This window comes from Natator depressus, chromosome 1 (assembly GCF_965152275.1).
Source record: "Natator depressus isolate rNatDep1 chromosome 1, rNatDep2.hap1, whole genome shotgun sequence".
In the NCBI taxonomy this organism is placed as follows: domain Eukaryota; kingdom Metazoa; phylum Chordata; order Testudines; family Cheloniidae; genus Natator; species Natator depressus.
In genome coordinates, this window is record NC_134234.1 from 241,078,018 (window position 1) to 241,290,973 (window position 212,956).

The window sequence follows — 212,956 nt, forward strand, 5'->3', positions numbered from 1 at the left end:
TCACACCCAGGACCGGTTAATTTATCTGAAAAAGATCTTTTACCACATCAGTTAACACTTGCTATAATTATAACCTACACAAATCTAATGTCATACTTAAGCACCCATAGCATCCATACAGTCACCTTCACACGGCGTGAATGCTGGCACAGGGCAGCAAAGGTTACTTTTATCAACCTTTGTTTTATTTGACAATACATTCATAAGTCTCTGCATTTCTAAGGGCAACTACATCTTGCTCAGTTCAATGTTTCTGGTATCTGACGTTCCATGATTACCCTGGCTTCAACATGAGACAGCAATGCACATTTGTACTAAATGTAGTACATGCTGGACACGTCTCAAGAAGAAATCCCTACAATCCCTTACCTATTAGGATTGTGTATGAATGCACATTTATCACATTAAAAGAGAACCACATGTAAAAGGGGAGTCTGGAGCCCAATAAATCTTGGACTATTTCTTTAATTGATACCTTGTCAAAAAGGGTATAAATTTATGTTTGTTTTTTGCCAGTAGAAACATTTACTCAATCTCCTGGGAAGGAGAAAGCTAGTTACCCTTTTGTGCACCATATCCTAAAATCTCCCCTCTGACCACAACTGTGAGATTCCAAATAGCAATTCAAGTCCATTGTAAGGAACATCTGGATGAAATCTTCTTGGCAGTTCATTTGAAAAGTATACAAGCAGCAGCGTTAAGGGAACAACCGTGACTCAGAGGGGTGGACACAAAGACAGCGCTATACAGTGGTAGATTTCTGCTTGAACATGTTAACTTCTGAAAACTACCTTTTGATTACGCAATGCAGTTTATTAGTGGAAGAAAAAAAAAATCCCTTTTGTTCTTAGTTCTGGAGGGAGGAGAGGCTTTGAAGGAAATCCCACTGACTGACCATCAACATTTTATACATAAATGAACACAGGGCTTAAAAATTCCATTTGCCAGATGCCCAATGGCGAAAAGGAAGCTTCCATTGCCAAGTATGTGTGGAGAAATCAATGCCACCGACTTCTGAATAATTTTTGTTTAGAATTGAGAACAAGTTTCTAGCTTTTTATGGTTGTAAAGAAACCCCCAACTGAGAACTGAATGTAAAGTGATGTAGTATGTAGTGTTGTCTCCCTCACATGCTAGATGGATATCTCCAGACCTAAATCTTGGAAAGTGACCAATGACTTTTTCAAAAAGTACCAAGCCTCTGCCCTCTTTGAAGGGTCTGATATTGGACATCCAAAATCACCACTCACTTTATTAGCAAAGGCACTGGGGCCTGAATTTTCAAGTGTTCAAAGCGTTCTCAGGTTTTAGTGGAATGAAAGCAGACCTAAGAGACATGATAGTTTTTCACTGCTGCACCCAGGGTTTTGAATAGCAGCAGTGAAAACTATCAAGAACCAAGTTTCAGAGTAGCAGCCGTGTTAGTCTGTATTCGCAAAAAGAAAAGGAGTACTTGTGGCACCTTCGAGACTAACCAATTTATTTGAGCATAAGCTTTCGTGAGCTATAGCTCACGTCATCCGGTGAAGTGAGCTGTAGCTCACGAAAGCTTATGCTCAGATAAATTGGTTAGTCTCGAAGGTGCCACAAGTCCTCCTTTTCTTTTTATCAAGAACCAAGTCAATTTCATTCTGGGGCTGCTTTGAAAAAAACTTTAAGCAGTGGCAGAGAAGGCCACTGGAGAGGACCTAACACGGAGGCTGAGGGAGGGGTAAAGAAGCAGACACATGACCCCCACAGCAGTAGGCAGGAAGGCTGAAGAGGGCTAAAGCAGCAGAGGACCTCTCTCCACCCTGCAGTTCTAGCAGGCAGAAGATTCTGGGGCAGGAGGAGGGAAAAACAGGAGAGGTGTATTTTCACAGCTGGGCAGTAGGAGAGACAGGTTAGTATAAAAGATGAGAGCTCTGAGCAGGGTCCAAGGACAGCACCCTTCCCTGTAGCTGAAGAAGTGATGGGGAGGGAAGGAAGAGTTGAGCTTTTCCAATTGGGTACCACCCCAGGCAAAGAGCTTTTCACCTTTCATGTCAGTCTTGGGGTAACAGTTGCCTAGTAAACACTTTCAAGCCCTGAACAAGTGATCAGACACAAAAAAGACATGAAACATGGATTAAAGATTCTACCTTCAATCTTCATTTTAAAATATGTAACCATTTTAATGTATCCCCATCATTTCCACTATAACTTTAACCTCTTAGTTATAGAAGAGGGTTTCCGTGCACATCAGTATTTAGCTGGGTGTCTGCTTAAGACAAGTTTCACTGTACGAACACACATACAATTAGGTATTTGTGTATATTTGAGTATAAGAGACTGATGTTTTAAACGTGGGAAAAATTAAACATGGCTAAATTACAGCACTGGGAGAGGAGCCAGATGGGATGCAGAGTAGAAATTCAGACATAAAAAAAAGCAAGATTTGGATCTGCTTTCCCCTCCACTAAGATAAATTATTGCTCTAAAATGGTATGGATCCCAGTTGTTCAGTACGATAGCTGGAATGATAATGAATCACAAAAGGAAAGAATTTACAGGGTCCCAAAATAAAACCCAATATTCAGCAATAAAGGAGACAAGTTGTCATGTAGCTCATCTACTCGCAAGGGCCAGAGATTGATCACTCACACACTTATGGAGATGGAAACTATTTGGTACCAGTGTCTGTTTTGATCTGAACCTGCCAGGGCATGAGTGCCATTACAACTCAAGTGGGCGGTCTTAATGGAGAGATCTCAAGGACGTGGGCTGAGGTGACTGTTGCATCAAGGGAAAAACCTGCTTTTTGGTAAGAACCCTTGAAAGCCCCAGAGTATGCTTTACAATTCCAAAAGAATGCCCAACATACAAAGGTCTACACCAAGGAGGGAGTTGAGATGATGTTTCTGAAACCAGCAATGTATATGCAATTAACAAACAACTAAGTCATGTAGTACAAGACAGATAGTAGGAAAACATGGAACCAAGGCTTACAGTGCATCTAGAAGAATCCTTACACTTAAAAAAATTATGATACACTCAAATTCATTTGTTCAGATAATCCATATACAACAGAAGGCACTGTTATCCATATGAATCCATCAGTTCTGCACAGCAAAAACCTGAGAAGTGCAACTCAACTAGATTCAACCTAGCCCCTCCCAGTCATTCAGTTTCCTTGAGGGCAGATGTTTTCTTTTCAGTCCATCAAATTATAAAAACACCACAAGAATTTGAACATTACAGTAGCTGGCTAGAAAGAGTAGTCTGGGGGGAGAAAACACACTGCTGTCTCCAAGGGAAACCATCTGGAGCATCAGATTACCCTCCCCCTCACACTCAAAAGTCATGACTGTTTTATAATAAAATGTAATGATGAAACCATTCCCAGAGTCCTTTGCAGTTTCTCCTTCAGTTGCCTCCAGGAGCATTTCCACCAAAGTTAAATGCTGTGATCAGTCCTTTGTCGTCAAACGTGTAGCCACTTTGTTGTTCTATCGTTTTAGTCTCTAGAATTCACAGAAGAGAAAGAAAAGGGGTATAAAAAAGTAGAGAGCAATTGCGTCTGATCTACATAGTCCTGTGCGGAATAGGAAGCTTGTGGAACAAACTCTATTGACCAAGACTTCATTCTCAGATCTGCCACAGCAGGGATAAATTGCAGATTAGATTTTTTTTTTTTAAATAACATTTCACACCCCTCTCTAGGACAGAAGTTGAAAGATTAATTTATTATGAAATAATTATACATGACATTGCTCTGCATGCTCCTTGGTTTAATGACCTTATTTCCATCAATGCAGTAATCGATCTACTCACCACGGTGTCTTCACTGCAGTGAGTCGATTGCTGCCGCTCCCCCGTCGACTCCGTCTGCATCTCTCACGGTGGTGGAGTACAGGAGTGGACAGGAGAGCACTCGGGGGTCAATTTATCATGTCTAGACTAGATGCAATAAATCAACCCCCGCTGGATCGATCGCTACCCGCCGATCCGGCGGGTAGTATAGACATACCCTTAATCTACTTTTTATGTGAAAAATCCATCTGAAAATCTAGCTCAGTCCCTATTTAAACAACTATATCTGCCAGATAGGAGTCTACAAATTAGAGGCAATGTTAATCTCTACGTGAGATTCATCTCAGTGCAGAGACAGCATAAGCCTCCTCAAACCTCCTCTAAGACAAGTAGTGCACAGGGATTCACGTTGGCCTACTGCACCCTATATAATTGTTACAGAGGCATATTCTGTTCCAGAGTCCCTACAACACATAACAGCCCAAGAGAAATGACTGACCTGCAGCACTTCGCCGGTGTTCTGCTAATGTGTAAATTTCCTGTAATTGTTTCTTCTGATCATCGCTCAGTGGTGCTGTCAGTGAGTGGTACCAGACTGCATCCCGGATCTGAACCGCTGTCAAAACAAGGAGTGGATGCAAAGTGATTATCAACCTGTGTTTTAAGACTATTTCAAAAGGACAAGATGAAAAAGATATAGAGATAAAAAGAGATCTGTGAGTGTGGTTAAAAACACAGATCTCACACCTCAACACTGGCTTGGCACCTCTGTCAGCTTCTCAGACCACAGATGAAGTTGGCCTATTTCCAAAAGGTCTGGGGTTTGAGGAGCTTAAAATTAAGCATGTGCTTAAGAGCTTTCTGGAAACAGGGACTTAATGATGTTTCAAAGCATGCCCAATATTCACAGCCATGTTCAATTTCACGGTCAAAATGCATCTGTTATGCTGAAAATTAGACTCATTTCAAAGTTAAAAATAAAACTATAGTTGTTAAAACTTCTGGACAGGAGAAAAATGCTTTTTCCTTTAGGGTTTTGACAGTTTAGAAAATGACAAATCCTTCTATCTGAGCACTCAAAAGACGCTGAAGTAGTTTAGGCCCTATAATTTAGGTTTTGTCTGAAAAATTGCAATAGAGATAGTATGAACAGAAATTATTTCAGGACCTTTTCAGTTAGAACACCTGTTCAGCTTTAGATGTATCCGCGAGTGTGTGCTAGCCAAAGATTTCATGGTTATGTTAGAACAGGAGAATCAGAAAGTGAAACTCATTAGAAGAAAGGGGGGACTTTTTCAAAAATTCAAGTTCAGGTAAATCAGCATAAATGGTGAAGCAAACATACAAAAAAGATCTTAGGATCTTAGGTTATTTTTTCAGTTTCAATAGTGCAAGAGGTTACTAACACCGCAGATAAGGATTTTAAACAATTATTAACATAAGTAACTCTGAGTGATCATATTACAGAATTATGCATACAGGCATGTACGTACTTAACAGTGCTTGTGTAAAAAACTGATATTCATCTACACCATCTTCAAGGTCAAGAGGAGTGCTAAATCCTTCTAGAGCAGTTTCTTCCAATGCATCTTCATCCCAGTCATCATCGTCGTCGTCATCCTCATCTTCATCTTCTCCACCACCACCTCCTCCATGATTCTCTTGCATTGCCTGACCCACTTCGTTTGTCTCCTCTTCGTCACTTGGGATCTCTTCTGCAAATGTATCAACATTTTTCTTTTTAAAGTCATCATATGCTTTCAGTAATTATAGATATTAAGGGACAACACATGTATATGTACATTTTTGGCCAGAAAAGGGACAATTTTTAAAAAAAACAAAACCTAGAAGATGTGAAAAAGGAAGCCACCAAAATATTTCATACATTTCAGAGCACAGTTATGCTCTGTTTCTAATAACACCTTGGAAGTGTGAAACTGAAATTTGTTCTCACATGTACCCAATTAGTTTGTGAGTAAAAGACTGAGCAAAACAGCAACATTTCTCTTTTAAATTAATATAAATGGCCTGTCATTTTGCTTTTTAATAAAATACAGCAAATAAAGACTTACTTGGACTTTACAAACATATACACTTAATTTTGTCAAATTTATTGCATACCAACCTTTAGAGCGCTCTCTTAACTGCACACACTTAAAACAACTTCCCTTGGCTGTTTTACCCAGCTTTGTATTTACGAAACAGCAATCATACCCTGAACCAAAAACCTGAAATCGAAGTTCCAAACATCGCTATTTCTGACTTAAGCAAGGTCTCGAGTTACTATGCCAAAATATCTAAGAAATATTTTCAAGAACAGAACGGGGGGCTAAAAACAGCGTTTCAAGTTTTTCTTTTGTCAGCTGGAGGAAGTAAGTGGAATTGGTCATATCTGCTACGGGCTTATGGAGAGCAATCTGGAATGGGTGGGACTGGGGGTTTTAGGCAAATCACAGTCCAGAGATCTGAGTAGCACATGGCTACTGGACTGATTGTGCAGCTACTGTACCACATTCTTATGCTCAATAAGCAAAGGCAACTCAATTTAATTACAGTTATGTCTGAAACTTGCACCTCTTAAAAGCATTTCATTTGTACCCATCTTAAGCATTAGAGCCTACAATGGTTTTATCTCATACTGCAAATCAGATATATTCAGACAATAAAATAATCTGTCATTAATGCTGTGTAATATACACTCTCCCGTTCGGCAAATTCTCTGGATTTTTTTTTCCTTTTTGCCTGATAGATTAGGAGGAGGCCTCTCTGCCACAGGAATCTTGATCATCGCAATTCCTGCTTTGTAAACCTGTCCTGAAGGCTCTTTGTGCCAGGGTGGATTGATTTAAACCAAGCAATTTACATCACTGAGTCTGATCACGATTTAAACAGTAAGCAGGAAACTTGGATATCAATAATTGATTTTAATCTCGTTTTGCATTTATTTATTTTCCTAAAGAAAGACTGATTCTCATTGGTTGGTAGCATGTTGATTTGCAACAAAATATAGCCTTTCCATTAAATTTGGTACATTTTGCTAACCAGGAGCATACACTATCTATACACAGTTATTTAAGCAATTTGTGATAAACTCAGGACAGACAGCTGCAAGGGGCAGGGGGAGGGGAGGTGTAGAAAACAGTCCCATAAGGTTAAAAGGCCCTCCTCCCTATCAACTGAGGAGGGGTAACCACAGGTCAATCAGGTTCAGCTGAGAAGGGAGTTACCTGAGATCAATTAGGATCAGCTGATTCAAACTAAGGGCTGCCTGAGACCTTTTTTAAACCCTCCCTTGTTGGGAGAAAGGCGGGGGAGTCAAGCGGCCAGTAGGCTAGGACTAGCAAGACAGCAAGCCTCACCAGGAGGGAAGGCTGCATTCCCTCCCATAAGGGAGAAAAAACAACCTAAAAGACTAGCTGAGAGAAGGAGCGGACTGCCCCTGTGCAGCCAAGACGGACTGTTTTACCCCAAGCCCATCTCACCAGGGCTAGAAACAGCTGAGTTTGGTGAGACCGAGAAGGTGCCTTGCCACAAATTATATAGATTAATTTACATTCATTCACATTCTTAATTTTTATATTTTATGATGTTAGAAAATGGTAAATGATGCATTTACTAGAGGATTTTCTTTTTTACTCAAGATTTCTGTCAATCTCTATTAAGATTGGAACTTGGAATTCAATTAAAAGTGCACAAAAAGAGCACTTTAAAGTTGTTTTATTAAACAAAACTACCTCAAATATGTTGGGTACAATAGAATGAAGTTCATCAAAACACGGTTTTCCATTTAAAATGGATTTATCAAACAAAGGAAGCATTATCTGTAGCTAGTTAATTAAATTGATTGTTTCCGCCCTTCAAGTTTTTAGAACTAGTAGATCTCATCTTCTCACACCTAGTTTTTATTCATAGATTATCAGAGGAAAACAAGCTTTTATGTTTTTTTCAGCTCACAATTGGTTTCTTAACTTTGAATGAACTAATCATTGAACTGAACTAGCTGATTAACTAAAATGAAGAAAATATTTTCTGCTCCTGCAGAAGAAGCTACTGCTATCAAAAGCTGGTTTAGCACGTCAACCAACTCTGGTTCCAGATGCCGAGCCAATGACTTCACTAGTTCAGTGGTTTGACTTTCCTTACAACTTAAAATTAATTGTAAATAAATTTTCATTTAAAAATAAACCTATATTATTTAAATCAAAAACTCCCATTTAAATTAAAATATCAGGTTTTTTCAAAAAGTCATTTTTTAATCCACCTTTCCTTTTGCCACCCTTCATCTGGGAGAAGATGACTTGCCAGGGATCTCTTCCAAGCCCATTATCATTGCTTTTTAAATTAGTGGAAGAGGTAGCTATTGGGGACATTTTTTTTCCCAGGGACCAAGAATGCTGCCTCCACAGCACTGCCAAATTTCTGTTGGCCTATTAGTCAGGAGTCTCCTGCATGCTGGTTTACAGAGCACATTTGTGATCAGGCACCTAGATTTGCAGCTTTTATTATTTTCAAACAAAACTGCCCTTGCAGGAAGAGTGACATAGATACACCCAAAAGGGCTTTAGCATTAATTTTAAGAGGAATGACCAGTTCACAAAAGCATCTTTCCAAGCATCCAATAAACCAGACCAATTCAGCAGACTGGCTGAAGAGTCTTAAAATGAACAGTCATTTCATACACATTTAAAATTAAATCCAGACAAAATCCACAATGTGGAAATGGGAGATTTTACCATTATCTTCTGCATCGTGTTTTTCGTCTTTAGCCTGGTCTTCATGTTCCGTAAATTCTCGAGTAGCACACACTTGTTTTAATCCCAGAAACAGGAGCAGGATTGAAGGAACAATCTGGGCAGCCACAGCATCTACCGCAGGAGGTCGGTTTTGCAATTCCATTAGGATGCTCAGTCCTATTATACACATCTTTCTGTCATGAAGTCTAAAACAATGCAAATATATTACATGAGGAACGTGTCCCTTTGTATAGGCTACAGAGGACTCAGGAGCAGAGTTACAGTACTAAACAACAGCTCTAAATATATTATTCCGCTAGGCTTTTAAATGTAAAATTCCCAGTAGCAAGTATGGCATGTAATAACTGATTGCTCACCTATCACGTACTGGCTAACTTCCTAGAGCTGTTGATTGGGATTCTCAAATACAAAAAAATGTAATGCTAAATAAACATGGTTAATGATGTAATTGATCTGATTTTCAGTAAAGCGTTGGATGCAGTACATCACTAAACTGGACTGGAAAATCTATTTGAATTGGTTTAAATAGGAGTACTGTCATATGGATTGAAAACTGGTAAAAAAAAAAAAAAGGACCATAAGCAAAGAGCAATGACCTAGAGTAATATACTGAATTGGGGGGGGGGGGGGGCGGGTGAGCTGATGGAGTGCCACAGGGGCTGGTTTTATTTAAACCAGAGGTTCTCAAACTGTGGGTCAGGACCCCAAAGTGGGTCACGACCCCCTTTAAATGCAGTTGCCAGGACTGGCTTAGACTTGCTGGGGCTTGGGGCTGAAGCCTGAGCCACACTGCCCAGGGCCAAAGCCAAAGCCCGAGGGCTTCAGCAGGACTCAGGTTGCAGGCCCCCTGTCTGGGGCTCAGGCTTTGGCCCCCCCACCTGGGGCAGTGGGGCTTGGGCAGGCTCAGGCTTTGGTCCCCCCTCCGGGGGTCGCGAAGTAATTTTTGTTGCAGTGCAATGAAGTTTGAGAACCCCTGATTTAAACAGTCCAAATTGTACATTAAATTTGGAGATTACATTTAATTGAGAGACGTTGCAAATATCAATGAGATGAAAGAAATAATTCAAAGGCATCCGGAATAATGGACCAGGAGACTCAATCAGGAAAAATGCAAACTAACACACCTGGGGAAAAGTAATCCAAAGATATTCTATGGGAGGTAGTTGGTTGGAAAGTGGCAGCTGAAAGATCCCTAATATTGACCGTATGCAGGAAATTAGGTAAGAGCTTATAACACAATCACTTTTTTTTTAAGTGCTTTTGGGCTGCATAAGCAAAAGCATCACAACTGCCATCAGAACAGGGGTAAATCCTTATCTACTGTCTAACACTCTTTAGTCTGCACTTAGAATACTGGGTAGTACTAGAAACACTGTTCAACTGTGTTTCTGACTATCAGGCATTTCGCTATTAAAGGAACTCTGTTTTTAAAAATTCTCAGTGACTGACAGCTTCGTGCAGAACTCCAGATAGGACAAGAAATATCCTGCAGGAAAGATAATTTTCCCTGAGCTACCTTTAGAGATGTTCTGCCAACCTGGCTGGCAGGTTCTCATTCCCTTGCTCCTCCATGCAACACAGCAGTCCTGTCCAGTTTCCTGGATCCACTCCAGAATGTTACTGCTAACAAAACTGTAACGGGATGGGAAAGAGGAAAGGATAAAAGGGGCAGAAATCCCTTTTTAGTTGTCTGACCGTAAGATGTTTTCAGCTGGTAACAAACTGGCCATTTTCCATAGTCTCAACATGATTACATTTCTCATATGGTGTGGCCATGCAAGTTATGACATCTAACAAAACAAAGGCTCTTGGGAGACACTTTTGTTGCAGAGTTAGTATTTCTTAGAACTCGAAGCATGGGTCAATGCATGTAGAGACTGGGGAAACTAACAGGATGCACATTTAAAACAATATTGTAATAGCAAGGTCTGCAATAAAACTTACAGGGAGCCAGCCATTTTACCCATTTTAAAAAAGCTCCTACAATTCCATTCCTAGTCAAAGGCCACACATACCATGGTATTAAGTCATAGAATCATAGAATATCAGGGTTGGAAGGGACCTCAGGAGGTCATCTAGTCCAACCCCCTGCTCAAAGCAGGACCAATCCCCAACTATATCATCCCAGCCAGGGCTTTGTCAAACCTGACCTTAAAAACTTCTAAGGAAGGAGATTCCACCACCTCCCTAGGTAACGCATTCCAATGTTTCACCACACTCCTAGTGAAAAAGCTTTTCCTAATATCCAACCTAAACCTCCCCCACTGCAACTTGAGACCATTACTCCTTGTTCTGTCATCTTCTACCACTGAGAACAGTCTAGAGCCATCCTCTTTGGAACCCCCTTTCAGGTAGCTGAAAGCAGCTATCAAATCCCCCCTCATTCTTCTCTTCTGCAGACTAAACAGTCCCAGTTCCCTCAGCCTCTCCTCATAACTCATGTGTTCCAGTCCCCTAATCATTTTTGTTGCCCTCCGCTGGACTCTTTCCAATTTTTCCACATCCTTCTTGTAGTGTGGGGCCCAAAACTGGACACAGTACTCCAGATGAGACCTCACCAGTGTCGAATAGAGGGGAACGATCACATCCCTCGATCTGCTGGCAATGCCCCTACATATACAGCCCAAGATGCCATTGGCCTTCTTGGCAATAAGGGCACACTGTTGACTCATATCCAGCTTCTTGTCCACTGTAACCCATAGGTCCTTTTCTGCAGAACTGCTGCCAAGCCATTCGGTCCCTAGTATGTAGCAGTGCATGGGATTCTTCCGTCCTAAGTGCAGGACTCTGCACTTAACCTTGTTGAACCTCATCAGATTTCTTTTGGCCCAATCCTCTAATTTGTCTAGGGCCTTCTGTATCCTATCCCTACCCTCCAGCGTATCTATCTCTCCTCCCAGTTTAGTCATAAGATTTCATAAGTCAGAAGAAATCTGCACAATTTATACATTCTCTGTATGTATCTTTACCAAGCTGCAAACTCCATTCTGAATATGCAGTACTTTGCTCTCTCTATTGTCCATTACCTCCATTTTGGACCTAAATTCCAACAGGAGTAGTGGCAAAAGCTTAATAAGACTTGACTAAATAAGTCAATAAGTCAATAGGACTTGACTAAATAAGTCTAATAAGACTTGATTTAAAGTGCTCTCCCGTTGAAGTTAAACAGTTCTCAACAACAGACTGGCTTCCAGCCGGAAGAACAGTTTATCACAGGACAGGACATCCAACAACGAAGTCACCTGTAAGTGTCCATGATCATCCTCCTGATGCAGGTGTCATCTGACAGAGGGACTAGAAGGTTTTGAAAGACAGAAGCTGATCTTTTGGCTCTTTTTGGCAATTTTCACCAGCTTAAGACGAGGGAAACTGCTGCAGGAGCTGGATGAGCCAAGGGAGAAGAACCCTGCCTACCTGAATACAGATGGTCCCGCAAAGAAAGGGTGAGCCAGAGGGAGGGGAAATTATTATAGGGTTTATTACTTTTGTGTAGATCTGTGTAATTCTACTTCTATTAAAGAACAATGCCGTGTGCAAAGTCTGCACGTGTTATGTGTACGCCTTCCACGTTGTCCTTTGGAGAACTACCAGAAGATTTACACTTTTGGGTGGAGTTCTGGATAAGGGTGTTACCAAAATTATTTAGCTAATATTATAAATCTTTAATAGAATCCATACTTATGCTAAAGCGAACCACTTTTCACAGCACCCTCTATCCTGAAATACAGTAAAAAGTGTGTGTAAGCTTTTGGTTTTGGAGTGCACAGTGAAAGTAGTATTTTGCCGAAGTTTCTGACAATAATAAGCAACTGATATAATTGTTGCTAGAAACTAGGCACAAATTTCCAACAACCTTGGATAGCAAATGCACGGCAATGGAAATATTAGGGTAAGAATGACACAAACTACTGAAACTGGGAGTTTGCATTGATGGTAACAACCTAAGGTATATATACTACTCAGCAGCAAGAATATTTCTGTGCCAGTCCATGCTGCTGGTTGTATCCCCAGATCAATGGAAGGGTAAATATTTAACCCGTATCTTTCTGTATTTGTGCTGACTGATCCCTAACGCGCATAATAAATTTGGTTAACTGTGATTACTTGACATCTTATTAATTAAAAAACCCCCAAACCTTTAAGTAACAGTGCATTTAAGCTTCCAGAGGAATTTGAGCAGTCAGCACTGAGCCCAGGGACTAGGCAGCTGGACTGTGGATTCCAGATCTCAGGAATGGGCACTAGACAAAGGGTCTAGGCCCCAAGACTGGGGCAGTGACTGAGCTCTGTTCAGACACCAGAGGCTTAAAACACCCAGAGATCCAGAGGCTCCCTTTACAGCAGTCTGGCTAGTGGCAGACAGGAGTGCCCAACCAGATCTGAGACAGGCATCAAGCAAAACAAATGGTTACAAAGATGTAATAAATAAGGGCTTACATAGGAATGGGGATTTTTCGGGATTTCATTAGGCCTCTTAGTATGTTAGTCCCATTTGGGCTTAGCAAAGCAGTTCTGTTTTCTGAGTGATGCACAGTAGCAATAAGCTACTTAAAAAGAGCAAGCACAGCCTTCTGGCTACAATAGTCCATCCAAGGGAAAGCAAAGTCAACCAGCATATCAAGCTGTGTGTTTTGCCTGCATGTTTTGTTTGCCATCTCCCTCATTAATTGCCTTGAGAAATTTATCAACTGCAACTGAGCATGAACGATATCCTCTCTCTCTCACACACACACACACACACACACACACACACACTCACACACACACACAAAAGGGAAGGCAGGCTAGGAGCTGAAATCAGGAGGGTGATAGGATTCCTGAATTCTATTTTCAATTTTGCAATCAGGAGGAAAAAATGTAATTGCTCAGTGCCTCAGTTTACCCATCAATAATATGGGCTTACAACCACCAGTTACGCACACCATGGTGTTGTAACACTTGATATTTGTAAAGTCCCTTGATATTATTAGATTAAAGGTGCTGTATATGTGCAAAGCACAACTGTACAAGATCACCAAGATGAATTTTGTAAGACCAGAGAGGAAAAAACCTGAATTTTGATCCTTGCACACCCATCTCCTGCAGCTCCTTTCTATGATAGCAGCCCCTTATAGTCCCAAAATCCACACACATTCTGTAGCTTGACACTGGAAGCCTTGAAATTTCTTCAAGTCCCTACAGTGCAATGAACTAATTTTACTATACGTGCACCACAGCAGTGAATGTCATGTGATCACTACATCTTATAATATGCTTCAATGCTTTACAGGCACGTAATGCCAACTCCAAAATGGAACACAGCAAAAAGTCAAAAAGACACAGTAATAAGTGCCTCCACTTCCTAGTAAATTTCCCTTCTTGGACAATAAGGGAGACTAGAGGACTCAAGTATTACCATTTAAAATGGATTTATTCTTAGGAGCTAACCCAAATAGTTTCACAAATATAGAATATTTCTCTCCCTATGTTGTCAAGCATCTACATGAGCAGTTGCAAGAATGAATGTGTGCTCTTGAAATATAGTGTGGTGTTAGAGGTCCCAGAAGGATAGGTGAAACTCAGGCACCAGGCCAATTTTAATGAACTTGAGATAAAGGAAGAACGGCTTCTTCTGCCTGTCAACCACAGATGAATAGCAGACCTAGGAATCATCTTACTCAAAGACTCAGCATAACACACTCCTGAACTGTATCAAGTACCAAGAAGATTTAACAAATCAAATAGAATATTTTTGTAGTGGGGACGGATGCTCTAGCATCCATCTATTCTCTCCCCACAAAAGGCCCAGACTGAAGCAACCCTTCCACCTGCATGAGGTGGCCTGGACACAATTCCCTGGGGTGTTCGCTAGTGTTGATCCTGAGTCAGTTGGTCAGCAATGTAAAACACTCTTCCACCACACATGCACTTTCCTTGCTACCTCAACAGCACTGTCAGCCTGGAGTGCTAAGGATCCAGATTGTTCCCCAAATAGAAGCGCAGCATACTACCATAAGGCAAGTCTATTTTTAACATGTTGTGGTGCAGTCTTCATAATCTGCAAGCCCTTCTGTAGCCCACAAATGCTTGTTTCAGTAATTGACAGAAGGAGCTAAAGGATCTTTTCTACTTTAAATTGAATCTTAGGAAATTCAAAGGGAAACCAGCAAGATTTTCTTATACTAATTAGCTGCCCCTTTTTTGTGTCAAGAATCAATTTTCTTTCAGCCACATCAATGCATTTCCTTTCTGAGTTGCAGATAATTAGCCATTTCCTTTAGGTTACAGAGTTTGGACCAGCCTTAATTTCCTATATCAGATCTTGTGCTTAAATAAATACAAATCATCAGTTTTTAAAAAATTATGAGTGAAATCCTGGCTCTTTTGAAGTCAAATGATTCCTATTCTTCAACTAAACCTTCTTATTCAGCTTTTAGAGAATTCAGCTACTGATTTCTCACATGTTCAAACCAAAATTAAGTTTTCCTTTTGACTTTAGTTTCTGTAGAAGAATCTTTACTAGGAAGAGTAAACACTGACCATGCAAAAAATGGCTCATTCAAATTTCAGGCCATCGAGGAAAAGATGACAAATAATACACATGATGGGTTTTACTGGTCTCTTCATCACCCTCACTCTAATTCAATCTTAAATAACTACACAATACACATTTCAGCCTACATTAAACAATCCAAACAAAGCACATTATATACGTACAGATGTGCACCACAAATGTACAGTATCCAGGGGATACACTCTATTTATGCTTCACCTATACAGGGCAGTCTAATCCAGCTCAACCTCCCCTACCCCCACGGATTAGTTCTAGCACTCCAAGTCGCTGAGCAGCTCCATATTTTTAAATAAACCTAAAAGAACAGTTACTTTCTTTACAGTAAATACACCAAGTCCAAAGCCGATCAGTTTCCTGACAGAGTGGAGATGACTTGCTCCACCCTCTGTGATGTTGTCTGTCAGCACTTGGACTGCAGATCCCTGAAGAGAGGAAAGGAACACTCTGCACGCCAGGCAGATGGCTCCGAGTTCCAGAACAGTTACGCACAGACAAGCTTCTTGCTGAGACCACATGCCCAGAGTCTGCAAGTGCTCTAAATGAGCTGCTTATGCCTGAGCGGAGTCTTGGTTGGCAGAAGGGAGGAGAAGGGTACTCCCTTAAACACCCGTAATGCGTCTTTCCTCCAGTTTAATGAGGACACAACTTCTTGTAGGATTGTCTCCTGCATGCCCATGTGATGTTTGCTTGGCAAATACACTGATTTCAACCATCCTTGCATGGAGCATAGTTGAAGTCTAGCAAACTACATCATGTAGACACAGAAAGTCATATGACTCAGAAGCATGAGCCATACTCTTACTAATGTCTTTGAATAAGCCTGCAGGTGGTTGACAAGGTCCACTGTGGTCTGGAATCTTTCTTACAGGAGACAAGCCTTCGATGACTTGGAATCTAACATGGCTAATAGGAGCACTCAGGGATGAAACCTATTTGAGCCTTTTTCCTCCAGTTCTAAGGAGGCTCCCATTGAATGATCTAGGAGGAATAGTTTAAGGCTCTTTTGCCTTCTGAATTCTTTTCAAAAAGAAATGATAAAATTCAACATCCATTGAGCTACACACTTCCTCAAGGCAAAAGAGGCATTTCATATGACCATCCTTCAGTGGAATAAGAGCATCACAAGGAAAGGCAAGTTTTGAACCCCACAGACTTTGCTTCAGCCACAGAAGCTAGATCCAGTACTGGGGAAGTCCCTAATATTAACAAGTTATGATTTAGGGTTTTTTAAGCCAAGAGGCATAAAAATAATCAGAAAAACTAACCATTATGTTATCTAGACTAATATACTAACAATACATACAAAAGAGATTTAAGTTGTATAGAGCACAATAAAAGGAGACAAAGCATGAGCTGTTTGAAGGAACAGAGGGATGGTTGGAGCTGCTCTGCCCCTTATGCCCTTGGTTAAGGAAGGGGAGTGAGAGCATCCAGGGTGCTGGCGTTGCCACAATGGACATTGCTGGCCAGAAGAACCCAATCTCATTCATGAATCCAGGACATGTGCAAACCAGAATTGGGATCCATGTGGACAATTATGTGAAAAAGAGACATATTCATCTTTTCTCTTGAAGTATGGACTTCACTCTCCATCCCTCCCCTTGGTATTCAAGGCTTTAGACCAGTGACAGGCTTCAGCTCCAATGCCTTGTAATCCAGCATAACAAGAAACTGGAGCTTTATACCATTGGACAGAGGAGATTCTCAGCTTTCCGAACAGACATACAGAAGTGTATGGCCATGTACACGTTATAAGAAATATATATGAATTCCTTAATATGAGATTCCCGACACTGTCACAAAATATCCTCCCTACTTTTCAATCATCAATTCAAGTAACCTTTGTGACACACTTCACATTTCTTTAAGCTATATTATCTTCCCCAACCAATCCTTACAAAACCATTACCTAAAAGACAATACTAGGATGAGATTTTCCATTGGGCATCTGTCTATAGCCAAATTATACTGCAGCAACTGGCCTCTCTGCCACACTGCTATGTGCAACTCTCTGGCAGTGTTGGTCCAATTGGCAGAATGTGCACACAGGACCTGGAAGTTCACCAAAACCTCTGAGAAATGTTGGGTTTCCCCGCTTCGCTGCAGCCTACAAACTGTTCCCCTTCCCACTGTGTCATCTAAGTAATACATTTTAAAAAGTAAAGAGAAGGAAGACAGAGATAAACCTACCTACTCTACGCATATGGCGTATGCCTTTCAAGCACCTGGCATGTCATGAGATATTTTACCTTTCAGTTGTTTTCTGGTTATACCCCACCTGCCTCTACCAAAGTAACCCAAGCGCAATATGCATTGGCTTAATTAAAACTGTGTTTGTGTTGTTTGCACCCTGCACTAACTCAGCCACTGCAGCCAATAACGTACACATTCTCTGGCTGAAGCTGATAGCCATGCGAAAGGGTTTCAGCTAGGAGGGAGGGTCAAAGCAATGCAAGGACCTTTGGGGAAAAACTACAAGTAAAAGGAGGAAGAATGGGTGTGGGATCCTAGAGGACACCCCCAAAACTAAGTATTTTTTCCAGACTACATATGGTAGTAAGACATTACAACAGTGTTGTAACGAATTGGCTCAGAAAGCTAGTTACAGCTCCAATTTTTGATCAGAATGACTTTCATGGTTAGATGCTGCCCAACGTTTAGCCAATAACTGCCTAAGAAAAACAAACAGCTTTAGAAAACCACTGCTTCAACAAACCACTGCCCCAACAAACTTTAGAAAAAACATTACTTTCAAAAATATTATGTGCCAAATGTCCTGAATTAAGGGCACAAGCCATTCAGCATGTAAAGGATGTTAGACTTCTTTGCTTTTTGGGGTCACAAATGATTGCAGATGCCTACATCTTGCTGAGATGACCCAGTATGCACTATGCTGGCAATGTGAACCGTGGAGCCCCTTTTGATTCATGCAGCCAGCTTCTTTTTTGGGGGGGGACTGGGGGGGGGAGGCGACTAGGAACAGAGTAGAGGATTTTTTTGATCGGGGATGGTTTAGGTTTTTGTTTTTTTTTTAATAAAAAAAACCTCACACTACATTCAGCGCATTTTAAAAATTTAGAATAGAAAAAAGTTGTATAAACACTCCACATACTCAATCATTTCCCTAAAATCCTGCTGGGTTGGTTCCCTACTTCAGTGATTGAGATCCCCAGCCCAGTGCATACTGGGCCATCTCATGCAGAGGCAGATGTTCTGTAACCTCAGGGCACCTGAGAGGCTAAAACTGAGTACGTGCTCAATGCCATCTTATACTTGCTATGCAGGATAGTCAGCATGTAACAGAAAAGAAAAACTTAATACGTGCAGGTCACCTTTAACAGCACTACAGCACTTAGATTTTTCTGGTGTGGGTTACTGTTATTTAAACTTAGCTTTGGAATTTAATTTCTTCAATCAATGTGACTAGGGATTCAAAACAAGCTCGGAAGTCTGCTGCCAAGAAATGATAAACAAGGATTTAAAGAGAAAAACTTAATACTTGCCCAAGAAAACAATCTGTGTCATTCATCCATTGGTTTATGAACTGCGCTGTGATGGGCTCAGGGTTGTGTGGAAATCTGATGTTCTCTAATGTGTGCAGAAGTAGGTCAGGATTGTAGTAAAGGGCAGCTATGGCAACCTGAAGACACATGGTACGAAGCTCACTTGTTTTAACTCCTCGAGTTAATCGCTCTAGCACAGCTTCTACAAAGAGTGGGATACACTGGGGACACAGGAGGGGAAAAAATTAAATGTTAAAAATACTGCCAGTTTGCATGACAATTTAAAAGCATTTATCAGTCTCAAACCTGCTGAAGACAAAGAGTCAACTGGAATTCTGCTTGTAGCTCATAATAGTACAGTATATTCATTTCCCAATATAAAAGCAAGAGTGTACCTTCACCTTAAGACTCTGTTTGCATGCTGATAAAGCTTTCTTTGGACTAAAAGTTATGGCTAGTCTCAACACAAAGGTAAATATTTTGGGGAAATTTGGTAGGATTTGTTTTAGTGCGTATAAAAGGCATTTTCCAGCTTTGGGAAAAGAGCTCAAATATTTTCTTGTCTTAAGCTAAATCAAAAACATCTTAGTTTTAAAGCTTCACAAGACATGTACATAATCCTCAGCAAGAAATATATATTCTGCCAAATTGTAACAAAGTATGGTGAAAAACTTCTTACAAAAGTCTGCAAAGAGTATAGTTATACAGGTATTTGCATTGCACAAGTTTCTATGTCTAGATTATGAAATAAATAGTTCCCTATAAGAAGGTGCAGGCATATCCCAAGTGCATATTTGGGAATGTGTTTGAATATTTATGAGCATGGGAGAAAATTTTTCTTTCCATGTGCAATCATTTCATTAAACACAGATGTGGCGCTTTTACACATTAATTTCATTGAAAATTTATGTGATTTAATCCCACCCCTTTCAGATTTCTCATTAAAAAAAAAAAAACGAGCAAAATTTTCCCTTCAATTACTCCAGATTTACATGAGTGGAATTCTACTGATTTCAATTAAATTAACTTCAGAATTATCCAGTAAATGTAAGGGTCCAGGAACAAATGGACACAATCTGTTCTTGCTGTGCAAAGCAGGGGTTTTATAAAGGAATAACAAAGAAGAATTTAGCCCTTAATGTGAAAAAGTACACTAATCCAAATAGTGGTTGAAAATGTACATACAAAGATCCAGGAAATTTGTAGTTATGGTACTCACAGCAACTATAATACAGCCATACTGCAAATATTAAGTCATGCATTTTACAGCATACACAGCAATTCAAAATACAGCACTAATCATAAAAAAAGTCTGAGTTCATATTGCTGTGGGAAACAACTCCAATAGTTTGACTTGCATGATTAAATTCTAAATCATAGCAATGTATTAAAATTTCTCCTTCAATTCAGAACACGTAATGCTATCAGGAGAAAATTTAGGAAACAGAAAGAGAATCCTACCCAAGGTACCAGTCTTTTACTGTTCAGTTTTAATCCCATTTTCTTGCTTTTTCAAGATGCCATGTCCTTTAATCTCCTCCACGAGAAACAAATCCAAAAAATCTCTTGAACTCATTTACATCCTTTGCACAGTCAGTGTGCTGGAGGACAATTCCATTTAGAACATCTGATTTCCTACATTTGTTCCTTAAATCTACATTTTTCATCTACTAAACTCCTAGGAATGTGGTTGTATTTATATAGAAGTGTGTACACAGCATCAAATCTATAAAAAGCTGTTGGTAATACATTACCTGGTCAATACACCGCCCTTTGCACTGAAGAACAATTACTTCTAAAAGTTTGGCTGCATGACACTCTGCATCTTCTCCTGCATCTCCAGTTAATACCTAACAACAAGAATGGTAATTCAGCCCAACAACATCGTATGCAATCTGCTGTGGAAGTACACACACACACACACACGAGAGAGAGAGCGCATGTGTATGGAGAGATGTATATATAAGAAACCATGGTGAAGGAGCACAAGACTGGAGAATTCAAACTGTGACCTTAGGGTCTGCAAAATCCATATAATTCTTCACAAATATTAACATTTTTCCATGACGTTATTTCAATGCTTGTCCTTTTCTTGTGGGAAACATTATTTTAAAAGTTATTATGAGTATCCTTGATAATTGGTATTTTCTGCCATGTGATTGCAGTTTTGGTGAATAATGGCAGATTAACAGCCTGACAAAGTGAAGTCCTGTTTTCCACAGAACAGGTACAACATGAGCAACAGAATGGCAAGTTTCTTCCACAATGGTCTATCCACATGCTTCATGGATGAAAGGGGAATTCAATTCCCATGTCCATTTAAACTGTGGCCTCTCTGATGAGGAAATCAGTTACAACTGCGGAAGTGGTTTCTGTCATGCGTCCACTGGGAACCGAGCTAAGGCTTATCATTTCATCTTGACCAATCAACAACCACCAACTGGCAAGCTTTGGTCACTCTTATCTTGAATATTTGATGCTCAAACATCAAGGGTAAGGACTATGAGAAGAAATACAAGTCTTACCTTTTTACACATAGTGTAAATGATTTCTAAATGTTTTGGATTAGACAGTAAAGTATCAGTGTCGATGGTCACATAATTGTGCATGAGAGGCATCATATCTAAAAAAAACAAGAAAAGATTTTACATAAAACCAACACCCCCAAAACTCTAACCATTAAGGCTCTGACCCTGCCATGGGATCTACTAGCTTGGACGCCTGAGCATGACAGGAGTCCTAACGCTTCTGCATACAGCTATCTGCGCTAGCAGATGCCTTTGCAAGGTGGGGTTTTTAAATGTAGACAGAGAAAAAGAATTAGCACAGACATAACTACATTTTAGCTAACGAATTGATAGTTTCATAATTTTTAGGATTTTCCTTTGAGCTCTGGACCTAGTACAATGTATAAGACTGACTTATTCAGCCAAATTTCTCCAAGCAAAGAACAGTGGCATTAGCTCACTGTTGTACTGGGGTGTTCACAACAAGGCCCAAGCACATGTGCTCTTTTCACTAATATGGACTAAAAGAAAGTAACTCCACAAGACAGCTTTTTAAAGCTGCATCCACAAACAGTTACAATACACTACAGCTGGGGAACAGTCATACCTGCAAAGTATTCAAAGCAATCCTGTTGGAAAACTTCATATAGAACACCTAAAAGCTGCCACATTTGGGGGGAAATCATCTGGCACGTCAAACTGTATGCCAAGGAGAGAATTTCTTCATAAAACTCTGAAGAGAAGAAAATTTGAGGTAGGGGTCTGTAAAAGAGAAGTTTTGCTTGCAAATACCATAATCTTTCAAACACATGCCCTCAGGCCATACAGCAAAGAGCAGACAGCTTTGGAAAGGCAAAATGTTATATAGTAAGAGACTGAAGAATATGGACTGAAAAATTCCAAAAAAGAGGAATCACACTATATTTTGTTTCTTATAAGCATTGAAAAAATACATTACCAGTAAACTAAAGAAATTGTTTCTAAAACATTTTTGCACTTTTTCCCATTCTCTAAGGATTTGTTTTAATTTACAGGCTTTGCCATAAAACGCCGAAGCTTTTTAATAAAGGGAACTGCCAAGAGCGTAGATGTAATCAAAGGTCACTTCCCCTTAATTTCAAATCAAGTTAAAATGTTATAGGGAACTGAGTTTGATGCTTTTCAGTGCTTCAATGCACAGAAGCTAATGTAATTTACTGTAATAGTTTTAGTAACATGAAAATAGGAGATCAGGATACCCAAATCAGAACTAAAAATGAACTTCCTTTAGACCTGAGAGAAGTGGCTTATTCGAGCCTGAGCTGAAGTCCTGACAAAGTACTCGGCAGGAAGAGAGTACTATTTGCTGTGTTAGATTTAAAAATATTGTATTAGTAACTTTTTTCTGCCATATAAAACAAACTGGATAGTTCAAAAAGCCAGCTTCTGCATATACCTATTACGTGTTTCTGCAAAACGAGGCCAATGATCTGTAAACAAATGCTCTCCAACTGTTGAGTTATCTGAAATAAAAATAAGACAGTTTATTTAAAAAGCTACAATCAGAGTAACTTGATCCATCCACTTGACTAATTCAGTTTGACTAAGCAGTTCTTTCAAGAAAAAGAGAGTTTCCATTCTGGTTTAAACACTTTCAACTATCATCAGAATGTTACAGGGACGCACTCAGTTATAAGTACTAAGCTATTTTAAAAATTAGTTTTCCCAAATATCCTCCTTAGAACTGTTTACTTAACAGATTTTAATACCTCCTAACTAATGGTTGCTTCCCATGCACTAGCTGAGAGCTCCATCACACTGGAAGAGCACCCCCTTGCTCCAGCTGCTGCATCCAAATGGTCTGACGACAGACCTGAGCACAGAAACCCGATAGGGCTGAGGAGGGAAGAAAAGGAATGGGGTGAGGGGAAAAAGAGCAAGAAAAAATGTTCCTGCCTGTGGCCCATACCGAGCTTCCCAGAAGACAGTATATGATTGTATTGAGGCTGGGGGAAAGGGTGCCATTTGCTGGAATGAGCAGGTTTTACTGTGAGTAGCTATTTTATTGTTGTTGGGCAGGGAGATTGTATTTAAGGGTGAAAACTGTCAGAGTCACAAAAGAGAAGTGTAGGTCTGCATTACAAGCCCACATAAAACCAACAAACAAGGACATTTAATTTTATTATCAATGACATTCATTAAGGGCTCACGCCTGCAAGGTGTGGAGCACTCTGCCCCCAGTCTAGCAAACCTCTTGAGCATATGCTCAGCTTTAAGCACAGGTACTCCCATGGAGCTCCTTGTGCTTTTGAAAGTCAGGCCACTTGTTTAGATGCCTAAATACAGATTTAGGAGTCTAATTTTAGGTTCTTTTTCAAATCTTGACCATAGTCTATTTCCATAAGAAGGCAGTAAACTGAGGTGTTCATGTATGTGTAAAAGATCCTAAGATAAAGTGTTAAGCATTATCTTGTGTTGCATACTACAAAACAGTGAACTGCTAAGTTCTCACAAAAAGACTAACTTAACATAGATGCCCACTAGACTAAAACCTGAACAAACCCCAAAGAACAGTATTTCAAGCTAACAGTGCTAAAGCTCATTTTAGATCCTAGTTTCCATTCTATTTTGAAAAAGATCTTTTATGAAAAATTGAAGATACTTTGAAATCTTAGACAAAATGCAGTGGTCACCAAGAAAATCTTTTCAAACATTTGTTGTCAGATGACTGATATGGCTCAAAAATAGGTTTCTTCTTGTGATGAGAACTTGTATAACCAAGGAAGCAGCATGAAGGAGAAAACATCTTCGTGCTGTAATACCAGCTAAGCTCAGAACTACCCAACGACTGTGTGACATTGGGGCAAGTCAATTGACCTCCTTTGTACCTCAATCAACACAGTTGTAAAATCAGAAAAAAGCAGAAGACAATCCTAAGCTGAGCTTTACCTAGTAATGAAATTAGGAAAAAATCATGAATATATAAAGTCAAGAACTCATCCTGCAGTACAATAATATGTAGATCAAACTCCATCAATTCCATCCAGGTAACTGCTGAGTTAAACATCAAAATCTAAGTTGCCATTACCAATAGTTATCTATTGGTTGTTACTGTGAATTATAACAAACATTCTCAGGGGAGAATTTAGCTTAAAATGTATTCGTAACAATCTGCAACACTTTCTAGTAATATATTTGCTGTAGTAAAGGCTAAAGTGTTATTTCCTCAAAAATGTTAATTATCTCTTAAAGATGAGAACTATACAACTGAATATTAGCATTTTACATTGAGCTTTAAATTCACATTTACTAAGAGGAATCACTTGATCCTAATACACCAAGCTACATAACTATTACATGCTCTTTTCAACTCAAGCAATTTAATATATACATAAAACTGCTTGTAATGAAAAAAAGGAGAGAAGACTAGATATGTAACAGAGACATCTCACCTCTTTGTGATCTTCCACAACTGTTAGAATAGTATCAATGGTGTGTAAGATTCCCATTGCCATCACTGTCTTGTCCTCCACTTCCTCATATTCTTCACTCTGAAGAACTTTACCAAATATCTCAGCCTTAAAAAGAAAGAAAAGAAAAAAAGCAGACAGTTCTTCTAGAGGCAACTCATACTTCCAGCTTGCCTTGTAGAAAACGAGGGATTGCCCACTGACGGATAATGAAGTGGCTGCAGTGTCCTCAAATTATTAAAACATCTGTGATGAAGCCACCAGTGGTGAGAGGCATGCCTGATACTTCTGTAAAGGAACTGGGAAGTTTGGAAAATGGAAAAACCTTCTCCTCCCTCCGCTGATAAACCTAACTGTGGCAAGTTGCTTAAGTTAAATAATCAAAGCTATTAAATATCCTGGCTTGTTTAGAACAGCAATAGCTATAAGAACAGCCAAAACTACTGTAATTTTAAGGACTTTTTGAAGAGAAACTGTCAGGTAGTTTAGCCCCCACATTTACATTTGGGGATGGTTTACAAGAGCTACTATTGATAGATAGGTTTTCAGTAAAGTGTTTTAAAAACATCAGTGAAAACAGCTTATTTTGGAGCTAACACATGCAGTGTATGCAGACCAGAATTTGATGCCATCATGCTACTGCATGAATAGGCAAAGGGTGAAAGACTAGAATTGAAACAGAACAAACTAGATGACTCATCTATTTTCCTCATCCAAGCTGAAATCCAAAAGGAAACAGAACAAACAGTGAAAAGCAAATCAGATTTCAAAAGATTCTTTATTTTAAATAATCAAAGAAGCTGTAAGCAATATAGGTAGGAATTTTTTAAAATTATGATTTTAAACCTGACAGTGTCCCTTTAAAAAAAGGCTCATTTCAAACAAGCTTGCAACAATGTTTAATAAGCTAGGCCTATGACTGTGACTACAATGTTGTTCTACTGTCTCTTACCAGGTGTTGTGTCATGTCAACAGCAATGGTAGCTACTTCTTGATTGTACTCGCAGATCATCTTCTGGATAACATTCGTAAGGTCATCATTTTCTGTCTCTCTAACTATGTGTAACAGCTCCTGCATAACTGGCCTGACATACGGCTTCACATACTCCTTTGCTAATAAGGCAACAAAACAAATTAGGAAAAATCAATTTTCCATAAAAACAAATATACAATCTGTCTCAGTTATTAGGACCCTTACTGTTCTCTTAAGCAAAAACACTTAAAACAATTCATTTCCAGTAAAAGTTGAGTCAGTCTAACAAGAGTGTACTTTTTAGATGCAAGCATATTACATAATATATATACACTCAGACATCCCCCACCACTTAGAATTCTGTCCACATAAATGATCTACTTCCAAGAGACATGCACATCTAGTATCTGGCCCTAAACATACCCATTGTTTCAATTCAATGTTAAGAAATAAGATACCATTCGGTTTGTCAACTGAATTGTGTTGACACAGAAACCTGTCAGAAAAATCTGTAACCAATGTTCCATGATGTATATTGTAGCTAATGAGCAAATTAACTTGTCTAAATGTGATTACGTGTTCCAGGGATCTATATTTCTAAATGCAAGAACTGTTTATATACATCCACAGCAAATTATAGCAACATGTCATCTAGGCAGGGAAAATGATCAGTATATACTTAAATGAACCATTGTAGCGTACCTTGCTCCTGATTGCTTATTAATGCCTGAAGAGCTATGGCAGCTTCTACTTTGACAGGCATTTCTTTGTCATCAATCAAGCTCTTCTTTGCCAGCTCTACTGCATTCCTTAGGTTGAGTTCATTGTGGAATTTCAAAGTGCTGAATGAATGAAGAACCCAACAGGACTGTCGTACAAGAAGAAAGCAAGTCAGGAGCTACTGCAGTAATAGAATTCTTCAAAGAATTTCAGTCACATGCTAACAGTTCTTTATCTGTTTTAAATCGTTGCTCTTTTGTTTGCACATTTACAGAGTAAATACTACATACTGTGCAGGTTTTACACTACAGTGGCTCTTCTGCTCCTTTCCCCAAACATCTATAGATTCAATATATAACTGTAATTGTTATACTAAACTTCTATCAGGAACAAGAGAGCTTGGGATTTATTTTTTTAAAGTTTTATTCCTAGGCAATGAGATGTATACTTAGCAGGAAAATTAATCACTCATTACTGATTGATGTGGGCACGGGGGGAAGAGTTTAGGGATTAAACCCCGCTCACCCTCAAAGTGGCATTAACTGCTCTCTGAAAACTGGATTTGGCTTTAGCTCAAACTACTGAGTTTTGCTACTGAATAATCATATAACCATAGAAAAGTAGGGCTGAAAGGAACCTCAAGAGGTCATCTAGTCCATCACCCTGTGCTGAGACAAGATCAAGTATGCTTAGACCATCCCTGACAGGCGTGCCTAACCTGTTCTTAAATGCCTCCAGTGATGGAGATTCCACAACCTCATTTGGTAACCTATTCCAGTTCTTAACTGTCCCTATAGTTAGAAAGATTTTCCTAATAGCTAACCTAAATCTCCCTTGCTGCAGATTAAGCCCATTACTTCTTGTCAGACCTTCAGTGGATTTAGAGAACAACTGGTCTTTATAACAGCCCTTAACATATATGAAGACTTATCAGTTGCCCCCTCACACTTCTCTTCTCAAGACTAAACATGCCCAGTTTTTAACCTATCCTCATAGGTGAGGTTTGCTAAACCTTTTATTATTTTAGTTGCTCTCCTCTGGACTCTCTCCACTTTATCCACATCCTTCTTGAAAGTGTTGTGCCCGAAACTGGACATAATGATCAGATAAGGACCTCCACAAGTTACCATATATCCAATGCTCAAGTTTCCCAATTTGATCAAAACAGTGAGCTGAAAGTGAGCCATACAGAAATGGATCACCTAGAATTTCAAACATCTATAAATAAATTTTATTTCAGGTCAAAATGCTGAAAAGGTTTCTGTACAATGGAGTTGCTGAGAAGTAAATTATTGTTTGTGAAACATGTGGGAACTGCTACATTTCAGCCTGTTATTCAGAGTGAAATAAACCTGTAAAGAAAATAATCAGACACATATTGCAGTCTATAAACTTTGGTGAACTTACTCTTGCTCTGAGATACCCCAAGTTAGACATGAACAATGGAAATACGTGATTCTGTAGCATCAGCTCCATTTGATCCTTGAATACACTCTTCTGTTGAAATAAACAAAAAATTAAGTTGGAGCCGTCTTTATTTTTGGATATACTGTATTATTCAGTAACCCACATTAACTGTCAAATCTACACTAATAAAACCATTCTCTGCCTTCAAATGAATTATTTCTATCCCATTAATACATGTAGAATAATTTCTAGATGTCATTTTGACGTGGGAGCAAGAGGCACATATTGAAGAATGGGAGGCTGGCAGGCTACACAACATATTGCTGGAACACTTTAAACATTATTTACAGAATCTAGAAGACCAGTAGCTGCTTTTTGCTATGGACAGGTGGCATGGTAATCAGTGTATCCAAGGTTCCAATTGTGGCTGGAACGTATTTTGTAACATGGTCCCATTTCATCAGTAAAGCAGGACAGCACAAGGAACTGTTCTGTAACAAGGCAGGTAGTCTGACAGACAGGGCTGATTGTAAAATGGGAAGAGAAAGAAGTGGTTGAAGTAATTTTCATTTTTTTTTTTTTAAGAAGAACTTTAGATTGGTATTTCACAGCAAAAATCACTTCACAGACTTCATAAGTGTGCTTCAGGGCTAGCCACACTTTAAAAATTAATGTTTTAAATTAGAAAGGACAGTTGATAACAGATTCTGATCATACACATACTATATGCCCTCATCCATTTACCTTCAGTAAAATATCTGCTAGAGATCCCATCACGTGCAATGCTCCGTCTTTCTTCCTAGGGTCAATGTTTGGTTCTGTGAGGATCTGATAGCAAAATGCCATCATCTTCGGTAATACCTAAACATAGTAAGACACAAACAAAATGGAGGATAATCTGCATGTGGCATCAGTGAACTATTTAAATCTGTTTATTAGCATCTTTCCTTTAAAGTTTGGAAACTCAAGAACTTAAAGCTTTCATATAGTACCAATGTGAACTAACCCACATTGCCCATAATGTATTATGGGAACATGGCAGTCTCTTTCCAGTTAATGTGGAAAGCCCTATTATAAGCCTCTTTTTAATCACCATCCTCACATTTATCAAGAATAGATGCATCTGCCTGAAATTTCACATTAGTGATCATAAGTGAGGTACAATTTTTTTTGAAACTTCAAAGCAAATTAGAAGACGTGATCTGGAGATACAGGGGTTCAAACAAGGCAGTAATCTCACTTATTAAATTTATTCCTAACTTCTTTTCTGACTCGTTCTATATAAATTCCAGAACAGTGAGGTCTAGAAACTCCAGATTACAACCAATCTATTGGTCTTTACCAGACTTGGAAAGGTCTCTTGGCAGAATCATTTATTTAATGTGATTTCACATACATTATATGCTTTACAGACTTCATGAAATAAACACCCCAATGCAGACTACTACAATGGGGCTGGCGGCAGGCAAGGAACCACGCTGGGGCAGGTGAGGGGAAAGATCATAGTATATAAGAAAGTAGATTTTAAGTGTTCAGAGCTGCAGACTTGGTTCTACTCTGAAAAGTTACTCTAGAAACAGCAGCCTGAGGCTTCATATTTATTTTGTCTCAAATGACTTCCAATATCAAATGTGTTTTGTTCTAACTATTAACCTTTGCAACCCCTTCACTTTCAATTGTTCAGAACTTAGTAAATAATTCTAACAAACATGCAGACGAAGGAATCAAATTGAGCTCACTCCATCTTAGCTGTTTACTTTACTCGCTAAAATCAGAAGAGATAATTCTGAATACACAAAGCGAGCAGGTCCATGGGAAGGTGCCATTTTCACTGTCACTTTTCAAAGCAAAAGTGTACATTGAAGTATATATCAAAAAACTCAAATTGTTTGATCTTACACAAAAAGGTAGGTCAGAGAAAGGGGCAGAGACAAAGTTGCTTGGCTATCCTTAATACTGCATCTTTACACTTTTTAATTCTTGATTTTTTGCAGTCTAACCTGAACAGACTTTTCAGGATAATGTCTGTGTTCTTTAAGAAAACTACAACATTGTCTCAAAGGCTTTTTCATTACCTAGCTGGCAGATATTTAAAACCTTAACTGAAACTTAGTGAAGTTTTTTGCCTGGTAATGTATTAAGATATATATCTAACAAATTAACTAACAATGAAAAATGCATCTGTGCAACATGAGAAAGTATACCTGTCTCTGAGATGCTTAGCATTTGAATTTCTTGATTTGTGTTTAAAGCTTTTAGTCTTAATGTTGCCTTACAAGGTGTTTTTTTTGTTTGTTTGTTTTTTAAAATAGGTTTTGAGCAAAGGAAAGTTTCATATCCATTTCCAGCCAACTGCTCTAGAAAGATAATAAGAGCTTGAAAAATTTACTCATATACCTATCAGCCTGAACCACCAGGGTACTTAGCCAGGAAAACCATAACCCTTGCCATTTAAGGGAATATAAATAGTAATATACTGTTTATCATGCACCATAGTTAACATCACTGCCAATCAACTTAATACACTTTAAAATGCAACTTTCTCATTGCTTTCCTCGTAACTTCTATCCTTTCCAGATTTTGTGCTATTTTTCCATCTCCCCCTACCCCACACCCCACTCTATAAAAATTCATGGTCTATCCTTTCTTGGCTGTCTTCAGTATTTTTTCCCATACACTGTGTTTCCTACCTTCTCTTCTATAAATTGTTAGATCTCCCATCAACTTTCTAAATATTGCATTTCTTTTTTTAATACATCATCAAGCTCTCTTCTATCCAACCCCTTCATCTCCTGCTACCCCACTCACTCACACAGTGTTAAGAACATTACCACATATCTTGAAGCCAAAAGATTAAACCTATTAGCCAAAGACTGATATGAAAATAGGGGGACACCCTTGCTGTTCAGAAGCAACATTTAGGTGAGAAATCAACCCTCCACCCAGATATTGGGAAGGGGAGGATGTTGGGATTCCTGCCAAGGTGCTATCTGCAAGCTCTAAGAACAATCTGACTTATTTACCTCTGGCTAGTAGGTAAAAAGTACATTTGAATCTCTCAATTTTGGCTGCTGGAAGGGAGAAGTATTCTCTCTTGCTACCCTAGAGCCTTCCTGGCTGCTGCACGATGATGGTCTATAGGGGTCTCTCCTACTGTTTAGGGTCTTCCTCCCCAGTGAGTAGTTCTCATGCCTGTTTCTTCTACGCCTGTCCACAGCTTTCCCAAGAAACAGCAGACTGAAACCAACTTGATTCTCATCAGTTTCACTGCTCCCCACGGGATTCTAAATAGCAACAGTGAAGACTAATGTGAATCGGGTCCACTTTGGAAGCTCTGGGCCCCAGAGACTTTGGAGCTGTCTGCCTGCAGACTTGGGAAGACATTAACTGCATCTGTTCACACTCAGTTCACATCTCGAAGGTGAATCTTTGCAACCATAATGACTAGAAACTTAGTTTAAAAATAGAAATTGAAATTTTGATTATATAGAAGTTGATAGCACTTATCCAGTGCAAGGTAGATTCTTCAAGGCTTGAGGATAATACAGAACCATTTGAGATAGACAGATGCCCTTTTAAAGAAAGAATAATTTTTTTAAAAAGAATAATTCAGTACCTCTTTTCGCTTCTTTGCTGCAGTGTAGAGGAGATTCTGGGCTGCTGTTGTAGGGGATGCATAATCCTCAAACACATCTAACAATATTTAAAGAAAGCGTTTTCAGTCACTGAGTACAATTTAATAATAAAATTCTCACAGATCATTTTCAAATATACATAGAGTAAGAGCTTTGGATGGATGTCACAGAACCAGGGTGACAAAAGAACATTACATTTATTCATGGTCTTCTTCATCCTATGGACTCTGATAACTTGAGTGTCGGTAACCTTTGACCAGTGTTTATTTAATCAACTACCTTCCCAGTATACCAAATACCAATCACTCTCTTTTTGAGAGATTTATTTTTTCTGTGGTATCTAAGATATCACAGCGTAGTAAATGGTGGCAAAATTTTTAATGGCGGCATTTACAGTAGCAGCACCAATAATGCGGCAGTGCCATGTGTTTGTCGGTGAAGTCCATTGTGGTTTCATGTCACTAAAAATAAAAAGTGACAGACCTTATGAAAAACTTCATTAAATCTAAATGTATTTGAATTTAGAGTACTCTTGAATCTATGGCTATACCAAAGAACTAAAAAAGCTGAATTTTTTTACGTCCTTGATTGTAACTAATCCTCCTTGAAACACATTGCAAGTGTATTATATACCTTATAAAATTCTTCTATTTTGCAAAATATTGCTACATGAATTTGAAGTGTTCCCTTCAATTTTTGCAGCATCAGATAACAGATGGGATAATGAACGAGGTCTAGAAATATGAAGGCAATTTCTATTTTTCCTGGTATCTCCCAAGTAAGTCAGAACAGACGCCGCATATTAAATATACTGTCAGAACTGAATTTCACACCCTGAGTATTTCTCCCTAAACTTCATTCTTTTTTCCTTTTACAAATGAAAAAGGCAAAATCTAAGTGCCTCAGCTATATAAGAAAAAAATAAGAACTAAATGCTTGTCCATTGGATTGGATTCAGAATTGGATTCAGATGCTCACGTGTTGGCTACATCTTTGCCCCCCTGAATATTAATATCTTATGATGCCTTATTGTTCTACAGTACCTCTTTCTAGGTTTTATTTTCTACTATTCCAAGAAAATCTAAATGACACTTTTTTTTATAAAATGCTAGCTAAAAGTTAACCAGTTTTGGTATTTTTAAAACTTAATTCCCTCTGTGATGCTTAGTTCTAGGGACTTTTCCAGCAGGATTTCCTATACTATTACAAAAAAACCCAGAAAAACCCTATTCTCCAGTAGGACTACTCCTGAAAGGGGAATAAGGGACTCATAATATGGCCCCATGCAATCTATGCTTTAACTCCTACATTTGTCTTTTGAAAGAATGCCTATTTCTAATTATTTCAAAAATTTTAATAAAAATAAGTGGCACTCAAAATGTACTCCAACCCTGTTGAAGGTGGGTATGTCAAGCCCCCTTTGGTCAACTAGCGTTGCACTGCTTTACAATAGGGTCTCATGTCTAAGCATAACAGTGATTCAATACAGGGCCTTAAAGGTGTGTTTAAGTGAGAAAAATGGGGGAATCTAAGAAAACATGCATCAGGTACCCAAGCAGCAAGGGGAGGAAGGGCAAGAATAAAGTGAACAATCAAGCTTGGTCTGAAGCGGGTAAGCAACCTTTCTAGAGCCGATCTTATAAATATAGCACATTATTTAAATGGACAAAACTAGCTTATTCCCACTTACATTTACAGAGTAGGCTTTAAAGAACAATTCATCTCACTTTTAGAGTCTCCCTTGAACCCTGGTGAAGATACAACTACAGTGGCATAGTGGCAAATACAGTTTTGTAATTTAGGGATCTATAACGCACAATTATAGCAAAAACAGAGAGCAAACACTAAGCACAGACATTTACCAAATTTCATGCGAATGTACTCATATGGATCCTCTTGCCACAGCTCTTCATCCTCATCTTTATAACACATTAGGGAGAAAATCACTTCTTCAGATATACTCTAAGAGCAGAGAAATCAAACATGTTCAAGTGCACAGAACATATTTCAAGTACAGCTTTCCCCCCCTCAAAATGTTTACTCCATTGTACCTTTTCATACACAAGTAAAGTTCGTTTAACTAATCCTCTTAAATTATTTTTACTTACTGGGATAATCTTACAATACACATATTGTGTTTTTCAAAGGACTCAGAAGGCAGCAATAAGTTTTACTCCACCATACTCCAGCACAACACAAAGAATATACCGCAGGGCACAATCTAATAAAAGCAGAACATATCATTCTGTGCAAGGATTTCACAATGTGGCACTAAGATGAGAGTAGATCTTTTACTTTTCCCTCATCCTCCTAATACTCATGGGATTTATCTTCTAATAAAGTTAATTAAACATGGGGACTTTATGATATGGAGATGAAAATCATTTTCTTTATCTGTTCCCACATGTTCTAATGACAAAAGAAGTGGTTAAACAAGAGCTCATTCCCTCACAGTTCGTCTTCCCTTCCTTTATCTTACAGTGCAGACAATTTTAAATATCTATAGTTACAATCATAGAATTGTAAGACTGGGAGGGATCTTGAGAAGTCATCAAGCCTAACCCCATGCGCTGAGGCAGGACCGAGTAAACCAGAGCATCCCTGAAAGGTGTTTATCTGACCTGTTCTTAAAAATCTCCAGTGATGAGGATTCCACGACCTCCCTTCAAAGCCTATTCCAGAGTTTAACTACTCTTATAGTTAGAAAGTTTTTTCTAATATCTAACCTAAATCTCCCTTGCTGTGGATTAAGTCCATTACTTCTTACCCTACTGTCACTGGGCATGAAGAACAATTACCACCATCCTTTTTATAACAGCCCTTAACATATTTGAAAAACAGTTCTCAGGCTCCCTCTCAGTCTTGTTTACTCAAGATTCAGCATGCCCAGGTTTTTTTTTTTTCTTTCTTCCTAGTTCAGGCTTTTAAAATCTTTATCATTTTTGTTGCCCTTCTCTGGACTCCCTCCAATTTATTCCCATGTTTTCCTGAAGGGTGGTGCCTAAACCTGAACACAGTACTCCAGCTGAGGCCTCACCAGTGCCAACTGGGACAATTAGCTCCCATGTCTTTTGTACAACACTCCTGTTAATACGCCTCAGAAGGATACTAGCTTTTTTCACAGCTGCATCACATTGTGGGCTCATATTCAATTTGTGATCCACTATAATCTTCAGATCCTTTTCAGCAGTACTATCACCTACCCAGATATTCCCCACTTTGTAGCTGTGCATTTGATATTTCCTTCCTAAGTGAAATACTTTGCACTAGTCGTCATTTGAATTTCATCCTGTTGATTTCAGATCAATTCTCAAATTTGTCTAGATCCTTTTGAATTCTAATCTTGTCCTCCAATGTGCTTGCAACTCTTCCCAGCTTGGTGTCATATGCGAATCTCATAAGCATGCTTTCCATTCTGTTATCCAAGTCATTAATGAAAACATTGATTAATACTGTACTGACCCCTGCTAGGGTGTGTCTAATGGCACCCCACTAGACACACCCTCCCAATTTGACTGAGAACCATTGATAACTACACTCTGAGTATGGTCTTTCAGCCAGTTGTGCACCCACTTACAGTAATTTCATCTAGACTTCATTTCCCCAGTTTGCTTATGAGAATGTCATGTGGGACTGTGTAGAAAGCCTTCCTAAAATCAAGCTATATCATTTCTACAGCTTCCCCCCATCCACTAGGTCAGTAACCCTGTCAAAAAAGGAAATTAGGTTAGTTTGGCATGATTTGACCTTGATAAATCCGTGCTGGCTATTCTTGATAACCCTATCATTCTCCAGGTGCTTACAAATGGATTGTTTAATAATTTGTTCCAGTATCTTTGCAGGAATCATACCCAAAGGCAAAAGACTGAGTAATCAAAAACATAAGATTATGACTTCATTGCAGGATCAAGCAAAGTAAAAAGCTGTTCTTGGAGGTAAAAAGCTCTTATTCAAATGCAAATATCTGCAATAAAGGCAAAAGGTAAACAGAACAATAAAGTAACAGACAAGCACATCTCAGTGCAAACTATTTTTCCAGATTGACTGCAGTGAGAGAGATTCTCCAAGCCCCTTCATAACAGCAGAAGTCTCAACCTCAGCTCATGGCAATAGCGTTATTTAAATGTTTATGACTGTGTTTTCACACTGACCTGTATGTGTGGCTTCATCTGCTTCCAAGTTACAGAATGACTGACCCCTTGGTTCAAATAGTTTAAGATTTGCTGAAGCACACGAGGAGCAATATATTCTTTTTGCCTGTACTGGTCTAAGATTTTTAAGAGAACCTAAGGGAATAGTAAATTTATTTTTTTAATGAAGCATGAAGATTTTAAACACACAATTTAATCTTTTATAGTGAAGACATTTTGACAGGTCAATTTAATTTTAAGTAGAAGCTCACGTATTAATCATTTCTATAATGCCTTTTATCCAAACATCAGTAATAATTTAAACATTGAAGTTCTGAGACTACAAACCTTTATTACCAGGAATTCTCCCACAACAGAATTACTAACAGTAGTAAGATTCAACACATGCATAAGTGTTTGCAGGATTGGGGCCTATATAAGCCTCAGCACTCAGTGGAGTAAGTTATATCTTCATTTCTACAGATGGGGGAAAAGTAAGGCACAGATGTTAAGGGCTATATGTCCAAACTTTGGTAGATAATGGTAGGACCTAAATCTATAAATAGGATTTAGGTGGCTAAAATTTAGGTGCCAAATTTTGAGGAATCCAAATTTAAAAACTGAGCTCTAAGTGACTTTACTAAGGTTGCAACAAGTTTATGGCAAAGCTGGGAAGAGGGGAAGGAGTCCTAACAACTGCCTGCTATAACTACTAGATCACATTCATTCTCTTTGATTAGACCAGCAATCCACTGCAACAATTGGGACCTTTCATTCTACAGTATTCCTCTATAAATAGAAGGTTTCTGTGTATATAGCAAGTAAGAAAATATTTACAGTAGGTCACTAATAATGACAGGAGACCTATTATGAGTTAACAACGATAGAGAACTGGTAAGTACACGAACCACAAAATATTCTCTGGTCATTTATTTTCAAAAGGGCAGTTCTGTTTCATAAAAATTATTCATAGTAGAGTAGTAAACACACTGTAGCATATTTTGTGAACCTATACCTTCCTCTTGGGCTCCCTGGGAGTTGGGTCTTATATTTGTCTTCTCTACTACATGCTCCTTGGGGCAGGAACTGTCTGTATCTCATACAGTCACTAACACAATGTTAGCACTTAACAAGCAATAAATATATAATGAATACTTAGCAATATGGTTTCACTACAGCACTCAATACATATGAGAAGCGTGGTGAATCATGAACTTAAAAGCTAGAAATGGAAAAGACCTATGTAGATCAACTAGTCCATTTGCCTTAAAAGGCAAATTGTTCCCTGAGGTACACTTCCTAGTCTTTTAGAGAGTCTAAGTTTTAAGTATTTCAAGTGACGGGACAGTTTTTCTTTCAGTTTCATCCATTACTTCTAATTGTATCACTTGTATCTCCAAAATAATTTATCTCCTTTGATGTGTAGCTCTTTCAAATTTACATAGAATTATCATGTCCTCTCTCTCCTGGGCTTTTTAGCCAAGCTTACACGTATTTAATCTTGACCTTTTTTGTGCAGAGAAAGGCAATTACGTTTCACAGAGATTTCAATATTTGGTTTCATTATGATTTAGACCAAAGCTTTTGAAGTTCTCTACAAAAGGGAAGGCAGCCCAGGTTCTGGGGCAGTCTGCCTGGCAGGCAGCACCAGAGATGCGAACCCTGGAAGACCAGGTTGCTGAGGAGCTCTGATCTGGGGCTCCCAGGCTCTGAATTCCCTGCACTCTTGCCTGGTGGGCCAAAGGTGAGCTGGGAGTCTGGAAGCCTTGACTGAGCTGGGAGCCAGGGAGTTTGGGAGTCGTAGCTCTCAGGGCTTCCACCTCCTCTGCAGTCCTCCTAGCAAGCTGTGAAGGAGCCAGGAGCCTGAAAGCCCTAGCTGAGCTGGTTACTCCGCTCCTTGTCAGCTCTTCAGGCAGGCTGGCAAAGAGCTGGGAGCCCAGAACCCTCGGCTGTAGAGCTGACAGTACACCAGGGAGAGTGACAGTTTCAAAATCTTTATGTTTTCCATTGCAACTTTGTCAAAAATCAAACCATCAAACCTTCCTGCATTCTCCAATGGAAAATCATTCCGTCTGAGTATTTCTGATCAGCTCCTAACTCTCTCCAATCTACCTATGTCTTCCTGGTAATGACACATCCAGAACAGATTTCAGTATTCCAGGGTTAGTTGCAGCAGAACCACGTAGGAAGCATGACCTAGAAATAAGACCTTCTTTGCTGTGATGCCTCTATGTAACCAGCCCAAATTGCATCAGTCTTTTTACTAGCATTTCCTGCCTATCACCCTTACGTTTTTTGCTGCATTGCAGATATTCGGATGTCTCCCTCCTTTTGCATCACTGCAATTTGGATTATTTTCCCCAAGATGGAAATATCATTACTAACAAGAGTTCCAAGCCATTTCTCATTGATTACGATGCGTATTGGACCAGTTTTTTGTGGTTTCTTTAAAGGGTCCTATGTCTTATATGAAGATGCTACAGGAAGATAACAGGGTTGTTCTACAGAAAGTTATCCTAATTCAGAAACAAGAAACAACATCTTTACCTGTTGGATTCCCACAGCGTAGGTTTTTAAGAAGAACTCTGAAAATTCAAAATATTCTTTTGTTACATTTCCAGGACTTCCATACCTTTAAACAAAAAAAGAAAACAGGTATTTACACTTTTGAAGCAAAGAAGTTTTCTGTTTACCAAGACAACATAGTCCTTGATTAAGCTTGCAAACATACAAAAGCCATTGAAGCAGAACTCCTCTTTCACTAGAGATATATACATTGAATAATTTCTTTCCACAAACATCATTCTAGGCCATTATATCCCACACAATGATCCATTTCCCCTTCTTTCTTACCTATGCACAAAGCACAATGTTGTAGCCAATAACTAAAGTTGCATTTTTGTCACAGGATATATGAATTCCATAGAATCATAGAATATCAGGGTGGAAGGGACCTCAGGAGGTCATCTAGTCCAACCCCCTGCTCAAAGCAGGGCCAATCCCCAATTTTTGCCCCAGATCCCTAAATGGCCCCCTCAAGGATTGAACTCACAACCCTGGGTTTAGCAGGCCAATGCTCAAACCCCTGTGCTATCCCTCCCCCCTAAACCCATAGTTTTGGGTTTTTTTTAAATATTTCTGTGTTGATATTTCAGAATTTAAACATGGGCAGGCAGACGCAGCAATGAAAAGTTGAATGAATTTTACTGGAAGCACTGAGAACTAGCAAGTGAAACCGGACTGTACTGAAGCCTCGGACAGCAGGAACTCACATTAGAGCTACTGGTTTGTCACATGGTAGCAGATCCTCATTAAGGATCGGACCAATAGGCATTACAACATCAGTTTGATCAGTTATATTGTTTTTAACAGTTTTATTGGAAAAGCATATTTTGCTTAAAATAATGCAACCTGAGTTTTTAAAATTAAAAACAATAAATGTGTGATGTTTGCCTTTCTCCATAATCAGAGCATCATTTTGATTTCCTGTAACAAACTAATAGCTTTATTTATGAAAGATAATGGTGGCAAAGCACTAGCTTGCACCATCTTCAAAGCATTCTCAGCCCCTGCCAGCCCAAGGTTCCTCAAAAAGGTCGCTGCACCCTTAACTAAGGAGGGTAACAATAGTGTTATGCTTACAGACTGTCAGATCAAACACTCAAATGGAAATAGATGTTTAAAATAATAGCATGCAGATAAATATGTTTGTTCATTCCTCACAGAGGAAAAACAAGAGCCATCACATGTATAAAATGTATTCTATTTTAAATGTTTAGTTGATGTGAAAAGTTTCTAAACTGCTCTAATATTCATTATTGCAACTGTAATCCTAATCAGAGAAGGATGGTGGACAGGGATAGGAAGTGTTAGGCTTCCACAAAAAGCTGTAATTCAGAGTTTCTAGATTCTAAATATTTGTTTTTAAATTTAAGATACATACATATATTTCCAACCTTAACCCAATCTGCATTTTGTTTCTTTGGAGATATCTTTCAGGATTCAACAAAACTAATCTTAATTTTGGTAAACATTAGTCACGATGTTACCCAGAATGGATGGTTTAACTATTAAGGAATCAGTTTTGAACATCCTAACTCCCTAGAACTAAAGGTTCAAATCCCAGCAGGGTCAGTTTAGCCCTTCATCTTCCCAAATCAAAACTGAGGGGCAGGTAAATTATTGTCACTCAGTCTTTTGGATGAAACCTTAAATTAGAGGTAATGTCTGATCTACTAGACAAAGATGCCAGGGCATCTTTTGGAAATATATTTCCCCTGGAGTCCTTTGCCAGAGATTTTCCTTTCTTCCCCGCTGTTCCATGGAAAGTTATATGCAATAGACTGTAAAGAGTTTGAGAATCTTCAGGATTAAAGACACTAATATCCACATAAATATATATCTCGGAATCTCTTTTTTCAAATCTAAATCAGCCTAAAAATGTCTCAAAGTAGTAAAAAAATCTGCAAGTTATATGCTGAATATGAAGAAAAACGTCTGAAATAAAACCTTGGTCATCATTCCACCAGGCAAAGGACAAGACAAAAAATTATTCTGAAAAGTTCCCGGGACAAGCAGACAAGAAATCGAAATAAATCATTTATGCTTCTACAGTGTTTTTCATCCAAGCATTTCCTAAACAATTAAGCTTGCAATGCCCCTGTGAGGTAGTTAAGCATTAGCTCAGTTTCACAGATGGGCATACTGAGACACAGAGAAATTCCATTATTTGCCACATATAATGTGAGTGACAGAGTTAAGATCAAAATCCAGAAATCGGATTCCCAGTCCCCGGCTTTTACCACTCGTATATTATCTCTCAGAATACCTGCACATACATACATCATAAATATATCGTGCCTGTGCAGTATGAATATAGGATATACAGTCTGCATAACAATATCTATAAAAGATAGCTAAGTAAAAATTAACATTTTTATGCCACCTTAGTTTTTAATCACTGTATTACCGTTCAAAAAGACGAGCTACGATATGCAATGCCCACTTCTTACATTTCCACCACACGAGCTCTGGCCTATCATCTTCATCAATCTGTAATGTCTCCTACAAATCAATCAATCAATCAGCCAAAGTATACAAAAATTAAATTAAAAAAAAACCCCACTTACTGAGTGAATTAATACAAATTCAGATACAAACATTAACATTTTGATTTTATTAATAGTGATAATATTAGCTACCAGAATAAAATATGATAGGATTTTTTTATTTTGATGTGATCCTCCAAATTTACTATTATGTTGAAAATGACCCATCTAAAAAAGCTGTATTTACTGTATTTATGTTTGCACTCTCATATTATATACAATATAAAATAATCACGTGTATATGAATATACCATACATTCATACGAAAGATGTTAGGAGAATAAGATTGTGAAGGGAAGCACTCAAAAACTAGGACATGCCAAAGTTAAGGTTGCACAATCACCCCTGTGCATCCCTTTGCATATGCACTGAAATACAATCTAATTACAGAACTACTTATCACTGTTGGGCTCAGGTTACTGTTATGTATATATGTATATTGACTACATGGTAGAATTTTGCAGAAATTAACGTTGTGCGCGTAGAATTTCCTTTCCCCTGCAAAAATGGGCTGCAGTGCTGCTAGCTGCCACGAGGGCCACTGGACCCAGCAGAGCAGAGCTCGCACATAGAAGACACTGCTGGGGGGAGGGAAGGAGCTAGAGCAGTGGTTCTCAAACTTTTATTTTTGCGGACCACTTGAAAATTTCTGAGCGTCTCAGTGGACCACTTAATGATCTTTCCAAATGTTGTTTGTACCGTTAGCTAACTATAGTAAAGCGCTTTGGATAAAAGCTCTATTAAAAAAAAACCTCAATAATAATAAATGTTTTTTGTTCTACAAATAAAAGCACATAACTCATATTTAATATCAGTAGTCTTACCTTTCTAATGAGATGGATGTGCCCTCTCTGTCCCACTGCAGCAGCCGCCTAGCTGGGGCTGGGAAGGAGGGGGGTCGCTCCCCCGCCACAGCAGCCACAGAGCTGAGGCTGGGGAGGAGAGTCATCTCTCCCCAGCAGCTGCAGCCCTGGAGCTGGGGAAAGTGACCTCTTTCTCTGGCTGTCGCAGCCCTGCATGTCCCAAATTTCCCCCACCCCCTCTTCTCACCCCACTGCCCCCTCCCACCTACCCCCTACGCCCCTCCCAAGGCCACCACCTCACCTTACATGTGCGTCTTCTCCTGGGTCCAGCCACCTAATTAGTGGAGCCACACTTGCACGGCTCCACTAATTAGGTGGGTGGCCCTTCATTCTCTCATGTGCAGCCGCCCAGGCATGCACCTTAGAGGGAACTATCCGCGGACAACCTGAATGGAGTTCACGGACTACTGGTGCTCCACAGACCAAAGTTTGAGAACCACTGAGCTAGAGGGTTCCTGGCAGCTGCAGTTCTCAGCATGCCCTGAGTGGTATGCCCTGAGGCTTGGGGGACAAGGGGGTTTGGATATTGGCTGGGGGAGGAAGAGGGCAGAGAAACAGGAACTGGGTTATCATAGGGGTTTCTTTAACTCTCTACTCCTGGGGAAAATTTTGTGTGTGTCTGTATTGTATTGCTGACAGGTATTTTGAAATAAATTACCAAAATAATTTAAACTGGAGTGATTATGTAGTGTTATTTTGACAAATAAAATTTGCAGAATTTTAATTTTTTGGTGCAGAATGCCCCCAGGAGTAGACTGTAAACTATTGCTTCTATTCAGTCTCTTGGCAGGTTTCCAGCCTCAATCTCACAGATCTATGATTCTGCTTCCAGGACATGAGAGTCCAAACCCTCTGTGAGAATTTGTTTCCTCCCTAATGTGTGTGTGTCAAATTTAGTAACCCTTCCTAATTCCTTGCTCATATTTGCCTGAAACAGGCATCAGATAAAGTGTTTATTGGTGCTATTTTCCCCAAGGCTACTTAATCTCCATGAATGAGAATTTTGTACAGAAGGGATCTTTTCAGAAGGGAGATTTACCATACCTAGTAATTCTGCTTCTCTGAACATATCTTGGAAAACTGACTCTTACCCACCCATCTTCTTTCAGAGTTTGAGGGTTTAAATTATGTGGGTTCATCCTGTTGATATTGTTCTTAAACCCGTTCCTTTGGAATTATTTATGTCTTTTATGAGGAAAAAGGATGGAGGGCAGGAACAGATACAGATTGTGTGTTTACATTATATGTTCATGGAGTGGACATTACGTATATCTATATGTTCGTGGTGAGCTTTTCCTTCCTGTTTCTGAAACAAACTGGCTAAAACGTTTTGGAGTCTCTGAAGTATCCAAAATTGGAGTATATACTGTTCAGCTACCTCGAACAGTCAAAAATCTTAAGAGCATGAATTATATCAGAGACACTAGTCCTAAGAGTGAGATTCCTGCCTGGATGGTATCTTTAGAGATGAGTTCAATAACCTCTCCACATGGACCATCCCCATTTTCCCACCCTAAAGAAATCAATGTCAGTCTCTCTCCAGTGAAGTAAACCTTACAGCAGGCACATTTCTATCGATAATAGTACGGAAAATCTCCATCCACTGAGTCATGGTCTGGTTATTCACCAACTGGAGTGGCAACGCATACTGAAACAGGGGAAGAAGAAAAATTAAGGATAAATCAAGTTAATTTTCTTCAAAGGAACATAAAGCATTTCTACATTATTTACACCTCTCTTGGAAACTGCAGCTTCTCTTTAAACGAGTTTTATTTATTATAGTGCAAAATTGCAAATTTACACCTCTAAAGCTGACTGTGAAAAATTTTAAGGGAAAACATATCAAGCCAACAAAACAGACTAATTAAAAGATAAGTGGTCAATCAAGCTGAAATACTGTTGATCCTAGAGAAGCAGTGAACAGAGTGAGAAATGTAAGATAAGCTGCCTAGCAATTAACATGCAGTATTTTCAAAACATGGAAGACACCCTTCTTTCTCTCTCTGTTTTGTGTGAGCTAAAAGATGTAGTCAAGTGCCCCAAACAATATCTAAGACTGGCACATAGATGAGAGCAACTTGCAAGCTTCTTATGGCTCCATCCAGACAAAACTGGTGATGGGAAGCTGGAGAAAGCAGCTGGAGGAAATGGCAGGGATCATATTGGCTCTTTTATAGGACATTTGCGAGATAAGTGTGTTGTTAAGTGAGTCACTCGAGCTAGATCCTCCTTAGTAGATAAGCAAGGGGTTGAGGACAAGACATTCTCTGTGAGAGCTTCTTGTCTAGATGAGCTGTTAGTGCGTGGCAAGGGGTGTAATTTTCCTCTTGCTAGCCTGCTGTACAATAACTGGCCACATGGAGCCTGCTGCCACGCAATAAATTCCCTAGTGCACTTTGAACGTTATCCTTTTTGAGCAAATTTGGGATCTACCAGGTTGTTTCAGTTAGCAGGAGAATTTGGTGATAGTCGGGTATTTCTTCTTTGATGCAGTTTTGTTTATTTATAAAGAACATACCAAGTCCTGTGTCTCTGAACACAAAAGAAATCAAACAGCAAGAAACAGCTTCTTTTGCTCACAGCACCAACAGGACGCTTTTTAGCTTACACCCTTGACCCAAAAACCTCTTCCCAAGTTTCTTCTATGGTCAGCCACCATGTTTTCAGCTGCTTCTTCAGTCTTTTCCTGTTTTTTGTCTGTTCTGCCTTCCCACACACGCACATACCCCTACCCAAAACAATACTCAGGAAAAGTCCCTTCACGCACACAATCCAAAAATTTTGGGAAGGCTCCATTAGGCCTTGTTTTCGACATGGCCCCTTAACCGTCTCAGAACTATCTTAAGTGAAGGGCACACTCATACATCAATTTCAATGTGGTTTTAACTCACCCCATAGCCAGGTTTCACCCAGCTTATAAAATACCCCCACGTCAGCATCGCCCATCATCCTGATGAGGCCTAAAATGGTGACACCCAATAATCCATCCCAAACAGAAAAGCACATTAGGGAAAATAATGGTTAGTAACCTGGTCCATAACTGTAGTTCTTCAAAACGAATTGCACACCTCCATTCCACTCTTCGTATCTGTGCACCCAGTAGTTTTTCCCTCAGTGGTGCCCATCTGGGTGGCTTGAGCGCTCTCTGCTGTGCACATCACTGCATGCAGGTATAAAAGGGTAGAGCAGCTCCCTTGCCCCCTCAGTTCCTTCTTGACAGAACTCTGATTCCAAGAGGTAGGAAGGTGGGTCATGGAATAAATATGTGCAACACATCTCAAAGAACAGCAGTTATGAAACAGATTAGTAACCGTTTACTCTTCGCTGAGGGATTGCCACATGCGTTCCACTTTTGGTGACTCACAAGCCATGAAAGAGGAGGGGGGACCACAGTTTATCTTAATAAATACTGGAGGACAGCCCATCCAACTCTAGCATCATCTCTTAAGGCCTGCTTGATGGCATAATGGGAAGCAAACATGTGAAACGAGGACCTGGTTGGTTGCTGCTCTACCAATGTCCAAAATGAGAACATTTGCCAGAAAAGCTGCCAAGGCCACTCGCAATCTTGTCAAATGAGCTGTGATCCTATTTGGCGGGGTGATATTAGCCAGATCTTAGCGCATGTTGTTACATAAGGCTATCCTAGAAGAAATTATTTGAGTAGAGATTGGTTGACCTTTCATTTTGTCCATTATCACCATGATCAGTTGAGAGGATAGATCTATCCAGGTAGAACGTCGGCACTCTTTGTATGTCTAGAGTGTGAAAATGTTCCTCTGCCAGTGTGGTTTTGGGAAGAAAGCTAAGAAAATTGGCTGGTTGACATGGAACATGGACACCACCTTTGGGACAAATCTCTGACAGTAAACCCTGTCCTTAAAGAAGATTGTACAGGGAGGCCCAGATATTAGCGCACACACAGCTCTCCTACCCTTCTTGCAGAGGTGATGGCTACCAAAAGTCCCACCTTCATTCATAGATGTAGTAGACAGCAAGCAGCCAAAGGCTCAAATAGAGGATGCATAAACCTTGATAACATTAAGTTCAGGTCCCATGGGGGAAACAGGACTGTGCACCTAAGGTACAACTTGTCGAGGCCTTTCAGAAACCTCACTGATGTCAGAAAAAAAACCAATCCAGACCATTATCCATCTTAGGTTGGAACACAGAAATAGCTGCTAGGTGTGCCTTGATCAAACTAACAGCCAGCCATTGGTATTTCAGATACAGTAGGTATTCTAGAACATGCTGGATGGAGGAACAGGAAGGCGAAATCCTAAAATGGAAAAACATCTCCACTTAGAAAGTTAAGTAGCCCCAGTAGATAGCTTTTAACTGTTTAGCTGGGCATCCTGCACCTTTTCTGAACAAGACTCTTCTCTATCATCTAACCATGGAGCATCCATGGGGTTAAATGAAGAGCTTGTAGATTCAGGTGGAGCAGTCCACCATGGTCTTGGGAAATTAGTTCCAAGTCCAACGGAAATCAGAGGCTTCACTGACAGATCCAGGAGAGCAGAGAATCGGTGTTGGCAGGCCCACGCTGGGGCTATGAGTATGACTCCGGCCTGGTCCCGCCTTATCTTCAGCAATACCGTGTGAATAACCAGTACTGGCAGGAAAGAACAGAGTAACCTGCTTAACCAAGAAAGCAAGAACATATCTGTCAGGAAACCCTGGCTGTGACTTTGCAGGGAACAGAATTGCTGACATTTTCTCTTAGCTCTCGTGGCAAACTGGTCCATTTGGGGAGATCCCCACCACTTGAAGATATGTCTCAGCAAATCCAGGTGAAGATCCAATCATGGTGACTAGTAAATGATATGCTGAGGTGCTCTGCAAGATCGTTCTGCACCCCAGAAGGTAAGATGCTTTGAGGTCTACCAAGTTGACAATGCAGAACTCCCAAAGTCAAGCTACCTCTTGGCAGAGCGAGAAAGAACAGGATTCTCCCTGCCTATTGAGGTAAAACATTGACACTGTGTTGTCTGGGAGAACTAACAGACCCTTCCCCTTGACCTGCGGAACTAAAACCTAACATGCTAGCCTGATATAAATGTCAGAGAACTGAAAGCTATGTAAAGACAGGTCTCCTGAAGACCATAGTCCCTGAGCACCAAGATGGGTCCCCCAGCAGATGCAGATGCATCTGTCACTAACATGAGGGTCAGTTGAGCGTGGGTAAGAGGACAACACTGTATACATTGTCCAGACTTGTCCACCAATCTAGGGAGGCAAGAACCTGAGAGGGCACCCTTGCTACTGAATTTAAAGGAAAATAGTTTCAGTGAGTAAACTGACTCCAGCCAACACCAAAGAATTCTTAGGCCCAGTCTGCCATATTGGACCACATATGTGCACAAGGCCATATGCCCCAGGAGCCTCAAAAAGTTTTGTACTGTTATGACTGGGTGAGACTTGAGATCCATAACAATGGCCCAAGTTGTCTGAAACATACAGTCTGGAAAGGAAAGCTCTGGCTTAAGATGAGTCCAGCACTGTCCTTTATAAACTACATCCTCTGGACTGGGAAGAAGAGAGATTTCTCTGTGTTGACTAACAGACCCAGTGCACCGAAAATTGACTGGATTAGAGATACACTGAACAACATCTGAATCCTGGATCAGCCTCTCACCAGCCAATCATTCAAGCAGGGATAATCTCACACTCCTGATCTTCTGAGGAATGCAGCCACACCTGCCAACACCTCTGTAAAAACACTGGGAGCTGCTAAGGTGGGTGTGGCAATATCTTTTACTGGACCATATTTTGTTGGTGAGAGAGAAAAGCTTTTTGAGAGTTTACACAGAGTTCTTCAGGTCAGGGAGCTGCTGATAGACCAAACAATTGTACAGTGAACTGGCAATGATTCTGATTTACCAGAAATCTGAGATATTTTCTGTAAGCGTGAGCGATCACCATATGGAAGTAGGCATCTTTCAGCTTGAGGGCGGCATACCAGTCCCCATATCTCCAGGGAGGGGATAACTGAAGCTAGGGTGACCAGGCAAAATTATTTTTTTTAAATACTTGTTAAGATGACAAGTCCAAGATCAGTCTGAGACAAACACACACACCCTCTGCTTTTGGGATTAAGAAATAACAGGAATAAACACCATCCGTCCCTCTGAGACTTTGTGGAACCTCTTCTGTGGCACACATCTGAAGGGGAGCTTGAACTTCCTGCAGGATGAGATCCTTGTGAGAGAGGTCCCTGAAAAGGGAGGGAGGGGTGAAAACAAATTGGAAGGTATATCCCACTTCCACAATGCTCAAGACCAACTGGTCTGAAGTAATTCAGAACCAAGCACTGAGGAAGCAGGAGAAAATTTGCAAAACTAGGTAAAACAGGATCTGGAATCATGGAGACCAGCATGATGATCTCGACTGAGCCACCAGCATGTCTACTTAACACTCCCTGGGTGTCTAGAAGGGCTAGGGGTTGATGCAGAAGCTGAGAGGCAGGACTAAGCCTAAAAACCCTGCTCTTCTTCCTCAACAAGTCCTTACGAGGAGCCAGAGCTGTACACCAGCATGACTGCTGAGGCTGATAGAGCTTTCTTGCTGGGGCAGGTGTATACAAAACACAAGATTTCAAAGTTGCCCTTGAGTCATGGAACTTGCTATCTGTTTGCTCCAAGAACAGCAAAGGACCTTTGAAGGGAAAATCCAGGACAGTTTGCTGGACTTCATGGGGTAAACTGGAAGACCACAGCCAACAGCACCTTCTCACAGAAACTGCAGATTCCATGAACCTAGCAGCCAAGTCTGCAGAATCTAACCTGCCCGGAAGCAAAGTCCTCGCCACTGACCTGCCCTCAGACATGATGAGGAGAACTGCTGCCTAGCATTCTCAGGCAGCGGGTCCTTACATTTAGCCACAGAACCGCACAAGCTACAATTAAAACATACCACCAGAGCCTGTTGGTTGGCAATTCTAAGCTGCAACCCCCTTCCCCTCCCCCAGTCATATATCATTTTCTACCACATAAATCCAGCTTCTTTACATCTTTGAATTCAGGGGTGGCAACTTGAGGACCCTGGCATTCTGGATTAGTGGCTGCAACTACTAGCAACCCTAGAGGAGGATGGGAGTACAGGCAATCAAACCCCTAGGAGGACACATAATATTTGCGCTCCGCATGCTTTCATGTGGGAGGCAACGAAGATGAGGGTCTGCCGCAGTGACTTTTTAGGCTCCAAAATAGCCTAATTGATTGGCAAAACCACTTGAGATAAACTTATTATAGACAAAATGAGGCAATGAGGGGCTCCCTGAACTCCTTGACCCGAATGTCCAGGTCTGAAGCCACCATCTATAGTAACTCCTGATACACCTTCAGGAGGGGATGATGTTGTCCCAGAGGAAGCTCCTCATTTGGAGAGGATGAAGTCAACTCAGGATTCAGCTGAATCTCTTCTGCTGGCTGCTCAGTATCAGGCCCAGTACTGGACACATGAGCAGGTTCAACACAATGCAATGATTCGCCTCACCTGAATCAAGATAGGAAGGGTGTGGGGATGACCTGAAGGCTAGAGGAGACCCCCAAGGGTTCCAAAAAGGCAGCTGATAAGGGACTGGGCCCCATGGGCCTCCTGGCCACATTACCGGAGCAAGCCCTGAGGCAGGATCCCAAAGGTATCTTGGGTGGTGGTAGGGTCTAGGGGTGGAACGGCAAGTCTTGCCCCAAGGCTGAGAGACGTATAATTCTGCTTCAGAGTCTGAAAAAGAGAACTCTCCATCAAACCAATCATGGAAGGGCTGTCAGTCGGTATGGGGGAACGGTGCAGAGATCCTGACTGCTGAAGAAATGCCATCATTGCCAGCTTCCCCGCCGACAGTACCGACAGGTAGGCTGATTTGTAAATTGAAGAGTGGTGCGGTACTGAAAGCTGCACCACAGGAGTCAGTTCTGGGAATCTTATGGCACTGGGAGAGCTGTTTCCTGTATCACTGGAGACACCAGTACAGATAGACTTAGGTGTTTTGCTGCAGCAAACCCCTCTGGCATAGCCAGCACCAAGATCATCTCTGACCGATGCAATGCCACTGAAGTCAAGGGTACCGTTTGTGATTCGACTCGGAGCCTGTACTGGCACCGGAGTCAACAGTGCCATTATTGCCACATACTTGGAGGAGGAGTACTTTTAACTGGAATGCACTCTACTCGACTTCTTTCGTTCCTCCTTAGCTGGATTGGAGGGTAGAGATCTTCCTCGATTTGATGCCCCTTTGGAAGGTTTATATCTCTTCCTGAGCACGAGAGAAGGAGACCAGCGCTGGGATTTGGACGGTCATGAAGGCACACTTCTGACTGAAGCTGCAGCACTCGTTATCAACTCAGACTGGGATAGCTACGACGGTGATCTCAGTGCCTCTTCCACTAGCAGGAACTTCAGCCTAGCTTCCCTGTCCTCCTTTGTCCTAGGCTTAAAGTCCCCAAAAAATTGGCTCTGGTCTTTTTAAGTGAGTCTTGCCCAGGCATCTAAAACATGAGTCGTGCAGATCACTCACGGCAAGGATTTTGTGCAGGAAGCACAGGCCTTGAAGCCTGGTGCCAGGGGCATACTCCAGCACTGGCCACAGCACTCCAAACAGGAAACAGCAACAGAATTTTTTTTAAAACTATTAAAAATTCCAAAACTATTTACAACTAAACATAAGACTATCTACACAAAGGCTGACAAATGTTGCCAGAGCAGTTCCAACGACTGTCATGGGTAGTAAGAAGAACTGAGGGGGGAAGAGGGTGGCTCTGCCCTTTATAACTGCATGATGTTGTGCAACAGCAGAGGACGCTCAAGCCACAGGGACAGGTACTGCTGAGGGAAAAGTTTCCGATGGCCATATTCTGGGCACACAGACACCAACAGTGGAATGGACATGTGCAACACATCTCGAAAAAGAATTTAGAACACGGCAGCAGGGTCCACATAGCCAGTTAGCATGTGGCAGGCTCGTGCAAGGTAGATTTACACCCCAGTTTGCTGTGCACTAACTGTTTGTCTAGACAAGCCCTGTGACTTGCTCCTTCTTCTTAGTCCACAATGGCTTCAATCTATTAACTTTTAGGGCATATTGCAAAGACTGTATGTGCTAAGGCTTTCTGGAACCCTATGAGCATGGTGGAATAGCATTTTGAGGTAAGTGCAACACATTTTGTTGTTCTGAATTGCTAGCTGGTTAATTATATACATTTACAGAATCAGCAGTATCTTATGACGCTGGCTTTGTGTGCGTAAGTGGGCTGTTGTCCCCAGCAATCTACAATTTTACATCGCTCTCGGTGCACAGAAACCTACCTGCACAAGTGCATAGAAGATTTTTAAGATCTGTTTCTGAAGAAGTACAGAGTAATGGGAGTTATCAGGAAGAAGCTGGATCATCTGCTGCTGAATCCGAGGCAGGAATATTTGCATTGCTGCTATGAGCGGATCTCGCTCCTCTGCTTTCTTGTACCTGCAAAAGAGGACAAACATAGATGTCTCAGGTCCGAGTATTCCCAGATCTAATGCCTACTCCTTCCCCACAATCAAATTATTCTACCTTCTCTAAAAAAAAAAAAAACCCACAAAAAAACCCCCTGACATTCATGAGTGCAGTGTTTATTCATTTCTCTCCTCCTCCAGCCTTCATCTGACAGCCTACACAATGCATGCTAACCCTTCTACCAACAGACGGAAAAATGTCAAAACAAAGGTTAAGTAAACATTAGTCCTGCCCATAGTTGCATTAATCTTACTTAGACTGTAAGCGCCTTGGGGCAGGGACCACCTCTGTGTTCTGTGTTTGTACAGCAACTAGCATAATGGAGTCCTGGGTTATGACTAGGGCTTCTAGGTGCTACAGTAATGCAAATAATACATAATATTTTCCTTGCGACTAGACTGTAAGCTTCTTGGAGCAGGGACTATGACTTTTTATACGTTCCTGTAGTACCGAGCTCACTGCTGGTGTTCAGTAAATAAGTGAATAGCCTTCAACAGGTAGTGAAAGCTCTTTTGGTTGGCTATGCTTTTGGGTTCTTTTTAACATTCATATGTTTGTGTTTTTATAAATATAAATAACTGGTCAAAGAATTTTATAACGAATGGGACTAATTTTCAGTGACGCCACATGCTTGTGGCTCCAGCTGATGTCAGAGGAAGTAGAGAGTGTTTGGCACCTCTGAAAATCAGGCCCAGGGTATACATAGTATTGGAGAACAATACAACAAAGCAGATACCATATTCACAATCCAGCATTTTCTTTTGAAGCACAGCTAGAAAATAAGTTGTATCCTGTTATCCAGTAAATTATAGCTGTTTCTCCAAATGTCTACAACGGCATTACAATAACTAAGGGCCATCAGATGGCTCTACTCTTTCACAAAGAAAAAGTACTTTAGCCTTCAATGTGGACTTCCACATTTTGGCAGTGGCCAAGAATTAATCATTCTCTTAGTTCTTGGCAGTGGCCAGAAAGCCCTGTAAAGAGGCAGCAACTCTTGAGAAATTCTAAGTGTCACGGTGCATCTGTGCAAACTGCTATCTGTGTGGTTTACACAGCCAGGGCCCTGAATACAGTTTGAAAAGTTGGATGTCAAGGAAAACAGAGTGTAGCTTCAGTTTTAGACTTAACTTTACATTTCAATACTTTCTAAATCCACGTGGATTCCATACTGAGCAAGGCTATTACTGCTCATTAAGCCTTGTGGAGGACAGATTAGTTGAGCAACCTTACAATCCAAAACTACTTTGCCCCTCCCCCCTCCTCCCACCTCCCCACGTGCTCCCATTTTACACAATCCAGCTCTTTTAGAAACAAGAAAGGTACAGGCCAGCTTGGACAAAGGTGATGACTTCACTGCAAGAGGCTCCTGTACATGAAAGAGCATGGGTCGACCACAGACATCCCTACCTAAGAAGCGGGGATAAAATATTCCAAGATTTTATCTTGGCATAGACCCACACACTGATGGATTGTTAGGCACTAGGTATTGTGTGTATCAATATTACTCCCAGAGTCTCTCTTCATACTTCCTCTTCCTCTCCCCACTCCACACTTCCATAAACTCAGTCAAAAGGAAGGCAAGTCCTACAAATCAATGAGTTAATCCAGTTAAAAAAAAAAAAAAAAAAAAAAAAGGAGGTGTTTCAGGTCCTGCCTCATGAAACAGGTTCAAAGATGTATTTATTATCCTTTGCAATCCAGTGTGTCAGGTAAGTTCTGGCTGACCCATGGCATTTCATGTTAGTATACAGATTGTGGTAGTGACTCAGTTTCCTTCTCCCCCCCACCTCGCTGTCGTGTGTGGATTAGCTATCTGGCTATAATTTCTGACCCAAGTAGGCTGCACTTTCAGTGACACAACAATAAAGAGAGTTGACATTTAGTTACATTGTAAAATGTATGTATTTGAGAGAAATCCTCTCCCCTACTCTCTTATGTTGCTTGTCTGATAAGGTCGGACACACTTTGGGGTAGAGACTATGTTTTCCTGTGTTTGGACAGTGCATAGCACATTTTGGGCACTACCAGAACATAAAGATCATGATTCTTGTGTGTGGTGCATAAAACATTTTGGGAGCCTTAGAACAAAGTTGTTACATACATTTAGGATGGTTATTCACAAATAGTTCTACTCAAGTAAAATACCCAAGGAAGAAACTAAAGGGGAAAAAAACAAAAAAAAGTTAGATTGGAAAAAAACAAAAAACAACCCCACCAAGGGTATGTCTACACTGCAAGGAAAAACCCGCAGTGCCAGGTCTTAGAGCCTGGGACAACTGACTCAGGCTCAGAGGGCTAAAAATAGCAGTGTAGACATTTTCGGTAAGGCTTGAGCCTGAGCTCTGAGACCCCCTCACTTCCCCACTGGGTTTCAGGACCTGGTCTCCAGCCTGAGCAGGAACATCTACACTGCTATTTTTAGCCCTGCAGCCTGAGCCAACTGACCCAGGCTGAGATTCTGCACCATGGGTTTTTCTCTGCAGCACAGACATACCCTAAAACTCTGACTGCTGCTGTATTTTCTGCTCTCAAATTGCTGTCAATATAGACATGATGAATAGCTGTCATTTACATAAAAGAAAGCAAGCATCCTTCATCTGAATTCCCCTCAGAATTGTCAATACTCTTTTGGCTTTCTTTCCAAGTAAAGAAATCAGCTGAGATAACAACCCTGATTTCTATTCTACTGATGGAAATCCACTTACTCATAAGTTTTCACCAGCTGATACAAACACAGCAGGCTACCAAGCCAGCTCCCACTGTTCTGAGACTGCAAGTAATAGCCTATCTTGTCTACAACTGCTGTCCAATGGCCAGGAAAGTCATGCTTAATGATAGCACGGAGGCACATTGTCAACTGGGCCCTAAAAAAGGAAGAAAAAGCAACATGTTATAAGAAGATAAATATATTAACAGCCAACAGTTTATACTAAAGGCCTGATCTTGAATCTCATTATTTAATGGATACAATGTACTGGATTATACATACTTTGAGAACACAGGAAGAGTTTGAGGGGAGAGGGCCAGGAGATGAGAAAGGAAGAACAAAAAAGACTTGAAGTTAATGTTAAGGGAACTCACTTTTCATCCTTCAGGCTTTTTTAGCTGCTTTTTTCTCCCATCCTCTTATCTCTCCACACCTACCAAGTGTTACATACAATTTCTTTCTGAAACCTACTAGCGCTACCCTTTGAAAATTAATCTGTAGGGGCTTTTTTAAGTGCCCATGAAATTAAAAGCAGCAACAACAAAAAAATGTAAGCTTGCAAATTTTTATAACATGAAACTGTCTTGTGTGTGATCCAGTCTGAAGTTTCCTCACCAAATTATGATTTCCCTTGGATCATCTAGGAATCAGTGCTCTTGACTCTGCCAAGGGATGAAAAAAGTCTGCAAAAATATTTTCTCTTTACCTAATTTTCTACTGTAAAAAATTCTCTTTGCAATTTTCCATACAGACACTCAGAGAAGGGATGTCATTATTCAGCAAGAGGCTCTCAATCTTTTAATCATTTTAGCTTTGCCTCAATTTCCCCCTCCCTCTCATCCCTTTGCAGTTTGTGCTTCACACTGCCATCTTTCTGTATCTGCACCCTCCTACCATTGCTCTGGCAAGCAGAAGGTGACAACCTCCACAGCATTGCTCTACTTTTTGTGTTTTTCAGATTAAGGCTTTGTCTACGCTGGCAAGCAAATGACAAAACTTTTGTCACTGAGAGGCATTAAAAAAAAAAAACCACACATACACCCCAAATGACAAAAGTTTTGTCGAGGAAAAGCGCCGGTGTGAACAGCACTTTGTCAGCAGGAGCGCTCTCCTGCCGACAAACAGAGGCTACGCTGCGCGCCTTTTAGCAGCATGGATGTGCCGGCACAGCCATGTCGCTAAAAGCCGCGTAGGGTAGACATAGCCAAACTTAGTGCTGACTGTGGTTCTGGAACAATGCCTGGGGAGACTGTAGGACTCTATTTATCCATTAAACAGTAACAGTACAGGTAATAGCAGTGCAAGCACACCTACACTGTGCTACAACCTCAGCCTGGAGAGACCACTGCTTTTAACAGAAATTCTAGTCACCAGCACCAGAGATCTCAAGTTGGAAAAGTTGTAACGCATGTGATTTTCTGAATACTAATAAGACATTACAGAAACACAGGGGGAGTCACAGTTCCAGAAAAAGTTCTTTTTAAAGATTGAGTTTCTCATGGGTGCAGTCTTTTAGTGAAGCTGCTGCTTCATACCACTCCACTATGCTATGCTCTGCTGCCCCATCAACACAGGATCTGACTCCACCCCATCCCACACAGTTCCAGTTACTGCCTCCCCACTGGTTGATTGTTTGGGAGTGAAGAGCCCATAAGGTTCTGGCCAGGCTCCGCAGGCAGTGGATGGAGGCAGGGCACACTCCACCAACATGGAGGAAATAACCAGAGCTGGATGTTGTAATGGTGGAGACCTTGCCCTGCTCGCATGATGGAGGGATGACCAGGCCATATTTCAGTGGTTTTGTTACTCAATACATGGGCTCCTGCTCCCAGTCACGAGCTCCATTCAGTGAGATTTCAGATATAAACGTGAGTGAAAAAAAGGGTTCAAATGTGAGAGTCTCACAATTCAGGCATGAGAACTAAAGTGTGTGTGATACTATTCAGTCATTGTGGCCATTCAATCCTTACCTTTCTTACTCCTGGGTGAATTCTGTGCCACTGCGCACATGCAGAATTCACATCCCCTGGAGATTTTTTTTCCTCTGCAGAATAATACATTCTGCTGGAGAGGTACTGCAGTTACACCTTTCGCCCACCAGGGGCTGCTGTGGCATCAGAAGAGAGGGCTGCTGGCTCACCAGCTGGAGCAGCCAGCCAAAAAGAGGGAAGGAGCAAAGGCTGCTTTTCCTTACAATGACATGCTTGTGGGGCCAGCTGAGGTGGGGACAGTATATGGGGGGACGGATAGAGCGGGGCACACATGGCTGCTGGGGGGAGTCAGAGTGGGGTTCAAAAGGGCTAGTAGGAGGGGGAAGAGTGGGGCAGGGGCACAGGAGCTAGTGGGGTGATAGTAAAGAGCCAAAGGCTGAATGGGAGTGGGGTGCAGGGACACATGGGGACAGGGGAAGGGGAGTGCAAGGAAAGACGGGGACAGATGTGCCTGAATGAATGGGAGACGCTAGGGGTCAGCCAACTCTGCATTGGGGAGGCTCCCCAACTCCCTAAAAATCCCGCCCCCCCCCCGAAAAAACCCAACTCCCACCCACACTCAACAAAGCCTCCAGGTTCTCTCCCAGGCTTCCAGCAATTACTTCCCTCTCCCTCAGCTCCCCATCACCCCTGACTCTCCCAAGCCTTTGCACTGCTTCTCAGGGGTGCAGGAAGTAATTTTCTGTATTGTAGTATAAATGAATTATTACTCAAACTTCTGTATTAATATGGCTAGTAAGGAATCTATTTGTCAAAAAACATTTCCTGAATCTTTTTTGTTGTCTGTATTGTTAGACATTCTTGCTGACAGGTATTTTGAAATAAAGTACCAAAATAAATGAAACTGGTGTGATTATATTGTGCTATTTTGACAAACAAAATATGCAGAATTTTAAAATATTGTGTGCATAATTTTTAATTTTTGGGCACAGAATTCCCCCACAAGTACCTTTCTGATTAGATTACCAACAAGGAAGCCATTTGTTAGCATTTGTGAAAGAAAAGGGTTTGTTCTTGTTTTTATAAACAGGGATACTGGTCCGCTGGAAACCTGATGTATACTATCAAACTCATTTTACTTAGGCCAATGAAGAGTCATAAACCTATGAATTAGACCACTGTCCTCAAAAGTAGAGAAGTATATCTTAGCTTTCCTAAGGTCTGTAAAACATTGGTACCGGAAACATTAATTGAAATAAGTTCTTCCAACATGTATAAAAGTAATAAAAGCAGCTGAGTAAAGGACTTTGCACACAAAAAAATACATTTTCAGGCTATGATGTGAATGGTATTTATCTGGAATTGAGGGTCAGTGGCAGGCTGAAATAACTACTGTGACAGCCCCATGCACCAATCTCCTCTGAATTAGTAAAATAAACAGAAAGTGATTAGACCAAGTTTCAGGAGTTACTTTAAACTTTCTACGCTTTGTAGTAAATCTCTTATTGTGAGCAGAAGACACTTGCAAGTTAAAAACAGTCCAATTTAATGAGACAAATAAAAGGAGTTGCGGAGGCTGAGCACCTCTGAAAGTCAGGCCCTTAGTCAACATATGCATAGTATAACGTACCTCACTAAGTCAGGAGACCGAATAATTCCTTCCACAATGTTATCACGAATTTGCTGGCGATCATTTTCATGAATGTTGAATGGAAATACTGCTTCTCCTGGTGGCGGTTCCCGATCCGGCCAGTACTGTGTCACCATGTTCTTCAGGTAAATGGCAGCTAAATTACAGAAAAAATCCTAACATAGCAGCATGGAGAGGATTGCTTAAATTCAGCTCTGTAGCAAAGTCCCTACCATTCAATGTGGATTACAGCTGAAGGTGGCACAAAGTGATGCTGAACAACAAAACAGGGCAGAAGGCTAAGAACGACTGAATGTCTATCCTTTAGCAAATATTAGAGAGACAAGATGCATGAAACAATATCTTTTATTGGACCAATATCTGCTGATGAGAGACAGAAGCTTTCAAGCAACACAGAGCTCTTAGTACCTTTCCCAGATCTGAAGAAGAGTGTCACACTAAATACAAGATCAAATAGATAGTTTAGCATCAGTTGTTGTGGGAGATCTTAGTCAACAAACCCAAGCTTTTCATCACTAGAAACATCAGGGTCAAATGTGTGGTCCTAAACAGAATATGGGATTATTTCAGCCAGCCTCTACAGGACAGTATTCTTTATTACAACCAGCTTTGCAAAACTGTCACAACAATTTACCAGCCTAGGCACAAAAGCTACGCATCTGTCATTTGTCATAGTTATAATGAACGGAAATTACAATATTTCACTCAAAATAACCTACTCACCCTCAGTAAGCAGAGTTTTGCGGGGCTGACTTAAAACAAAGCATAACTATATGCATGGCCCGTACATTCTACTTGGGGGGGAAATGCCTGGTATTGAACTGGCATGGAGCATACCTTTTATTCCAGCAAAGAAGTCCACTGTAACTTCCCCAAGCCTTATCTCATTAAAATTCTCCGTAATTCCACGGAGATGTTCCCTATCGCCTCACATGAAACGTCATTAAAAAGTGGTATCTGGTAATCCTTAGCTGAAAATATCACTTACTCCTAAAGAATGCCTGTAACTATTCTTTCAGACATAACATTAGCAGAAAGTTCTTAATAAACCTTTAGAATACTAATCCTTTCACTCTTTTTCTTTTAGTTAATTCCTGATTGGGATTTTAAAGCAAATTAAAGCATGAATCAGGCACATTCAAGTAGAATATTTTTCTCAATTTTGACAGATTGAAGAGTATTAACCAAATTCTGTAGTTTGTGTGCAAAGCGTGTTAAAAGGGTCAAGTGGATGTCAGAAATTAAAAAACTTGTTTTTCAGACAGACCAGAGTATTCAGACAAAAACAGGACCAGAATGACCAATACAATAGTTTAACACACTGAGGTCACACCAGGACATGTGCTTCTACATGGATTGTGATTTTGAATAAATTCTTGCTCTCACAGCAACTGTAGCATTCTGCTGATTTAGCAATTTGGTATAAATGTACTGTCTTTCCATTCCCCACCTCCTTCCTCCACAAAAAATACTGAAATATGCTCCACACATAAATTTGTTTTGTTCTGACAAATTAAAATAAGACTCTGTTTTATTAAAATGACCACATGGATCCTGAATTAAGTGCCTCCCTTTGTGCCAACATGGTCCTAACAATGCCATTCACAGTTGCATTATCTATGATAATATACAGGCCAACAAGATGAACAACATACATCAGCATGCCCCAGTGCACTCAGGGGATTAACTGGTCTTTTTAACTTTTTTTTTTTTTCCAAAAATTCAACCACCCCCCATCTTCTATGGAAAATTCTATTTCATATGATAGAGAAATGTGAGTGAAAAACCCTCATCAAACTCTTCTTGGAAAAGTGGAATATTTGCTATACTAATTAAAGGTTCACATTTAGCCACCTATTGTACAGGATTAATCAACATGTTCTACAAACAAAAAATTTAGGTCCTGATCCTGCAAAGAGTTACACACGTGCTTAATATTAACTATACCACATACCCGGTGTCACATGCATATAAGGAATCCCTTCAAGATGCATTTAGCTAGCTTTATACCCATAACTTATCTAAGGGATCTTTCTTGAGATCTGTTTTTGCGGGAAGGGTCTGTAAGTATCCAGCATTGACTCAGTCCATGTTAACAAGGACTTCTATTTCTCTAAGCTAAGAATTCAAAACAGTGACAGACCCATTCAGATAAGATCCCCCGATCTCCACATACCCTCTTCATGTGGGCTCCACCTCTCCTCATAAGAAAAAATCTGATCTCCTCATGCCCTCCTGTATATCCAAATTTTGCCCATAAAGGCAGGGAAATAAACCTAATCCAAGAGAGATCACTACAAACACAGGAAAGTAAGGGAGAAGGTTTGGTGTGCCATAACCAGATTTCACCACCACACACGAAAGTGAATCACCAAGTCATTAAGGCTCCTTCACTGAACTATTTTAATTTAAAGGCCAAAATAGAGTTAAGTTTAATGACATGACAATAGCTCACCACTTTGTTTTAATATCTTATTGACTTTTTACAACAGGAAGAAAATGAAACAAGAATTTAGCTCACCTGCTTGACGTACTGGAAATTCAACTTGATCCGAAACTATGATTTGTAGTAGACTGGGAGCAAAATTTATGATCTTGTACGACTGAAATTTATACAAAACAACCCATAGTTAAAGTCATGTTTTTTAAAAGTTTTAAAATATTGTATTGCCAAATGAGTAAGAAAATTAGGATGACTATTTTTGAGAGAGTTACTACAGTGTTCTGAGACTTTCCACGTGAAGTTTGAAAGGAAGTTCACTTATGTCGAATTCACCCCCTCCAGCACCATAAATAATTATTTATAAAACTGAGCACATATAGGCAAGGAAGTGGCATTAGTGAGGAGACAAAGGCACTTTTTTTGAGATTCTGAGATACTAAATACTGAGACAAAACTGACTACAGATAATAGAAACCTCTGCAGAAGTGTCTGAATTATTTTATTTTTTTTAAAACTTACCCAGAAAGAGTCAAATGCATATTGATTTGCTTCACAGATACACAGCACTTTTGTGAGAAATACTTCATAGTTTAATGGAAATGCTACCACACTCCCTTTTAAATCAGTAAATCGTTTAAATTACATTGAAGTATATTTGGCAAATGTTTTTGTTATATGCAGTATAACTGCTGAATTAAATTTATAGTAACATAAGAGAAAAGTTAAAAATCTGGAAAACCTACTGGACTAGCCATACATAATTAAAATCAAGTGCAGACAGATTAGATTTCAAAGCCACAAGTTTCTGTGTATTTTCTGGGAACTTTTCAGACACTCCATTTTCAGCACATCTGAAGAACTTCTAAGTGGAAACACTGCTTAGTGAACTTCTGAGCAAAGCATGCTCGATTAAAAGGTGAAAATATGATAGCATTATACTGCCACAATTCAATGGGCATCCTCCTGCATGAGGAATAGGGAACTCTGCATGGTTCAGTGACTTTTCAGCCTCAGCAACACCTGTAGTTATTAGTCAGTTATGATCTCTTTTCTCTCAGCTCCAGACATTTGATGTTTCAAAGAGAGCTTTTTGCCAGTGTCTGCATGCCAGCTGCTCTCTTTATTTCATCTTCTCTGGAAGAGCTTTACCAGTACTCTTCAGATAGCTTACCACTTGGCAGCTCTAGTGGTTTTGATGGTTTTCCTAGCTGAAAGGGAAGAACTTTAACTAAAAATCGAACACAACTACACTACATCATTTCTTGGACTGCACCTCATTCAACCGCTCAGAAATACATGATTAGGTCTCTTTCTCATGGCCCGGATGCCTTGATGTAGCATTTCCATAATGAGATAATGATAATTTCCATAATGAAATGTGTCCACACCGGCACTTATGTTGGTGTAACTTATGTCGTCATTCAGGGGGGTGATTTATTCACCCTCCTGAGCAACATAAGTTACGCTGACATAAGCTGTAGTGTCAACGTAGCCTGACATGATGCCACAGCAGTAACAGCTAGCAACACAACAAATATGTAAGAGCTTCTGGAGAATGATATGGGCTCAAGGAATCTAGATCACTGGTCTTGGATAAAGGCCATCATGCACAAACTGGCAGGCCACTTTTGCCAACTCTGAGCAGAAAGATCAGAGTCTATTTGTTTCCCACCAGGTTTTTCAGCAAACCAGGTAAGGATTTCCATCTTGACACTATACCCTTATACCCGGGGAGGGCTGGTTTACACAAGAAGGCTCATAAAAGCCCTCAAACACACAAAATTTCAGAGAAAGAAATTACTCACCTTGTGCAGTATCAATGGTTCTTCTTTGCATAATTTCCCTATGGGTGCTCCACTGTAGATGTATCTGCATCCCTGTGCTGCTGACCAGAGAATGCTGGTAGCAGCGTCTATTCAGCCCACGCATGCATTGCCTCCCCCGGCTCCCCATCATCTGCTATGAGGCTAACCAATGGTGTGCAGGTAAACCCGCCTCAGTTTCTTCTCTGCCGCTGAGTTCATGATGAGAACTCCGAAGAAGAGGGGAGGTCACGGACCACCCATAGGGATACACATCGTTACTGTACAAGGTGAGTAACTTCTTCTTCTTTGAATAGTGTCCCTATGTGTGCTCCACTGTATGTGACTCCCAAGAAGTATCCCCCCACTGGAGGTTGGGGCTTCTGAGTCGAGTCTGTTATAGATGAGTGTACTGTGGCGCGGAATCTGGTGTCTGCGGCAGAGTCCCCCAGGATGGCATGGTGTTCTGAAAAGGTATGTGCAGATGCCCAGGTAGCTGCTCTGCAGATTTCTGTCTGTTGCATTCTCCAAGGGTATCACTGTGTGAGGAAATCGATCCCGTAGAATGCGTGCAGATTGTAGATGGGGTGTTAAGTTGCAAATCTGAGAAAGTTTGATACAATTTGAGACCCATTTAGAGAGTCTTTGAGCTGAAATCGCTGTACCTCTAGACCTGTCTTCAACAGCGAGGAAGAGTCTCGGAGATTTTCTAAAAACTCTTGTCCTGTCCCAATAAAAGGCAATGGCTCTCCTTATGTCGAGCGTATGGAGGATGGCTTCCCTATTATTCTGATAGAGCTTGGGATAAAAGTTGGAAAGTGAATGAGTTGATTCATGTGAAATGCAGAAATCAATTTGGGGGTGAACTTTGGATGTAGTCTAAGCGGAACTTTGTCACAAAAGAACACTGTGAAGGGGAGTAGCAGTATTCTGTACTGGTAGTGGTCTTGACCAAGTGTGAATCTGAGGTATCATCTGTGATTCAGTATGATTGAAATGTGAAAGTAAGCATCTTGAAGGTCAAGGTCCGAGAACCAGTCTCCCTTTTCTAACGCTGGGATAATTATTGCCAATGTGACCATCCTGAACTTCTGAGCCTTGACAAATTTGTTGAGCACTCTGAGGTCTAGTATGGGTCTCCAACCTCCCTTTTTCTTGGGTAACCCTAACTCTAAGCCTTTGCCTCTTAGGTATGGGCACTGACTCTACAGCTCCTACGCTGAGGAGATGGTCAATCTCTTCTCGTAGCAGGCTCTTGTGATAAGGGTCCCTGAAGACAGACGGGGACGGGTGTTGGCAGGGGGGAGTTGTGAAGTGGATTGAGTACCCATCTCCAATAATCTCCAAAACCCATTTGTCGGAGGTTATCCTTTCCCAGGTGCTGCGGAACAGGGTGAGACGGCATCCATAGGGATGAGGGAGGTTTTCCAGTGTTGGATAGCATTGAGGAGAATGGTCTGCAGGCACCTTGACTAACCCATCAAAACTGTCATTTTGAGGTGGATGGCTGTGAAGAAGGAGCTTGAGTCCGATGGTTTCCGTTTGGGGAACATGGACTTCTTTCTCTGGGGTTCTTACAATCTCTGGGATGAAATGTGAAAAATGGGGTCTGAATAAAGGCTGAGAGCTATCTTTTCTCTTCTGCCCAGGCATGTAGATTCTGAGCGATCGAAGAGTAGCCCTGGAATCTTTTAAAACAGTGGTTCTCAAACTTTTATTTTCGCAGGCCACTTGAAAATTGCTGAGGATCTCGGTGGACCACTTAATGATCTTTCCATATGTTGTTTGTACTGTTAGATAACTATTGTAAAGCGCTTTGGATAAAAGCGCTATATAAAAAAAAAAAAAAACTTTTTTTGTTCTACAATTAAAAGCACGCCGTCTGGTGATGACAATGAGAAATTAGTCTGGGGGATACCTTCCTCCTCAACTTCCGCCTCTTGTTCTTCTCTTAATTGTTCAAGGGGCTAGGATTCCCTCGATGCAGCAGCTGAAGGAGGATGTCTCCTTGGCTCTTGATGGACCACACTAGAGCCAGGGGAGGCACGATGTCTGAGTGCCTGCCAACAATCCTCTTAGGGCCATTGGGGAGAGGCGGTGGTTGGTACAGTGGCTGCCCATACCAAGGAGGCTGGGGATCAGAGGAATGGTACGGCTGAGGTCCATACTGGAATTGGGCACCACAGGGTGGTGACAGGAGCGGTGGGAGAACACATCTTCTTGCTCACTATCAGACTCAGTGGATGAAAAAGGTGGGGTATGGAATGATGTTGCCGGTGAGTCTGGAGCTTTGGGTGGACTCAGTACTGAGGCCCCGGTACTGAATAAAGGCGAATCCAGTGCGTCTCACACAAAAGGTCTGTTGAGTACTGGAAGTCCGGCAGTGCTAAAGGTACCGTTGGTGATTGCTGGTGCCAAGATACCTGCACCGAAGGAGTCAGTGATCTGGATGTGATAGTATGGTCCGCTGGTGCCTGGCATGCCGAAGATGGCACTGATGTCAATGTCCGTACCGTAGGAGCCTTCCCCAGGCCAGCTTTTGTGGATTTTTCATGCCCAGTCAGTACTGATGATTCCTTGCCTGTGCCCATTGGGTCCTTACGCACCTCAACATGCTCTGTTGGGTGCTACCGTGCAAGCCTTGGGTACCAGACTTAGAGAGCTTCAGTGCCATCAGTACTGATGACAGTGAGCAAGACGGAGATCATTTTCGGCTAGGTCGGGGCTTGCTGTGGATTCTCACGGCCCTTTTTTAGAGGCCTTGCGTGAGTGGCTTGTGGGTGTCTTCTTGGGCTCACCTCCCTTAGAAGTAGAGGGTTGCAGTGAGGCTTCCCATCATCCAGGTCTTGATACAGCTCAGAGGGTGGTTGAAGGGCTATCTCTATTAAGAGAGCCTTGCGTCTCAGTTCTCTAACCTTTCTGGATCTAGCCTTCAGCTGTCGGCACAAACCACACTTCTGTGGTATGTGGTTCTCTCCCCAGGTAGTGGACACACTGAGTCCATCAGTCACCAGGATAAATTCCTTGCAACCAAGGCCTGGTCTACACTGGAGGGGGATCAATCTAAGATACGCAACTTCAGCTATGAGAATAGCGTAGCTGAAGTCGACGTAGCTTAGATCGACTTAGAATCACCTACTTCGCGTCCTCGCAGTGCGGGATCAACGGCCGCAGCTCCCCTGTCGACTCTGCTTCTGCCTCTCGCTGTGGTGGAGTTCTGGAATCAATGGCAGAGCGATTGGGGATCGATTTATCGTGTCTACACTAGACACGATAAATCGATCCCCGATAGATCAATCACTACTCGCCGATCCGGCGGGTAGTGTAGACATGGCCTAAGACACTTCTTGAAGCCCAGTGCATCAGGCATACCCTGTCCAGAGGGGTCCCCAGACCTGAGGGAGGGGAAGGAGAGCGTTGAAGAAAAATTATGTCCAAAATAAAGTAGGATTTATTTTAGTAATAAAGATTAAAAAAAGAAAAAAGAAAAAGAAAAGGAAGCTCCAAAAAAGGTAGCTGAAATTAACAATTCTGAAGAAGTTAATGATCCGCGCTATTGGACAGCTAAATCTCTGTCTTTAGCCAGGGATGGTTGAGAAGGAACTGAGGAGGGTTTGCCTGCACAGTGATCAGGGATCGCTGTGATGGTTAGCCTCGTGGCAGAGCGGGGCGGGAGGGTGGGGGGAGCAACGCATGCACAGGCTGAACGGAGACGGCCACGAAAATTCTCCAGTCAGAGATGCAGGGATGCAAACACACCTAGAGTAGAGCACCCATAAGGACACTAGTCAAAGGAGGATTTTTTTTTTTTTTTGAGAATTAGGGGTGGGGGTATCAAAACTGAGGCTTATATAAAAAAGACCTAGTGGCACCATTAAAGGTTGCCAGTTTCATCAAAAGTGACTTAGGCCTGGTCAACAAAAAGGTTTTGTACCAGCAAAACTATTTTAACTATGGATGTGATTTATTTCTTTATTCATTTTTTACTGAAATAGTTATATCAGTACAGCCTCTACTATGAACCCAGCAATACTGGCATAGCTTGTTCCCCTTCCCACACAGGAAAAAGTAGTACTGGTATAAGCATCTTTATACCAATATAATTGTGTCCACACTAAGGGGGTTGTACTGCTTTAACTATACCAGTATAAGGTGGTATAACTTTTGTATTTAGACAAGCCATTAGTCACCAAAAGAGGTGTATTCTTGATATAATCGCTGGTATATGACATAAATCAGCATCTGAATTCTGAGATATGAAAGTGTGTAATTCCAGGTCAATATTGTCATAGGATTTACTAAAGTTTGACAAGGCTTTAAAGCCTTGCTCCAGAGGTTAGCACTGAAATGTTTCAGAATTCCAAGGGCAAAAATGAATATCTAATATCTATCAGTTTTCATTCCTTAGGCAACATTTATGTTCCATTCACTGAGGGATTACAGTTAAAGCCAGTGCTGTATGCATTAGTATGTAATAACAAGATAACCTGACACATATCAGTTAAATCCATAATGCTCACTCACTCTAGGAACAGGAAGCCTCCAAAAATATTACATATTTCTCTTAATTTCAGGAATCACTTTTTAAACCAGAAAAAAAATCCTGTCAGTTTTCCTTAAAAAAATACATGCTTTTTAAAATATTGTTGATAAGTACCCCTGCAACCTTGAAACTGAATCAGAATCCTAAATAACAATTGTATTTACTAGTAATCTGCAGTCATCACATCTTTCATCTGATGACCCTAACAATCTTCAAAACTTTCTTTAAGCTTTATAACACTCGTGCAATAAGTCAATGGCACAGGCAGGAACAGAATCCAGGAATCCAAACCATCATTCTTTTGCTCTAACCCTGCCAAACATACAGCAGTTTGTTATTGTAGTTTTGCTCCCACATGTTGTTTTTAATAAGGATAAAACAAACACTGGTGCATTTGTTTTTGTGGTTTGTAGATAAACATGGACTTTGTAAAAGAAAGAAGGTGGCCACATATTGATATAACCACCCCTCACAGCATTTCAAATGCCCATTTTCAATCAACAGTGAACAGAACTTGCCACCACTAAAAGTGAGAGTGTTAGATATAATTAATTCAGAAGTGGTTTTAAATTGCAGGTGTGGAAAATTAGAATAAGGACAAATTTCTACACTGAACCTGAATCCTGGGAAGCCTTATTAATCATTTCAATTAACATAGTGAAGACCCCAAAAGGTGGGCCTCTTCAAAATAAGTTCAAAACTGAAGTTATTCTTCTATATTCCACCAAAATACCTACATTAGGAGAATTTGAAGATTGTATGACAAACCAAAACTCAGAAAGTGTCAAAATTATGATTGCAGGCATAATCTTAACTGTACACCCTCGTGCCATTACAGTATAGTCTAATTATATGACCACCTGATATACTGTGATATCTGAGAAAGAGTATCACAGTTTTTCCAGAACCTTACATACACAAACACCACATAATCTATATGTCTAATGTACATGTCAGGAATCCATGAGAGTCAATGTACAATATTCATAGTGAATGGTGTGGGGCACATGAGCATTGCAACCTGCACATACAATGTACTGAAGTATTGTATATTATATCTATTACTTGAAAAACGAGTACACAACCATGTATTTCAAGTTTAATGCACATGTACTAGACCACCACATTAAGAATTCAGGTGCAACCTTTACTTTGACATTTCCTGACTCATATCTTTAAGCACACAAACTTAGTTAAGAAAGTTAAGGCACTGATCCTGCAACTGGTGCCACATGGGCAGACCTCTGTAACCACACAGGATCCCAGTGAAGTCAGAGGAACTCCACAGCGGCACAGAAGTCTGTTCATACATAGCCAGTTGCAGTAGCGGTGCCTTAGCTTTCAAACACTGCAGGGGAATATTCTTTTCACAACAAAATGTCTCAGCAGATTTTCCTGTTAATTGTGGAAACACTCCTACTGTACTTCAGGTTTATACCTTTTTAAATTTCCCTTTAAGCACTGTTTCCATTTAGGAGCTGCCTGTAGTTAAGAGTCCACTGGTGCCTAGGGCCGAGCTGGCTCTGCCCTTATCACCACTCCACAGAGGCTACAAAACCAGCTGTGAGATGCTTGAAAGTGACAGATTCCCCTATCTGCACAGACAGGATGAACAAGCTCAATAGATAGCTCAGGTGACGGGGGGGGGGGGGGGAGATATTATGCTGCTCCCCCCCTCCCATCACTACCAGTAGAGATGAGCACCACACGCTCTCTCCTTCCTGACGATCACTGCCGGGGTCCGGCGACGGGTTGAGAGCAGCGCCCGGAGGCCCGGCGTTGACCGCGCTCACAGGCCGCCCGACCGCGCGGCAGCTGCTGGCAGCAGCTCCCGGGCAGGATGCTTCGGTGATGCCCAGGCTCCCTCGGGGGGTTCCTTGACCCCTCTGCCGCCCCCATTTTACCCTACCACGAGCGAACCCGCCCGCCCTTGGCCAAGCCGGGGAAGAGCCGTAGCGCCGCCCCCCAGGGGCCGGGGGAATGGGAGCCCCCCCGGACACACACACACGGACACACACAGGCTGTGGTGGAGGGACGAGCAGCGCCCTAGAGACGAGGCGGCCCCGGGCAGCGCCAGGGGCAGAGCGGCGTGGGACAGGCAGCGCACTGCGGAGACTCCCCCAGCCGCCGGGAGCCCAGCTCCGGGTGGGGGTAGGGGCGGTGGGGGCGATCACCGGGACCCCCCCCGCCCGCCCGCCCCCCACGGGCCGGGCTCCCGTCCCCGCGGGCGAAGGGTCGGGCGGGGGGGCAGGGCCCGGCCCTCGGCCCCGGGCGCCGCGCCCCCCTCACCTGATTGAGCTCGTTCTCGGCCGCGATGCGCAGCTTGGGGTCGATGGTGCCCTTGAGGGCCTGGATGATCCTGTTGGGATCCATGTCGCCCCCGACGCCGGGAGGCAGCGCTTCGCTGCCCCGAGAGCCGCCCCCGCCCAGCCCCGCAATCACCAGCGCGCTCCGCTCCCCGCGACCACTCGCACCGGCGCGCGCGACAGCCAGGCGTGGGGAAGCGGGGGCTGCTTTACGGCCACCGCGCCGCCTTCAGCTTCGTGCAGCCGGGGCCAGGGAAAGGAGGCCACCATACTGTTGTACGGAAAGGGACAGTGGCACTGCGGAGCTGCTTTACGGCGGCTGCCACGGCACGCCCTGTCCCCCCCCATGGGGGCGGCCATGCTGTGGTACGGAAACTTGTCTCCTTGACCGTCCTCCCCGCGCAGCTGGTCCTGTCATTACTGTTTTACGGGGGGGGGAGGGTGACAGGTGCCCCCGGTCGCCACCCAGCTGGAGTTTTTCTTAAGTGGGTGGAGGGGTGCACCTCCCCCAGGGCAGACTTTTTGGCGGGGCGGGGAGCATAGGCACGGCTACTCCCTCCAGTTTTTTTCCGGGGGGGGGGGGGGGGGAGGGGAGAAAGAGATTGTTCCCCTGGCAACTGTTCCGGGGGGTTGTCTATGGGAGGGGGGGCAAAGTTGCTCCACTCAGCAGCTTGAAGGCGTGTGCGGGGTTTAGGTGTTCCTGCCCCCTGCCCCCGAAGCTTGTAGAGGTGATCCTTGCCCGAGCCCCTCCAGCTGACAGATTTGTTTAGGAGGGTGGAAACTGGCTGAACCAGAGGCTTTTCTTCAAGATGCCTCCGGTGCTTGCCCGGCTAGCGGAGCAGGGATTCTCTATTTGAGAAGTACAGGTCCCTTAGAGACCAAGATCGGTGGCTCTACTTTGTTCCTTCTCTAAAACGTGAGAGTAAGAAATAATTGCTTAGAGTTACAGTGAACCCTCCAAGCTACTAGCAAAAAGATGTATCAAATCTACTGTAAAGGTTCTAGTTAGTTGAAAATCAACATGTTTCAATGGTTATATCAACCAATGAGAATGCACCTTTCTTTAGTATATAATTGCAATACAAATAGAAAAATTGATTATAATCTGATTTAAATTGAGGCTTTCCACTTGGATTTAAATCAATCCATTGTGCTTTTAGGCCAGTGTTTTACTCAGGGTGGTGCCCTAAAAAGGGCTTTGGATTTTACAGGTTAACAGGTCTTGGCCCTTCCCAGAGTGTGAGGAACTATTCAGTGTGGAAAACAGCAGCCTTCTCTGTGTCCTGGAATTCAGAGCTTTATCTACTTCTGTCTCCACCTTTCAGGAATCCCAAATTCAGTTTCCCTACAGCTCCTATCAGTAGGGTCCTACCAATTTCACGGTCCTAGGATTTTAAAAATCATAAATTTAATGATTTCAGCTTTTTAAGTCTGAAATTTCACGGTATTGTAATTGTAGGGGTCCTATTAGACATTGCAAAGAATCTGTATCTACCCTGATGGCCAAATAAATACATCAAGCTAGTCTGAACTAGCCCACAGGCACTTGTTTGACATCTATATCATGCAGTTAACTAGTTCCAGGGACCAGTACTAAGCTTTCCAAAGAGAGATAAAAGCCTTGAAAATGCTCCTGGCCAATTGTGCAAATACGATAGCAGGGTAGGGTAAAGGAAATTCCTTCACTTTCTTACAGGGGTGCAATGGGAGGCAGATAGGGGGGTGGTCCTCTTGGCCATAGATGCTACCACAAATTCAGTCTCTCCTCATCACTCTGGTAGGAGAGAAGTGGAGGAAGAGATCCCAGCTAGTCCTGGTCTCTCTAGTGGGTGAGTGGGATAAGAGGTCCTCAGCTGGGACTGGTCCTGGAACAAATGGCGACTGAAGTTGTCAGTGCCCACCACGGCCAAGGGTGCGGAGGTGGGCAGTAGCTCTTTCTGGAGCTGTAGCCCTAGGACTCCCCCAGACCCTGCTCCCCTGAATCCTGGCCAGCTATCTCATGCTGCCTCCTCCATGTCTTCCACTTTGGGCCCCCTCCTTAGGAAAATTCTGGTTGTGCCTCTGAATTCTTGGCAGGTAATCAGTATTCACTTCATTGTTAGCATAGTTATAAATTTTACTTTGTTTATTCATAAGGCCAAATTTTACTCTGCTATATTGATGTTAATCTGGCATAACTCCACTGAAGTCAGGTTAGCCACATTCCCAGGATACATAAATCTACACTCATACATCAGTATTCAGGATAATTCAATTGTGGGCAGGGGGAGAAAGAAAAGAAGGAAAGGGGGCAGCCTTACTTGTGTTTTCCTTAAATTGGACAATTTTAATTGTTAAGGAGCACACAGATTTTCTGTTCCATGCAAAATGTAAGAGGTAAATATTCACTAGTGGCTTCCCCTGGAGTTAGGGTGAAGAAAATATTCTAGGCAACAGCATGGACCAATAGTTGGAGCGCTAAGACTACCAAGTTGCCTACCCAGCTGCTTGAACTCTCTTCTCCTGAAAACATCTACAGTATGAGTTTCTAAACCCACAGGCCACGTGCAGCCCAATTAACACACTGCTGCAGCCCCACTGCGTGCTATAAAAAAAAAATCAAGATTTGCCACTCCCTGTCTGGCAGGGGGTGGGGCCGGCTGAGGGGGAGAGGTGTCAGCAGCCCTGCTGGAGCACTCCTGCCAACAGTAGGGTCAGTGACTGCGACAGGGGGGCAGGGTGCGGGAGAGTGGGGCGCTGGGTGGGCTCTGGGCAGTGAGGGGGTGTGTGAAGGGCAGCAGATGCCCAGGAACTACAGGTGTGCGGGGAGTGCTGCAGCACCCCCAGGTTTTACTTGGGGCTCCACTCCTGGCCCCGCCACCGCAGCAGGTGCTGGGCATACAAGTCTTGTGAGGGGGGTGTCTCTGGGCAGTGGAGTGCTGGGCAGGGGATTAGTGCAGTGTGTGGTGTGGGTCTGGCCCCCAGGGGAAGGGGCAGGTTGGCAGCACAGGGCTGGGTAGGCCAGTGGGTATCTGGCGCAGTGGCTCTCAACCTGCAGCCCACATAACACAATGGTAAGTTGAGAACCATGGCTCTACATTATCCCCCTTAAATTGGAGAGTAACTTTAGCATTTCTCTATTGAGACTACTAGTTAAGGAGCCAATTACAATATGATAGCAATTATGTATGGCCTGTGTACCTACCCCTTGCCAAATGAACAAAGGCAGTTTCTGAAAGCACCCAGTGACTTAGGCACTTTTGAACACAGATTTGGCTCCCAAATGACTTAGGTGCTTTTTAAAATTTTAAGACTACGAAGTCATGTCACATAGATCACACATTGTTCAGACTGTAATACTATTCTGGCCTAGAATGAAACTAGTAACCTAGATGTAAAATGCAGTATAGACCCTTACCAATGTCTTGGCTCTGCAGTCCCTTGCATCAAAAACCTTCACACCACCCCTCTCTGGGATATTGTTTCTGCTTATATGGTTTTCTGCTGCAGCTTTAAACTAGCGCAGCTTTAAACTGGCTACATTTAAGTACCTTGCTGTCCTATATTCACTCCCATTACAGCAAATCTGGCATTTTTAATAAGAAATCGATCTTGTCCTTCATGACACTTTGTTCAGTATTTCCTCATTTCTTGTACAAATAAATGACAGTTTATGTAATGCTCCATCTTTTATAAGAAGGATGGTAACATTGAAAAGACGATTCTATGTTGAGGTTAAAAAAAAGTAGTATAGTGTAGTATTCTTTGTTATGGGGTTTTCGCTTAAATAAGAGACAGTAAATAAGAGACAGTCAGAATGGTCCAGTAACAGCTTCCAAGCATTTCAACAATTTAGCCTGCTATTGGACAGAAAAGTAATTAGGTATTTCAGTGTTTTAAAGTCACATCTACGTGTAAGAGTAACATTGTTCTTTGCCTTAGATGACTGGTTATCTAGGATGGGTGTGTGGGAAAGGAGATTAAAACACATTTTAAAGACAGAAGTCTCAGTGCTTGAGGTTGAGATAGGTAGGAGTAGGGTTGCCTATTCCTTTCATTTGTATCTGCTTTTGGGGAGCATAGATATTCTACTCCCACTACTATTTTCTGTCTTCTTAGCAGTCAGGGAAATGGTAGCATGAGTCTGCCACATTTCTTGTGGGCTATAAGAGGGCCTGAATTGGGAGGCAACTTGTCTTGACATGGAAGCATATAAGACCATCTAATAGTTTGAAGAACTTCAGATAGAATCTGGAGTGCCTCAGCTACTCTTTTCATGAGCTCTTGAAAGCTCTTATCAGTCAGACATCATGACACAGGAGGGATTTCTGCCAGGGCAGATAATGGGTAGTTTTTCGTTCAAGGGTTCTTCCAGTTGTTGGATTTGAACTGGAGGAGCTTGAGGATGGGGGGGGGGCTGTGGCCTGACTCAGTATAAGAGGGTGCACGAGGATAGTATTTCCTGAAAAGCTCCCAGGGGTTCTACTGCTGCCACAGTGGGGCACTATAAAGAAATGGAGAAGGAGATCAGGGAGATAGGTACCAGGACATTGGAGCCTGATTGCTCTAAACATATAGACTATGGGATAGCCTAGACTTCCTTTCAGATCCAAATTCTGGGGAGGGGACCATATGAGAATGGGGGCAAATCACCACTACTCGCCGCTGAAGAATAAACTTTTACACTCATAAGAAACAGTCAGTTGAGACAGGCATAAGAGATAGATGCTGCCTTACAGACAGGGAGAGGAGGGTGGTGGGGGGGGAAATTCTCATATCCCACATCAAAGCTAAATGTACCCCTCCAGATAGACACCTTCAGGTCCTTCCATCACATATATCTGAAGGTAGAGGAATGAGGTCCTAGGTGAGGGTTGTTCCTATAGAGAAGAAGTACTTGACTTAGACTGTACTACTCTTTTGCTCAATACCAAGGGTTTTCCTGGCACCAAAGGTCTATTCAGTGCCAAAGATCTGAGCAGATAGTGTAATAGATAACCCCACTTTTATCCATAACAGGCCTGCATATTGTGGGACTCCATTTGGAGTAGGCCTAAAACCTTTTAATATCAGTATCAAACCGTGGGTTGTGCACTCCTGGTACCAGTACCACTAGAGCTTCACAGGTCATAGAGTCTCCTTAGTGCCAAAGCTAAGAGAGGTCTTTGACCTCTTTTTTCCCCCCTGAAGATTTAGGGGGAAGAGGTGCTCCATTTTACTCTAGAAGGCTGTTTATCACTACTCTCCACTAACTGCCCCAGGACCGCCTCTGAGTCTGGATGTAATACCAAGCTCAAAGTGCTGTTCTTGGAGTCTGCTTAGGGGCAGGGGAGAGGGGCAAATGGGCTTCAATTGGAAGCTACCAGCATGGAGCAGTCCCACAGACTCAGCTTTAGCCTTGCTGCCCTGGATCTTCTCATCCTTCAGCAAATGATTCAGACAATAAATACAAACATATTTGCTACTTTTAATATACTGTTTGCAGTTAGAAGGCAAGCGTCATATTTCGAGTTCAACTTGTAAAGATAAAGACTTATTCATAAATGTCTACGTAAGATGAACTAGTTTTATCTAGTTCCAACAACATGGTTAGTTCTACAAAGGCCATTTTTCCATTTGCCAAATAGTTAAAGACAAATATCAGGATTTGATACTAGTATGATTAGGAAGGCAAATCTGCAGCAGATCAAAAGCTATTTGTGGTAGCCTAGAGTCAAAGCTTTGACTGTCAGACTTCTGAACTAGTCTCATCTATTACCTATTTTATAAGCAGAATAACTGTAGTCTATTGTGTTGAAGGTGGTCTCTGAGGAAGAGGCAAATGGCAAAGCCAAGGTGACATTACTGGGATGAGTAATGAATGTATTGCATCTTAGCACAGCAGGATGTAGGATTTCTTTAGCTACAAAAAATGTCAAATATGACAATTCTGGCAGATTATTCTTATTGCTGTCTCAATACACTTGTGGCCTGAAAAAGCAAAAATCTTGTCAGCTTCAATGCTGCCATTTCAAGTTTATTCCATTAAGTTTTACGGTATACTATAAACAAACAGAATTTGAAACAAAATCTAATGCTAAATTGTCTTACCTGACAGGCATGACACAAGTTGTCTCCAGCAGCCATTATAAGATAGTTATGATACTACCATATTTTAAGACTTAGCCAGGTAAAAAAGATTTACCAAGAACTGAGTAGTGCTTTGTCCTCTTTTCTGTAGATTTATGAAATCCATTTAAATCTAAATCCTGCACAGATGTGTTAACAGTGTAGCTATTCAAAAAGCAACAACTGAATAAAGAGCTAGTGAAAGGGTTAAGTGTGCAGAAAAGGTCTACATTAACCCTATATATAATATATACACACACATATACACACACACAATTTTACTTAAACATTTTCAAAAGGCATTGAGATGTACAAGCTTAAATGTTCTCCCAAAAAGAATATAATAAATCTAGGTATTGTTTTAGTCTGAAGATATTCTTATAGATTAAAACGGAGTTCAAAGAAAATCATTTACACAGAGTATTTCCAAAGATTGCCACAGTATAGGTATTGAGGCATGAGATGAAAAGGAAGGACCAGGGCATCAACCAGTCTAGGGTTAGGCAGCTACACGAAACTGAGATCAGCGGCAGCTCTACCAATTTTACCGCCCCAAGCAGTCGCCGCTGAATTGCCGCAGCAGCAGCGGAAAGAGTGGCGGAGGTGCCGCCAAATTGCCGCTGCTGGACACAGACTGCCGCCCCGAGCACCTGCTTGGAAAGCTGGTGCCAGCCCCGACTGAGATTGTGCAACATATACTTGTATTTGTGCACTTTGCAGCTTTCAGATATACTCTGTGCTTATGATCAAAACTCAGAATGTTCTCCACTTTGTTTTGGGTGCTTTCTTGAACCTTGTGTGCTGCTATGTTTTTGTTTAGAGTACTAGTCTTCAACTGTGTCTATGCTGCTGCCTAGAGCAGGGGTTCTCAAACTGGGGGTTGGGACCCCTCAGGGGGTCATGAGGGTATTACATGGGGGGGCACAAGCTGTCAGCCTCCACCCCAAACCCTGCTTTGCCTCCAGCATTTATAATGGTGTTAAATACAGAAACAGTGTTTTTAATTTATAAAGGGGAAGTTGTACGTAGAGACTTGCTGTGTGAAAGGGGTCACCAGTGCAAAAGTTTGAGAACCACTGGCCTAGATTTTGAGGACACTAGAACTTCATTTAGTCTAGGACTACCACTGTTAAAATCCTTAGTGTTGAGAGGCCTTGCTGGTAGTTAATACAGGAACTAAACAGGAAGACAGGCATTTGAGGTACTGGCCTGTGTGTTTTACACTAATTTCTTGTATAGTTGTAGCTTTAATAAAAAAGGCATGGTGTAGAATTAAGAATGTGTAAAATTGTCTAAATCTTTTAACAGCTGAAATTGCATAAACCACAACCTTTCAAGTTTTGATAAAATTATGAACTATGACATTCTTTACTACAGCCATCCATAATCTGTTCTGTTTACAACCTTAACTAGCAAGGTAATTGTATATTGGTAAGAATTGGTTTCAATTAGTATACTTTAGCATATCTTCATGCTTTTCACTTGCATAGAATGAGCTATACTATTACAGACAGTTAGTCCAGAGTACATATTTTGAGTAGCTGAAAAGGCTTATTTGGAAATCTGTTCATCCTCCACATGGTTTGCAAACTTCTAGGTGGTTGTGTCCATGCTAATGACTAGGGCTGAACCTGTTATAAAAGTGTGGATTGGTGAAGACATCTCACGCAGATGCAGTCATGTTTTTGCTAGAAAATTCACTTGAAGCAGCATGGTCAACTGGGATATGCAATTACTACCAGCTGTGTCTCCTATCTTGAATCATTTCTATATTTGCATTAGATTAGTAAGACAACATATAGAATTGGAAGCTGGAGAAGAATTTGTAAGGGCTTTAACAGTTGCTAAAATCCAGGCAAGCCAAACTGGAATGATCATGCAGGAAGGGGAGTCAGAGTTTTTGGATAAGAGATGTGGATTAAGGAAGCTTAAAGGAAACAGTATGAAGTCAGGCAGCAGTTATAGGCTTTTGACTGTTGATAAATGTATTAGACTGACACGGGTGAGTAAGCTTGACCAGCAACTGAAATAAGAGTACTGGTGGCTCACTTGAAGCAGCAAGCCACCAGGCGTAAAGGGACTCAAGAGGCAGCATAACCAGCATCTCAGTGAAGCTGTAGGATGGTGCCAGACAAATGTATAAAGAGCAAGTGATATCCTAAATTATGTCAAGAAATGCTCAGTCACTGGCTTCCATGTGGTCAAAGGCGTTGGCTGAATCCAAAACAGTTTGAGGCCTGGAGGAGAAGTTTATGCCCTGTCAAACTTCACATGCGTTTGAGAGTTTGCCTATATATGCCTGTAGGGGGGAGAAAAAAAAAAATCACTACAAGCTGAATCTATGGTTTACCTTGATGCAAAGATACCGGATTACTTGAAGCAAGTTTGTCAAAGAAACTAAATGTGAAAGTGAGTACTTCTTGAAAACCAGAAACAGCTTCAAAGTTAGAAAAGAGTTAGGACTTTCATACCCCCAGCAGCCTAATCTCTATTGATAGGGAACTGCCTGATATGAAGGGAAGGAGAAGCCACCCTAATGGACACTTTACTGTGGAGAGTCAAAACTAGCATGTTTACACTATGCTTACACAACTGGAGTGGGATTAAGGTTACTGAGGTATTCACAAATTAAACACAGCTCTGGATGATCTGCATACCAAGGTGTTAGGGATACTAGCAAATTCATGGAACTATGGGCAATTTTTGAAGAGCCATAGAAAAGGGGGGAGAAATCAGAGGATTGAGACAAAGCAAATAGTCTTCAAAAAGTGATCTTTGCAGTTATCACTTGATAAGTAACCTTAGTACAATTGAATGGAGAAAAATCTAGATTCTTAGGGGATAATAGAACCATGGATACCCAACATCTTTATAGAAATCTTGCCAGACAACTTGGTTTAGCTTAAGTGAAGGTTAAAGGGTGGCTCTTCCAGCCTTTGGGTTTTGTCTGCTAGATTTAAGATTAAACTAGACAAGTTCCAATGGGAAATAAGGTGTACCTTTTCAGCAGTGATAGTAATTAACCATTGGAACAATTTACCATCACTGGAAATCTTTAAAATCAAGACTAGATTTCTAAAAAAACCCACTCTAGTTTGAACAGCAATTGTTTCAGGGAAGTTCTATGGCATGTGTTCTACTGGTTAGATTAGATAATCACCATGGTCCTTCCTGGCCATGGAATTGACAGTTTGGACAGAATTACATGGTCATCAGATGAAGGCAGTGTAGTTTGATAGAGTACAGATGAACTCTAAGTAGGGGAATCAAAACCGCCTAAAATGGCAAGTTTTTCCTTCAGATCTGTTGTATTCCATGTTCTAGTTGCTTACTGGACTTCCATTTTATTGTTGCAGAGCCAATAAAAAAAATGGGCAACTGAGCTGCTTTTCTTGCTCTATCAGTTGTAGAACTTATCCCTAGAAATACACATCAAGCTGCATATTCTAAATACCTCAGTTGAGTCAGGGATACTAACTGGAATAGAAATAAACAGACCATGAAGCTTCAGTTAAAACAGATGTCTGCATATGACCCTCCTCCCTTCTTTGGATAAATACCATATTAAGTAATTGAGACATGAAACCACAGAATGATGGCATTTTACATTATACTTGAAGCCCTGCGTTTCAGTGCCTTCAAACTGTACTTAAATACTCCAGTTAACTGGACGTGAGCAGCCAACACTGAGGGAACACTGGTTGAAGAACTTTGATATATGGTAATATTACACTGAAGAGCTATCTAATGAATTGATGCAGGGATAAGTGAGACCCAATTAACTTAAGCTAACTAAAGAGAGTTAACGAGATTGCATATTAAATATCATTAAATTTTAGATGGGAGTGAGAAATATCTTGATACACCTTGGAGTTCAGATAGAAACTGCAAACTGAAAAAACTCAAGTCCATTTAGCAAGATTTCAAAGGAATTTTACCAAATTGAGACTTGGGACAGTCAACAACTTAGGAGTTTGCAGCACTTTTGGGCTTTCTTCAAGTGTGATTTGGGTTATATACACCACAGTGGAGTTTCACCCTCTATACAGCACTTAACACTGGTTTCAAGTCTGCAATTCAATACAAGGAATATCAGAATGAAAGGAATATACAGAACAAATGATTAGGGGTCTAGAGAACTGTTAAGTTTAAGACTGAAGCATATTAACTGGCTAGGTGATGACTAAAGGGAGGCTGAAGTGAACATCCCTTGAAAAATTTAGAGGGATATAACTACATTACCTGGGATATCTAAAAATAAGAAACGTAAGAAAAATGAAACATTAATCTTAATGGAAAGATCTAGAAGTTAATACCAGCAACAGGAGTGTGCAAGCCACTACTTTGATTCATTCAGCAGTGGAAAGGACAGAGGTCTGGAGAACATACAGCATTGGCAGGGGGAACAATGAGCCAATGGTCTCTTCCATCTAAAGAATTCAACAAATTCAAGCACAGTTTCCTAAAATTCAGGGTGAAGACTAATTTCCATGATTAAAAATACAATATACTTCTCACCACAAGCTAGTGGACCAGGTTTCTGGCTAGAGTTGTATAATAAAAAACCACTATAAAAAAAATACTAAAATGCATATTAATTGTTTTATTGAGGCACAACAAGGCATTGTGAATAGCCCATACTTGAGGCAATATATCAGTAGTGTAGTAAGCTGGACACCAATACAGTAAAAGGATAAGTGCAAACAATAGACATTCACAGCTTAACTAGCAAGGCTACATCACAATTGATAAAGTGCCAAATTAGTGCTGATTCAGTAACCCGATCCAGGATTTCACCTTGCAAAACAGGACCACCATCTCCCAGATAATGGAACCTTATTTCTATGAAATTGGTATTAAGTGCAAAGCTAGTTTTCCCCCCCCTCCACCAATTTGTTTGGAGCAGCTTTTTTGTAAACATTACATGGATTTCAGTCTTGATACAGAAGGTATCCTGAAAAGGTAGAATATTTCCAACTACTTCCATAGATAGCGCCCCGATGCAGACGTAACCAGATCTGGTCCCCTTGGAAAAGCTGTAGGACAGCATGGTTGCTAGCTGTTTCATGGTCTGGAGCCCCATCATTGGCATATGCAGACACTAGGACTTCTTCATTCTTCATAAGGTTTACATACAGTGGAACATTCACAGCCAGCTTCAGCATGTGGAAGATGAAGACATACGTGCCATTCACTGGACAATTAAACCTACCAAGCTGAATATCAAAAGTTTCTCCAAGGTTATTCAGCAGAAGGTCAAATGCGATGGGCTGATCTAGAGTTCCAGGGGCCAAGTTAGATGTTCTTGCAGCAGAAAAGGCAACTCTCATCTGGTGCGGGAGAGGATAAACGTGCACTGGTAGTATGGTGGCAGCCTGGCTTGTCACTGGCATGTCAACAGGGGTGATGCTGCGGGAGTCTCCCTGCCCAGAGTCCCCACTATTAAAGGTTTCATTGTCTCTTTCTGGACTGCTCACCTGAGAAGAATCACTCCATCCTGCTGTTAAAGATCATTAGCAACAGTAAATGATTCTTAGATTACCTTTCTGTCCAATTTTCAAAGTGCAGGTTTAAGGTTAAGAACTGAAAGTTTCTGTATATATAAACATACTGCAATTATTACAATAAATAGTCAATGGAGCCTTGGAGAACAACCAACTTTAGTCACTGTCAAAACTATCTTGCTAAACAAATGACTGTTTGCTCACTATTCTTTCTCCACACCCTAAAGGATATATCGCAGCAGCTATAAATACAGCTTTAGCCGAACTATTTGCCACGTAGGTTTAATCCCAAAGTGGCGTACCCCAGTTGTTGAAGATTCTCAGAGTAGGGGATGTTTATTTTTTACTGATTAGTTCAAGGTCTTATGGTGACCAATTGAGGATTAAGGTTTCAGAAGCACCCCTTCTCTTAAGCTTTCAGGAGGAGATATGAAAGCTAAATTAGTTTGATAATCTGAAATCAGTCCTACTGTGTCCTGATGGCTTACTCTGGATAAATATGGAATGCAATATACTACTGTCATGGATATGAGAAGTGTCTTAATCGGAAACAACCATATTCAAGCAACTTCCTGCACCCCACCAAAAAAGGTAAGACTACATTAGCTGTTCATTCAAGTGCCAGAAAGTTTTAAGATGCAGTACACTGATAGAACATGAGATGAATGTAATACTAGTGGGTTTTGCAAACACAAGTCACCTCAAATGTTCAAGTCAAATTCTGTTTTTCCTACAAGATAACTTAAAATGTTAGTTTATTTAGTATAAACCAAAGTTATATCAACTCCATTAGTAACACTAACTGAAATAGTATACTGTCTCAGTCCTCTGCTACAAGATTGTTTGAGTCTCCGCTTCTCTTTTAGTCATCTGGTTTCCTCAATTCCCTTCTTCCGAAGTACTCTCTACCATGAGTGCTACCTGATCAGCAATTTTCTTCCTGTCTATTTTCTCATCTGTAACCTAAAACACAAGAACTTTAAGGATTTCACGATCAGATCTTAGTTCTAAAGTTGCTGACCTGGTAATATAGCTTTTCTATAACTTTCAAAACCAAAATTGTGTTTTTAAAGTAAACAATTAAGATTTTGGTCTGCAGCCCACTCCCTCACTTATTTCATGCCCAGCAATAAAAAGCAGGGATCTCTTCCCTTCACTCACAGCAAGCTTATTTTCCCCCACCCTATAATGTTTTAGTCTATTTTTTTCTGACACAGACTATCCTATTAATACTCAAAGATTTCAGGATCAGTAAGGTTGAGTTTCAAAAGCTATTTGTTTAGTGTTTATATTCCAACCTGGAGAGAAGTTATGCTGCATCTAAAATGACAGCTTCACACTGAAAGATATTTCCCATATAAGTGTAATCCTGCCCAAGTTTTGGGGATCCATATTTGCTAGACAGCTTACCTACAGACAGATGCTGAGATTGTGCATATATAGCCAATAATATACACACACACACACACACAGCTGGCCAACTAAGACTTGAGGGAAATCAGATTAGCTATCAGATCACAGGGTGCCAGTTTTGCATCCTGTGAATATTTCTATTAATCTTAAATAAAGTTTTCTACTTCTATTCACACTGCAGATGTGGAGATATGAAAGACCATTAGATCTGTCAGAATTAAAAACTGTTCTAGTTGCAAAATCTTTAGTACTTGCAATGATTCGCCAGGGAGGACTGCCAGACTGGAGATCCCAGACAAAGTTTAGTGCTCACTTTGAAATGGATTTTTACTTGGGAATAGCAGAAGTTTGATCCAAGTTATATTTGACCTCTGCCTTTTTTACCATTACATATTCAGAATTGCATTTTAACATTTTATGCACATGGTTGGAGATATCATGTTAGCCTTACCTCTTGAGTTTGATCGAGGACCGCCAGTTACTCCGCCTCGTTTATAGCACTGCTGGTAATTAACATCCTAGAAGGAACAAAAGTATTAGTTACTACTCCTAACTATCTTAAGAATGAGACTACCAACTAGAAAGTTAGCATTCTGTAGCACAGGCAATTAACTTTTAGTTTGCTTAGAGAGTTAATCAGTATATACTTGGGGATTGTTTATTTTTGACATACAAAATATACATGATCATAAATTGCTTTTCATATGTCCAGAGGCTAAGTCAATATTGACAGCTCAACTTCCTATTTGTGAAACTCCAGCCATTCAGTCTACCCTCTTAGGTACTGCAGTGTTCTTGAAACTTAATACAAGCTCTGTTGAACCAGTGAAGAACAGATTTCACAGCAGAGCCATCCTCCTGTCTACCACTATGCACCTTCAGCTCCTTAAACTTCAGAGAAGAACCCCTAGCATGTTAGCCTGAGCATCCCAGACATCTAGCGTTGGAATAACGTTCAATATAACCAGGACCCAAACCATGTGGGGATTTAAAGTCAATACAGTATTTCCATTTGCAATTCAGTGTAAGTCAAACTAGTGACATTCGAACATGGTTCCATATGAGTAGTGCTATTTAAGATGGTCAGTCAATGGTAGCCCCTCGTACAGCACATTATAATCATCCCATCTCAGTATAACAAGGCATAAATAATTTGGCAGTCTGTTATCAAGAGGAATCTCAGTAGCTGTGTGTAGATGGAGACAGTATTGGCTACTGGTGCTCATAGGAACCCAGGAGCAGAAGACCATGCTGGGGTAGGCATACCTCCCAACACAGGGAGCAGATGCATGTTTTAAATCCACCAGCCCTATCCACTCTGAACTTCAGCCAACTTGCTTTCCTCTAGATTGGGAAAGCAAGCTGGCATTGGGAAAGATACTATTCCATTCAAACTGGAATTATGATGACATGAAGGGTCCTACAATCCAAACTGTACAGTTTTCCTGCGCCCTCTATAGAGCACAGAATGACAATACAAACCCATGGCAGATTAGCATAGTGGTTGTCTGTCTAATGCAACCTTTTGAAAAATGGAAATAAGCAATTTTGTTTTTCCCCTGAAGAATGTGCAAGCAAGAAAATTGCCTCATATATTTGTCAGTTTTCTGATGCCAACAGCATCTAACCTGCTTGGAGAGAACACAGACCATTCAATGTGTGCTATCCTCAGTCTAAAATCAAACTACAAGGGGTCCTGAAAGAATTCCTCCACTTCAACATCCTGTTTGCGCTGTGTCAGGAAGGCAAGCCTCAGGTCTAAACCTAGTTGTCAGCCAAGATTAGTAGGTAGAGATCAGATTTTACAAAGCATTTAGCAGAAGAGGCATCTGAAACAGTAAAATAGCACTGTGTAGTGTACGAAAAATTTTGCATTATGAAATTTGAACTCACTTTCTAGTTTGTAGCCAAACCTTGTTAACTTCCTGCAAAATGTAGGACACATGAAAGCTACAAGAAAGAAAAGTAAATCCTTACCCTTTGAGAATATGGAATTCCAGGATAATCTCTACCAGCGAACTGCAGCTGGCCGTAGTTGCCATTAGGTATTGACGGGGATCCTCTATAAGCATCAAAACCTGCTCAAAATATAAAATTAAAATGCCAGAGTCCGTTTATGTTACCAACATTCAAATAAGAATTTTCCTTTAGGAACTGTCAGAATCAATTTTTTAAAAACAGTTTACAAAATGTGCGCATGCACAATTTATTCCATATTTCAGAGCAGCTTTGTGTTTAAGTCAAATGCATGGCATAATCATGGATGTCGAAATTAAAACTCATTAACAGCCTTTTATTAGAACTCATTTATTCCAAACATGGTTGGTCTGCAAGAGTCTCCATTACATTAACAGTTTCTGAACTTACAAAACTAGCACCCAGACACAAGAGTGTCCTCGTAAGTATTATCCAGATTGGCTCTGCCATTAAAGTGATTGAGTATGCTGGACTTGCATAAGATGCAGGACTTTAAAGCAATGCCCAGACATGGCAGATTTAAGCCCAGATGCTGTACTTTGCCAAAATGAACTACTGTAATCAAACTGGTGACAAGTTCTTACACTGCTACAAGACGAAGCCAGTTGTAGTTACAAAGTGAACATTAAACTACTCAGATGAGCATAGTAAGCTACTAGTACCAGCAAAACCAAAGCAGTACCAGCAACTAATGAGGTTCCTTCATAGAAAATGATGATTCAGACTCAAATTGATAAAGTAATACTTTATACTTGGTTCAATCTGCCAAAGTCCATGTAATCACAAACCGTAGGACCATACTCTATAGCAGAATTGTCAAACATGTGACTCAGGCCAGAACTGGCCCCCAAGTGCCTCTCCTTTCAGCTCTCCCCATCCCTCTTTTCAAAGTAATCCAGTAATCCTGTTTACTACGAGTTCAGAGGGGTACAGAGGAGAGTTGAGGAGTGTGCGCATGCCTGTTGAGCCCCTCTTACAAGCCCCCTCTGGGCTCTTTAGCATTTTGTAGTAATTGGCAGAGGAGTATTAATGTTTCACATACATTATGTTACACTTTCCTAATTTCAATGCTATTAGCTCTTAGGATTAATGCACAGAAGTATCTGGTTCTAGAGCTATATCCCCTACTATAGCTAGAATTGATCCTTTCACCAGGGGGTGAGAAGCAAGTGAAAGTATACCTTTGTATCCACCAGGGGAACGATATGAATTGGTCAGTGATCTCCCACCTCTGGCAGATCCTCTAACAGATCCACGACTATTGAGATAAGGCTGAGTGGGTCTGGCGAAAATAGTCTGTGCTGGATAAAAGGCAAGGCTGCCATTGCTTACAGGAACAGCTCCGTCAGGTTGATAATTAACTGCTTAAGAAATGAAAAAAATTAAAAGAAATGAGACAATTACCATAACTAAGTTATTTCAGCATTGAAATTAATATTGGATGGAAGCTCTAAATGCTGTAAAACATACTGGATTATTTCCTGCACTAAAAAGAAATAATGTTCCTCCCATTAGTCCCAAAGAAAGTTTTTGAACCATACCTTTCACCATTGAACAGAACTGATGAATAAGGTATAAAATTATTACAAAGTACCACTATTCAAGCACCCTACTTCTCAGAAGAATCAGGTTGAACCCATTCTGGACAGATTCAAGCCAGGTCTGTTCACAGAGTCTTGCTATTTCTCCTGTAACAAGCCATGACAAATTGAGTCCATATATAGACATTTAAGAGTTATTCATTGTTTTAAGCTAGCCCTGTCCTCCTGTTAGGTGATAGGATAACTAAAAATAGTAAACTTAGCATACTAAGTCTGGCAGCCAAAGTACACCATGAATACTTTTGGTGCATAAGTGAGAGCTAGTTAGCTGATGCTCAGTCCAGGTCAGAGTGAGGTGATGCTGCTACGATTAGCGGAAACAACTAGATATGGTGAGCCCAGTCTCCTCTGATCAAGGTTGTTTTCCCAGCATGTGTTACTAATCTTTGCAGCTAGGGAATCCAACCACCCCAACATTGCAGTGCCCAGGAATGCCCATCATTGTGCCTGGCCACAAGATTGACTTAAGATCCAGCCCTTGCTACAGTGGTCCATGTCTGTCACCTCAACATTGCATGATTTGAAGGTATTCTATATAGGGCTACCCCATGGATCAATCCAGAAACTTAAGCTGGTGGAATAAGTGGTGGCTAACCTATTAAATGGTATTTCTCAGTTGCAGCACATGACACCAATGTCCCATGATCTGCACTACTTTCCTACTGGTTTCTGGCTTGACCTGTCAAGCCCTAAATAACTGGGGATATTTGCTATGCGAGACTACTGTGTCTCATACAGGGCCATCCCTAGCTATTTTGGTGCCCTCCGCAGGGGGTTTGGCCACTTCCTGTGGGAAGTGGAGTGACCCAGCCCCAGCCTGTTCTGCTCCCCTGGCTCCCAGCAAGTGCTGGGGGCAGTTCCCCCCTCCCCCCAAGCCTGGGAGCCAGGAGAACTGAGCAGGCTGGGTCTGGGGCCCCACACAGCCCCCCCCATGGAGGCCTGGGGCCCCAGGCTGCTCCGCTCCCCTGGCTCAGGCTTGGGGATGAGGGGGGAACTGCTCCCCAGCACTCGCCAGCAGCACAGCTGGGAGCCAGGGGAGCGGAGCAGGCTGGGGCTGGGTCATTCCACTTACCACACAGTGAGTGCAAGGTCAGGCCTGGCTGCAATCTTCAGGGGAGTGGGGGCGGGGCTGGGGCCTGGGGAAGAGCCAGAGCAGGGGCTGGAGCAGCACGCAGCTGTGCAGGACACCAGGAAATTTGGTGTCCCAGATTTCCTGGTGACCTATGCAGCTGCGTGCTTTGCGTATGGGTAAGGACAGCCCTGGTCTCATGTTATGCTTGCCAATTACAACCACCAAGAACACTTGATTCCCTTAGATTTACATGGGGCTAGTGGTAGAATGTTCTCAACTCTGGAATGAAGTTTTGTTGGATCTGTGCAGGCTACAGTGGAAGTGGGCTTCTAAAGGGAATCAGATTTATGGGGAGGGAGTTTTATGATCTTTAATTTTGCTTTTTGGAATATATAGCAGGAGTGCCTTGAGGCTTGATAGATGCCCTTGGTTTTTGTATAAAAACCAAGAAATTTGTCAAGATTTCTACTTGTCAAAACAGAAAAGACTGACAGTTTGTGCAATCCCTGTTTCAGACAGGTTTAAGAACAAAGCTCTGTCCTTGGTTGCACATAGTATCTCAGAGGTCAAAGGCAACTGTAAATGCTTATCTGAGTGCACAGTTTGAATGACTTATTACTGACAAGTCAGTAATGTCAATTTCATATGCAACAGATTCCTGATTTGCCTTTGAACTTAGTGATGCTTCTGTTTACAATCTGAAGTTTAAAAATCTTCCAGCTCAGATTTGCTTCAGTCTGGACTGGGACTTGCAAGAACATCCTACCATGGCTTAAGAACCTCCCTCTTAATCACTCCTTAAACATAATACAGAGACTCTTGGTATTTCTCTCTCTATGGAGACGTAAAACCTTAGATTTATGGGGGAGATTCAGTTACAAATTATGACAATTTTCACATTGTGTATCAACTATTTTGTTTATCCATCCATGTTCTACATTTTACCTCCATGAAAATAGTGGCAAAGGTAGCAACATTTAAGTTGGGAGTTCTTAGAAGGCTTTCCTGTTTACCTCCTCCAATATCATTAGGCCATACATTTAGTATTTGGTCTTCAGTGCAAAATAGCTCTCCCCTCACTTACTGCCACTACCTCTGTTCCCAGGACCTTTCCAGCTAATACGAGTTATGTAAAAGAGTTCCCCAAAAAGCACGCTACAAGAGTAAAAAAAATTCCCCCCCTCCCCACCAAAACATTGAAAATACAAGTTTAATCCTGAAGACAGAAGCCTCTATCTTAGAGATAAAAATTCTGAGGGTAAATGGAAATAATGTAACACTAAATTTGTTACCTTTAATACTACCAATGTACCATCTGTACCATACTTATTCCTGCACAAAGTAGTTCAAGACATTTCAAAGTTAGAAACAAATACTGCAACAGACATCTTACAAAAGGTTACTGTCTCATACTGGAGATTCCAGACAGACTAGTCCTAACAGTTCACTACTATCGCACAAAATTAAATACCACTCCTTGGTGACTAAATCTGCCTACTGGGAATTTTACACAATCATACAGAGATGAAATTGTATCTGCAACCAGTGCGTGCACGTTCACTGTTTAGAGCAGGGGTCGGCAATCTTTCAGAAGTGGTGTGCCGAGTCTTCATTTCTTCACTCTAATTTAAAGGTTTTGCATGCCAGTAATACATTAACATTGTTAGAAGGTCTCTAAGTCTATAATATACAACTAAACTATTGCTGCATGTAAAGTTTTTTAAATGTTTAAGAAGCTTCATTTAAAATTAAAATGCAGAGCCCGCCGGACCAGTGGCCAGGACCTGGGCAGCGTGAGTGCCACTGAAAATCAGCTCGTGTGGCGCATTTGGCACGTGTGCCATAGGTTACCTACCCCTGGTTTAGAACATACCTTTTCACCAGGTTAGGGATTCAGGTTTCAAAATAGTACGCTTCAGCAAACACTCAAACAGGTCACCTCGAATTACAATTCTACTCCAAGAAGTGACTGTCAAAATGATCATTCGCTCATTTGATTTGGGCAAATTTACTTTGTTTACAAGTAACTCGTTTCAGACTGCTAGCCCTGCAAACTCCAATTGGGACTGAAAGTCAGACTGGGTACTCTTTCACACCATGAGAGCAACCTGGACTGGTTATGAATGACAGCAATATGGTCAATTGCACAGCCTTAACTGAATAAAAGCTGAACTCCATTTTACCTGTATTGCACCTGCAGGGGATTACTGGACTAAAAGCAGTAGAGGTTCAGGAGCAGATTAATGGATCGAAGTGTCAGTTTGATAGTCACTTCAGTCTAGAAGGTCACTTAAAAGATACAGCCATGTACAAAGAATTTTCCTCACCTGTTGGCAAAGTTTCTTGTGAATGAGAGTTTTGCTCTGCAACATGAGTTGACTGTAATTGGCACTGAGGAGGAGTTTGTGTACTTGCTGTAGAAAAACTCTGGTTATATCCTGCAGAGTATGAGGAGTCATCTTTTATTTCCTGCTCTTTACGTGGAGGCAGGGGTGCATTCACCTTAAATACCTGGAAAAAGTAGGTTTTATTTAAGCAAAAGCTTAACTGTTAACACTTCACCATTTATACTCCAGTAGCACCTAAAGACTCAGCATTCAGGGCCTAATTGTGCTATACCCTCTACATGTCCCCTAGTAGGTTAGAGTTCATGCCCTGAAGAATATCTAGTCTATTTAGACTAAATGTGGGAGTTAACCCTATTTTAGATACAGGGACTGGAGGCAGTGACTAGCCCTCTATCACCAGGTCACAGTCTGTCAGAGCCTTGACTTCAGCTCAGATCTCCAAGCCCTAGTCCAGTGCCTTACCCAAGCTCCCTGCCCCGACCCCTCACCTTTTTCCAACCACCACACTAACCTTTTAAAGTTCTTACTATAATGTTTAGTTATTGCTGGCAATAGCCTGCTTTTACTAAACTCACTGAAACCCAAATCCTGATCCAGAGATATACTACAACCTCAGTGAATAGTCTCACTACTGGGATTCCCATCACCACCTGAGTTAGACAATTTTCAGTTGGGAAACAGGCTCTTGGCAGCTAACCACATGCACGTGGCTTTTCTGCTTTCATTTTTACTACACATATATACTAACCAAGCAGAGGCAGTTCTCTTCTGAGGCTGTACTTTTCTGAATAGCTGCCACAACACAAACTGTTTGATGCTTAGTGTCAGTCCTAAAAATGCTTAAAACATTCCCAAAAGAATGATGCATGGACAAGTTCAGAGTCTCAAAAGGAAGATTTGTTTGACCTTTAGCAATACTAGTAGTGAAAACATTACTAGTGTCTTGTAAAGTGGCTGGGCACTACAAGGACCTTTATCATCTTCAGAGAGACAAAAATTCAAAATTGTACCCAACCGGCAAGCACTTCAGCTTCTATTTTAACTGCAAATCACATAGTAAGGTAGCCATCTATCCTATGGTACAGTGACAGATACTATGAAATGTGGGAGACCGCTTGAATGGTTAAAGGCAAGCCAGGCAGTCTGTATGAGAAAGCAAACCACTCTGCCGTCTATATGAAGGTCTGTCACTATACTGAGATTATGCAATTTGAACTTCTTTTGGGCTGGGACAGAGTATAAGAAATAAAAAACAACTATTTGCCAATAAGGTATAATAAATTAATAATAATCCAGGGGAAAGCAGCAAGGCCATTATTTCTCTTTTATAGATTACCTATAATTCCACAAGATGTTAGGATGGCAGAGATTCCCAGCCACCAGAAACCAACTACTAGCTCACGAGGATAAAGCAATGTGAAATCTAAACCCATCTCATGGATGAGTCATTATCTTCAGCACTAAAATTCAGGCTGCACAAAGTGTTTATGGTTCTCATGCTTCTCTCAGTGGCTCTGAAGTCCTGAGGCTGATAATAGTTGTGATGTTGCACCCCATAATGCTTTACAGAAATATGCTTATGAGTGTAAATATGAAATAACTGGAATGTTTTATGCTAGATATGCCATGTAACATCTCTGCAAAGGTTATGATCTACTGGATATTTTCATCCTATTTGCCTATGTACTTGTTTGATTTTAAGGAGCCTCAGTGCAGCATTTAGTCAGCTTCTTGAGAAAAGACTATTCTCAGTAAGTGCCCAATCAAGAAACACTTAAGCTGTCAATGAACTTTGAGAGATGCCAATCCACATCTGAGCTTCCCTAGCAATGTGGCTCAGCCGGTAAAGAACTGAGTCATGCATGGACATGTGACTTGCCCATGTGATTCCAAAACTCCATCTTGTAGCCGGATTCTGCATAGGAGAGACGGGGTCTCCACCCACAAGGGAGTATTAAGCCCCTGGGAACTCTCCCATTTTGTCTTCAGCTGGCTCAAGAGATAGCCTCTCCACCCCAAAGGATACCTGAAAGAAACTGGAACAAAGGACAGTAACTACAGGGGTGTGAGTGATTGCTGGACCCAGACTAGAAGGAGGCTAGTCTGTCAAAGAAGCTTATTGGAACATTTGAGGGTGAGATTTACCTGCATTTACCTTCCTACTGTATTAGGCTTAGACTTGTGTTTTATTTTATTTTGCTTGGTAATTCACTTTGTTCTATTACTTGGAACCACTTAAATCCTACTTTTTGTATTTAATAAAATCACTTTTTACTTACTAACCCAAAGTATTAATACCTGGGGGGGCCAAACAGCTGTGCATCTCTATCAGTGTTATGGAGGGCGAACAATTTATGAGTTTTTTACCCTGTATAAAGCTCATACAGGGTAAAACAGATTTGGGGTTTGGACCCCACTGGGAGCTGGGTATCTGAGTGCTGGAGACAGGAACACTTCTTACGCTGTTTTCAGTTAAGCCTGAAGCTTGTGGGGGACGTGGTTCCGACTTGGATCTGTGTTTGCAACAGGAAAGCGTGTCTGGCTCAAACAAGGCAAGGTGCCCAAGTCCCAAGCTGGCAGGGTAAACTGACTCAGAGGTAGTCTAGGCCCATCAGGTGGCAGTCCCAAAGGGGGTTTCTGTGACCCAAGCAAGCAGTCACAATAGTAATGGGCAAGGGGATGCTGCCTGAAGGAAGACTTATTTCCTTCTTGGGGCTGGAATGCACAGTTCAAAAAAAAAATGCAGTCACCCTGGAGTCCTTTAGGGAATGGAGGACCTCATTCATTTTGAAACTAAAGCTCATTTACCCTCAAAGGGAAGATCCTCAATAGTAGTTTGGACAGCCCTGGAAACAGAGGAAAAAAGAAGCTAGGAGGATCTTCTTTGCCTTTCCAGAATCTGAGCATGTACTAGCTGACCTGACTGGACTGAGCTATACTGCCTCTTTCAGGAGGGGGATCTAACCCTGGAAAGGGCAGAAAATGCAGGTTTGCATGAATACAGCTGTATACTCCAGAGCATCCAGGGCTAATACAAATGTAAGTACTAGGATGGGGCACATAAGGGATAGTAGGAGGGATTTTTTTTTTCTCGTTTCAGAGTAGCAGCCATGTTAGTCTGTATTTGCAAAAAGAAAAGGAGTACTAGTGGCACCTTAGAGACTAACCAATTTATTTGAGCATAAGCTTTCGTGAACTACAGCTCACTTCATCGGATGCATTCAGTGGAAAATACAGTGAGGAGATTTACACACACGAAAAAAATGGGTGTTATCATACACATTGTAAGGAGAGTGATCACTTAAGATGAGCTATTACCAGCAGGAGGGTGGGGGGGGAGAAAACCTTTTGTAGTGATAATCAAGGTGGGCCATTGCCAGCAGTTAACAGGAACGTCTGAGGAGCAGTGGGGGTGGGGGGAGAATAAACAGGGAAAAAGTTTTACTTTGTGCAATGACCCATCCACTCCCAGTCTCTATTCAAGCCTAAGTTAATTGTATCCAGTTTGCAAATTAATTCAATACAGCAGTCTCTCGGAGTCCATTTTTGAAGTCTTTTTGTTGTAATATTGAAACCTCTAGGTCTGTAATCGAGTGACCAGAGAGACTGAAGTGTTCTCTGACTGGTTTATGAATGTTATAATTCTGACATCTGATTTGTGTCCATTTGTTTTTTACATAGAGACTGTCCAGTTTGACCAATGGACATGGCAGAGGGGCATTGCTGGCACACGATGGCACATATCACATTGGTAGATGTGCAGGTGAACTAGCCTCTGATAGATTTCCACTCAAATCAGCCACACAATCAACTTCATGAAAAAACTCGTACAGATACAGACAGACATCTTCCTTTCCAAATGCAAACAGATGGACATCATACCAAAAGGACTGAAGATAAAAAATCCATTACAATCTACATACCACACAGACTATGCTGACAGCTTGTGCCACACGCTCTCAAAGAAACTGCAGAACCACCTGATCAATATCCTCTAGAGCAAACAGGGAAAGATTAAGAATGAGCTCTCAAAACTGAATACTCTCATAAAAACCAACCTTCCACACAAACTTCCTTGTGGCTGGACTTTACAAAAACTAGACAAGCCATTTACAACACACTTTGCTTCTCTACAAAAGAAAGTACACTAAACTATCTAAACTACTACATGCCACAAGAGGCCACAGCAATGGTTTCCTCAACCCACCAGCAATATTGTCAATCCATCCAACTATACTCTTAGCCCAGCAGAAGAAGCTGTCCTATCTCGGGGCCTCTCCTTCTGCCCCTCCACCCCCACAAACATGATACAGTTCTGTGGTGACCTAGAATCCTATTTTCGATGTCTCTGACTCAAAGACTATTTCCAACGCACCTCTGAACATACTAATTCAGAGAGACCTTCCTACCAACACTACAAAAAGAAGGATTCTAGGTGAACTCCTCCTAAAGGTCGAAACAGACTGGACTTCTACATAGAGTGCTTCCACCAACGTGCACGGGCTGAAATTGTGGAAAAGCAGCATCACTTGCACCATAACCTTAACCGTGCAGAACACAATGCCATCCACAGCCTCAGAAACAACTCTGACATCATAATCAAAAAGGCTGATAAAGGAGGTGCTGTCATCATGAATAGGTCGGAATATGAACAAGAGGCTGCTAGGTAGCTCTCCAACACCACTTTCTACAAGCCATTACCCTCTGATCCCACCGAGAGTTACCAAAAGAAACTGCACCATTTGCTCATGAAACTCTGAGAAAGTACAAGAACAAATCCGCACAGAGACCCCTGGAACCCTGACCTGGGGTATTCTGCTACCCAAGATCCTTAAGCCTGGAAATCCTGGACGCCCCATCATCTCAGGCATTGGCACCCTGACAGCAGGATTGTCTGGCTATGTAGACTCCCTCCTCAGGCCCTACGCTACCAGCACTCCCAGCTATCTTCGAGACACCACTGACTTCCTGAGGAAACTACAATCCATCAGTGATCTTCCTGAAAACACCATCCTGGCCACTATGGATGTAGAAGCCCTCTACACCAACATTCCACACAAAGATGGACTACAAGCCATCAGGAACAGTATCTCTGATAATGTCACGGCAAACCTGGTGGCTGAACTTTGTCCTCACCCATAACTATTTCACATTTGGGGACAATGTATACCACCACACCACATGATCCATCGTCTACAGCCAAGCTCTATGATACAACCACATTTGCTCCAACCCCTCAGACAGAGAAACACCTACAAAATCTCTATCAAGCATTCTTAGAACTACAATAGATTGACAGAGCCAGAAGAGTACCCAGAAGTACCCACCTACTACAGTACAGGCCCAACAAAGAAAACAGAACGCCACTAGCCATCACCTTCAGCCCCCAACTAAAACCCTCTCCAACGCATCATCTAGGATCTACAACCTAGCCTGAAGGACCACCCATCACTCACAAATCTTGGGAGACAGGCCAGTCCTTGCCTATAGACAGCCCCCCCAGCCTGAAGCAAATACTCACCAGCAACCACATACCACACAACAGAACCAAACCCAGGAACCTATCCTTGCAACAAAGCCCGTTGCCAATTGTGTCCACATATCTATTCAGGGGACACCATCATAGGGCCGAATCACATCAGCCACACTATCAGAGGCTCGTTCACCTGCACTTCTACCAATGTGATATATCCTAACACATGCCAGCAATGCCCCTCTGCCATGTACATTGGTCAAACTGGACAGTCTACGTAAAAGAGTAAATGGACAGAAATCAGATGTCAAGAATTGTAACATTCATAAACCAGTCAGAGAACACTTCAATCTCTCTGGTCACTCGATTACAGACCTAAAGGTCTCAATATTACAACAAAAAGACTTCAAACACAGACTCCAACGAGAGACTGCTGAATTGGAATTAATTTGCAAACTGGATACAATTAACTTAGGCTTGAATAGAGACTGGGAGTGGATGGGTCATTACACAAAGAAACTATTTCCCCGTGTTTATTTCCCCGCCCCCAACCCCCACTGCTCCTCAGACGTTCCTGTTAACTGCTGGCAATGGCCCACCTTGATCACTACAAAAGGTTCTCCCCCGCCGGCCTGCCCTCCTGCTGGTAATAGCTCATCTTAAGTGATCACTCTCCTTACAATGTGTATGAACACTTTTCTTCATGTTGTGTGTGTATATAAATCTCCTCACTGTATTTTCCACTGAATGCATCCGATGAAGTGAGCTGCAGCTCATGAAAGCTTGTGCTCAAACAAATTGGTTAGTCTCTAAGGTGCCACAAGTCCTCCTTTTCTTTTTTCTGTTAGCCCAAGGTAGTTTCCTGCAGACTGAGTCCTCCCCTGAATCCCTAGTCAACTCCCACTCTGCTACCCAAAGGGAGGATGGAGCAGGAAGCATGTGATTGAGATACAATAGGGAATCCTCTATGGGGATGAAGGGAAGGAATTATATCTAGCTACATCCTTCCTTTTGGAATTTGAAGCGGCTTGCATAGCGTGCTCCAGCAGGAACAATTTTAAGCCAGCCTCTCCAGCACTGAATCTGTTTAGGGAAGGCATGATACATGGAGAAAGTCACCCAGGAATACATTAATCTTCTAGGCAAAATAGGTATCTGATTAAGCAGTATCAACTTCAGACAAGGGGCAAATTTTGTTTCAAGGATTGTGTCTGTGCTATACAGAGCCTCTGTAGGGTAGAGACCATCCAGCCGCAAAGTATCTCAGGGGGATTTTTTGCCAGTGGGCAAGAAACTAACACTGTAACACTACTACAACAGCAGCAGCAGGCTGCAGAGAAGCAGAACGACAAAATGGCAGGGGTTCTGTGTAGCTGCCGTAGCCGGTAAGAAGGAATCGAGGAAGTTGGGCCTGTTCTACCCTTTATGCCCGTGGATAGTGCGCCACAGGGACATCTAGGACACAGCTCCAACTAACTGCTGGCCAAGAGAATGTGATCTCAGGCACATGAAGAAAGGAATCCATGCGAACAATCATTTGAAGCATGCCTTTCAACAGGCATCTCCAGTTTTCCTTCCCTTCATATGGTTTAGTTGCACCTCTTTCCCAGCAACAGTCAGACTAGACTGAGTTATCTGAAAACAGGGCCAAATCCTTAAACTTTAGGCATGGCTGGACATAGCTCAGTGAACTATAAAACCATTATCTGGGTTGGTCAAATATTTAGGTTTTAACCTTAGTAGAGAACATGTCAGCCCCATTATTTGAAAGCAATGCCTTACAGTGGAGTTGAATCTTATGCAGGGGTTAGGTTCTAAAAGTCAGCGCATAAGGCGAAAATCAGTCAAAATTACCCTTGAAAATCCCCTAAATCACCCATAAAGTACAGTACACATGCCATCACATTAAGATTAGGATCAGCATCCATAGAGCTACGTAGCCATGAGAACGTAAGCCTCGTGTACATGGCCTTGAAACAGCGAATCACACCTTGGTCGAGAGATTGGAAGATGGAAGTGGTATGGGGGGGACGAGAGAGAGACAGACGACTTATGCGCAAACCGGAGTGCTGCAGGGCGGCCAGGAGCATTGTCTATGATCAGCAACACTTTGAAGTCAAGTCCTTTCTCTTGGAGGTACCGCTTGACCTCGAGAAACGAAACACTTATGGAACCAATCCAGAAATAATGCTGCCGTCACCCAAGCCTTTATTTGTTTGATTGCCAGAACACAGGCAGCAGATTTTTGTTCTTGCCTTTTAGAGAATGGGGATTTGCAGCCCTGTAGAGCAAGCCCAGCTTTATTAAATGCCCCGCCGCATTGCCACAAAACAGTCACATGGTCTTTAGCTGCTTTGAAGCCAGGGGCTTGTCTTTCTGATTTCGAAGTGTAAGCGCGGTTGGGCATTTTTTTCCCCCAAAAGAGCCCAGTCTCGTCAGCATTAAAAACTTGTTCTGGAAGATAGAAGAAAAGGGCTATGATTTTCTTTAATTGTTCAGCGTAGGCTTTTGCTGCTTCTTCATTGGCAGATGCAGCTTCCCCAGTAGTCTGCATCAGTGGTGAGCTGGAGCCAATTTGCACAAACTGGTTAAATTTTGAAGCCGGTTTAGAACTGGTTGTTAAAGGGGTGGGCAAACAGCCCGTGGGACTGTCCTGCCTGAGCTCTACTGGGGAGGTTCCCCTGTGAATTTTTACGCACCTGGCGGCACTCCGAGCCTTCGGCGGCAGGTTTTTCACTCGCTCCAGGCCTTTGGCAGCACTGAAGAACCCACTGCCAAAGTGCCTCCGAAGGCCTGGAGCGAGTGAAGGATGTGCCGCCGAAGGCTCGGAGTGACTTAAGGAACAGTTCTTCAGCTTTGACAGATCACTAGTCTGCATGTTTTTGAGGTTGAAGCAGTTCCTAAAACTGTTAAGCCAACCTTGGCTGGTTTTGAATTCCTTCTCATCAGAAGGCTGTCCCTCTTCAGCGGGAGATTTGAACAGCGCACAGAGGCTAAGTGCCTATTGATGGCAACACATTGCGAGAAAAAGGCTCACATTTATGGTTCATGTCTTCCAACCATAAGTTTAATGCCTTTTCAGTCTTATCACACACCTGGCTTGTCACCTTAGCAGTTATTGGAGCACTTGATGCCATGGCTTGACGAATTTCTCTCGAATCTTGATGGCATGAATGCTAGCTTTATTGGGGCCATATTTAAGTGCTGTGTTGGAGGCCAACATACAATCTCTCAACAAGTCAACATAGCCAGTTTTTCCTCCCTCATTCGAACAGATCACTGTTTCTTCGGTTGAGTACCAGATGAAGTAGTTGGCTTGTGTTTAGGGACCATGTTGTATGAAAAATATATACAGTATCTTTAAACACTAGAATCACACTCAGTGCAGCGAGATGCTCACATTGAGAGGCATGTGGGAACTGAGACTGACTGAGGGAACAGCAGATTCACGTCTCCCATATCACACTCACTCCGGGTCATACGCTTGAGTGGAATGGTGGGCAGAATCACCCGCACTATTTACAGGTATCGTGTTATTTTTCTTTTTTTTGCTGAATGCATGTAGTTGAATTCACGCAAGTTAAATGCACGTATGATGCGACTCACCAGTATTTTGCTACGTAGCAACCCCCACTGGTATTTTAAACATGACTGAGTCAATTCACTTTTTAGCAGGTCTCAACTGTGAAAAAGTTTACAAACAAGGGGTCCTAACAGGAATTGAGATTTCATTAGCATATTAGATTAGCAAATTAGGAATTCAGTCACTTGCAACTGCTGGCCTATTATAAATAAAATTTGATAGTTAATGAGCTGTAGTGCTTGATTTTGATCTACACAATGGCTGCAGAAGAGCTTCTCAGCTCATGGAAATATCCTACTAATGAAGCACAGAAGGAAAGGTAGGAGCAGCCAAAATTTAGGACTAGACTGTCATTGAGAGGTCCTCAGTTATAGTATGTGCTATCAAGTTTTGGGCTGAAACCTGGACAGTGCATTTAATAGTTTTAGGGCTGAAGCAATAATCTGTAAGCATTCTTATCATGAATGCTTTCCTGTTTACCCTCTACAAGAGATACACTTACAGTCTGCATTGCCTGAAAGGGAGCTGCATTTATGCTAACAGAACTGCTGCTTGCTGGAGGAGATTGAAAGGTTTGCCCCTGTGCCACTGGTGACATGGAGGTGCTTGAAGTAGGCAGCGGTGACTGTGGCTCTCTTGGCAGGGGAATAGTTGCCTGAGAAGGGAACAAAAATACATGAGGTCACTTGATAGTTATCAGGGAATAACACAAGAAGTTAGTTTGTTCTAATGCCTAGATTGCTGAACATCAGCAGTTTCTGCAGGATGACATTTGGACACAGCAAAACAGAATAGCTTTTGCTTACAATTTCAAATCTTGCTGTGCATCCTCAGCAATCAGTACTTCTATCACAGCCTATTGACTAAGTGAAAATGTCCATGGACTAGTAAACATACCAATCATCATCATTTCCTATGGAAACTACAACATGAACATAAAAAGAAAAGGAGGACTTATGGCACCTTAGCGATTAACCAATTTATTTGAGCTAGTCTCTAAGGTGCCCCAAGTACTCCTTTTCTTTGAGAATACAGACTAACACGGCTGTTACTCTGAAACATGGACATAGACAGCTTTTTCCACAAGTGAAAGATATTACATACCTGCTATTGTATAAAGATCTACGTATGCCTCAAAATGTAGAAAGTAGTTCCTTGATCCCAGAGACAGTATAAGTATGGTGACCTCTTTCCCACCAGAAAGGTTCAATGTTTAATTACCAAAGTGGTCAGTACAGTAGTGCTGAAACAGTTTGCTTGGTCAATTCAGGACCAAGTCAATGCCTATGTTCAAGTACATTAATGCTGCTTAAGCCTCCACACTTGTCCCTTCCAACGCTAAAATGAAGTGTGATGCAATCAGTGCAGAAAAATGCTTTGGCAGCATATCAGAGCACTGTAGATAGGAAAGACTAATTTAACACTCACCCTAAGTTTCCTATGGAAACTACAACATGGGCAGAGAGGGAAGAGCATCTTTGCAAGCAGGCTGGCTAACCTAGTGAGGAGGGCTTTAAACTAGGTTCACCGGGGGAAGGAGACCAAAGCCCTGAGGTTAGTGGGGACATGAGATACCATGAGGAAGCACGAGCAGGAAAGCATGAAAGGGGAGTGCTCCTGCCTCATATTAAGAAAGCAGGACAAACTGCGAGTTCTCAAGTGCCTATACACAAATGCAAGAAGGCTGGGAAACAAGCAGGGAGAACTGGAAGTCCTGGCACAGTCAAGGAATTATGATGTGATTGGAACAGTCTTGGTGGGATAACTCACATGACTGGAGTACTGTCATGGATGGATATAAACTATAAATAAATTATATCTAGCTACATCCTTCCTTTTGATATTTGAGGAGGCTTGCACAATGTGCTCCAGGAAGGACAGGCAGGGCAGAAAAGGTGGGGGAGTTGCATTGTATGTAAGAGAGCAGTATGACTGCTCAGAGCTCTGGTATGAAACTGCAGAAAAACCTGAGTGTCTCTGGATTAAGTTTAGAAGCGTGAGCAACAAGGGGGATGTCGTAGTGGGAGTCTGCTATAGACCACCGGACCAGGGGGGATGAGGTGGACGAGACTCTTCCGGCAACTAACGGAAGTTACTAGATTGCAGGCCCTGGTTATTATGGGAGACTTCAATCACCCTGATATCTGCTGGGAGAGTAATGCAGCAGTGCACAGACAATCCAGGAAGCTTTTGGAAAGTGTAGGGGACAATTTCCTGGTACAAGTGCTGGAGGAACCAACTAGGGGCAGAGATCTTCTTGACCTGCTGCTCACAAACTGGGAAGAATTAGTAGGGGAAGCAAAAGTGGATGGGAATGTGGGTGGCAGTGCCATGAGATGGTCGAGTTCAGGATCCAGACACAAGGAAGAAAGGAGAGCAGCAGCATACGGACCCTGGACTTCAGAAAAGCAGACTTTGACTCCCTCAGGGAACTGATGGGCAGGATCCCCTGGGAGAACAACATGAGGGGGAAAGGAGTCCAGGAGAGCTGGCTGTATTTTAAAGAATCCTTATTGAGGTTACAGGGACAAACCATCCCGATGTGTAGAAAGAATAGTAAATATGGCAGGCGACCAGCTTGACTTAACAGTGAAATCCTTGCTGATCTTAAACACAAAAAAGCTTACAAGTGGAAGACTGGACAAATGACCAGGGAAGAGTATAAAAATATTGCTGGGCCACGCAGGAGTGAAATCAGGAAGGCCAAATCACACCTGGAGTTGCAGCTAGCAAGAGATGTTAAGAGTAACAAGAAGGGTTTCTTCAGGTATGTTAGCAACAAGAAGAAAGTCAAGGAAAGTGGGGGCCCCTTACTGAATGAGGGAGGCAACCTAGTGACAGATGTGGAAAAAGCTAATGTACTCACGGCTTTTTTTGCCTCTGTCTTCACGAACAAGGTCAGCTCCCAGACTGCTGCGCTGGGCAGCACAGCACGGGGAGGAGACCAGCCCTCTGTGGAGAAAGAAGTGGTTCAGGACTATTTAGAAAAGCTGGACGAGCACAAGTCCATGGGACTGGATGCGCTGCATCCGAGTGCTAAAGGAGTTGGTGGATGTGATTGCAGAGCCATTGGCCATTATCTTTGAAAACTCACGGCGATCGGTGAAGGTCCTGGACAACTGGAAAAAGGCTAATGTAGTGTCCATCTTTAAAAAAGGGGAAGAAAGAGGATCCTGGGAACTACAGGCCAGTCAGCCTCACCTCAGTCCCTGGAAAAATCATGGAGCAGGTCCTCAAGGAATCCATTCTGAAGCACTTAGAGGAGAGGAAAGTGATCAGGAACAGTCAGCATGGATTCACCAAGGGCAAGTCATGCCTGACTAATCTAATTGCCTTCTATGAGGAGATAACTGGCTCTGTGGATGAGGGGAAAGCAGTGGACGTGTTGTTCCTTGACTTTAGCAAAGCTTTTGACACGGTCTCCCACAGTATTCTTGCCAGTAAGTTAAAGTATGGGCTGGATGAACAGACTATAAGGTGGATAGAAAGCTGGCTCGATTGTCAGGCTCAACGGGTAGTGATCAATAGCTCCATGTCTAGTTGGCAGCTGGTACCAAGTGGAGTGCCCCAAGGGTCTGTCCTTGGGCTGGCTTTGTTCAATATCTTCATTAATGATCTAGAGGATGGTGTGGATTGCACCCTCAGCAAGTTTGCAGATGACACTAAACTGGGAGGAGTGGTAGATACGCTGGAGGGTAGGGATAGGATACAGAGGGACCTAGGCAAATTAGAGGATTGGGCCAAAAGAAATCTGATGAGGTTCAACAAGGACAAGTGCAGAGTCCTGCACTTAGGACGGAAGAATCCAATGCAGATGACAGAACGAGGAGTAATGGTCTCAAGTTGCAGTGGGGGAGGTTTAGGTTGGATATTAGGAAAAGCTTTTACACTAGGCGGGTAGTGGAACACTGGAATGCGTTACCTAGGGAAGTGGTGGAATCTCCTTCCTTAGAAGTTTTTAAGCTCAGGCTTGACAAAGCCCTGGCTGGGATGATTTAGTTGGGGATTGGTCCTGCTTTGAGCAGGGAGTTGGACTAGATGACCTCCTGAGGTCCCTTCCAACCCTGATATTCTAGGATTCTAAGCAGCGGGTTAACAAAAAGGAAGGCTTCCAGCTTTCTGAGATGCACTATTGAGACCAGGTATTTAGCATACTAAGTAAAACAGAAAACCTAATTTAGATCTGAAGCATCTAGTCACTCAGATTTACATTGTTAATTTTGACTGAGCTGTTCAAGTAAAGTTTATGAGCAGAGATGTAACCATATGTGAAAAGCAGTTACTCACCTGGGCAATTTCAATCTTTTTGGATATTACTGGCTCAGAGATGCATGGGCTTGTCTGATAAGGTGGCTGAGATGAAGTATAAGTCTCGGTCCCTTGAGAAAGTGATTCTGATGTCTGAAAGGACAAAAACCTTGACAGATGTAACTTAACTACCAGTAAAATGTTGCAGAAATAGGGAAGTTTATAATTTGAAAAAGTGTTATAATAATAAAAGAGCGTGTTGATGCATTCACTTTGGATCTACTGTGTTTGCTTAGATCTAGATCTCTTACAAAACTACATGTGTAGCATGGAAGATGCACACTCAGCTTGTTTAACATTTGAAGATTTCAAATATTGACTCATGGTAAGTTTAATATAGGAGTCCCAAAGATATTCTTAATGATAGGCAAGGCCAGACCAACCATTTAGGCTGAATAGTTTGGAAAGTTTCAGCCAAAATCCTTCAGCAATTACCAAACAGAACAGGGAAAACATTTTGCAGTGTTAAAATTCTGAACACTAAGAAGTTATAGCATCCCCATTCTTTAGAGCAGGAATTTGAAGTTTGGCAGGAATGCGCCTTTTGCTGTTCTTGTGAAAATCCATCCAAATTGGGCCAAGTTATAAAACTCTGAAAGATCAGTTTACACATATTCAGTAAAAACTTCTCAGTTTAACAGCTAGCTCCAAAGACTCCATTCTCAGTAAGCAATGCTGCATACTCTCATGACCCTTACCTGTTAATCCAGACTGCACATGAGTCAAAGACACTAAGCATGCTCCCTCTTAAGGCTGTAGCTTCCCAGCTGCTCTGGGCCAGGATGCTTGTTTCTCCTGTGCTGTCAGTAACCCCCTGCAGCTACCCAGACAGTGTGGGAGGAAGCAACCTGACATGAATGCTGAGGGGACAAGAGCCAGATCAGAGGGAGGGAAGAGTAGATTGAGACAATGGAGGGGGAAACAGGATTGGTTGGGCAGTGAGAGAAGGAGCCAGGGAGAGGGGGAAATGGGAGTGTGGAAATATTTGCTGGCACTTAACTCCGCATTACAACTTAACAATGGAAGTGTGATAACTAGTCCCAAATTATTTTGTAGTGTAAACTGATGAACCATTTAGTCTGCCTTAAGTATATGAAAATTCAGTATAAGAAGTCATTTTTCATTAAAACTGACATCCAAACTTAGTGCAGTTACATCCAATGGAAGCAGCTCAACTTTGTTTAGGAAAAGCAATTCAAAAGCTGGAAGTGTTTTTTTTAACTATTCAGGACTACTTTACAGTTTAAGGAGATGGTTCTGCAAACCATCATGCTGTAAAGCAGTGCTGCTACATGCCAGTTGTAGATGTTGGACTATACAGACAGGCAAATGTCTTTTCATGTTAATATTTAGGTATTTAATGTGAAAACAAAGGGAGGATTTCTTCAGAATTCTCAGTTTGCTTTAGCCAGTTATTACCCAGAAAATCAATAATTTTCCCTCAAAAAGCAAGACTGTCCTATTTAATCATTTCCTCATAGGTTATTGTTTAATCAAAATATCTGTCTAAGTTACAGGCTTGAAGGCAGTAGAGTGTTTTCAAAGGAGATAATTCCTGTACATGGTAAAAAATTGACACACCCCGCCTCCCAATTTCCTTTTATGCTGTTAGTATTTTACAACCAAAACATATTTGCACAATACTACATATGTACTTGTCAGTGCTTGCTATGCTAAACTCCCTTAAAACAGAGCTTGGTGTAGTGACTTAGAAATTCTGAATTTCTGTGTGAGAGACTTGTTTGGTTCCTGGAAACAAGACAATACACAGGGAGAGAAGGTAGTCGTGTTACTCATCAGCAATACCGCTAAACAGTTGAGTGGAGTCAATGTCTCTAAAGAAGGCCCCAAATAGTTTCTGCAACAGAGTTATCACATGGAACCAGGGTGGATAAAAAAACAAACAAACAAAAACAAACCATTTTTGATTTAAGTTGGATTTTTGATCAAATGCTCTGAGGAAAAACCCTATCTAAAGACAATGTTAATTAAGATACATTATAGCTCAAAGGTATCTCATCATGGAATAGGGATTATACATTTTAATTCTATAGTATGAGAATATATTCAAGTAATGTTTAAGAGAAAAAAGTTTTGTAAATGAATTTCAATAGTTCATGGATTAGGTACCCAATCTTATGGGGTTCAACAGGCTTCTGTATAGATTTAGGTTAATCTTTCTATCTACCCAACAGGACTCAATGCTCAGTCTAGATTGGAAGATACCAGAGAGGCTTAGTTTTGCAGTTCTCAAACTGGATGTGTCTCCAGAGGTAACACACTTGTTAACAGCAAAAACGTTTTTAAATATATAGAATTGAGAAACAAACTGCAACTCTATTGTCCCTCTGCAAATTTGGGTACACAGAGTCAATCCCTTACCTCTCTAAAAGTGCAAAGTTTCAAGAAGTTCAAAAATAGAAGATTGTTGGTGGACTAGATCTGGAAAAGGAGAAGTCTGGAGATAAATGTCAGAAGCGAGGGACATATGCTTGTTTTGTTAAAATACTGTATGTTTGCTATTGAAGAAAAAAATTCAGATAACTAAAACAACAATGTTAAGTAAACTAAAACAATTTAAACGTCTGTCTGTTGATGTTCTCCTCCCAATACAGCCTGACAAGAAAATCCTCCAAATATTAATGATTAACCTGTTGAATTGGAGACAGCTCACCTCCCAATGACTTCATAAGTATCTGCTTCGATTACCTTTGGTAAATGAAATAACCAATCATTCATTTTCTGATATAGTTGTAAAACTCATCTGAAAGGTTTTTAAAATAAATCCCTGTTTAAAAATGTACAGTGTACACCTTCTAAAAATGAAACCTACATCTCTGAATTGTGAAGAATATGTATTCAGGTTATAACCACCAACAAGAATGCACTTTTATGTAGAAAACCATGATTAAATGGATTCTTCCTGACTAGTGATTTAAATCAATTTGATTTAAATCAAATCCACCCTGCATGGAACATAATGAAGGCCAACGAAACTCCAGTGGGAAGTGTCAATGTTGTCTTGATATTTTACCTGCGGTATCTGTGGGGTCATAAGATCATCTGTTTCGGAACCAGAAAGAGTGTGATCAGCAGATGCTAAGGAAGTATTTGAGCCATGCAGAGTCATGGGAGAAGCAGCAGCCTGGCAGGAAGAGACTACGTCAGATAAAGTTGATTGAGGCAACAATCCTAGTAGTTCTGAAAAGCCTTCAGGCACAGTTTTGTTAAAGTGCATGGTTTAGTTTATAAATGAGTGGTTTTGTGCCAATGCTTGGTATTTTGCTAACAGTTATGTCTGCCTATAGGACATTATATACTGTTCCTGACATTTAGCTATTGCTCTAAATATGACACTGGCCATCCAGTATTTTTGAAAATTCGTCTTAATTTTTTTCTTCAAGTTGCTCTTAGATTTGCTTTTAAATATATTAGCTGAGCCACTTGAACAGTTTTATTTAAACCTCAAGTGCTAGTGGTCTGAAATGACAAGTGAAATGGAAATTTTTTCCTTATAAAGTTATTGGAGAATGCTGCTTGATTACTCTTCAGACAATATTGTAGTAGGCACACTGACAAGGCAAAGTCAACTGCATCTCCTGGCTATTATAAATTTAAGGTAGGCAATGCAAACAATTCTCTTGATTTTTGCATATTACCTAGATTGGTGCAGATCCTACATGCCTATTCAGAACGTAGGATGTACCTCATCCAGTCCATCAAATGCCCCCAACTGTGTGGGCGAAACCAAACAAATCTGTACATTCTCAAATGAACTCACTCAGAAAAATGACATCACATGTGAGCCAACACTTCTCAAAGTGATCACTCCATATCTGACCTATCAGTCCTCATCCTCAGAGCAAACCTACACAACACCTTCAGAAGATTAGCCTGGGAACTTAAATTCATAACTCTGCCAGACATGGTCTCAGACACTGGTTTTACGGCTCATTACAACAATTCAAAACCTACTAACATTCCTTGGTCTTTGACTGCAGAGGTGTTAACCACTCACTTCATTTTAAGTGGTTTCTTGCAACTTGTATTAACCCCTTATGCTTAACTATTTGTCCCCACCTTTTATTTAGCTACAAAACTCTGGTTCTCTTTTCCAGACTTGAAGAGGAGCTCTGAAGCTCAAAAGCTTCTCTTTCACCAACAGAAGTTGGTCCTACCCACCTCTCTCTACTAGTTGCGCCGGTAATTGAAAGCTAAATCCAAATACATCTTCCATACTGTGAAATGGAGGTTATAAAATGTTATTTTCACTCATCTGCTATTACATTGAAGTTAAGATGGCATACAATGCTTTTTTGATATATAGCCTGGAGTATGAGCTATATATCTGGTGGGAGCTCACTTTGCAGAGATTATAAAAACAAAACTTTAAAATCAAATTCTATACTCTTAATTTGGTAGGCCAAATCAAATTTGGTCTGTCTTGTGACAGACTTATTTTGGCATAATTTCCTTATACAATTCCTCAGTTATTTCTGAAAGCACAATATCTATCTTATTAAAAAAGATCACAATTGTCTAATTCTATAAACCAGTACTCTTAAGTTTACCTGTGGTGGCTGTTGAAGAAAATCATTTTGACTTGGCAGTTTCTGTTCATTAGAAGCTTTGTAAAAATAAGAGTAAGGGATTAGTCAAGCAACATATTTGCCTTCAATTTAACTACAGCTTCTCAGCATAATTCGAAGATTTATTTTTTTCCAAAAAAATAAAATCTAAAATTTGGACAGCTACACTGCCCTTACTATACATCACGCAGTAAGCATACCAGAAAGCTGAATAAATTAAAACCTAAAGTAAGTCACTCACATTTAGGAAGTGTAGTTTCATCTTGTGAAGTTAAAGGTCAAAGCAATCTCCAGCAACAGAAAGACTTATGTATGGAACAGCTATTTCACTAAGATGACTTGAATTATTCAAGACAAATTTACTCAAAGTTTCAACAGAGGTAGAACGAACATTTAGATTTTCTTTCGTTCCCCAATACCCATTACAACTGACTTATTTTCCTGTTTTGTAATACACAGTTTCTCCATACATTTGAAGGGCAACAGGACTATTTTAAAGCCTTAATAGCACCAGCATAACTAACTAGAGACAGTTCAGTATTAACTGTTGCACCAGAGGCAATAGCTATGTGTAGGAATTCCATAGGTTGTTAGAGTTCTATTATAAAACATTCTGTATTGTAGACAGGTATACAAGTACAATCTGAAGGACTGAATCCTAGGTGGGAGGTGAAAGTACTGAGCCATAAGAACTTGACCATGTATAAGTCTCAGGTTGCGAGACAACAATTGTTCCACAACCCTGCAGCATAATGCATATTTGAGTGTTGCTGTAAGTTATTCTGTTGGCCATTTAATGAAATGTTAGCCATTAGATTTAGACACTGTGGATGAGATGGTCAGATTCTAGACAGAATTTTCTTCCCCCATTATGGCTATTGGTGAGGCACAGTGCAAGTGAAATATTGCTCCATTCAACTTAAGAACTCTGGATTCTATGTAAGAGTCTACCTACCTACAGGACTACCTGCTGGAGTTACTGAAGGTGGCTGTGATGAACAAATAGCACTTGGTGAAGCTTTATCAACATCCAGGATGGACTCCTTAGAAAGATTACCAAGTTCATGAAATGGGAAAAATTAGGATTGTTCAGATCAAAAAACATCACAGAAGTTAAATATTCTCTAGTCTGCTAAAATCTTTCATTAATTTAGTCAATAGTAGCTAGGTCCACTCCACTAACAAAACAAGTTACTACATTACCACCACTGGCACAATGGGGACCCAAGCCCTGCAGGTGTTATTGCAGGATAAACAAGACACATACCTGCATGAAGTTGTAAGTCCCTTGTATCTGAGTCATCAAATCCTGCAGTTTTTCCTTCCTTAGTATAGGATCCTTTGGAAGAGTAGAAGTAGAGCAAAATTCTGCAGCTGACTGATGTCCAGGTTTAGGCACCTGATATGTAATGAAAGAAGGATATAAACTGATGCAGGAAGAAAACCTATGGTAAGTAGTCTGACAAGAGAAGTTTAAGAAATCAAATACCAAAGAATAGGAAGTGCTAAACTGGTTATTGGCATTTCCTGAATAAAACCTGATGCACAAGTTCACAGTTTGTTCACTTCAGAAATCAGTTTACTAGTCACTGGATTAAGCTTGTGGCATTAATTCACTATGTTTTTCCCCATATGCGATACTTTGTTCAAGACAAAATTAGGTATATTTATTCAGCCAACAAGTAACACTCAATATTTAGTATGGTCCAGCTAAACACTCTGCAGTTTTAAAACTAAACTTGGATAGGAATTGCATTTTTAAACTAAGCTGCACAATTCTCAAAAATTTTTTGCAGTATACCTCCTCCCCTCCTGCCAATTAGAGAGTCATGGGTGATAGGATACTGAGTACACGTCTTTTGGGAGGTGGCATTGCCAGGTGTTTTAAAGAAACAGCAGTTAAAAGTAGGTAGAGCTACAAACAAGGTTGCTTGGCACTAACATCTCAAAAACTTGCCCTTTACAGTCTGAAGCTTCAAGTGTGGCATTTCCTACAAAAATGTTGCATTAGCACAAGTTCAGAATTGGGCATGAAATACACATACCCCAGTCCTCAAGAAAAAGGCTTTTGAATGCAGCTTTTTGTGGATCATTTCAGACTTTAGTTGGTCTTTTACCTTTGTTATATACTCAAATCAATCCACAGAATCTATTCTGGCTTATTCCAAGGTCTGTAGAGTGGTTGTTTCCCCCACAATGGGGATCATTCAAAGAAAGGGGTAGAGGAAATTTTCAATAGAAAAAACACAGATTGGTTACATAGCAGAACTGCTGTTACTTTTAGAACTTTTAAAACTAAACAATGCACGGTAAGAAACAATACTGTATTAGCACTGACTAGATTATGTATTAGATCTTCTGAAATACAAGTTTGATGGAAAAGATGCCACAGGAAGAAAGTTGGCCTGATTCCATTTACATTGGATGGGACAGATCAAGGTATCAGGTCAGACAGAAATGGAGTACTACAGGAGAGTCTACAGGCATGCAACAGTCACTAGTAACCACCATCAAAAGTCTGGCTAAACAGCCAAAGCTTTGTAGTCTTATTTGACTGCTACTCAGTACCTTCTGCAAGCATTCCCTGGTTAGTTACATGTTTCATACTCCATGCCATGTCTAGGTTAGAGTGTGTTCTTGCAGAGTTCTGCGTGTTTATTTACTGCCTGGGTAATCTCAAAAGTGGAAGAGTTAGAAAAAGGAAAGTCATTTAAATGGGAAAACGTGAAAGTGAACAATCCTACATGATGAGATTCCAAAGGCACACTGCTCTCTAGTTTGTGTAGCTAGACAGCTGCACCTTCAGAGATGAAGAGTAGCCATATTACTTTAGTTTTATGAATGTACAATGCCAATTAAACATAGGATACCCTTATGTGGAGAAGATCAATTTCTGTCCAAGTTATGCAAGAGCAATGAACTTGAGTTTGCTAATCTTCAATTATGTAAGTGTGAGCACTACATAAGTCACAGTAATGCTATGGCTACACAATTAGTAGGGAGGTATTCTGACTCAACCATATGGGGAGGTCTAACTCAGAAGCTGTATGTACAGGTTGGCTCCTCAGTATCCATGTTAGTGGAGCACAGGATTGGGGCCTGGAGTTATTCCTTATGGAGCTCAAGTCCATTGTTAACCTCCTCAAACCCTAGAGAATTTTAGGGCCTTTCACATTCACTCTTCCCCTCCCCCACCCCAATATTACATCCATCGACTTTTGCTCACCTGCAGCTCTCTGCTCAATTCTTCCCTCCTATCCATCCATGTACAGATTTCTCCATCACTCCTGACAAGCATTTTCAAAAAGTACTCTTCTTAGTCAAGTTGTATGGACTTTTGGCTAAAAAGGGCTTTTCATGCTTTCACATATCAGATGTGAAAATCTTCTCCCACAATTACACAGAAAGCATAATGGCAGTGTACAAGAGAACCCAAAAGTAAATGGAGGACTTCAGAATTAAAGTTACCTTTTCCTCTCAACATATAGCTACTGAAGATAGTTAATTAGTGGTGGGTATAGAATTAGCAAGAGCTAGCCTCTTCATGTGTAATAACCTCAACCTTATCCACATTGTGGAAAAGATCTGAAATTAGGTCACTCTTTATATACAGTTAACTCCCTACCAACAAGTTTTAAAAAAGTTTTGCCTTGGTGTTTAAGTGAATATGTGTCAATCCTACAAAGTAGTGTATGCACTCATACAATGGAATCTCTTTGGTATCTATTTTCAGATATTAGTTGCAATTTTATTTACAGTAACTTCAGTGTTGGTGTAATGCTGGAAGTCAAGTTCCAGTAACTCAAGTTTAAGTGAAAAAGAATAAGCACAAGACTTTGGCCTACGTTTCAGAAGTGCTGGGCAGCCAAAAGTCCTGCTGAAATAATTTGGGGCCGCAAGTGCTCAGTACTTCTGAATGTCAGGACACTAGTCTATAGAACAAGATTTCGCCTACTGAGAGGGCAAGCTATTATGTTCTACTACCAAAAAAAGTATGGCAAGCATTTTCTGCAGTCAAAGCTGTGACCAAATGAAATTTTGTAAAAGCAACCTGGCATTCCATATTGCCTTCCTCCATTCTCAAACATCAACAAGTAGGAACAAGGTCCAATTACAAAGGATGAATATAAACAAACACCACAAGTATGCAGGGGCAAAAGAAGAAAGGCCAAGGCAAAAAATGAAATTAAACTAGAGACAAAGGGCAACAAGAAAACATTCTACAAATACATTTGAAGCAAGAGGAAGACCAAGGACAGTGTAGGTCAGTTACTCAATGGTGGGTGATGGGAGGCAGAGGGAGAGAGAGAGAAACAGAAAATGTGGAAATGGCAGAAGTGCTCAATGAATTTGTTTTCACCAAATAGTTTAGTAGCAATTGGACATCTAAATCAATGAATGCCAGTGAAAATGTGGTAGGATCAGAGCCTAAAATAGGGAAACAAGTTAAAAATTACTTAGACAAGTTTGATGTCTTCAAATTACAAGGGCCTGATGAAATACATCCTAGAATACTCAAGGAGCTGACTAAGGAGATATATGAGCCATTAATGCTTATCTTCAAAAAGTCAGGAGTTATTCCAGAGGACTGGAAAAGGGCAAAGATACCAAACTATAAAAAGGGAAATAAGGACAACCGGAAAAATTACAGACCAGTCATCTTAACTTCACCACTTGGAAAAATAATGGAGCAAGTTATGCAATTAATTTGCAGACACCTAGGTGTACGTAACAGCATGGATTTCTCTAGAGCACATTGTGTCAAACCGAGTCAACAGCTTTCTTTGATAGGGTGAAAAGCCTTGTGGACAAGGAGGGAAGCGGTAGATGTGGTATATCTAGATTTCAGTAAGGCTTTTGATACTGTCTTGCATGACCTTCTCAAACAAACGAGAGAAATACAACCTAGATGGAGCTACAATAAGGTAGGTGCATAACTAGTTGGAAAAACATACCTAGAGAGTAGTCATCAGTAGTTCACATTCAACATGGAAGGGCTTATCAAGTGGGGTCCCACAGAACCAGATCCAGGACTGATCCTTGTTCAATATCTTCATCAATGGTTTACATAATGGCATAGAGCAATGGTTCTCAAATTTTTTTTGCGGACCACTTGAAAAATCGCTGAGGGTCTTGGTGGACCACTTAATCTTTCCAAATGTTTGTACCATTAGCTAACTATTGTAAAGCGCTTCGGAAAAAAGCGCTATATAAAACACCTTAATTCTTTCTGTTCTACAAACAAAAAGAACTCATTTTAATGTCAGTAATATCTTACCTTTCCAATGCGATGGATGTGCCCTCTCCCCCGCCACAGCAGCCCCACATTATGGAACTGACAAAGTTGTGTGCAGCCACCCAGGCGCACACCTTAAAGGGAACTATCTGTGGACCACCTGAACAGAGCTCATGGACCACAGTTTGAGAACCTCTGGCATAGAGAGGACTCTTATAAAGTTTGCAGACGATACCAAGCTTGGAGGGGTTACAAGTGCTTTGGAGGATAGGATTAAAATTCAAAATCTGGACAAATGGGAAAAATGCTTTGAAGTAAATAGGATGAAATTCAGTAAGGACAAACGCAAAGTACTCTAATTAGGAAGGAACAATCAGCTGCATACATACGTAATTGGAAATGACTGCCTAGGAAGGAGTACTGCAGGAAGGGATCGGGGGGGTGCCAGTGGATCACAAGCAAGAGAGTCAGTTTAACACTGTTGCGAACCAAAAAAAGCAGCAAATGTCATTCTGGGCTGCTTTAGCAGGAGTGTTGTAAGGAAAACATGAAGTAATTCTTCTGCTCTACTCTGTGCTGGTTAGGCCTCAACTGGAGTATCGTGTCCAATTCTGGGCACCACATTTCAGGAAAGATGTGGCTAAATTAGAGAAAGTCCAGAGACTAGCAACAAAAATGATGAAAGGTCTAGAAAACTTGACCTATGAGAGAAGACTGAAAAAATTGGGTTTGTTTAGTCTGGAGAAAACTGAGAAGTACATAAAAGGTTGTTACAAGGAGGAGGGAGAAAAAAAATGTTCTCTTTAACCTCTGAGGTTAGGACAGCAAGCAGTGGACTTAAATTGCAGCAAGGGCAGCTTGGGTGGGACATTAGGAAAAACTTCCTGTCAGGGTGGTTAAGCACTGGAATAAATTGCCTTGGGAGGTAGTGGGGTCTCAGGTCACTGGAGATTTTTAAGAGCAGATTAGACAAACACCTATCAGGGATGGTCTAGATAATACTTAGTCCTGCCTTGAGTGCAAAGGACCTCTTGAGTCCCTTCCAGTCATAGGACTAGCATTCTAGGAGGCTGAGACTTCAAAGACGAAGCTACCAGTTTGTCTCCATTTTTTGTAGGGTTATGAGTGAGGTTGCAAGAGGTTTTCTAAAAAGCTTCCCCTCTCCTGGCTCCCCCACCCAAAAAGAGTTTGGAACTTTACTACAGATTGTTGCAGTTTTACCATGCCAACTGAAATGGCCTGAGATTTAAGTTGTTTGTGAAGTTTTTATAAATACTTTGTGAGCTACTTCAAGACTTCAATTTAAGTAGTCTTATAAAATGGTAGCTAAAAAGCTTTCTGGCTATCATAGTGTAGCCAGACAGCCAGCCCCCCCTCAGACCAGCATTGCTGGAAACACACGGGAGCCAAAACACCAGGGCACTCCAGCACAGCCTTTGAAGCTGAGAGAAGCACAGGTGTGCTGCTACAATGTGCCTCTGGGAACATATACAACAATTGGGCTCACAGCAGGCAGAGGTGCTGTGACAGACATGGCTCTTAGCCCCTACTAAAACAGCATGATGCACACACACCAACATCCTAGGTGGGAAAATATTTACCCTGATAAAAGAAGTGTCCAGTAGTCGAAACTTATTGTTTCTCCCTTGCAAGTGTGAACTACTCTTGCGAGAGCTGGCGTCACCCCGACAGACCAGCCCCAATTTAGCATAGAAAGGAGAAAGAGAATAAAGGAGTACAGAGGTATAAGTAGGGGACCTACAGCACCATGATTTTTGAGTGCTTTTCACTATCTATCTGCTGGTCAGATAAGTGACAGCCTCCCAAGGCTTCTGCAGCTAAGAGGGTCCCTAAGCCTTGTCCCTTATTCGTCTTTCCGCAGAATTGAGTGACCGATCCTGGCTTGGCACCGCTGGAATCGAGAGATGCAAGGAGGGTAAGAAGCACCCACACCTGATCTCCTATCTTTAGTGTACACATATTTTGAAATAGAGCTCTATACTTTGTTTTCTTTCTTTGGGATTGTAGCTTCAGTTTTGTAACTTGTTTGTGTGTGTAACATCTCTACACTTAAATAAGTAGGCACTAGCAATTTTGTAACCACATGATTAGAATCTAGTTTAATAAATTTTGGTAACCATTTATGCATAAGCCTGACTTGTTTCTCTGGTTTACTGTGAAGCAGCCAACACAATTAAAGAACCTCAGCCGTTTTGGCTATAAAGCCTGACCATTAGGTGAGAGTACTAAGAGCCTAGCGTTGAGTTGTGCCGCCTCCACGGGGCAAACTCTTGGGGCGCCTGTCAGTCAATCCTGACTGCCCGCTGCGAAGGAGCTCTGAGCTCTAGCAGTTAAAGTCACGGGTGTGGAGAGGCTCTTAGTGCTGCCATTGGGGCACCTGTCAGTCAATCCTGACTGCCCGCTGCGAAGGAGCTCTGAGCTCTAGCAGTTAAAGTCACGGGCGGTTAGGACCTTGGGGCATCCGTCAGCCTAGCCCGGGCTGCCCGCCGCGAAGGGACAGTGCGTCCTAGCGGTTAAAGTCACGGATGGTATAAACGGGCATAGCTGGCACCTCACCAAACATCCCTGGCCATCGGCTAACACATAGTTAGCTTTTAAGTAACCCCATGAAGTAACTTGGAATGTACAACCACCACCATTTTAGCACTCTTGCTTATACCTGTCAGGATATATTCTTATATTTGATTATTAAATTATGCTGCAATAATAGGTTTCCTCTGATACAGAATACCAATGGAGAAGATGAAGTTGATTTAAATCTAGTTTAAGTCATAAAATTTATATATAAAGTCATAGTCCTTGCATCTTCCTTTTACAGACAAAGTTGTCTGTTTTCAGATATAGTCTGCCTGAGGAACAGCTTCCACCAAAATATACCAGGTGGCTTTTGTCTTAGGTGTGAAGGATAGTGTGTTAGCAAAGTTACGCAATATGTGTATCAGTTCAAGTGACAAGACAGGCATTGAAAGATCCTACATGGTCACGTGGTTTGCACCTCATGAAGGCAAGTGTGTATTCACAATTCTGATGCTATGGCCTATTAAGCACTTTTTGTAGTAATAAACTGAGCATAAGCAGCACTCCAGAATAACACTACAGAAGTGGCTAAGGTGATTCACTCCAGAAGGAAATTTGGTCCCCAGGTGATTGCAATTTGTTTAGTCTGCTATTGAAAGCTAAGTTAAGATGTGCCTATCAATTTTTACAGGCTCCTTTAGCTTACAAGGTGGGGCTACTTCCCCAGACCACAAATGTTCACAGCTATCTTACTTGTGTGTTTCTACCAAACTAGTCACTAACACTTCATTAGAAAAAAGTCTCAAAGTTATAACATGTGCATTGGAGTCTCCTAAGCACGAGAGAAAAGTACTTTGGATAGTGCAGCCCAAATATGACTCCAACTCTCCAATATTTTCAAGAGTTTAAACTAGCTATGTACTGCTGTATACCCCTGGAAAGAGGCCTCATGTATGTTCAGGGAAAGGTACACGAGTTACCTGACAGTTTAGACTTTAAGACCTACTACTCTTTGTGCCCAGCCTCACTTTAATGTAGTAAAAGCCCAGTGTTTGAGAAAACAGCTTCCCCTGGGTCTTTAACTCTCACTATTGCTCTACAAATGGACAGCAATACTAACTGGGAACTTTCCTGTTAATGTGTAGCTGAATTAAACACCAGATCCAAATCTAACAAGTGGACTATGAAAGAAAACTCAGGTCTTTGTTACATTGAAGCTTATTTAATTCCCATTTTGAAAGCAATACCCTGCTCAATTTTCAGTCCGAAATCTGATTAGGAAGCTGCAGATGCCTACAGATTGCTTTTAGGTCCTCTGACAATCAAGAGGGCTATTACTCAGACTAGTTGCAAAGCAAAAATAGTGCAAAACAATATTCACTATTGGATGCAACAGCTGATTGGTTAAAAGCATGTTCCTTCCCTGCCACACTCCAGATAGTCCTACTAAAACGCAAATACACAGAACAATCACAACATGTTCATTGTGGTTGGTAGTGGACTACTGATTCTTTCACCTGTAAATCACTTGTTTAAATCCAACCTTGGTTGATGGTGACAAAGTATCATCCACTGACTATTCAGTGGCTTGCCTCTAAATGAATTTGTGGGTTCAGACCACTGGGCAGACATCTATAATAGTTATAACTAAGCCTGAAAAGGCCAAAAATTGAATGTGGAGGGGAGTCTGTTCACCTATCAGGCAATTGTAACTGAGGTGTACTGTTTCCAGAGTGCCAGAAGTTTGCACTGCTAATTATATTGTCACCTCCATAGTATAAAGTTAGCTGCTTTTGAGAACACATGCAACTGAAGTCATGTCAGTTTAAAATATTTTTCCGATTTAGAGAATCTATGCCAGGTCATACATAATTCAAGGCACAAGGAACTGTACCATCCAGTATTGGCTTACAGACATAAAAACTACCTTCACAGTGCAATAGTATACTGATATTACCCATAACTACATACATTTAAGCATATTTGAATGTATGACCATACAGCACAGTTCTGCATACCAACTGGATGATAATTTACATAGCGGGAAAGAGCCCATAATGTTCACTGCTTGTCATTCCTCAGTACTTCAAACTAGGAGATGAAAATATCTACAAACTAGGCTATTTTGAAGGTACCACACTATTTAGCATCTCATGCTGCATGACGCCTTTTCTAAACATGTTTTTAGATTTGTACAGGTGATGAAGTACTTCAACAGCAGAAGTAGATATGCTTATATATCCAAATGATGCTCTTGGTCAAAGAGTATGCTTGAGATGGATTCTAAACTAAGTTGACTTCCTGATTTGGGATTAGACATTGCATCTGGCATTATGGGACTGACTAGTGCAGTGCTTTTCAAGCTATCTGATGTGGGGGGCCGGCAATTATTTTCCTCCCCCAATGTGCGCGCAGACCAGCAGCCAATGGCTCGCGAACCGGCACCGGTCTGCAGACCACCACTTTGAGTAGCACTGGACTAGTGGAATTACTATGGGTTCTGCAGCAAGCAGTAGTAAAAGCCATAACTGAAGCTGAAATAATTTCCACTGTAAGTCTGATTTTACCACTTGCTCCCAAATGTTGAATAAAAACTTGTTTTGACTTGAAATTTCATGTGTGTTTTTAAGTTATAGGAGAGTTTGACATTAAGACAGCCTATTTCAATTAAAACAAGGGTTTTAAGTTTGCTTTCCCTTTTAAAAATTTTTTGCTTACTCAAGTCAGTTGTGCTTTTACTAAAGATGTCCAATTTTACAATTTAAGCACTTGGATCCAGAACACAATCCTAGTTTAGCCTTTGATATATCTAAATTACTTATTTTTCAGTTAAAGCTTTTGCAAACACTAAGTGCATGCCTACACAATTAATATTCATCCTCATTATGTCAGTTCAGCCTATAGAATATTCAGACGAAGGGCATGCCTTCACACCAGCTGGGAGAGCGCTTCCCCATTAGGCAGACAGGCCAGCATGCTAGCAATAGCAGCAGCTGTCATGGCACAGGTGGCTGCTTAACTAGCAGCCCACTACATAGCCAGGGGTTCCAGTGAGATTGCACTCAGGCAGCAGCTAGTCTAAATTTCTATAGCAACATTAGTATTTTTAGCATGCCAGATTGAGCAAAGCTAGCACATCTGCCAACCCACACTGCAAAGTACCCTTTTAGCCACTGTGTAGACATACCCTAAATATAAGCCAGATGACCACCTGTAAGTGTAGGTTAAACCAACACACCAAACCTAAATCAAGTTAGGAGTGTCCACACAAAGTTGCATCAATAATTGAACTGGTTTAACACGAATACCTCTGAACCTACGCAACTCTATGTTAACTAGGCCTAAGACTTAGTGCTTAAATTCCACAGTCCCAACCTGGTAGGTCAAGGGCTTTAGATGGATATTTTTAAAATAAATCCATATAAATAAAATGGAGGGTATATAGTCCTCAGCGCTTACAACTATATTCAATGAACCTACATTACTCCACTGGCAAAGCACCCATATTCTGAAACAGAAAAGTGGGGGAATTAAAGCGAACTTATTCCCAGTGTGTACAAGGGAATGACAAGGTTCTACTTTCTAGCATACAAAACCTGTACAAGCTAATTTTATGTAGTGGCTTCTCTCAACTCCCTGGAAGACCCTAGTTATAAGCAATTTTTCTTCATTCTTGCCCTAGCAACTCAAAGATCAGTTTCTCAAACGCTCTAAAAGCTTGAATAAAAAACTTAGTTTCTAAACATAGGCACACAAGCCACACCTTTCTATTTTATCCTATTCATCCTCAGTGCTGGTTAGAGATCAGCCTGTATACAGTGTTCACACTATAAGCCAGATAAATGCCAGATTAAATTATGTCCGTATCCTTACTTTATGGAATTGAGACCATTGTTTTAAGTGTGTATTAATTTTACAAGTGAAATGCTGTCAACTTATAGTCAGTATTTTATCTGTTAAATCACTGTTCCTTTGTAATGCAGTTTGACAGTAATCTGCAAGGCACAATGCAAGTCTGCTGACGTTTCAGTACATAAGGCTGAAGTGATGTGGCAGTTAACATCTCCCTCTTCCACAGGTCAAGATTTTGATGAATTAGACATATGTATGCTGCATTTAATGCAGTACATCAAATATATTCAGATGCTTTATAAAGATATCCCAGTTTTTGTATACTCAAAATTTGACTCATTTTAGTTTGATATGGCTGACTAGCACACCTGTACATTGCTTTGGAGACTCCTAGGTAGTTTAAAACTCTCTCCGACCGATTGGAGGACCTCCTTTTTTCTTACTGCATCAAAGCCATGTCCACCACTTGATCCATCTGTTTTTCCATCCTATATAAAATAAGAGGCCCATCTCATTAGGAAGCATCTCAAACATAAGCTTTAGAAACTAAACCAACACTAGAAGTTCCAATCCATCTTAAAGTGCTAAGAACATTTGAGTACTTTACAGTGGCTACATTGCTTTGAACTATTTTTAGTACAGTATCAAGTTATGCACATAGCTATGAACACTAGTGCCATTACGTTTAGAAAGATTTATTAGCTGGAAAAAAAGTCAGCCTTTCCCCTCCCATACTACCAATAAGAGTGGAAGCATGCAACTTTACAATATACCACAGTGAAAAGTGTTTATGAAGACCATTTTAACGATACGTGTTCAAGATTTGCTAAATAACCTTACTCCCATTCTTTATCACCCACTGTTTTACGTTACCCACTCGTTTCACTTCAGATTCGTGCTTCTGTCTGCGATCCCGTCTCTAGATACAAGAATATCCACTTTTCAATATTGTGGATCTTATACTGTTCTTGTCCATCTAATCTAGTCATTTACTGAAGTAAGACAGCTTTAAAAAGAAGTAGAGTTGGACAATACCTGTGTATAAGCCACAGTGGCTCTCTATTTTCCATCTATGGTCTTACTAAAATTTAGATCAAGCCTAATTACTACTTTGGAAGCATGCCTCTCCAGATACTGATTTGTTCACTCTATCGATTTCTCCAAGCTACTTGTGTACACAGTTGGGGAAGAGGGAGAAGAAATTTAAAATTAAGCTGGAATGTTGTTGGATCCTGCAAAACCTTGCATTTTCTATGTTACTAAACTGAACCACTGTGTTAGTTTCCAAAACATTCCAGAATAGTAGTTTAGCATATTGATTCATCTGGAAATGCATACTTAAGCATCAATTAAGTTGATTAACTTCTAGATCAAGTAAAAATACCCCTTAAAAGCTATTTTAGTTAAAAGCCTAAAAACTTATTGAAGTGCTATTTGTACATAGTACTTTAAGTATCTGATCTTTGAGTCATACCCGATTTGTAGTATTAATGCAAGTGGACATTTAGAGAGCTATCAGCTGCAGAAGAGCTAAATGAATTCTATTCTGCCTTATGCAAAAATGTAATTTTTCATTTGAGGCCCAACTGCAGTATTACTGGGGTTCATGCAAGAAGCAAGGAGAGCATTTTGCTTTCCAGATGCGCCAAGTTTTAGGATATCAGTTAAAAATCTGACTTAACCCACTCAGAAGTGACATGGAAATCTGAGTACAGAACTCCACAATGCAACTCTTACAAATCCTCTGACTACTGTATTGCTTTAGTCTGAAATACTGACATAAGCTTAATGAGAGTTAATACTACCTATGCCAACTCACATCTTTGGGTTCCACATCACACTTCTTTGGCCCAATCTGCTCCTTTGGCACAAGATTTGCTGCTCCCCAGGACTTTGGAGTATTCTGTAACTGCTGCAATGATGCTGGCTGCTGCCTGTCAGATGTTTCCCAGGACTTCACAGGTTCCTGCTTCTTTTGTTCTGGTTCCTCCCTAACACGTGTTTCCCAGGACTTCACAGGTTCCTGCTTCTTTTGTTCTGGTTCCTCCCTAACACGTGTTTCCCAGGACTTCACAGGTTCCTGCTTCTTTTGCTCTGGTTCCTCCCTAACACGCGTTCCCCAAGGCTTCACAGGTTCCTGCTTCTTTTGTTCTGGTTCCTCCCTAACACGCGTTCCCCAAGGCTTCACAGGTTCCTGCTTCTTTTGCTCTGGTTCCTCCCTAGTTTGGGTTATCCAAGGTCTTTGAGATTCCTGCTTTTGGACTGGCTCTTCCTGAACGTTTGTTGCCCAAGGTCTTGGAGATTCCTGCTTCCTCTGTTCCTGCTCTTCCTGAACTTTTGTGGACCAAAGTCTGGGAGATTCCTGCTTCCTCTGTTCCTGCTCTTCCCTAACTTTTGTTATCCAAGGTTTTGGGGAATCCTGCTCCTCCCTAACATGCATTACCCAAGGCTTTGGAGTCTCCTGCTTTTTCTGTTCTTCCTCCCTAACCCTAGTTTCCCAGGGCTTTGAAGACTCCTGCTTCTGTCCCTCCTCTTCCCTAACACAAGCTTCCCAGAGCTTTGGAGATTCCTGCTTCTTCTGTTCCTGATGCCTACCACAAGATTCCCAAGGCTTCAGAGATTCCTGCTTCTGCTTCTTTTGTTCCTGTTCTTCTATATCAACAAGCATTTCCCAGGATTTTGGAGGTTCTTGCTTTCTAGTGTACTCTGCTTCCCATGGTTTGCATTCTTTAGGCTTCTTGATAGAGCATTCTGCTTCAGGCAAATAGCGCCTGTTGAGAAACTACAGACCAAAGAAATTTAGTGGCTCAAGAAAACATTGCTACCAGAGTTTAGCTCAGTTTTTTAGTGAGAAAAAAACTGTCTGTAGTTGAGTGACCTAACCAAAACAGACAACACAGGCAGCCAGCTGAAGAATTGCTTTGTTTCAGTACAAAGAGACCTGGTTTTATCCTACAATGTTGCGGACACTGAATAGTTACTCTTTCCAGCATGTTGTAGAGGAGCACCACAATGAAACAGAACTGAACACTTAAACATCTAGAAATATGCACAAATTAAGTAGCCATATAATCTTATTGCTCTTACCCTTGTCCTTCCTCATTCCATGGCTTCTCTATTTGTTATCCACAATCATGCCATGTTTAAAATTCAGTTGTAATTTCTGCAGGACATTGACCTCATCCTGTATAGCACCTAACACACCTTGGTGTGAATAGTACGAACACTATTTCATTCATTAAAGAACAAGATATTTCTTTTTTGGCATATTTGATCCCCTGAAAGCTTATAATAAACTAGCTCTATTTACTGGAAGATCAGATCATAGCTAATGACCAGATCCTAGAGACAATTCATTTGAATCACCAGAACGAGTCTCAGTGCATTCCTGCTTAGAGCCAGGAAGTTAGATATAAACTGGAAGTAGCTTGCAGAGGCTAGTAGCTATGGTATTGTAGGCCTACAGCCCAGTAAAAATCTGAACATGACAAAGACTACTACTTACTGGCTGTGTTCTGTCTGCTTAATTAGTTACAGCACAGAATTGGAAGTCTAAACTGGCTGGGCAAAGTCTAGAAGACTAAATTTTAGTTTTAGTATACTATAAAAAAAATCTGCTTTATTTGCTATACTCCCTCTAGTGGGATATTTGGAAGGTTGGGATACAAAGACATTGCTTCATTTCAAACTGCCAAAGAGGTCCCCTTTTCAGGATTAAGTATCAAAAAAAAGTTTGCTTTATGATGCTGCTCATTGAAATGTATGATTAGGCTCGTAGTTCTGAAGCAGATTTAAAGGACATTTGTGGTCTACAGACTGTTGGGCCAAATTCTGTAGCAATTTTACAGTATCAATTAACTACTAATAGTCAAATCAATATCTAGGGACCCCTACTTCGGTTTTACAAAGCCAGAACACCATTCTTAACTCTGCCATAGTGTTAAATCTAGGTAGCATAAAAGTTACGAGCCTAACATTTTAGAAGACTCCTGTATTTGTAATTGTGTATTGTCTGATGCAGCAGTACTAGAGAATCCATCTTCTGGAAACAGGAATAAAGACACAAGTAGCTGAACCTACACAATCTGAAGCTTTGTTTTTTTTCCCCCCACTGAATTTATAAAAATGCTCCAAAGGGTCAGCAAATGTATTAAACCATTCCTGCTCAATGCTAAGCCTTAGCAGAGGGGGTTACATTCTACCCCATATATTTCTGGAATGTTAATGTTCCTTTGGATTAAGACTAAAAGTTAGAGCTTTAAGTTTTTAATTTTTCTACTTTGGAAGCAGCATATCTAGACCATTGTTTGGTTTTCTGTTCTAAGATCTTGGCTAAAATTTTGCTGGACAGCAGTTTCCTAGTGTTTCACAACTTTTGTACAATACATTAAGACTAATATCAGAATTAAGTTACCACCCAGAGGTGTAACTACTTTTAAACACAATTAAATGTATTCTAACAGACAGTTAAACTCAGTATTTTACCTCTTGTGGCTGTATCTCAGACTGCAAAAGCTTCATAAGGGGTTCTAGGAAGAGGGAGGACATTAATTTGCTTCAGATTATTACAGAGATAAACATGAAACCTTTCAGTGTCCCAACAAAGTCCATCTAAAAAAAAAATCACTGATTTGACAATTAGTTAAAAGTCATCAATTGCTGATCTGAAGGATTTTCTAAAACATTCATAATTTATGTTCTACATTAAACATGAAGCTTAGGTCTTCCCAAACTTCGGTTTTGTAAAAATTTTAAACTTAAAAGTACAAATTAAAAAAAGGAAAGATTCAGAAAAACCTTCCCTTGCAGTATCTATAACCCAAGCACTGTAGTAGTGCACTCAAAAGTGACATTTACCTACAACAGGCATTTCCCACAGCTTCAACAATGAGGTTGTCAAAAGCACAGACAGCATATGTTAGATAAGAAAATAGATTAAACTGAATTTTTGATCCAAAGCGATACTAGTATCGGTGAAACCATTCCCTTACTGGTGTTATGTGGTGTTCAAACCAACACCTACTGTTGCAAGTTTTGTACAGTATATTTTAGTTACTGATATGCCAACTGAGTTTAGCTGTACTGTAGTCCAAAAAAATCCACTGGATTAAGTTTCTGCATACTTACAATATGATTAAGTTGATAAAAACTAGGCTATTCAAGATCTCTGAACACTCAGCTCTTTGAGAAGCTTATCTTAACATGGATCAGGAATTACATTTGGAAATATACTCAACCTGGCTCTTTGACAGACTCTCCTTTTGGAAACTGTCTTGGTCTCTCAGATTTTCTCATTACTTCCTCTTCCAATTCCTCTTTTACTTGCATGTTGCGAGGCACAGGAATATTTTCAAAATATCTGGAGTTTAAGAGTTTGGATAATAGTTCCTTCATATGTTTATCTGAAGAGTGAAAAATTTTATATATGTATATAAATATAAAAATGTTGATATGCAAGACAGGTTAAAAAAAGTTCACATCTTACAGTCTGAAGATGTGTCCTTGGAAGCTGCTTTATATTTAAACTACAATGTCTAACCCAGTCGTCTCCAACCTTTTTACACACAAAATCACTTTTTGAATTTAAGACCCAGGATTTACCCTGCCCCTATCTCGAGGTCCCACCCTGCTCAGTTGCTTGTTCTCCCTACCCTCACTCACTTTCATCAGGCTGGGGCAGGGGTGCAGGTTCTGTGCTGGGGCTGAAGGGTTTGGAATGGGGGGCTCCAGGCTGAGAAACTGGGTACAGGAGGGGGTGAGGGGTGCAAGCTCTGGGAGGGAGTTTGGGTCTAAGTTGGGGCTCCAGGCTGGGGGAGGGATACAAAAGGCGGTGCAAGATGCAGGCTCTGGCCGGGAGGTGCTTACCACAGGTGGCTAGCAGTCAGCGGTGCAGCAGGCCTAAGGCAGGCTTCCTACCTGCCTTGACCCCACACTGCTCCCCGAAGCAGCTGGCATGTTTCTGCAGGCCGCAGGGGAGAGGGCAGGAGGCAGGCGACTCCGCATAAGCTGCTGCTGCCCCACAGCACCGACTGCAGCTCCCACTGACTGCAGTTCACAGCCAATGATAGCTGCGGAGTCAGAACGGGGGCAGCAGCAGCTTGCGGACCTGCCTGCCTCCCACCTCCCTCACCTCTGTTGTGTCACTGGACTGTTAGCAGCCAGAGATTGAAATTGACTGGCAGAGGCTCCAGGATTGACCAGTTGATTGCGATCTATTGGTTGGTGACCACTGGTATAGCCCAACCCCAAAAGGCAAAAACTTCTTGTATAGCATTTTAGACAAGTTATCACTAATCACGCAAAACTGTAATACATTACTGAGCCACAAGTTACATCTAGGTAAAGGAGAAGATATTTTCAGATGGTATTAGCATGTTTTAGATAGTGTAGCAGGTGAAGACTTCTCTGCAAGTCTAGTAGTGGTAAGATGAGTGAGAAGCTAGGAGTAGTACTGGACAAGAAAAAAGGAATAGCAATGAGAAGAGAGCAGATATATTAGGCTGAAGTTGGTAGAAGTCAAGACAAATGTTAACATGATCATGAAGGAAAGCTCCAACAGGGGATGAAGATGCATAGCATGTTAGTTTTGGTGTGTAAGAAAGCAGACAGCACAATTTGACAAACTAGAGTACAGAGGGCTGAGACTTCAAGGCAAGAGGGAGACACATCTGAGAAAGGGTTTCAGAAGAGGCAGGTTACCAGAAGGAAAGCTCAGTCAACGATAACAGTAATGGACAGGAGGCAAGTGAGTTCCAAGGAGGAGCTGGAGATCATGTAGTCAAAGGAGCACACATGCTTCTCTGCCTAGACATTTAGATGAAGCTGAGAAAGCTTTAGTCAAGCCTGTGGCATTAGTGTGATGCTTCACAGGGTATGCAAGCTTGTGAGGCACCTTGCTAGCCCCCTACTCAGTGTGAGGAAGTCTAGTCTATGCCAGCTGTGGATCAGCTCTGACTCCATCAGCCTCTGGCAACACAAGTACTACCTTCCCAGGCCTCTGTAGACCTCATTTTCTGTGTACAAGCTAGAAATAGGCACACCAGACATTCCTCTGCTTTGCCCAGCTCCTGTGCCACTGAATTCTCAGATTCATTACTCCCAAAGAAATAGTACACACTAGCCTGATAGTTTGAACTCAGAATTACCCCTCACTTAACATACCACACATTTATATTTAAAACAAGAATAAGTTTAAAAACAGAGATTCAAATGACAATCAATATTGAAATCATAACCTGCCTAGAGCCTTAACTCACAAGACATTCCTATCTCCTACAGAATAGCTTACCATATAGTTTTTTCCCATAATTTTCAGCCAGGTTTGTTGAGATCCCTTTCATGGGATCAAGCGCACTGGCAGCTTGCCCTCACAGACTGAAGGATACCTGCAGGTGAATCTGCACCCTAAATACACTATACCAGATCTTTCGATCTTCACTTGCAAAATAGGTCCCCCCCCCACCCCCCTTTCCTGGTAATTTTATTCTGAAGTCTCCAGAAACTCTTCATTAGCATTTGACTTGATACGTTAATAGGATTTCTATTTTGAGACATAATACAGAATGGCCCACCAAGAAGATGAGTCTCCCCCCACTGCCTGCCTGGAGAAGTTTGTCTAATACATGCTACCTTGTAGTTAAAGACAAGTCACTTGAAGTCCTACAGAATATAATTTTCAGTATAAACACAACTTTAGATATCTTCTGTACACCTATCTTTCAATAATTATGACCACCAGCATAATGTGCTTTCAGCAGAAAGCTTATAACACCCCATTTTGGGCAATCCAGAGGATCTCTGAACCACTATGTACACTTGTGCCCTCTGCTAGTTAGCATTAAGAGGTCCTTGGATCAGTTAGATTTATCTATATAACAATACATTAGGTGAGGTTATGAACCAAGATAGTGACAAAGAACACAGAAGAGCCAAGTGTCAAGAACTGAACGTCATGAGGGGACCCTGGTGCACAGCAGTCAGACAACAAGTGATGAAATAAGTGAAACTGACAGGAGAGCCAGAGAACCCCACATAAAGAAAGTCCAAGAGGATTCTATGCTCTAGTGTCAGCAAGAACGAGGAAGAGGAGCTGCCAGCTTCAACAATGTTAACTATGCAAGTGCTTGTTGACAGAGTAAACGCCAGCTTGCGCTTGGTCTAGGACTGTATGATTAAATGGACAGAGCAGCTTCAGGAAGAGAAGAATAAAAATGGGTTGAAAGTTATTAGGGTTTAAGTAATATACAGAAGATCTCTCCTCTAATACAATAAGACTACAGTGCTTTAGAGCCCTCAATGCCCCCAGCAGAGGGTTCACTAGCATGTAATGGCAACTCTTAACACATTGTTATGGTATTTGACAAAGAATGTCATGTAATATATCAAAAAACTTTATCACGCTGGTCATGATCTTTGCAAGATTGATGGATGGAATGCGTAAGCCAGGCAGGGTTAATAAGGGTTTCCCAGGCAAAGGAATATTGACTTGCCTCGCTCTCCAAGTCTTGAATGCAAATGAAACCGGGTTAGCCAGAGACAATGGGAATTATATTTGCATATCGAGTCAACAGAAAATGCAAGTTTACAGAATGATAACAAGAGCAGCAGACATGGCATCTGCACCCCAAAGAACAAACAGCAGGGGAGAGGAACTTAGTCCAGTAGTACACTTCAAAAGGATACATTTCAAAGGTTTCCTGGACTATAAGAAGAGGGAGAAAAGGCATTGTGATGATCTGTCACTGAGGGAGTGTAAAGCAAAATGCTTTTTGTATCTATGATAGCTGAATACTGGCTCTAAGGACATGTGATGCTGAGGAGGCTCAGTAAGAAGCTGATAAAGATTTCAGCTAGTTATATTTTAGTCACTAGAAAGCATGTTATACTTGTTTTATTTGTAACCATTTTTTGTTCCTATTATCCTCACTTGGTATCACTTCAATCTGTTCTTTATTAATAAACTTATTGGTTTTATTGTAAGTTCATCTCAGCACAAAATATATGAAAGTGTGACTCCTCAGCTGAGCTAACAGGCTGGTGTGCATACTGCAGATTTAGAAATTTGTGTGGGCACAGCGATGGGCTGCATACTGCAGGACAACACTTCAAGGGAGCAGGGGTGGGAATGAAGTGCACCAAGTATTACCTTCGAGACCAAGTAAAGGCTGGCAGAGTCCTGAAAAATTTGTTTGGCTGGCTAAGAAACTGGAGCAGGGATCGGCAACCTTTGGCATGCAGCCCACCAGGGTAAACCCCATGGCGGGCCAGGCAGTTGTTTACCTGCTGCTTGTGCTGGTTTGGCCGATCACAGCTCCCACTGGCCACGGCTTGTCACTCTAGGCCAATGGAGGCTGCAGGAAGCGGCAGCCAGCACATCCCTCGGCCCATGCCGCTTCCCGCAGCCCCCATTGGCCTGGAACAGCAAACCATGGCCAGTGGGAGCTGCGATCGGCTGAACCTGTGCACGCAGCAGGTCAAAAAAACCTGCCTGGCCCACCTGGGGGTTTACCCTGGTGGGCCGCAGGCCAAAGGTTGCTGATCCCTGGACCGGAGCATCAGGTAACCAGTCACAAGCAGTTTAGCATCAAACTGCTCTCTGAGGCAAAGCAGGAACCAAGTGACTTGCAGTTCTGGACATGTCAAAAAAGCTAAGGGTGGGTTGTGGAATGGGCATATGTAACACCCCGAAGAACAGTTACTAGAGGTAACTTTTTCTTTAAGTAATTGCATATATGTCCATTCACTGTAAGTGACTCCTAAGTGGTTTTTTCGATGGAGGTGGGGCTACAAGTCTCACCTAAAGAATTACTGTAGGACTACTTTTCCCTACATTCACTTTGTCCTTTGATGCAGTCGTAATTACATAAATGTCTTGCAAAAGTACGTACGGAGGCCTGGGTTGCTACCCTCAAGCGTCAGTAGGAACATTTCCCACAAATGCAGTAAATATTGAACGTGCTCTAGATCAATGCAATAAATATTTCAGGAGTTGTCAGATCTTTGGCAGTGTAAGACATGGAAATGTGGCTGGTAACCCATTTAAAAAAGTCTAACTCAGGATGATGTCTCATTCTCTACCAAGAACAAAACCTTTTCAGCTGTTTCCCATTCAGATAAAATGCCAGAGCAATACTGACTGAGATGATAGACAAAATACTTTGGATATGAATTTGGAGTGAGACCTAGGCTGCGCCTTGCCCTTGTAGAATACTGCATGAGGGTCAATAACCATAGCATACAATTCCCCCATTTATGTAATAGCTACTAAAGCAGCCATTTTATCCAAAAGATGCAATATCAAACAAGGGGATAAAGGCTCAAATAGAGGCCCTATAAAAGCTAAAAACTAAACATGTCACATGACACAGTTGGATCCAGATATCCCATGGCAACCAGATTCCTGAGGATTGGCTGAGTGGAAACAGTCCTTCCAGCAGTGCAAGGGTGAAATGCAAAAATTGAAGTCCAATGCATTTTGACTGGACTGCTAGACCAGGGGTTCTCAAATTGGGGGTTGTGACCCTCAAGGGGTTGCAAGGCTATTACTTGGTGGGGGTTGCAAGCGGTCAGCCTCCAACCCAAACCCTGCTTTGCCTCCAATATTTATAAATTAAAAAAAAATTGGTAAGGGGGTTGCACTCAGGCTTGCTGTGTGAAAGGGGTCACCAATACAAAAGTGAGAACCACTGTGCTACACTTAGTCCAATATTTTCTGGACTGCAAACTGTAGGATACATTGTGGTGAGCTGCAGATGGAGACATTTCCACTTACTAAAGCAAGTAGCTCTTGTGGAAGGTTTTCTACTATTAAGCAGAATATTCCAGACTGCTGCTGAACACTGCCTCTTCTGGGATTAGCCAGAAAGAAAAAGTCATGAAGCAAAGCATGTAGGTGTTGCACCTGAACCCATGACCATGATTCTGGGATATTAAGTCCCTGACTAGCAGCCGAAGTAAGGGAGCTTTGGTGGCCTGCCTGTACAAACCCAAGTACCAAGGTTATCCCTCCCAGGCTGGGGCTCTGAGGACCCCCCCGCCCCAGTCTTGTTTGAGTTGGTTTTTTTTAAAATACCACCACTCTGGAAATTAGTATTGGTGGGTAAGCATACAGAAGATCATGTTTCCATGGAAACATGTAAGCATCTGAGATGGAAGCCTGACTGATCTGTTCTGGAATAGAAATGAGGCATTTTCTTGTTCTGCTCAAAGGAGACTAACATTCTTGACTTGAGACCACTCGTAATCTAGACTGAATAATTGGGCTAGATGATCTGCCAGGCAACTGATTGCCTGGAACATGTGAAGCCTTGAGAATTATTCAATCCCTTATGCAGAAATTCCACTGTTTAACCTGTGTCAAGAGGCAGTCTTTGACCTGGTACCCCCCTACCTGCTTACATAAAACAGCTGCGATGTCTGAGCACCTGTATGGCCTTGCCATGAATGTGGTAGGAACTGCTGACATTTGGAATACTGCATGCAGTTAGAGAACATGTGTAACCTGGCCTCATGAATGGACCACATGTCCTGAGGTTGCTGTTCTGCCACATATGCTCCCCACTCCACAGCAGAAGCATTTGCTAGTAAAGTCATAAAAGGGAGAGTTGGTGAGAATAGGCCCACCCTCCACTGTCCTGATTCATCCACCAATCCAGGGACCACACTGGCTGGGATGCATACAAACGTGTTCAGGTGACAGACTCACTTTACTCACATCCGCATACATCAGGGATGGAATCTATCACATACATACAAGCAACGATTTTCCCCAAGAGCCTGAGGCAGTTATGTACTGTGGTGTGTAGTCTTCAAGAAGCAGCCACAAAAGGGTCCTAGATAGTCAAAAACTGAGTTTGGGGCAAATATGTCCTGGCTAAAGTAGAGTCTAGGAATGTGTCAATGAAATATATCCCTGCTGGATTATCAGGCCTAAGCAGCTGAACAGATGGAGGATTTGTCCACTTGCTGACTGGAGTGATCTCATTTGAATGAATCATCCAGGTATGGATATAATCATGTCCCAAATCCAGAGGTAAGCTGCCACCTAACACCATGCACTACATGAAAACCTTTAGTGCCAACAATAGCCTGAAGGGGAGTATGGTGAACTGGTAATGACCTTCTCCTACAATGAACTTTAGAAACCTTCTGTGACCCCGGTAGATTGCCACATGGACGTAGGCATCCTGTAAGCTAAGGGCAGCACTCCATTCTCCCAGATCTAGCGCAAGGAAATCAATATGGAACTTCAACTTTTTGCTGCATCTGTTTAGTCTAGAATGGACTTGACACCCCATCTGGATTTGAGAATTAAAAGATATTGTACTGAAAAATAAAAATGTCTAACTGGATGAAAAATGAGTACCACTATGTACAGTTATATACTAATTACATACAAGCTCCGACTGCCAACAGTAAGAAGAAACTGAACGAGAACAGGGCCGCTTCATCCTTTATACTCTACTCCAGGCATGAAGAAAAAAGTGCGGGCCATACATGTCCAATCATATGGGCATCGCTAGAGAAAATACTCTGGCACCAGTCGAACTATGCAATCACTCAAAGAATTAGATTTTGCAGCCTTCAATGCATCTACAGATTGAGGAACTTTCCAGACCTCAGAGATGAAACGGCACTTTTGAAGGTGTTGATATTAGCTAAGCAAGTACTACTAATGTATTCTGACAAGGAAGGGAAAGATTAAAGTTTACTTTGATAAAACGTTAAAAGTTTCTCTCCTTATCTGCTTACATCCCTATGCTGTAAGTCCTCAGCAGTGGACCTTCACCAAGACTGTTGGGGCCAGTGGAAGTGCAAGTCTATTATACCCAATCCAGAAGAGTTTGAAGTTAGGGTTCCAGAATTAACTCATTGGCAAACTGATCAATCTCCTTTGCAATAAAAATGCAAGTGTTATCACACTGAAGGGTTTAGTTTGGTCTCCAAGGTTAGCTCCGAATTGATGCATGGCTACTATTGCGTAATATTCTAGAATAAAGCCAGCATGCATACAACCCACAGCTTCTAAACCATCAGTACTGAGAAAATGGTCCTATTCTCCAATAGGAAGCATGCCACTGTGTTGCATTAATTAGCCCTACTCTTAATATACAGATTAATTGACCATTACACATCTCAGTCAAAACAAAAAACTGACGATTACACATCTCAGTCCTTTAAGATGAAGCATTCCAGGGAAGTATGCACAGTACTCAGTATGAGACCTCCAACTGTGTTCATTTGTACAGCATCTTACACTTGCAAAATGCTCAGTATATTACATTATATGTTTACCCAGGAATAAGTGTAGAAATTAATGTTATTTATCCCCTCCCCAAATAGCCAAAAACTTACACGTCGTTCCAACCACAGCTTTCTCACTGCCTTCTAGAAGATCCCAGAAATAGAGTGATGATTGCTCCATCTGGTCTTCAACACTTGAAAGCAAGAAGGAAAAAAAGTTAACAGACCAGAGAAATGTTTTTAGCTATTCATTTTTCTGCTTATGATAATTTGTAATCCTCAGCAGTTCTGTCTCTTCTTCAGGAACAGGATTAAAGTCAGTGCCATTCTTTTAATGCAATCACCATTATTGCCTTTTCAAATTAAAAGGCCACTAAAAGTAGTACTATGCATTTTTTACCTAGAACAGCAGCCCCACTAACAGTATTCCTTATTTCAATAAGCTCTCTTCGGTTAGTCCAGTGTTACACAGTTGGACATAATTCTAACCTGTTCTGTTTGTGGTTTTGGGACGCTGGATATTGTTTTAGTTTAGCATTTTGCCACTACTGGTCAACAGTAGTTTGAAGCGTCTCTCATCCACTTGACAAGACTCAAGCCCAAACAATCGTTTCATTCAATATTTAGCTGTTTAACCAGATGAGTATGTGTTCTGTGAATTCAAGATGTGGAATGTATACTGAAGTGTTTATGATAGAACAGTTGCTTTATCCGAAATATTGTTGCAGGTACGTCTAAGGTACGTCTTATGGACCAGTGGTCAGCCAAGTTTAGTTTTACATTACCAGAGTCGTTTGAGGCAGGTGTGTAAAAATTGTTTTCTCCTTACCTCGTAACTTCAAGGTCTCTAGCCCATACTTTGATAAAATAAGGCCTTCAAAAGGCTCACGTTACATTCTCAATATTCAGCACTAACCTAGCTGGTCTTCACCAATTGATTGGTTTAGTCTGACACTAAGACAAGAATCAGATTCACTTAGAAATATACAATTAGTTTTAACAGTAAAGGTCTTGAGAACTCTAGTCAATCTATACCCGCCATCCCATTAAAGTAAACAAATTAGTATGGAAAGCCAAGAAATGGGTGTAGTCCCATGCTGAAAGCCTATTTTAAAAATGAATTGTAAAAGTACTCCTGTATAATGGAATGCTTAAAGAATTCAGTAGCCTAAACACAGACTGCACATTTTGATCAGCAAGATTTTTGGTGAAATGGCTGAGTAGCATCGCTTCCAGCTGTACAGAATAAGGACCGTGCCCCTTACAAAACTGCATAGGTAGTATCATGCTACGGTCAGCCAAATATGTAGAGGGACCATATGAAGAGATGAAAATGGCATGATGTCAATATTGGTCAGCACTCTAGACAGTGAATAAAGGAGGCCAGAAATAGCGTTGTGGCTTTCAAATACACCAAGGTCTGACATTTTAGTACCTGGATTAATGATTTTAATGCCAAAGCAGCAACCACATTCTTTGGCCTGCTGTTTGCATTTGCAGCTGATAACCAATGCTGATATCAAAGATAGGGGCCCAAAATTATTGGCTTCAATACCTCTTTGGGCTTCATGGAACAAAGATCTACTGCCTCATTTCATGTATACAGAAGGGATCATTCCCTTCCTCAGGGAACATGTTTATGACACTTGGTGCACTTCTTCCTGAAAGGAAGGGCAGAAGTGCCGCTCAGAACTGCCACCTGGCCTGCTTGGTGAAAGTATATTACAGTGGGAAGCACTCCCAATATTGGCACTTCATTGTACTGTCAAACTGGAAAGACTGAAGGGCATTGTGTAGCAGGACCAGTTACAAGCAACTTGCACCACTGGGGATCAGAATGCATGCACTCCTCAGCAAATTTGCTAACCTAAATTTTCCCCCCACAGGGCTCAAAAAGTTACTAACCTGTGGAGTAACTTGTTCTCCAAGGTAGCTCACACATGTCCATTCCACTCCGGGTGTCTGTACACCCAGCTACCAGAAATTTTCCATCAGCCGTACCTGTTGTATTGCTTGCTCTCCCATACATCACTGAGTGAAGGTATAAAGGGCAGAGCTGGCCCTAGCTTCTCAGGTCTTTACTGGAACTCCAATGTAGAGAGGTAGGCAGGTGGATCATGTAAGGGACATGTGCATCACATCTTGAAGAACTGTTACCGAACAATGCAACAGTTCCAGTGATTGCACTTGGGCATTACACTGATGACTCAAGCTGTGACACTGGCAGATCAGCCAACCTGTGTATGACCCATAACTTAAGAGGCATTACAATTGTAATCAGGACAATTCACTTGTAAGTGAATTTCAAAGAGATTAACTAGACCAGCAATCATTAACCCATTCATTTGTGGTAACAAAAACCAAGGGTAGATGCTAACTGTATTTGTTTACCTATATCCTGTTAGTTTAACAATGTAACCAAAATAGCTTGTAGACACTAATTCCCTTTAACACCTTAATTGCCTAACATTATGTATGCAACTGTGTTCAGTTAACCTTAAGACCAAAGTTGAGACACTGCAGGAAACTATCTACATTGCCTTCAGCTTAACTGTTATAATGGAGAACTGGCTAATCACCTTATGTAAATAAGTGCAACTAGTTAACCTGTGTATGCATAGGAAATAGAAGATTAGCTTCAAAGCAAAGGTCCACAAACTATCTGCACTGCCTATTCTTCCTTGGAGGAAATCCCTTCCTGAAAATTTTGAGAGGCAGCTTGTCAGCCTCCTTGAGAGTTACAAAAGAGAAGATTCAGGCCTGACCCTTTCATCAGTAGTCTACTGAACTTTGACCAGGGGAAGTTTGAGCCAAAGGACTGATCTTGCAAATAGTTATCTGGAATACCCTGGGAAATGTATGGAAAGATATCAGACTTTACCTCTAAGCGCCTTTGGATTCGGACCTTTAGGGATGGTTTCAGAGACTTTTACAAGCTAGCAGATACAAATGCTATGATCCTGAGCTATGAACACTGGGTGGTGGTGGTGGGGGGGGGGGAGAATCACTTGTAGGTATGATTCCTTAAGCATTCAATAACTATTAATAAATCTTTAGTTTATTAAGGGTTGGCTGACAGTGGGATATTTGTGCTAGATCTGAGACATATGTTGACCTGAGCGTAAATGATCCTTTGAGTGGTAGAACTTTAAATATGGTGAATAGGGTTTTCAGTAACCTCTCACTATATGAGACTTGGTCATCTGGATGGGAGCTGGAATGCCTGAAGGGGCTGTTTGGCTTCTTGTTAACCAGTGTGGTATTACAGAAGCTCTTTTGTTACTGGAATGGAGAATCTAATTATAGAATAAACCACCAGTTTGGGGGATTGTCTGCCCTGAGTGTGGTATTCAGTGTGCCCATCCCAGGCACCCAGTCACACAAGCCATAAGAACAGGAGGTGTAATCAGAGGCTATTTTAATAAAGACTGGAGACCAATCCATCCAATTCTGGCTTCATCTCTGGAGTCTGGAGCCACTGCACAATGGGAAATAAACATGGGAACCAAGGACCAGGATGCTGCTCTACAAGTGTCTGCAACTGAAACGAACACCAGAAAGTCCACAGACAGATTGTGACCTCATCTAATGAGCTGTGACTGCTAGGTGGAGTGACATAGCACAGGAAGCTATCTAGGAAGAAATTCTCTGGGTGGAAACAGATTGCCACGGCTACAAATAGCTGTGAGGATTTACAGAAGTGCCTGGTTCATTCTAGGTAGAAAGTTAGATGTTTCCTGATGTCCAAGGTATGCAAACACTCTTCTTTTGGTAGAATATGGGAAAACTGGCTAGTTGATGTGGAAAAGTGACACCACCTTTGGAGGAGTATGGAGGTAAACCTTGTCCTTCAAAATAAGACTATATGGAGGGCACAACATTTAGGGGAACAGTACCGCTACTCATCTGGTTGTGGTAATAGCCACCAAAATTGCCATCTTCATAGCCAACAGTTCAAATGGGGAACCTATAAGACTTGACAGAATGAAGTTCAGCTCCGCTAGGGGAAACAGGGTTGTGTCCTAGAGGGTATAATTTGACTAAGCCTTTTAAAAACCTTATGTACAAGTCACTGGGAAAAAAATAATAGAACTGTTTACTTTAGGATGGAATGCTGAAATAGCTAATAGATGTATTATGATCAAACTGCTAAACCTTGGTGCTTCAGGTAAAATAAGCAGTCCAGGATATGTTGAACTGAAGATGGAAAAACCAACTCCATTTAGTTCTTGTAAAATACTGGGGGGGGTGGGAAGACACCACAGACTTAAGTATGAAAAGTTATAAAGGGTGATAAATTGTTCTCCTTAGCCACTGAGGACAGGATAAGTAGCTTAAACTGCATCAAGAGATATTTAGTCTAGACATCAGGAAAAACTTAACTGTAAGGGTAGTTAAGCACTGGAACAAATTGCCTAAGGAGGTAGTGAAGTTTGTCATTGTCTAACCTATTCTTCAACCACCAAACACCTGTCAAGGATGGTCTAGATGAGTTTCTCAACCTTTGGTACCACGGACGAGGTTGCTGCCTTCCTGAACTGTCAGGGAGATCTCAAGGACCGGGGCACTGGTCCACAGACTGGCTATTGAGAAACAGTGATCTAGATAATACTTAGGCCTGCCTCAGTGAAGAGGACAGGACCAGATGACCTATCAAGGTCCCTTCCACTCTACAGTTTTATGATTCTATTTGGCATATCTTCTTGAACTCTTTCAAAACAAGACAGCTCTCTAATATCTAGTCATGGAGCATAATGAAGGGACTGTAGGGGACCATGATCTTGGGAGATTAGGTCCAAGTCTAGTGGAAGTGAAAATACTTTCACTGACACTGCCAAGAGCATAGAGAACCAGTGTGACAGTCCCATGCTAGGGTTATAAGTCTGACTCTGGCCTGGTCATAAATATAAAGGGAAGGGTAAACACCCTTAAATCCCTCCTGGCCAGAGGAAACACTTTCACCTGTAAAGGGTTAAGAAGCTAATAACCTTGCTGGCACCTGACCAAAATGACCAATGAGGAGACAAGATACTTTCAAAGCTGGGGAGGGGGAGGAAATACAAAGGGTCCTCTGTCTGTGGGATTTTTTTTTTTTTTCGGCCAGGACCAGAGCAGGAATGCAGGTCAGAACTCCTGTAAAGAGTTAGTAAGCAACCTAGTTAGATATGAGATAGATTCTGTTTTGTTTAAATGGCTGATAAAATAAGCTGTGCTGAATGGAATGTATATTCCTGTTTGTGTCTTTTTGTAACTTAAGGTTTTGCCTAGAGGGATTCTCTATGTTTTGAATCGGATTACCCTGTAAGGTATTTACCATCCTGATTTTACAGAGGTGATTCTTTTACTTTTTCTTCATTTAAAATTTAAGAACCTGATTGCTTTTTTCATTGTTCTTAAGATCAAGAGTTTGGGTCTGTGTTCAGCTATGCAAATTGGTGAGGATTTTTATCAAACCTTCCCCAGGAAAGGGGGTGTAGTGCTTGGGGGGATATTTTGGGGCAGGGGGGAGAAGACAAGACATTTCCAAGTGGGCACTTCCCCTGTTTTGTGTAACACTTGGGTGGTGGCAGCTTTTAACCTAAGCTGGTAAGAATAAGCTTAGGGGGTCTTTCATGCAGGTCCCCACATCTGTACTGTAGAGTTCAGAGTGGGGAAGGAACCTTGACAGGCCTGATACGGTCTAATCTTTAGTAATACTTGTGAATGAGTGGGACTGATGGAAAAAGCATGGAGGAGCCTGCCTGACCATGGCAGTAAAAACACATCCGTTATGGAACCCAGGCTATGACTCTGAAGGAAACAACTTCTGATAGTGTCACAAACAGGTCTACCTGGGGAAATTCCCACTACTGGAAGCTGTGTCTGGCCACATCTGGACAAAGTGACCACTTGTGGTGATCCAAATGATCTGCTCAGGCAGTCTGCTAGGTCATTCTATATCCCCAGCAGATAAGATACTTCCAGATCTACTAAGTTAGCAATGCAGAGTTCCCAGAGTAGAGTCACCTCCTGACAAAGTGGAGAAGGCTCCCCTCTGCTTGTTGAGGTAGAATGTTGTTGCTGTGTTTGAAAGGATTAGCAGGCTGCTTCCCCTAATCTGTGATCAAAATGTGGCATGCCAGCCTGACAGCTTTTCATTCTGACATGGATGTGTAAAGCTAAATCTTCGGAGGACCACAGTAGTAGTGTTATCAGATAGGCTCTCCCTCCTAGACTAGATGCATCTATCACTAGCATCAGTTGCAGGCAGGCAAATGAAATGCATGCCCATGCATCTGTGGACAAATCCAGACAATCCAGGAAAATGAGAACATTGTGAAGGTGCCCTTATTACAGAGGGTATGTGACAGCAGCTTGGTAAGTAGATTGATGCCAACCGGCCCTGCAAAGTTCTGAGGCATAGTCTGATTTGCATCTACATAGTTCAGTACGAGGCTATATATCCCAGAAGCCACAAACAGTTTTGTGCTGCTGTGACCGGGTGAGCCTTCAAACTGACAATTGACTGAATTGCCTGGATCCTGAAGTCTGAAAAAGACTCTGGCTTGTAAACAGTCCAGTACAGTCCCTATAAACTTAATCCTCTCAAACAGGGAAAGTAGACTTTTCTACATTAATTAGTAGTCCCAGAGGATTGAACATTGACTGGATCAGGGCTACACTGCTCTAACTGCAATCTGGAACAGCTCTTGACAAGCCAGTCATCCAGGTAGGAGTAAACCTGAATTCACGATCTTCAGAGGAATGCAGCTGCTACTCCCATAAATTTTGTAAAGACCCTGTGTGCTGCTGACAGGCCAAAAGGTAATACAGTGAACCCAGAATGATTTTGATTTACCAGAAGCCAGAGGTACTCCCTGTGTGCTTGACTGCAATATGGAAGTACACATTTTAAGTTGAGGGCAACAGTCTCCAGGTTGAGGATAATAGAAGTTGGATGACCATGCAGAACCTTCTCTTTTCAAGAGCCTGCTGAGTTGATGGTCAGAAAACCCCCTTCCCCACTTCATCATTGGGATTAGGAAATAAAACCCCTTCCCTCTGAGACCATGTGGAATCCACTATCGCTCCCAACTGAAGGAGATGCTGCACTTCTTGAATGAGAAGCACCTCATAAGAGTGGGCCCCAGAGAGGTCTGGAGAAGGGGTAGAAGCAAACTGGAGAGCATAAACCATCTCTTCAGCGCTCAAGACCCACTGGTCCAAATAATTTGGGACCAAGCATTGTGGAAGTGGGACAGTTTAAGAAGGTGAAGGAGTTTGGGTCTGGAGAGATGGAGACTGATATGACAACCTAGACCAGCCCATCAAAATGACTGCTTTGTACTTCCCAGGTATCTTGAAGGGACTGGAGATGGAGCCAAAGCAGCATGAGGGGAAAAGGCCGATGCCCAGGTCCTGTTAAGGAGATGGAGCAGAATACCAGTGCATCTGCTGGAGCTGATAGTACTGTCTAACTGGGTCAGGTGTGCACAAGCCTAAGGACTTAAAGGTGGCTTTAGAGTCCTTAACCCCACAGAGCTGCTGTCTATCTGGTTTGAAACTAGTGAAAGGACCCTCGAACAGTAAGTCCTGGATAGTATTCTGGACTTCATAGGGAAGACCAGAAACTGCAACCAGATGATCTGTGCTTAGCAACTGCAAAAGCCATGGTTCTGGCTATTGACTCTGCTGTATCTTGTCATACCTGTAGTGATGTGCTTGTGACTAGTCTCTTTCTGGTCAATGAGGATAGAACTCCTGCCTCATTTCTCAGAAGCAGCTCTCAACTACTCTATGGAGTCCTAAAAATTAAAAAAACTATGATCCCAGCAGAACCTTAAAAACCCTGCATCGAATAAATCTTTCTGCTAAATAAGTCCAGCCTTTTAGCACCTTTTGCTGTGGGGTGGCAGCCTGGTGCCTTGTTACTCTCTCATTAGCAACTGTCATGACCAATGAGACCAATGGTGGGGGAGTACAGAGGTACTCAAAACCTTGGGAGGGTACAAAGTATTTTCTTTCTGCCCTTTTTGAGGTGGGAGGCAATGAGGATGGAGTCTGCCATAAAGTTTTTATAGCCTCTAGTACTGCCTCATTAATTGGCAGAGCCACCCTGAAATGATAAAATGTCAACCAGGTGATGTGAGGACTCCCTGACCTGCACACTCAGGTCTGAAGACTCTTCAGCAACTCCTGATAAACTTTAAAATAATCAGGAGGAGGAAGAGAAGTTACCCATAATGAAACAGCTTCAGCTGGAGAGGACAAAGAGGAAGCGTGACTGGAATGAATAGAATCTCTTCTACTACCTGTTGCTCTGGCTCTAGGACCTGTTCTTGATGCTCAGTATCATGCCTGGTATGACTCTGGTGATTGAGCTGCTCAGTGCAGAGACTCCACCTGTCTAGACAAAGATACCGAGTACACACTGAGGGGGAAGATCTGGAAGCTGGGGGAACCCCCAAAGGTTCCAAACTAGCCACTGATATGTGGCCAGATCTTATTGGCCTGGCCACATTCCCATGGCAGTTCCCATTGACTGGTTGTGGTGGCAGGCTGGGAGAGAAGACTGCGAGGAGACCAGCAGGTCCTGCTTTGGGCTTTGAGACATACCATCCCACTGCTGAGTCTGATGAGGAAGACTCCCCTTCCTCTGACTATTGAGGGACTGACCCAGTTTGTGCCAGAGACTGGTGCGGAGAACCTGCTAATCATAGGAGCATCACCATCATTACAGGTTTCCCCGTGGACAGTACTGAAGGGCTGCCTATATGGGAAATAGGCTACTGCAGCACCAAAGGTTGAATTGCCAGTGCTGGATGTGGTAATGGTATTGAAGGATCCAACTCATGTGGTAATGGACACTGGTACTGACCAGCAGAGCTGATTCTTTGCCCCCAAATGCCCCTGGGGTAGTCAACACCGAGATAGTGGCCCGCGATGCTGATGATGAAAACTGTGCCACTTCTGTCATGGCGCTTGACAGGGCTCTTTGCAGCACTGGAGCTAACTGTACCAACTTCTCTGAATTGGTGGCTGAGTATTTCAGCTTAGGTTTCTCAGGTGCACTCTACTCAACTCCTTCTCGTCCCTCTTTGCAGGCTTAGAGGGTGAAGACATTTCCCTGGCTGGGGCTTCTTTGTAAGTCTTATTTTTTCCTCAGTAGTGGCAAGCGAGATCAGTGCTGAGATTCAGCTGAAGGTGCAAGCATGCTGCTCTCTCAAGTTGCAGCACTCAAAGTCAAACTAGGACAGCTCTGATGGTAGCCTGAGCCATGCCTTCATCAGAAGAATTTCAGCCTATCCTCCATTATGGGCTGCAAATCTGGCAATGGTCTGGTGTGCCTCACCCAAGCCCTTCAGGCAGCTATTCGGGTCCCTCACTGGCACAGGCCTCAAACAAGAAAGTCTGAATCAGCCATGGGGCATACCTCAATACCGTACACAGAAGAAACCTGGAAATGCAAAACACACTACCCAAAAAGTTTGTTTTTTAAAAAACAGCTAAAAAACTATACTAGCCAGACTAATCAGCAAACTATATTATATACAAAAACAGAGAACTTTTTGGTATTTAACAGGGTTCCAATGACAGTCAGATGGAAAGAATGAATGGAGGGGCCCAGGGACAGCTCTGCTCTTTATATCTGCATGCAGTGGCATTTAGCAGCAGGGGGAGCTCGAGCTGCCCAACAAGTATTGCTGAAGGAAAAAGTCTGACCACTATGCACACAGCACACAGACACCAAGAGTTAATTGTACATGTGCAAACACAAAGTGGTAATCCCATTATGTGCCAGATCCCAAATTGCTGTTCCAATAGATTGTTGTGGTTTTTTAGAACATGCTTACATTTTATTTTGAGACAGTTATTACACAGGTATTCTATTATATGATAGACTGATTAGTGAGGAAAAAAATCAACCTACCTCAGGCTCTCATTTCTTTCTGGGCATGTCAGTTTTGCAAATCTAATGAGGTAGTCTAGTTCTTTAGAAGGCAAATATATTGCACCATTCAAGCCACCTTTGAAGTCTTTCTGAACATGCTCTTGAGTGAAATTCTGTAGCACATACTGGACTTGCAGTATTGTACGCAGCTTTTTCTTCTCTGCTTCAAGCTTCGTTATAGTCTCCCGTCTCTGAGCCTTCTTCTGCGCTTTCAGCAGCTGTTAGAATACAAGAGTGAGTTGGCCCATTAGTCAGGGTATGATAACTGACTGGGTGCTGGACTGGAAATTAGAAACTGGAGGGCCAGATTTATAAAGGTAGTTAGGCACCTAAAGATGCAGATAAGCGCTTACTGGGATTTACAAAAGCACCTAACCCATATTTAGGCACTTTTGTAAATCACACTAAGCATGTTTCTGAATCTTTAGGTGCCTAAATACCTTTGCAAATCTGACTTAGTTTCTAACCTTTCACTTGATGCCAATTTCCTCTTTGGCCTACACTAAAACATGTAACAGTCGTCTATAATAAGCCAATTATGTATTTGAGGTTTGTAAGCTATGAAGTTAAATTATTTTGAGTGCCAATTAAAAACATGATTTCAATTGTATCATGAATTCCATATATTCTGCTATGGGAAATTACATCATGAATCACTGGCATTTTGCCCTTCTCAGCTAGATTTTATATTACATATTTTAACATGTAATTACAGTAGTTATGAATATGCTATACAGTGAACGCAAAGTGGTCAAAAATGCAAGGAAAGGTTTTGTATTGTAAATCATACTACTACTATTTACTACTGAAAGAATACTTCAGTACAGAAGTTCCTAGTTGTCACAGTACACCAGAACCCCAAAAATACTCCCTTGATTTTCCTGTATCGACAAGACAAACATTTAATTGCAAGAGTCCTAGGAGAAGTAATTTTGGTAACATGTAGTTCCCTGGTGTATTCTGTGACAAGGCCCCTCCAACATGTTTTGTGGCACATCTGTATCAAGCTCTGCAGCAAAAATTTAGCTATTTCCAAGTCATTCCAGAACTAAGTAAAAATCCACTAAAGTTGCTCTATTTAACTACTGAGCAGTAACATTTGAGGACTTCGATTTGCAGCAGTGTAATAAAGGAACATCAGTTAACATGGAAGGGCTGCAAGGAGTTTTTTCTAGCTCTCACTTCTGGAACGTTAAGCTTTAGCACATTTTTGCAAAACCATACTTGGTAGAAAGACAAGACAAGGAAAACATGAGAATCCAGTGATTATGCTTCAATAAGGGAGTAACTAGCTACTTATAGCTTTTAGCTTTTCATGTAAACATCTTGTAATCTAATATACCCCAGGGAAGAACATACATTTACATGGAACAGCAACATGGAGAAGTAAATATTCTTGAAATACGAAATGCTCTTAAAAACAAGTTAAATTTGAGTGAAATATACAGATGAGTGAAAGTTACATCCAGAAGTTTAAGAAACTAATAATGGCTATAAGTACCCAACTTATGATGGTGGCACAGCATGTAGCAACTTCCAGACTCAACTACTCTAGAAACGGTCTTTTAACCCTCTGCTTACCATTCACTGTTTTCACTAGCCTAAGGACTAAGTTGTACCTGAAACCAATACAAATGCAAGAGGAAAGACTTCTCAGATCCAGCCAATGATAAGACCTGTTCTATGGAACCTTTCATACCCAGATAAGGCAGGATAAGCCCTGGATTAGAACTTTTGAAGACTATGTCTGTCAGAACACCAGTAGGCTAACTTCTACTCAAGAGAACCTCAAAGTTTCACCTAATGGTGAAAGGCTTTGTAAAGTGAAGTAACATCCCCAGTTCTGGAATGTGAACATTGTGTATGAGCCCCAAATACTGAGTAATTTTCCCATTAGTGTTTTTGGCTCTTCATAGCCAATATTTTCGATCACTTTTCCATTGTTTATTTTGTGCTTGAAGCTAAGTTGACTTTGGAAGGAGTGGAAACTGAGTTCTTTGCCTTTTGCATACAGATGAAGTATAATCTAGCTTCTGTAGTGAACTTCTGCACTTGTCCCACTGAGAACTGAGAGTTCAGTCCTGAAACTCAGGCTGCCAAGAAGGGTGGTTATTGCACAAATTGATCCTTGTCCACTTGAACCAGAACATCCTGGAGTCATCTGAAGTTGACTGCACTTTGGATAGATATTTGAGCAGTAGTTTTATGAAACTAGATGCTCTTAAATCACTGGCCTTCATGTTTTACCTACAGTATGTGCAAATGTCTAAAGTGATCCTGTACCTTGACCACACTTTCACCACTCTCCAGACAAAATTTCAGCTTTACAGTTAGATTGAGGCTATCCTGTTGTTTTATGTGTTAATGTTACCTAGCCATAAAATCAAAATTAAAAAGCTAAAAATACTAGCTTTGCATTCTAGAAAATGAGGACTATCTGTAAGTCATGACTACCAGCTCTATCTTTTTAGATTAGTACGTTACACACAGCTTCTGAACTTTTGTCTAACAGTATATCTGATTGTTTTACAGAGGTTTAAAGCACAAAGAGTAGGTTTTACTTACATCTTGGCTAAGTCCAGAAAAAGTCTTTTGAAGCTCCTTGGCAAACTCCAAATTGTGTACCACTTCATCATATTTCTCCACTGCCTCCTGCAATAGGCAGATAATCAAACTAGCAGTGCATTTATCATATTTTTAATCAGTGACTAATTCCTAACAATTCTTATAGTAAACTTATTTTTCAACTGGGAAGCTAAATTATACAGTTTGTATTACAGGTTCAATTTTGTTTATAACATCAACTTTTAAGTCACCTCACATGTGAAGTATTTCCTATTGTTACAAGTAACACCCAAGATTACCATACCTGAGGTTACGAAGAAACTCATTTTAAGGTTAGCTACTGTAAAGACACTTTCACCATTTCCCCATATTCTTAACTGTAAACTCTCCAGGGCAGAGACTGTCCCTTCATACAGGTTTGTAGGACGCAAAGTGCAATGCTACCTTATCCCGATTGGGAAGTTTGGGCACTATTGGAAATTTGTATTATTCATCTTTCCCTTTAGTTTATGTCAGAGCAACAGTGACAGAAAACGCATCAAGATATAAAAGCAATTTTATAACCACAGAAGCTCACAAAAGTAGCTTCAGGTACTGTTCCCTTAACTTCTTCAAATTAACTGAAGTTATATCCTTTTTAAAAGGTGTACAATATATCTAGCTTCATGTTCACAGAATGCTTTTGGAAATTAGTCTTATAGAAGTCACATCTGGAAAAGGAATTCCTGTCTGCTTCTCTAACCAAAGTTTAGTTCTCATTCAAGACTAGATAATGGAGCTTCTTTGAAATAATCACTTAAGATAGACTTGGGAGTTCAACAACCAAGACAGTGTATGTTTCATGAAACTGGTTTATAGCAACCCCAATAGTTGGAATTATCTAGTTTTATTAAAAAGAAAAGGAGTATTTGTGGCACCTTAGAGACTAACCAATTTGAGCATACGCTTTCGTGAGCTACAGCTCACTTCATCAGATGCATTACGTTTCAGAAGTGCTTTGGAGGTAGTAATTCCTGCAGTATTTCTAAGTTAAACAATAGAGCATTTTGGTATTACATGATACCCAGAGTGAAAGCAATTAGTCCAGACTATTTGTCATTTATAATGCGATGCTTTAAAGTTGGATTAAAAGGATGCTGTCAAGTTAATGCCAGACCACCTCAACTGGGAGCCTGTGTTTTGTATTCTTTATAATCTCAGAGTTCAGTTAACTCCTCCAGAAAAATATGCAGAAGAGTAAAAAGTTAAGTATTGGTTAGACTCAGATCAGATATTTACCAAGATAAGAAGCATTTAGAATCAGGAAGAGCTAGTATATAGCCATCAATTGTACCTGCATAAATGTAAGCAGTCCTTTCCTTTTAGGCACCAGTTTAATTATGTTCAACAATTTAAAACAGAGCACAGAAACTAGCTGGAAAATTTTACTACAGCTTCAATTTGTTTTTCTGCCCATAATGTTTTAAGAGACATTACTGTATGTTACCAACTGTTTTAATGCTAATGATTTCACTTAAGGCAATAATTTTGAGACCAGGTGCTAACAGTGCAAATCTGATCATATAATATTGATGTCATGCTCTTATATTTAATAGCCAATTTCCAATTAGAAATAGGATTAAAGTGGATCCTTAATCACTTAATCTTTTCAAAAAGATGTTACTACTACAACACTGTAATGCTTGCATTGGGACAGAAATGAGTTCTCCAAGATGATACCACTTAACACTGATGCCCCTACATGGTTTCCACTCAGCATGAAGTAGAGCTCTTGAACTCAAGTTTAAGAATTTGTTCTGAAACTAGCCTCCACCATGACTGTCTCTAAAATTAATCTCAGAATAGTAGAATTTGAACATAGTAGAAGTTGCAATGTAAATTTAACCTCCTGCCCTAATCTAATATGAGAGTAGGGGTGGGCAAACTTTGGCCCGAAAGCCACATCAGCATTGTGAAACTCTATGGAAGGCTGGGTAGGGAAGGCTGTGCCTCCCCAAATGGCCTGGCCCCTGCCCCCGACTGCCCCACTCAGAACCCCTGACCCATCCAAACCCCCCTACTCCTTGTCCCCTGACTGCCCCCTCCTGAGACCCCCGATGCTAACCACCCCCCCCGGACCCCACCGCCTATCCACGCCCCCCACCCCATTGCTTGTCCCCAACCCCTATCCACACCCCTGACAAGCCCCCCAGGATGCCCATGCCTATCCAACACCCCTGTTCCATGTCTCCTGACTGCCCCCTGGAATCCCCTGCCCCTTATCCAACCCCCACTGCCCACTCCCCTACCATGCCGCTCAGAGCAGTAGGAGCTTGCAGCCCCACCACCTGGCTGGAGCCAGCCACACCACCCACGCTGCCCAGCAGGATCAGCAGCCCAGAGAGCTGGCAGCATGCTGAGGCTGCAGGGAAGGGGAAACAGCAGGGGAGGGGCTGGGGGCTAGCCTCCCCGGCCGGGAGCAAAGGTGCCAGGCAGGATGGTCCCACAGGCCGGATGTAGCCCACGGGCAGTAGTTTGCCCACCTCTGCATTTGAGGCACATGCAAACACATTAGCTATAAGCAAGAGGGAAACAAGTTTTATTATAGTTGCACAATAAACTTAAATATGACTAACATTTCAGTTTCTTGTATCTATTACATATTACCATAGCACCTCAAAGCCCTAGTCATGTAGAATTGTACAAGACAACTGAATGGCTTTTCGTACTTCAGGATAATTTGTAGTCAATAAGTGGCTCCTCATCTTCTTTATGGAGAAAGAATAAAAGTCATTAGAAAAGTTTAACATTGATAATTTCTTGTGTAATACTGGGAGCCAACACTTGAGGTTTCTTGAAAACTAGATTAGCTCTTAAATATGCAGATTACATTTAAAGAGCTAGAGTGGCAGCTTTGAAAGTCTGTTCAGCCTGCAGAGTGGTTAAGGTACAGGCAACCACAAACTCTTTGATCCATAGAGAGCTCCGGACCACCACCTGGAGTGAATTTTCCCCCACAAATTAGGGCTCAGTCTTCCCAAGCTAGTGAATACTAAACACATGTTTCATTTCAGAAATGACAGACTTGGCCCATGAACAACAAGAGATTAATCTGAAAGCAACAGTCCCTGGTGAAGCAAGCAGACTATCACATGCACACTTGTTCAGAAAGTGGGGAGCATGATAGATCCTTAAGTGAACCTGATTGGTCCCTTAGGGTATACAATATTGAAGTGATGCATGGCTGACTGAAAAAGCTGCTCTCCTCCAGAGATTGAGTAGCCAGGATGAAAGGGGAGCACTCACACAGAATATTATTATTTATGAAAATTCCATCCAAGAAGCTCACAGATATGAACTTCTCTCAATCCTCTTGCTGCAGGGGAGAAAAAATTTTCCCTGAAAGGGAACGTTACCATGGGGTTGCTCTAGGACAGCTTTTTACATTTAATATAAAAAGTTATATTGTGGTTAAAGCTTGTTACACAGAATGCTCTGTCACATTTGATACAGACTTTCCCAGTATTTTAGTCATCTTAGTCTTCTGGTTTTTAGTGTCTCTTAATGACCTATAGTGAGACTGAATTTTTAAATTCTCATTTTTTAATTACTGAAAGCGTTAAGAAAAAGCCACTTCTAACATTAGGTTAACAGTAACTTTTAAAATGTTGACACTTTTTGCATCTCAGAACAAAAAATGAAAATCAGTGGTTTTATATAGTTTCACCTGTCTAGTCATTTTCGGATTCAGTGTTGCAATGTGCAAGTTGCAAATAATGCAAGGGGATTATTTACATAGTAGTAGTATTACCATAATACTTAGGAGCACGGTATGTTCCCCTCATTCATTCCACAGCCTAAATTTTCTAGATACAGCCGCTTAAAGAGTTTCCCAGACTACCCTCAAATTATGTTTGCTACTGAATCCTAAAGAAAATAGGAAGAATAGAAGCTGTTCCTCAAGAACCCAGTCCTGCTCAAATAGCCTCAACTCCAATTAATCTCAATGGAAACTGAGTACGCAGCAACTCTGCTCTTACATTAACAGCAGGCCGTAGCCCACACAACTCCAAGTGTAACTGGAATAATTTGATAGGCATAGAGGTCTACTTTTCACTTCAGATAATGAAATTTAACCTATTCCATTTCTAGCATGTTTTTAGAATAAAAAGGGTAGGAAAGACTAGATTAAATGTATTTGGTAATGATTATTAATTGTGGAATGGTCTTCCACAATTATTTGCATGTAGGTATTACTTAAAACAGTGGTTTTCAAACTTTTTTCCTAGCAACCCAGTTGAAGAAAACTGGGTATGCTTGTGACCCAACAGAGCTGGGGGATGAGGGGTTTGGAGTGTGGGAGGGGCTCAGGGTTGGGATGGGGATGGTAATGAGGGGTTCAGGGTGTGGGAAGGAGCTCTGGGCTGGGACAGGGGGTTGGGGTACAGGAGGGGATCAGAGCTCTGGGCTGAGGGTGCAGGCTCTGGGATGGGGATGAAGGGTTTGGGATGCAGGAGGGGGATCTGGGTTTGAGGGACTCAGGACTGGGGCAGGGATGAGGGATTTGGGGTGTAGGAAGGGGCTCTGAGTTTGGGGGACTCACGACTGCGGTGCAGTGCTGACCAGAGCCACCACGACCCAGTCCCTTCCATTCCGTGACCCAGTTGTGGGCTGCAACCCAGTTTCAAAACCACTGACTTAAACACTATGTTTTGTCTCTTCCCTTTGTCATTCATTACTGTTTTTCAATTGTAAGCAATTCAGGACAGGGACTGTCTGTGGACAGTATATAGTAAGCATTACTGAAATACAAGTATTGTTTATCTGAAGCTGCTGCACTAAGACACTAGGCCTAAGTCAGATGTGGTATTTGATACATAACCCAAGAAGCAGAAGTTTAATATGCACTGCCATGAAGAATGACAATTCTGGTACCTTTGTCACAAGTTTGCTAAATATTTTTTAGACTTTGCTTTAAAGAGGGATTGTTATGCACTACAAAAAGTGCAAATTGACCATTCAGATGGTCAAAGTGATAAACTAAAGGATCTAGTTTAACAAGCCCTCAATTTTGATTTCCCCCCACCTCCCTTTACTTGTCTACACTCCCCATATCAGAGAAGATTGATTCTAGAACCTGTGTAACTAACTCCAAAATTCCTAAAAGCATGCATTCTTTTGTTAATCTCCTTAACTGACTTGTTCAATCTTATTGACAGCAGAACAGGGAAAATGGTAATAGGCACTAAGCAAAGAATGATATTTGCCTTTTGAAAGAGGCAACATAATATTTCTACTAAATAAATTAAAGCTAGTTTCCTGAACTAGGTCACCCCTAACTGGCAGTGTTCCCATTACATTTCTTAGTGGGACTTTTGGTATGACATTCTACATGAAGATGCTGCCATGCATTTTGATCATAAAAATACCAACAGCATTTAACATGGGACAATTTAAAAAAATATGCAGAGGGTTGTATTTCTCAGCCATCTACCATTTGTGTCCAGTTTCCCTTTGCAGCAGTCTCTATGTCCTCCATTACACTAGTAACTCAGCTGGCTTCTTATATAAAGGAGTTTAACTGTTGTGGCAAAACAAGAATCCAGCTGCATCAATGAAGGCTCCACCTGGACTCATCTCTGCCAATGGAAGATATTCACTGATCACACTGGGACAACCACCCATAACTCTGCTCCTGACCTTTAGGCCACTAGGCCAACTTGGGATAATTCTGCTGCCAAGGCTATATGGGCAGCCTCAGGGGACTTGTCTACACTGAAGTTATACCATGTTAGAACATAATCTTGAAGAGTTCAGAAAACAAGACATTAGGATTACTTTAGCTGGTCATGGCTAACCTTAAATTAAGCCTAGAGTTAATGTCAGTTGGATCACAGTTAACATCACCGTCCCTGTCTACACCAAGTGCTAAGCCATATTTATCATGTGTTACCACAACTGATGGTTGTGTTTTAACATGAGGTAATTTCCCAATGTAGACAAACCCTTGATGGATACCACCCCAAAGATTGCAACTGCAGATGACAGGCTGAAGGCATAACAGATATTTAGTGACAGGTGGAGATCATGTGCTTAAAGAAATGGGACTTGACATGCTCTGAAATGATGTCTGTTTACCTCAGTACCCAATTTGAAAGTTAAAAATAGGATAAATTTTTAGGGCAACCCACAACTGTCACTTTTCAGCTTGTTTACAAGAAGCAAGCCTATTTCGTTTTGCTTTGTGAATACTATTATGCAAGTTTTCTGGTGGTACTTAATGCAACTTCTATAAAGCTATCATTGCTAACAATTATTCAGTAGCATTCCTCAGCAACTTCAGCCTCATCTTCAATATGTTTGAAGCTTTCAAATATTACCCTACACAAAACTATTTACCAAGACAGGTAAGCAAACTCACCAACTGGTCCTGATTGAGGGCTTCTCCCTTTTTCAGGCGATCCCTATAGTCTTCAAGTTTGAGCTACGAAGAAAAGATTTTCAATCTGTTATATACTGATTATGCATATATCATGGAAAGAAATTCAGCTTTTCCATGTATATCTGAGCTTCAGTTGACATGCTGCAACTAAAAATAATGTCACTGGTTCTGTCCATTTTTCCCATCAAATTCAAGCTTCTCTTTCAAGGCACTGCACAACTCTGCCTATATTTAAGCCACTACCACCTACTTTATGCCTTATGGCCTGTCATCTCTTCTTGTCTCCTTGGTCTCACTTGCATTGTCATGCCTTTCATATTCCTTCCTAGGCCTTTAGCTAGCTTCCTTTATCTGTAACATAGGTGCCCTGACTTGTTCAAATCCCTCCTCTCAGAGTGCCACTTTTGTCTAGCTTTCCATAGCTGAACTGCACTCCAGTGTAGGCTCCTATTCTGACTACCTTATTCTCAGAATAAAAAACCCAAAATCTATCAAAGTTCTATATGCAGTATATTTAGAAACTAATCTTTTATAATCCTCATCCTGCCCTTTCCTCCCCTCATGTTTACCTGGGTATCTAGTTTACCTTAGAAAGATATTCAGTGCAGGGACTACACATTGCTGCTAAGTTCTTGACTAATTCATTATATACTAAAAGCTACAAAGACTTTCATTAGCCTTAATAAGTTGTGCAAGTCTTACGTTTGCAAAAGAAACTCAGCACTACGAACCACAGAAATAAATACCACCCCTTGAGGGTATGCAGCCAAATAAAACGTTAACTACTTATATGTACCAATACTATGAGCATAAGCAGCTAAGGAAAAGAATGCATCCTCTTTCAACTATTTGAGTATTAATTTATACTGATTTTCTGCATGACTATGAAAGGCCCTACTGTAATGCACACGCAAGGGAAGAATCAAGGATAGCAGGGAAATACCAGGTTAAATTTGTGCAGATAGAATACCACTGTACAGTATGTGGAATTGCTTTAAAGAAATTAAAGCTACTGGAGGAAAAACTCCAGTAGAAGGAAGGGCACTAGGCTGCTGCCTACTGCATGAGCTATGCATATCCCCACATTTACTTCAAACCTGTATTTGGCTAAGAAAAAAGGTATTTTAGAGCACTAAAATATGAAAAGTTTGAACTCCGGTGCAAAAATTCAAGCTTATTTTCAATGAACTTTTAAAAATGGATCATCTTGATTGATAACACAGAAAAAGATTCTTCCCAAGTGTTTTAAAGTAACATGTGAAAACAGCTTGAGAATACAAGGGCCATCTCAATCAAACATTTCAGTTGCAATGCTATAAATTATCCAGTTGTCTGAATTCCTAATTTAGGATTTGTCTGACATTCACCTACAGTAAGCCACAAAAAAAGGGCACCTCTTGAGTCCTTCAAAGTGACAGCTCCTTTCAGACTGCTAAGCTTTTTACTAGAGCTTCAAAATGTTTAAAGTCAAAATGAGAAGATGAAAAGCAGAATACTTTTGCAAGATTCTACATGCCTGTGAAGTCCAGGCCTCAACATCTATAAAAAGTGAAGTGCAATACATATTTAATATGACCTTGCACTAAGGAGTCAGAGGAAGCAATTTTATTAATCTGTTTTTACATGCATCACTGGATCTTAATATTAGATGCCTATAATCAATACAAGCAGAATACGAAGTTTTCCACAAGTCTGATTATGGGTTAGGTTTTAACTAAACTAATTCTATTTGTAAATCCAATTTAATCCATTAAAGGGGTATTCTCTTGCACACTATTCAAGCTGTGAAAACTACAGCAGCTGTACAGCAAAACCAACTACTGCAGAAAACAAATGTTTGAAGTTGACTTATCTAGCCATCTACATTTACATACATTTACTCTGCTTCTACATTTGAGACAGTAATGTTACAAACATATGCAATTTTAAATACAACTAGTCTGATTCCTCTTTTCGAATATATCTAAACAAAATCCAAAATGTACAAAAATCAGCAGTGCTATATATTACTCTGATGAAATCCCAAACAGAGGACACCTTATTGAGAACTGCTGCTGAATATGAACTGCTTTTATTGATTTTTATACTAGCTGCAGCAAACCCATTACATTGTATACTCTATAGGTATGTAAGATATAAAAATAGAGTCTTATAGCAGAATTTAAAGTTTACTATTGATGAGCTGTAATGTAAACTTGATATTTAATTATCAATTTCTTCAGCACAGCAAAGAAATAAATTACCTTCTTTTTCTCAATGTTCCTGATCTTGTGTTTGAGGCAGATAAGTCCATTATCAATGTAAGTCTCATATGCCTGGGAAGGAGAGGCAGCAGAGTTGAGAGCAGACTGCAGGGGGCTCAGGGGAGGCTGGTTCTCCCCAGGTTGGCTTGGGGTCACCTGCTGCTTGGCCGGCTTCATGCTCTTGTCCTCCCCCCCTTCCGAGTGGCCTGAAGGCGACGGGCAACGGAAAGGGGATTGGGAAAGCTGCACCATTGAAATGGATGGGCCTGCCAAAAAAAATCGTTTGTTTAGCTCTCTTCCCCTTTCCTAGAACTACAGCATTTGTACAAGTATTTACACTAATAAAGCCTTAAAACATGAAATTAAGACCCATATAAAAATCAACATAGAATCTTCCCCATCTCTTCTCCCTCACTCCCTTGAGAATATCAGAAACAGGAATCTCAAACCAGGGAACACTTTACATTGTATAAATCTCCCCACCCATCCCGATAACCAAAATCCTTCACACAGTATTAGGCAGTGCAGGGGGATGATTCCAGAAACACAAGTGTCCATATAAAACTAGGCCAGTTCCCTGCACTCACAGGGGAAAAAACTGCAAGTAAGCAACTGCAGATTCCACTCCCACCTACCAGCCCCAACATGCATTTAACTAGTGTAACTGCAGATTCAGTGTTCTCCCTCCCAACTCCTACTGAAGTGTTTTGATGCAGCTCTCTCCTTACCTTCATGACCTTATGAGCAACCCAAGAAAACATTTGGATAAAACAATGCACATTTTAAAACCCAACTGATTAGAGGCAGAAGAGTTGCCTAGTAAAGAAAGCTCTAGCCCTAAAGCCAAATCAGCAGCAACTGATTTGGCTTGAGAAAGCATCAGCCTACATCCACAGCCCAAGAATATCTTTAGACTGCGACAAGAAAACAAGTTTTGGGGGAGGGAAAGGGATTTAACCTTGAAAGCAGTAGGCATTTCTAGACAAGACTCGCAACCTACTGGTCTTTAGTAATATGTGATCACGCTCAATCTTAACTTTGCCCGTTAACCACCAGGCCAAGCCCTGCTAAGGGGAGGGGCTCACACAGGAACCCCAAACTGAATTTAAAGGGAAAGCAGCAGATTCCTCTCCCCTTTTGACTCCCTTCTCAAGCCACCTGCAACAGAGTCGGGGGTGTGTGCAAAGTACCAGCTGATATCAAGCACCACCGCTCCCCTTCATGATGAGCTAAGAGGGAAACTTGCAGCCGTACACGCGCTTGTTGTCAGCGCCTGCCACGAAAGCATGTGAAAGGGGGGGGCAGTTTTAAGGGGTGCCTGCTCTGTCCCCCCGCCCACCCCACAGCACTAGAGGGGCAGCCTCGACCGCCGGCGTCCCGCTCCACTCCCACAGAGCCCTTCCCCGGGGACGGGACACTTGAGCGCAAGGAGCAGCTGCAGGACGCCCCGCCGCATGCCCGGAGCGGGGCGGGCAGCGCCGAGCTCCAGCAGCCCCCTGCGCGCGCGCGCGCGCGCGCGGCGGCCGGCACCCAACGCCCGGCTGGCTGCGAAGCAGCGCACAGCCGGGGCCCGAGAGAGGAGCCCCGGGATCATCGCCTCCCAGCACCGCCTAGGGAGGGGAGAAGATGCTGCTGCAGCCGCCGTCATCCCCACCCATAACGCCAAGCGCCGGCCGCTGCAGCTGGCTCGGGGATTCAGCAGCGCCGCCGCCCGAGTCCGCTGCTGCCACCGCGGGGCTGAGGAGGACGCTGCGGCGACGCCGCCGGAGCCGACGCTATAAAAACCCCCTCGCTCCCCGCCCCCCCTCACCTCACTAACCGAGCAGGCTCCGGCCCGCCCTGCCGCCCGCCTCCCCCCTTATATACCCTCCTCCCGCCCCGCCGGCCGGGAGAAAAGAGGGAAGGGGCGGAGCCTTCATGTGAGGTCACCGCCCTCCTTCCAATCGCCGGCTCTTCTCGCCCGTCCCTCCGGCCCCCACCGCGCGCCATCCCCACCCCCCACGTGACCGGAGAGGACCGTTATTGGGGGGCGGGCGCGAGGGGAATGGCCCCTACTGTCTCTTTCATTCCCCTGCCTCGCCTGAGGAGTGGCTGAGGGGGCGGGGCTACAACTCCCGGCTCCCTGCCCGCTCGTGGGAGCTGGGTGTAATGAGTTGGGTGGGTCTCAGCCTGCTGCCCTGTCTTGCACAAATCAGTACGCTTCACCCCTTAGCTGGCAGCAGCCGGAGCAGAGCGCCAAGGGCAGAGGGACTGTGCAGTGCAGAAAAGGGCCTTAGTTCCATGACTTCCTCCACCGGGAAGAAAAGTGACAACTGAATGTCCTGCAATGAATAGGACTCATGACTCTTGTGTGAGTCCAAGTGGCTCCTTCCCGGGAGTACAGTCCATGTGCATGAGCAAGTTATGTCAGGAGATTATGACATAGACTCCAATTCTATTCTGTAAAGGCTCAAATATGACATAGAGGTGTCCTTTCTTTACAAGTTTAGCCAATTACAGTGATGGGACCAGGCACAAAGTTCCTCTCTGAGGGCCTTTTGAATTTGGGATTTTGCTTCATGCCCATTTCTAATGGCAGCTAAATTGCTTTCCTATCAAGGAGAGATTCATCTAGGTCAGAATGGAGCCTCATAGTGAAACTTTTATTGCTGATGATCATCTATATGGGAAGGATAGATGTGTCATATATATAGGACCCAATCATACCAGCACTAATTAGCTGGAGCAGTGCTTATTATTGTGAGTAGCCCCACCAAGTCAATTAAAATTGAAAATAAATAATAAAAGTCACAAAGTTAAATAACATTCATTTGTTAATCTCTGACAATGTGATCAGGACTGTGCAATGGATAAAAATCCAACCTCCACCTCATATAGTTTGCAATCTTGCAAGGGATTAGACAAGGAAAAATGAAGAAGACAGCACACTCTGGGAAGCCCAGAGGGATAAGTAGGAGTTACATTCTCTGTGGTTCACTTCTTGTGGGCACCACCTGAAGAAGTAATGAATAGTACAGAGAGCGAGTGAAATAAAGAGGTATTAACAAGAGATTTGTTTTAAAAAGATGGAGGGTCAATAAGGATGCAAGAAGGATTTTCCAGACTGGTCTTTCAGATATTATTTTGGACAGGTGCCACTTTGTCTCTCTAATGTAGAGGAACTGCAGAAAAGGAGGCTATCACACAACTGAGAGATTGTGTAGAGAAGTAGAGAGGAGGTTGGTGCTGGATGATCAGAGAGGGAGTAGGAGAATAGAAAACAGACCCCAATCCTGGAAAGAGGTCCGCTCACACAGATCGAATGGCAGGATCTGCAGAGCTGCCAGCTCTTACAATTTTATCACATATCTTGTATACTTGGTGTTTTTTCTTAGAGCCCAAGTTCCTGGAGTCAAGTGATTTCACGAGAATCTCAGCGATCATTTAAATAAAAAGCAAATATCTATCCTTCATGGTTGTGGAGAAAAGCTTGAAAATATGACCCGACCCATAAAAAGATCCCCTTTTTTCATTTTTAGAAATCTCATGATTTTTAAGCCAGTCTCATTATTTTGGGGAACCTGACTCAAGATTTCTGAATGTTTGGGGTTGGCAATACTGGATCCATGCCTTAAGATTTTCCTTTCTGAATAAGACCAACGTTCAGTCTTGTTCCCTCTGGCAGTGAGCACTATAATATTTTCTTGGTCTTGCAAGCAGACATGCTTACGTTTTTACACCATGAGTAGTCTTAACTACGTACAGGGTGATATCTGGCCCCACTGCAGTCAATAGGAGTTTAGCTCTTGACTTCAATGGGGCCAGGATTTCATGTAGGGTGCACAAACAAAAATGAGCTGGCACATCTTTCTAGGCTCAGAGACTTACGCCATGTCTACACTATGGGGGCTATAGTGGCAAAGCTATGATGTCCTAGCTATGCTGACATAATCTGATGCAGCCTACAGTGACGGAAGGAGGTTTTCTGTTGCTGTAGGAATACCTCGTCCTTGAGCATTCTTCCATCAAGCTAGCTGCATCTACACCAGACGTTAGGGCAGCATTCCTACAGAACTCAAGGGATGCAGATTTTCCACCCCCCCTGAGTACCATAGGTTATGTCAAAGTAAGTTTTAAATATAAGAGAGGCCTTAGATTGCAAGCTCTTTAGGGCAAAGACTACTCTTTGCATATGTTTGTACAGAATCTAGCACAATCTAATTATAAAATTAATTCTCAAATAATACAATAACAATAATAATTAATACAGAGGAAGGCAGCTGGGGTGAGCCTAGAAATTGTAAGGATGGATGGAAAAAATACTCGAATGAACCTTTGAAGTTGGGAAATTGTACAAAAGAGAAAAAAGATCTGTGAAGAAGACTGGTATAAGTCCATGCCGGATTTTAAAAACAATTATATGTTTTGAACTTCATTCTGAAATGAATGGAGAGCAAGCGAGTTATTTGAGATTGAGACTCTTTGTGAAGTTAAAGTGTATATATTTAGTCTTTATAATATTGAGCACAAAAAAAATTGTTTTACAAGAACATTATTAAGGTTCTAAGTCAAGTACTCAAATGTTAGGAAACATCAGAATTGCCTATGCAACCTTAATTGGGACCCTGGGTATGTATATATTATGATACAGCCTTTAATTGCATGCTATTTGTTTCATAAGACTCCCACCTCATTCAGTGCACGAGACTCGGGAGTCTTGGATTCCATTCCAGGCTCTGGAGCGGAGTGTGCTCCATTGGACACAGGCTGTTCTACCCATTTCCTTTCAAGCTTGATGCCATCTAACCTATCCCTTCCAACCTGCCTGTCCCAGTCCTCAGAGTAACAGCCGTGTTAGTCTGTATTCGCAAAAAGAAAAGGAAGACTTGTGGCACCTTAGAGACTAACCAATTTATTTGAGCATGAGCTTTCGTGAGCTACAGCTACAGCAGCAAGAGAGTGAGTTTGTCTGTGGGGGGGCGGAGGGTGAGAAAACCTGGATTTGTGCTGGAAATGGCCCAACTTGATGATCACTTTAGATAAGCTATTACCAGCAGGAGAGTGGGGTGGGAGGAGGTATTGTTTCATGGTGTCTGTGTATATAATGTCTTCTGCAATTTCCACAGTATGCATCCGATGAAGTGAGCTGTAGCTCACGAAAGCTCATGCTCAAATAAATTGGTTAGTCTCTAAGGTGCCACAAGTCCTCCTTTTCTTTTTGTCCCAGTCCTGTCTCTTCCCTGCCCCTGACTTCTTTTCCCAGTCCTATTCTCCTTGCCTACCCATCCCTAGTCTCCCCTTCTCAGGCTTCTCATTCCAGTCTCCTTCCCCAGCCTGTCTTAGGGCTTGTCTTCACGTACAGCACTACAGCCAGGAGCAGATTAGGGTTTTGTGGGGCCCCTGGGCCAGAGCAAGTTGGGGGCTTCTCCCCATCCCTTCCACCTGCAGTCCCCCCACTCTCTCCCCAGTGCTCCTGACCTTGCTCCTGGGCTGGGCAAGCCCCCGCGCCCCAATCCTGGTCCCCAACAGGAGCACCAGGTGGGCAGAGCGGGTTGGGGTGTGGGGGTGCCCATTTTCCTGGGGGCCCCCAATTGGCCGGGGTCCCTGGGCATGGGCCCTGTTGGCCAGTGGCTAATCCGCCACTGGCTACAGCAGCACCACTGTAGCACTTTAGTGAAGACGCTACTCCCGTTGACATATTTAATCCACTTCCCTGAGCGGTAGTAGCTATGTCGACGGGAGACTCTCAGGGTTGTGGATTTTTCATACCCCTGAGCTACATAGTTATACCGATGTAGGTCTGTAGTGTAGACCTGGCCCTAACCTCCTCCTCTGGGCTCATTGTCTGAGTCTCACTCCACCTCTGACTGTCAGTTTGTCCCCCTCCCCAGATCTAGTCCTAGTCTCCATATTCAGCCAGTCACAGTCCCCCTCCCATCCGATCTACTGCACCCCTCTCCCTATTGGTTCCTAGTCCCAGTCTTCCCCGGCCCCTCACCTACTCATCCAATATCAATGTCCGTCCCCCCGATAATTGCCTTCCAGTGTCCCGTTTCCTATTCACAGTCTCTCCCCTCTCCAGCTCACAGTCCAAGCCTGCCTTCCCCTTGGCTCCCACTCTCCTTCTGCAGCCTGTTCCAGTCCCTCCCCTCCATCTCTCAGTCACAGTTGTCTCCCCACACCCTTCCAGTCCCCATCTCACCGGACTTCCAACCTATTCCTTTCCCTTCCCCCAGACCTGCTTCTCTCCCTTCTACATCCAAACCAGACAGCTTCCTTCTCCATGCTTCCTGGGTGCCAGCAGGGAGGTCATAGGGTGCACAGGATAGACTTCCTCCTCTCAATTCCAATACCCAACCCCACCCCAGCCGAGAATAGTTGAGACCAGTCGTTATAGGGAAAGTCCACTGTGATGTTATCTGATTAAAATATGACCATGCAAATCATTGTGGCTACCACTGTAATATAATTGCAACAAATCCTGTACAAAGTGTGACACGTGGCCAGAAAAGGTTAAGCATCCTGCAGAATAAATGACCCAAAGTCAACCATTAGAGACATTAGAAAAGTACATGAATGGTAATTAGGGCCACTCCGTGCTAGAATGCAAACCTGTATTGTTAGAGAATTGGAGGTGATGCTAATTGTATGTGTGTACTTATATCTTGTTAAATGTTAGCCATGTAAACAGACAGTTCCTGTCTGTCACTAGCTATTGATTCAGAGATCAAAAGGACATATTAACATTTAGATGAACTGTAAACATAGGATATCGCTGTGTTTGTCTCTCTTTGAAATAGATAGCAAATTACCTGAAAAAGATGGAAACCGGGCAATTGCCTTATGTTAATATGTATAGATAATTACCGGTAATGGCGAGGCTTAGGAAATAGATCTATTTCAAAGACTTCATAATTGCCTATTGTTCACCTGAAGATTCTGAGCTGTCAAAGAAGTCGTGAAACTGTATAAGAATGTCTGAGGTCCTGATCCTTTTTAGCTCAGATCTGCTTGATGCTTCATGCAGGGGAAGCTTCAGGCCAAAATTGAGCTCTCCAGTCCTAATCTGGAATCACCCTGAATATGAACGTTGGACTATAACCTATGAACTAATTCTGGAAGAACTCTTTGCAACTACAAAGCTTACCATCTCACTAAGAACTGTACTCATGCCTGTATGTATAGTGATCTTTTAACCAATACTCTCTCTCTTTTCTTTTTTAATAAATGTTAATTTAGTTAATAAGAATTGGCAGTAAACTTGTATTTGAGTAAGAGCTGGAATATTCATTAACCTGGGAGGTAATGTGTCTGATCCTAGGGATTGGTAGAACTTTTTTATATGATGAATAAGATTTTCAGTAATCCTCATCATATTTGACTTGGGTGTCTGGCTGGAGGCCTAAGGCTGGGTTGCTTTAAGGGAACTGTGTGGTTGGCTTCTGGGTAACCAGAGAGGTATTAAACAAGCTGTTTTATGCTGGCTTGGTAAATCTAAGTATTGAAATATCCACCAGCTTTGGGGATTGTCTGCCCCATTCTTTGCAGTTCATCCTAATTGAGTGACCTCAGTTGGCTCCCCTGGGACTCTGGTCACATCCACCTTCACCCCTGTAGCCCTGGGCTGGAGGAAGCATGCTCAGTCACTCTGCAGGAAGGGCACATGCAGTTTGGTCAAACAGCAGTGCAGGGATGGAGCAATATTCTCACCCGATGCACTCTTCTGAGATTTTAGCTGCTGAAATCAAAGTGTCTATGTCTACTTGTGCAAACTGTGATTTTTTTCCAAAGGCTTATAACTTGGCCAAATTTAGGCAGATTTCATGGTGACAGAAAAAGATACATCCTTGGTACAAGGGCCAACCGCCTGCCAAATTTCAAGTCCTTGCTCCCAAGTATAGGGGTGCTAGAACATTTCAAAGAAAACTTCTGAAAATTTTAACATGGGCTAAACAACATATTTTGGCTGAAATTTGCCAAAACACTCAAAAATTAGGAAATGCCAGAATTAAGATTGCTTGTGCAACCTACCTTAGTCGGCTCTCTGATGCACATGTATTATTATACAGTTTTTAACTACATGATCTTATGTTATTTTTCCACAGGATCCCTGCCTCATTCAGTGCACAGGAGAGACCTGCCCCAAGGTTGTGCAGTGAAGAAGGCTGTTGACTGTACGATCCTTGCAAAAGTTGGAAGGTTGTAGTGAATGAGACAGGGCACTTCAGGAAGACAAAAGGCAGTCTCATGTTTAAGGCAGTTGAATGCTGCCCTGGGGGACTGGATTTATCCCTATCTATACCACAGAATTCCTGTGTGATGTTTGGTAAGTCCCTTGTCACAGGTGATTAATTGTGTGTTCCTCATTTTCCAGGTGCCCACCTTGAGACCCTGGGGTCTGATTTGCACAAGTGCTGAGCGCTCGTAGTTGCAATTGAAGGCTACGGGACCTGTGCTTTGAACATATAAATTGGTATGCAATTTAACATACCTGAAAAATCAGGACCTAAGCATCTCAAAATAGACAACTAAAATCAGTGGCCTCTTGACCTCTCTGTGCCTCAGTTCCCCATCTATAAAATCGGGATAATAGCACCCCCTTCTCACCTCACAGGGGTGTTATGAAGATAAATTCATTAATGTTTGTGAAGTATTCAGTTACTATAGTGATGAGCACCATAGAAAAGTCCATCCAGCAATGAATAGTTTTATATTTAGAGTAGGATTTACTAGTGTGTAGTAAATAAGGCCTGGGGTCCCCCACTGAACAGTAAGGAGAAACCAAAATATTGACTAACTGCTTATTCAGTGAGCACCATAGATCCTGTGCAATGAATAAAGCAGAACTCCAGTGGAAAAATGGAATGTGATTACATAATTAAAGACTGTATTGGGGACAAATTATGCTTGCAACCTTAATTCTGGTGTTTCCTAATTTCTGAGTGCTTGACTTTGCATCCTTATTGTTCTTTTAACATAGCTTTTGTGTGTAGTTCAATAATAAACTGCCCAGTTTATTTAATGAAACAATATAAACCAACTGATTTCTTTCCACATCAAATCTTTATTATGTTATTATTATTTATTATTAATAATAATTAATTTTTGGTGGTGCCCCAAATGGGCTCAGTTCTTCCAAAATATAAAAGAAGGCACTGTCCCTACCCTGAAGAGTTTAGTACTAACAACAATGTTAGTGCTTCACGTGTTCAAAATTCCATACAGCCGTGAGCTAAATTTTTCTCACAACGCTGCAGCGAGGCAGGCATGGTAAGTATTGTCATTCATCCCTCCTCTTCCATCATCTCGCAGAGGAGGCAGGACAGTCAGCATTATACTGCCACCTGTTGAGAAGCAAGGAGGCAAAAGAATTGTGAGACCCTGGCCCTATTTGTGTAGGCTTGCATCCATCCCCTGTCCTTCTCCAGTTTTGTTTTTTTTCTCAGAAGCATGGAACCTTTGCTTCAGTCCCTCTGCTGTCCCCGTGTGAAAGGGTGGACAAACCCCACATTGAGGAATTAAGGGTGCAGGAACAACTCTGGGCCTGGGAAGCCCTGACCACCCAAGCCTGTTGGGCATGCACCAGTTGGAGGAGGGACTTAAAAGGGAGTCTCTTCAGCACAGCAGGGTGGTGGGTGGAGAGAGACACACCTGCACTCATTGCTGCAAAGGGACTACCAAGGGAGTGGGGTCTGCAGCACAGATCCAGGACCCCCTAACTTGCTGAGACCCATAGAGCAGTTTGCTAAGGACAACTGCAAGACATGATATGTCCGGGGAGGGCGAGACAGAACAGTAGGAGGAGACCTAGGAAAAACATTAGCTGGGCCCTCAGGTAGCAGACACCTGCATTATGATGCTCATGGGGGCCGCTGGGTCAGAACCCGGTGGAGTGGGAACACTCAGGTTCCCAGACCGCTAGGTGGTGCCACTGCCACAAACTCTGACTACTAGGTTGGGAGGCTCACCTTGCTCACAGCTTAAAAAAAAATCTAGGGAAAAGAAAGAAGATAAATAAGTACAAAGTACAAGGATGAAACAAAAAGATAAAGAACAAGAGAAGATGAAAATGCCTGTCTCAATGCCTCCCCTTCCAATGCTTTATAGCAGTATCACCAGACGCAAGAGTGCCTGAGATTTAGTTTGCTCTGCAGCTCCTCTTCTGACTGTGGAAAGACCCACTCTGGCAGCCCCTCTTTCCTCTCTGATTTGTCCTTCACTATTTCCAGCTTCCCTGGCTCCCTGGCAGGCTCCTGCAACCACTGCACATGTGGACCCTCCTTCCTTCTCCCCTGCCATGGGGATCCTGATGCTTCCCCCTTTCTCTCTCAGGGCTATCTGGAGGCCTCCATTAAAGCAGTACTAGCTACTATATCCGTAAGCTTCGAGTTCCTTCCCTTTGGGCCTCATTATTATTAATCATGTTTATTATGGCACTGCCTAAAGGCCAGCCAAGAATGAGGCTCCATTGTGCAAGGCACTGTACAAACACAGAATAATAAATGGTCCTTGCCCCAAGCAGCTTCCAGTCTAAATCGACAAGACAACACAGGATGGGGGAAGGGGTAGAACACACAAGCAGAGTGAACAATATTATGGCAGCAAATGGCATATTAGAACCATGATTTATTTTCATATATATTTATTTTGGGGTTGGTTTAGTTAGGAGGGTGGGTTCAGCTAGGAAGGCATCAGCTAGATGGAAAGAAAAAGGGAAGAAAGTGAGAGGAATGGGGCAGGAGAGGAGAGAGTAGGAGGGGCAGGTGTGGAGTAAAGCTGAAATGAAAAGACTGAGGGCAGAAGAGGGGTGGCCCTGGCTGGGCCCCATTTTACCTATCTTCCCCAGTGCAGCCCCCATCTATACATTTCTTTTCCCCCTGAGAGTCTGATTTGAGGAGGATATCCAGGGTTCAAATGCTCTTCTATATGACCAGATTCACAATCCTGATCCCCCTGTGGAATTGACCCCTATAGATGATCTTCCAGTATCTCCCAGTCTGGACTCTCCGTATCCTCATGGCCATGGGTATGGAAACTCCTAAAGCACAGCCCAAAGAATGTGAAAGTCAAAATAAACCTTCCACTATGACAACTGAGGTCGTTTTCCCCCTGCACTTGGCTATCTTAGATATTGTCTGTAAGGATTAGGACCTAGATGCTGCCACGACGTGCTCCTAGGACCAGGGACTATTCTCTCTCCTCCAAAGAAGCTGATAGGATTTTTATTACTCCCAGGGAAAATAGTAATGTCACATCCATTTTCCTTTTTATTGATACCCACTCATCTTTGATCTTCTGGGACCTTCATATGGACCTGGAGAAAGCATCCTTGCTTGTGTCCCCCCTTCAATCTAAGTGAGGTCCCAGCTACCCTCTCAGACTCAGTTCTGGTTCATTTTAACAATGATTCTTTCAGACCAAACCTCAGTCATCTCTGCAGTCCATGAACCTTTTTCCATACTATCACCTGATGCTACAATTGAAAAAAATCCAGAACCCTCTCTTCCCATCTAACCACAAAGAAAGGGAGGGTGGCTGCCGTGCCTGGACCTGCTTGTGACTCCCAGGTTGAGAACCCACTCAGTGTTTCCCCCACCACCATCTCCATAAGATGATAAACACAAACTTGACACAGAGCTAGTTGAAATGCTGTGTTATCAGAATTCCAGATACCCGCAATCCTGCAAACTGTTGCACACCTGAGTAATTTTATGCATATGGAACTATGCATGCATCTAAACTAATTCACACACAAAGATATGTGCAAGGTCATTATGTTAATGAATATCCAAGTGATTCCAGGTGCAACATGTGATAAACCACTGTCTTAAACAGGTTTCCTTTATGCAGTAGGTATTTGAGTGAATACATTGTCAGACCTTGCGACCTCACAAAGTCCTAATGAGGGAGTTAATCTGGGAGGGAGAAAAGCAAAATTATTAGTGCAGAAAGCTTGAACAATGCAGGGTTTTTATTATAAAGAGCATCTTCTACAATCTGTTTCATAACTCTATCTTTATCATGTAAATAATTTATAACAATACACATGAAATAGCACTATATTTATGTGGGACAGAGCTAAATGTGAATCTAAAATAAAGGACCAGTGAGTAAGCTATTGGTCATAGGCAAAACAATAAAGCAGAGTCCTCTGCAGTCCTTTGACAAAGGCAATGAAATTTATGGACTTGGGCGTATCTGACCATTGCACAGTTGTGAGTCCTTCAAGGTTGTAATTTTTACTGAAAGGACAATATTCCCCTCCTGAACATAACCAGAGCCTTAGAATTATCATTCACCTACCTGCTTGCTTTCAACTATTTAAGCTTTTAAAATAATATGAGGCCATATTCTGAGCTTTATTTTATCATTGCACTGAAAAAATATTTTATTTGTCCCCTCCTCTCATTTTTATTTCCCAATATCTGTACAGAAAGATTTTTAAAAGCCCCCAAACCAATCCCTCCCCTCCCCCTGTCAATCCATCCTCTTTATCTAGTTGAATCAATGTCACTGGAAGTAAGATTTTGGAATAAACTAGCAAGAAGTTCCCAAAGGTTCTGGGTTTGGTATAGCAGGAGTAGAGAAGAGGTCAGATGTGATGCACATCAAATTAAGCTACTTAATGGGATCACAGATGTCTATGGTCTTGATCCTAAAAACATTTCGGCTTAACTTTATGCATGAGTGTAGTCCCATGAAGTTCAATGGTACTACTCATATGCATGAAATTAAGCATATGCATGTGTTTGTAGGATCAGGGCCTATGTTTCTTGAGACCACGAAAGACTCATTGTAGAAATCAAAGTATGAAGGGCTTTATTTTTAGTCTAGGAATATCCATTAATGCTTGGTCTAAGAAAATCACAGCTGTAATGAAGTTGTTACTTAGTCTAATGATGTCCTTTAAAAAAATCATTTGAATAGATAATCATCAATAAAAATAATACTAATACACTTCTAAATTATTAGGGCTGCATTCAGTCCCTCAGTACACACAACTCCCAGTGGGGTGAATGGGATCTGAGTAACTGCAGCACGTGAAAGCAGAACTTGGTTCTTAACATTTTTCTGGGCTATTAAAATAAATGAAATGGATATTAATTTAATTGTCTTCCTCCCCTCCCCCCCATTTTCATTTCCTGGCAGCATCTATTGGGAGTAGAAGTTCAAAGGCTCTCTTACAATCTCTCTTTGAGTAGAAACTAATCTGATGTTTTTCTTAGCATATTAATTGGTTTTGCCACAGTATGCAATCTTGAAATGCAATATTTTGGTTAAGAACTTTGAGTTTTAAACTGATGGTTTTCTGAGGAGTACAAGGGCTGGAATTTCATTGCATTCAGAAGCCACAATAGGTGTGGATGGCATTTGGTCCCATAGGCTGCTGTTCCAGGCCCTCATCCAGCAAAGTATTTAATTATTTGTTTAACTTGAAGCAGTTGAGTGATTCCATTGACTTCATTAAGATACTTCCTTACACCATTTTTGTTTTTATTGTGAGTTAATACTGGTTTTCTTTGGAAAACTTGGCTTAAAAAAAGTGATGATTTTTCCCCCTCACAGGAATTATGGCTTCAAGGGGACCACTCATGTGCAGAAAGTTAAGCACATGCTTAAATGTTTTGCTGGGTCAAGGGCCTTGACAGCTTCCAACTGTAGCGGCTGTATGCTAATGGGACGAGGGCAGTAGAACACTTCCATTAAGATTTTTGAATAATTTTTTGTACTGTTCTATTGATATTATATAGATTTTTAAAGTTATAAACAGAGCTCAAGCTACAGATCCTGATCAAGATTAATTGGTGTTTTTGTAGCACTATGAAGATGTAAAGCACTTTGTTAAGGGGTCTACTCACGGCAGGTGTGCCTCCTTGTGGCGGGGTCTGAGAACGAGCTCTTAACCCATCTGCAGTTCCCTTCCATTGGTTGCTCGTGCTATGGCCCCTTTCTCTCTCCATGATGCCCTCTTTGTGACTTGGCCCTCAGGTCGTTATATAGTTCCACCTTCTGGGGTAACAAAGTCACACTGGAAAAGCTGTCTGGACACTCTCAGACAGTCTTCCATTCCATATCTCCAGGGCCTGTGCCATTTTCTCAATGGCTGGTAGGGGAACCTGGGCCCACCCCCTGTGACAGAAATATACCCGTGTTCACACCCTATATACTATTGTAATACATTTTGTACCAGGAATGTCTTGTAAGGTCTCATTTGAAAACTCATGATTTGCTGGTCAGTATAGTCCTGAAAAAGATGTATGACAACACTGTATGTGAAGTTATAAGATTCCACTGTATGATATTATTAACACACATGCCAAACCCCACAGCCCTGCCCAAACAGAGGTTGGGAAACCGGTCTGTCCTAAACAAAGGAATTTGTGCTCTGCTTAATTTACATTTAAGCACTAAACAGACTCATCAAGCAGGGAGGGAAACAAAGGAAGCTCAAATAGGTGAGAAAAAAAGCATCATGGAACATCTTTCCACATAGACTGTTTGTCTTCTAGTGCCCAGGTGGAAATGTTTCTCAAGAGAGGGACTGAAACCATAAAAAGGAGGGGCAAACACCCCAAGGAATTCCAACTCTCTACCTCTGCCTCTCTCATTCCTGAACCTGTACCTGAAGTGACAAAGGAAGCCTTTGTTGGACGCTGGGAGAAGGGATCCTGACCGACAGGGTTTGGTTAGTAAGACTGCTGAAATCATGTGGTGAGAAACTTTGCTTGAATCTGATATAGTTTGTTAAGTTAGGTATTAGTAAACATCTTAGCTTTATTTTTCTTGTAACCATTTCTAACTTTTATGCCCCATTACTTGTACTTACTTAAAATCTCTCTGTAGTTAATAAACTTGTTTTATCTAATCCAGTATGTTCAAGTTGAAGTGTTTGGGTAACTCCATTTGGGGTGATAAGTTAGTGCATATTATTCTCCGAGAGGAATAATTGACTCAAAAGATTTGTATTGTCCAGGAGAGGGCTGGACAGTACAGGGTGTAAATTTCTAGGGGAGAGGAAATCTGAGACTAAGGTTGTGTTGTTTTTCTCATTGCATATACTCTCTTCATTGGTAGACCAAGAACAAATATGAGTAGGTTGCTTGGCAGATCACATTTCATATAGCTATTATGACCCCAGTTCAGCAAGCTACTAAACATGTTCCTAACTTTACGTGCATGAGTAGTGGCACTGACTACTCACATGCCAGAAGACAAACATGCTTAATGATCTTGCTGAATTGGGGCCTCTAAGAGCAAAATCCATATGGTGGATCTTTACTTTGTTATTTTTCTCTCCCTAACTGCATGGAATTCCCCTGCTTGTCAACAGAAGTTTCCCACGTGTAGGGAAAGCAAAATGTATCACATGGATTAAAGAGCGATGTTAAGAAAATATAGGTTATCATTTGCTGATTAATTTTGTGTTGTCTGCCTTTCTATTCACCATCATTATATCCCATTGTCCATATGGGAAGATAACTAGATCAAACAGTTTCCCATCTATGCTAGTCTTATCTACGAACAAGGTGTATCTACTTACTACTTTTATCAAATTATTGCACAGTCTGAAATGTGTAGTGTGCAGATAGGATAGAGAGATGGGGAAAGGGTGTCAAACTCATTATTCTTAGAGCTTTTTAACAATGAACTATTTATGATGCTGATGGTAACACATAAAACCATTTTTAAGCAGAGGAGTCATTTATCAATTTGCACATAACAGAGAGCTTAAAAGCAATGTTTTTGAAAATTATGGGGTTGATTGAAATTATTGTAATCTTATTTTCTAAATCATACATTAATAAGAGTTATGACAGTGATTTCTAACTAGATAGAGAACATTGTACTAACGTGCCTGCTTAGAAATTGCATAAGTTGTAGCCAAATTGCTTATTTGGTTGCACAGTCACTAGGCTATCAGTGGTACATTTAATTTATTTTAAGTACCTTTAGACCAGTGGATGTCTATAATTACTGTATGAATATGTTGCACATTGAATAGTTTTAAAATTCCTATTGTTATCTAAATACTCAGACCAGTTAAAGTGAAAATGAAAATCTTGTTTAGGAAATAAATTATGTTAGGGCAAGTAGTCTAAAAACAGCATTTTAAATTAAGTGGATTTAGGGCTCATGAAAAAAGTATCAGAACAACAATGCAGAAAATCAGAATTTTACTTGTGTATGATCATTAGCTAACAATCTTCAAAAGTGGCTTAATACACAAAAATGATACTTTATACCCACAAACAACTTGATTAAAAAAAAAAGCTAGGATTGGAAGGTTTTTTCCAGTGGAGTCAGCTAACAAATGTTAAATTTTCTTTACAAAAAATTCCAATCCTAAAAAAATAAATAAATAAATAAAAAAAAGAAGCACAAAGGATAAAATATTGTGAAATTAAAAAGTCAGGGATTCAGCCAGTTCCCCAGTGCTACATAACTCTTCACCCCCCACCCACAGCCCTTATTGATTAACTGTTGATTTTAGTTATTGCACATTCAGGTGTCTGTAAATATGATCTTATGTATATTTTTAGTGTTGTTTGACAAGTTTAATCCTTCAAACACAATGCTGATTCAGTTTTTTCCCTAAAGTATCTAGACCTCTGCTCATGCTTGTTTCTAGCTGAACCTCTATTACTTCCTAATTCTGGAAACAACAGGCATTAGCAACAATGTAGGTTCCTACGCTTCTGACTTTATCTTACTCCAAAATAAGAGAAGATGATCAAATACGATGGCCCTTTAGGATATAAAATAAAAGGTTTAAAAGAAAAACCACTGATTCCTTCCAGATGGGTCCTATGACACCAGTGCTACCAGAGCAGTAAAGTGTATCCAGCCCTTAGTGGCTGAGGAGTTGGAAATAAGAAGGGAAGTACATTCAAAACCAGTCATCTGCGGGGGGGTTTAAAAACATCACTGATGAAAAGTTATCCTTTCCCATTTTTATTAAATAGATCTTTTGAATGTATGCTTTTAGTGAGTTTGCCTGGCTTTTCTCATAGCTCTTCAAATCCTCCCAAATTGATCTTGCAGTTAAAAGCAAACCTCACCAGAAGGCATGAGTAACAGATTGGATTGAGCCCAGGTGAAACTACTCACCTTTGCTAATTCTACAACTCAGACACTGTTTTATTAGGCATATAGAGAGATTACCAGTACAAAATATAGCTGTGTCCCCCTATTTATTTAGAGAAGATAGCTATATCATCGAGTGAGAGTGGAATAAACTTAATTCATTTATACCACTGAGCAGAGTTCAGAGTGCATGAGAAACAGCTATAGAACATTAAGAAGCTGCCAGATAAACTTACTTCTATATTCCATGCACAATATCTGTTTAGATGCAAGTATGGGGACTCTTTTTGAAGTTAACAGGATGGCCTGCATGTTTGGGCAGGGTCTGAATCTTTGAGGGGTTTGCAGGAGGCAGGGGACATCCACATGAATGTCTTTTGCCTTCGCTTTGCTGCCAGGCTCCTGCTGATCCCAGCAAGCACAATTCCTACAGGCTCCCACAGCTGTCTCCAGAGCCAAACGTGTTGATGTGAAGCACACGGCCACCGGTAAAAATCAGGAGATAAACTACTGGCTCTGATCAGATTAGGGAGAGGCCAGAATATTCCCAACACAATACTTTCATCTAGCAACAAGGCCCCCCGCATCTACTGACCCATTGTTCTATCTGATTGTCAGCATCTGGTAACCCCTAACATCTCTCAAAAGTGGAACTGAAAATGGCTATAAATAAAAACAGGGCAAAAAACAGTTGTTGTCACTGTTACTGAATGCACAGTGGAGACCATGGTCCATGTGCCACACTAGTTGGGGGGGGCCCAGAGGAGACCACTGTCAGCAACGGGTCATTTTTCCAGTGTAAGTGGAGGCTTAGTGCCCAGTTGTGCCACCTTAACTAATTTCAGTGAGCATTTACACAGATGAAGTCAGTGGGACTCCTTGCAAGAGTAAGAACTCAGCAATGTGAGTAAGGATCTCATGACTGAGCCCATAGAGAACACGGCACACGTTCTAGTTTATTAAATCACAGTCCCCAACTGGGAGTGAATATCAGGCATTGTTTCATAAATGAAACATCTGAGGACAGACCTGGCAGCAGGAATGTATCTGACATCTCTTTGCCAAGTACTAAGAAAGCTGGCTGACATATGTAACATTTTTATGCAGGGCTGCACAGAGATTTTTGGGGTCCAGGGCAACCACAACCCCATCCTTTTCAGTTTGCAAGAGATCTGTCCCCTTCAGCCTGTCCATGGATCCCAAGATTGCTTCTTCTTTCTCCTTATATCTTCCCAAACTCAGGATGACCTCACATGGTTCTTCCCTGCCCGTGGATTTGTAAATAAATGGGGCTTCCGTTGTTTTTGGTCACACCTTGCTTAATTTCACTGGAGACAAGTAAATAGCTGTCTTCCCTCCTATCTGAAAGAAAACCTGTTTCTCCCTGTGTTTCATCACAGACTTTAAAGCATAAATATAATTATCTATATTTTCTCTGATAGTGTTATTAATACATACATTTTACAATTATTTTAATCGTAATTATATTAAGAAAAGACCTTACTTGATACACTTTTATAATACAGTAATATTGAATACAATCGATTCAATTACTTATCATTTAAGGTTCAGACCTTCTTTATAGTTAAGAGGATTTTCTCCTCCATTTTCTAGGTTGATGATTTCATTTCCCTTTTATGCACATGTGCCTTCATTGCCTCTGCGTGATGACTGGGCTGATCCTACAAACAAATACACATTCTTTTGTCTAAGGCAGACTGTGTTTATGCATTGCTAACATAGATTTTAAGAACAAAATTTTAACACATATCAATACTTCTTTGTACATATCCCATACATGCATCGTGCAAGTATATTAATGATCAGTGAATTATTCACTTTCCAGTGATATATTACATGCCAACTTATATATCATGACAACAGTGTGTTCGGTGTAATGAGTATGTCAGGCCTCACAAGAGCCGCTAACAGAGTATTGAATCACCAATGGTCCTCTGTGTCACAGATGGTTTGCTATTTTACTGTATGTACAATAGAGGCTGTCAGATGGACTGCTGGTTTTGCAAAGTTGCACCAGAGTCTTAACTGAGAACAAAAAATGACATGGGTCTCTGGTACCATCATCATACATACAGCACTATCACTCTCTAGCAGGAATTAGAAAACAGGCATGAGCATCAACCACTAAGCTTCCTTCCCTTCTAAAAGTTCCTACTGGAATTAATGTCTCTTTCAATGTCTCCAACTATTCTCAGTGGGCCAGATCCTCAGCGGGTGCAAATTGGTTTGACTGCAATAGAACGTGTGTGTGTGTGTGTCCGTCCGTCCGTCCGTCCGTCCATACTTGGGTATAATGTGTGTGTTGGATCATATTAAAGAAGTTCTGTATTAAAATCACAAATGAGTTTGATTCCCCATAGTTTAAATTCCAGGGTATTACTAATTAAGAGGTCTCTTGGGTTTTGGTACTGTTTCTCTCCCTCTGTGTGTGAAACTTGCAAGCTGCTAATTGTGTTAGTACATTCTAAGACAGAGTCTGTTCTCAAAGCAATTCACAGAGACTCAAAGCAGTACTCTAACAACAGAAACAGCACCCAGAGACTCCTCGCCCTTTTGTTGTATTAACAATTGTGATTAAAATAGAGATAGAGGATGTATGTGGATGGATGCTTGGTGTGGATAATAACTGAATGATCAGGGAGGTGCCAGCCTAAGAATCCAGTGTCCATCGGCTGAAGAAGGCGTCAAGTGGAAATAACCAGAGGACCCCCGGAGGGCAGACTGGAATCCACCCAACAGCCTCAAGAATGGGAGAACCAAAGAACAAGATAACATCTAGCAGCACGGAGCCGTCAGGAATGTGCCATCTGCTGATTGATTCAGCAACAGCATGATGAAGCAATTCCCACAGACTGGCCTAGGAAGAAATTCCTATAAAAAGAGACTCTAAAAAGTGAGAACTTTGGGGTCTGATTCTGCAAACCAACTTCCAGGAGCATCAGATGAGCATCTGACAAGGCCCTGCTCCCTCCTCATGTCCAGGCCACCTGGCCAGTGGCTTGGCATGAGCAACTCTAAGGCTGGTAACTATGATGACAACCTTGCAGAACCTCTGTGTGTGTGTGTGTGTGTGTGTGTGTGTGTGTGTGTGTGTGTGTGTGTGAATGTGTGAATAAATATGAGATTGAATGGAATGTTATAGCTATAACTAACTGCTTACTATGATAACAACCTTGCAGAACCTCTGTGTGTGTGTGTGTGTGTTTGTATGAATGAATGAGTGAATAAAGATGAGATTGAATGGAATGTTATAGCTATAACTAACTGCTTACTATGATTCTTTCTGTATTCACAATAAATGTGGTATTTTGCCTTTTTCCCTTTAATAAGATCCTGCTGGTTTTTAATTTATTGGTACAACATTTTGGTGGAGAATTGCGAAAGGGGGAATATTGGTAAAAAACCTCAGTTATTGTAAATATTGGTGTGCACACCGCCAGCTCTAGTGAGCTAGGCATTTCTATTAGGTTAACCAGACCTGCTGGCCTCCGAGAAGGTAGCAGGGGACCTGCTGGCCTCCGAGAAGGTAGCAGGAAAAACAGATTAAACCAGACCTGCTGGCCTCCGAGAAGGTAGCAGGGGACCTGCTGGCCTCCGAGAAGGTAGCAGGGAAGAACAGATTAAACTAGACCTGCTGGCCTCCGAGAAGGTAGCAGGGGACCTGCTGGCCTCCGAGAAGGTAGCAGGGAAGAACAGATTAAACTAGACCTGCTGGCCTCCGAGAAGGTAGCAGGGAAAACAGATTAAACCAGACCTGCTGGCCTCCGAGAAGGTAGCAGGGGACCTGCTGGCCTCCGAGAAGGTAGCAGGGAAGAACAGGTTAACCGGACCGGCTGGCCTCCGAGAAGGTAGCAGGGAGAAATAGGTTAACCAGACCTGCTGGCCTCCGGGAAGGTAGCAGGGGACCTGCTGGCCTCCGGGAAGGTAGCAGGGGAAAAACGCATAGATTAAGCTATGATTTCAGAATCTAGGCTGTGTCACTTGCTAAGTAATACCAGCAGTGACAAAGAGATTGAAATATCCATGTTAAGATGTTTAAAAGAAAACAGGGTAAGCCAGTACCAGAGGGAGGAATGGAGTCAGAAGGAACTCCAACCTCACCTTTTGTTAAAGAAATTACAGCTTTTAAACAAAACCTTCAAAAATTTGGGCACAGTCCTTGGACTAAACAAGCCCTAGCTGATCTCTGCACTATTTCGGACCTAGAGGATAGATTGGCTCAGTATATCCTCATATACAAACCTTCTAGTGCTGCCAAAAGAGATGCAGCAGCAATTTGGTTGTTGTGGGAGGCATGTAAGGATTCTTCCCTCCGCTTGTCTTCATGTAAAGAGGAAAAGGCACAAACGGAAAAGGGAGCAGACAATTGGAAGGTGCTGGCTACAAATACCCAAAGCCAGCTGAAAATAGTGAAAGAGGCACTCCAGGAATACAAAAAGAGTGAAAAAGTTAACTCTGCAGAGGCTGGAGGGAGGCAGGTAAAGGGGGAGAAGGTCCTATGTATGGCACCCCCAGGCATAATTACAAAGAGAAAGAGTAAAAAAAAAAAAAGTTAACTCTGCAGAGGCTGGAGGGAATTAAGCAGCTAAACTTTGTGAAAATGTTAAAAAGGAAAAGTGTTAGAGAAAGAGCATTCTTGGTTTCTTTGCAGCCATTCTGAGGGAAAAATGGGCCCTTTTCCAAAGGAATGTCTGTAAATTAGCCAGGCAAAAGAAACTGATTAAAATCATTTGACTGGACAATTTAGTCAAATTTGCTAAAAGAACATAAGGGGGTTCTATTGGAACTTAACTGCCTCAAATGTATAAAGGGAATGTAAGATGTAAAAAAACAGAGCAACGTGGAAGGGATGTTAAAGAAAAGAAAATGTGTATGTATCTATCTCTGTGTGTGTAAATATGTAAAGTTCTAAGGACCAGTTGGTTTTGTTTTAAATAATGCCACTAAAAATCCATTTGACTCTTTAATTCAAAGTTGCAAAACTGACAGACCTTTTTGCTAGACACAGGTAATTAGTGTTGTTTGGCTTTGGGATTTGGCATTTAACCCTTAAAAGGTAACTCAATGCTTTACAAAATTTAAAATGTTTTTAAGTTGTGGCTGCAGCTGGGCAGTCAAAATCAGGAGAATATAAAAAAAAAATTTTCTCGATTCTTTTTGTTTGTTTGTTTGTTTTTGTAACAAAATAACAGATGAGAGTTGTAGAAAAAAAAAATTAAAAAAAAACAGTGCCTCTCTGAAGCAACAGCAGGGGTGAGGTGCACAAAACAAAAAGAAGCAATGTTAGAAACACTGAGTCTTAAAATGGCTCTGAGTAATCAGACTGTCACTTTGATAAAGGTACATGAAACCTCTGTAAGCAAAAAAAGAAATAGTGACACCTTATGTAAAAATGGATCTGGATAATGTTATAGAAGTTAAACTATGGAAGGAATGTGCATTTGCCCCAGAACATGTGCAGGGTATATTGTAGAAGGGGCAAAAGAAATGCAAACATACCATGCTACTTAATTAAAATGCTATTAGGGCTCCAAAGGGAGCCACAATAGGTTGGGTTTTCTTTTTCAGATTGCTGTGTGTTTTGGAAGCAGAAGTTAAAAGTAATCAAAACTCTGGTGAAAGTTGATGGTGTCCCTTTTAGTGAGCTGCTGATGGCTTTAAATCCAAAAGCAGGAAGCTTCTGTGAAAATGCAAATTACCTAAATGATAAAGGAAGGAAAGAACTAGCAGCACAAAGGAGCTGCAGATAAAGGACACACCTGGTCAGCAAACAAATTGCCTAAATAAAAGGCATGGGATAACAAGATAATTTTAATAAATTTAATGATAATAAGTATCCCTGTAACAACGTATAGTGTGTATGATTTTTGGAAAAACCCTTTAAGGTCGTATGGTAATGATGCTTCTCAGTTATTACCTGTAAATAAAACTTAAAGCTTAACACAGCAGGAAAAACATTATAAACTTGGTCTGCTGTATAAGAAGGAAAACTCAGGGATTTAATGACTAAACAGTGGGATAATTTCCCCATAACCCTTAAAAGATAAAAGCCATTGAAACCTGGCCCACCTATAGAACAAAAACAGGAAAATGTGGGGGCAATTCCTCTGTTTTGCCTGCAATCAGCAAGGGTATTTGTAAAAGAAATATTTTAAGCAATAATCTGCCACCCCAAAAGGGGTAGAAACATGTTCTTTTTGTCTTTCAGAAAAATCAGGAAAAGCTGATGCCAGCTGAAAAGTAACCCAATACCATGAATCTACTGTCACAATAGAAATTGTGTTTTGTGTTCTATGTTTTGTCTTGTGTTTTGTCTTGTTGCTAGCACTGTTGTGTGTTTAAAAAAAAAAAAAAAGAAGATACTGAAGACCTGCAGGAACTTAAAAATAAATTAAGCTCTCTGTCCCAGCTACAGGACAGCCTGATACAAAAACAAGTACATGCCAACGTAGACTTGGTCCAAATTGGTCTGGGTAACCTAAAAGGCCGATGGAATCTTTAGTAATGGCTTAATACTACCACATGGCTTATCCATTAAAAAAAAAATATATATTAGAAATAGGAAACTACACAGCCATAGCTCTGGGATGCACTGAAATGCAGATACTTGCACGAGCTACTTTGGAACACAAAATGTTCTGCGTCATATTGGGAAATATTAAGGGTTTGATGCATTTGTTAAAACAAAGAAAGAGATCATTGTTTGACACTTATCAACATGAATGGATGCAATATGTTTCCAGTATTGTGAAACCAGACTTGTTAATGGGAGAAATTGTTGTCAAAATTGCACACCAACAGTCCCTGGAGGCAAAGGTATTGAAGGTTAACCCACTCCCCATATTACACATGGGATCCTTCTGGCTACCCTGGACCTTGAGCCAGTGGGCTGGGGAGGGAGGGAAGCTATTGGACACTAGAGGTTGTATCGAATGGACTCCTCAAAAGTGGGTGTGCCTCACCTTGCCTGTTGCCCCAGAACCTTGTAGTAAAGATACATCACTAGGATCGTGTATGTGGCATGAATTGGAATCACAAACTCAAATTGCCTCACAGTACCTTCTCTTGAATAGGCTACATAGAAAGTGACACTGACGATTATAAATCTTAGTGTCAAAAGGGGGATTATGTTGGATCATATTAAAGAAGTTCTGTATTAAAATCACAAATGAGTTTGATTCCCCATAGTTTAAATTCCAGGGTATTACTAATTAAGAGGTCTCTTGGGTTTTGGTACTGTTTCTCTCCCTCTGTGTGTGAAACTTGCAAGCTGCTAATTGTGTTAGTACATTCTAAGACAGAGTCTGTTCTCAAAGCAATTCACAGAGACTCAAAGCAATACTCTAACAACAGAAACAGCACCCAGAGACTCCTCGCCCTTTTGTTGTATTAACAATTGTGATTAAAATAGAGATAGAGGATGTATGTGGATGGATGCTTGGTGTGGATAATAACTGAATGATCAGGGAGGTGCCAGCCTAAGAATCCAGTGTCCATCGGCTGAAGAAGGCGTCAAGTGGAAATAACCAGAGGACCCCCGGAGGGCAGACTGGAATCCACCCAACAGCCTCAAGAATGGGAGAACCAAAGAACAAGATAACATCTAGCAGCACGGAGCCGTCAGGAATGTGCCATCTGCTGATTGATTCAGCAACAGCATGATGAAGCAATTCCCACAGACTGGCCTAGGAAGAAATTCCTATAAAAAGAGACTCTAAAAAGTGAGAACTTTGGGGTCTGATTCTGCAAACCAACTTCCAGGAGCATCAGATGAGCATCTGACAAGGCCCTGCTCCCTCCTCATGTCCAGGCCACCTGGCCAGTGGCTTGGCATGAGCAACTCTAAGGCTGGTAACTATGATGACAACCTTGCAGAACCTCTGTGTGTGTGTGTGTGTGTGTGTGTGTGTGTGTGTGTGTGTGTGTGAATGTGTGAATAAATATGAGATTGAATGGAATGTTATAGCTATAACTAACTGCTTACTATGATAACAACCTTGCAGAACCTCTGTGTGTGTGTGTGTGTGTTTGTATGAATGAATGAGTGAATAAAGATGAGATTGAATGGAATGTTATAGCTATAACTAACTGCTTACTATGATTCTTTCTGTATTCACAATAAATGTGGTATTTTGCCTTTTTCCCTTTAATAAGATCCTGCTGGTTTTTAATTTATTGGTACAACATGTGCATTGAAAGCTTTAAAACAGTGTTTTTAAAACAGAAAATATGGGGAGATTTTTAAAATTCTACTTGAACCACAAAGCTGAGTGACATAAGTGCTGTTCGTCTGAGACCTTAAGTGCCCAGTGTCAGCAAAGAGGTGAATTTTACAGCGGTTATAAAATCTGAATGTAGGCATTTATATAGAAACACCAAAAGGCCCTTTAATTAATGTGGTGCTATGGGGCACTGCTGTAATAATACTGCTTCAGCAATCTCACTTTTGACCTGCTCTACTAATGAGATGTACAGGACCTGGGGGAGATGGCTTGATGCTGTACATGGAGTTTTATATGATAACATGCTCTAAAAACATATTATTACTATTCTATACTAATGCCCCTAGCCCTTCCATCTTCAGGAAAAGAAAACAGTCCTTTGTATTTTTGCAGTATCGTTCATCTCTGGATCTCACACACTTGAAGGGATAGACTGTAGTTAGCCCTTACATGGCCACGCAGGAGGTGGGGGTGAAAGAGAGTAACAACTCCCCTGGTCTCTTGAGCAACCTGCATCAGGGCTGATCACAATCACAGCTCCTGGGTTCAGGGGAGTGAGGAAGGCCATGCTCAAGTTGCTCCCTGTAACAGTAGAAAGGCACTGCAGCCTAGAAAGGGTTAACAGGTCCAGGCTGGTCACCTGGCTGACTGGTGGGAGTATGAAAGTAAGGGGAAGCTAGCTCAAAGGAGAAGGAAGGGTGTGTCTTCTCTTTTGTGAAGTGGCTAAAGTGGAGGGAAGGCTTTTGGGAATTATTGACCAGTGATTGTCTGTTGATTTGGTTGTTTTTTTTTAAATGATTGTTTGGTGGATAACAAGCAAGCCCTGAGGAAAGGACTTTAAAAGGAGTGAGGCTTGGAGTTGTATTTCCATTTTCCAGCTGGTGAATCCCTTTGGCACTGATTCAGGAAGACACTCAAAGCACATGCTTATGTCCATCCCTATTCTGAAAAGCACTCGACTTCAATGGGATTGAAGCACATGCTTAAATTCATTCTTGCATAGGAATGCTATCTGGAATTGGGGCCTTTGGGAAGCAGATCTGGAAAGATGACAGAGAGGGCAGAGGAGCAGGCAGGGCCATAGCTCTGCCTCCATATACACTGACCATCTGAGCTGGCTGGCTATTCAGAAGGAATAGAAAAGGAGTACTTGTGGCACCTTAGAGACTAACCAATTATTTGAGCATAAGCTTTCGTGAGCTACAGCTCACTTCATCGGATGCATACTGTGGAAAGCACAGAAGATCTTTTTATACACACAAACCATGAAAAAATGGGTGTTTACCACTACAAAAGGTTTTCTCTCGCCCCACCCCACTCTCCTGCTGGTAATAGCTTATCTAAAGTGATCACTCTCCTTACAATGTGTATGATAATCAAAGTGGGCCATTTCCAGCACAAATCCAGGTTTTCTCCCCCCCCCTTTTTTTTTCCCCACACACACAAGCCCACTCTCCTGTTGGTAAAAAAAAAAAAGGGCGGGGGGGGGAGAGAAAACCTGGATTTGTGCTGGAAATGGCCCACATTGATTATCATACACATTGTAAGGAGAGTGATCACTTTACATAAGCTATTACCAACAGGAGAGTGGGTTTGTGGAGGGGGTGGGGAGAAAACCTGGATTTGTGCTGGAAATGGCCCAACTTGATAATCATACACATTGTAAGGAGAGTGATCACTTTAGATAAGCTATTACCAGCAGGAGAGTGGGGTGGGGGGAGAGAAAACCTTTTGTAGTGGTAAACACCCATTTTTTCCATGGTTTGTGTGTATAAAAAGATCTTCTGTGCTTTCCACAGTATGCATCCGATGAAGTGAGCTGTAGCTCACGAAAGCTTATGCTCAAATAAATTGGTTAGTCTCTAAGGTGCCACAAGTACTCCTTTTCTTTTTGCGAATATGGACTAACACAGCTGTTACTCTGAAATCGGAAGGAATAGGCGGTTCTGACTTTGAAATATGGGTCACTTGCAATATCTGCTCTCTAATACAACGTTGCTCAATCTGCTTCCTTGGGAGGCAAGTCCAGGAAAAAGACAGGCAGAAAAAAGGAAGGTTTTATTTCTCACTCGTTCAGAAGCAGAACTGTTTATTGAAAGCAGAGTATATAGTACTAAATATTCAACAGATGACTCACAACTTTTGCAAAGTCCTGAGTGCAAATGAGTCATGACCCAGAAAGAACAATTAACAGGCTGGCTGTCCTGTCCACATGTTGAAAATATACTTCCAAAATATGCCTTGTCTTTTGGGCAGTCAGGGTATGTGAGTGTGTCTAAAACCCCTCCCCTCATCCTACCCTTTCCTGTATAGACATGTTGCATCAGAGGGAGCCTATGTATTTTTTCTAAAGCTCCATGCTGGAATTAATAGTTTGATTTCAACTTTTCACGTCATTCTCTTTTAGGGGAAAAACAACCTTGTGGCAAATCACTTGGGAGAATTTGCTGAAATTAGAAGAGAAAAATAAAAAAGCCCTGGTGCATTTTGGGGATCCTATGAGAACAGCATCACCTTGTGATCATTAACAGAACTGCACCCTTAACAGTTTATGGTGTCTAATGTTCACGGGTGGGTTTTCAAACAGTGAAAATACATAATAGCGATATGTACATAGTAGTTAAAGCCCTCTTCTTCACACCTCTTCCCCCCCCCCCACACTTCTGTTCCTCAGCCGCCCAATTTACTGTTCATACAATGAAGAGTTATCAATTTACCTCCCAACCAAGCAGTTTTATGAACCCAGTTAATTTTCCATGACTATTGAGATCATCTATACACTGGCTTCAGAGAATTACACAGTAAAGGATGAATTGATTTATCCATTCCAGTAAAAGTTCCCAGAAATTCTAGGCTTGCTGTAGAAACCACTGGATGAAGTTCTATGGTCTGTGTTATGCAACAGATGAGGCTGGATCATCATAATGCCCCTTCTGGACTTAAAAGCTATGAAGATGGGTGACAATATTAGGCCAGGACAGGTTTGTAATTACTTTTTGCAGGGAAAAAGTTACTGATGGCACAAAGAGCACCTGTTCATACTGGGAGGTTACTGCTCTTACCTTATGTGTCAATTATTTGGCAACCTGCACTTTGCTTATATTCTGAAATACTCTCTGATACACAAAATCTTCTCCATCCATGTTATAGATTACTTCCAATTACTTGAAAATCAGTAATAATTGCATTCATTTTGAAAACACTTCTTAACAACATCCAAAATGTCTGATGCCCAATGAAAAGTCTGCCAAGAGAGAGTGCTCTGTTTTAAAAAAAATTTTTTTTAACTTGCCAAGCCTATGGATGAGATTTCAGTGGTAGGCTCTGCCATTTCTCTACTCAGTTTTGACGCAGAGGTGACGACAGGAATGGATTCTCATTTACACTGCTCTAATAGTGTAGGGGGGCCTTAAACTGGGTGTAAATGTACTGCTAGGATAGTGTAAAGAGGCCTTAGTGTAAATGAGTATCAGCTGCTGGGCCTTTTTTATTCAAAATTCACAGTTAAATATATCCAGGTATCGCCACTGCATCTCAACCCAGCTATTATTGCACAGGAGAATAAGAGAAAGAGAGTAAAAAGCAGAGCTGTGAGAATAACTGATTTTTATGGTTGCTGGCTGTTCCAAAAAAAATAATTTGGGTTGACCTGAAACAATGCTTTTCAAAACTTTCAGCAAACTGAAACATAAAAAAAAAAAAAAAAAAAAAAATTGCTCTGAGTCAAACATTTCTCATGCTTTGAGCTTTAACTTTAAAAATAAAAATAAATAAATAAATAAAATTGAAGTAAATTTCAAAATAAAAAGTTGTTTGTAAAACCAAAACATTTGTTTCAAAAATGTGAAAACAAAGCATTGATTTTTTTCAGATTTATTTTGGGGTTTTTTCGTTTTTCCCTTTAAACAATCTAGTTAATTCAACATGAATTTGTGAAACGTTTCAGTTGACCCAAACCTGCATTTTGTCGGGAATAAAAGTTTCAGCCAACAAAGTTCACCCAGTGCTAATGAGTGGTGATTTTCTTAGTAGTTTGTTATTAATGGCAACCAGTTGATACCTTTAAAAAAAAAAAAATCCCCAAAGTAAACCCCAGAATTAAATATATTGGGTTAAAAAACTCACTATAAATTGTATCAAATGTTATTGTCATGCTGTATATATATTTTAAATGCATAAAAATGCAGCTGCTTTATATATCAGGATATTTCCCCTGTTAACATCTACTCTTTATACATCATGCAAATATTAAATTTACCCAGTATATCTACCTTTATAGCATCAGCAGAACTCAAGGGTGTCAACTATAATACAAAATAAAAGCTACTCTGAGAGGCATTGCACTACATTGGGTAAGATATTTACCGATCAGTGACACGTTTTAGATACACTTAATACAGTGATCAGTTTACTCACCATGGGACACATTTATATTGAGCCCTCAACCCATTTCCTAACGCATACTGAAATAAATAGAATGGTTTTAACATAGCGATCCCATCAATGTGGATGGGATCACACCACGATAAATGCATTCTAACCTGAAATGCTCAGTACTGTAACTAGCATCTAAAAATCTTTGCAGCACACAAATCAGAACTAGCTCTGTGTGCATCATTATACAAAAATGTTTTTTTTTTTCCTCCTTTTCTCCATTGGCAGTGCAGCCCAGTGGGCGGACTGAGACTCACGAGACTTGGGTTCTATTCCCAGTTCTGTCGCTGGGCAGCATCGGACCAAGTCACGTCACCTCTCACTGTCTCAGCTTGCCCCTCTGTAAAATGGGGATAAGGATACAGAGTTCCTTTGACAAAGCACTTTGAGATCTATTTAGAAAAGTGCTATGTAAGAGCAGGGGGTTAAGTTGTACTGAACTGTAAATCAGTAATAGCATTAATAACCCCATAACATATACCTGCCAGCAGGCAGGGCCTTATTTTGTCAGAAACCTTGATTCTTAGGTCTGGAACTCTCTCCCCTGGGACATAGTGATTGGCTGAGTTATGCATTTAAAAAAAGGCTTGAAAACACTTCCTGAAAGTGTGTTTTTTGGGTTGTGAGGGCTTTTTGTTTTGTATAATTATTGTATTGGATAGCGTTTGAATAGACTTTCCCTTTGCATTGTGATAGCTTTAACTGTTCAGGTCTCAAAGCCCTTTCCCCAGGGCATTTAACAAGAAATCTAGTCTTGCATGCAGTTGCACTCCTTCACCTTTCACTCCAAAGGCCTGTTTTGGCATTTTGTCTTCATGGCGGCCTTGTCTCCCCTTTTCCTCACTGAAATGACTTCTACCTTTGCCCAGACACACCTCTACTAGGGGATTAGATTCTTAGTAATACACAACATTCATTAGAGTGATGTTCTCAGGATCTTGGGATTATATAGAATTTAAGGTTACAATGATGCAGCAGGAGCACCTTATAAAACAAAATGAAAGGAATTAGCATGTGTTAATTCCTGAGGGGTGGGAGTGAGTGGAGAGCATCTGGGCCCTTTGTCTACCAATTTTAATTTGACAATATAGTAAGAATTAGTCAATTTATTCTTTTCAAAAATTCACATGTATATGCCTCAAGGGTCTTCATCTCCTTGGGATTACTTAGGGATACCAAGCAAGTCCAAAAGAACTTTCACTCAACTGTTTCACTTCCATCATTCTCTTTTTTATACAACACAAAATGGCCAGACCCTCAGTGTAAATCCATTAAAGAAAATGGGGCCATGCTGATTCATACCAACTGAGAGTCTCCTCCCAATTCTCCTCCCACAAAACAGGAGATCACCACATTCTAGGTTTCAACAGTTTTGCCATCAAATAGGCCCAGGTCCTCAAGCATACTTAGATGCTTAACGCCCATTGAAACTTATGTGAGTTAGGTGCCTAAATACCTTTGAGGACGTGGGCCTTAGCTTCAAACCCTTAATGCTGTTTCAGCTGGCCTCTGAGTCCTGGTGAGCAATACAGATTGCAAGCATATTGGGAACTCAAAAGCATCATCAACTCCACCAGTTTCCAGCACAGGGATTCCTACTAAGTACAAACCCAACCCTGAAGGAAAGTTCTGCCAGTCAAGCACTGAGCCAACCCTATCTGTCTAGACACTGCATCCTTTCCCTGACCCACTTTTTTCTTCCAAAGTTCAGTAAGAGTTTCCTTGTTTCAGAGCAGAGAATTATCTTTCAGTCTCTTCTCTAGTAAGCTTGCTTAAAATGAACCATGCACTGGCTGTGCTGTGTCAGGAAATCTCATTACAGGGCAGAGTTCAAACAAATCCAGAAGAAAAATGCTTTATTTTTCTAAATAAGTCTAAATTTATTCATTACCCTAGTAAAAAAAAAAAAGTTTGGATTACAAGTGTATGGACAGTATAAAAAAGTACAAAACAGGTTCCATAGATTTCTAATACATTAATACAAAGTGCATGACTACAGACAGTTCATCTTGCATTACTACAGGGAAAGGAAGAGATGGGAGGAGGGGAAGCAGTCTATGGTTGAAGTCTAGCAATAAATAAATAAATACAGAAGTAGAGATGATCCACATTATAGCACATCCTACCACCAGTACTGCAGCAATAAGTATAGAAAATCATTGAGACTAACTCAATTGTAAGTTGGTGTGTAGATACAGCTGGCTGAGACTCTTGCATGAGTCTCTGGAGACAGACTGAGCAAAGCAGCCATTTTAACTGTCCATTTGATTGCAGGTGAAGGTACACTACGTAGTTTTATCCTCCCTTTAGATTTTAGTCAATGTATTTATGGGGAAAAAAACAAAAAGAGGGAAGACTAAAACAAATCTCCATTTTCCCTGACATCCCACTAAGAAATTTCATTTATATAATAGAAGGGAAAAAACAAAAAAACCCAAAACCCAACACTAACTTTCTGCTTTGAGGGTGGGGGAGGATTGGGGAATAACTTTCTGTAGCTCTATTTTCATCCCCTGAATGTTTGCCTTTCAGCAAGTGAGCTTGCATTGAAATTTGCTTACAAACCAACCCTCAGCCTTCCCACCAAAATTTAATAGTAAAGACAAACAGAAGAAAACTCAAGTTTCTAGCATCCCATTGCAGAACATCCCCAAAGATCAAAAAAGTCCACTTCCCACATTGTTTAAGTTACTTCTTCATAAAGGTAACATGAAACAACCAGGAGCTAAAACTGCAGCACACTCATTGAGGAAGCTTTTTTTACCCTAAAGACAAAGTCGGAGCATAAAGCAATGCCACAATCATTTGCACATAAGTTTTACAGGAATGTGCATAGGATTTGTTTAGCCAATCACATGCACACAGAGCTGCCTCTATTTAGAATGGAGTAATTTTTAACAGCACTTACAGAATTTACAATAGGTCCAGTGTGCACGGAAGCGTTGTTTTAGGGAGTGTGTGTGTGTGTGTAAAATACACAGGGCATGTCTATACTGCAATGACAGGGTGTGACTGCAGCTCATGGACGTACCCAGCTAGCTTTGCTCTACCTAACTCGGGTACCAACAGCAGCGTAGCTGTGGCAGCATGGGCTTCAGTGAGGGCTGTACAAGGCTGCCCAGCATCCTGGGCAGCCACTCAGTTGGACAGCCCTGTGGAGTCACTCTGCCACAGCTTCACTGCTCTGGTACTGGAGCTAGCTGGACTAAATCACACCCTGGGATTGCAGTATAAACATGCATAAAGTTCACAAGACCGGAAGGGTCCAAAACAGGAATCTGAACCCCACTGAATTTTATGCTTGGATTGTTTTGTTTCAATTCCTGGGACAGAAAGCTGGCCCTCCCCACACAATGGTTTTGGTTCTGTGTCATGTTCAAAACCAGGAAAGGGCCTAGAAATGGCAGAAAATGTACGAGAGCATCCTGTGAGAATTCAACAATTCCAACCCCAAATCTACACCTAATCTGGACCCAAGGCGGCCTCCATGGTCCATCTCTCAATCTAATCACATGCCAGTACTGCACAAGCCCCAGTGCTTGCTTTTGGGTTGTCATTTATTGGTTTACTGCATTCAGTTCTTAGCTAAGGAGGAACTGGGAGGTTCTGTACAGATGTGTAGACAGTGTGCCTTCCCTCTCCACTCTTCTTGAATATTTAACATTTAGGTAGTCTTGCACTAGCATTGCTCACATTACTGGTGTCTGCCATTACCTGGCCTTGCCATACAGGAACGATGAAACTATTTGTCTTAGTTAAAATGTCAGTAGTACAGGTTTAGCTCTCCACACCTTTTAAAATACACACAAATGAAAATATTGTAAAGAGTTAAAAACGTCTATGTATAAGTCCATGTCACTGAATCACACATATCAAATGAAATATTCTCTCTGGTTGGGGAGGGTGTTTATCAACTTAAAAAATGCCTGACACAACCACTGCTTCTCTCAGTACAGAAATATTAACTACATACACTTTATTATACAACAAAACCCACCCTCAAAAGTTTGTTCATGGAAGGGATGGGTAGGGGAAAACAAAAACAAAAAAGCCCTTAAAGACAACCTCGCAGCAGCTTTCAGCTTTGCTAAGTGTTCCATGGTATGTTAAATATTATGTAGTCTTCCTGAAAAGAAAAACTGGCTTGACAGTTTGTGGAATCGTAGCAGTAAAAACACCAAAACAGTTCTAAGGAGTAGTCTTTTGGCAGCATAGCAGGTGTCCATAGTGAACAAAGGGTCACTTTCTAGCATTTTCTGGACAATAAGAGGCTCTGTATACACCTTCCTACAGTTAGCCAAGGAAGTCACCATTCTTCCTGGTTGGAGATGGCTGGAGATTGGGGTCCCTGTTGTTCAGGCTTCTCAGTTGTTGACTTCTTATTGCTACAGCAAGGTTTGAAGAGATGAGTGTCTATGAGGACTTCCCCGAAACGCCCTTTGTAAATTATTCCACAGCAAACTTTTTGCCTGGGAGAGGGAAAGGTTGGGGTAGGAAGAGAAATGCAGACACAATTTTATATCTAAACATACATATACACCCAGAAGTTTAGTTACAGAAAACACAAAAAGTTATTTTAATATGACCAGGACACTACAGTTTACAACCTCCAGGGCCACTTGGATATCATGGTGATAAGCATTTTTATGGGGCCTAAGAGATTCAGACCCATTTCAGTTCTGGAAGAAGTTTCCTTCCATCATAAAACACCACCACCACCACCCCCCACACAAAACAAAACCACAAGCACAAAGAAAAAAGGCCAATAAGAAAAATAAACAAAATCGTGTGCGCGAAATCCACTAGACTGTTTTAAAAATCATCTCAGCCTAAGTGTAGGTCTACTACTTTGCTACCTCAAGTAACAACACAAACACACGCACAGCTGCTTCTTTGCCGAACTGTATTTGACAAAGTGTACCTGTAAGAGGCCAACTTAAAGAACATAAGAATGGCCATTCTGGGTCAGACCCAAGGTCCATCTACCCCAGTATCCTGTCTTACAACAGTGACCAATGCCAGGTGCCCCAGAAGAATGAACAGAACAGGTAATCATCAAGTGATCCATGCCCTGTCGCCCACCCCCAGCTTCTGGCAAACAGAGGCTAGGGACACCATCCTGGCTAATAGCCATTGATGGACCTATTCTCCATGAATTTAGCTAGGCAATGAAATCACAGCCATTTCAATTTGAAAAGTAGTTGAACAAAGGATTGCTGCATTTACAGTGTGTAGCAAAACCATAAAACTCTCTGCAACACTGGGAAAAATCTTACAGCTTCTCCAGCCCCCAAGTTTCTTCTGACCATAATCATGGTCAGTTATAAAATGTCTAACTGTCAACAAGACATTCTGAACTAACTGCATCTGACATTAGGTACGCAGAGACCAAACGTCAAATAAAAGGCAAAACCATTATTTCTCTCCAAGTCCAAATCCAAACCCATACTTTCTGTACTGTTAAATTACTTATGCCACATCCTTAAAATGCCATGTTTGTCACCAGCTGTTTGCGAATGCTGTTTAATTGCTGAGGAAACAGAACAGAAAGCCTTGTAATTAAGATGAATTGCTGGCTGCACAGATGTGTGTTTTGTTGCTTTTTACCTTTTCCAGTATGTGAGATCTAAAAAGGAGAAGACTGGTGTTCTGCTGGATCCAGGGCTCATCTCGGTGTCAGAGCCATCATCAGACTGGTTACTGTAACAGGGAGACTGAGCTGGGGAGGCACTTGAGGTGGTGCTGTGGGCATCAGAGTCTACAGGGAAAAAAAAAAAAAAAAAAAAAAAACACACAACAAAAAAAACCCAGAAGAATCCATTGGGTGCAACTAGCTTCTTTCCTCCCCCCAGACTGGGGAAAAGTCTGATACAAGCAGCACTATTGTGGCCAGTGAGAATATTAAAAAAAGCTGACAATTGCTTCTCTCAGTTGGCACTTTCAAAGTTTCAGAGATGATCATTTGTCAACATTATGGAAATGTTTCATGAAGGAGGAGGATGATCTTGGGGTAAGACATGGAGTGGCACTCAGAAGGCTCTGGATTCAGTTCCTAGATCCACCACACATTTCTGGTGCGACCCTGGGCAAGTCACTTCAATCTCCTGGGTGAAATCCAGGCCCCACTGCAAAACAAAAACCACAGAGTGGCAAAACTACTGACTTCTCATGGGGCCAGGATTTTGCCCTCTGGGACTCATTTTCCCCCCATCTGTAAAATGGGGATAATACTTCCTTCCCATCACCCTGCATTTCTCTTATCCATTTGGACTCTGGTCCTACAAAGACTTACGCTCATCAGTGAGACTACTCACAATGTGCAAAGTTAAGTGTGCAGGTAAGTTTTTGCACAATCTGGGCCTTGGACTGCAAGGGTTGTTTCTGACTGCGGGTGTGTACAGTGAATAGCACAATGGGGCTGACATCACGGTTGTTGCCTAGGAGTGGCTAAAATCCATCCTTTGAGACACTTAAAATTACACTACACAAAAGTGATAACTTTACAAGGTCTTTTCAGTATCGAGCATCTATGAAACTTCTGCCCAAGAAATTGTTTTCTGGGACAGTTCCAAATCACTGAAATCAGGGGCTTAGAATAAAAGTGCTTTCTCCCTCAATCCAACTCATCTCTTGGCACCTGCAACTTCCCCACCCTGAGCCACCCAGCTCAGATGTACATCACATTCCCCCCCCCCCCCCCCCCAACTCCTCCTAACTCCACCCTCAAACAATTCAAGGATGAAAGGGTTAACACACCATATATTTTCTCATTAAAAAAACTGGATGCATTGGACAGTATCCAATTAGCCCAATTAACAATTAGCTACTTTGGCAATAAACTGCCTTCCTAAAACTCTATGTCCACTTACTGTGCCGTTTGAATTCCTTTTGCAGTTTGCTGATTTGATTGCTCTTTATTCTGCTTCCAGAGAGAGTTTTCATTTTCTTTGGTTTCAGTGTTGTTTTAAGACTGGGTCCAGCCCTTGCATCCACCACCTGAAAGACAGCATGGATACATTTAATTCCCTCTGCCCACAATTCTCTATCAGAGTTAGGGCCTGACTTACAGATAAAGCTGCTCTGGTCTAATTAAAGTTGTTATTTTAAACCAATTTAGTTCACTTGTACGACTCTGTGTGTTGACACTCATTTCAAGTTGGCTTATATCAGGCCTAGTCTACATGAGAAAGTAAAACGGGTTTAAAACAACAGCTTTAGTTAAACCATTGCAACTTTCTTGTGTATAAAAGGCTTCAGTTTAGCTCGCACCTTTAAATTAAGGTCATTTAAACTAACAGAAGAGTGCCTCCGCAGGTTTTAAAATCAGTTTACATTAATTTCTGTGTTTAGGCAAGCCCCAAGCAATGAACGGCAGGTTTAGCTCCCTTGTTACTGTCAAAATCTCTCCTGGAAAGATTGATGACCAAACCCTCCACACACACACACAAAAAAAAACACAACAAAAAAACACTGTCTCTCTTTTCAACCGCAGGGCCAGAGCAGATTAATATATCAAATCCGAGAGTGGGAATGACTGTGTCACACAGTCATTTTAAGTATTTCACTAAGCCAAGCTGATTTATATGTTACTGAAGCAAGTCACCTTGCTTGTTCAAACTTTCCAAACCAAAATCATCTTTAGGCTGAGGCCAAGTCTGGAATGTTTAGTCTCAAGGGAGGATTCTGGAGAAATTTATGAGCGTGAGAAAATGAGGGGGTAAGAAGAGAACTGTCTCCAACAATCACTTGTATCTTGCACAAGTAAGCCAGCTGAAGGCAGGGAATAGCTACACTTCAGAAAGTTCAGAGCAGCTTTTACAGGTGCTGAGGAGTGAAGAAAGAACACTTGACAGCATCTCTCTAGTGGAGTGGATAGAAGGGAAATATGAATTACAGAGGGGGGGAAAAAATAGCCAACTAACGTGATTCCAGTTTTTCTTTGATCCTGCTGGCAGTTTTTTCCATCTTTTCACCAAAAGGACACACGCATTGCAGATGTCTCCTGAGCGGACTTCATGGAGCCTGACAAGAGAAGACCCTGTTTATTATTTAGCCTCTTGTAATCAACCCAATTAGTATAAAGACAGCGACAACAGATTTTCAGACCAAAGATTTTCCAAAGTGACTAGTGATTTTTGGTACCTCACTTTTTTTGAATGTCCAACTTGAGACACCTTAAAAAGTGCTTACCCTACAGAAAAGTGCTCAACACTTTGGAGAATCTTGGCCCAACTGTATTAGAACAAACCTCATCCCTTTAAAAGTTCATTTTGAAGTAATCCTAACTGATCTGATGAACACTCCACTCGGCTCTTGAACGTTTCATATAATTTCAAATAAAAGCTCTGATCCTGTAAGAGTTCCATGCGCTGCACTCCTGCTGAACTCTATAGGTGCTCTGTGCACAGCCCAACAACTTGTAAACATTGGCATGAAAACTGCCCTTGTTTGCTTTCAATAAGCTTATTAAAAAAAATGTTTCCCCTACAGTTGAATCATTCCAAAAAGATTTAAAGGAGGAGATAGTTAATAAAGGACTTTGAAATACTATAGAAGTGAATGACGTGTCTGGGTTAGATAAGCCATTCTTTGATGGCCCAGTGCAAGACTGCAGGTTCCACCTTGCCAAACATACTGAGTAAAGCATAAAAATAAAAGCATATAGCATACTGCAAGCTTCAAAACTCCAGTTTAAATAAAAATGCAGTGGACTGTGGCACAGCCTCCCTTTAGCCAAGGCCAGCAGCAAGCAAGCATGCAGATATGCAGCAGCTTTACATTAAAAAAAAAAATAAAATAAACGACAGCAGTCAGTAGAAGTCACTATAAAGACTCATGGGAAAAATCATTTCTAGACAAAGAGAAATACAAGAAAAGCAGAGAGAGGCCTGATCCTACAGAGAATCACTCAAGTGAATAATTTTTAACATGTGAGTAGTGCCAGTGTTGCCAATGAGACTAATTGTGTGTAAAATTAATCACAGGCATAAGTCTTCCCAGGATTGTGGCCTAAAAAAAAATCTCATGATAGCTAAGCAAACTGGGTGGAGAAGGGGAAGTTGGAGAAATATGACAAAGTGGACATTTCTCCAGAATAAATACTTATGAAAAGTTAGTGCAACAAGAGAGAGATTCTAATTGCTATGGCTAATTACAAAGTAAATCACTAAAAAAAAAAAAAGTGTTAAATATAATAAAAAATAATTAGGAGCTGTCAAGCAGGAACTTGCTTCTTTGACAATCTGGTGAGGCAAAGTAAGATTGAAAGAGTTTCAAGGTTCTTGTAAGGTAGTTCCAAAATGCTAAAGAGAGTTGTTAAACCTACTGTTCAATTATTTTTAAGTAATACAATGTCCCTCACCAGGGGTTTGAAACTTCCTAATTTCTAATGGCTTTTTAATAGGAAAGCAAATTCTTCAGGCTTACTTTACACAGCATTGGGCTGGAAAACTACCATTAAGATAGTAGACCCCTCCCCCCCACTGAGAGAGGCAACATTCCCACAGATTGATAGGATTATCCAGAACAATGACAGCTACTCACAAAACCTGTTTGGACTTTTAAAGATATTTACTAGGGAAGAAATAAAAGTATTTATTTAGCTATCTAAGGTTTTACAACTCAGAAAAACTTCATGGGCCTGACCTCTGCATTCTTTTACACCTTGTGCAGCAATTTACACCTGTGAAAAGCGAGTGCAAAGTGTTTCCACTCTGATTTGATGGCATAGGCCAGGTCCTCAGCTGAGGTCGACTGAAGTCGATGGTGCTGTGCTGATTTACACCAACTGAGGATCTGGCCCAATTTTGCCTGCCCCTCATGGTAGAAGTATGAGGAAGCTGAAGACTACACTAGGCCTGATTCTGGACAGAGTCTTCAGTACCTCGCTTTGAGTGAGGCTGATAACTTTTAGATGCTTAGAGACTGAAATCCTGACCAACTAAAATGTAACGCCAATTTTGAATAGCAGGGGATCTTACCCAAAGCAATTCTGGAAGTCTCTCTCATATCGTTTACTATCAGTGAAACGAGAGCTGGAAGACTTTGCTCTGCAGATACAGCAACCCTCTATACTCCGGTACATCTTTGGTTTATGGAAACCAAACATCTTTTCTTCTCTGCTGGAGCCTGCAGAACAAGCAGAAACGGTCAGTGTTATCACTTCACGATACAGCTCAAGGATAATTTAAAGGGAGGAGCAGCTTCGTGTGCAACGTTGAAAACGGATGTTACATCACAGTCCAGAACAAGCAACGTCCAGGGAGAATTGCTCAGGTACGGAGTGTCACTATTTTGCAGTGCCTCTTAGGAGGACAGGTGTTCAGAATATGCTTACCTTTGTCAAGCACAAATAGTTGATGTCTCTTGCACCCCAAAGCAGAGGGTATTCAGCAAACCCAGACATGTAACAAGGTCACATAAAAAAATTCTTCAACTCTTAAGAGCCACTCTAGAAAGGACATGGTGGGGGTTCCCCGTTTACTGATCCTCAGTGACTCCACAGCAAATGCATTCAGTCTACAAGTTTTTCCTAACTGCCCAGCTCTTCAAACTAAGCTGTGGCTCTCTAGCTTGCATACCACAACCAGTAAAACTGCAGTACATTATGGATGCAGGTAATGTGCAATCGGAGGTATTTGTTGGCTTCCGGTTAGAAAACAACTTTTTATGTCTAAGCTCAATTTTTGGAGTCCCTCAAAAACAATAAAAGGGGAGCCCCAAGACATTGTTGCCCTCCCCCCCCAGTTACTTTCCAGAGTGGAACTGTACGTAGGCCCTGATCTAGCAAAGCACTTAACATGCATGATGACTTTAAACTTTGAGTAGCTCCATTCCAGTGCTCAAAGTTACACACATGCTTAAGCTATTAGCTGGCTCAGGGCCTTAATGCAAAACAAGCATTTTTACAGGCCATCCAAAAATTGTAATTAGTCTGTCATAAACACAGAGGTACCATTCCAAAAAGGAGTTCTCTTTTAAACAGTGTTGTAACTGTGGCTTATACAACCCTGTTTAGAGAGCATGGTTTGCCCTCTGCTGCTTATCGTCAAGGACAGCAAGCAGCCAAAATACACGGAAAAGGAATAGCTGCTTAGTAGCAGGAAGGTTCAACAGGCAGGATCTCTCAGCTGCAACAGAGTCAATTTATAGAACCAGAAAAAAAAAAGTGACACAAACAAGATAATGTCTGAGAAATTTTTTTTTTTTTTATCATCATCAAACCAAGACACCAGGTGATTACACTGTCAGAGACTCCATCATAAACCAGAAGATTATTTGGAGGAAAATCAGGCAAATTAGCAGGTGCTGCGAAAGAGCTGCAAACTGACAGCCTAGGCCTGGTGTTATTCATCTGTGTGTAGAGGGCTTTCACCCCACTGTAAGTAGTTCCAGCCCCACATAGGCTCTTATGGCTCTCTTTAAAGGATCTGGAGGAAGACATCGCAGTAGGGTTTAAGCTAACCAACAGCACTTCTAGACCCCAATGGAGAAGTCCAGGATTTGGAGTCTTGTATAAAACAAAACACTCTCACACAAACCGCCTAAACAGTAACCGTTTTTTTAGCAGCTTAAAACTAAACAAAATGGTTTAACCTGGTTTAATGAACTACACCAAAATATAATTATTTCTGCTGCAGTAGCACCCAACACCACCAATCAGACTCAGGTTTCCTCTGTGCTAGATGCTGTACAAACACATAGGAATACAGAATCTAGGCTCCAAAGAGCTGGGTTTGACCAAACCACTTGCCCATTCATCAGTGGCAAGGGGAAACTCCCTGCCAGGTCTCAGGGACTTCACCATTCGAGCCTATAGAATCCAAGCATTCATTTTCAACAAAGATGAGGTTTCAAGCCCCTACACTCCAGGAGGTAAGTCCTCAAATGCGACTTACAAAGCGTTGCCTTCTTGACTCTGCAGGAAGACAGCCTGAAATTGCCTAAGGCCCAAATCCTGCTTCCTGCTCACAGCCCAAGCAGGCACGCTGAGGAATTCCTCCAGGGTTACAACAAAAGCAGTCTCCACTGCACTCTCCACCCAACCAAGCCCATTGCATAGCCATCACTCTAGCCTCAGGGCTGCACTTGGCTTTGAGCCACTCACTCACTTCTGTGAAGGAAGAATAGAAGCCACTGATCCACCAGCCTCTCTCAAATTCTGGTGTGCTAACCTGACACAGGAGCTCCCATGAGTTGGGCTCTGCCATTCACAGATGTGCACATCTCCAGCAAAGGCTCCCAAAATCCTGCCCCACCACGTCTGAGCCACCCAGGTTCACTGCAAGAGGGCCCTCTGCCATCCAGGAGTACTTTGCAGGATGAAGACCTGACGAAAACTGGGCGAGTGTTCTGGCCAGTGACCTGAATGGCTTGTCAAGGGTTGGTTAAACTCAAAAACTACTACTCAGCTCTTGCACAAATAAGTCTCCAGTGGCATTTAGCCAGTTGAAGTACTGGGTAATTTCTGGCAAAAGAAAGGAAAATTTGGTTCCATGAAATGTGAGTTGTGAAGATAAGAAGGGCAGCAAGACAAAACACAAATAAAGATTTAGTCTGTCTTCCCATTATGACAATGTAGAGACAATGGGCATTATACATGGCCAAGTATGGTCCAGTTAGTCTCCCTTGATTAACAAGATGCATTTTTTTTTAAATGGGCGTGGGGTGGGGGGGAACACACACACGACTCCAGGCACTAAGGAGTTATATAAGCAGACATGCAGAATATATATATTTTGTTACCATTCAATGTGCCCCTTCAAAAAGGGACAGTCTCTTGACAGTACGGTATTTAACAAGCCTTTTGAGATGGTCAGCGATTATATTCACCTGGAAGTTTGTAACAGTTATTTTAGGTTTCGTTTATGGCAACTCAACGTTTAGCCTCCAGCATGGTGCTTTACTTTACAAAGTCTGGCACTAGCTGCTGGTACTTCTGTCCCACTGGTGAACCTAATAACCCATGTAGCAAACACCTTTATCTTTACAGGAGAGGCATGGAACCGGTCTTGGAAATTTGTCTCGATTGTTCACTTGGGGAACATTTGTAAGCTTGAGTCTCTAGGAAATGGGGAATGTCTCCGTTAATACCCAGTATTTATACTGTAGTGGGACAAGAATCACCATTTTACAATTAACACTTGAACAAGGATTGGCGTCAGATATTTATAGTAAATATTCTGTTGTGGGATTGTTGCTTCCATTCTCACAGGCACAGCCTTTCAGCACCAAATTTCAATAGAAGGAAAACTAGTGCCATCTGTTTCCCAGCTGATGAATGGACAGCAACAGTATCACCATACGTCATTCTTGGATTGAGAAAAAGTTACTAGAGAAACCACAAGTAAAACAGATTTCTCTTTGACAACTGTGTCCAAATGCAGTGTTGTAAATGGAAGGCGTCAGGGCAGAGTCACATTTAATCCACACAGTTGCCATCTGAACACTATACACTAAACATACTGTCAGCTGATGAATTTAAAGCTAATATAGATCCCATTGGAGTCTAAGGGCGCTGACCAGCATTGCTATACTTAAAGCAGTGTCTTCATTTCCATTCTAAGCCATAAATTATGTGCCCAGTCATTGCTGACACCTAGTTTCTATGGGAGTGAGGCATGCTTAAAGACTGCATAACTAGGACCTTAAAAGAGATTTATCTTTTAAAGTTTTGTATCTTATGATCCCAAATGAGAAACCCTGGGTTAGATCTTCAGCTAGTGCAAATCGGCATGGCATCTACACTGGCTGAGGATCTGGCCTTGAACATGCCGACTGAAATGTATCCATTCTGAATGACTGTAAACGGGTATAACTCCCCTGAAGTTAAAGGAGCTACATCAGTTTTCACCAGCTGAGGATTTGGCCTGCTCTATTAAATCCACTTATACATCATCAGATTGCGTCTTTTAACCTACCAGCCATGTGGGAGTCTGAAGGGGATACTATGAAGCAAGGAATTCTGGCAGAGGCAAGGCAGGATTCCTCCTGGATCTCTGGGGGAAAAACACACTTGTAATCCAGGAGCAGTGGTTGAAGTAGACCAAAGCAGGTGTGGGAGGGCTCACTGTACTAGCCACATAGGAGGGGGACCTGCGGGAGTTTCCCCCTTTGCTTTTAGCAAAGAAGATGGAGCTGCACTCCCTTACTTCATCTACTTGAATTCTTGCTCAGCAGCAACTCAGCCACAATCTGAAAGGATGCAGGGTGCCCTCTCCTCTGCAATTCTGCCAGCTGAGTGGGGGGGGCCCCACAGGGCCAACACCCCACCCCTTTGCAGAAGGCTAGCATCATCAGAAACATTTTCAGGAAGCAGAGCCCCTTCTGCCTAACAGATCTGGGGTCAGCCCATGAGATAGGGGAAGGTGGGAAGCAAAGACTTCTTGCACATCTATGCATGGCTGGGCACAAAGCTAGCCTACACCACACACAAAGTTATTGCCTCTTATGGATGGGTCAGGACAAGAATTGGGGATCAGAGTTCCCTCTGCAAAAGTTGATGCTGACATGAACATCTGCAAGAGAAGCAGAAACATGGAGAAACGCTTGCTGTGTCAGATGTGCATGAAATCCTCAACTTGGAAATAAACCCTGAATCCTGAACTCTAATCTTCCCAAGGGAAGGAGAAGCTAACTTTCAGGGATTTATTGTTGTTCGGCTGGTTGCTTTCTAAGGGAAAGGGTAGCTATTTCCTTTTGCCTTTCCAGATTTCTTCCGCATTCTTCCTGACCACTGAGGCTGAAGGGAAAGACACCTCCAAAATAGAAACGAATGAACTCAAAAACGTACGTAATTCCATTTTTATACCCAAACAAAAAGAAAAACCTGAAATTTGTGACACTTGCAGAGAAACATTCCTTGGCTGTTTCACAAAAAAAGCAGCTTATCTGAAAGGCAGAGGGATGGCATTCCAAACACTCGGCACCTGCTCCATTCCTGCCTCCCTGCTCCAGCCCTACACTCGTTCACCCTTTGCGCAGCCCAAATTCTTCACTTGGAAGGGCAGAGAGGAGGAAGAAGGAACCATGCTGTGAGCCGGATTTCTTCCTCTGACCCACAACAATGGTCTAGATTCTTGGCTGGTGTAAAGCAGCATAGTTGCCCTGAAGTCCATGGAATCACGCTGGTTCATACCAGCTGAGGATCTGGCCCATACATATTGATGCAGACTGCTCCTGTCAGCAAAATCTCACAACGCTGATTTCTACCGCACATGGATAAAGCGGAGAAATATCCAAGAGTATTTTCTTAAAAGACACTGAAATAAAGGAAAGACCATAAGCTCTGGAATGCACACCTGCACATGTTAACAACGGCTTCTTCCAAAACAGCCTATGATGCCATGAGCTGAGGTGCCAGTCTACCTAGTAAATGCTTCAGGCCTCTCCCTTGGCTGGAATAAACTGGTATAGTCCCACTGAAATCAATGGCGTTATGTCAATTTCCACCAGCTGAGGATCTGCCTTTGAATCTGGATAAAGAAATCACGCACCCCAAAAAGGTGTGTCGTCCAAAAGGAGACTTTCGCTACAGAGTTGTAAAATTAAAACTGGGCCTTAACCAGTTGTATTTTAACGTGTCTGAAGTGGAAAGGCTCCAAGAAAACTAGTGTCAACAAAAAATGCTATTTTAATCTTCACATAAGGAGAGATACCAGTGTAAAAGTGTTCCAGTACAAAATGAGGAGACTAGGATCTGACGTCTGTAACCTTGAAACTCCATATATATAAAAATATAAATTCTTTTAATATCTGCCCACCTACCCCCCACACCTCCGAAACAAAAACAAAAAAACCCACTACCTGTGTTGATGAAAAGATGAAGAAATATTTCGAGTGTACTCTGCAGTCAGTACTGTATTGGCACTTTATAATGAAACTTCACCCTGTGAACGCTGTACTTTATGATCAATGAGGCCCAGGGAAAGTTAGAACGGTTAAAACTGGATCACCTGGAAAGTTTTTACCTCCAAGAACATGTATGCTAACTCCTGTGCAGCTAGTCCTCTGCAACAATGCTGTGCTTGTGATGTTTCACTGAACTCAATGAAACTTTAACATATACCAAATGCAATGGCAAACCCATGGCCCTGTCATGAAATTAGAATGGTTGACATTTCTTTACTGTGGTTGAGTCACCTGTAGTGTACTGGCTGTGTCAAAACTATTATGGGTAATATTTTCAAAAGTCACCTAGATGTCTCCATCTCATTGATTTTCAGTGGGACAGAGGCACTTAAATTATTTAGGCCATTCTGAAAATGCAACTTAGTGCCTAAGTCACTTTGGTGCTTTTGTAAGAAGTTGCCACCTCAGGAGAGCTGGCAAGGGCTGTGCAAAGCACAAAACCAGGGATTTTCAGAGGGGAAAAAAATGTGGTGGTGGTGATGGGGGGAGGTTCCATCTGCAGCCTTCCAACCTGAGCCATGATTTTATCACCTCCTATAACCTAACCAGGGTCACCTCCAGTCAACCCTTGCATGGGAGATCTCCAAGAAAAACCAGGAGGCACAGCATGAGTGGAGTTAGTGACGCTCATCTGAGTCAGTAATGAACCAATGGCTCAGCAGCGTGTCTGGGGTGCAGTCTTTTACATGAGATTTGACAAATCACTGTCATGAGCACTTGTGATCGTTACATATCTCGTGGCTATTTCAGCAGGAGTAGTACACTTGAGAGGAGACTGCAGCTCAGTGAAGATTTTTTTTAATTGTGTTAAAAAAAATTAAAGGGCTTTACTTATGAAACAAACGCCTTTTTAGTTGAGCAATCTAATCCCCCCCCACCCCACCCCTTTGGGCTTTGAGCTGATAGATCCAACACTATCATATTATCTGGTAATCGGAGAGCCCGTCTTGAGAGTTGTGAAATGGAGTTCCGCCCCTCCATTCCGGTTATCCCCTCAATTTTCAAACCACCTCTTCCAACCACATACTTACTGTTTCTTCTGGCACCTGCTTTCCAACAGTGAAAAGCCTCGCTAACAACCGTTGCTTCAGACTTAAAGGAAACTGGCAATATTAGTAACTATTAATCTCATCCAGCGTAACAATGTGTTAAGTCACAAAGTGCTGATAAAAATGAATGATTACATAGCACATGGGAACCCACCCCCTTGTCTGCCTGCTAACAGTTTGGTGACAGAGGGAGAACTGCTCAGCATCAGCATGTACCATAAAAGGCCCCAGACTGTCACGGTTTTAAAGGTGGTTTTGTTATCCGTTAGTTTAATTCACGTGAATTTTAGTTACATTTTCACACACAGTTGTCTAGTAAATAACAGACTTTTTCTGTAAAACCCCATAAACGTTAGGCTCTCAAGTGACAGTCATCTGCCAACTAACACGCCCGAGGGGGGGCGGGGGGGGATTTTCAGACGTGACAGAGGGACTTCAGAGCACAAGTCCCACAGACTGTCAGTGGGTGCTAGGGGTCTAATGTCTTTAGGTGCTTTTGAAAATTCCACCACTTGTCACCTAAGGCCTGATCCTGCACAACTAACTTCAACAGCAGTTTTGCCATCAGCTTTAATGAGAGGACAATAGGGCCTTATCTATGAGCCAAGGACTTAAACCAGTGCTCACAGAAGTCAGAGGGAGAAAAAAAGACTCCCATTTACTCGGATGGGCTTTGGATCAGGCCCCAAATCCTGTCAACATTACTGAAGCCAGTCAGAAACCTCATGCAGCCACTGTACTCTGGATCTCATGAAATCTGTTCCAACTATTTAAAAAACCCCGTAAGACCTTGTACAGTAGGTCTAGCTATGCACAAGCCACAATACCGCTGCACATGCTCTACGAACAGCCTCTCACCTTTCGAAGGGAGTGCTATATGTACCAAGCACAGCCCAAGCAGTGGCAGTGCTGTCGTCTGGATAGACAGTGAGCTCCATGGGTGTCATCCTATAACCGTTCACCAGCACTCAATTAAAGGAAAAGAAAAAACATTTCTGACTGTATCATTTTTAGTATACTCTTTGGCCCCTGCTGTGGATGCTAAACACTTGAGCAATTTTGAAAGTCTGGCCTTGTAACATTTAATGGTTCTTTTCCCCCACTCCCCAGTTATTTACTGTAAATGCACCTAGAAACTATTTGAAAGACACATTCTATAAATGCAAAAAAAACATACAAGTCTCAGATCAGGCCACTCATATTGCATATGTAATAAACTCGCTTATGAAATGCTATAAAGCATATACAACCATCTTCCAACACTTCATACGTCAGCTGGTTTACGCTGTTTAAAATCCTCAAAGCAATTAGATCATGTTATGGACCAACTGCTTGCCAAACTATGTTAAATAAGTGAAACTATGGAGTTTTCTTCATTTGTATTCATAAATAATATCATGTAATTTGGACCCAGAGGACTGCCAATCTATAGAGGAAAAATCTAGGTGTTGAGGTGGAAATATGTGTAGGGGCAATGACAAAACACTCCCCCACAGAGAGACAGACAGTCAGGGGAAGCTTTGGATACAGAAGGAATTCAGGATTTAATCACTGCTTACTACATAATACAGCAAAGAAGTAAACAAGAAGAGCCATAAGAGAAATCCCTTCAGAAATACAACTGGGGATGAACATACTAAGAAAAAAAGAGAGACAGACACTTATGTCATTTGGCATAAATATGTTTGTCTGGAAATGCTACCGCCTGTCCAAATTATTAACACACTTTTTCATAATTTTTTTGTATTAAACAAATCAGTTTAACTTGAAGTTCTGTTTCAGCTTTTAACCCACAACTAAATTGGCAACCCCCTGAAGAGATATTGGTAATGGGCATGATAATATGAAGTGGGGCATCACAAAAAAGGAGTTCTGTGGTTATTTTTCTGCCTAAAAAAACCCTTGCAGTAAAGAGACACTCCAAATCTGATCGCAGAACACACTGGTGGCAAAATGGAAAACTATGTAGTTATTGGACCAACACTGCCAGTTAATGCAGAGTACTGAATCACATAATTTGAAGATGACTTTGCCGTCAAAATTAGACCAAACAAAAACCCGAACACCAAAATTTTTCTCCAGGACTGCAATCCTAGTCCCACTGAAGTCAATGGCAGACCTCCCACGGATATCAGTGAGGCCAGGATTTCACTGCAGATGTTTAACCTGCAGCCTGCCCAGTGCCAATACCAAAAGGAACACCCAAGCAAAGTTTTGTCTTTCAGCCGTGCCCCAACCAGGGAGGAACTAGAGTTAAGGTGAAGAGGGAGGGGGAAAAAAATTATCAGCGGGACATTCAGCACCAACGTACAACAGCTCACTAAAAGCACTGCCTGCTGGAACAAAGACCAGCCACCCCCAGTCACCTCAGCAAGGACGACCTACTTTTCAAAGAGGCCATGATGATCAGGTAGACAACAAGCATGAGGGTCACAGGCACCCACTGGCATAGGACCAAGTCCTTTTCAGAGGTAAATGAGAGGATTTTAAAAAGGAGAAAATGAAGCGTGCTAAGGGGAGACAGACGTCTGTTCCTGAGAGCACATTGCAAAACACAGTCACTGTCACGAGGACTCAGCAAAAATGCCCAGGCTTGCCATTTAATAAGGGAAAGGCACCGTTCATAATTGTTCAGGGCTGGGGCAAAATTTAACACAGGAGCCATTAGAAACACAGAAGAGTCCCTAGCTGGCAAGCATGGAAACTGTAATCAGACCCCAGCAACGTTTGCAGGATATTTAAATAGGCAGCCCCAACCTTTTAACTCTTTATCTGCAAATTTGGGTCAGTCGATACAATTTAACCTCGCTTTAAATTTTGCTTTAAAAAAAAAAAAAAAAAGTCTTCCCTCCCCCAGGACTGGCAGCCTTTGGAGGCAGGGAGCGGGGGACGGATTGCTCCGGCAAAGCGGTTTGGGGAAAGGGAACATTTCCACGAGCCATCTCCCCCGAGTGCTGGCTGTAATCTAGGTGGAGAGAAATCGGGTCACAGTCGCCGGCACTGCTTTTCCGAAGCCGACCACACACACAGACACACGCATGGAAAAGAGACACGTAGCGTGCAGTCACGCACTTCCCTCTCACGCTACTTTGCCGCGGTCTCCCACGGCGCAGGCTGCGTGGTGAAGGTGCATTAGCGGCTGCGCCCCTGGCAGGGAAAAGGGGCGTGACGGCAGCGGGGAAAATTGCAGCCGCCGGCCAAGCCCCCCGAGTGAAAGTTACTCCACAGCGTTTTCTGCCCGAACAAAAGGGGCGAAAACGCCCCCCCCGCGCGCACCATCTCGCTCGGCAGCACTTCCTGAATGGTGCACCCTCCCTCCCAGGCATAGCGCGCGTGGTGTCCAGCAGGGCCCTTCACCCACCTCATCCTACGCTGAGCGGCCGCCGCTTGCTGCTCCTGCTGCGGGGAGGCTGGAGCTGGTTCCTCATGGCTTCACCCTGACGTAATTCAAACATGGCAACAGTTCGACTTCAAAGGGAAACCCACAGACCTCCCATAAACAGACGCACACACGGCAGAGGAACCGGGGCAAAGAGCCCTTTAAAGAGTCCGCACCAAGCCCCAGCAGTAAGCAGCGCTCGGTACCAGCGCAGCGGCAATTGCAGGCTTTGAATAATCTGCAATTTTTACGCCGAAAAGTGAAAGGCGCTTCCTCTCCTGCATGCTTTTAGAGACACAAACACGCCGCCGCCGCCGCCTCCCTGCACACAGCGTGGTAACCTACAGGAGCGTGCGTGCACAGAAACTTTAACTCCCCCAAAAGTCTTCCAGACGCAAAAAGTCCAGCTCAAAACTTCCCCAAGACACGAATCTCTCGCATCAATTGCCCCCTAACTCGCCCGCCAGCCGTCCTCTCCCTGTGGTTTAATAACAGTCCGTGTTTCGGCGAGCAGACTGGATTGCAGGCACACAGTTGTAGAGCTTGCACTGCCTGCAGCGCATGCAAGCCCTTTGTTTTCCCTTCAGCCTGGTTTTGCCTACGTGCAGCATCAAGGATATGTCGACTGTTTTGCGGAATGCATTAAGATATTTAAAGATCACGCTAACGAGTAAGAATCCTGATCGACCAGAAAAAACAAGCTCCCACGAAACGGAGACTTTAACTACAAGTTAAACTTCGTTGCGTTCGACATGGAAACAGTTTAACTACAAAGAGGAGACAAGAAAAAGCAGTTACTTTCACTCGCACTCTGCTTTGAAAGTGGCAAGACGCCATCACCATAAAGTCACACTGTCCTGACTCTAACAGGACTCCACTCTGATTGATAACAAGGTATTTACAATAGAAAAGGTTAAAACCTAAAGCAAGCCTGCAACCTGCGCACCTAGTAGCACATGTCATGTCAGATTACACACACACAATTTCGGTCCATTTCAGGTCACTTGAGTGCTAAATCCGACATCCCTTCTGAAAACAAGCCTAATCAAGAGAACAATTCCCCCATTCCTCTCCCTCCCACCCCAAAAAAGAGAGAGAGAGAGAAAACGTACATTGACCCTGCGATGATTGCCCCCTGCCACTCACAACGCAACAACTTCTGTGCGCTCAAAAACAAAGCTACAGGTGTATAATTAGTAACATAAATGTACAAGGTCCCTGAGAACGTTCGAAAATAGAACGTTTTTCTCGTAACCATTCCAAAGCCCAAACGGGCTCTGGAATCCCGAGCGATTTAGGCGTCCGGGTTCCTTCTTTTGCTCATTATCACATCCGTATCTCTCGCCCAAGCTGAGCAAATAATACCAAACCGCGTGCATACGGTAAAGGGCCGCAACGGACCTGGGAAGCAGCACCAACACCAGGCCAAGCTAATCTCAGCTCCAGTCCCCCCAATAAACCAAACAAGGCCACGTTCTTCTTTCAAAATCACTTAACTTGACCCTACAAACTGGAAGGAACATTACATCTTCCAGCTTCCACCTCATTACAAAGAGCACTAAGAAAGGGTTCTTGAGCCACTCAAAACATTCACGAAGCGACGGTTTGATACACTCCCCCTTACTACGGCTCCTGGAAGAATGTCCCTTAAACTGATATTTCCCGGTAACACCCTGAACTGGGTACACAGTTTCTCTAACCAACAGCACCGCCTGGGATCACTTTTCCAGTGATATCTTCAGGAATAAACTCGCCGTCCCTCTTTGGAAGAGAACATTTTGATTTCACTTTAAGGGAAGTCCCCGTGCGAAGCTGGATCTGGAACAATGCAATCGGCATGTTCACTACACTGTTAGTTTTTAAAATTATAGTTCTCAAGTTATTCTTTTTTTAAAAAAAAGAAAAAAAAATCGATGCCGCACACAGGGCAGTGGGTGTCAAAACTGTTTTGGACAGGAAAGTGTTTTCCCTGCAGCAAAAGACAGCCTCCAAAATAACTTGTTTTATTGAATAGAACGGCTGATTGGCAAAAGCAAAAAAAAAAAAAAAACCTGAAACCAAAGAGGTTTCTCACTTTTTGGTTTAGAGAAAAAAAAAAATCACAGAGACAAAAATTAAATCACTTACCTCTGAACTGCAGCCCCCAACAAATCAATAGCGTGGTGTGTTGTGTGCGATGAGCTCCCCCCTCCTCTGCGCAGTCCGCAACCTCGTCGTGCAGCTCCCCAGGTCTGCTTGCAACTGCTCCTAGAGTCAATTCTCATTTGCATAGCTCGCTTTCCGCCCCCTCTCTCTCTGCGCAAGCGTCGTTCCCACGGCTCAATTCTACTCAATCGAGTTCTTTTGCATGCGCGCCCCATTGTCCTTTTAAGGGAGAAAGGCCCGCGCGGGAAGCCTGGGAGGCGGGGGTGGTGCGGCCCATTGTGACGGTGGCGATGACTTCACGCAAACAACCCACTCCCCGCCCCCTCGCAATGGAGTAGGAGGAGATTGTAGCAAATGGAATCACAACAATGAGTGGTGCTGCTGCGGCAGCGCTGTGCCCGGGGGGGACGGGGCCAGGTGCTGCAAATCTTTCCTTTGCAAGTTACTTAGGAGACCTTCTGCCAAATGTCACGCTCGCTCACGACTCACTTCAGCGGGGGGTTCTGTGTTTGTGGCGTTTGGGTGTGTGGTAAAGGAATCTCACGGCTGCCTGGGCGGGAGGATTTTGCTTATCTTTCAAGTGAAATTCTTGGGATTGCTGAGGCTCTGTGGATACCTGCCTACAACGGGAAACGGAAAAGCCTGAGGTTTTTCCCTTGAGGAACCAGCCACCACTGCTACTCCGTGGCTGGCTACTCTTAGTTTACTCACTTTCATTTGAAAAAGAACTGACAGTGTCAGAACTTTTTGAACTGTCTAAAATAATACCTGCCCCCCCCCCCTTTTTGTTTTCAAAGGACAGTAATGAGGTCTGCCCCCTTTGGGCCTGGGTAAACAGGAACTCAGCTGCCTTCTTGCACCTCTGGCCCAGGATTCCCAAACTTTTGTGAAAAATGGACTGCATGTTAATAGAGATTGTTAAAAGCAATTGCTTACATTAGAAAGTAATCATAGGAAAGTTAAGTAAATACTCTGTGATCACTTGGTTTTCTCAGAGCCACACTTTGGGAACCTCTGCGTATCCAGATCCATCTATTTCATATTTGGACCTGGATACCTCCTCGGCACTGCACCTGTAACCTGAGCACCACTACCAAAAGTCCAAGATTTTGGAGACAGTTTTGAGAAATTCCCCACATACCAAAATCTCAGTCTAAAAGTTGGAGGTTAGTCAGGTGTGGCAGTATGTTTGTTCTGGCCCTAACTTCTGTGATAAACATTCTGGTGAATTTAGAGGTTTGGCTTCCATAAAAAGCCCTTGTCTTTGTCAGACAGGTGAGCCCATGACTGAGCCAGATTTGACAAAAGGACTCCATTCCTTTTACTACAAATGTGGCTCTACATATGTCAAATTGTTATTATTATTACTTGCATCATTGTGCCGAAGAGCCCTAGTCATAGCACAGGAGTGTGGAGTTTTTAATGGGTTTAAACTATTAGTAAATAATTATTATATGGCTTAAAGCTCTTTTTGCTAAAATAATAGATATTTAGTTTTTAATTACTTCCTCTTTTTCGTTTATGTATTTGTGACCTTTGTCATTTTTCTATAGCTAGAGCATGACTTTTCTCATAATTTCTCAGGGCAAATGTATTAATATTACATTTAAATAGTGTGTGCTATGCAGAGGTGCTGGAACAATTTGTATAGTGGAGGTGCTGAGAGATATTGAACCAAACTGTTAACCCTGTATATGATGGAAACCACTTCAATCCAGGGGGTATAGCAGCATCCTTAGCACCCCTAGTTCCAGTACCTTTGGTGCTCTGTTTTTTCCTTTTTTAAAGATTTAATGGCAAAACATGCACATCAGAATTTTTTTTTTTTTAAAAAGCAACATTGATGATTATTCCTCATTTTGCCTTTTGCAAAATGTAACCCAGGTTTTCTCCCTCGAGTCTCTCACTCATTTCTGACTGATTCTGCACCTTTGACACCAGTGATAAAACACACAAATTCATTGGTGAAAGATTATGCCCTTTGGCAGAAGGAGGAGGAAAGACTTTTGCATGTGCGATTCATTTTAATGTATTTTTTAAAAAATAAAATAGCTAAAACAATTTTACCTTTCAAATGAGACACTTAAAACTCACTTTTTTGCAATCTTCCTCATTCACATTGTTAGCACAGCTCAGGAGCAGCTGCCCCATGTTACAATATCTGCAGAGTTATATTGAAATCAATTTCATTTTAAAAATAGCTATTACTTCAGAAAGCTCTACATGCCATACAGAGTGTGACAGTCATATACCACTCTGCATCATGATTACATAAAATTAGAAATACAACTATAAACTACTCCCTTAAAATCTTACCCTTGAATCAAACCCTAATACTGAACATTTTATTTATTTACTTAATTTTTTTAAATAATGGGGAAAAAATTTATACCAAGCTATAGGCATCCTGACACATAATGAATATTACAAAAAATATATGCATATATTTTAGTCCCAAAAGTTGGGTTTTGTTCAAACTAAAATTACAAAACCTAACATGGACTTTATGATTTTTTATTTCACTCAAAACCATTTTTAGTTTGGATTTAAATACTCTCCTCCAATATTTTCAACCTAAACATGGCAGAATTGGGTTAATTACAGTACACAGAAACCAAAAATAAGAGCAACTAGATCCAAAAGTGAAAGTGACTAGCCTGCTTTTGTTGTCCAAGATGAAATACACAAACTTCAAATATCTGAAAAATAATTTGGATTTTTAAAATTCTTTGGCTTTTAATGATCTAGTATTATTAACAACACTACTAAGGAAATGAGGATTTTTAACAAATATATTTTAACCTGCCAGTGACATTTTAAATATAATTATAATTGAGACCTCAATTCAGCAAATAAGGTAAGCACATACTTTAAATTAAGTATATACTTAAGTGTTTTGTTGAATTGGGGCTTACCCCTGCTCCTATTGATGACAATGGCAAAACTTCAACTGATTTAAATGAGAGCAGGATTAGACCTCCAAAGGGACACTGGGAGGACCTAACATATTTCTTATTTGTGTTTGCATTCTTTACATCCGTCCAATGCCCTGTGTGTTTTTCTACATCCATTTGCAAAGTCCTGATAATTCTATGATGCCATTTCCCCCATAAAAACAAATGCAACCCTAAAATAACAAAACAGCTTGTGCACAAGGAAAGGGAACATTTTTAGTAAGGAGATTTCAGTTTTAGGCATCTAAGGGGTTATTTATCAGTAACCAAGAATTTTCTAAATGACCAATATTCCATGTCCCTGTCCTTTTATTCTAATCATTTAATTCCAAAACTAGTTCAACACAATAATTTTAGAACTTAAAAGGGACACTCGAGTTTGACTAACATCAAGTTTATCTTCAAAACATTTAAATTTCTACCAGGTTGAGGGGAAGAAGGGCTGGAAAATCTACCAGCCTTTACCATGCATATTGCAACATGCTAAAAATAACTTCTCAACTGGATGACCAATCAGCAATAAAGCCAGAGCAATACGGTGTATTTGCATAACATACATGTTACTATATCTTTCCACTATGCCTACTCCATTTTTATATTATTTTTTTAGTGAGTTAGTTTTGAGGGAGAGGGATTCTTTGGCATTTCCCTACTTTTCCTCTCTCCGACTCTAAAAGACCCCATGATGACTTTTCTTTTGACCAACCACCCAGACTTGGCTACTTCCAGTACCTGTCAGTGCTACTCAGGGCACTGCTTGTCTTGCTCAGGTCCCCTAGAAGCCAGCAGGGGAATGAAATGCACAAAATCCTCAAGAGCAAAATGCTTCCGCATTTCAAACAACTTGCCTTTTCTCAAGGCTAGAACAAGCAAAGCTGATCAGATGGTGGGACGGTCAAGTCACCTACAAAGCAAAGCCCAGATGTCTAATTTTAAGCCTCACAGCTTTGATTGTGTCCTGTTAGCCTCATCATACAAATCAAACCCTTCAACTCAAAACATGTCTGCAAAACTTAAAAACCTAATGCTAAAAAGGGGTGATATACAAACCCCAAAACACAATAAAGTAATTAAAGCCTTTATGTAAAAGAAAGTACTTTAAAAATTAATGGAGTGACTTAGGGAGGATTCAAACATTCAACCTCTGTATTACTTTGGCTATTGTATAATCAGCAGCTCTGGCCTCCCTACCCCTCCAAAGGAAAACAATTCCTATTCACAAAAGTCCAAATGTCAAATTTAAAGTTAAACTGAAGAAAAATCTGATTCTTAAAACATCCCAATCTTCCCTGGGATATTTGCTGAGGACATTGCACTGCTAGCCAATTCCTAGGACAGTGGTTTGAATTTTCGGTTCTGACTTTTGGCTAGCTTGCTAATAAATAACATGCCTTCTGAACAACAGCCGCTGCTATCACCACCCCCGAGGAGATACAGTACATGTGTTCCTGACACCATCACAGGAGGCTACCCATGCTGTATGTAACTAGTGTTATTTTAAAAATTAGCCTCGACCTCAGATGAAGCCCTATGAGAGAACATGCATTGAAGAGGTAACTGATGAATCATGTCTGTCAAAGAGCTCACAGAGTCTGCAAACATTTACCCATGTGCTTAACTTATGTGAAATTAAGATCATACCTAATAGGTGGGCAAACCAAACAAAACCATGCAGGGATAATGGATAATCTAATGGATAATCTAGAAACTTATGTGAAGGGCTCTTCACCTAACATGACTTAGACTTTTGTATCCCAACTGCAAGGAAATAAAATCTCAAATATTTTATTGTTGGCATGTAGAAGGTCGAGCACAGTAGTCTCCAGATTGGTCAAGCCAGTCCTTTTTATGACCACTAAATTCTTTTAACAACAAGAAGCCAAAATAATTGCTATTTACATAATAGTGAGCTGGTCATTTAAAGACAGATTTCTCAAACTTAGTTTTTACATGCAGTTGACAGTGTGGTTTTTGAAGAACTATTTTAGGTGCACTGTCAAGACAATTCCCTGCAATAGCTGAGTGAGACTGAATGACCTCCCAGGACAGGAGACCAATACTTAGGGCTGGTTCAGACAGCTCTCCAACTTCCAGCTTGAAGGGCTGGTGTCATGTTTGCTGCTCAAGTTCCATTGTCACAATGGGTTAGGAGGGCTAATTGAATGGCTTCACAGAAAGCACCAGATTTGCTTGAACTAGCTCTGTCCACTATGTGGGTTGTTGAGACCAAGAACTTAGCATAATTCAAAGAGGAATTGGATATCTATGTGGATGATAAAAATACCCAGCTATAATAGTTAATGCTAATAAAATGTCTGGAAGGGATAAAAACCTCCTGCTTCAGGGCTTAAGCCACTCTCTAACTATCATGAGGAGCAGACTGTCTCTCACCTGTCCTTTGCAGGTTTTCTACACCTTCCTCTGAAGCAGCTGGTATGGGCCACTGTCAGAGACAGTATACTGGGCTAGACTGACCATGGGTCTGATCCAATGTGGCAAATCCTATATTTGTAAAATTTCAAGTTGTTTTAAAACATGAAAGTTTTTACATTTTCACGAGTACACGCACACACTTCTGTGCTTGCCTGACATCCACACGCACACCACGCCAGATGCTCATGCAGAGATAAGGGTCTGCATAAATTCCAGGCTCACACATATCACGCACATGTAAATGTGGGCCAGCTTTAAACTCTTATAAAATGCATCCTGCTGCAGATTGAAATATATGTAACCGTTCACAGGAAGCAGGAAGGATTTTATATGTGCTGTTCTTTAAGGCAGCAGCCCCTTAAAGCCTCTTTCATATGCTAAAAAGAAAAGGAGGACTTGTGGCACCTTAGAGACTAACCAATTTATTTGAGCATAAGCTTTCGTGAGCTACAGCTCACTTCATCGTTAGTCTCTAAGGTGCCACAAGTACTCCTTTTCTTTTTGCGAATACAGACTAACACGGCTGTTACTGTGAAACCTTTCATATGCTGTGGTTAATAGGCTCCCAAAGTGCTCTTTACTCTGTGATAATTTGTCTGCGCACGCTGTCATGCCGCACTGAAAACAAAATCTTTTAGGGACTAGGGGCCAGCCCCACAAAAGGATGTAGGTGCCTAAACCTCAGTTTTAGGCACCACTGAGATTCCACTACTGCCACCTGGCTGTCGCCTAACCCTGTAGGCACCTCAATTTTTGCTGTACAAGTCCCTTAGGCTAGTGGCTCTCAACCCTTCCAGACCACTGTACCCCTTTCAGGAGTCTGACTGGTCTTGCCTACCCCTAAGTTTCACCTCACTTAAAAACTACTTGCTTACAAAATCAGACATAAAAATACACAAGTGTCACAGCATGCTGTGACTGAAAAATGGCTTACGTTCTCATTCTTACCATAGAATTATAAATCAATTGGAATATAAATACTGTACTGACATTTCAGTGTATAGTATGTCGAGCAGTACAAACAAATCATTGTCTGTCTGAAATTTTAGTTTGTACTGACTTCACTAGTGCTTTTTATGTAGCCTGTTGTAAAACTAGGCAAACATCTAGATGAGTTGATGTACCCCCTGGAAGATCTCTGCGTACCCCCAAGGGTATGCATACCCGTGATTGAGACCCACTGCCTTAGGCACCCAAGCTTCTGCCTCTGCACACGTGCAGTGCTGCTTCACTCCAAGTGGCCAGATACCTATCTCATGCCTAACCCCCGTGCAATCCCCAAACCGGGGGAAGATAGCCATCCCCACACCGACCTTGCCTGCAGGGCCCAGTCCAGTAGGCGTGCTCAGAGAATGCCCAGCTCCACACGAATGGGGGAGGAAGTCCTCCTTATACCCTTTTAGCTCAGTGGGGGAGATCTGCACTCAATTCCCCACTCTGCCCAATGAGAAGGGATTTGAACAGATATCTCCCACCTCTCAAGTGAGTGTTCTAACCACTGGACTATAGAGTGATTCTCATTCTGTCTGGCCCAATTCATATTCAATTATTTAATTAATTGATTACTACAACAGGAGAGATTGAGGGAGACCCACATCAGAATACCCTGTAGTTCAGTGGCTAGGGCAGCAAGGGCTTGGAGACGCCTTTTCCTCAGCAGGCAGAGGGAGGAATTGGACCAGCATCTCCCACAGCCTGGGAGAATGCTCTAAGCACTGGGCTAAAGGTTATCGGAGAGGCCTCCTCCTCCTCCTCACCCAGGTGATGTGTGGAGGCAGGCAGGCACCTAGACAGTTCCATGCCTGTCTCCAGGAAAGGCGTTCCTGGCTGGACTGCAAGCAGGGTTAGGTGCCTCCCTGCAGGGTAGACTTCAGTGCTGAACTCCATGAGAGGGACAGGGACACACCCCTCTTGTCAGCATCTCCCACTGGCGAGTTTAGGCGGCTCCCTGCCTAGCATGCTGGCTTTTGTGGCTCTAGTTCTCAGGCGCCTATTGCTCCGCATTTGTGGTACAGGGGCCAAAGCCCCTAACTCAGGCTATGTGGATCTCAGTGATTTTCAGGGCACCTGGAAGTTAGCTGTTGCAGTGCCTTTAGCTCCCTTTGTTAGGGCCGATGATGCTTAGTTGCTTTTGAAAACTGCCAAGGTGACTGTCAACATCATTAGGTGCCTAAATACCTTCGAAAATCATCAGGCCTGCAGTCACTTTTGACAATAGAACTTGTCTCCTAAGTCATTTCGGCGTTTTTGATCATTTTGCCCATGGTCTGTTTGCTGTTCAGTAAATAACGTGGCATAGCTGGTGTAATCCAGTGGGCTGACTCACCAGCCCAGACACCAAAAAACACTCTCCGGCCACAGGATTGCAGTTCCCTTTTCTTCAACACTTCAGTTTTAGTTCTTCAAAATAGAGCTGTTTATTGCAAGTTCAACATAACTGTTGTCTCCTTTCCCCTAACCTGGGATTTTCCGCAGGAGCCCATCTACTACCTACCAGATTATACTCCTCAGGCCATCTGCCTGGGAGTCAAGGAGAATCTCTGTTCCCTTCTCCTTTCTAGCCTAACTCTCTGTAGACCGTCTGCCTGAGAGTCACACACAAACTGGGTTCCTTCCTGTGTCCCAGGGTCTCTTACAAAGCCTTCCTACTCAGTGTTTTACTCAGCTGAGCTCCTTACTGGGTGTTATGAGGACTAAGCCATTAGCTGGTAGGCAGCTGATCAGCTCCCCAGAAAGGGCCAACTACCCTATGACAATTGGTCTCAGTCCAGTTCCTAGTGGAAAGTTTCCCCATCACAGAAGCCACTGCAGCAATTGGCACCTGTGTTGGACATCTGACCACAACAGCAGATAAGGAATGTAATGACCTGTGATCTCTTCATGTCTGTGTGGAGGCATATTAGCAGGCATTGCCACAGGCCACCCTTCAGCTGTGTTATAGCTACACTGAGGCTGACAGGCCTGTGAAGGCAGCACTTCCTACAAATACTAGATTTACCGAAGTAGAACCCTCCTGGGGCACAGAGCTGCTGTACCCTCTGGCAGTTCCTATAGCAGTCCCAATGCTGACCCACATAGCTGAGATAGCTCTGTCCCCTGCCAGATCCACTG

General features: G+C 41.7%; 3 protein-coding genes across 10 annotated transcripts; all 3 read right to left on the minus strand.

Annotated features, from left to right (window-relative positions):
- Positions 1-1,600: 1,600 nt before the first annotated feature.
- On the minus strand, positions 1,601-68,392 carry IPO8 (importin 8). The gene is made up of 25 exons (XM_074939287.1): positions 68,236-68,392; positions 59,680-59,761; positions 57,138-57,294; positions 53,575-53,733; positions 50,680-50,836; positions 42,932-43,021; positions 40,372-40,466; positions 37,950-38,034; positions 35,424-35,558; positions 33,135-33,234; positions 31,254-31,330; positions 28,382-28,498; positions 27,638-27,727; positions 26,213-26,378; positions 25,490-25,650; positions 24,520-24,645; positions 22,524-22,590; positions 21,696-21,821; positions 21,107-21,204; positions 20,336-20,431; positions 18,582-18,802; positions 8,505-8,710; positions 5,265-5,486; positions 4,271-4,387; positions 1,601-3,482 (listed from the first exon to the last, which is right to left on the minus strand). The coding sequence occupies exons 1-25, from the start codon at positions 68,317-68,319 to the stop codon at positions 3,385-3,387; spliced, it is 3,132 nt and encodes a 1,043-aa protein (XP_074795388.1). The 5' UTR covers positions 68,320-68,392; the 3' UTR covers positions 1,601-3,384.
- A 10,541-nt stretch (positions 68,393-78,933) lies between these two features.
- Positions 78,934-154,083, minus strand: CAPRIN2 (caprin family member 2). 6 transcript variants are annotated; one of them, XM_074939319.1, is made up of 21 exons: positions 154,046-154,083; positions 152,236-152,501; positions 149,972-150,034; positions 143,572-143,658; positions 140,986-141,224; positions 131,187-131,269; positions 123,071-123,235; positions 122,319-122,362; positions 119,653-120,615; positions 118,202-118,321; positions 107,475-107,606; positions 107,163-107,250; positions 106,190-106,245; positions 104,653-104,763; positions 101,598-101,711; positions 97,813-97,965; positions 88,234-88,417; positions 84,415-84,597; positions 83,234-83,334; positions 81,708-81,774; positions 78,934-79,839 (listed from the first exon to the last, which is right to left on the minus strand). In XM_074939319.1, the coding sequence occupies exons 2-21, from the start codon at positions 152,485-152,487 to the stop codon at positions 79,271-79,273; spliced, it is 3,774 nt and encodes a 1,257-aa protein (XP_074795420.1). In that variant the 5' UTR covers positions 152,488-152,501; positions 154,046-154,083; the 3' UTR covers positions 78,934-79,270. The 6 variants fall into 6 exon arrangements, with proteins under 6 accessions (XP_074795420.1, XP_074795429.1, XP_074795412.1 ...); XM_074939328.1 differs by having other exon boundaries at positions 154,055-154,065; XM_074939311.1 differs by lacking the exon at positions 154,046-154,083 and adding an exon at positions 153,890-153,985 and having other exon boundaries at positions 84,415-84,594.
- A 29,788-nt stretch (positions 154,084-183,871) lies between these two features.
- On the minus strand, positions 183,872-204,734 carry SINHCAF (SIN3-HDAC complex associated factor). 3 transcript variants are annotated; one of them, XM_074939379.1, is made up of 7 exons: positions 204,014-204,031; positions 202,296-202,371; positions 191,957-192,104; positions 189,899-189,998; positions 188,846-188,972; positions 187,584-187,734; positions 183,872-186,445 (listed from the first exon to the last, which is right to left on the minus strand). In XM_074939379.1, the coding sequence occupies exons 3-7, from the start codon at positions 192,082-192,084 to the stop codon at positions 186,283-186,285; spliced, it is 669 nt and encodes a 222-aa protein (XP_074795480.1). In that variant the 5' UTR covers positions 192,085-192,104; positions 202,296-202,371; positions 204,014-204,031; the 3' UTR covers positions 183,872-186,282. The 3 variants fall into 3 exon arrangements, with proteins under 3 accessions (XP_074795480.1, XP_074795461.1, XP_074795471.1); XM_074939360.1 differs by lacking the exons at positions 202,296-202,371; positions 204,014-204,031 and adding an exon at positions 204,441-204,734; XM_074939370.1 differs by lacking the exon at positions 204,014-204,031 and having other exon boundaries at positions 202,296-202,539.
- Between the last annotated feature and the right edge of the window lie 8,222 nt (positions 204,735-212,956).

Coding starts and splice junctions, on each gene's coding strand:
- SINHCAF (XM_074939360.1), bottom strand. CDS start 192,084: ATGTTTGGTTTCCATAAACCAAAGATGTACCGGAGTATAGAGGGTTGC. Junction 189,999..191,956: donor GACTTCCAGAATTGCTTTGG/GTAAGATCCCCT, acceptor TTCTCTTGTCAG/GCTCCATGAAGTCCGCTCAG. Junction 187,735..188,845: donor AAAGGAATTCAAACGGCACA/GTAAGTGGACAT, acceptor TTTTCCCTGTAG/ACTCTGATGCCCACAGCACC.
- IPO8 (XM_074939287.1), bottom strand. CDS start 68,319: ATGGATCCCAACAGGATCATCCAGGCCCTCAAGGGCACCATCGACCCC. Junction 27,728..28,381: donor TAGCAGATATTTTACTGAAG/GTAAATGGATGA, acceptor TTATTTCAACAG/AAGAGTGTATTCAAGGATCA. Junction 21,822..22,523: donor TTTGCAGAAACACGTAATAG/GTATATGCAGAA, acceptor TCTTCTCTTCAG/AGTTTTATGAAGAAATTCTC.
- CAPRIN2 (XM_074939301.1), bottom strand. Junction 143,659..149,971: donor CCCTCAATCAGGACCAGTTG/GTGAGTTTGCTT, acceptor TGCCTATTGCAG/GAGGCAGTGGAGAAATATGA. Junction 83,335..84,414: donor TTCCCCTGGTGGATACAAAG/GTATACTTTCAC, acceptor TATTTTGAGCAG/GTTTTGATGCTTATAGAGGA.